General features: G+C 41.0%; 2 protein-coding genes across 4 annotated transcripts; one reads left to right on the top strand and one right to left on the bottom strand.

Moving 5' to 3' along the window:
- The first annotated feature begins 53,281 nt into the window (after positions 1-53,281).
- LOC102941068 (ADP ribosylation factor like GTPase 14 effector protein) lies at positions 53,282-66,997 on the top strand. 2 transcript variants are annotated; one of them, XM_037899924.2, is made up of 4 exons: positions 53,282-53,485; positions 58,360-58,868; positions 62,197-62,327; positions 63,381-66,997. In XM_037899924.2, exons 2-4 carry the CDS (start codon positions 58,446-58,448, stop codon positions 63,607-63,609), a joined length of 783 nt encoding a protein of 260 aa, XP_037755852.1. In that variant the 5' UTR covers positions 53,282-53,485; positions 58,360-58,445; the 3' UTR covers positions 63,610-66,997. The 2 variants fall into 2 exon arrangements, with proteins under 2 accessions (XP_037755852.1, XP_043403808.1); XM_043547873.1 differs by lacking the exon at positions 53,282-53,485 and adding an exon at positions 57,210-57,262.
- A 63,392-nt stretch (positions 66,998-130,389) lies between these two features.
- On the bottom strand, positions 130,390-256,584 carry MPPED2 (metallophosphoesterase domain containing 2). 2 transcript variants are annotated; one of them, XM_007067908.4, is made up of 7 exons: positions 256,156-256,584; positions 250,127-250,370; positions 211,629-211,810; positions 181,154-181,379; positions 138,434-138,549; positions 134,997-135,110; positions 130,390-130,642 (listed from the first exon to the last, which is right to left on the bottom strand). In XM_007067908.4, exons 2-7 carry the CDS (start codon positions 250,252-250,254, stop codon positions 130,524-130,526), a joined length of 885 nt encoding a protein of 294 aa, XP_007067970.1. In that variant the 5' UTR covers positions 250,255-250,370; positions 256,156-256,584; the 3' UTR covers positions 130,390-130,523. The 2 variants fall into 2 exon arrangements, with proteins under 2 accessions (XP_007067970.1, XP_037755851.1); XM_037899923.2 differs by lacking the exon at positions 256,156-256,584 and adding an exon at positions 254,735-254,904.
- Between the last annotated feature and the right edge of the window lie 31,774 nt (positions 256,585-288,358).

The raw sequence follows: 288,358 nt of genomic DNA, 5'->3' as shown, positions 1-288,358 counted from the left end.
TTCAATGAAAATGTAATGGACCCTGGGGTTTGGTTGGGAAGATGTTCTGCCTGTGGAATTCCTGTTGATACTAAGGGACGTTACCATTTGTGCAGATATTGGCTCCAGAATCAGGCCTAAATGATGAAAAAGCCTTGCTACATTTTTAAGATGATAACAGATGACTAGCTGATACAGTGCATAATGTAGTGCTTGCTACCTAATAGTGAATCATTTTTACTGTGAGGAAACATTTATATATTGCACTCTTAGTAATGGCCTAAATCCTGGGTCCTTATTCAGTTGTTAGTTTTTTCTCAAGCTAAACTTCCACTGACATCAATTAATGCTTTGCCTAAATAAAGAATAAGTAAATATCAAGGGCCAAGTTGTGCCTCCCAAGCCTGTTGGATTTGACCCAGTAATAGAAAGAGGGTTTGTTCCTGAGATGCTTGCTCAGTTTTTATTCAGTTCTTATTTGGAAAACTACACCTGAGTGCCCTTTTTCACTACAGCAGTTTAAAAAAAATCTTTGTGCTGTTACTAATTGTGTCCTTCAGATAGCCAGACATAGAGATAAACCACAAAGATTATCCATCTGTGAGTCTACGTATGTGGGTGAAATGTTTCCCTCTTCATTTATTGTTCAAGCAGTTTGACCTTGATCTTATGAGTATCTGTGCCAGTTATACTTGAAGGTCTCCAGACATCAGGATAAGAACATGAAGTGCACTGACAGTAGAGTAGCCATAACCTTAGGATTAAAAAATCATTTTAATAAGTAATTTCCTTTTAGGTAGAAAGCATACACTGAATTTCATACCTGGGTTTTACAGAGCAGCTGGGAAACCTTTGCATCTCACCTTGCAGCAAAGGACAAAACGCTAATATCAAAGTGACACCCAGTAACCCAACCACACTGTGGTTAAGAGTCACTTATCAGTCCCCATGATATTTTCATTTTAATTCAAGATAGACTGAGGGTAGGTCTACGCCACGTGGTTAAATTGACCTAATGAATAATGTAGCTGGAGTTGACGTATCTTAGGTCGACTTATTGCGGTGTCTACACCACGCTAGGCCAAGTGGAGAAACTCTCCTGTAGATCTACCTTATGCTTCTCATGCCGGTGGAGTACTGGAGTCGACAGGAGAGCAATCTGCAGTCGATTTAGCAGGTCTTCACTAGACCCGCTAAATTGACACACACACCCCGGTGGATCGATCGCTGCAGCGTTGATCCACGGTAAGTGTAGACATGCCCTGAGACTGGGCATTCTAGTTTTCAGCCTCATGGGAAATTTTCTTTCATAACTTGGTTTCCATTAGTTTAGCCAGTTTAGACAATACTGCCGTTCTGTTTTTGAATATTCATCCAACTACAGTATATCTGAGTATTCATCAATATAAAATATTAATTTGGCATGGGACTAATAGGGGTACTACCAGACTGGGCTGGGATAGAGACTTCAGACTCTGGCAGTGCAGCTGGGACTCCATTTGTCTCCGATCAGCAACTTGGCAGGCATGGACACAGAGAAAGGTGACTGGGCCCTGCTGCCTCCTTACCACAGCTTGCCACCTCTCAGTAAGAACACAGTAGCTTACCAGCTCAGTCCCACACGACCACAAGCAGGAAAAAAACATGAGTCCAATGACATTTCTAGTCAAGCTTAGCTGGCTACTGGAGACCTGCTACTTTGATAGTGAACACTTGAGCGCTTATCCAAATGGAACCTCTCAACCTGTGGGGGTCTTTCCATCACTAGTAACTACCTTTTATATACTTGTAACTGAGGTTCAAAACACCTTGGGAATGGAAGTTGTTCAGAACTCTGAACAAAACGTTGGGGTTGTTCAGTTGTAAACTTTTGAAAGAACATTGACGTAATACAGCTTTGAAACTTTATTATGCAGAAGAAAAATGCTGCTTTTAACTATCTTAATTTAAATGACACAAGCACAGAAAGTTTCCTTACCCTGTCAAATCTTTTTTAAACTTTCCCTTTATTTTTTAGTAGTTTACATTTAACACAGTACTGTGCTGCATTTGCTTTTGTTTTGCCTCTGCAAACAGAATACTCAACACAGCACCATCCCTTCTGGAAATACCACTTTTGGAGAGGGCATCAATGGGATTGTTAGAAAAAATGTATTGTGCTGCTAAAAAGGCAAGAGCCAATTGTCCACTGGTGGGTACATCACTGAGGTACCGAAAGATTTTTCCAAAACTTGTAAGCCCAGTACTAGTTCACAGATACAGGCCTTGATTCTGCAAGTCCTTGTGCAGTCCACAGCAGGGTGTGCAAACTTAAGTGGAGCCTCCCTACAGATGCATGCAAGTAAAACTCTATGCATAGACTATGAATAGTAAGTCTGAAGCCCCTGGGTGCCCGCTACCTTGCTCACAAGTATTCAGGCTAAAATGGGTGGGGTGAAGATTGGGAGTGTCAAGAGGGACGTGAGCTTTTGTGTAAACCTCATCATGAAAGTCAGGACTTGCGGGTATGTCTACACTGCAGTTAAAACCCTGTGGCTGGCCCATGCCAGTTGTCTCGGGTTAAGAGGCTGTTTAATTGTGGTGTAGATGTTCAGGCTTGGGCTGGAGCCTATGCTATAGGACCCTCCCATCTCATAGGGTCCTAGAACCTGGGCTCTAGCCCAAGCCCAAACGTCTGTACCACTATTAAATAGCCCCTTTGCCCAAGCCCTGCAAGCCTCAGTCAGCTGGCACAGGCCAGCCACGGGTTTTTAATTGCAGTCTAGACATACCTTTAATTACCTGTGTCCTTTTAAGGCCTCACTTGAGGCACAAGGGAAGAGTGACTTGCTGATCACACAGCTGTACTCTCAATACAGGATCAAGTTCCCTGCGTTCCCTGTCCTGCTCATCACCTTTTACCTTGTATTTATCCATAAACATTCTGCAGCATCCAATCCAACATAGCAAAGGTCCTTCTGATAGTGGACTTAGAGACAAACAGATGCCTTTATTTTTTTTTATTGGGTGGTAGGACATCTACATTTCTTTCCCCTTTATCCCAGCCCTCCCATAAAGACACTGCATGATGACAATCTTCCCTCTGGCTAGAGGAGATATATGCTGCAGTCCTCAGCTCCTGTGACCTTACTCAGAGAGGTGAGGGGAAGTAAGAGACTGAGTTTGGTACCTAAGCTGGGATTTGCAAAGGAGCGCAAGGGATGTAAGCACCTGACTGCCATTGGCCATGTAGCTCCTTTGGACTCCTTTGAAAATCCCATCCAGACATTATGCTGCCTCTAAACCATGAAGTCACTCCAGTGCTAACTATTGGAGATGATGTTGGTTTCAGTGCAGTCATTTTGTGTGTATTTAAGTGCAGTAAAAAGAGAAGAGATGTGACATGAACTGGTGCAGCTGATGTTACGGTCTTCAGCTATTGAATAACCTTCCATATTTATCTGGCCCTACTACATTAGTGGTATCACAGCACATGATCTTGGTTCACATCAGTACTTTGTATTGGGTCATCAGGAAATGTAGTTTCTCTTACACGAATGGTTATACATAGACCTCATACTACTTTCCCACCCATCGCTTGTGGTCCTTGCCATTTATCTATGACTGCACATTCTTTACCTTGAACAGCATGAGTGACTCTGAGTGCAGGGACCAGCCACAATGATCTCTCACAGGGACTAGCTGCTTGAATGGGGAAAGGTAGAGAGTTGAGGGCAAAGCCATTGTCCCGCACAGCTCTTTACCAGCCTATCTCAGCGAGCACAGCATACTGCCTTCCTGCCATGAAGTATGTGCTGCCTGGTCATATACTTGATTTTCATTTTAAAAATTGTAAATGGCTGTATCTGCAATATTAATTGGAGTGGTAAGAAAACAATGAAATAAGTCCTGAACAATTAATCTGAAATGTTAATTTAAATATGACAGCCTTTAAATCTGTCTCTACTTCATTCAGTAAATGGGAACTTTAATATTTCTGGGTATTTAATATTACTCTTCCATTTATTATATTAACATTCGCTATCAAAACACCAAAGCTGGTCTTACAGTGTTACTTATACTGATAGACATATTGGAGGCTCACAAGGTGGGAACCCTTGGGAAACTCTGCAAATAGGACAGCAGAAGGGGAAGGACATAATTTCAAGAAATCTACTGTCAGAGAGATTTTCAATACAAGTCCCCTGTGTCATTGTCTCAGTAGGTGAAGGCAGGAGAGAAAGTACTAATTAGCTATGCCATATAGTAGTTAATCACAGCATCTCTAACACAGCAATATTAGGGGCCAGATTCTGTACCTCTGAGTACCTTACTCCTGTTTTCTTCCTTCTTGCTTTATTCACTACTTGTGTAGTAAGACTTTACTCAATGTGAGTAAAGATGGCAGAATGTGGCCCTAAAACTTTCAGGCAACATTCTGCCATGCTTACTCATGCTGAGTACTGTCTTGCTTTTTGAGTAGTCCCATTTAAATGAATGTATCTCTTCCCATAATAAGACCTTACCCAGCAAGAATAAAGGTGGCAGAATCTGACTCTGGGTATATCTTCACTATAGCAAAAGACCCATGGCATGGCTGAAGCAGGTCAGCGACTCAGGCTTTGGGGCTATAAAATATCAGTGTAGATCTTCAGGCTTGGGCTGGAAGGCTCTGAAGCCCCATGAAGGAGGATGGTCTCAGAGCCTGAGTTCCAGCCCAAGCCCAAAGGTCTACACTGCTAGTTTTAGCCCTGAGAGACTGAGTGGGGAAGGGAGTATCGCAGTGTAGGCATACCATTAGAATAATACCTTCATGAAGTACTGAGATGCAAGACCAAAAGAAATCTGGTATTTGCCTATGGAGATTCTGTAACAAATTCTCTAGCAGTTCCAGCAGTACACTTCCCCTTCCTTTCTCAGGAGCTATCCATATTTACAGACATGTATCTACCAAATGTACTCATTTTTCAAAATCTTTTTTTCATTGACCTACATGATAAGTCCTGAAGATGTATGAAAGGCCATAGAGAAAGGGAGTAGTGCTTGATCCAATGACCTACGTATTTTTGTGAATGGCTTAGTGGAAACCTCGGATCAGTGTACAGTGATAGCCAAGGAAAGTGAACAAAATGTTTGTATATTAAAAAAGACAGATCTTAGGGTGCTATAGAGTATATGAGTGACCCTGGCCCCAGTAAGGGGAGGGTGTAAAGGACTAGGGCATCCCTATGCCTTGGTAATTCCTGATACTCACAATAGGCCTCTAAGGCCAAGGATAGCTGGCTGAGAATTAAAGCAGCCTCATTCTGCTCTAATACCAGGGACTAGTAAAGGGAGCAGAAAGGTGGCTTAAAGCTGCTTTTGTCCCTGGCCCCAGTCTTGTGCCAAGTATAGCTTGTCCTGGCTGGTGAATCTGGCCCTATAAGTATAACATTTCTTCTCACTTATTTTTCTTTATGTAAGGTATAGTCTAAATATATCTGGTAGCACTTAATGTTTCCAAGGGTAGAAAGGGAATCCCCAGGAGCATATTTAAAAAGTGTAATATCTGTGAGCCAGCTCTTCAGCAGGGAGACTTGCTTACATCATCCATGTGCCTGCACATCACTTTATCATATCTGACTTGTCCGTTCATATCAGACTACCTTATAACAAGGAGATCCTGATCCATAGTATCTAGGTTTGTTCATACACTTGGATTATGATGTCTGGAATTTGACACCACTTTGTACTATGATGTTTAGTTCAGGGTCAGTGCAAAACCTAATAAAAAGCAATTCCTGTTGAGCCTCACTTTAGCCTCCCTGAGGTATCTGTTCTCATTAAACAAACAAAATAGAACGTTGCCATCTTATGAAGGTAGATATTCAAATTGTTTCTAAGACTATTCTTGTTAGATTACATTAGTTGTGGGCCAGATCCTCAGCTTCTCTTCTGCCCATGGGGTAGATCGATGACCCGTGACAGCTCCATTTCAGCCCTACTAGTTCTATTAATAGGACCACAGAAAAGGCTTATGTGTGAAACACAACAGCTGAAAGAATTCTGTCAGATGTCTCCAATGAGACAAGAAATATGAATATATAAATATTGGGTCCAATATACCACTGGCTCCATAGATGTTTTACACTGGTAATGAATTTGGCTCCCCCAAGTTCACATGGTCAAACATACTGGCAGATTTCTGTATTGCTAATGTTTAATATAACATTTTTCGTACCATGTGAATATCACATTTCTTTATTCAATAATTCATACAGTATTTGCTTGAAGGAAAGAGCTTGGATGCATCTGTGTGCTGAGGAATCCATTTGGATGTCTGACATTATCTATAGTGCTTGAATTGATCATGAAAACCATTTCTAGGGGTTTAACAACATTTTATGGATCATCCAGGCTCTTTCTTTTGGCATCAACTCTTGTGCTGTTGGGGCTTGAATATATCTTACCATTTTAATTTCACAGTACTGTGAAAATCTATTGCTCCCTCCTTGGCCTCTGGACTCCTCCAGATCAAAACATTCTCTGGACTTTTAGCTGAATAAACAAATGTCCTTCCAATTTATTTTATACAAACCCAACACACAGTGTATGCTGATGTAACAATTCACTATTCAGGGAGTGTTTTCTACAAATAAAATAATTCCGGCTAAATTATAGCACGTAGCCACATCCATTGTAGGGATCAGTACAGGTATGTACCACCACAGAGGGAGCTTTGAGGGCATTGTGCCTCCCATAGCTCCCCAGTTACACTGGGTGGAAGGGAGTGTAATTTGCTATAACCCTTTAAAGGGAACACAATACTCCATCCAACAGAGCTGGCCAGCCGTGTTGGGGAATGTGTTATGATGGGAGAGCCATGGCTCTGCCTATTTTCCATCCTCTTTTCAGTCAGTTGCCTGCAAGTCTGTAACAGTCTCTGCATTCCCAGGGATTAGGATTAGGGCTCCGCGTCTGTCATGGGGGTCACGGAAGTCTTGGATTCTGTGACTTTCTGAGACCTCAGTGACTTCTGCGGGACCAGTGTGATTGACCCCAGGGCCGCCCAAGCAGCTGGCTCTGGGGCCAGTTTCTCAGGTGGCCCCAGGGACAGCCACACCAGCTACTGCTGGAGCAGCCCCAGGGACAGCCACAGCAGCCGCTGCTCCAGCCCCCAGGCAGGGGTCCCTGGCTGGCTGGCCAGAGCAGCCACAGTCCACAGCCCCCAGCAGCTGGAGCCGCTGGCCCCAGGTGCCCCCGCCCAACAGTGCCCCTTCCTGACCCCCCCCCCCCCCCCAACAGCAGCGCACACACACACACACACACGATTTAAACACAGGTATTTTTAGTAAAAGTCATGGACAGGTCACAAGCCGTGAATTTTTGTTTATTGCCCGTGACCTGTCCATGACTTTTACTAAAAATACCAGTGACTAAATCATAGCCCTTAATTATGATTTGGGCCATCCATTAAAAGGGGCTTGTGATGGGCTTTACAAACCCAGCACTAGGCAAGAAGGGGTTAAAAACCAACTGTGGGCTCAGGCACCGCAACCTGCCACACCCATGAAGCATGCCAGATTGGAGGAGGAGCTTTAAAAGGGAAAAGTCCAGCTCAGAGCATGTCAACCCTGGGGGTAGGTAGACATCGTCTCCTTTCTCAGAGAGGTGCAAAGCCCAGAGACAAGTTGCCTTAAGTCTCCTGTGAGCAGTAGTATGGATGGTTGGAGGCTGCCTTGCTGAACAGAAGGTCTGATGCTGCTCTTTGTTTTTGTTTGGTTTTCATTCCTTTGCCACATGGGGAACTGGGAGCAGGGGCCTGGGCTCAGGGCTGACCTCTGCTGACGATGTGAGCCCCCTAAGAAAAAGGCAGGCCAAAGATAGGAAGTAGTCCAGGAAGAAGCAAGAGATCTGATGAGATAGTGAGCCTCTAGAGAGAACCCAGTCCCTCCCTCTATCCTGGGTTCCACCCCAGGAATCCTGGAGCAAGTAGTTAAGGTCAGAGAAGGCCCCTGATACAAGGGCCAGAAGGACTACCAGGCCTGCATTCGGGCCAAAGACCTGCTCTGAGGTTGTGGGACTTCTTGTCAAGTTGGACTCTTGTTTACCTTAGAAGGGATGGGACTAAATGTGACCATGCTGGAGAGGCAAGTCACAAAAGAAAGTGGATTGCCAGCTGAATGGCCACGCAGGTTCGGGGGGTGTAACTGAGAGTATGACCCTGCTGCATCTTGCCCAGCCACAAGGGTGTGCATGGGCTGGTGTAGTCTCTGTCACAAGGCCATGCAAGAGAAGGAGAGGAAAAGGCTCCTTACTCTTTCCCACAAGTACATAACCAAATACCACAAACATGGTAGTTAATTATTTGTAATCATTAGAAGGCAGATCAATATTGAATGAAGTGGTCATTTATTATGTAGGGCTTGATTCTGCCACCCTTATGCATGTCGCCTACCCTAGCTAGCGAGTAGTTTCATTCACTTCAGTAAATCAGAGTTTGCTCCAGACACTAACAACCCTTCAGAGAGATCTTCACAATAAAATCTTTATATGGATGTGGAAGGCAGAATGCAAGTAACTTCATCATAGTATACAGAGATTCCAAAAACCCACACAGCATTTGAAAATAATCTCTCAGGGCTGGATCCAAAGTCGATTCAAGTTAATAGACTTCCATTGACTTCAGTAGGCCTTGAATCAGACCCATAATATGAGGAAAAACAAATGCATCTGATGAAGTGAGCTGTAGCTCACAAAAGCTTATGCTCAAATAAATTGGTTAGTCTCTAAGGTGCCACAAGTACTCCTTTTCTTTTTGCAGATACAGACTAACATGGCTGCTACTCTGAAAAATGTTTTTGACCCTTTAGTAAGAGTGACAGAATCAGTCCCTTATTCAGACAGAACTGGAATATTTCCTCAGACTTTCACAGTCATGATACATAGTACACATCAGCTTGATCCAGTGAAACTTATCAAACCATTAAAGTTAATTATCCAATCCATTAAGGAATTGAATGAATGAATAAACACCTGGTTTAACTCTTCCCAAAATTCTTTATCTACCCCTCAAGCCCCCATCTACATCTACCATCTAGTCAAGAAGAGTCTTCTGTTTGTGCGTTAAAACACACACACAAATCTTCATGTCAGGTACTTGATGATGATGAATTTGTCTTGCATAGTCCACTAATGTGGGTACAGAATTTCATCAAAATCACAGGACTCTATCCATCTTTCTTATCTCACTTTGGAAACACGAAAGCACAAGTATTATTGAAAATGTATTCTGCATCCATTATCAGCAGTCAGTTAAGTGAGCTGCAGTTTGAGCAGCCTTCAGTGCAAGACGTGTAGGCAGGGAAGCACTTATTTTTCTCTGTAATGTCTCCAACAGAGTGTAGAATCCATCCTATCATGTTCCAATCTGCAGCTCATAAACTGACTAGAGATAACGAAGATACAATATTTTGGCAAAGATTCAGTAAATCCAAACTTCGAGCAATGAGACCTACTACAGGCATCATTTCTGGGACAGATGTGGCAGCACTAGAAACCAGCATATTCAGGCCTGTATCAATTATTGTCAGAAGAATCTTTGTTTAAGTGATACAGAGAATATCAAGTAGGAATGCAGTAAGTGCACAAGTATTTTGGATGATCCATAGGTATCCCTTTGGTATCAGGGAATAAATATACCTGAACATCTCTAGCAAAAACTATAAAATAAACAACAGGTTGGCAGAAAAACAACTATCTCAGCTCTGGAGCAAGAGAGGGAAAAAAGGGGGTTAAATACTCAAGGGTTTGGGCTATCCTTAAATAATTCATTCTGTCCTTTCAGCAGATTTCTGATCCATTAAATATTCACTTATGCTTTGAAGGCTGGAACGGGTGTTAGATCTCAAATTAGAAAATTTCCTTTTAATGTCACCATTGCCTTAATTTCCGTCACATTGTTTCAGTTTATTTGCAGCATATCAAGCTGGAGGATATTAATAGCACAGAGAGGGTGTGCTGTTTGTTAGCATGTTAGCAATCCAACCTGAGTAAAATAAGTAATTCTTCTCTCTGCAATACCAATGATGCAGCCCTGTTGACCCCAAGATTGGGAAATAAGCACAGAGGTTAAATGACTTGTCCAAAGATACAGAATGGATTAGAGGCAGAACCAAGTTTAGAGGTCAGGAGTCTCTGACTCCTGACTTCAACAGAGTAGCTTAGGACCTCAATTTGGTCTGTTATTTAATTGGTGGTGATATAGCCCATTGGTCTATTTAAAATGCATCCTATTACCCTGGCTGAGGGCAAAAATGAACACAATTATCTTTGATAATATGAAGAGCAGATGAAAAGTGACAAGTCATAACTCTATATTGTTAGTGGTAAAAAGACCTGAATCCAGTGCTGCCAGCTTTCGAAATTGGATAATTGAACTGGGACTTTCCTTCCAGTTTTGGCATGTCATAATAAAAGATACTGCTGTGATATGGTCACCCAGAAGTGCTAAACTTAAATAAATGAAAATAGCTACATGCTCCCAACACAGAAACAAGTGCCTGTGCACAAGTTGGGGGATAGGGACTTCATGAGAAGAACAAAGATCTGCTTGAAGTATGTTACATTCTGCTTCCTCCACAATCCTAAAAGGAAATAAGCATTAGCATCAGACTGGTCACTTAAATCGCCTGGTGTTTCTACTGGAAGAACTAACATTTATAAACAGTAGTAATGTTTTAGTAACTTTGACTTTGGACACTGCATTCAAGATGTAACTGCAGCATATGTATATGTACCCAACGTGGCTCTGATCTAGCATTATCCATAGATCAGTGGGTACAGTACACCTTCCACACCCACGTTAAAAAGAGACCAAGAGTATAGTGGATTTTTTGTTCCGTTTGTGTGTTCAGTGCGGGGGAGGGTGAGAAGAGAAAAGACAAATTTAGGGAGAGGCGTATGCACACACTGGTCCCCTGTCAGGGATAATGCAGTCCAAGTAGACTGAGGCGAGATCCTGGGGGAATTAGTTACATTAGTTCATTGTACTAATGAGGAGAAATACAGTGAGAGGGTGAGAGTTTGGCTCTTTAATTCCCTAGCTAGCCACCAATATACCACATGTATTGTGAGTAATAATGACAGAAGGGGATACAGGGATAAATATTGAGTCTGTTGGTGAGGAAATTACCACTGTGTATCTGGGCATGCTCCTGAAGAAAACTTGAGAACTTAAATTTGTCAGTGAAGCTTTGGAAACAGTGAGTACTGGAGACCCCATTGGTAATACAGGAGTGCAATTATTAGGGCTCAGAAGAGAAGACCACAAAACATCAAGGAGCAATGTGACAAGAAAACAAACCCAAAATCATAAGCATTAGTAGAAGGAATAAACTGTTGTACAGAAGCAGGGGGAGATTTCAGCAAGCAGTAGGATGGTCAATAAGGTCTGGAATCCCCTAACCACATAAAACCATGTGGAGAAAAGGAACATGGTTCTCGAAAGTCACAGAGCTTGAGAAGAGACACAAATTTGTTGCATCATCCCCTAGGATCTGGAAGCTGTGTAGGGGAATAGGAGACATCTCCAGGCTATGAGCAAATGCCTGGCTCTGTGGGAATGTACAAGCAAGACCCCATAAGTCTCAGGCCATAGAGAGGTGCCCCTTTGCCTTCAGGCTTCTCACTGTGACCATCAATGGCAGCATATCTTGTGCAAGGGTCATATTGTCCCTGACTTAATCCCAAATCCCCTCCCTGGAAGTCATAGTGGCATGATTCCTCAGAACACCAGAAATCTGCAATGCATTTTGCAACCTAATTCATGCTGCCAAGAGAAGACTATGGTGCAAAAATCACATGTTCTCCAGACTTCTCCTACCACAAAGCCCTAATCCTTCATGCAGGACAGATCTCCCCTGTAGCAGTCGCATAGGGAAGAGAGATAACTAAACAATGGAGCTGAGGGAGGACACTTACTTTCCCCTCTTTGAGCTCTGCCCACCAGGCAATAGAACCCTTGTGCTCCCCTTTGTGCTGGGAGAGCCTAAAATGTCAAAGGGATCTTTGAGAATATTCCTCAGTTTAGTTCTGAGTTTCACATTACTTGAGTTGTACAGATGGAGGGCAATTTAAGCAGTAATGACCATACCACATATCTCCTGTGCCAGTTACTGGATTTCTGACCAAACAGGTAGGGAGATGAGTTAATAACACAATTCTATACTCCTGAAGTATCCATCTGCTGTTTCCTAATATTCAAAGGGAAAATAAATAATAGAGTCTAATCATTTGCCAAAATTCCAAGAGTGGAACACTCTTTCATGAAGTTGAACACTAATTCAGTTGGGTACCCAGATGCTTAAGCCCCACGCTGCTGCTGTGTTCTATACAGAATTACAATAAGGATTAACATTTTTCCCATTAACTCTACACAAAACAAAGCAAATAATTTAAATGCAAGGATTGAAGACACTCTATCCAGCACCCATTTAGGCTATCAAGCGTTTCCTACCAGTGAGATCTTCCTGCTCCATTATTGTTTTAATTGATGGTGTAAATTATATATACACACACAATCTCATCGGGGTGGGGGGGGAGAAGGCTTCTGTTTACAAGGCTTTTAAATCAAAAGGGTGTCTTAACTGTCATTCAGAAGCTTCACAAACAGCAGCCCCTCTCCTTCCTTCCCACCGGCATTGCATCTTGGCTGCTGCTACCTACAAAATGAGAGAGCTGTCTCTGGGGACTTTTAATCATGATGCTGTTAAAAATTCAGTTCTATGCCATGAAAGCCGCTTGAAGAGTAGCCCCAGTCACCTCCCTTTTCATTTCTGTATCTCAGCTTCTATTCTATCATCAGCACCCTAAACGGTGATAACCGAGTGTCTGATTTTTCAAATCGTGTGCACAACTGAATGCCCAACTTACTAAAAGCATTACTGTGCTTGGGCATTCTGATCAAGTGTCCGAACACACAGCCAGCTGAACATTTGTGTGTGCAAATGCCCAGTTTGCATACACACTGTAAACTGGGTGTGCAGTTGCATTCTCGGTTTTGTATACACAATGCCACAAACAATTCTGAAAGTTAGGTCTTCAATGATCCACTGGTCAGCAATCAGTTACTATCATTTACAATGCCAGTAGGAACTGGGAACCATTATAAAGCTCACCCCCTTCTGCTCCAAGTGGAAGATGCACTTCTTTGACCTTATCTTTTCTAACATAAACACTTAACAGTGTGGGGGGCGGGTTTAAATAAAACCTATCAAAATAAAATACTCCATTGCAAACACAGTTCTCACCAGGGAAGGAGGATGGGAGAGAACAAACTACACATGACATGTCACTTAAAGAACTACTGGAAGGTGCTCAGATACTATGGTGGTGAGGGTGACATACAAACCTAGAATACAATAATACCCACTAACCTCAACTTCCTTGCTTTGGGTTTTAAAACACTGGGTTGATTTTGGAGAAGCCAGCAGAAGACTTTTTTGATTAAGTTCTTTGGCCCCTCCAGGTTGGAAACAGATACAGTAAAGTCATGATATATTTCACAGTGGGTATTTTCAAATCTTTCCTTAAATCTCATTCCCTTTATTGGCTGGCTTTCAACCACTATTCCCTACTGAGTAAATTTTATTCCTGCTCGAGCACAGGAGCACAAAAAAAAGAAAACCAAATAACTACGCCATATTGTGACAAACAAGAAGTGTACATAGGAGTTGACAGTAACTGATACTTTCTGCATTCTGTGCGGAATAATCTTCTCTCTAGAGCCGATTCTTTGATTTCCCCCTTTCACGTGCACCTTACCTACAATGGCCTCTGTCATTTGTTGAGCATAATGCTTTTCTTTGCTTGAGTGGGTATGACCTTTAGGTGGCATCGACACTGAAGCAATGATTCAGAGAGAGAGAGAGACTAAGACTAAGTCATGACATATTTTTCTGGTGCATTGCTGAATGTCTAAAAAAAATAGCAGAGTAACTCACAATAAGCATTTCTTTCACTCCTACACAGATGTAGTTGGCTAATGTAGATTATAAAATCTTCAGGTCAGGTACCTTGAGTCTAATCATACTCAGGATCACTGGTGTAAATCTAGAGAATGTCAATGAATTTGGCGCTTGGGTAAAATTCTTAAAAGCATCTGTGACTATCTCCCATTTACAATAGGTGTCTAAATTCCATTGATTTTTTTTTCCAGTGGAAATTAGGATCTGGACCTTAGGACCCTGTAGCAGGGTGGTCACCCACTCCTGTCTGGAGGGGCTTAAAACAGCCCAGAAGAGGGTTGTGGCTGGGGGCAAGTACTTCCCAGGCTGATTGGGGAAGTAGGCACAGCTGGCCACGCTCCAAACAGACCACAGCTGGCCCTTATAAAACGGCTGTGAGCCAGACACTCAGATAGAGTCTCCTCTAGCTGTGGAAAGAGATGGGCCTGGTTGCTGGGGAACATACCAGGGTACCTGAAGTAAAGCAGGGCTGGGGAAGGCCAGAGGAGCTGGGAGGCTCTAGGCTGGAAAAGCCCCAGGCTGCAGGCCTGGCAGATAGCCTAAGACAGGGTATTGGGGTTGCAACAGGGTAGCTCAAGGGTAGGTGGAGGCAGCAGGTCCAAATCCCCCCTTGCCTGTGATGAGTGGCTTGTACAGTGAATGGGGGCTAGGTGGTGACTGGCAATAGCCATATATTGAGGCAGGGGTTGGGGATTCCCTGTGGAATGGAGACCCAGAGACTGTGGGGGTACTGCCAGGGGGCAGGACCCAAGGGAAAGGGGCACTGGGGTCCAAGAGGGACACGGGGGGGCCAGCAACAGGCGAGACACTGGCTGACAGAGGGCACTCTGGAGGCTGGCAAGCTAATTCCCTGAATGACTAGCAGGAGACCCTGCAGGGATGAGTCTTGTTTTGCTACTGACCTTCTAAGGTATTTAGACATAATTGATTTCAGTGAGAGTTGGGTACCTAAATATCTTTGAGGATCAGGATCCAAGCCCATTTTGAAAATGGGACTTAGGCTCCTAAATCACTTAAGTGCTCTTATCAGTTTAGGTATTTTTGTTATCTTATTTGTCTACATAGCACCAACCATGCTAGTGAATCCATACAGAGGGGCTTGATCCTTGGGTATTGCTAAACCCTGTTTGAATCAAGACCCATTGATAGAGGGCAAAAGTGTCTCTTCAGTAGCTTTATACCACAAAGATCCTGAGGCCTGTTTAGTCCCAGTGCAACTTCAGGGCTACGCCCCCTTGATATGCCCCCTATACTGGAGGATGAGAGATGGGTGTTGTAGATCCCCATCGCCGGGGGGATTCCTTCACACCAAGGAATCCTCAGCTGGCTGACAACACTGAATTGGTACAAAGGAGCAATAGTCAAAGCCAGGATATAAATAATAATAAATTGCTTGAAGCCCTCATTAAAGATAATGATCCATCAGCTACAGAGCTGATGTATAAGGCTTTCCAGATAATGTGGCTGCAGTTTAATTTTCAGTCAGAGGTTAAATGTCCAGTTATTCTACTGCCTGCCATTCTCATCTTTAAATAAGACTGTGCTAACACATTAAAACCCTGAGACTCAGCTTTTATTTCCTAAGGATGTTTTATCCTCCCAAATAGAGGTATTTCTAGATATTATATGTCCTTTAGTTTTCCAGAAATTACAAAGCATGCCATAGAGTTTGTGAGGGGAACAGTTACTGACATTCTCATACCAGGGTAAATATCAAACAATGAGCATAAACGTTCAGCTGTATTGATTTGAGGAGCAGCAGTGGTAATCTGTACAAGAGCAAAAATGGCTTGATAAGAGGGTTAGTGAGCTACTCAATATGCCGCACATGCTGCCTAAATTGCCATCATGACCTTTGTGCTCAATTGACAAGTCAAAAGAATTTTGCTCCTCTCATCCATGTAGGGTCAATTCCACTTATGAAAATCAAGTCCCTTATGTCCCCTCCTAGCCCAGTAGATAATGCTATAACAACTGTTTTTTCCACCTGTTAGCAACAATCTATGACTATTTTAAAAAAAATCCACATATATAATATGCAGACTGTGGGTGGGATTTTTCAAAAGCTCTCAACATCACCTATCTCTGCTTCCCCTGAAATCCTGGAGTTGGGCCAGCACCAAGTGTAGATGCCAGGGAAAATTCTTGGGAGATCAGACTAAATCCCTCTAGCCTTAAAACCTACGAAAAAAAATTTTAAAAAAAACTTTTATATTTTTTTAAACCATTTAGGGGATTTTGGAAGTAAACGTGTGCTGGGATATCCCATCAAAGTGATTGGGAAGAGCAAAAGCATTTATTTGTTTCCATGTTAAAGCTGGTCAAAAAAAACTTCCATTGTCTTTTCCAGTCTAAAAAATATTTTTTTGTGAACTCAAAACATTTCTAAGAAAAAATTCAACAAAACTGAAAAAATATTCATTTTCATCTGAATTGTTTTCTAACTTCCTGACAAACTCTAATATGTGTTTGATTAGAATGTTTGGCCAGATCCTCAGCTGGTACACACCTGTATCGCTGACTTGCACCAGCCGAGGATCTGGCTCTGTGTTTTCTATTCCCATAAATATGCAATGGAAGGAGATAATAGCTTGCTGACCAGACACCAAAGGGCAAGCAGCAGGAGGAAATGGTGGATTTCATTACCATCTGTTTCTTTTGAAGTAGTGTTCCTAGTTTCAGTGACAAAAGAAGTTGACCAAAGGGCAATATCTGTTTGCAACCACTGTAACTAGATTGGGCTGTACCATAATCTCATCAACCAGGGTGGATGAAGTGTTCTTATGGTGCCTAGATACTGCAGTGATGGACGCTTTATAAATATAATAGACGGATATTATTTTCTTTCTTAAGCGTCAATGCTCTATAAGATCTCAGCATGGTAAGAGACACACATGAAGATACTCTCTGTCCCCAAATAGATAAAATAGCTTCATCTGAATATCAAGAGGAATCATCATTCTGGATAAGCACCTATAAACACAGATGTGGTTCTTGCACAGAGCACACTATGGCCAGTGCTTAATTGGTAATGAAAAAGGTGCCAGGACTCAAGTAATTTATTTACATTCATAACTGATGCAACAAGCCCAGAGGTGCTGGGGCTCAACCCTGGCAAGCCCTGGCACAAATTAAGCACTGACTATGGCACACACAAACTTGAAAATATATTACATGCTCCTAAATTCTATTCCTGTATACAATTCACTGATGTGTATGTAGCCTTAGGTCCCTTCCAAAACACATTTTCCACTTTTTTACAAAATTAGAGTGGGGCACAAAAAAAATGAAGAAACTGTTTGTCTTTAGTGCAATTTCCAAGAAAGATCCAGAAAATAATAAACCCTTTTGTTGGAATTCCCTCCAAGACCTTTCCACTTAGCTTATCCAGAACACCTCAGTTCTGGAAGAACACTTTATCCAGTTCTCTGAGTGTGAAGAGGTATTCACTCCACACTGGCTGTGAAAGGGTTAATTAACCCAATATGCCACAGGTGAGAGGAATCAGGTGGCTGAGGAATCAGGTGGCTAAGCAATCTCCGACTCAGTGATTGAGCCCAGCTGGGGAGGAAGGAGCTGGGTTGGATGTATAAACGCAGGAAATTGGAAGTAGAGGGGGCTGCTGGGAAAGTCTGCAGTCACTCCTTGGGAAAAAGGATGAGTGTTTAGAGACTGCAGAGATGGGTAGCTAACAGTTATTCCCTGGGAGTTGGAATGCTGGCAAACCCAGAGAGGAGGAAGTGCCAGCTAGTAAGGAAAGGGCTCAGGGAAAGGCAGTAATGTCTAGACAGGAACAGACCTTGGCTACTGACTAGAGGGCCCCTGAGCCAGAACCTGGAGTAGAGGGTGAGCCCAGGTTCTGCTGCCAAACACTGAGGATGTGGCACCATGGGGCAGTGAGTGGGAAGAACAGCTTTGATACCCCAGAAGGGGGAAACATATATAGTGAACTGGCCAGAGGGCCGAGTCACAAAGACGTAATAGCAACTCCTAGAGCAAGAGAGGGGCTGCAGACTGAGAGAGAGGGATAGAGATGGCATGCAACTGTGGGAAGCTAATCCCTAGAATGGCTAGGAGGGGGCACCATCGTAGCGGTGAGTAGAACATTGGGATCCAAAAAATTCAGTTTGACTCAGCTCATCACTCAGGTTACTTTATTAGGCATGTAACAGCTCTATGCCCGTGCAAATTAGGCCCAGATGAAGAGGGTTTAAGTCCTGGGTGACATTTTTTTATTTTTTTATTTTTTGGGGGGGGGGGGGGGAGAGTCACTTCAGATTTCTGTCTCTGTTCCCCTCTCACCCTTTGTCTTTTTTGAGGGGGGGGGCTATTTACTCTGTAAACATTTGGGGGCAGGGACTGTCTCTCAGTATGTGTTTTGTACAGTATTTCTACAATTTCAGTTGGGGTTTCTAGGTGCTATTGTAATACAAATAATAAACACATGAGTGCTTTATTCTCTACATGATCTCCCACCACATACTGTTGTATTGTGTGGCATTTTTTAAATCTTTCAGGCAGCACAGAATCCAGCTGGGTAGGGACTGAGAGGAGCTAGCCCTACCAGCTAAATGGTTACATCTAATAAAACTCTATATTCTGCACTGTGACCAGCTGTTTCTGCAGGGCATTTGTTTATGAATAGGAGAGAACTTACATCAGAGCCAGTCACTAATGCTTTTAGCAATCAGTAGAAAAGAGCAGTTTCAATAGCCATGAAATTCTAAAATCTGCAGAGCCAGCTGCCCTCTCTTCTAAGCACCAAATCTTGCCTGCCTTACTCAAGCTGCATTCCCATTGATTTCAATGGGAGTTTTGCCTGAGTAGGGATGGCAGGATTTGATTTTAAAAGAATAAATAGGAAATCCCCAAGAGGTCAGACTAGACGATCATAATATTCCCCTGGCCATAAAATCTATGGGTGAAATCCTGGCTCCATTAAAGACCATAGGAATGTTGCCATTGACTTCAGTAGAGCCAAGATTTCATTCTGAGTCCTCCACTCACTTAAATCTTGGCAGCAGACGTGTGTGTGAATATGGCAGTTCATATGACTCCTGGGTGAAGCATACTTTTCTTTAGCTAACCATGGGTCTTCATCAATTACATCAGTGGGCTTTAGATCAAGCCCCAGGGTCTGTATTCAGAAAACAACCCTATAAAATCAACATATGGGGGAAGAATCTAGAGCTGAGATAATAAATTCCTTGTAAATTATTCAACTCATTTAGCTTTTCTCTGCCCACAGAATATTTGGAAGCAGATTGTGATTTCCAAGTAGTGGTTAGTTACTCACCCTACTTTGGCTTTTCCACCCCCTTTTTATACTCCATGGATTGATTGGGAATACTTTTGTGACCAATAATCCAGACACAGCATTTGAAATTCAAGCTGTATTGGTTAATGGTGGTTGGTCATATGAGTTATGTGGTATTGTTTCTTTGATTGGAGGATCTTAACTCTTGTAGGGAGCACTTTTAGCACTAAAAAACACATGTGACTGTAAATCTCACTGTGCATGAGCAGTCCCGTGTGAGTTGGAAACTCACTTTACGTGAACTCCCATAAGTAAAATCCAGTTACTCAAGTGGCCATGGGAAGAGAGGACAAAAGTGATGTCAGCACAGTCTAAACAAATGCACTGGGGGAAAAAAATACAACCTTTGCCCATAAAACTTGTTTCATGATATTTGCCCATCTTTAATAGTATCTGATCATAGCAGGTCAGCAGATACACTCTGCAGTACCTCAGAGCACTAGGATATCAGACAACACTATAACCGCCCTTGCCTATTTTACAGTGCATTTCATATACACATAGCAAATGGTTTCATATTTACCCACATTCACCTCTTACCATAGTGATACTAGTTACTGTGTGATTAAGTACACAATAAAAAGAACGAGGAGTACTTGTGGCACCTCAGAGACTAACAAATTTATTTGAGCATAAGCTTTCGTGGGCTAAAACCCACTTCATCGGATGCATGCAGTGGAAAATACAGTAGGAAGGTAGATACACACACACACAGAACATGAAAAAATGGGTGTTGCCATACACACTATATTGAGAGTGATCAATGTTCTCTATGTAGATAAATATCTTCCTACTGTATTTTCCACTTCATGCATCTGATGAAGTGGGTTTTAGCCCATGAAAGCTTATGCTCAAATAAATTTGTTAGTCTCCAAGGTGCCACGAGTACTCCTCATTCTTTTTGCTGATACAGACTAACACGGCTACCACTCTAAGTAAACAATGTAAATGCAGTTGGAAAGCTAGGCATTGCTGCTTGATCTGTGATACATGTACTTGCTTTCTGGCAGTAACTGTTGCCTAAGCGCTATTCTTATCTCAGGGCTCTGATTCATGAGGGTAACTTTATTCCCTGCAGCACACCACAATGACGATGCCCCTTCCCCAAGCCTTTGCTGCCACAATGGTACATTTGGTTAAGAATACAAGTGACAATATTGGGTGAACACTCTTCCATGATCAGTTTTAAATAAAAGCTGTAAAGTATATGGAAAACAGATAATCCTGCATGCTTAGCATTTTTGATGGCTATGTAATTAATCTGATCCTTATTCCCCAATGCTGTAGAGCACCTGATAGCCACTAGTGAAATTCTACATTCTTCCTGGGGACTCAACCTTAGTTTTCCTCAGCCCATCACCTAGAAAATGGTGGCAGCAGCAGCAAAAGCATCTCGTGGGATGTCAAGGTGCAACCAAGATTCTGAAAAAGTATTGCAACCAGTCCACACTAGCCCTTAAACCACTTTCAGAACCAGTTGGGGGGGGACGGGGGGGCGAACCACGGCTGAAAATGGATCTTGACAACTGCCCAGTTTCCCAGCATAGACCAGGCTTTAGAGCTTGGTGTTCTGTTCCAGCACTTAGAGGGAGACCTGTACATTTTTCTTCCTTTGAGGATAAAGGACAGTACTGATGCCTAATTGATAAGTCTTTGCTTCAGTAATATAGCAAGAATGCCACAAGATGGCACTACACCACTTCCAAAAGGAAATACAGTAAGGGTTAGACTATTCCTCGCTCCTACTGTTTTTATATTCAAAGGGTATTCGATATTCACGGCAAACCATTCAGAAATAACTGAGATTCAGAAATACTAATGCTAATCCTCACTAACATTTAACACCATCAAAAACCATGGTGGGAACAGGAAACACAATTACAATGAAAAGCTACGCTTCCTTCTCTTTTAAATCAATAAGGAAAATCTTCAGAGAAGGGGGAGTGAGGAAAAAGCAGTTCTGATAAACTCTTGTGTTCCCAATGAGTTGTGTATCAGCAGATTTAGGCTAGCTATGATTAAGGGTTTGTCTTTATTGTAGTGTTAATGTGAGAGAGAACTCGAGTTTGGCCCCTTCCACAACCTCCCTAGGCAATTTATTCCAGTGCTTAACCACCCTGACAGTTAGGAAGTTTTTCCTAATGTCCAACCTAAACCTCCCTTGCTGCAATTTAAGCCCATTGCTTCTTGTCTTATCCTCAGAGTTTAAGAAAAACAATTTTTCTTCCTCCTCCTTGTAACAACCTTTTACATACTTGAAGACTGTCCTCATGTCCTGTCTTCTCTTTTCCAGACTAAACCAACCCAATTTTTTCAATCTTCCCTCATAGGTCATGTTTTCTAGACCTTTAATCATTTTTGTTGCTCTTCTCTGGACTCTCTCCAATTTGTCCACATCCTTCCTGAAATATGGTGCCCAGAACTGGACACAATACTCCAGTTGAGGCCTAATCAGAGCAGAGTAGAGCAGAAGAATTACTTCTCATGTCAATGGGCTTTGGCCCCAAGCGAGCAAGACCTTTGTCCCCTTAAGGCTCTTAATGGATTAACATGCCCTCTGCTTACTCGTCCCTTGTGAATGTTTCAACTTTTACATTCCTCAAAGGAGAAAATATGCTTGTATGATCAGAAGCATGACCATTTTAAAGGGAAGCTATATAACTACAGAGCCATGCCCTTGGGTTAAATGCATTCACACAACCCAGCAGTCTTTAAGAATCCTAAAACATTTCCATGGTGTTTGGGCAGATCATAATTTCGTGGACTGGCACCACTATGTCACAGATTCCACTGCAGATCCTGGTGGAGGACTTAATCTGTTGGTGCTTGGCTGTGTGAGGCCACCACTGCGTCGAAGTGACAACGTTCCAAAAAAAGTACTTTGAGAATTCTGTGAAAATGCCAAGGCTCTGGGGACTCTTGGAGTTGGAGGGAATTGGAGAGGCAAGAGGGGGAGTCACTAGGTTGGCTGAACTAAGAAAGCAGGATGTTTGATGGGGACATGAGGGAGGGCTTTATCCATTAGAGAACATGGGGGAGGGAGGAGAGGAGCTTTTTGGCTGGGAGGCATAGGGGAATCAAGAGGGAACTTGCTAGCTTAGAAGTTTGGATTGGGTGGGTTGTGGGAAGGGAGTTGATGGGTTTGTAGGGAAGGCAGGACTCCCCATCTCTGTCAGGAAAATTACTAGTGGCTCAAGGAGGAATGGAAGGGAGGTTTTAAAAAAAAATCTGTATCCCAGTTTTACAGCTTGGGCACTGTGAGGGAGTTTACACACCCACACTGGCCAGGAGAGGGTTAACAAGCTGCTGTGGGCTCAATAAGCCCCACCTTGCCATAGCGGCAATAGATCTCAGGTGTAGGGGGAGGGTTAAGAGGGGAGAGACAGCTCAGCAGGGAGCCATCTGAGCAGGAGAGCAGACACTAGTTCTAAGGTGGGTCTGAGGCCTGGCTGGGTCAGAAAGAGACAGCTGCCCGTCTGAGCCTCCATGAGGGAATGTAGGCCTGTGTCAGAAAACAGTTTTTTGTTGTTTTACTACTGGTGCCTTGTCTGTGGTTGCAGAGGCAGGGGGTGCCCTGCCTAAAAGGGATGAAAACCCAATAAAAACCCTTTTGTTTCTTTACTCCTGACTGAGTACTTAGCAGTGGTTTGTCCTGAGCCCCGGGGTGAGCATAGTCACCGGTCTATTTATAACACACTAAGCAGTCTAAAGTTGCCCACTCCAGCTAAATTATTCTGCCATCTAATTCCAATTTGAATAGACCATCATCTTCTCTTCTAAGAGCATGGAAATACGATGAAATTAAAATGAATGCATAAGGCTGGGTTCATCTTGCAAGTGGTCTTGCCTTTTGTATGAAACACAAGACCCAAGATGAGAACTACACAGAATGATTGAGCCACACAGCTCCATGAAATACTTAGTGAAGTGTGCTATACATTTTGAAGATGTTTAGGATTTCTTAGAATTCTATATATTAAGGGCCAGACATGAAGACTCTCATTGGTTCAAAGGGCTTTGCATCAGGCCCAAATTCTTAAGGGCAGAGTCTCATCTTAATTACAGAGGTATGAAACTGGAGTAATTCCACTGTAGTCAGTGGAAGTTATTCTAAATTTACACCTGTGTAACTGGGATGAGAACTATAGTCCTTCGTGAACTATAAAGGCTGATAATGCCATGGAATAGAAAAGTCAAAATGTGGCAGGGTACATTAAATACTGAAGATATCCTATGTGTAGCATTTGTCTTTCTATTAAGCAGCACAAACAGCCATGAATAGTTACTGTGAATGATGATCATAAAGAACCAAATGAAAGTTTTAGACAGGTTTAGAGCAAAAAGCTGCCAAAATAAAATCATTAGCATCAAGATAACCTTTAAAGGTTAAAGGTGCAGTTACAATCAGAAAAGTGACTAGGTAAAATGGCATCTTCTCACTATATTTCCCTATCTGTGTGCCTGTGAACAAAATCTGCTTGTTCGACTGACAAAAAAACACCATTTCACTGCTTCAACAGTACAGAGCCAACAAAGCTATAGGAGGGTGAGCTAGAGTCTTCAACGCCTTACACATCATCAACAAAACTGATAGGTTTTTTTTCCTGATTGCACAATCATGATATGTGATGTCAGAGGTAAAGAACACAGTTGGATTCTCATCTCCTACGTTGAATTTCCAGATATGACAATTACAGAATTATCTTTTGACTTGTAAACAATAAATTCGTCTGGAATCACTAAGACAACATCATGAGTTTCTTCATTTATGTTGTTTTTACAAATGTACTTTTCAGAGTATAGTTGTGCTATCAAAAATTGAAAAGGAAATTTTCATACTGCAGCAATCTTGGAACAGCAAATCTCTATACAAAATGAAATGTATTGGGACAGTGTTGCCTGTTTCCTTTGAAATTACACATCTGTTTGCACAAGGAATTTTTCCCCCTGCTCCCAAGGGTGCTGGAACAATTTGTACAGTGGGGATGCTGAGAGCCATTGGACCAAACTGTAAACTCTGTATATGACAGAAACCACTTCAAGCGAGGGGGGGTGCGGTAGCACCCCCAATACCACTAGTTCCAGCACCTATGCTTGCTCCTATCCAACTAGGGTTTCCTGTATGATGAAGCAGAAGAGAACATCATTGACTGCAGTGGAAGCAGGACTAAGCCCGTAACCATGTGTTTAACAGTCAGTTGCTCTAGAAATGATGATTGATATATAAATCCCAGCCTTATAATTAACATACATGATTCCATAGGAGGAGAAACCCCCCTCCTTTAAAATAAAAATATTGTAAATCTGTGGCTATCTAAACCCTCATGGGTGTCATTACAATGCACGCTAGGGCCACTCAGAACTTCATAGTGGCAAACCTATTTGAGACACTATGAAAGCCACTTACCTTCTAGAGGCTTTAGAGCTTTTAGTCAAATCTGTTTGAAACTTTCTCTTGCTGTAAAGGTTTGTCTTGACTAACATGCAAGCTGAAGAGTCATGATATATTTATTGTAATTTTGAGCATGTGACATCTTTACTAGAAAAAGGGATATAAAAATGAAACCAATACATCACTTGGACTATGCAAGTGACCATATCTGATAGATCTACAGCCTGATCCTCCACTGCCTTACACCTCTGTAGAGAGACAAGTTGGGTGAGGTAATATCTTTTATTGGACCAACTTCTGTTGGTGAGAGAAACAAGCTTTTGACCTTACACAGAGCTCTTCAGATCTGAACAGAAGTTGCTGCAATAAAAGATATTACCTTACGCACCTTTTCTCTCTAGTATCCTGGGACCAACATATGACAGCAACACTGCTTACACCTGTGTAGTCATTTACAGTGAGATTGGATGTTAACTAAAAGAGTTAAGGACTTGGTGCAAGAATTACTAGGTGAAATTCTATGGCTTGTGTTATGTAGTAGGTCAGACTAGATGATAATGCCCCTTCTGACCTTACAATCTATGAACATATTTACACATGTGAAAAGAGGATGTAAAATATTCTAATACAACCAGTTTATTCACTAAGAACCTGCTGACCTCAGTGGCAATCTTTCCACTGGCTTCAACGGCCATTTGGATTGGGCTTTTATGAAACAGATAGTGTTTTACACCACTTTGCATTTATTTTCCACAGGTGTAAGTGACTATTCAAGGGGCAAGAGAGGGGAGAATCAGGCCCACATTATTATACTCTAGAATGGCTACACGATGTGCTGACATTTCTCTCCATTTAACAACATAAATGAGAGGATACTACTTCTCTCCTGTACTTGACATTAAAATGAGTGATTGGGAACATAATGGGAAAGGTAATTATAAAGGTACGACAACATATAATTAGCAGTGCAAGGCTGGTAAATTTTCCAAAGTATTTTAGCTCTAGCATTCAGGTTGAAAACCCAACCCGAGAAGCTTAGTAATTAGTGCTGAAACATTAGATTGCAGATTCAATCTATCTAATGTCCTGCTTTCAGTTTCTCTATTTCTCCTGCTTTCTAATTTACCTCAGATTTATCTGAACGAAACTAATTTGCCTATTGAATAAATATCCACCCTTGGCCTTGGCTGCCCTGAATGCAGCATATCTGCAATTGGCTTCTATATTACAGCATTAACTTGATTCTTTTTTAATCTACTATATCTATTTTGCCTTCTTGTTATGAAGACAATTGGAATGTTTTTGTTACATAAAGGCTGTAATAATCCCAATGATTTTAGCAATTGTTCATGCTGCAAAATCCAAACTCCTGTCAAAGATATTTAGTCAAAATTGATTAAAGTAAAACATAATAGGTTTATTCAACTTTAAAGTATTTGATTCTGAATTTAAATGAACATTCGGCTGACGTGCAGATTGGCTGCTTTTCACCCTAAAAACCAGAACTAGAGGTGGCAGTAAAGATCAAGAAATGTTTTGTCTCGAATATGCTCAGGATTAGCTAGAAACTAGTAAACAGATTTTTTTTTTCAATTGTAGGCTTAATATCTGCCTATAAACACACACAAATTTGCACAATTAAACCCTTACTCCTCACAACACCTATCTGAGCTACCGTGCGCTAGTAAGCGTCATCCACATTTTTATAAAGGGGGAAAACAAAGCAGAGAGGGTATAAGACTTGCACAAGACCATTCAGGAAGTAAGAATCAACATTAGTCAAGTTAAGGACTCAGGAATTCCTGACTCCATGTTCTAATAATATCAAAAAATAAACCCTGCTCACAGACCACCAGGGCCTATACCTCCCAGTGAATGTTTTAACGTGGGGAGAGAAGATCTGAGGCAGATGCCAAGGAGGCGAGAGCTCCACATTTGAGGCCTAAATATGACAAAGGCTTGGCAAAGTGGCGATGTAAAGATAGTGGTGAAGTGATTGTGGGAATTTTGGCTGGGGCCAGAGCGCACACATTTTTCATGTGTCAAGTGTGGTTGGGGAGATATTGAATTTATATGTACATTAGATCTCATTTTCAATCTCTTGACAATATATATTTCATCGTGTTATAACTCGTATCTAACAACTTCTGCGATTATTTTTAAATAGATACTACCAAGATTATTAGATCTAAAAACTGACTCATATGGCAGAAAATCAGACGGGCAAACTATACATAAAATACAGAGAAACCAACAGCTTAGGGATCCTAAACCTACTTATAAACCCCTAATGTCACATCAAAAACAACTCACAAGAACCTGACATACTGATCAAAGTGTTACAGTACAAACCAGCACTTGTGTGCAGCCACCTCCCATTGTAATATGGCTGCACTGGTTCGTTTTCTGTCAATCACACAGTAAATCTGAAATCTATCATGCAAATACACAGCTCATGCTTAGGTTTTTGAGATAGCACATCGAATTTTGGGATGTCACTGACAAGAACTGAGACAAAAGAAAAGAAGTGCCCACTTCTTAGGGCAGGGAAGGAAATTGCTTTAACTCCTCAATAGACAGCCAAGCCCAAGAGTGCTGTTCTGTTTGCTGTATTGTAAACAAAATGACAATTTACAATGGGAAAAGCTGCAATCACCAGGATTGTGGTTTACAAATCCAACTTGTACATATGCACATCACCAAGATTTGTTGCCCCACATTGTTCACGCAGAGGGCCAAGGCCGATGCACTGCCTAAATTTCTCTTTAAGCCCTTTGGTGAGTGATGCAGACCGCTTGTGCTAGTTCTCTGCACAGGGGTGAATTTTATGCTCCCTGCTCAGACATTTAATTTGCTGCTTCTCTTAAAGTTCTTGAAATCTTTTCAAATCTTGAAATCTGGTCATCCCTTGTACTAAAATTGCACTGAATTCTGCGGCTAAATATGTATGCTGAATAAGAGACCAATAAAACCAAGACTCTCGCTACATGTGATCAGTAGTGGACCCATGCATTTTCTATAAGGTTAGAGGGATTTTACCTTAGTGGATATCAAAAAAAATTATTATTCTCTTCCTGACCATTGCATAGGGTTGCTGTGAGCTGTTAAAGAGCTGTTCCATTCCACCCCAGAGGAGACATGTCATTGATGGGTGAAGTGTTATTGATAAGTATGGTTTGTAAAGCATTTTATAACCCTTCTATATGAAAGCTGCTATTACAACAGACAGTAATGGATATAATTACAGATGTATTTCAGTTTTCATTTGAACCCCCACCTCCACTTTTTCTTGAAAGTCAGTATTTTTCTTGATTAGTCTCAGGACTGAAAGGTTGTGAGAGTTTTGTTCTTGGTTTTGTCTTTGTTCTGTTCTTTGGGGGCAGGTTGGGGAAAATTTAGATGTATCTTAACTTTTAGAATTTCCTAGTTTTTGTGTGCTTGATATTTCAAAATTAACATGGCCTGGAATAGTTTATTTGCATTTATCATATAAGAAGTCTGTGGAAAGGCTTGAATAGAGTCCATGGACTCATCTCCAATCTTTAATCAGAGGGGTGGTTTTCTTATGCTCTTTTATTTGTGGTTATTTTAATGTATTATTTAAGCCCTCATGCTTCAGTGCATAAGCCAAACTGCAAATTATGGGGGTTAGGAAGAATCTTTCCCCATAGACAGGCTAGCCCAAAACTGCCTGCTACTCATTTTCTTGCTCCCTTTGAAGTAGCAGGTACTGTCCACTCTCCAAGAGAAGATACAGGATTCGATAGAATACTGGTCTACTATGGTACTGTAATTGCTAAGTTCCTAGATATTAGTGTGCACAGTGCTCTGCCAAACATAGAGGAAAGCATGGTTGCTGTCCCCAGTGTCAGTTGTGAAATGAATACCAACGAATGTGAAGTGGATGGGTGCAGATTAGACTTTGTGTGTCTGTCTGGCTTCTCAGAGCTCAAACACATAAGTTCCTTGTTACGTCTCAACTCCCTCCGTTTAAGAAGCCAGAGTCCATTGACTGCTTCTGAATCCATGTTTCCCATTTAGCTCCATATTGTGACAATACCAAGACAAAGGACTGGACCATGAATGATTTGCAGTACTTTACCTAGATTTTTTTTCCTTTCACTGCTTCTTTCTTTTCCCTTCTTGCCTTTCTCCCCTTCTGTCTCCTTTGCCCTTTACAGCCCTTCATTTTTCTTTCCCAGACTTTCCATTGCTTCTCTCAATGCACTCTCCACCCACCCTGACCTCTTAGTTCTCATTCTATCCCTTTAATGCTTCTTCCTCCACCCTAGCTTTCTGCTTCTTTTTCTCCCCACTCTCTTAACTTTTTCCCTTTCTCATCTATGCCTTTGACTTCCTTTTTGGCAAACATTTTTCCCTAACACTGCATCTGTTCTTGCTCCCCGGGGCTATGTAGGCTCTTTGCAGAGCTCAGAAAGATTTTCTGTAGGACTGATTTGTTTTAATATGTTTTGTTTTTTGTTTTATAGAGCATCAGCCTACTTGTGTGCTTCTTCCAAAAAAAAACTCCATTCAAAGGTTATTAGATACTGAAGCGATTTTTAGACAGGATGTAATCACTGAGTGATAAGTTCAATTCCATAATATACATGGAGTACATCGCATATACAACTGCACTTTTCTATGCCATTACTACTTATAAGATGCAGAGCTTGCCAGGCCAATCTGCAGCAGCCTCATCAGCGATGTGCAGAGCCCTCAGACCACCATCAAATCTGGTCAGAGGGCAGTTGGCAGTGATGTGCTCTATGCCACTGACTATAACATAGGATAGTCTCTCTTCACTGAGGCTGGGCATTACTTTAGGAGCAACGATAGATAGAAAGACAGACAAAAGCCTTAGCTCCTTAAAGGTGAAATCACCCCTCCTGCAACCTAATATAAAATCTGTTTCCCAGTCCTATTTTCCTTCCTGTCACCCTTTTGTGATGCTTTCTGTCATCACAAATTCAGTACTAAGATAGGAAACCAAGCCAAAGACAAATTGTTAAATATAATACTAACCGATCAAAATCTGATATCCCTACAAAACTAAGTATGTAGTATATCGCTCAATACTTATCCTATCCAAAATATATTGCATGGTGATCACATTTTGTTGCAGGTAAACTGCTGGATAAATCACACTGTCCTCTCTCCCCATGCTTCCAGCAAACATCCAACTGAAGGATGAAACACTGTTCCCATGAGTAACTTGCGTTTCACATGAACACTCAACAAAGCATACTTAGGTTTCTGTGTATTTCAGTGGCTTATGCTTCTGCACACAGAGCAAGGCTGCCAAATAAAAATACAGCTATTTCCAGGGATCTTTATCTATAAATTTCTGGAAATGTGTGTATCAGAAGATACCCTCCCAAGGGAGAGCAGCATGATGTCATTGCAAGCTCCCAAACTGAGAAACCAGTCGTTCAAGATGTATTTCAACCTCAACGCCAGATCCAGACTCCTTAAAACTTTGAGGAAATCCAGATTCAAACCCACATACAAAATGTGCGGCTTACAATTGTCTCTGATACCACTGACTATCATGCTGACCAATATTGTCTCATTGTTTCCTTATACTCCCCCATCTGTCTTCCTGTCTATCCACCTGTTGTCACTTGTTTTATGCTTAGATTGTAAACTCTTTGGGGCAAGGACTAACTTTTTGTTCCGTTTGTACAGTACCTAGCCCAATGAGGTCCTGGTACATGATGATGATGATAAATGTTAATAGATACAGGGGTTATTTACAGCAATCTACATTTGCAAAGTGCTACATAAATATTAGTAACGGGGCAGTCATTCAGGGAGAAATTCCTTCAACTGAAATATGCACTCCGATTTATTTATTGGATTATCATCAGGGCAGGTTATCTAAAACCTACTCACCTGCAAACATTGGGATAGTATGTATTTTCAGAAGCCCAAAGAAATTAGGTATATTTAATATCCAAACCCTATCTAAATGTTGGTATTACTGTAGCTTGTATTTATGTTGTGTTGCATTCCAGTTCTTCAAAAAGTTGAGCTATGATTTCATGTATTAAATTCTAAAGATGTAGGGTGAAATCCTGGCTCTGCTGAAGTCAAATGGTAAAATTCCCATTTCCTTCAATGGAACAAGGATTTCATCTGTAGCTCACTTTATCACAAAGTGAAAGTCTGTTTTTCCATACTATTCTAGGGAGCAGTAATCTAGTTCCACGGTGGACAAATCACAAGGCCAAAAGGAGAAAATGGACTCTGGCATGTTTGTTGTTGCTCTAGATAATTCTTCAAGGTGCTTGCTTTTAAAGAGATGGTTAAAAGATGAGTATCGGGGCAAAAATTGTCAAAGAAGATGGCAACATCAAAGACTGTTCCTCCTCACACATCCTGTGTGGCCACTAGAGAGGCCATTATAATCACCAGAAGGCTGTATAAAATCAATGGGACGTGAGTTGGTTTCAGTCCAGTTTCTAATGGGTAGGTGTCCACATTCCAAAAATCACTATCCCAGTCTGCACTAATTGGAACCCTTGTCGGTAGTCTGATCCTACAGGAGGCTTTACTATTAGATGTTATCCCTCCAGGATAGAGTTTGGGGTGAAACCCTGGCCCTCCATTGAAGTCAGTGGATCCAGGAATCCACCTATAGTAAGGTATATTGATGGAATGGGGATGTTTCAAATGCAGAGGCAGTCAGTGTGTGCTATGATTGTTTTAAGGCTAATTGCAGGACATAAGTCCCTAGAAATCATGTAAGCTGGCACTGTTAATCAAAACTAAACTTAATTTTAAAACAAAATGGTAAAATCTAGCTTAATTACCAGTTTCTGTTCGTGAGAGGCTTGCAACCAGAAGAGCAAGGTATGCTGCAAATACCTATTAAGTTATGTGGGGAAGAGTGTACACCATCTTGCCTGCATTATATCTTGGCTCAAGCCATTAGTATTAGTCTTTCATAGACGTGAACACTACATTCTGCACCTAAATTATAATCTAAAAGATCATTTAAAAATTAATATGAAGCTATTAAAAACTTGTAACTCACAGGTGTGAATTTCTAGCTCTGCTAATAATATACTATTGCAGCACAAAAGAATAGATTTTCTAGAGTATCCTGGAATTCAGTTGTTTTTGATCTTACAACTGTATTGAATATCTTTCAAAGAGGCAAGTTTCACCATCAGACCAGGGAATTGCTTCATTGTTAAGATGGATGTTTGAAGTTAAAGTTATTTATATTTACATATATATATATATATATATATATATATATACATATATATGAACTAAGTTCTGGGTTAAAAAGTTCCATTCATTTCAGTGAATAATGATCTCATAGGGAAGAAACCAAACTGCTCTGTCAAAGCTTTTTTTTTTTTTTTTTTTTTAAACTGCCACTCACTGGCACTGATGTTTATATTTATTACATAAACTATCAGGAGTCTATCAATCTAGGTCTTTATATGGCTACCACCACCTTAGTATATTATAGCAGACCTCCAGGTTAAACCAGTTTTCTGTTTGAAGCATGACTCTAAGTGCTCTGTCTTCAAGAAAGTGCACATAACAAGGCGCAATCTTTTGAAGGAGGCTACAGACCCAGCATAGCCTCTTCCCAATTTCCACCACAAAACAAGGAAATTCTGGGAGGAATCTTAGGAACTATGGTCTACAGCAAGGCATTCTGGGAATGAGTGCCAGGGAATATTAGGAGCAGGCTTCTCTCAGAATATTGTGAGATCTGGGAAGTGATTAGATCACATGTGGGTTGCTCCCCTAGTAAGAATGAAAAACTCACAGTAGGATCCACAGCAGAAAGAGCACCGGGGTAGGAGGCTGAGAGCTCCATGGAAAGAAGCCTGTTGGAAAGGTCCAGGGAGAAGACCTAGAGGCAGGAAAGGTGATAAAGAACACCCCAGGGAAAGATAAAAAGTGTTTGGCTAAAGATCCACATGGAATCAGTGTGGTGAGGCTGAACCCTGTTCTGAGGTATGAAAATTTTTGAACTAATTTGATTAATGCAGGTGAAGAAAAGGGCTTCAAGCAAATGAAGCAGTATGAGCTTGAGATGAGAGTAGGCCCTGGCTTATTGTAGGACGGGGGATTCCACAGAGGGTGGAAAGAAGCCACCACGGCTTTGCTTTGAATCTAGGTGGAAATGTTGTATGTGTGATGGTGGACCTCCAGAGCTGAAAGCTTGAGTCTTGCTACAGCTTGAGCTAAAGGGACTCTCCCACTGAGAGTTGTACCAGGCCCATATCTTCTGTGGACTGGGCAAAGATGGGGATGTGTAACATACACAGATCTACAGATTGCAGATGATGCCTCTGGCCTGGGGAGGGTGAATAATTTGTGTTTCTCATTTGAATTGTTGCTTGCCCTGGAAGAACTTTACAGCTTTGCTAGAGGGCTAAACAAATTAGCTTCCTATCTGCAATAGGGAAACTGAAGCATCGCTGGAGCAAGTAAAGCAGTCCGGCTATGGGGAGAAAGATTCATATCTCTGTAACAAATACTAACAGTTCTTTAAGAATTCTCCCTGGGATTTATTTGCTATAAAGAAATGAAAAGAACAAGTCACTACTGGAAATGAAGCATTGAGCATGATGCAAAGCAGAAACATCTTGTCCCATCCAAAACAGCTCTTCCATATGCGTTGTTGCAGCTCTTGTGATTTTTATCAAAAGTTTCACAATATTCAATGGTTTTTCTTATCATTTTAGCTACAGGAGTAAGATAATTACATGAGATCTCACCTTCATTTTTTTTAAGGTTTCTGTCCTTACGGTTGCAGAAAAAAACCCTGTGACTTAAGTTCACCCTAATGGCTCAAACCAAAAGGCAAATAAAGAACCCAACATTATTTTATCATTATTTTAAGCCAATTGCAGATGTTTTGAGGCCCGACTTTTGAAGACTTGGGGTTGATAAGAGTGTATGTGGTAGCATTTCTTTTCAGTGTAAACACAATGAGATGAGTCTATCCATAGTCAAAGGTGAACAGGATCCACAGGAAGTGCTTTCATGGCTTATCACTTACATTTTGTAACACTTTACTCCATATACTCATTTGGTACGTTTAGCATGATACATCAGCCATTGCCTGAGTTTCTCAGAACATGCCTGAAGCACTCCATAGTAAGTGCACAAACCACTTGTAAATGCCTCAGATGGATTCAGATGGTATAATGAAACAATTAATCTTATAGAATATGGTAATCTATAAGAATAGCTAAATTTCAAGTATAATTTTCTGATACAAACCACACGTTATAGATTTTCCCCCTTGTTACTATTTTTATGCTGATGGTCCAAGTAATGAAAAATAGGGTCTGTCTTAAAAAAAAAAATCAGTCAGTTATGGTAGCATGGGGGAAAGGAACCAGCTCACCAGTCCGGTGTCTATTAAAGGGACAGTGTCAAATTGTATTTAACCAAACTTTGATTTTTGTTAATTAGAGAATTACTTACAAAATGTGCAGTAACTTAAAACATTATTGTGTTTTTAAACCTTTAATGTCATGTTAACATCTGACCCAGACAATCTAAATCTGCTTTTACATGTTAAAGACTAATCACCAGTGGCTAGATCAATTGGCTTTATAACACTGCAGTGTACGGCAACTGTAATGTGGTGGATAATTTGGCCTTACTTCTTCATAAGGCTGAACTTTTTCTTTGCTTTTACGTCTGTTGCTTTATTTCCTGACTTCTGTGCGCTAATGCTTTCAAATACTAAATGTACAGATTATACCGTACTAAGTAAAAGAAGAAAAGCAGACTACCCAGCACAGGAACATAACACGTTGTTAATAGGCCAGCAAAACAAATAAAATGTTCCAGTGGAACATTGTTACACTTAAAATGACACACTAGTAAATATTCTGGTTAGAGACGTAAGGAAATTAATGACCTAGGTGGTAGCCTCCTATGGCTGGAGGAAGAATCAAGTGGGGAGGGGGGAAGGAACACGTGAAGAGAGGAGATAATTTAAATTGGAACTTATAGCATCTGCTCAGCACAATAGATCTTCCTCATTGTGGATCCAGATTTCATTCCCTAAAGTCACTCTGCCATTCATATTGAATGATCTTTATAACAAGATGTAACCAAATACTACCCCAGTTTGCTATGTCTTGCTTTTGTATGGGATAAGTTCAAAAGCCACCTTTCAGCCTTGCAGGTATCTCAATCTATGATGTATTTTTAAAAAGGCCTGAAAGGATTTTAGGGCTTTTCCCCCCAAAAGCATTTTTTCTGCTTGCTTTCTAGCCTTTTAAATATCAGGAATATCATATGTACAGCTGGGCAGAGTATTGTGTTTTTTTATTTTTTATTTTATTTTTCAGCCAGGAAGCCAAAATATCAGAAAAAATAGTTTGGTCGTTCAGAATTTCTCAGAAAAATCCGTTTTGGTTCATATGAAAGTGCAAGAGAAAGGGTATGTCCCTCATAACCCTGGAGCAGGAGACTTGCTTGGGGGGGTTGGAGACCAAAGATCTGAATCCCTACCCTGATTCAAGGACTTGAACTTAGATCTACCTCCTACCAGCTGAGTGCCCTAACCACTAGGCTATTCTGGGGTGAGTTGCTCTCCATCTCTCCTGGTGAAACTGAGCCATAGAGAGAGAGTGAGAATTACTCTGGGTACATCTGTCCTGCATTTAAAATCCTCAGCTAGCCTGAGCCAGCTGACTTGGGCTCACAGGGCATGGGCTAAGAGGCTGTTTAATTTCAGTGCACACATTTGGGCTCAGGTTCTATGACCCTGCAAGGTGGGAAGGTCCCAGAACTCAGGAGCCAGGCCACAATTAAGTAGTCCCTGAGCCTCAAGAGCCCAACTCATAAAGCCTCTCTTCCCCAGCACCTAGGCAGACAATAGGTCAACTGCACTCGGGGGGTAGGGGGTCCTCTTTTTCTCCCAGATGTGTTTGTAGGCATTCAAGTGAAACTGGGGCTAATGAGAACTTGAACAAAGAATCTGAATGATACTCACTCCCCCTCTCAATTAATCATACTTAATTGCCCGGTGTCTAGGATGTCATCATCTTTCTTGTTCTCAAGTCAGGAAATAAAGCAAAGACAAGGAAGGCAGAGAAAAGTCCAGCTTCATGAAGTTGTAGGCCCAAAATAGTGTAGGGAGATGTAGGGAAAAATAGCATAGATGAGATGTGAATTTGTAATATGAACAAAAGACCTTTCAGCACATGACATAACAAAGCATAAATGGGTGTGAGTCCAACATTTTTGATTGAAGGTCATCTTTAATGAAATTATTTATGAATGACCTTAGATGTTTGTGTGTTTGTCATAATGCTATTATTATTTATTTATATAGCACCCAAAATGTCCTTTTTTAAGCATATATATACTTGGATTAAGTTAAATCCATAATCAAAGCTGTTCCTGTCACTTATAAAGTACTGTATGACATTCCTGTGTTAGACTGATTTACTGTAAATTGGCTTGTGCCAGCATAGTAAGTAGTAGTTTGGCTTTGACACCCTAAAGTAAATCAATCAAGCAATCTCAGGCTGAAATTTCACACCACGCTTTTTAGGTCTTGTGCAGAACTTAAATTAACATTTACAAACATAATTTATCACAGGTATTGTTGTTTAGCTTTCAAAAGGACAAAGAAAGGCAGAGTATAAAAATTCAAGGAGAGATTTCTAGATTGAAGGGCTTTTAAATAATGTTACCTGGCATAATGTATAACAGTGTCGTATTAGCTTTCAAAAGTTAAAAACCACATAAATTTAAAATAAGACTATTCACACTAGTATCCACTAACATCACTATCATTTATAGACAAACAATTGTGCTATTCTCTCTCCAGATACATAATGATGCATGAAATCCAGGGGCAAATGGAGTGTGGTCAGGTCACTGTAAAACTGCTGGACAATGCAACTGTCTCCCACGTTTAAGACAAAGTCACTCTGTGTTGTGGAAGAGAAGGCCTATAAATAAAACCTGATATTAGTAAAGGTTTTGTGGAACAACTGCCTCATGTTTCTATAAGATTCAGAAGCTACCGTGGTGATTCTCACAACTGCAGGTTACTAGTAAGTTTGGTAGGACCATTATTCTATAGTTAATCATGGACTACAAGGGCAGAGCCCTGTGTACCCTGCAATAACACAGCTGTGGAATTTGGGATAGAACTGAATCCCTACTGCAGAACAGCATTGCAAAATCTAAGGTTTCAAATAATTTTTTAAGAAATAAGGGTCAAATTTTCTGATTTGTGTAACTTTGTACAGCTTCCTTGAGATTTGAGCTCTGTTATTTACTCCAGCAGAGAATGTGGATTTAAATTTCTAGCCTTTATGATTGCAAATAAAACCTAAATGTGAACCAAGTACAAACTAATTCAGCAAAAACTGTGTTAATATGCAGAGACTATGAAATTTAGCTCAGAGAGCTGTGAACTGTCTCATTCATACAAATGGGATTGTTAATTCTGAAATCTTGTGCTGGCAATTTCAATGTCAAGAAACATCCAGCTAATATGCTATTCTCAGACTACCTTCTGCATCTTTCCAGGTGCTAACAGCCCCAAATGTTTCCTTCCTGGCTGTCAAAATCTCCAGAACAGTTCTCTCAGCACATTGACAACCAAGGCCATGTCTATACGCAGCGCCTCTGGTGAAGATGCTCTGTGCTGATGAGAGAGCTCTCCTGTCAGCATAAAAAACACCTCCAGAAGTGGCATAAACTATGTCAGTGGGAGAAGCTCTCCCGCCAACAGCACTGTGCACACGAGCGCTTATGTCACTGTAACTTATGTCGCTTGGGTGGTAGAATATTCACACCTCTGAGCGACATAAGCTTTGCCAACTGTCATAAATATAAAAGGAAGGCTAACCACCTTTAAATCCCTCCTGGACAGAGAAAAAACCCTTTCACCTGTAAAGGATTAAGAAGCTAAAGATAACCTTGCTGGCACCTGACCAAAATGACCAATGAGGAGACAAGATACTTTCAAAGCTGGGGGGGGGAGAAGAACAAAGAGTTTGCTCTGTCTGTGTGTTGGCTTTTGCCGGGACCAGAGCAGGAATGCAGGTCCTGTAAAGGGTTAATAAGCAATCTAGTTAGATATGCGTTAGATTCTGTTTTGTTTAAATGGCTGATAAAATAAGTTGTGCTGAATGGAATGTATATTCCTGTTTTTGTGTCTTTTTGCAAGTTAAGGTTTAGCCTAGAGGGATTCTCTATGTTTTGAATCTGATTACCCTGTAAGGTATTTAGCATCCTGATTTTACAGAGGTGATTCTTTTATTTTTTCTTCAATTAAAATTTTTTTTTTAAGAGCCTGATTGCTTTTTCATTGTTCTTAAGATCCAAGGGTTTGGGTCTGTGTTCACCTATGCAAATTGGTGAGGATTTTTATCAAGCCTTCCCCAGGAAAGGGGGTGTAGGGCTTAGGGGAGATTTTTGGGGGAAAGACATTTCCAAGTGGGCTCTTTCCCGGTTATATTTGTTAGACGCTTGGTGGTGGCAGCAATAAAGTCCAGGGACAAAAGGAAAAATAGTTTGTGCCTTGGGGAAGTTTTAGCCAAAGCTGGTAAAAATAAGCTTAGGGGGTTTTTCATGCAGGTCCCCACATCTTCTACCCTAGAGTTCAGAGTGGGGAAGGAACCTCAACACCAACATAGGCTGTAGTGTAGACACAGATGTATAAGGCCAAATTCTTCCACCCTTATTCACAGAGTAGTACCTTATTCCATTAAAGTCCTTGAGTACAGGTGGCAGAATTGGGCTATTAGGAGCAGTGTAAAATTAATGAAATTGATATTAAATGAAGTAACCAAAACATTTGTGGCAAGCTGGTGTGTGAATCTACCCTACACTAGCCTGCAGTGGAGGATTTGTCCCTTTTCACATTATTGATGTACATTAACATTTTGTTAATGCACTTTGATCTACTCCTGTTTCAGAAGGCTAGTTCCAAATTCCTTAATGAAGTGTTGATTCTCGACAGCAGTATGCACACACAGTTGGTCTGCAGCAGGTTGGTGAAAGGTAGAGTAACACCCCAGCTTGCTGCAAACTCAGGGCTTGTCTTCATGGACAGTGGCACAGCTGCACTGCCATAGCACTTGCGTGAAAATGCTACTACACCAACAGGAGAGCTTCTCCCATTAGCGTAGTTAATCCACCTTCCCCAAGAGGCTTCTTCCATCAACATAGCACTGTCTACACAAGTATGGGGTAGGTCAATATAACTATGTTGCTTAGGGTGTGGATTTTTCACACCCCAGAGCTGCATAGTTATACTGACATAGGTCTGTAGCGTAGCCCTGGCCTAGCTATTTGCTAGACGAGCCCCAACGACCTATCAAAGTCAATACGGTTTGGATCAGCTGCAAAAAAAATGTTGTATCCACTGTATTACTCATTTTCATATTGTGACAGCATCGGGTCAGATGGCTACAGGAGAATGATAGAAGTCAGATATATTAGCCCCAGGTTAAGCAGTCCCTTTTCCCTGGGTAAGGTAACAGGGGTAGTTTCAGAAGAGTCAGGAACTTGCTGGAACCAATTAAGGCAGACAGGCTAATTAGGACACTGGGAGCCAATTAAGAAGCTGCTAGAATCAATTAAGACAAGCAGGCTAATCAGGGCACCTGGTTTAAAAAGGACCTCACTTCAGTCAGTGAGGGGCGTGCAAGGAGCAAGAGGGAGAGGGCGTTCTGCTGGAGGACTGGGGAGTACAAACGCTATCTGGCATCAGGAGGAAGGTCCTGTGGTGAGAATACAGAAGGTCCTGTGGGAGGAGGCCATGGGGAAGTAGCCCAGGGAGTTGTAGCTGTCACCCAGGTGTTACACAAAACACTGTAGACAGCTGTGATCCATAGGGCCCTGGGCTGGAACCCAGAGTAGAGGGCGGGCCCGGGTTCACCCTATCCCCCCAACTCCCTATTGGATACAGGAGGTGTTGACCTGGACTGTGGGTCCCACCAGAGGGGAAGATCCTTGGCCTGTCCCCCGACCCACTAGATGGACCAGCAGAGACTGTGGGGATTGTTCTCCTTCCTTTTCCCCATGCTGACCAGTGATGAGGTTAGCTGAGTGAACGACAGGTTTGAGCCACTAGCAAAAGTGGCCAAACTGAGGGCCACCGTGAATCTCTGAGGCGAGCAAATCCGCCAATAAGCGCAGGACCCACCAAGGCAAAGGCGGAACTTTGTCACAATATTTAATTCAATAAATCTTTAAAAAGTAGATTTTTATCTGAAGGAACCACAGAATTGTACTCTGTTGCACTGGGGTGCTACAGAAATTAGATCAAATTTGGCCCTGGAGTGCACAAGGCCCTGTGTAAGAGATAATTGTGTAAGCTGAATTAACATAATGTGAACAAATAATTCTTGTGCCCAACAGTAAAAATGAAAATGCGTGAAGGAAACAGATTATGTGGCACCTCTGATTTCTTGCAAATAAGGAAGTAAAATTCCAGTCATTTGTGTTTTGTTTTCAAAGGGATTTGCTTATATTATGAGTTTTATCAGGAGGCATGTTCCTCGAAGATTGAGCAACCTTCAAAGTACTGTCCTACAAACTGAGATACTCTAAAGGGAGAGAAGCCACCGTCAGGGAAGACCAGTATGGCCATTACTCTGGACCTTTGACTGAGTTCCCCACTTCTGCTGCTGCTGTTGCCTGATCTTTGGTGACTGGTTTAAATGGTCTGACATCATTCTTATGCTGGCAGACCTTGTGTAAAGGACCTATAGGGCAACCATGAATCAGCACCTGGACCAACAAGGTACATATCTCCACCTCCTATCTGCTAGAAGAACCCTTATCTCAGACCATCTAGAGCTACCCACCTAGCGTGATGCATTGAACAGGAAGCTGAGCTCCTTGCTTTAGATCTTCAGTCTATTTTTGATCATTTAAGGGCAGATATTCCCTTCCTCAGGTGGAAGACAGCATGAGAAGAGAAATGGGAGGGAAGGAACAGAAGGAAAATAGTCAGATCACTTGGATATAAATCAGAACAATATTTTTTTGTTTTCCTGGTTTTGTTTGGGGACAAAAAAAAATTTGCTGGTCTTTGCACCATCTAGCTTTCCTTGATCCAGATTTAGCTGAGATATTCTATGATTAAAGGCCCCATCCTGAATTCCTGGGATACCCCAATCTCATATTAAAGTAAATGGGCAATAAGCATTACTGGAACTATTGACTGTGCAAGAAATGCAGGATCAGAACCTAAATTATTTGATTCTACTCTAAAAAGACTACAGTCAAAACAGGATTATAAAAAGACAAAAATGAATTCTCATGGTTCCTGTGTCAGAAATATGCAAGATCACTTTACAGAAGAGAGAGCAGACTAAGACTGTGGAAAATTGGTGCAAGCTGAGGTGCAGTTGTCAAAGCAAAATGCTATTAGCATTTTATGCTAGAATGAGAAACAGAGCAGGCAGGAAGATGCTGCACAGATTCTACACATTGATGTTTCAAAGCATGTTCTCTTCAGCCCTGAAGCCAAGAACACAGTATAGCACGAGCACGACGTGCCTGTTCCCACATCATCTCTGAAGCTTCTCAAACAAGACGTGCAAATTTGAAGCAGCAGCCAAATCCTGCTCAGTGCAGAAAGAAGAAAGACATCAGTGAGTAGACAGCATGTTCCAGGCAATAAATTTGTAAAGGATATTAAGAAATCAGACCAGAAAGGGCAGACAATTCCCATAGCGACTTCTCAAAGTTAGATGCCAGCAAGGCAGATGATTGCCACTGAAACTGTTGAAATAGCAACAGAGAGAATCAGTTTAAAAAAGACAGTTACTGTACATTTGACCAACTAGATATTTATGTATTTATCCGAGAAATGGGTCTGAGTCAAAACTCAGATCTAAACACTCGCAGAGTTTGTGGCCCAAAATCTGAATCCATTTTGAAAATATTCCCCTAACCCCACACATGTGCTTTGGGGTGTTAAAAATGCAGGTCTGGAATTGGTGGTTTGAGACCATATCCATGCCCAATTGTGGAATATGGATTTAAAATAAAAATAAGCATGAAAAGGTCCCCAGGTATCTTTAGTTAAGGGTGATTTTTGTTTTTAACTCATTTAGTGCTACAGCAATCTCCAAACTTTTGGCAACTTTAAGATCCAATGTGAAATAAACAGCTCCACTGGTGACAAGTATCAAAGGTGAAATTCAGTTCATGGCTCAGAGTTAAAAGAAAGTTCTTGGCATCATATTTTTCACAGGACAATTGGGATCAACTAACTATGTGAGTTTGGTATTTGTACTTGGGTTTGAGGTTTAATGTTTGTGTTTGAGTTTATGGGAGGGGAGGGCAAAATAAACATTTGCTCTTATCTGTGATAAGGTATGTTTATTTAAGACTTGTTCAAATGCAACCATTCGTAGCTCTATACAAATGATAAAAACACATAGGGCAACTGAGCAAATAGCAACAGATTTAGAAAAGCTGCATAAACAAATCAGATCAAAGTAACAATCAAATAAGTGCTTTAGGACCCAATTCTGCACCTTTCCTCACATTGGGTAGTACTGTAGAGCCCACCTGTGCACCCTTCACTTATCTTGATGAGTACTTACTGTGGGTAGTTCCATCAAAATCAATATGGCCCTGACTCCGTATACCCCACTGATGTGAGATTACCTGCAGAGTAAGGTACTACTTATTGTGAAGAAGGGTGACAGGATTACTCTGTGTCCTGATTCAGTACAGCTCTTCATCATGTGCTGCAGTGCTTTGATGAATAGGGATGAAATTACTCCTACACTTAAAGTTAAGTGCTTTGCTGAATCAGGGCCTCTTGAAACTCCATTCGCTAGGAAAATCCAGTCACTAGAAGCTAGAAAAAGGGTGTGCTAGGCAGGTGGAGCTGCATAGCCATCCCCCTCAACTCTTACTCCTCAGGAGAGACATTCTTCAGTATTCACTTGTATCCTAAATCTTTTTCCATCCACTCAGATCTGGTGGCATCTTTTGTCTTCTGCCATAAATGATTTGTTATTGCCAACAATGGTTGAGCCAGATTTTGCAACTGGGAGGGAGCAAATGGCCGAGGGAGCACCGACCACCTGCAGCAACATCTGCTGCCATTGCAACCCTAATCCTAGAGCAGTGCAAACAGAAGGCACCAGGGGAAAGCAAAGCCCTGCCCTGCACTCACCCAGGAGCAGTGGGATCCTGTCCCATGGGGCTGGGCCAAGTTCTCCACTCCAGCCATTGCAACCTGGTGCTCGGAAATGCGGTGCCATGCAGGTTTGGCCTGCTGGAGAGGCGGCCAGCCCAAATTTCAGTGAATGATGTTATGACCCAGCACCTGGGCTCGGAGCACCATGCAAACCTGTGAGCCACGTCAAAAGATCAAGAGCAGAGAATCTGGTCCAGCCCTGCAGCACAGGAGCCACTGCTGCCAGGTGAAGGTGGGGCACTCCCACTCTCCAGACCCATGTGAAAAGGCACCATGCACACACCTAAAGCACCTGGGCATGGGGCTGTCACCCTTCCCCTGAGCCTCCTGTTAGCTCTGACACTGATCACAAATGCAGGGCGCTGAAAATGGAGTGGCAGATTATGCTAAAGAAACTAAGCACATCATGTTGAGGCTTCCTTCATCATTCTTTTTCTTCATCATCCTTAAAGATAAATATCCCCCGATGCACCTCAGGATCCCTCCCTGGAAGCCTTTGATCCTAAGTCTAATTAATGTTCAAGTACAGTAGGTGAATACTTGTCAATAAGTATTTACTCAAAGTGGAACACTTTAATTTCCTTATAGATCACAATACCTTGCTCTGGGCCAATCTGAGGTTATTACATTAATCCAGAGTATATAGAATAAGGTATTGTATAAATCCATACTACAGGGCTCTTGACGTGTTTATGAGAAGTTTCAGAACACACAATAGGAAACAAACTTTAAAATGTTCTATCTCAGCTGTTTTACCCTTTTTCAGAAACAAAGTGGGTTATTCCACATTTTGGGATAATAGCCTAAAAACTTTAACTTCCAAAAGGAGAATGAGCTATGGAAGTACCAAAACAAAAACTGGTAAATAAACTGGTAACTCTCTTATTATGGGGTCAGGAAAACTTCTAATTTATCAGGAACCACACAGATTGCATTAAAGGGATACTATCAACTTGAAAAATATTTCTTTCTGAAAATGTGCACCTAGGATTAGAAAACTGAAAGAAGTTGGTGGATACTTCCTTATTTTTTCAGTTAATTTACTTTGTGCATTTGACAGTAGCTTATGTATAGTCAGTTTCACTGCTCCTCTGCATTGACACAGGAGGACAGCTCAAAAGCCCATTGAAATCAATGAGAGTTCTTCCACTGAGTTCAAGGATCATGAGATCAGGCCTTTAGTACCCAAATCTGCATCAGGATCTGCTAGTGCTGACTACTGTGCATGTGTAGGGTACAAAATTGATGGACCTTAGTGCAGGAGTTTGGGGCCTTAGACAAGTTCAACCTCGTTGTAAAGACCTTTGTGTATATCAACAGGGAACCAAAAAACCCTCAAAATAACACTTATTTAAAGGAATTTTTAAAATAATCTGAAACATACATGCTTGATGATGACTTCCCATTTACATTTTGAAACCATTCATTTATCCAGTTTTTAATTTATTTAATGCTAATTTTCTGTTCTAGTTTTTTAATCCAAATGTCATCCAGTACTAAGTCAAATGCCATACAGAAGTCTACATATATTACATCAGTGCTATTGCCTTATCAACAAAACCTGTAATCTCACCAAAATAGGCATTAATTATATAACTAATTGCTCTAATTGTTTATTTCTTGAGTCCTGTATCAACTGTTCCATTATTTTGCCTGGGATGAATGCCAGGCTTACAGCCTGGTGGTCCAGTTAGCTTTTTCCCAGTCTTCTGGAGTATCCCCAGTGTTCCAAGGGTTACTGAAAATCAACGTTAACAAGCTCCTCAGCCAGATATTTTCAAACTCTTGGATAAAAGTGACTTGGACCCACTAATTTAAAAATGTCTAAATCTAGTAGCTATTGTTTAACATACTCTTGAGTTATAGTTGTAATGGAAGTGTTTCGTCATACCATATGATTACATCAGCCATTTTTTTCCAAATACAGAACAGAAATATTTATTGAAAACTTCTGCCTTTCTTCCTTTATTATTTTTAGTTCTACCTTTCCATCTAGTAATGGATCAATGCCATTATTAAGATCATTGTTTGTTCTTAATATACTTTTTAAAAACCTCCTTATTGCCCAAAACACTGCTGGCCATAGAGTTCTCTTTATGTCCTTTTGCTTCTTTTATAAATTTTCTACAATTCCTAATGATTTATAATCATTACTATCAATTTCCCCTCTTTTTTTCAATTTGGTATATATTGTTTTATTTTTTAAAGCTGCCTTCACTTCCCCTGTAAGCCAGGCTGTAGTTGTTTTTTTTAAAATTTGCTATTAATAGCAACTTGAGGCTCTCACAGTATTATCTCACAGTGCTTTGCAAGCATTCCTTAAGGGCAAATCTGTCATTGTCTTTTATACTGCATGATCAGGGCCACAGAAAGCTGAAAAAAGGCAATGAAGGTGATAAGCCTTTCTCTACTGAGTGATGTGACCTGTGATGAAATGTGTGAAATTAATGAAGGAGAATAATTCATGAGGTAAAAAAGTCAGTAGAACAAATGCTTTATTTATTATACCCAATCTTAAAGATGCGGGAAACTGAAGTACAGACTGGTTAAATGATTTGCTCAATGCCACCAGAAACTAATCAGAACTGAACTCATGTAATCTGACTATCCCATGTTCCCATCACAAGACTAATTTGAAAATACTTTAGGAGCCCACTCGTTGCTTTGTAGCACCTGCTTTAATACAACAGTTTTAAAGCTTGGACATATAGGAAATATGGCTGTGACTAAACCTGCATTGTGAGAGAAACAGATTGGATGACGTAAGTCGCCATCCTGTACTACTGACAACAGGAATGGGACCTTACGCATCATTCATCTTTAATCTTGATAATCCTTTTACTCTAGAACTGAAGGGTCTTCCTCGCTATGGACCAGATTCTGATTTCATTTACACAGGTGTAAAGCTAGTGTGATCAGCTAAAGCCAATATAGATTCACTGAATATGGATTTACTCTGGATTGACAGTGTGAATGAAATCAGGATCTTGCCTGATAGTATCAGCCTTACTGACAGACACTAGCTTTAAAAAAAGTGAATATCCAGACTTGAGTGCTCTCCCCTGATATTTAATATACACTGATGTCACAACCTGTATCAGGAAAATTTCACCTCATGAATTATTCTCCTTCATTTATTTCACACATTTCATCCCAAGCCTTCCTCCACTGAGTGGTATTGCCTATCACCTTTCTTGACTGATAGCACTTTACAGTTTCTCTGTCAGTCTTGGGAAATGTATGACTTAAGCAATATAAATTGACTTTAGAATGGTTTTCTATTAATAGTTAGATGGGGAAATGGCAAATGTAGTAGTCTAAGTCCAGTATCTGACACATTAAGAGCTATGCAATTTATTTTGGTGCTTTAGAATCCTGTCTGAATATCTTCTGCCATAAGTGTAAATTTCCTTTCTCACCTTTTTTAAAATATTTTATATATATTTTTATGTAGACCCATTTAACCCCTTCTACAACACTCTGACAAAGAGTTCAAAGAAAGGGCATCATGACTAAATCCTTACATATTAAAGGGATACACTCAATGTAAAAATCACATTTGTATGAATTTTTTTAGCTATTACTATAAGTTATACCAAAGGTTACTGGAAATTACAGATTAGCTGGAAAAGATCTTCTATTTTTTCAGTTTGTTTACTTTGTGCATTTGACAGCACTTGTGTATAGTCAGCTTTAGTTTTTCCTTTTATTTGTGTGGAGAGAAAAATATAAAAAAATAGGAAAACATGAATATAAAGACACAAATTTGCTGGAGTGCTCAATTGTAACACCTGAAACTAACTTTTAATTCTGTTTTTAAACTGGCTATATATATAAACTGTATGGTGTCCTTTAAAGCCAAAATACTCCATTCAGACTTGTAAAGGGACTCTCTGCTCCAGTAATCTGCTCCAGCTACAGGCTGTCAGGTATGCTTCTGCCAGAACCATGCATGAAAGCTGTTTATAGCACTGTTTTATCTAGCTGGTTCTGCTCCCATTGTTGGCTTGTCCCTAATGATACAAGGAACCAAGACAGGCTTCCATCACAATCTCTTTCATACTCTTCTAACTCATGTCCACATTGAGTCCTCATACCATGATTGCTGATGAAAGTGATGGCATTGTTAATATATGTAGAATGTGAATGAGGTGTCATCTGTTACCATATTGTCCACCAGCTGTGTTTTGCCTGAGGTCATAGGCATGATGTTATTCACTACCCTGTTACCAAAATTAGTTTGATTGGGTCACTAAAATGACTTTTTAGGTTCACACTATGGCTTGCTGTATTTGCTCTGACTAAAATTTACCTTTTTATTGTCATCAGCTTAGAATCTGCTGAAAATAGCAGATATTCAGCTACTAAATGCTGGGGAAAATGGGACTGGGAGGCTCTGCAATCACATAGATGTCTTACTTTGTTCATGCTGTTATTGGCTTCTTGTGTACTGTGGGGAACAATTCTGAATTGTCAGGGAAATAAAGGGAAATAATCGTATAAGTCTCTTCCATTTCTTAGGTCTATGATTTTATAAAATGCATAGTGCTGTGCAACATGATAGCAAAGCAGATTAAGGGGAATAGGTCATTACAGAACAAGGGCACATGCCACATATAATTATAATCAGTGCTGTGTTGATAAGGCCTCAGCTGGAGTATTGTGTCCAGTTCTGGGCACCACATTTCAGGAAAGATATGAACAAATTGGAGAAAGTCCCAAGGAGAGCAACAAGAATGATTAAACGTCTAGAAAACATGACCTATGAGAGAAGATTGAAAAACTGGATTTGTTTAGTCTGGGGAAGAGAAGACTGAAGGGGGACATAACAGTTTTCAGGTACATAAAAGGTTATTACAAGGAAGAGGGCAAAAAATTGTTCTTGTTCTTCTCTGAGAATAGGACAAGAAGCAATGGGCAAGATAGGTTTAGGTTGGACATTAAGAGAAACTTCCTACCTGTCAGAGAAATTAAGAACTGGAACAAATTGACTAGACAGTTCGTGGAATCTCCATCATTGGAAGTTTTTAAGAACAGGTTAGACAAACACCTGTCAGGGATGGTCTAGTTCAGTGGTTCCCAAACTTGTTCCGCCGCTTGTGCAGGGAAAGCCACTGCCGCGTCCGCAGATTCGGCCGATCGCGGCTCCCAGTGGCCGTAGTTCGCTGCTCCAGGCCAATAGGAGCTGCTGGAAGTGGCGCGAGTCAAGGGACATACTGGCCGCCGCTTCCAGCAGCCCCCATTGGACTGGAGCAGCGAACCGCGGCCACTGGGAGTCGCAATCGGCCGAATCTGCGGACACGGCAGGTAAACAAACTGCCCCAGCCCGACAGGGGCTTTCCCTGCACAAGTGGCAGAACAAGTTTGGGAACCACTAGTCTAGTTATTACATAGTCCTGCTTTGAGTGCAGGGAACCGGACTAGATGACCTTTCAAGATCCCTTCCAGTCCAATTCTTCTTTAATTAGAAAGCTAGAAGTGCATTGCCTCTGACTGGACAGAAATGTCACCAATGGAAAACTATCCATTTCTGCTTAAATATATGGCACTACTATCAAAGGCATCTATTAAAACATGTATGCTCTACTTACTTATTAATTATTATTATTATTTATTGCACCATTGATGTGCATGATGCTTTGCAGACATGCAGGAATACACCATCTGCATAAACATAGCTGGAATTGCATAGCATCTCTCAGGATCAGACCAATAGTCTCTGCCCCAAAGATATTACAATTTTAAGAGACAAACAACAGGCAACAATTAAGACTCACAAAACGTTAGGTGACCTGGAGGTGGTTTCATCACAAATAGTGATGCATGCGGCAGATTTTCTGGAGTTTTTTAGAATAAATAATACTTCAATACGTGGTGGATTACTGCTAGCCTTCAGAGAAGAAATGTGCTTTGAGGAGGTATTTGAAAGAGAACAAATTTAGGCTGCTTGCCTAAAATTGTCCTAGTCTAATAACAGTGGAAGTCTTCATAATTTGAATTATATGGTCTCTACAATTCCATTGTTAATTTTTTTTAAACAGCAACCCGAATTTCTGAAAAACCTACAAAAAAAAGTTTAGCATGCCCTCTTCTGGCTCTATTGCATCGCTGCGCCCACAGTTGGTAGCTATAACTGACCGTGCTGACACACACAGCTGTGAGAAACTCCGCAGTTTCAGTTCACCGAGGTTCACCTGCACATGAACTTTATTTTTCAGTTATGGTTACTGTGGGTTTGCACAGCCTGAGGGTATGTCTACACTTAAACTACAGGAGCACAGCTGCAACACTGCAGCTGTGCCACTACAGTGCTTCAGTATAGACACTCACTAGTGATGAGTTCTCCCTTTGCTGTAGTTAATCCACATCCCTGAGTGGCAGTAACTAGGTTGACCTAACGCTGCCTACACCGGGGGTTAGATTGGCATAGCGACATCTCTCAGGGGTGTGGATTTTTCATACTTTTGAGAGACGTAGCTACACTGCTATATGTTCCAAGTGTAGACAGTCCTGAGTTTCACTTTGGGATTTGGTTTCATTTTAAAATGTTAGCCAATTTTTATGCACTATGAGCCAAATAGACACATGGGGCTTCCAGGGCCCTCAGTGCAGTACAGCATGTGTAACTGAGAGTATGTCTACACTACAGTGACACAGCAGCAGCTCTGCTGCTGTAGTGTAGACACTACAGAGATGGAAGAGGTTTTCCGTAGCTGTAGTAAATCCATTCCCTCGAGATGCAGTAGCTAGGTCCAGTGATCCAGCAATTTCTACACCCAGTGCTTAGGTCATCTTAACTACATTTTTTTTTTTTTTTTAACATGTAGACCAGGCCTGAAAGTGGAATTCATATCACATTTGACCATTTAGCTTTCACAAAAAATCTGTGTATGGCTTTGGTTGCAGAAAGGACTAGAAGATCCAATGAGAAAGACAAGCTTTCAAGCCACACACAGCTCTTCTTCAGGTCTGTGTGGCTTGAAAGCCTATCTCCCTCACCAACAGAAGTTAGTCCAATAAAAGATATTACCTCACCCACCTTGTCTCTCTAGTATCCTGAGACCGACACGACTACTACACCATACATAAAAGATCCAACGTCTGTCAAACCTGTCGTTTTTAATGCATACTGATTGTGATGCTGGCAGACGAGGTGTTAGCTCATGCCAGAGACCTAGGCCAATTCACTTGTGTATTAGGAAAGATCAAAGTGATTGTTAAATATATGAGAGTGTATTTGGTGTTTAAACTTCATGAAAACTAGTGGGATGTCACTTGCATTGATTTCACTTATCTGTATCCCGTTATAATGTTGTAGCAAACATTTATATTGTGCATACCCCTGTAACTAAATAACTCATCAAACAAGAAAGAAGCCTTGTGGAATGCAAATGAAGAACTTTAAGAAAAAAGAGCTAATTTCAAAGCAAGTGGTCATTGTGTGTGATGATCAGAGGTCAAAGACTCAACGTGCATTCGTTACTTTCCATCATCAAAGGAAAAGCCTACCTGGGTAGTGACACTGTCATCTTATTTTCTGTAAGAAGCTCCAAATATGGATTCAAGGAAAGATCCTGCATCTCTGGACTGTTTGGACACTTACAGGGAAGCATAGCAGACACAAAGCAGAAATCCCCAGAGACAATCTGAGTACCCTGAAAAGACATTTGGGAACTGGTAGTTTATTATATCACTGCCACCATTTGGAATTACAAACTGTGACCTACCTGTGCATATATTTTACCTGCTTTAACCTCTCAAAAACTGTCATTTCCCTTTCTTAGCTAACAGAACTCTTAGTTAGTTTACTATAGACTTGGCTACCAGCATTGTCTTTGGTGTAAGATCTAGAGTACCAATTGATCTGGGGTAAATGACTGGTCTCTTGGAACTGGGGGGAACCTGATGTGATGTTATTTTTGGTGTAAATGACCATTTTATCACAAAGTCCAGTTTGGCAAGATAGACTGGAGAGTCTAAAGGGGATTGTCTATGACTCCATGGTAAGACTGGTATAATGATCCAGGAGTTCACATTTGTCACTGGCTTAGTGCAATCTAATTATAGAACACACCCCCAGTTTGCAGTGTCTGCCCTGTTTTCTTACAGTCTGCCCTGAGGTTGGCACTCCAGACAGCATGACACCTATGTACTTAACTGGGTCTCTGCTCTGTTTTGGGGCCAGATACTTTACTTAAGATTTACATGTGCAAAACTCCCATAGAAGGCAACGGGACAAATCCTGAAGTCTTTTTATAATTTGTATTTGGTAATTATTCAGGCAAAACTTCCACTGAAATGAATGGGAGTAAAATGCAGTATAAACCTGCCTAAAGAATTAACGATTGGCCAGGTTATTTTACGTCTTGTATTATAGAGTTAATCATTTTGCCTGAGCTAGTCACAAGTAAGGATGGCAGTATTTTGCTTTTTGTGTCTCCCATGTGGTTTGTTCCCACTGATTGGCCAGTATGGGATACCTAATCCTATCTTTATTTGACATGGCATAGATAGGCATACAGTTTTAACCATAATAGGAATAAACCCTCTTCAAATTAGCCTCATTTGTTGATGCAAGAGCTTAACTGGCTTAAACTGGAGAGCAATTACTATAAGCTTCCTGAATAAAAATGCACGTTTAATCCTTTTTTAAAATTTCTTTTGGATACAATCTACCACTACAAACCTGAAGGTGGAGTTTAAAATTTCACAGGAAGACCCATACTTTGACCAATCCCAGTACTGCCATCTGATTATAATTTAAACAAACAGGCTGGTGTCAGCTCCTTAGCTGTTTAACTTGTCACATCATTCAGGACTTAACCATGCAGAAATAAAAGCTGAGTTTGACTCTAAATCCATCTTGAAAGATTTTCGGACCTTGCCAAATGAAATCAACAGCCACCAACAAAAGAGCAACAACTACTTAAAAGATTCTAATGGTCTCTACTGCAACTTCCTATTCCCATAGGACAAAGTAATGGCATTCCAATGTTGTAATGTTTATTTCATGACAGCGTATGAACATATTGCATTGATTCCCCAAAATGTTTCATGGCTGTAATTGTGCCCATGAGCCAACCACCCTACATTCAAAATGACTGAAGGGGAAAAAGGAAAAGCTGACAACTAGAACTGTGCAAAATGGTAAATATGTAACAAGCGAAACTTGCATGGCTTCGTTATAGAGTGGGTCAAAAACTTTCCAATAGAGCATTTTTCCACTGAAAAAAATCTGTGGGAACTGGGAATGTGACTCAGTGTTGCCACTGGAGGAGAGGGGGAATCTGAATGAAGCCTTTTGATAAGGCTAAAACAGTCTGGGAAACAGACAATGTACTTACACCTTGTTGTGGAAACAAACAGAGAGACAAGGTGGGTAAGGTAACAACAAAACATCACAGTGTCATAAGGTCATGATTTTGTCCTAGGGGATTGCTCCATTTTGAAACACTGTGGAGTGACCTTACTGGAATGGAATGTTTTGTTTCATTTCCAAATGACTCTCCACAAGTTTATTTTTTATATTTTATTCATTTTTATATGCAGCCTGGGGAAAATTTTATATAAATTTTGGACTCTTCAGATTTGGAATCAAAAATTTTTCAGAAGGATGGATTTCCTGTAAAACAGAAATATCAACTTTCAACCAGCTCTTTCAACAGAGTATTGGTCAGTGGGGTGGATGCTGCCCTGGGGTTTCTGAGCCTCACCCTTATCATCCGATGAAGTGAGCTGTAGCTCAGGAAAGCTTATGCTCAAATAAATTTGTTAGTCTCTAAGGTGCCGCAAGTCCTCCTTTTCTTTTTCCTTATCATTTGCTTCCTCTACATCTATTGTTCTCACGTCACACTGCTGGAGAAGTAAGAAGAGGGGCTCAGTTCACAGCTCTGGGCTGGGCACTAGTGTTCCAGGCGGGCTGTAGGTCCACGCTGCTGCACGGGATGCCCAGGGAAAGCTTCGGGATGCCCGCCAGGCTTGAACGCCCTGGTCTGCCACACGCTTCCTGCACCACCCTAGGCAAGTCCCGACGCCCTCAGGGCAGGCCTGGCACAGCTCTGGGGCAGGGCCGGGTGTGGGTCGCGGGCCGCGCCGGCACAAGACCGAGGGAGGGCAGACGAGCGCCGCAGCTGTTCGCCGAACTTCTCCAAGCCGCCGGTTCTGCTCTGCTGCGGAATCGCCAATGCAGCCCCGGCCTCCGCCTGGGCCAGCAACAGCCGCGCAGCCACGAGCCCCTGAACGGTCCCTCCAGCCCGACCCCTCGCGCTGGGTTGGGCGGACAGGGCGGGACTTGCCTCCGCCTCCCCGGCGGAGAGCCCCAGGCCGCAGCCCGAGCCCCGCCCCCTGCGTGCCCGTGCGCCCGACCCGCACGCAATGCGCATGCGCAGCCTCGCTCGCGCGGCAGCTTGGTCACGAGGGCGTCGCCCCCCCCGCCTCTCTCTGGTCGCTGTGTGTGTCGCGGACTGAAAGGCAGCGACTCTCTAGCCTTCCCGGCGGCCTCGGTGCTCTGTGGTGCGCGGCGAGGTTTAATGGCGGCCACGAGTACCGCGGCGCTGGTGGGGGGCACTCGGGAGTCGGGTTCTGGGGTGGCGGCACAAGGGCGGAAGAAAACCTACGGCAAGGTACGGGGCGGTGGGGGAGGCTGGGTTTGGTGGAGGGAGGCTCTGAAGCGGGAGGCCTGGCGGCGGGCTCGCGGGAGCGGGGAGTCGGAGGCGAGGGAGGGCCCAGTGCGGCTGCCTCGAGCTGTGTCTACACCCGGGCTAGGCCGGCGTGGCTGCGCTCGGGGAGGGGGAAGATTTCTTCATTGCCCTGAGCTCCTCCGTAGCTGGGGCGATGTGAGTTTTCAGGGTAGACCAGGCCTCGGTGTCTGCCCCGCTCCGTTCTGCAGCAGGCTGCGCGCAGGGGCATTTCCCCTTCTTTTGAATGAACTTGCTATTAACTTTGGTCTCTTGGTCTTGTATTATGGAATTGCCTACAATGTACCTCTTTGTCATCAGCAGTGCTTCTGTGAGTTTGTCTCTAATAAACCTTGCTTTGCTCCACGTTTTGTCTCTGTATACAATTTACTCTAAAAACACTGATTTTTCCCCAACCCTGCACCCAAGTGATTAAATAAGGGTCAAAAGCAATATAAAGCCTACTTAGAATATCAGGGTTGGAAGGGACCTCAGGAGGTCGTCTAGTCCAACCCCCTGCTCAAAGCAGAACCAGTCCCCAATTTGTGCCCAGATCCCTAAAGGGCCCCCACAAGGATTGAACTCACAATCCTGGGTTTAGCAGGGCAGTGTTCAAACTGCTGAGCTATCCCTCCCCCCAGTAGTACAATACTGTGATAGTTTAGGTAGATAGGCTGGAGCTTTCATTTAAGTAGCATTTGCCAAAAGTAGTGGCTGATGCTGTCTCAGCAATAAAGCACATAAAACTTCAGACATCCAAAAAAGCTGGCTCTAACCAGTACCACTGTTTGGATATATAGGAGCAGCATGCTTTTCTACTATAAATAAAAAGCTGCAATTTGATATGCCTGGTTTCTGTCTATTTGGGAATGGAGAGACCTGAAGTTACAGCTTCTGGCTGTTCTCCCATTTTCTCCTCATAACACACTGCTATCAGTCTAGTTTTATTTCATTTCTTGCCACCTTTACTTCAGTTTTCAGCACTTGTTCCCTGCTTTCCCACTGCACTACTCCTTCAAGTGTTCTTGGCTTAGCTTACACAAGTGCTTCATTGTGCCTTGAGCATCTGCGTCACACATCACTTTGAGCTGTTTCAGTTTGCACTGTTCAAGCAGTAAGTGCCAATTAGGAAATCCTGGTGAATACAAGCTTTACTAAAAAATAAAATAAAAAAATCTCTTCTATTATTGTGTGAAATTTTGTTCTGTTCCATTTTGCACTGAGAGCTATTCTAAATTAAAAAGAACTGTATATACTTCTTCCTTTTTCCAGTTTGGAAATCCATCGGTTTCTATGTGTGTGCCAGCGATTCACATATAAATCAAAGGAACGAGAACTAAACTTATTGTCCTATAAACTTTGTATTATTGTTGAATGCACAGTTGTGTCCCATTTAAAAGGTGCTTTCTCAAAGCAGAGTACAGTTGGAGCTTCAGGTAGTGCAATCCTCCATTATTGTGGGTGCCTGCCAAGAATAGCAATCAGAAAACTGGATGGAAGTTTCATTTTAAGGAAAATAGATGCAGGTGAATAGAAAATACTTTTAGTAATCTACTTTATTATTTCAAATTCACCTTCCAAGTATTCAACTTTTGAATGCATCTGCAAAATTGGGAACCTTTTAAATTATATATTGGCTATGTAATATGTGCTATTTTTAATGTAGCAGGGGCCGGAATCATTCAGAAACACACACATAGTGAAGGATCAAACAAACAAAAGCTTTTTTTTTCTCCAGCATATAGTGAAACCTAGACTACCAGTATGCAACTTACACCACTGCCAGAATTATTCATTGTCTATTACATTTAACCCAAAACACATTTTTGGTAAAGGCCACAGAAGTAAATGTTTTATATTTTATATAAATATTTGATTTTATGGTTGTCTGTTCTGATTCACTCTAAAATGTAATCCGTAAAGTGTAAGATAAAAATATCCAAAAGAACTGCTAGACAAGTATCCTTAAAAGTGATAAGCTTAAAGCTCAAAAAAGATTGGAAATCTTAACATAAGAAAATGACCAGTGCAGCATGTACCAAAGTAAACCCTGACAAGTATCTGAGTTGTTATATTCTCAGCTGATGAGTTCTGAAAACAAAGTCAACAGTTTATATGCCAGCCATAAGACTTACAGCTTTAAAGGCACACTGTCAAAGATCAGTTCTGTCTGGGGAAGAAATCACTTTCTATTGCTCAAAGTAAACGCTAAAATTCTTATAATTCAAAAAAATTGGAGGGGGAAGTATTGTGTAGTTTGTGTACTTTGTTCACTTGATAGTTCTTCGTTTATAGCCAGTTTTGTTCTTTTGCCTAATGTAGTCAGTCATTTTGGCTGGTTTCTGTGGCTCTCCTAAAAAGCAAGGGAGGGGAGAAAAAATGTTAAATAAAAATAATTAGGAAGTTGTTGCGGTAAAGCCACAAAAATTGACGGGGTCCTGGATCTAATTTTAATTGGCTGGATTTTGGTTTGACAATGAATGAAGCAATAATGAAAAAATACAGATAAACTTCCTATGCCACTAATGCTGAAGACAAGTGTAAGCTAATATGTAGAGCAGCGTTTTCCAAACATTTTTGGCCATGGAACACTTTTTAGCCTATTACGGAACACTTATAATATTATTTTGTAGTCGTTTGGTTTTCAAATAAAAAGTTGCGTTATTTATGCTCAAATATATTTTATAAAACAAAGCAAAAATACAAATTTATAATAACTTGAACTAACAATTTCTAACTGGATAGCGCGTACAAAGTGGTACAAAAATCAAGTGCAAGAGTCAAAATTAAATGTTAGATTCTTTCACGGAACACCTATTCACATCGTGTGGAACACCCGTGTTCCGTGGAACACAGTTTGGGAAACGCTGATGTAGAGAAATGGGAGTCTCTGGTGTCATGCCTCTACTCCAGCTATATGAACGTTTTCAAATGAACATACAGGTTATACTATAAGAGCTTATAAATTCTATGAAAGTGACCTGCATAAGAATTTGGAATAAATTTTTTCAAAGCTCACAAGTCCCCATTGGTTTCCAAATGTTAGGTAATTGTAGAAACCCAGGGTAATTGCATGCATTTCAGTCATGCAGACCTTAGGAGCTCTTCAGGGCCAGAATGTCAATCCGTTCTCACAGAGTTAACTTGACTTTTGAGATAACCAAGAATTTTGGTTAAGTAGAGTTTAGATAATCTATGTTTGACTGTAAATACATTCCTTAAAATACAGGATTGAGGGCTGCAGCCTGAAATCAGTTAGGCAAATAGCCAATGCATTTCAAATATAGCCAACAAAAACAAACTTGCTGCTCTTAAAATGAAAACTGCATATATTTCTCAACCACTTGAGTAGTGTCAAGTTTTTTTGTTTGTTTTTTTTACTGTTGCCATAGCATCGAATGCTGTTGCTGAGGGTCCTGGTATGTCTCATGAATTTTTTTTAAAAACTCAGAAAATTAACAGAGCACTGCTTAATTGCAAAGCCTGTGATAATACACAAACCAAGGCACAAAAATGTTCAGGAAAAATGAATATAGTAAAAACTGTTATTCTGTAGTATGTTATTACTTCTGTCTTCAAACTACTATAGAATTGTGCACTGGAAACTGGTTCGATGCTCACTGAAAATAGTGCCCTAGAAAATCATTTGGTTTTGGATTTTTACTTTTAGAAACAACTATCTCATACAAGACACCTGTGAACTGTGTCTGCAGTGAATAAATGGTAACATTCTGATGTGTTCCTCATTTATTCATATTTATATTTTAACTGTAATTAAATTTTTAATATACATTTTGAACATATAGGTAACATTGATGTTAGGTTTAGGAAAACTCTGAAGCATTACAATCAAGGGGATTTCTGCTGCAAAAATGCTGCATGCAATTGATTTTCATGGTCTCTGTTTTTAAAAGATATATTATCTAGTCATTGTCCTGTGTCAAGAAACCTTTCTAAGCTTTAGACACTTAAAAATGACGCTAGCAGCTTCTGTATATTGGTTAGGTCTGGAACACTTCTTCATTAAATATTAGTTTTTATTGTTGCTAGAATATTACATTTTGTGTGCTGAGTATCTTGCTTTTATTTTGTTGGAAGCGATAACTCAAGTAGTTCTAAAATACCTTTTTCCAGTGTACAGCTGGCTTTTGATATATATCTATAAATAAAAGATGGATAGTACTGTCTCCATATTTAGCAAAATGTGTACACTTTATTCTTGTTAATGTTTCCCAATTTATATACAAAAAAATCATGTGGTTGAATTTATAACTCCAAGTTAAGTTTATGTTCTTAGTTCAAGATTACTTGTGGGTGGGCTTGGCATTTTGAAAAGCAAATTAACTCAATATGAATGCTTCTTAACCTTTTGGCTTCAAGCACATGCAACTTTCACCATTGTGTTGCAGTAGAAGATCTCACAAAGCTTTTGTCAGACTCTTCTACACTTTTAAGGGCTAATGTTGGGCTTGCAACTAGCTTCGATGTGTGTATCATACCAAACGACAGTGTATCTAAGATAGTACACTTGGAATTTGTACTTTTCCGTAGATGAGTTTAGATATTTAAAGTAGGTCAACATTTACCATAGATTTGAATACAAGCCTCCCCCCCCCCAAAGAAATATAAATATATACTATAGCTTAATTCCTGAATAAAATCCAACATATCTGAGCCTTATCAACTATAATAAAAGGAAATAGTACACTAATATTTCTTAAAACTTAATTTTAGGGTTTTTTAACACTTGAACCTAATCTCTCAAGCTCACAGATAAAGGTTTGCAGCACAAATCTGATTGATTTTAATGCTTTCTCCAGGGTGATCCTCATAGAAACTACTAAAGACTGCAAAGAATTGATTCTAGGCAAAGTAACAGTGAAATAGATTATACTGATCAAGTAAGATGGATCCATGTTCAGTTGGAATTCAGCTCCAAACTGCTAATGAATGTCATAAGATATACTATACCCGTCATGCTGGCTTCAAGACTAAGCAAGATCTATCTTCATCCGATCTGCTACTACTTCAGCTTAGGACTGGAGTGACTCTTTCTGAGACCAATACAATCTGCTTCCATCATGCAAAAATTTACATTGACAGATTTGAAGATCTGCAAAAATCATGTTGTGACCCATTTAACATACACAGGAAAGTATCAAAGAAAAACTTACGCGCAATCGACTTAGATGATGCAGCTTTTCTAAGTGCCAAGTTTGGAAGACAGTTTGTACCTGGTTGGAAGCTTTGTCCAAAGTGTACACAGATAATCAATGGAAGTGTGGATGTTGACCCTGAAGATCGCCAAAGAAGGAAACTTGATTCAGACGTATGTATATGGGTCGATTTTTCACCCCTCTAAACTCTACAAGTTAATGGGGTGGGGCTTGATTTGAGTCCTACATAAAGAAAGCTCATAACTTGTTTCCTTAAAATGTGAAAGTGTTAATTTTTTTAATGTACGAGAGATAATATTTATAAACCTTCTTTTGAAAAATTCACCAGTTTAATGGGTATGTGCTTTAAAGGGAGACCATCAATCTCTTTTGTTTTTATACTAACTTTTTTAAAAAAATCTACTTTCTTATAGGACAGTCATTAAATAGTATGTGTCTTGACATTTTAGAAAAAAGAGGGTTTTCTGCTCCCCTGTAGATGTGCGTAAAGGTCTTTTCTTGGGCTATTAGCTAACACATTCTAATACGTTACTAAAATCTAATGTAGACAAGGCTGGATGTACTTTTGATGTACTAACTGATCCTGTTTAAGACCACACTTTTCCCTGGGTTTTAACGCAGCTAGCTTAGCATGTGTTAAAATGTACACTGCCTGTCTACAGTAGATATTTAGAACATGTGTAAGTCCTAGACTAAGGCTATGTGTACACCAGCAAGTGAAAGACAAAGCTTTTGTCATTCAGAGATGTTAAAAAAACACCCTCCCGCAAGAAAAAAGTTTTGTCAACGACAAGTGCCAGTGTGAACAGCACTTTGTTGGGAGGAGAGCCGAAAGACAGCGGCTACACTGCGTGCCCTTTAGCAGCCCGGCTGTAGCAGCCCAGCCATGTCACTTAGAGCTCCGTAATGTAGACATAGCCCAAGTCTTAGTGCTGCTAAATTACAAAGAAAATTTACAAACTGAAAAATGCTGGCTTTTTTGTCATAATAAAGTATTGTCTAATCCAGCAGTTCTCAAAATTCATTGCACCGTGACCCCCCTTCTGACAACAAAAATTACTACACAAGCCCAGGATGGGGGACCGAAGACCGAGCTCTGCCACCGCGGGCAGGGACAGGGGCAGGGCCAGGGCCAAAGCTGAAGCCCAAGAGCTTCTGCTCTGGGCAGGGGGCGTGTAACCGTAACCCTGGGTAGTGGGGCTTGGGCTTTAGACTTCCTGGGGCCCAGGGCCAACACCAGCCTTGGCAACCCCATTCAAATGGGGGTGTGGCTACTTTGGGGTCTCGACCCACAGTTTGAGAACCCATGACTAATCAAACAAAATCTGAATGACATATTAATTGCAGACTTTTTCTGAAGTATTGCATACTGCACAGAAATAATTCTTACCACAAAAAATTTACTGGAATTGTTTATGGTGGACTGAGTCCATGATGTTGTGGTCTCAGTCCTACAAGGTTACTGTACTAAATTTGGCATATTTGTACAGCCAAACTTGACAAAATGACTTATTGTGTTACTTATCTAGAAGGTAAACAAGACAAACTCATTTTTAGAAGGGATGAATCCTCCCTTTGTGTACATATGTTATTTCAGAAATATGGCACGAAGTTTATTTTTATTAGTTTTACTGTATATCCTCAAATGTCCAATATAATTGGTTTAGGAATCTCTGCATTTTGATTTGTCAATATCTGAGGCACTATCCAGAACACGTCCAATCTCTTTTCATTATAAAAATTCTCATCAGAAGTTTAGTGTCATCATGGGAAAGTTTTTTAAATTCTGTTAATCATCTGATGTAAATATTTAACACATTTAAAATTACAAGCCATTTTCCTGTACATATTAACTCTTTTGGAGAGAATTGCTTCTTGATCCAGTGAAGTGAGGAAATGGAGTTGGAAATTTTTTTTCTCTTATGTATTCAGAGGTTATAAGAGAAGAAATAGAAAACAAAGGACTTAATGGGAATAAAACCAATATATTAATTTACCATTTTCATCATGTTAAATGTTAGCTCGATTTAAAAGAAACTAAGTTTGGTGCTATGGGAGAGAAGATTGACCGCTTTAGAAGGATTGTAGGTTATGCTTCTAAGAGAAGATAGCCTTTGAAATTTAGAAGCAGCTGCCCATGTAGCTATAGAGCATAGGTGGGCAAACTATGGCCCACGGGTCACATCCGGCCCGCACGACCCGCCTGCTTGGTCCCTGAGCCCCTGGCCCCTCCCCTGCTGTTCCTCCTCCCCCGCAGCCATTCCGCCAGCGCAATGCTCTGGGTGACTGGGCAGCACAGCTGCAGAGCCGTGGCCTGACCCGGTGCTCTGGGCAGCGCGGCTGTAGCGCCATCAGCCACTGGTGCTGCAGGCAACGTGGTAAGGGGGCAGGGAGCTGGGGGGTTTGTTAGTGGGGCAGGGGAGTTCAGGGTGGTGGTCAGGGGGCAGGGGTGTGGATGGGGGCGGAGCAGTCAGAGGGCAGGAAACAGGGTGATGAATGGGGGCAGGGGTCCCAGGGGAGGTCATGGGACAGGGAGAAGGGGTGTTTGGATGGGGCAGGGGTCCTGGGGGGGAGGCAGTCAGGAAGGAGGGGGGGCAGTCAGGAAGGAGAGGGGGGGTTGGATGGGGCAGGGGTCCTGGGGGCAGTCAGGAAGGAGGGGGGGCAGTCAGGAAGGAGAGGGGGGGTTGGATGGGGCAGGGGTCCCGGGGGGGGCAGTCAGGAAGGAGAGGGGGGGTTAGATGGGGCAGGGTCCCGGGGGGGGGCAGTCAGGAAGGAGAGGGGGGGTTGGATGGGGCAGGGGTCCCGGGGGGGGGGGGGGGGGGGGGGGGAGGCTGTCAGGAATGAGAGGAGGGGTTAGATGGGGGGCCGGGGGGCGGTCAGGGGACAGGGAGCAGGGGGTGGTGGTTGGGGCAGGAGTCCCGGGGACAGGAACTGTCAAGGAACAAGGGGGGATGGGTTGGATGGGGTAGGAGTCCGGGGGGGCCATTGGGGGGCAAGAAGCAGAGGGGGTACGGGTCAGGGTCCAGGCCATGTCTGGCTGTTTGGGGAGGCACAGCCTCCCCTAACTGGCCCTTCATACAATTTTGGAAACCCGATGTGGCCCTCAGGCCAAAAAGTTTGCCCACTCCTGCTATAGAGCATTCCCCAAAACTATATTTTAACAACACATCAGAGCCTTATTAGGAAAGGGTTAGAGGTCAGAGTGAGAACCAGAAAATAAGAACCCTTACAATTATTAAAGTAAGGCTTATATTACTATTTATTCATATAACTTGCATCACTAAGGGTGGGACAGTTACTTTGTGTAATTGTTTTCTTTTAAGATTCAGATTGTCCTCTGCTGATAGATGCAGCACTTGGCCTCAGCTTTGGGCTTAACAATTTACTTGAGGCTTCACAAAATCCCAGCTTGATTGTCAACTCTCCTATGGATTTGGTTTGGTATTAATATTTAAAATGAAAATTTCTATCTTTGTTCAGGGGCGAACAGCTAAAGCTTTGAAGTCCTTGCAGTTTGCTAATCCAGGACGACAGACTGAATTTGCTCCAGAAAGCAGTAAAAGGGAAAAGAGAAGGCTACAAACAAAAAGCACATCGGTTAATTCTGACAGGTGGGCTGTTTACTATGTTAATTCATATTTAAAATTTGGGATGTTTGGATTGTCTCTCTTTTTTTTTCTTTTTTAAAGCTTGGAGGAGTGATGACAAAACTAAGCCTTTATTATGTAGCCCAATCTCATTTTTGAGATAGCCTATTAATTTTGTTTCAGTGTATAGAATATTACAATAAAATATTTTTGTCAAACCATGCTTTGAGATTATAATAGAATAAAATATTAGTTAAAACATGGCAATTGACTGAATTTAGACATAGCAACTAATTCCATGTATTATTATGCAAAGTAAAAGTCTGACAGTAGGCAAGACAAACTAAGCCAAATAATGCGGGCCTTATGAGAGGGAAATATTCATGCAATTGATCGCCTTTCATTGTACTAAATTCAATATAATTCTTGTCACACTGCTAAAGCATAAAAAAATGGATATATAAAAATAAAAAAAAATCTGCCAAGTTAGAAAAGGGTCATCTATCAACTTGGGCAAGACCCCACAACTTCAACTTTTTTGAATGTGATTTTCCCACAGGCACACTTGGCTTTTTTTCTTTTCTTTTTTTTAAAACCACACTTTTTGGATTGACTAGAATTAACTAGGACATAAGCTCTGAGTAAAGTGTAAAAGGAATATTTCCTCAGCTGTCAAAAGTACTTCATGTATTGTTGTGTACAGTCTCTTGAAATGCAGCTATACCTGTTGCAAAAGATTATTTTACTGTGTATTCGTAAAGTGAATTGCAAGTGGCTTAATATGGAATGATGGTAAGGAAGAGATTGAGAACCTTCTTGTTGAGAACCTCTGTTCAAAAGAGCTACAAAAAATATGGCTCCAGTTTTCAGAGGTCAAATTTTAATGTACGTGCTTGACAATAAGCAGTGGAGTATGTGTAACTTTTAGAATGGTTTAGTGTTAAACCTTTCAGCGCAAGAAAATTGCTGACATAGTTTAATTTCTCTCTTCATCCATTGCTAACTATTTGTAATCAAGTAAACTGGAAGGTCTTCTGTTATGAATGCTGGAAGTAACACCTGTTTTTCATTATACAGGCAAGTAATCCCAGCAAAGAGTAAAGTCTATGATAGCCAGGGACTTCTGCTTTATAGTGGGATGGACCTCTGTGACTGTCTTGATGAAGATTGCTTGGGATGCTTCTATGCTTGTCCCAAGTGTGGTTCCAACAAATGTGGAGCTGAATGCCGCTGTGATCGCAAGTGGTTATATGAACAAATTGAGATAGAAGGAGGAGAAATTATTCGCAATAAGCATGTGGGTTAATTTATAAGTATTTGTGTTGCATTCCAATACAGAATTTGATGGTCTAATGAAAATCAGTGGAACCTGTCATAACACACATGAACAGTCTGTTCAGACTTACAAATTCATTGTTTGATATGGTTTAGAAAGGCTGTTACTCATACTAATTGTGTATTGTCACACTTCATTCCACCTTGTACTCATCCATACAAACCAGCAAAAAGGCTGGAACAATGCAGTGCTTGACTGTTCAGTAAGAGTTTGAAACTGAGTGGCTGGTTAAGTGTTAAAAGAAATTTGGGATTAGCTGCTGCAGATGCCCTGCTCTGTAGAGAAGGCTCTTTCTCCATGCATCTCTTCTTTCTCACCTCTCCCCTTAAAGACTTGGTGTTCATGTTTGTTTTTACTATCTTTTAAAAATAAATGTAGTCTCTTTAAGTTTAAAATGTAAGCAATGGCAATCGTGACCAGTATTAGCAGGTGTATAACAAATAGTAAATGCTGTATTTTTTAAAATGAGTTTTGGGACTGTTATAGCACAGTTAAACATCTAACAATATAGGGGCTAAATCAACATGTTCATTGCACTGGTTTGCTATAAATATACTTTTAAAAATATAAATAAGCTCTGTCCTAATTATTTAAACAGTATTTACCACTTAGGGGGTGCTCTCTCACAGATGGCAGTTGATAGTTTCTGCTTGTTGCACCATTGGAAACGAACTAATAGTTCAGGATGGGGAAAATCCTGACTTTAACACCAAAGGTATAAAGACTGTCAGCGCTGCTTTTACAAACCCATTGCTTTGGAGCTTGATAACTGGGATGTTTGTTTAAAACAAAAAACCCTTTCCTGAATGAAACTTGGCATATACTGTGTCTATTCGGTTTTGAAATAAAACTCAGTAACTATCTGATTCCTAATGACAGGAGCAAAGTTATGGAGGCAGGACTCTGCAACACGTTGTTTAAACAAATCTTTCCCAGGTAACCTAGATGTGGTTTGTCTTCTGTTTGCTTTGTTTTGTTCATTGGGGTGGGCAAAGGATGCCTTTCTTTTGAAGATACCTTAGTATTACAGCACATTTGCTGAGAATATTTTTGATAGCAGTTGAGAAGGCTAGCTCATCTTCCCTGCTATAGCTACTCTGTGCATCCAGCTTAAACAGTCACTTGCAGATTCTCCCTAGATAGATGAATCAGAGCAGCTTAGAATCATATAGTGCTCTTACAGCCCCTAACTCCCTCTCCCCAGCCAGGTTACTAGGTATGGCCAGTTGCTGATGCTGCCCCTTGAAACTATGGATAGCTGACAAAATGTAGAACAACCTGAAGGCTGCTCACTTACACTGGGGAACTGGATCAGCAGTGGGCAAGAGCAAAGCCATCTTTGCAACCTACTTCCTAAAGTGAACTGGGTGAGCAAAAGCTGAATCTGGCATACAGTTTACGTTTGTGGTCATATGCATGTGTGGCATCTGGATTGTAGTGGCTTCCATAACATTTGTTATCACAAGCCTATGATAGAATTGCTTCTTACTGTTCTGCTTCGCTCTTCAGCTACTATAGGGGATCATAGCATAAAGAAACTACTTCATGATATATTTCTGTAACCATCTGCCAGATTTAATATCTAGTTTTACACACAAACATTTTTTTCATGTTCTTTGGAATTTTCACTGCATTGACATAATTTGATGTACTGCTTTACTATAAAGTCCTACTTGGGTTCTAAATAGCATTATTTAAATCATTTAGACTTACAGTTAATTCTGTAGTAAACAAAAATTCAACATGGCTAATCCACAGTAGACTGAACTGCATACTTCTATGGCTTTTTTTGGTAAAGGTTTACAGATGCAGCTGAAAATAGTCCAGATGTCTTTCCTCTGTTGTTTAGACTAAAAATAGCCAAACTGCTGTGCAAACCAATTGAGTTTAAATAATTTCAACCAAAGAGTAAATTTAGTATACCTAGTTTCAGACAGAATTAACATTTCACATCTGAGTTTTACAAAACTCCTGTAAATTGAAATTTTATAGTAGAAATGCTAATAAATTCTTAACAAGTTAGACCTAACAGCTATACAGTTGAACATAGCATTGTTTTTGAATAAGAGAAACGTAGGAAAATCTTGTACAGTCTTACTGTAGCTTCAGACTATTTTGTCAAACTTACATATTTTTGGACTGATTTGCATCAATTTTGCTCAAGGATGCCATGTAACTATTGCCTTTTGAAGGATTTTCTTGGTAAAATTTGTGATAGTGTAATTTTGCTGTTTAGTACAGGGTTCTCGGGACAAATTTTTTGGTGGCCTCAGAGTGTGGCCACTACTCTTCCTGGTGGCCGCTGTCACACTTTTCCTAAAATACTTAATTACTGTTAGAAAAAATAAAATATACACATATACATGTCCAAATCATTGTAATTTATTTATTACTAGCTAATAAGCATGTTGTGAAAAGTGATCTTAACAAACATACAAGTATCACTTTTCACAGCAGACATACTCAGCCCTGGCAAGCCTGGGGACAAATTAAACCCTTGATGTGGGAGAGGAGGGCCAAGGGAGGCAGCAGGGGGCTGCAGCCTGAAGCTCCGTGGCTGGAGGATGTAGCCCAAAGCTGCGCAGCTGGGAGCCCAGGGCTGGAATCTGAATCCCCGTGGCAGGAGCTCCCCCCCCCCCCCCCCCCCCCCGCAACCTCAGGGCTGAAGTCCAAAGCCTAAGCCCCACTTCTCTTGGGAAGGTGAGGAACTCATTGGCTGCCTGCTTCTCCAGCGTTGTGTTCCAGGTGTCTCCGGGGGGAGGGGAGAGGGCAACCCTGCTGGTGGCCCCAGTAACCAACCACCAAGGTGGTGCATCCAGGAACACCAGGGAGGGGCTGCTGCTTTGCTCTTCCCTCCTTCCCCCTCCCCCCCCCCCCCCCCAAACAATCCAGGAGGCTGTGGCCGCATTTGAGAAACGCTGGTTTAGTATAGGTATTTTCAATTTCCAGTAATGATGTGAAAACTCAGGAGGTTTGCAGCTGTAGAACTAAGATTCAGATTTCTGGTTGGTTGGATGTAAAATTACTGTTGCTAACTTCATGGGGTTATGCTGACATCTGCTGGTACTCATGAAATATTAAACTCCAAATCAGACTCATGCTGCATTTTAATCTGCTTGCTTTTAAGATAATGTTGGACGTTCTTTTCTTTTATCATTGGATTTTTGATTCATGCAATACTAACTATGAAATAATTCACTGAAATGTAATGTAAAAAAATCTCTTGGCCTTTCAAGTTCTGGTAAACTTTCTGGAGCATTACAACATTAAAGCACAATCTTACTCCTTACACTCTCAACTTTATAAGAAGTCTTGTAATTTTTGTTAATCAAATGCAAATAAATATAAATGACAGTAACTTTTAACTTGTCAAATGTACTTAGTCTTTCCACTTACTGCTTCAATAGTAATGTTATATAAATTTTTAACGTTAAATGAAGGGTTAAAAATTGTCTTCAATTACCATGCAACTAAAAATAATATGGCTAGTGTTAGAACAATTCACTAGAAACACTGGGTACTTTGAGTGGTCGCTTTAGACAGGAGTGCCTAACTGAAGGCTGTCCTTAGTGCAGGTTTCACTGTAACCTTCTAGGAGGTAGCCTCATGGGATTTTGTTTCTCTACTCAGTTTCATTCCTATCCTTATTGAAGTCTAAAGATTATATACTGTCTGATCATGAAGGGGCATTCTTGAATTTCTCCAGCTTCAGAAATCAGAAAATATTTGTGTGGTTACAGCACTGTTTATGGGATAAAGATTAAATTAAATGCTCAAAGTATAATCATAATTTAAAATGCAAGCCTTAATCATTGATTTGCTGGTCTCAAAAGATTCACAGTGAGTAGTGAGTCTAATTTCTGAAAACCTGCCATTTTGCCACAACATGAAGAGGTGCAGACCAGTTGGAAGAGAAGTGAGGACCCTGTGATCCCCAATGTATGCTGTTCTCTTGGGACTGGGGATTCCATGAGATGTGCTTAAGTTCACTTTTAATTCTTCTATCGGGACTAGGGTTTGTCTTCCTTTCCTTTTTTTCTTTTCTTTTCTTTCCTTCCCTTGGACGTTTGGGGGATCTGCTGGAACTGAAGGGTAAACCTATTTGGATTGGAGATGAGGCGCACATTCATACAGAAGAAATGCTGTCAGGGACTTCCTATTGTGATGTTACAAAGTGCAGAGTGAGAAGGCAGGTAAGCAAATGCTGAAAGGGCCAGCCTTGCTCTTTGGTCTGCCCTACTCCACGGTTGTGGAGTCCAAATGAATGGTGTCTGCTGTTAGTTGAATAATGCTGCTGAGATGACAATTTACATTCCTTCTTCCTGAGAGGAAGAAACCATCCTTCCCCGGTTTTTGCCTATCAGTCATAACCTTCCAATCAGACATTTAATAAGTAATTTCATCTCTAATTCTGTACTAACCTCCTCTCCTCATAGTGCATTATAAAAATGAGAATCCTTGCTTGTTCCTTTAGTCTTTCATGCTTGTAGTGGGAAGAGCGAAGACCAGTGAGAGTGTAAATAAGGTGGCATGCAACATGAGTCTCCTATCTCTGCAAAGACAAATGGAAAAACTTAGTCTGATTGTGTTATGTCAGAAGCACTTAGCAATAGTTAATTGTGGGGAAAAAATTTCAGGCGGGCTCAGTTGTATGAATCTTATCTTTTACCTTTATCAGTGATCATTTAAAAATTTTCAGTCTGCTCCTCTTCTAGTTTATGCAGCAGGGTCACAAGCCGTGCATATTTCTTTAATGAAACTCTATATGATACCCAGGCTCTGTAAGCTTGTTTTGTAACTACACTTATTATTCTATATCCTTGAATGCACAGTGGTCCAGTATCCTGGAAGTAGATGAGCTCTATAACATGAGGTAACAGTTGCCTGCTTGCTTGAGCAGCCTGTAAAATAAGCTCTTCCCTGCTGCCTATACTGTGTTAGTAGAGCTGAAATCAGATACCTCAGTCAATTGTGAATCTTAAAAGATCATTTACCATTGTCCTGAGGCCTTCAGTATCTGCTATGAGAAGTACCAGGCCTGACACTGGTGTCATGTAGTGGAATGAACAGCATGCTAAAGAGAAGTGTCTGAAAGTGTGTACATATAAAAAGAGAAGCTATGGTCATGGTACAAGGTAGGAAAGCAATGGCTCTCACATCACCTATAGAAAGTAGCCTGCTGTCTCTAGATTGTGGTAACATTCATGCAGGCCATAGTGGAAAGGTGCAGGAAGAGGTTAAGAAAAAGACAACAGGCTAGAGTGAAGCAGTGTTGGCAATAGAAGAAATGGACACAACAGTTTGAAACATGCCCATATGATGAGCGGGAAGATGTTGGCATAGGAGACAATTGTTGCATTCAAGCCCCATCTCCTCCACAATATGCCGTGCTAATGGGAATGGTTTCTTAATACCTGTCTTTCCAAACTGATACCTTTCATGGGGAAGACTACAATGCAAAACGTTTTCCATTGTGGACTTCCCTGTGTTAAAGAGCTTTGTCAAACTATATTGAGGGAGGGCAAACTACAGCCCGTGGGCCAGATAGGGCTTTCAATCCAGCCTGCAAGATTGCAGGCCTGTGGCGCAGTGGGGCTAAGGCAGGGTCTCTGCCTACCCTGGCTCTGTGTCGCTCCCAGAAGCGGACAGCACCACATCCCTGTGGCCCCTGGGAGAAGCGGGGGCAGAGGGCTCTGCGCTGCCCTCACCTGCAGGTACCACCCCACACAACTCCCATTGGCTGGGAATGGAACCATGGCCAATGGGAGCTTCAGGGGTGATACCCACAGGCAAGGGCAGCATGCGGTGGAGCCGCCTGCCCCGCCCCACCCCCAGCAGCCACTGCCGGACATGCTGGCCACTTCTGGGAGCAGCACAGGGCCAGGGAAGGCAGGGAGTCTGCCTTAGCACCAGCGCGTGCCACTGCAACCCTGGAGCCACTTGAGGTAAGCGGCGCTGGGCCAGAGCCCACACCCCAAACCTGTCCTGAACCCTGCCCCAAGCCCCCTAACCCCCTGCCTTGAGCTCCCTGCTGCACTCCATGCCCCCTCCTACACCCCAACCCCTTATCCTGAGCCCCTTCCTGCACACTGCACTCCCTCCCACACCCCAACCCCCTACCCCAGCCCTACATTCATGGCCCTGCATACAATTTCCCCACCCAGATGTGGCCCTCAGGCCAAAAAGTTTGCCCACACCTGCTATAATCTGCTTGCACTCCACTGTGCAATGGCATCTACAGAGACAGATATGGAGGATTTAGCTCCACCCATTGAAAGTCAAAGATGGGCTTGGTTTTCTGTGGATATCTCGAACACTGAATCTGTCCAGACAATCGTAATGTTGTCCCATCAGTGGATGTACCAGCCCCAGCTCTAATCTGCCCTTCTTGCAGTTCACTTGTTGGTGTTGCTAGACACGAACCTCTTCATTACCTCTATCTTGTAGTCATTTTACCATCTCAGAAGGCTCTGAATGATGTTTTAATTTCTCCCCTCATATGCATCCAGGTTGTCAAACAGCAAACTCCAGAAGCTTTAGGGTACAACAGTCTAAACGGATGGCAGGTGCACGTGCTGGGAAATGGTCAGTATGAACACTGAGGCAGTGGATTCTGGGATTTACATAAGAAATCCCATAATCCTATGGAGAAAGGTGAGAAGCCCTTACAAAAAGAACCCCTATTTTAGGTGGTGGCAGCTATGAGGCACTATGCAATAGCTGCCAGGAATGCACTGAGACAAGCAAAAGAAAAAGTGGTTGATGCAAAACACCATTATGATGGCATATCTAGCTGTTGTGTGGATATAAACCAAACTGTGTACTTGTAAACGGTTAATTTGATGATGCCGCTAAGGAATATCACAGCTGGGTTTGCTGCCACGGCTATATTGCAATGTGGATGAACCTTTTACCTGCATTTCACTGGAAGTCTTGATAGAGCAAGCACTTAGAAAAGACTCCTACGCATTTTTTCCGCTGCCAACATCATACAGTAACTACAGCCTAATACCATTTAAAAAGCAGCATTGGCAAATTACCACAGTCTGGTGTCTGAGATATCAGTCTTTCCATATGCTTAAAGTACTGGTGAGATACATGGACATTTTTAGTGCAATTTTGGTTCCCTGTGCTTTTTTCAAAAAATCTGACAACATTGGTCAAACAAATGGTGATTGGGAAGATTATTTAAAGAGATCTCTAGATTCAAACAGGAACCTATCCTTGCAACAAAGCCCATTGACAACTCTGTCCACATATCTATTCAAGGGACACCATCACAGGGCCTAATAACATCAGCCACACTATCAGAGGCTCGTTCACCTGCACATCCACCAATGTGATATATGCCATCATGTGCCAGCAATGCCCCTCTGCCATGTACATTGGCCAAACCGGACAGTCTCTATGTGAAAGAATAAATGTACACAAAAATCATTCGTCAAGAATTATAACATTCAAAAACCAGTCTGAGAACACTTCAGTCTCCCTGGTCACTCACAGACCTAAAAGTCGCAATATTACAACAAAAAAAACTTCAAAAACAGACTCCAATGAGAGACTGCTGAATTGGAATTAATTTGCAATCTGGACACCATTAAATTAGGCTTGAATAAAGACTGGGAGTGGATGGGTCATTACACAAAGTAAAACTATTTCCCCATGCTTATTCCCCCACTCCCCTCCCGCCACCCCGTTACTTTCACCTTCTTGTCAACTGTTGGAAATGGGCCATCCTGATTATCACTACAAAAGGTATTTTTCCCCATGCTGATAATAGCTCACCTTAATTGATCATTCTCATTATAGTGAGTATGGCAACACCCATTTTTTCATGTTCTCGTTGTGTGTGTGTGTGTGTGTGTGTGTGTGTGTGTGTCTATAAAATCTTCCTACTGTATTTTCCACTGCATGCGACCAATGAAGTGGGTTTTAGCCCACGAAAGCTTATGCTCAAATAAATGTTAGTCTCTAAGGTGCCACAAGTACTCCTGTTCTTTTTACTGATACAGACTAACACGGCTACCATTCTGAAATCTATGCCTTGTGATTCTGTAAATGAATCAATTTAATAAATTGATGAAGTTTAACAATATAGAACAGACTTCCTTAGCTTGGCTAAGTTATACTGCATTATTAAACTGAGTAATATGAGCGTATAAACTTCCAAATCATCAGCTTTATCTCCTCATTTCAAAAATTCTTCATTTTGTTCCAAGTCAGACTTTATTACTAATCCTGCTAGATTAAAACATGGTTATATCTTGGAATTTCTCAGTCTTGCTTCATCTATAAATCTCTCAAACAACTAACAGCATGCATAAGCTTTTTTCCCCCCCATCATACATTTACAGTATTGAAAGATTATTTCTTCCCATCCTCACTTGAAACTAATTGTATGTTGTTAAGGTGCAATCCCCAATTTTTCTGATCTACTATATGGCTATGACTTAAAATTATGTCCTTTATAGCATAGTCCAAAAAACCTACTTTTGTTACTCTTATAAAGAACAGAAAAGCAAAACCTTTTATAAATCAAGTATTACAACCTTGAATTCCACATGCATTAAAAATATAAGGCATAATGACAAATACATGTAAGTTATTGTGTTTAAAATTTGTCATTAGAAAAAGTTTGCAAAACCAAAATTAGTATAACATTTACACAGGTGCCATCTAGACAGAGTTGATGTACTCAAGGAATTAATTACAATGAAAGAGCAAACCATTTCATGTATGAATAACACATGCAATACACATCAATTGAGCTATGCAATGGTTAGATGGTCCTGATTCATGATACTTTCTCTGAATACAATAAGTTGCATACTTTTTTTTATCTCTCACCTGTACAATATTCTGAGTTTGTTGACATGAATACTTCTTTAGGACTGATCTAACTTCTGAAATCAATGAGTGTCGTCGATTTAAGTAAGTTAGATCAGGCCCTGATAGCTGAGATGTGATGTGCCCTATTTTTCCTGGTGGAGTTGATGTTTTTACCCAGTGATAAAACATTTCCTGGAATGCTGTCTGTTTAATTGATTCAGCAGCTAATGCCTCTACCATGGGTATAGCAGATTCAGGTAATTAATTATTGAGAGAAGGGATTCTGTCAATGTCTGCCAACACCTATGATACTGAAAGGCATAACATAAATAGTGCATGAATATATCTCAGGGAAATGAGTTAGGGGTGAAAGTGAATGATACCTCCAGCAACTAAAGAAAAACAAGATCCTCTTCATAAATGGTCTTTTTTTCCATGAAGGGATTGTATAAACTCCTTTTACAAATAACCAGTATTAGCTGCCACCTGTCAGCTTTTTATAATGTTGCTCCCCTTTACTTCATAAGATGGTCTTGGTCAAATTTTAAAACATTATGGATGCTTTTTTCATTAATTGACTTTTCAGGCTCATGAAATAAGACTGCATAACACTGTCTGGAGCTGGGCATTTGAGCTGGGCAAGCTGAACAGGCTTCTTCTACCTGTAATGATCTACAAATACGTCTCAAGCCTAACCTTGAGCCTCTTTTTTGGCAGGAGAATCCTGAGACTGGAAAAACATAGACTTAGCGTTGAGCTGAAGTTTGGGCATTTAATAATGTGGATAAATACCCCGGTGCAGATTGAAGCTATCAGAATTATTTCACTTATGCCCTGAGCACACTTTGAATCCAAGTTTCCTTATGTGAAAGGTCCTCTGATGCCTTCCCTCATGGAATAAATTGAGAGATACTTTCTTCAGCAAAAACTGACTCCAGCACGGCCACTGAGTAAGGAAAAATCTTTGAGGAAAATAATTAGGGGAAGACTTAAGGTTGTGCAGGAAACCTTAACTTCAGTATTTCAAACTGAAGTTTGAAACCTGAATTTTTTTTAACTTTTTTTTTTGCTTGGTGGTTTTGGATTTTGTTTATAGACTCCTGTAAATATTTTACAGTACAGAACTGAAGCACAGAGATTAAGGGCCAGGTTCCAAAAGAACAGAAGAGTTGGGGCACTTAAAGCAGCCACAACGGTATGCCTGGACTGGGTACACAGTTATAGTTACACAGATTATGTGGGCAATTGTACATTTTGATTTTGTTTGTGTATGCCCTTTTGAAAATCTGTCTGTAAGGGACATGAACACCTTCACATACGGATGAAACCAGAATGCGAAAGCATGAATTCTACTCTTAATCCTGTGCTCAAAGCAAAGAGAGAGAGATGTGCATGCACACACACAATCATTTCATTCCTCTCACCTGATTTTGGAGGGTTTTTTTTTTTTAAAGGAAGATGTCATTCCAGGTTCTGGGTTATTTTTCATGTTTGTATAATTGCCAGGTGTAAGATATTTTCCAGTTGCTTTCTCAGTTGCATTTATTAAAGTATAGACATCAGAAATCTCACTCAGGCAAATTTTCTATTGCATTCAGAGGGGACTTAATCCAAGGTTTGCCATAATCTAAGTAACTTTCCCCAATAATTCTTCTTTATGAGATGCTCTAAAAGTTTTGACTCGCCTTCCAAACTGACTGATCATGTTGGGAAATGAAATTGATTAGGATAACATGAATAACTTTATTTTAACACAAGCCTACAATTGGATCAAGGGTTAAAAGCATCTATAATTTTTAAGTATTAACATTAATGGGATAGTCAATTTAAAAGTCACAATTTGTTGGAGTGTGTTTTTTTGCCTTCTATAGTTACAAGTGACACCTAAAATTACTGTAATAGAAAAAGAAACGAGTAACAAATGTTTACCTTATTTAGGTTTATTTACTTCTTGTATTTGATGGCAATTTGTTCCTAGTCAACAACATTGATTCCCAATAGAGAGCTATTCAGCCAGTCAGTTTAAATGGTTACTGATGTAGTTGTTTCACACACAGCAACAGGGAAGAGAGAAACCATTTTAAAACCAAAAAATATAATAGTAACACCACAAAACTTTGTTGGGAAACTGACACCAAGGGCACTTGAAACCACTTTTACTCATTTCATAAACTGGCTAGATTTCAAGTTGCAGTGTCCTTTCATGCGCAAACTATAGTAGGAATGCTATAGAAATAAGTACCCACTATAATAATAATGAAGCTTCATGTCACTGATTATTTTTAGTTGTTTTTAACCTCACTAATATCCTTTTTAAATGGACTAGTTCTTATGTTTTACTATAGTGTGGCAGGGCTTCTCTTAAATCCAGCAGAGGGCATTGTTTTACTACAAACATGAATAGTTACATTCCTAGGGTTAGCATAACACTACATGCTTGCAAGCACAGTGTACAGTGAGACTCCACATGGGTTCAGGGGTCAACAATAGTGGAGCAATTCAGGATTGAAACCAAAGGCAGGAAATGGCTTGTCATGTGAGTACGGTTGCAGGATCAGGCCCTGTAGATTGGTGCAGTTTTAAGTATGAGGTTAATGTTAAAATCACAGAGAAGTCAAAATGTTTTATGCTTGCTTTGTGTACTTTGATTTATTGTCTCTGTTTTTCAAACTTGCTGATGGACCTTTAGCCTTTCAAGACAACATCGATGTAGGTCTCCTTTTAAATGCAATAGATTTGCAGTGTCTCTTAACTTCACTGTGAAATAATGGTCATAAACCTTTAATTTAGTCATGCTTCTTCCCATCCCCCCCCCCCCCCCCCCCACCCAAGTCACCAGCTTACCTTATATTTCTTCTAGATTGCCTGATGTTCCCTGGCGCAGTCCTGCAGACCTTGCTGCAGCAAAACACTTGTCCATGTCCACACTATTGTAGTGGTGCCATGCATGCTTTTACAGTTAAGAATGTTAGTTTTTCCAAGTGCCTCTCTTGTGAGATGTTTAACTCAGCCATAATATTTGACTGGCAAGCTGAAGGGGCCTTTAAAAAACAAAAACAACTTGCAGAGCCACTTGCTATAGACTCTCTGCAGACTGCAAGGTGAACGTTCTGCAGCAACCTCTCAGGGCTGCCTCAGAGACAACCCCTTTCGGACCCCACAGAAAGACCCAAATACAGTCCATTGTTTGTACTGTACATTGATGTCACTGGTTTCTAAATATGCTCTGTATGTCTGCTTCTCTTTCTGTCTTACGGTTTTTTATAGTGCCCCTCATTATACATTGTAAGTGCTGGATAGGCACGAGAGCTACATAGTGAGGACTCCACGGAGTATTCTGCTGTTTGCTCTTACAAGGTTCAAGGGAGCTCTGTTTGACATAGCACTTTTCTAACTGATGGATGGACTGTAATGAACTCACATCTTTCCTTTACAGGTGATGGTACTGTCTGCCCATTCTTATGGAAAAATAGAAAAAGGATCACATTGTGACATTTTTCAGAGTGGTATCCGTGTAGTCTGTATCAGCAAGAAGAATGATGAGTACTTGTGGCACCTTAGAGACTAAACACATTTATTTGTGCATATGCTTTTGTGAGCTAAAGCCCACTTCATCAAATGCATGCAGTAGCAAATACAGTAGGAAGATTTTATAGATATATATAGAGATATACACACACACAATGAGAACATGAAAAAAATGGGTGTTGCCATACCAACTCTAACGAGACTAATCAATTAAGGTGGGCTATCATCAGCAGGAGAAAAAAAACTTTTGTAGTGATAATCAGGATGGCCCATTTCAAACAGTTGACAAGAAGGTGTGAGTAACAGAGTAAAAGTAGGGGAAAAATTAGCATGGGGAAATAGTTTTTACTTTGTGTAATGACCCATCCACTCCCAGTCTTTATTCAAGCCTAATTTAATGGTGTCCAGTTTGCAAATTAATTCCTGTTCTGCTGTTAGTTTTTTTCTCCTGCTGATAATAGCCCACCGTAATTGATTAGTCTCATTAGAGTATAGCAACCCCATTGTTCATGTTCTCTCTATATATATCTTCCTATTGTGACATTGCTGCATGTTAAACTGGGAGAGAGGGGAAAAAACTCTTCAATCTTGTCTTCTGGTTTTGAATATGTATTTGTTTTCTTGGGGATTTTGGTTGGTATCTTGAAACCCTTCATTTTTGTCACTGAAGAAGTGAGAGCTGAGAATATGCCATTGTCACCTTATCCCATTTGTTCACCTGCTGAAAAAGAAAACCCCTCGCCAAAAGAGGAAACCAAAGTCTCAGGCTGTTCAATCAAAATCCCTGTTTTATCCAGTTTTTTCCCTGGCAAAACCATGGGCTCTTTTCATGCTGCTGAGTTCTTATCCCTGTAGTCCCACTGACTTCAGTGGAAGTACTCATGTGAATATTGGCCAGTGTTTACTGTAACAAAGCTCTGTTCTTGTCTCAGTGGGTCCCGCGTTTCCTGGTGGATTTCGCTCACTTCAGAAGCTCACTGTGACCCTCCATGTAACCCTTCTCTCTCTAGAGATAAGAGTCACAGTCTACTGAGCCATTTTCATCATAAGCCAGCGAGGGCAGTGAGGAGAAGCTATCGTCCCTTGCACAGTCTCTGTTGCCTCCCAGTCTCAGTGATTAATCGGGCGGTGTGAGTGGGGGAGGCAAAGGAGAGAGCCCAGGCCCACCCTCTACTCTGGGCTCCAGCCCAGGGACCCTAATAGTAACAGCTATGGTAGCTGACCTTTTAGAAACATGACGTACAATTCCCTGGGCTACTTCCCACAGCAGCCCCCACTTCCTCAGGCTCCACTTCACCCTTACCTCAGGGCCACCTTCCTTGTGCCTGATATGGTGTGTACTGCTCAGTCTCTCCAACAGCTCCTGACTAACTGGGAGGCTTTTAACTAGTTTCAGCCCGTCCCTGATTGGCTTCAGGTGTCCCAATCAACCTAGCCTTCTCCCTGCCTTCTGGAAAGTTCTTAATTGGCCCCAGGTGTCTTAATTGACCTGGAGCAGCTGCCATTTAACTTATCCTGGTACCAGGGATTTGTTTAGCCTGGAGCTAACATATCTATCTCTCACTACTTTTCTATAGCCATCTGGCTTGCCCCGTCACATTACATACCGTGGAGTAGACAGTTCGAACCTGATAGTTCAGACCCACAAAAGGACAATAGGCAAGTTTAAAGTGTCAGCTAATGATGACAATGGACCAGAAGTCTTTCTCTTGCTATCTCCACGTTACAGCCAGCACAGACACAGCTCACCTTCAACTGCCATATATGTTTTAGATCAGCAGAGATTGTGCCTGCAGGTAACAGTGATTCTGAGGCCAATAAGCCACTTAGTTACCCCCCCATCCCCTAGGTTCAGCTGTAACATTTTATTGTAAGGCTCAGGGAGCAGCCCATGCCCTAGGGAGTGAGCGGGGGCAGGGCCAGGAATGTCTTCGTTTCAAACCTCCTTCATCAGGACATGTATGAGAACTTTCCCAGGGCAGACCTGAGACACAGCACAGGTGGCTGCTGGCTACAGCAAGGCCGTCTGCAGGTACAGGGTGACGGGGTGTGATGCCTAAGCCAGCCCCATGGGACATGTGCAGGGGTTCTGGGAGCAGAACAAGGTCCTGGGGTGGGTGCTATTCCACCCCCAAGGTGAGATGGCAGCTCCAGGACAGGAGCCAAAGGCCACAGCAGGAGCTCGGGAGGAGTGAGACCAGCCATGCTAGAACAGACAGCAGCCTCCATGGTGGGCAGCTACTCAGACATGAGCATAGTTCTGGCATGCTGAGAAAAGTAAAACTTTTGGCCAACCTTTGCAGTGATGGTCACTAGCTATCTTGGCTGCTCCTTTCACTAGCTGTTCTAAAAGATTTTTTTAGTTGTGCAGGGGATATGGGCAGGGATAAAACAAACAAAAAAGCCTTTGGAAATATGGAAACTTAAGAATTTATTTTTAATTTCCTTGGTGTTGGATAGAGCCATACTAATACTAACTGGGCAGAAACCCACTGGTAATGCATTGACAGCAACGAAAGCTGGTGGGTAACATCTGAAAGCAGGTAGGCAAACCCATTCATATGATTTTTCTGGTGCAGGCGTTCTTTTTTTCTTTCTTTCTGTTTTCTACTGTTTTCTTTTTTGCCTCCACTTATTAAAAAAAATGAGAAAAAGACAGCTCATCCTGCCTGCTCTGTGCTAGATACCTCTGGTTTATAGTCCCCACTTTCTGAGTGCTGCTGATTCTTTAAGGTACAGCACTGAGCCAGATCCACTCTGGATTATACCTGCTTCAGCTGGAGTAAAGCAGAGTCCCTGACCATGGAAAATTCAGGAAGTGCAATAGTGTGGTAGTGGGAGATGGTTGCTATTTCTTCTCCTTGGGGGGAAGGCTTGCAACTCTGTTCTCCGCCCAAATTGGGTGATTCTGTCCAAGGACTGTGGAATACATTTATTCAGCAAGTTCCTCATGCACCACTAAGAGGTGGGGCTCCTGTCTCGTCCCCAGAAGAAACTTGCCTGTTGTGGGATTATTCAACATCAGTGAGGTTGAATGCAGCCCACTAACTTTGTATTTTTCCTAGGTTAAATTAAAAATCCCCAACTTTAAGAGAAGGATTCAGATGTTGGCCCCAATCCTGTAACTTATGCTGCTTTTGAATCTTAATAAAGTTACTGATGTGTAAGTGTTTACATGGCTGGGACCCATGAGGCTTGTCTGACCCTGCTTTCTGAGGATCACCCAAATACAAGACTCCAGTTAGATGGTACAAACTGGCAATAATTAGAGTAGGTTTGTTTGAATACTCCTAAGAGGCAGGCTCCCTGGATGCCTGGAATTGATAGGGAAGATGCACAGACATTTTTTTACATATGTACGTGTTCTATAAGGTAGGGTATGACAAAAGGGAATCACATGTTTAGTTGGCTTTTACTGACCCTAACAATTATTCAAGAGCTAACTATTAAGTCAAGATATTTTGCTGTTGGAAAATTATCCTTCTGTGTTTTTCCCCCCTTCAATGTAATCTGAAAGGCTCATTCATCACACAATTACAGCTGGTAGCTTGTTTGATATTTTGATACCACAGTGTGAAATGGACATTTATCCCTAAGGAATGGAGCTGCAATTCTTTTCTACCTTGCATCTCTCCCTTTCGTCTGACTATGCTAATTTCACAGTTTGATTTTTTTTTTAACTGAACTGAAAGCCTTGCCTACCATCCAGCACCAGTTGGTTATGCTCCCTATGTGTCAGAAATTGCTACTGACATTTCAATTTTGCTTTATTTTTTCCCTTTCTTTGATAGTATTATAGAGAAAATTTACATTTGAATAAAAAGCAAATAGTGCATGTCAGAATAAGCATGGGGGGATGTCAAATTGTTTTTTTCCAATTACAACTCTATTTCAAATAGGGTAATGCAATTAAAGGATAATTACTAGAAGTGTAAAGCCAAGGTTATGATCAGAAATGGTTACCCTTTCACTTAAGTCCTGTCTTGCTAAATAAAATATTCCTATGGGGCAAGTTACTGTGCTAGCAAATACAAGACATATATGCAGAAGCAACCAAATGTTTGGCACGGCCAGAAGAAGTGCAGATTTGTGTATAAATGACCATATTTAGAGAAGGTGAAAGACTGTAGGTGAGCTTAGTTTTCCTCAGATTTATTGCTCTGATTAATAATGTGATAAATTAGCTTTAGGCCATAATATTAATTAACTGTATATTAGTTACATTTATTGCCAGTAACATAACAAGCTTTGAAATAGTAGTCCGTCTAAGGTGCTCACATGTTTTTCTATATTCTGAGCTTTAGTTTAGTTTTTCTTGTGTCCAATTAAGGCATGAGCAACAAAATACTGAGGAAAAACCAATTATTATAGACTCCACAAAGCTACCTACAACAGTTTATTGTGTATGCTTAGCCAAATGCTATTATTAAACTAGGGTCTAGTCAAAAGTAGTACTAAAAGGAGGTTGTGTCACCAGTGAAAGTGAATTAACATAGCAGCCTGGCTGAAAAACACTTGTCACTACTGGCAGGGCATAGGTGGTCCAGAGGGGCCTTTGGCAGTGGGAGTTGGAAATGGTTTTGCTTTTTAGGAGGAGTTGGGGGGAGGGGATGAATATACATCATTAAGTGGGTTAAGCAGGGTTTGGATGCTGTGGAGGCAGAGTTATGAGTACTGTCATTAAAGAAATACTACTATAATCCATGTTAGCATTGTTTTGTTGCCTAGCCCTACTTCGCTCACTGTCTGGCTTTCCCAGCTGCTTCTCCTATCTGCAGATATACCTGTGGCCAGGCTGCTTGTCTGATAGGCCTTAGTCCACCCCATGAAGCTGGTGGTCTTCAGGGATGGACTCTCTAGAGTGCTTTTTCTTGTGACCAGTTGGCCCTCTGCAACAACTGCATCTTCTGAGGGATAGAGATCCTCAGGGCAGAGTCCTAAACACCATGGGTGCCTGCATATGCATACGGGGTGTAGAACTGTGTTTTTTTCCTAATGAAAGATTCTTCAGAAACCATGGCTCCCATAATCCTCCACAAGTATTCACCGATTGAGTGTTAAAAAAATGAGTCATAATAGTGTGGTTCTTAAAATTCCTCCATCAAAGTGTATTAAGCAAATATCACTAGAATTAGGGGTGAGCCCAAGCTGATAGGTACAGATGCGGAGCTGGATCTGAACTTAACCGGAGTGTGGGGTTATTGAAATTCTGCTTTTTGGTTTGGGTTCATAAAGAAGACTGTAACAGTGCTTGAATGGAGCAAGACTCAAATTCAGAGCTCCCTTTTCTAATCAGTTTTATTGATGTTCATAAAATAAAACAACAGTCCTTACAGTTATTATTATTTATTTATTTTTATTGTGATAGCACCTAGAAACCACACTCAGGGATCAGGACCTTACTGTGCTAGGTGCTGTACAAATATACAGTAAAAAGACAGTCCCTGCCCCAATGAGTTTACAGTCTAATTCATGATTCAGTTTTCTCCTGCCTCTTCATCTACAGTGGGCTAATGAGAGGCTGTCAGGAAGTGTGGACCAAATATTAAAAAAGGGGAGCAGGATGCATTATAAAATGTAAATCAGATTTTTTTAGTAAACTGAGTAAAATGGGTAGAGATTTTTTTATATATATATATTTTAACCTGCCTCTGCCACTTTAAATTAGCATGTAAAACAGTTATATGAGGACACAAATATTAATCACACACACAGACAACATGTATAATAGGATAATGACTAATGTTGGCATCACCCAAAGGCAGCCCCCACTACTTTAAAATAATATCTCACTGCAACTGATAGTAGTATATGGGTCCTACCATCAATCAATCATAGACCCCACACCCTACCCACCTGTCACCTTAAGACCCGCCTTCTGGGGGTATTACTTCCAGGGTCAAGATGGACACGTGACTGGAAGCAAAGAGTGTCATGTGACCCCTCTAACAACTCCTCCTGCAGCCCTCTACCAATCAGGATGAGGTTTACCCCCCATAGACCTTCCCCGAGTGGAGATTTGACCAATCACAGGGTGTTCCAGGGTGGGCTGACCCACCCAGAAGAGGTGTTTAGCACCTCTGTGTTTAGCACCTCTGCGAGCAGCAGCATCAGTAACCAGGAGAACCTGTTCTTGAGACAGTTATCAAAATGCTTGTCCTAGGGTTTGTGGATAATGATGCCTTTAGCAGAAGTTACACTAAAAACCCTTTTCATTTTAAACATTACAATATTAGTTTTGAAGCCTTGTATGTGGATGGTGAACAGATACCAACCAAGCCTCTGCAACCAGACTTCAAGGTCGGACGCTGCGTGAGAGAGTACATGAGTCTGGTACAGACAGCTGGTAAACACATGAAAGATTGTTCTCTGTTAAGCGACTGTGAGGAGTTTGCACAAGGTTACACCTTGTTTGCCCTTGACCTGTCTCCCAACCAGGAATGCACTGATCACTATTCCCTGATTAAAACTGGGAAACTGAGAGCAGAAATATGTTTTGGGAAGGCTTTGACGGTCACCATCAATATGATTGTGTATGGGTTTTTTACAATGTCATAGAGATAAATCAGAGGAGAAACGTTCTGTTTGACTACGTGTGAATATGGACACCATGCAGCTCCCACGTGACTTATCAGTGGACCCTTACAGAAAAAATAATTTCTTAGATGTGTTCCCTAGCGATTGGCTCCCTGGTGGAAAGCTGTCACAGAGATCCCTAGGTTTGGTGGTCAACACGCATCTGGACAACCGACCAGGTGAACACTGGCTTGCCTTGTGTCTGGCGGAACGTAACCATGGAGAGTTTTTTTGACTCATACAGGCACCCCCGAACAGTGTGTTGTTTCCTAGAAGCATTATGAAATTTTTAAACAAAAATGCCCCCGACGTGTTTCACACCAGACAATTACAAGACCCCTGCTCCGTTGCCTGCGGCTCTCGCTGAGTGTTTTTGTTACATCACCATAGCAAGGGTTTATCTTTTGACCAGATTTTAAAATTGTATTCTAATGACTTAGTGCAAAATGACTGGATGGTGATGAATTTTGTAAAAAATATAAAATGTAAATTCTCACGGATGCCTAGCGTCGCTCAAAACATGTTTCCACAAACCCAGACAATTTTCATAGCCATGTTACCCAATAAGGCACCCCAGGTGAGGGGTTTAAAGACAATTGATGTTTGGTGGGTTTTTGTTTTGTTTTTTTAAACAATGACCAATTCAGAAAAAGTACACATGGATATTAATTTTTTTTTAAAGTATAGAAATGTTTTATTTAAAGCAAAACATTACCAGTTTTAAATTTTTATTTTTTTATTTTAGAATCTTGATCAACCCTGGTGTAGGCGGTTGAGGCCTTCAGGCATTCCAAAAGATCTCTGTTGGCTGCGTTGCCAATGATGGAAGATGGTCCGTTCAGTTCCGCCATGGCATTCATAAACACATCCCATCCTTTAGGTATGTGTCTGCTAGGAACAGAGCACGTCTGAGTGACGGCCCGGACTAAGTCGAGCATGTTAGAACCATTAACCACTGAGCCTTTGTACACAAAAGCCCCTTTATCATTCCACAAAGAGATATTTTTATCCTGGCCCAGCTTATTTAGCAAAACTAATGCATTTTTCTTATAACGCTTATTCACGTTATCCAACGCCTTCTGTGCAACAGAGTCTGAGGTCTTTGGTGTTTCTGGGGGTTTGGCAGTCACGCTCTGTTCCTATTCCGGTAGAAAAAGACTTATTTTCCCTTTATCCACATCACTCGCTTCACGTATGTTAGGTACCTTTGAAGCATGGTGCTGTAAACTTTAGCCTTTTCGTATTCGGCTAAGTCAGTCCTTTGAAGAACCGACTTCATTTCAGCATCCAGTAAGCAAGTTGCAGTCGTTCTGGTACATTTTTTCTGCATTATTAATTAGTCAAAAGCTCCGTTATAAGAGGGATAGCAAAACTTAGCAGAGATCTGATAAACCCCCCAGACTGCTTCACCAGATGCTTCTTTCTTTTAAGTGAAACCCTTTTGTTACACAAAGTTTTTATAAGCGTGCATCTCTTTTTCAGCACGCGCACTTGATTTTGTGTCAAAGGTACATTTCCTTTTAAGGTATTGAGTGCTATTTCTGAGATGGCTACTAAATTGTCAGAGGCCGAACCCAGCATAGCCTTCCTTTGCTGTGGGGACAATTTGCTGAATAATTTTAAAAGGACCAGGTTTTTCTCCATGCAGCTAGACATGTTTTTGGTCTGCAACCCTGGCTATTAAAAAGGGCCTGCCGATAATTCATTTCTTTTTATACGTCTCCTGTGTGCATTGAAAATAGTACAAAATATACTTTTCCGATGATTCAGGCTTTCTAATGGTATCCATAAAGCACAGGTGGCTGCCTACATTACTGGTGATCAAAACCTAACACTGCTTACAACACCTCCCTTTACACCTGTGCCCCTTGTCCACATAAGACTGACACCGATCACAAAGTTTTAGACAGGCATTTGACTTGTTTTTTTGATGCACAGTCGATGTTTCTATCTAAACACTCTTTGGAGCGATAATACAGTCTACAGCTAGGACACCTCAGCTGCATAGCCACACTGTCTGAGCACGTCACACTCAAGCAGAGGCAGCAACAATACCTGCAAGAGTCATCATGACTGTACACCATGTGGCAAAACTCACAATAATTTTTCGCACTGAACTTTTTCACATCCAGAACCCCATAATAATGCTCATCATGCAACAGGAGGAAAAAAAGTCTTAGGGTACACAGGGCCTCCTGTTTTAAAAAAAACCCACCCGCCTTTTGCCACATAAAGTACCACCTGTATGTTGACTCCTAAATGCTGGTCAAATGCTCCTACATTGCTGAGCGTAATCTTTTTTTGATCTGACCACCCCAGTTTCTCAGGCAACTTTCTCACCCTGTCTAACAATTCCGCGTTTGTGGGTTTACAGTCGGACATCATGGCCAAGGGCCCACTCGCAAAACACAGATTGGTACCGATGTCAGTCAGGTCTACTAAACTGTCTCTTTTTATGGATGATTTGACTACTGAGGATAGAATTTAAAACTCTACGGCCACCCCCGCCCATGTTTTTACAACTGTCACAATGAGGTGCAATGTCCCATCGACACGCATCTCTCTATTACTCTGCAACCGCTTTGAGGTCTGATTTAAGAAGTCTTCAGCAGATAGCCCATCCCTAGTTCTTCTTACCAAAAACAAAGGGTTCGTTAAATTAAGACTCTCCAAACGTAACTGATCATAATCGTCAGGGGCTTACCCTACTGTTAACGTCATCGAGAACTAACTGTATCCCCCCTATGTATGGCTTCAACGACCTGCTGAGCTGAATTTATTCACTCAAGATTGACCAAACAAAATTCCTCACAATACACCAACCCCCCTCCCCCAATCTAGGTAATTCCCGTTGCCAGCTTCTAATTCGCTCCATATACACATCTGTTTGAGGGTCCACATCTGCATTTTCAGGGTTACTTGGGGGTTCCTCTATGGGACCATCATCTGCGTCTTCTATGTCAGATGCTATCTGAGAGTCAGACGCAGAGGGACCACCACGAGGATCACCAGGAGTAGATCGGGACCAGCCTAGAGAACCTTCTGTGGATTTTCTAAATCAGACTGTGTGTGGAGGTGTCCCTGTAGCTCTGACTACAGCATTGTCAGGAGAGCTGCCCATGCCTGATTAAGAAAAACAGAGATGTTCCAATTTAGCATCAAATAAACATTTACAAAACTTAACTTTACCACCTTTCTCAGCCACACCTATGTATTTGCATAAAATACAAAACCTCATAAAATAACCAAACCAATAAGCAAAATATATTTACTGGGCTTCATCCATCCATCAGCCGTTGTTGCTGGTGAATTTTCCTTTTCAGCTGTCTCTTTCCTTTTTCTTTTGAGCTTGTTTACCCTCTGGTCTAAGGATCTCTCATGTTTTGACCATACTGCGGAGCAGACAACATTTTTATTATAAAACACTTGAAACTGTCTTGTAAATTTAAAAAATAAAATACTCATTAGGGTGTTTTTCTATTTAAAAAGTCATAGCTGTAAAACAAATAATCCATTTTAGGCTGTACAACAAACACAGGTTTTGGTTTATTTCTACCACTAGTGTTTCTCTAAAACCTAGACATTTTTTTTGACAAGCACATGTTTCCACCACGCACCAAAAACAAAGTGTGCAATAAAATAATTTTTAAATCCCCCACTATCACTATGTCTTGCTTAGGCCCCCTAAACCACCACCAACAATTTAACCATTAAAACAACCCATTTTAAAAAACACATCACATTTTGAAGATTAAAATAACCCCATTTGAAACACACCAAACCAACAGTTTGTAACCATATACTTTAAAAAAAAACACACCTATGTCTTGCACAAACCCCCAATTCACAATTTAAACATTAAAACTAATTTAAAAACATTTTAAAACACATACACACTTTTAAAAGCCAATTGCAGAAAGTTACCTTCCACCACAGAGTAAAGGGATGCTGGCACATGGTTATTCTCTTCCCTCCACGTGTATTTGAGCCTTTGGATTAAAGAACAAGCAAAAATTTTAGTTAGTATTATTCCCCAACTGGATTAAAGTCCCTATGCAATCTGTAAAAAGAAAAGGAGTACTTGTGGCACCTTAGAGACTAACAAATTTATTTGAGCATAAGCTTTCGTGAGCTACAGCATCCGATGAAGTGAGCTGTAGCTCACGAAAGCTTATGCTCAAATAAATGTGTTAGTCTCTAAGGTGCCACAAGTACTCCTTTTCTTTTTGTGGATACAGATTAACACGGCTGCTACTCTGAAACCTATGCAATCCGTGTTATACCTGGTGTTTTTTAATTTAACAGTATTAACCACAACTATAGTTAAAAATGGGGTTTTACCTGGCCCTGGGGAAAAGCAGCTTGAAGTTGCTATTTCCATGCTAAAAGATCACACTGCAATAAAGATAGGTACTGTTATTTAGTAAGGACAGCATGGACAAAGAGTGACATTATAGAATATATATTTTCAGAGTTAAAAACAAGCAGCATACCTACCCTTGCAGTCCAACAGCTATTCTGTTCAAGATAGTTTCTGTTGAAAGAGGACAATCTCAAAAAAACTGAGGTTTTTATACCATCCTAACTCTTTGTTTCAGAGTCTGTAGTTAGCAGGTTGACTCGATCACTTACAACTCTGAGTTAATAGATACTTAAGGAAATTAGGCACCCCTCCCCAAAGTTCCCTTTTGTGATCTGAGGGGTGGTGGAATTAAGTTGTCTGCACAACTAGGCTGCTTTTTGGCTTTTTTTTTTCTTTTTTTTTTTTTTAGTTAAAATACATTTTTTCTGTTTCAGTGAAAAAACAGAGTACTGTAGGGCCTTCTTACAGTATTAAACAGTAAATCACCGTACACAACAATCCTTAATGTTACTGATATCAATGAATGTCTTGGTTTTGTTTTGTTTTTAAACATGTTTCTTTCATGCTTAAAGTTTTGGGTCGTTTTGAAATAAAATGGATGTATCACAACCATAGTAAACACCCTACAAATACCCATAGCTTTTAAATGTTTTTACAGCATATGCTTGTTTTGTAAAAATATGGTGGAGGTTTATGAACCCTTGAAACATTTCAGTTTTGGTTTAGACCCTTGTTTAATTTTGTAAATATATTATTTTAATGACTTTTAGTTGCTAGAAAGAGTGGCCAGAAAGAGTTGTACCAACTCCTGAGGTTTTATTTAAACTGTCCAACAGAGTTCTACCAACTCCTGGGGTTATATTTCAGTTAATATTAATCTAAACTCACCATCCCCACCCACCCACCTCTCTTACTGTGGGTGTACGCCCATCAAACTTAATTACTGATCACTAATACGTTTAACCCTGATGGCAACAGAAGGTGGGTAATCACATCTAGACCTACAGACTCAATAGAGTCACCCTTGCTATTCAGTGGGGGTGTAGTTAGACCATCAGCTCAACAGGATGAGTGAGCGCTATTGTATTCAAACATGTGTCCCTGTTTTATATCGAAGCTTTTTTTTTTTTTTTTTGCTTTTATTTTAAACATATTTTGGGGAGGGGGGTTTCTCCTCAAGATTCTACTACACACATTTCAGCTTTTTGCTGTAAATGGGTCTCTTTTACCCAAAGACACGAGCTAGTTTCTCACAAACTTTTTTTTTATTTAAAAGACATACAACCCCTTGAAAACAAACCAAGATGTTCCATCAAAACTTTTATCTGACTTAAGGGCCACACAGACCTTCTAACAGAAACACAGATAGTCACAAAGCCCTTTTCAATAGATATTTTTATTTACAGCTACCAAGTTTTATATCGCATGTTTGTCCCCTCTCCATTCTCTAACTTAATCCTTTTAGATTTCTTACAAATAGTCTTTTTCTTAAGCAGGGTTCTGTAACTTTTTGTGCGGACCAGACGGTCAATATAACGTTGTAAGCAGGCATCTTACGGTTTGGTCATTTTCTTTAAAACACTGTCAGGGTCTCGACCGAATTGCATAGCATTTACCAAGGTCACCACTTGTGCTAAATTTTCTTGGGTTAGGCACAGACATTGCAAAGCATAACCAATGGCAATAACAGTGTTTAATAAGCTTTCCAAACACAGGTCAGTGCAGAGGTCCTGCAGCCTGCAGTTTATATCTTCTGAAGTCCAACTCACACAGTCATGGTGCCATTGGCTGGCACGCCGATGACAAGGCCCTCACAGCTTTTCCCTAAGGCAGTGATTAAGGACAGCATAACCAGCAACATGTACAATAGAACACATGACTTTTTTACGCTCACAACGGGGCACTGGCTCAGTTAATTCCATGCCAAGCCTCCTCCTTAAATCCATATAGCCATCATCCTCAGCATCCTCGTCAATGATTTGTACTAGCATTGAACAAAAACAAGATGGGCCCGGTTCATCTTCATTGTCTGATGCAACTCTGTCCAGGGCCTCCAGGTCCTCTAGAAAGGCGTTGTTGAGCTGTCGAGAGATTTTCAGAAAACAACTGTAAGCCCCCACTGCTTATTTTTAAATGTATGCAACCCTGGGTCAGTTCCTAACCCCATTACACCCCATCCTCAACCGTCACTTCTTAATCGTTCATTTACCTGAGTGATGTCTTTTCTGTTTACCTTGTCCACCGGTGACTCCCATGAGCCACAGTCGCCTTCCTCCTCTAGGGGGGTGGACAACGAGAGGCTGTGATGCTCATTGGTCTTCCTCACAAGCGGCTGGGTTTCAGGGTCGGGTTCCGGCGTATCCATCAACAGCTGGACCAAAGGGCTCCCCTTGGCCACTCCCTTTTCCTTCTCTGAACTGTTGCTGATGTAGCGCTTTCTCCACGGGCGGTCGAAGGCCCTCGGAGCTAAAACAAAGTCTGAAGTTCTCATGGGGGTGGTGAAGGAGTCCATGTTTCCTCTCAGCATTTCAACAATTTCTAAAATATGCGTTCTTGGAATGAAATGGCCTCTTCTACACAGCGCTGGGACTTCCAAGGGCAGTGCTACACTCTGATTGGTAGGGGGAGCTCTTAGGGTGGTCACATGATCCTGTTCTGGGAGGGTCACCCCGCCCTGAAACTCCCTCTGATTGGTCAGATCTGCTCTTGGGGCAGTCCTCTGTGGCTGAAACCTATCCTGATTGGTAGAGGGTGGTGGGAGGAATTCTTAGAGGGGTCACATGTCACCCTTTGCTTTCAGTCATGTGCCTGTCTTGACCCCAGAAGTAATACTCTGGGGGCAGATCTTAGGGTGACAAATGTTTAAAATGGAAGGACAAGACTCTCCATTTGGGAATAATGATCCCCAAGGAACCAAGACATGGAAGGAGAGCTACTGTGTTGGAGAACTTCCCTCCTCTTTCTTTTGGAAAAAGTCTTTATCCTTCTAATTGGATGAATTACATTTAAAACAAGAAAGTTAAAATGTCTCGTTGTTAGACTCCTTTGACCATAATGAGTTACAGAAAAACTTCAGGATCTGGAGTACACAGGACCCATTTTCTATTAAAGTGTATTAATGCCAGGGTCTGTGCAATTAGTGAAAAGTCAATTCCCATTACTAGTTAACACTATTGAATATCTGCTTTCTTTAATAAAAAGCCATGTCCAGTGTAAAGAGTGTAAATCAATAAGCAGCTACATTTAAATCTATTCTGCCTTCTCGTAAAATACACAGAGACACACTACACTCTTAAAGCCTAAATGTCTGCCAAAAATGCTGTGTTCTCATGTGCTTCTGAATAATGCTCTGGTTGCTTCTGTGTTTCAGTTTTTCATCAGAAAATAGTTTACTCATTTCTGAAAGCTTTTTGGTAAAGCTGCCAATTTTTGGTAGAATGTTTTGTTAATTTAGTACACATCAAAAGTGCTTGAATGGCTGAACTCTTGTATAGAGCTGAATCCTCTACTTATTTAGAAATGGGTACAAACCCAGGCACTGGAAATACAGGCTTGCCTGCATTGTACCACCAATTTGCCTCCACCCTGACCTGAATTGTCCATACCAGTTCAGTCCTTGGTGCCTCTGATTCGACTGCTTACATATTTGTTAATTAGTGCTAATTGCAGTTTTTATGATGGGGACAATTGTCTAGGAACAGGATTAAGGGCCTCATGCAAAACCATTAAAATCAAGGGGAGTCTTTCCCTTGGGTCTGTCTTTTGGATCAGAGTCTCATGCCACCAATCGTTTTGGACAGGCTACCTTAAACATTGGTGTGTGTATGGTATCACATGAGGGTTAGAGTTGAACTAGCTGATCTAGTGGTGACCTTTGTGTTTTATTTTGATAGATATTCCCCCACCCCATGACTGAACTGGAAAGCTACGATGTATTATATTGGAGCTGTAGTATAAACTGAATGCAAACCATTATCTTTTGTCATCATGTTCTCAGATTTTCCTGAGATGAATTCCAACGATGAGAGAAAAATGTATTTGATTTTACAAGTATTCGCTCTTTAGTATTAAACAGTAGCGTGCAGATCTCGGTAACTATTCAGCTGGAACCATATGTCAATATCCATTTAACAGAAGTTGATGCCCAATTGAAAACACACACTCTGTGTCAGTAACTTCCCCATATGAGGCACTGCTCTGGAGATTTATGCAAGCATTTCAAATTAGGATTATGTCATCTGATCCCCCCAACTACATGGGCTGGAAAGGAAGAACCATGCTCCTGGGAGTTGTAGTTAGTTCCCAGGAGCAAAGTCCCATCCCAACCTGTGCTGCAGCATGGGGTACAAGGGAATGAGGCCCACCTGAGACTTCCTCTGGACTGAGACCCAGTAGAGGACCTCTGACCTTTGGGGGTCCAGGGCAGCTACCCATTCCCCAGACACATCTGTTGGAGAAGAAATGCAGGGGGGCATTTCCCAGGAGTAGAGGCCACACCTGTTTTTGTTTTCACTGAAATGTTTTCTTTGACAGTTTTATTCCAATAAAAACTGAAAAATACCCAGGAAATGAAAAATAAGCTTTTTTTGGGAGGGGGACTTATTTGATGAAAACCAAAACATTTAAGCAAAAACAGACTTTTTTTCCCTATGAAAATCTCCATTACACCAAAAAAGCATTTTTAAAAAAATTAAACTGATGAAAAATGTTCAGCCAGGTCTAGTCCCATCCCTCCCTCTGGTCGCAAGCTCTCCTGTGCTCCCCTTTTCTCATCCTCCCCACTCTTCCCCAAACTTTCTTTCCTTTACTACTCCCTTGCTCACTCTTACCCACCCTCTCCTGCTATTTCCCCTTACCTCACCTCATCTATATTAAAGACAATGAGGTGGAACTGACATTTGCCAACCACTGTTGATCACTCTGCATATCGGATGCATCTTCCCCGCTCCATTTATCATAGGCTTGTCTATTCAGACAGTAAGCATATGTACTCCACAAGCCTGCATTGCAGCACTTAGCAGCGTAGATAAGTGAAGGAATAGTGGGGTGCATACAAAGATTTTTGTTTTGGGGGCTCTGTGCCCCTGCAGTCTTTACTCTTACCATAGCTCGGTGTGGTAACTCCAGGTTGGGTTGGGCTGGGCTGGGCTAGAGGTACCCAGTAATAGTGTGTGTTCTGTACCAAGCATGCTCATTAGCTGTTTGAAGCTACTTAAATGACTTCCATTATGGGCAAGCAGCCTGCTAGGACACACCCAGAATCACTCTCTGTGAGTGGAACTAAGGGGTGCTCAACAGGAGGGGGAGGAGTTTATAAATAGGAGAAGTGGGAGCTAGCTCCAAGGACTCCATGGTGGAGCAGTGTAAGGTCCTGAAGGGTCAACTGTGAGGATTGTGTTCAGGGGTTATGCCTGTTTTTTGTTGGATTAGACTACAGGCACCCTCACCCCACGGAAGAAGAAGAAACTAGAATTTGCTGTGGCCTGTGCAAATTTCAGATTGTTGTTGCAGAAACTTGAGGGAGACTTTGAAACTATAATTAGTTTTCCAGCTTTTAGAACCAGGCATGTGCCCTACAGGGAGTTTAGACACCATTCCACAGAGACTGAGAAGGGTAAGTCCAGAGAGGAATGCTAGGGGAGTGTATGTTTGTTTGTGCATGTGCCCATAATGATATTTTTGCATTTGAACTTGTGATAATAAGTGCTAAAACTTTGGGGACCTCCCACTCCTCAAGTGTTATCTATAAATGATTTGTCATTGACAATATTCACAATTGTTTCAAGAATTAAGTAAATTGCGGGTGGGCGTACTAGGTGAATTATTTTCCTGTAGAAATTGTGTTATTCTCCTTCTATCAGAGATTTAACTCTGTATAATAGCTGTCAAAGTCCTGAAAAGGCTAAACTCTCTCTATGGCACAGCTGAGAAGTAAGATGAGATTCAGGAAAGGGGAGGAAACATTACACCTAATATTAGCACAGTGCTTTCCCCAAGTCTGTTAAGCAAGGATTATCTTTTGTAAATCAGCTAGCAGGGTAGCAACCTGATCCTAATTGGGGCCTCTGGGTGCTTCTGTAACACAAATAATTAAAATGAATTAAAAGCAAAGTGAAGAGTAATGACAGTTTGTATTCATGTTGCCAGAGTCTTTTAATTTCCAATGATTTTATTGTTTGAATAAATACAGTAAGTCGGCGTGAATTGTATTATTTATGGTAACCACACCAGAGTTTTGTGGGACTTTTTCCTAATCTATTGGCTGGACTAGATGTTTAATCAGTCTGCTGTAGTTTGCAATCTGGAGGGCTAGTCCTTAGCTCACCTGACTAAGCCTTTGCTTTAGGCAGTGGAGGTCTCTAGCTCAAGGCTCTCTTTCTGGCTTGTCCCAACTGATACTGTATATTTGGTATAGTAACTCCACAAGTGATAAAATTTACTATTCAATTAAACTGTATTTCCTGTTGCTGCTCTCACAGTGCCATCTACTGGATTGACAGCTGCCAGTGTGATGTGCATGTATAATTCCTATATTTAAGAGAATAGTTTGCAAATTTTCTGCACAGTTTGATCATGTTAAGTGATGACTGCTGTACTAGACAGCTGAAATTCCTACTATCAGAATGTAGGAATGGAAAACAGAGCGCGCTCTCATTTTAAGTAGCCACTTGTAATGCTGTATCCTGCTGAAGCTTTTATCCCTGCACATACCTTTTCTTAACTGATGGTATAGATTTTCAGCTAGAATGTCCAGTGGATAGCTATGAAATTCCTAAATATACTGTGGAGCACTAGCACTATAAGATTTATTCCAATAATTCCGATGTCCCTGTCTTGGAGCAGCAGTAGATTTAGCTGGGGCAGCAGTACGTTTAGCTCTCTGAGGAAAAGCTTGTCTAGGATCCCAGACAAATAAAGGTTGCTAAGTACATTGCTCCAGCCAGGGGTTTTGACTGATTTTATTTTTTGAAGGAATGGACAATGCCATTCTGGGATTCACCAGATTATTCACAGTGAGAAAGTTTAATTATTTTTTGCAGCTGTATTAAGAGAATGGCTAAGTGTTCTACGCATTTAACATTTGTCAAGTCTGTGGCCCTGATTCTCAGGTCCAGCTGAGCTCTGCTCAGTGCAGGCCTGAGGGGAGGGGTAAAGGTGGCTTTTCACCACTTGTGCATTCTCTGAGCCTGGGGCGGATCAGAGGCTGGTTTAGTCCACTGCACAATTAGAACAGGATCAGGACTGCTCTAAATTGCACTCACCTGCCAAGAGGTTGTTCCAGCTGCTGGCCATAGCTGGAGCTCCCTTTTGTTTGACTCCACTCTTACACAACCCCTGTCCTGGTGGCTGTGAAAGGTGAATGGTACAAAGGTGGTGAAAGAGATTGTAGCAGGGCCAGGAGTTTAGTATTGTATCCTGAGACAGCAGTAGGGTAAGTGAATTTTTTCCCTTTTGTTACAAATGGATTCTAATTAAACTGTTGGAATGAGGAGGGAAAACAAACTCAACATTTGAGGGGGAAAATTCTGACTGACATTTTATTCTGCTCAGTTAAAGGGCCACTGTCTGATCAAATTTGGCTCACCATTTATGTTGAGAAGCAATGAGCTTCTACTAACCCTGTGACCAACAGAAATATTTCCATGGTATGTCTTTTCCAATTACAGTGGAAACAGAATTTGCAACCTGAACATTATGGTGGAGGTTTTTGGAAGTGCAAAGGACAGCTAAGCACTCAACACCCATTGAAAATCAATGGAAACTGGGGAACCTAACTCCTATTTGTGCCTTTAAAAATTGCCACCTACAGTGTTATGTCAATATACAAGAACCCGAAGGTGAAATTAGTTACTAATCAATGGTGTAAAAATGAGAGAGAAAAAGAAAAGTAGATCTTAAATATTTTTACAATTTTAATCTAAATTGTTTCTTTCTAGATGATGACAATGCCACTATTATTTCTGCAAATAATTGTTCTACATTTGAAAGCAATTTGCTTTGGCTGTGCTTACACTCTGTGCAATTTTTTGAGCCAACTGAGTTTTATTAGCATGAATGTTCCTAGACACAAAGTTCAAAGTCATGTACATCAGTATTTGTGGAAACTAGATCTTAAATTCACATGGGCAAGTATTTCCCCTGGACCTGTTTGCATGTTGATCCAGCCATGGGACAGAAACATAATTTGATTTAATTAGTCAATTACAATTAACTAGCACAGTTTAAATTTCAAATACTGAGCACTGAATACTTGAAGCAAAGTGCAAACCATACATTAGCCAAACTTTAAAAAATTTAATTGATTTCAAATAATGAAGAAATCTGAGGAAATTCCAGTGTGTTTGTGGGTATCCCATAAGCAGAAAAAGAGAACTAAGCTCAGCAGCTAATGATGATGATTAATTGGCTCAGTGCTAGTAACTTATAAGAAATGTTTTTTTCGTAAGTGTAATATTTTAAATAATAAATCTGTAGCCAGCTCAGATCTAAAACAATATGAGAGACTGAAGTGTAGATCTCATTTTCACAGAAGCATTTTTAACATAACAGTTAAAGCCATATGGCAAAATATTTTGTCTCAGAAGAAAAGGCCTAAACAGTTCCAGAGACACCAAGGACAGTAGATTTTAGACCCTCAGTTTTCTTACTCTGTGATATGTGAGAGAGACTGGGAAGTTCCTCAGTAAGAGGATAAAGAAATGTGCTTTCACCTTTGAGTTCAAGTGCATGGCTGTGATCTTATCTGAAATTAGTTTGATTAGTATCAGCTTGAACTGCATAAACAAAAATAAAAATACATCATGAGCCTTGACACAGCTGGGTACAGCTGACAGTATCTGAGCCTGAAAGAAGAGTTACTGACTGAGAGTTAATATCATTGGTGAGGCACTGTAGGGAAGTCTGTGGTTCAGCATGTATATTACACAAGCTGTTTTCCATTTCCAGCATTTGCTTTTTGTTCACAAGCACAAATCTATAAATATCCATTTTTATACTATAAATATGTTCATGGACAGCTAATTTGGGGAACAAACTTATATTAGAAAGGCAATTGAAATTACATCTATATTTTAGAGGGGAGTTTTTGTTAAATTTGCCTCATCTTTCCCTTAAATCCATGTGCATTTAGTGCTCTCAAATGGCACCAGATTGATAGCCCTGGGTTCTGAAGCCTTGTATTTATCCACAGAACCGATGCAGAACCAGCAGTAATAGTTCAGGCTTCTCTTCTCTGCCCTACCAATATGCTGCTGCCCAGACCTAGAAGGACAATCTCTGGGAGTGAAAAGATTGTTCAGAGTTTCATGCTTTTATAAGGATTGATCCAAAGCCAGTTGAAGTCAAAGGGAATCTGTCCATTGAGTTTGAGCTTTGAATGAGGCCCTCCTTCCCAGGGGCCACTGCTGAGATTGTAACGAGTATGCCAGTACCGGTACTGGTGGAGTGGATGTCTGCCCAATAGCTTAGTTTGCACAGGCTGCTGAAGAGATATTAGAATATTATGTATTTATAATTTGTATTGTGGCAGCATCCAAAGGCCTCAATCAAGATGTACTCGCTGCTGTACTAACATAAAAAAACCACAGTCCCAGCTCCAAGGGTCTTGGTATTAACTTTCCAAACTGAGTTGGTTAAAAATTTCCAAACTGTGGTGTATGTATGGGACACCAGAGCTCTGAGAAGAGTGAGCAGATCTCGTGATTCTGGCTCTGCGGCCTGCCTCCTTTTCTCTACGTGCTAACTTGCTTCCCGTTCTTTCCTAATAGTAATTTTCTACATAAACAATTGACTGAAGTTGTCACAGGGATAGGAGGGGAGGAGGAAGCAGAGTCTTGGCCTGGCAGAGCTGGCCAGATACAGAGAGGAGCACAAGATGCACATTTTGAAAGGGTAGCAGAGCTGCTACTGCAGGTTTATTCCTTGGTAGCATCAGGAACAATTCTGAATGGCTCAGAATTCCTACTGGGTCTATCCCTGCTATATGGTCCCAGGTACACCCCACCACAGAGCTTGTCCCTCTAAGGCTTTGACATCATGGCTTTCTATGTACTTGGAGAGTGTAGCATAAGTGTGCTCGTTGTCTTGTGTTAGTTCCTTTGTAATTACTTCCTCTCCACCTCTTGAACTAGTGGTTTTTAGCTTTTTTTTTTTTTTTTTTTTTTTTTTGTACAACAGCTAGCATGTTGTAAGAACTACAGACAAGTAAGAATTAATACTACAAAATGCTTCTATTTTAAATAAATGTGCATACCCACATTTTGAAAATAAGAAGATTGGGTAAACTACAGTGTGCTGTATATAAACACAACAAAGGCCTAGTCCTGCAAACACTTCCTACCTAGCATAGAGCTTGCTACTATAAGTAGTGCCATCAGATGCAATGCTGTTACTCCTGGTATTAAGCCTTATTAATGGTTGGTAGTAAATGTTTGCAGGTTCGGATCCTACAAGGTTTAACACCACAGACCTGCACGTTCTGTTAACCACTTACAGTGGTATTATGTTGGGAATGAAATGTAAAGAATCTGCTTTAAAAATCTGCTCTCGCTCAGTCAGACACATGCAACAGCCATGAGAGTAGAGTTTAATCCTTTTGTCTGTGACTTACTAAGGGCCTGATCCAAGACCCAGTTAAGTCAATAAAAAGACTCAGGTCGACTTAGTTCAGTGGGAATGGTACAGGACCGTAAGGCAAAAGTCTGCTCTGACTAACACTCCATGAAATGCCATTGACTTTAGTGGGGTTATACCTAGGTGTAACAACCTCTGGATCAGGTTCTAACTCACTGCATTATTTGGTTTGGTGTCTTTCCCATATACAACTCTGACTTTGTTGTGGATCTCTATTCTCTCACTGTCTCACTAAGATCTTGATCTGGGTTTCTGTTGTTGGCTGGCTTTTTTGCACAGAGAGCAGGATTATTCCAGTTTCTTCAAGGATTAGAAAATTTCCCTTCTACCTATCTTCCACTGACTGACTCTGTATTCCCAAGTGGCTCTTTGTGCCCACAGACCATAGCCAAAAATGTTTTAAAACAAAAATAAAATAACATCAAGAAGATAGAGATACCTATGTAGTTCTCACTGTATATTCTTAGTGTCCCCTACTGACAGTGTCATGTGGAAGGGAAATTGTTCTATCAGTGACTGTTAGATTCATGACCCCACCACAACCTTGAATTGGCCTTTAGTTGTCGCTGATGGGAACTGAAGAACAGTTCCTGTCGACATGATTGCTGCTCTCCAATGAATCAGAACACGCAGGGCACAGAGCAGCACATTAAACTAGCAACAGAAATATATCACTGTACTTTTATATAGATGTATTGCTTTTGCCCAGCATATAAATGATTGGGCTATCCACTTATTTTTTTTTTCAAGGATTATAAATTAAAAATAAGCTGAGGGTTTTGAAATTATGGTCCTTTTTAAAAAACTGGGTAGCTATTTTAAGTCTACAGTAAAATATTTAAAGGTAATCTGAAAGTATGTCGTTTACACCATCCTCTGTAAAGAAATCTATTTCTGCGGTTCTGACTCGGCTAATTAACGTAACATATGCTTTAAGTATTAAATTTGATTATATTGTGTTAATTTTATGCTAACCAACAGCTACTAGTTTTCTTTAATAAAAAAAAAAAAAAAAAAAAAAAGCTATTTAATTATAAGTAATTTGGCATTTTCTCTCTCTGTATGTGTGGGGGTAGGTAGTTCTTCTGAGAATCATGCTATATCCCAATGGGGGACTAAAGTTAAGACTCTTTTTTTTTTTTAGTTTGGCACTTTTTTAAAAATTGCAGAATCTGTGCTTTACATATGTAATTTTCTTTTATGGTGTAACAGTATTTCATAAAATCAGACTGTGTAGTTCCAGTTTACCTTAACCAAAGGTCACTTTGACATAAAAGTTAGTTTGATATACAGCTACATAATTTAACACGGTGCCTCAGAATTGAAATGTTCCAACATTAAATTGTATTCAGGTTTTGCAGCCTTCTCTGATTAAATCATCTGTTTAATTCTGTGATTATTTCATTCAGTTTAAATGTCTGGAATGAACTACACTATGTGTTGTCAGTTTCATACCCCTGGTATCTTTAAAACAATGTTTAGTGCACATAGTGTGGTATTAGTGTGGTCTGTTGTGGTGTGTGTGTGTGTGTACTGAGCCAAGTGGCCTGCTAAGCTAGGCTGAAAGCCTACTGTCCATTGATCTCTAACCCCTTGACCTGATGATCTTTGATCCCTAGCCTGATTGCTTGACAAGGGGGTGGGACTAACTCAGGGAGAAAAGAGGTTAAAAAACGGACTCCCAAGCGACCAGAGGAGCTAGCCAACAGAGAGGGAGTTTAGAGAGGGAGTGTGAGGAAACAGATGCACCTAGCAAGCATATGCTAAACTTAAGCCAATAACTCCTCCCCTCCCCCAAAACAAACAAACAATCAAGAGTAAAAATGGTGCAGGCAGAAGTCCAGTTGGAGAGTGGGAGCTATCCAGTTTATTGCACTGAATGCAGCATGTATGATTATCCGCCTTGTGGACAGGGGACATCTCTTACGGTGCAAACAGCCCATGGCCCTCGGAGAGACAGTATGGGTCCTTGAGGTCAGAGTGGCTGAACTGGAGGAGCTAAGGGAGACAGAGGTAAATAGGGGAGACTTTCAGGGACACAATAAAGCAGTCCCTCCCCCAGTCTGAGAACACCCGGGCTGCTAAGAGGGATGTAAGTCTTCAACAAGGAGAGCATCAAACTGGGTAGGAGGGAAACAATCCCATAGCTGGGACCTTCTTTCCAGATGCTGTCATGGTATCCTCTCAGGATTTGTGATGACTGGGAGAACCACGTGGTAAATTGCCTGCTGTGAGCGAAGGTTGCGGATCTCACAAGACATCTAGACAGACTTATGTGCAGTGCTGGTGTGGAGCTGTGGTCATGTACCATGTAGGTACCAGTGACATAGGGAAAAGTAGGATAGAGGTCCTCAAGGCCAGATTTAGGCTAATAGGTAAGAGATTAAAGCCCAGGACCTCCAAGGTAGCATTCTCTAAAAGCCTTCCAGTTCCATGTGCAGAGGCAGTTAGATAGGCAGAACTACAGGGTCTCAATGGGTGGATGAAACGATGGTGATGGGAGGAAGGTTTTAGGTTTATTAGGAACTGAGGAACTTTTTGGGAGAGGAGGAGGCTATAGAGGAAGGATGGGCTCCACCTAAACCGAAGCAGAACCAGATTGCTGACATGTAAAATTAAAAAGCATAGAGGATTTTTTTTAAACTAAGGACTGGGGTAAAGCCAACAGGAGCAGAGGAACACACAGTTGGGGTGGATGCATCCCTTAGGGATGAATTTATTAAAGGGGGAACTCTATATCCTGCTATAGAGTACAGGAAAGAAGTTGGTAAAGTACAGGTAGGAGCTTTTCCAGAACAGTCAAATGTAACAGTCCCATTTTAAATACAACACATAAAGACCACCAACTGAATACTGACAAAATGTACACGTGCTTATATACAAATGCTTGAACTAAAGTGCCATGGACTTAAATCAGGATATTGATATGATAGGCGTTGTAGAAACTTGGTGGAATGAGTATAATCAATGGGACATTGTATTACCTGGGTACAAAATATATAGGAATGACACAGTTCATGTGAGAGGGAGAGTGGCACTATGTGTGAAAGAAAGCATAGGATCAAATAAAGTAAAAATCTTAAATGAATCTAACTACCAAAGAATCTCTATGAATAGAAATTCTGTCCTTCACCAATAAGATTAAGCAGTAGGAATACACTCCTAACCACCTGACCAGGATGATGACAGTGAGTGATGGTGAAATGCTCAGGGAGATTAGAGAAGCTACAAAGGCAGAAAATGCAGTAATAATGGGTGATTTCAGCTATCTCCATGTTGACTGGGTATTTGTCACCTCAGGAAGGGATGCAGAGATAAAATTTCTAGATATCCTAAATGATGGTTTCTTGGAGCAGTTTGTGCTGAAACCCCTAAGGGGGGGTGGGGCGCATTTCTTGATTTAGTTCTCAGTGGAGCACAAGATTTGGTCCAAGAGGTGAACATAGCTGACTAGCGAGCATAAGGTAACTAAATTTAACATCCTTGTAGGGGGAAAACGCCAAAGAAATCCACCACTGTAGCATTTAACTTTAATAATAAATAAAAAAAAAGGAAACCATACAAAAATGAGGAAGCTAGTTAATCAGAAATTAAAAGGAACAGTACGAATAGTGAAATACCAGCTAACTGCTGGGAGACTATTTAAAAACACCATAATAAAGGCTCAAAGTAAATGTACAAGCCAGCACTGTAGCTTGGTGCTCAGGGCACTCACACTGGAGATCCAGGTTCCAGTCCCCACTCTAATGAGTGCAGGATTTCATACAAAGAGAAACAACTTCAACAAGAAAAAGTGAGACCCACCCTAGAATACCACATAACCCAGTGATGAGGGCACTTATTTAGGATGTGGGAGACCTGGGTTCAAGTCCATGCTCCGAATTAGGCACAGAATGGGGTTTTCAACATGGGTCCCATACATCCTGGGTGAGTGCCCTAGCTTCTCCTTCTGACCTGCTGTAGGCCTAACTCCAGAAGAGGGTTTATGACTGTGAATCCAAAGCAGAGAGAGGAACCTAACTCCCTTTGAAGGGTGGGACTTAAAACCCAGTCCTCTCCTCAGCACTTCCTACTGGCTAGTTTAGGTGGCTCCCTGCTCAGTGTGCTGGCTTTTGTGAATCCCATTCTTAGGCACCTAACTCTCCCCATGCATTGTACAAGGAGCCTGGGTGCCTAACTCAGGATTGTAGATCCACTGGGCAGCAGGGTGCGTAAAGAGTTAGGTGTTGCAATACTGAGTCTAGTGCCCTCTTTTTGGATCAAGTCCTAAGGGCTCAATCATGAGCTGCCTTATGCAACCACATGGGGGACACAAGTCTGCATTCTACAGAGTGACTGTATGGGTAGAGAGCGCACTTCTCTTCCCATACAGATAGGCAGGTAGGGATGGGGATTGGGTAGAGCTAAGGATCCATCCCCACAATGCACTAGCTAGCACAGACAGGAAATACTCTGCACCAGGTATAGGGCTGGCATTGGTTCCTTTCCCCTGGAGCAAGAGGGAAGTCGGGACCGAATTGTCACTTTGAGTCAGTTCAATCTCTGGTCTGTTCCTGGGAAAGCGCTGCTATATGCTGCCCATTAGTCAGTGCTCATAGTAACTGCATGATCTCGATCTAAGAGATGAAGGAAAGCTCCTGGGAGCATCCACAGAACTGAAATGAAGTTAGTATCCTGGTTCTTCGTGTAATACTTTCATAGAAAAAATGTCAACAATTTAGGCTCTTGAGATGGGGCAAGCACAGATATTCAAAAGGTCATTGTTACTAGTTATTCTGCATTGTGCCTAGAACTATTTATATTGAATCACAACCCAAATAAATCGTACTATTGATCTTAGCATGATCAAATTTATGTGCATCTTGTAACCACATATACTGATTTTTGTTGAAGTTTAGTGAATTTGTCTATCTGAAGTATATTAAGTTTAACTGGTAGTTGAAGGACACGTGGAAAGTCATTATGGAAAGGTACTAACTTTTCTGATGATAAATTAGTTTCCTCAAACACTGTCAGCCCAGACAGTAGATTGTTTTATAGTGCAAGTCTGGCATGCTGTTGGCTTACTGATATGAATGTCTATGATTTTATTTAGGGTTTAGGTTATCATAAGATGTTGAGATTTTGGGGGGGAGGAAATCTTGAAATGTCCTAGCTTGATCCACTCAACCATTCATTCAGCAGCTCACATGAAGGGGAAGGTTGACAAATTTTTGATATCAAACCCAGCTGTCAGAACAACACAGGATAATAGCTGTCCTTGTCAAATGTACCAATTAATTCACCGGACTGTCAATGTTGGTATAATTGATAGACTCCACAATCTGGCTGAGTAATGAAAGTCAAAAGTATTACTAAGACCATTTCATCTCCTAACGGATTTCCTAATATAACCTGAGCTGTCAGCGCATCAGAAAAAAAAACTAAAAATTTCCACAAAGTTAAATAAAGGTTTTAGGTTGGTATCTTTTTGGGGTGGAGTGGATGTGAGGGAAAATAACACAGAAACTGAAGAATCCTCTAGAGCAGCATTTCCTCAAATGCAGACACAGCCTACTGGACTGTTGGGGGTGGGGGTGGGGGAGAGAGCAAAGCAGCAGCCCCTCCCTGGTGATCCTGGATGCATCACCTTAGTGTTGGTTACTGGGGCCACCAGCAGGATTGCCCTCCTCCCCTTCCCCCAGAGACACCTGGGACACAACTCTGGAAAAGCAGGCAGCCAGTGAGGTCCTCACCTTCCCAGGAGAAGTGGGGCTCAGGCTTTGAACTTCAGCCCTGAGGTTGGGGGGGCAGGCTCTGGCTGCAGGGTTTTGGGTTCCAGCCCTGGGCTCCCGCCTGCACAGCTTTGGCCTACATCCTCTGGCCATGGGGCTTTAGGCTGCAGCCCCCTGCTACCTCCCTCCGCCCTTCTCTTCCGCGTTCCCCCCCCCCCACCCCAAATCAGGGGCTTAATTTGTCCCCAGGCTCGCTGGGGCTGAGTAAGTCTGCTGTGAAAAGTGATACTTGTATGTTTGTTAATATCACTTTCACAGCTAGTAATAAATAAATTATAATGATTTGGATGTGTATATTTATTTTTTCCTAAAGGTAATTAAGTATTTTAGGGAAACGTGTGAGAGCGGCCACCAGCAAGGGTTGGTGGCCGTACTCTGAGGCCACCAAAAAAATTGTCCTGAGAACCCCTGCTCTAGAGAGAGAACTTTACACAAATGTTTATTAAAGTGGAATAGAAAATATAAAAGAAGAATTTAACAAACATATCTTTTGCAGTGAAATGTTTAAGGTCCTCATTTTAATGAGGCGAGACATTATTAGAGGGAAGCATGGCTATAGACCCTTGAGCTATAGCTTGTGGATGCCAGTCTCAATTAAACACCCCTATTAGCATTATCCTTGATCTGATTCGGAAATATATTTGATTGGAACTTGTCTGTTTTTTAACATAAGTGCAAAAATTTCTTGCAGCATAGTTTTATTTTGCTACATTTGCCTTGATTGCTGTACCATCCAATCCGTTCTCAACACAGCCCTATTTATGAACAAATATAGTAATCTTTCAGGATTCAGAGTTTTGGTTTGTCCTGTTCCTAGGAGGTGACTTAATAAAGGCCCATATAAATGGGAAACCGAGTTGTCTTCTCTGTTTCTGTAAAGTGTGGAGCATCTTCTGTGGTTGCAAAGGGGCATGGTCAAGATTGTTAGACATAAAATTAGACCTATATTTGTTTTGGTTCACAGCCAAATTACATGGGTGGCTCAGAGTTAAGCCTCCATGTTTGTCACGGATTCCATGACCTCTGTGACTCCTGCAGCGGCCGGTGCACCTAACCTGGGGGCCACCTCAGCAGCTCAGGCAGCCCCTGGGCCAGGCACACTGGCCACTGCTTCCATTCCATCTGCCCTGCCTTTTGGAAAGGCAGTGTTGGCTTGATTTCAGGGTTCTTGTAAATTTCAATAGGCACATTCTTAGCAAATCCACTTCCCAGGTAGTTGTAGAAAAAATGAGGTGTAGAAATCCTTCTCCCAAGCTCATGGGGCAGATCTAATGCTTCTCCATGGAAGCTACTTCTGCACCACACCTGAAATAGCCCTGTGCATTCCCAGTGTGGCCCTGCTGGGTGAGGTGGAGGAGGCAATGGGAAGATCTGACCCTATACTCTCCCCCACTATGTAACGAAATGGCACCACTTGGAGTTGCTGTGAATCTAAGCTCTGTGGCATGCAGAGGGTTTGCATGCCTGCCTGACTGCCTGGAATTCAGGTCCCTTCATTCCTCAGCAAACTGCTGCTTCTGCAGGACTCTCAGAGCTGGGGGATGCAGATGAACTTGCCTCTCAATGTATCTTGAATCATCTGTGGCATTTAAACAAATGGACTCAAGAGATACCTGTTCATTATAAAGACCAGCAGGTAAAATTCAACCCTGGTGTAGTTCCTTTCACCTGAGTAGCGTTTGAGCAAGGCTGCGTATGGCCCAGATGATCTAATTCTAAGCCAGACAGTGTCCCAGCAAGGAATTCTACACATGCTCTATGAAAGGTTCCAAAACAGGAAAACTGAACTTAAAAAAAGATTTAAGCCAGTATTTCACAGAGAGGAGCAATAATAATATTGGTGCCTCACTAAGTTCAAGAGAGAATTGGAGGACACTACAACCACTGGCAGTGCTGAGCGAGGCGAGTAAAAAGGGCTCTCTGTGTGATGCGTAGCTCTGCTTTCCCACTTCCTAGGATTTATGTACTTATGGGTGTATTTAATACTTGGTGATCAAAAGGGTACAAATAGTGGTTGTATTAATGATTTCAGCATAACCTCTCAATCCCAGGAGAGCACTAGAAATTTTCAACTTGGTCTTAATCTTCTGACACTTTTTATTACGAGCTAAATTAAGTTCTGTTGCTTTATGATAAAGAAGTCGACAGCAGCGTGAATTGTAACTCTGATATAAATTTCTGCCAGTAATTGTTAGATCCTCCCGTGGTGGTTCTCGGGGTGCGCAAGACTGAGAGTCACCTTCTTACCCCCTGCCTGTGGCAAGAGGGAGAATTGCTTGTGCTTAATTGGGTGCCAGCTCCCTGATACCTACAGCCTGTTAGCTACCCAAGTACTCTCTTCTGGGATATGCCAGCCTTGCCTTTGCTTTGCCCCTTTGAAGTGTTATCCACTGAACATACACAGAAATACCAGGCTTGCTATCCCCAGGGGGACTGTATACACCCCAGTTTTGATTCAACTGGGGATCAGCTCCTTGTATAATACCACACCACTGAGATATGTTTATAGTGAAAACAATCATGTTTATTATCAAAGATAGCAAGTAAGGATAATGGGAACATAAGGATTAAATACAAAACAAAATCAGTACACACTTTCTTGAGAGTAAACTTAACTTGACAGGCTAACCTCTGGTCTAGAGCAGTCTTATCTCACCCAAAGCCTTTTGCAGCATTTCCCGCCAAGGCTGGTTGGGATCCCTTTTTCATTAATGTAAATGTGCTGTCCATTTACTTGCTAAGTGCAGGATAACAGGGTGCTTTCCTCGTTCCCTATTAAAACTTTGAAGTGAAACTGGGAAAGATCCTTTCCCCCTTGCTGTTGTATTCTTCCTGTTAAATCTCTCGAGCCTTCATCTGCATCTAGCTCAGATTAATGGCTATGAACAAAACAGTACTCATGTTACCTTACAACAGGAAGATGGATAAATATCTCTGGTCTGGCAGGAAACCAGTTTTTAACCTCTGCTGGCAATTAACACCTTCATATAAATTATAAGAACATATTTCCAGTATATATGCATAATTCACATAATAGCAGTACATTTTTACGACAATATTCATAACCAGTTACATTGGCTTTCCTTTGATACCTTGCATGACATTCTTTGGTGAACCAGGATGTACATGCCAGAATCAGACGATACCTGTATCTTCTATGCACCCCCTTTGTGCCCTTTGGCTAGCTGGCATTAAGAGGTTCTTGGTGCTCCTGATGCTGAATTTCTAAAGAACTAGTCTCATTTTGACATTCTTGCCTTTTTTAGTTATCCAAGTCTTAATACTATAATACCTATTACTTTACATGATGCTTTTCACCTGTAGATTAAAGAGTTTTCCGGGGGGGAGGGGTGTTTGTTATAGGTGAGGAAACTGAGGCAGAGAGAGGGTCAGTGATAATTGCCTTATATTACACAAGAAGTACACAATGAGTACTCCTTCGTTGTTGTTGGTTTTTTGGGGGGGGAGGCGCGTTTTGCTGGTACAGACGAACACGGCTACCACTCTGAAACTTATATTACACAGCAAATCAATGCCAGAGCTGGGGATTGAACTCTGTTCTCCTAATCTGGTTCACAGGATGCTGGGTCACACTGCGTTTCTCAAGGAGCACTATTATCTATCCTCATGCAGTGGTCTGCTACTGGACAATAGATGTTCTGTGTCTGCTAAAGATGTTTTTGAGATTCCAGAGTGAAAAGGGTATTGTGAATTTTGCCAGCTTGAAGCTGTCATCTTCTGGATCTCAGCTGTTTGTCTTGCATGGACATCCATCAACTGACATTTCTCTCTTCTGAGCAAAAGGAAATACCATGTCCAAGTTCATCTTGATGAATTTCTGCTTAGGTTACCCATGCTGGATCAAAAAGAGCCTTTTCATGTTAAGTGGCCAGGCAAAATAAAATAGTTGTACACATCTTAGTTTTCTGAATGCTCTCATAAATCAGCCATCATGAGGGCTGGCAATTAGAAAAAATAACTAATAATTTTTCTTGTAAATTAAGTGGATTTGATCTGGGGTCATAGAGAGGCCATAAATATGGGTCCTCACAATGTCATTGTTGTATAGTCACTTTTCAAGGTGTAACATGACTTGAAGACTTAGAACTGGAACTCATAAAATTTGGGTCCCATTCCTAGCTCTGCCGTAGTTGATTTTTGAGATAAGGGAAGTGCAGTAGATCTAACATGCTTGGACTTGGATAAAGCATTTGACATGGTACCTCTTGGGAAATTAGTAGTTAAATTAGGGATCAGCATAAGAACTGTAAGGTGGAGAAGGCAACAGGTTGTGCAGAAAGTTGAATTGAGACTTGAGGGAGATTGATCCTGGAGAAACTCCACTAGTAATCTTACTTAATATTTTTATTAATAGTCTGGGCACAAAAAGTAAGAGTGTGCTAATGTAATTTGCTGATGATACAGAGTTGGGAGTCATCATCAATACATAGAAGGATCTGAATATTACGCAGGAAGATCTTGGTAACCTTGAAGATTGTAGAGACAGAAATAGGATGAAATTCAATAGTACAAACTACAAGTTCATGCACCTAGGGTCTAATAATAATTTCTACTCAAGATGGGGGGTCATGAGTTGGAAAGAACAGAAAAGGAGAGAGACTTGCATATGTGGGTAGATCACAGGATGACTATGAGTAAGGCTACATTTTAGTCATGGATATTTTTAGTAAAAGATATTTTAGTCATGGACAGATCACAGGCAGTAAACAAAAATTTACAGCCCATGACCTGTCCATGACTTTTACTTATACCCCTGACTAAAACTTGGGGGGGGAGGGGTGGCTTGCGAGGGTGGCCCTGGGAGTTCTGGGGAGGGCGTCGCGGATGCTGCGGGGGACGGGAGTTGGTGGAGCTGGGACAGCCTCCCTACCAAGCTCCTGAGAAGTGGCGATTCCAGCTCCTAGCTCCATGTGCTGCCTCCGCTCCACCCCAAGCCCTAGTTCTGCAGCTCCCATTGGCTGGGAATCGCAGCCAATGGGAGCTGCGGGGGCGGGGCCTGCGGGCAGAGGCAGCATGTGGAGCTAGGAGCTGAGGGAGAGGAGTTCCTGTCGCCCTTCCGGGGAGCCCCCCAGGTAAGCACTGCCCGCACCCCAGCCCTGAGCGGCCCCCCCCCCCGACACACACCCAAACTCCTACTGCTGGGGAACGTGCCGGGAGGGGGTGAGACTGCCCCAGCAGTGGCCAGTGTGCCTGGCCCGGGGCTGCCTGAGCTGCTGAGGTGGCCCCCGGGTTAGGCGCACCGGCCGCTGCAGGAGTCACAGGGGTCATGGAATCCGTGACAAACATGGAGGCTTAACTATGAGCCACCCATGTAATTTGGCTGTGAAAAAGGCAAATGTGATCCTAGGATGTATCAAGCAAAGCTTTTCCAGTAGAGAGAGAGAAAAAAGTATTAACGCCATTGTACAAGGCACTTACAAGACCTCGTCTGGAAGACTGAGTACAATTCTGGTCACCCATATTCAAGAAAGATAAATTTAAAGTGTAACAGGTGCAGAGAAAAGATACTAGGATGATCAAGGGAATGGAGGGCCTATCTTATGAGAGAAGACTGGAAGATCTTGGCTTGTTTAGTCTAGCAAAGAGAACGCTGGAAGGGGATATGATAAGGGTAAATACAAGGAAGGGTGAAGAACTAGTTAAGCTAATGAACAGTGTTGGCACAAGAACAAATGGATATAGACTGGCCATGAACAAATTCAGCCTGCAACCAGAAGAAGGTTTCTAACCATCAGAGAGGTGAGGTTCTGGGACAGCCTCCCAATAGGAGTTGTGGGGGGAAATAATTTAGTTTTAAGGGAGCTGGACAAATCTGAATTCAACTGTAAGATGGAGTTGCTTGTGATCATAGGGGAAAGGACTCAGGGCTCATTTCAGTTTGCCTTATGTTCCTAAAAATTCATGTGTCAAGGCTTCACCTGGTCATCTGCAGGGGCCAGGAAGGGAACTTCCCCAAATGTACTCCAGGAGTTTTTTTTCTCGTTCTTCTGAAGTATTAGGGATGGCCATGGCTGGAGATGGGACGCTGGATGGAGAGGGTCATGGCTCTGAGATGGCACCAAGCATTCTCCCTCTCTCAAACACAGATGCAGAGTTCCCGGGAGGGTGCTCAACCGCCGCTCTGCCCCCACTCCATACCATCCCCAAGCCTTCCCGCCCCCTGCTGCTTCTGGTCCCCGCTCCGCCTCACCTCTTCCTGCCCCCACCTGACCCCATTCTGCCTCCAACCCTGCCTCTCCTATCCCCCCCAGCGCCTGCTGTATGTTCCTGAACATCGCGGCAGGCGAGAGGTGGTGCGAGGGAAGGGGAGGCGCTGATCAGCGGGGCCCACCAGCGGGTGGGAGGGCTGGGGGGAAGGAGATAATCTGGGGGACTGCCAGTGGGTGCTGAGCACCCACTATTTTTTTTTCCATGGGCGCTCCATGCCCGGAGCACCCATGGAGTCAGCACCTATGTTCTCAAGTACTTGGTTGGCTGGTTCCTGTTCACATGCTCAGGGTCTAATTGAACACCATATATTGGATCAGGAAGCCATTTCCCCCAAAATTAGGATTGGCAGTGACCTTGCGGGGTGGGGGTTGCCTTTCTCTGCAGCGTGAGTGCAGGTCAGTTGTCAGATAATGTAGGTATACATCACTCAATCATTTCATTGCAGGGGTCTTGAGCATTGGTGTACTTCAGTCCTTCCTGTTCTCCATCATTGGCACATAATAATGTAGTTTCCTGGGGGCTGTATGGTGTATGGTCTAATTTCAGTTGTTGGGTTCACTGTGCAGGTGCTGAGTTTTGTTGGTGGCCGGTGGTATACAGGAGGTGAGACTAGAAGATGATCTCATGGTCCTTTCGGGCCTAGAACTCTGACTCAATTGGTTTTCTATGTGACCTTGAGCAAGCCACTCGGGCTTAAGCTATGAAAAGTGTCCATTCAAATCCCACACAGAAGGGGAATCCTGTTTCCTTCTTTTTTTTTTTTTCCCCAGTAGGGTGCACAGTGTTATGTATGGTTAGAAAAGGATGTGGGCAAGGTTGTCAGGCCTAAAATTAGACCTACCTTTGTTTTGGTTCATGCACGCAAGGGCACATTGCTATACCTCTGCTCTGCCTTGTGAATAGGCACAGTGCTGGATTCCAGGATTCCTGTAAATGTCTATAGGTAACAGATGCAGCACACGTTTTTTAAAGGGCAAATTCTTAAATTCAGTATGGGAGGCAATGCAAGGATCCTCTAGTCCACCCAACTCTTGCATTCCCAACCCTCTCTGAGTCTTGCATGTGGAGGCTCTGAGCTTTCTCCCTGTGCAAAGGCACTAGAATTCAGTTGCCTCCCTTTCTCAGCAAAGTGAACTGGTTCATATGCTTGGGGAATCTTCAAGTGGTGAGGATGGAGGTTGATTTTTCCCTTAAGTGCACATGGGATCTGACTTCGAGTTGTTGAACACCATCTTAAATGGGAGTTGAATGCTCCGCACCTCTGGAAAACAGGTCTAAGTGTCTGAACTATGCCAACCCACCCCCCCACCCTCAAATTTGAGACCCCTTTAGGAAAATTTGGGCCTTAATTCTGTGCTTCAGTTTTCTTTTCTGTAAAATGGTGGGGCTATGAGGCCACATTAATCTATATTTCTTGAGCTCTTTCAGACCCTTGGATTGACGATGCTATGGAAATTCAAAGTATTATTATATGCCCAAAGTACTCTTACATTGCTACCTGGAATGCAGAATGTAAACTGATCTTATTTCTTACAACAAATCTAGGGTATTTCATAGATAGAAACATAGATGGGAAATAGATGACATCCTTACACTTCACTGGGGTTAGCCAGTTCCCTGTTTATGCTAAGATATGTGGCAATAATATCTTAATGTGGTGGCCATCAGAGAATACAAGGTTTAAGAGCATCCTGAGAACAGATCCATAAATTCTCATGGTGATGAATCGTAGGCAGTTTCATTTGAGTATTTCCTGCTTAAGAAATTAAATACCTTTTCAAGGACGTACGTCAGAGAAGAGACTGTGAAAGGACTTTATCACATTAGCAGTCACATCTCTAATATTAAACAGACATTCATTGTGGGCAGTTGCAATCAAAGCATTAATGATGCTCCCAGGTCACAGAAAGGAGGCGTGGAGGGAGACTGGGCTATGTTTTTGGCAGAAGCCTGAGAATAATGTGATGTGCTTTGTTGAGCAAGGGGGAAGAGGTGATGTTCCCTGCTGGAGACTGCCTGTAAGGATGATATGACACCCCCGGCTGGCAGCCAAGGTCTGCCACTTCTACATGTGGCTCCTTTATACAAAGGGAAGGAGCAGGAATAAAGCAGCTGGTCTATTAGAAGATGAGCTTTGTGGCAAATAACACAAGCACCCAGAATCCCCTTAATCTTAAACTTTATTGCTTTAGATAACAGGTCTTGGTAGCATCAACAGTCAGTTGAAGTACAGAATTGTTTCCACTCAAGTGGCAACTGCCATGTCAGTCACTCAAAGCCATGTCTTCTACCACATAAAATAGTGGCTAATTTAAACATTTACACTAACACTGGTATTAAGGCAAAAGCAAGTCAGGGTGTCCCCTCTGCGGATTTGAGAGTGCTCTCTGAGCTTACTTTTGGAAAGAGGCTGAAATGGCATAAAAATTCTGTAGCTCATAAAATAAGGATTCTGTAGTGTGACACCAGCTTGAAAGAGTTGAGGCCTGTTACTCCAGTTCTGAAACCATGCTCTTGATCTCCTAATATTAACGCAGTGAGGGGAAAGGGAAATAATTGGTGGTTCTTTTAATATATCCTCCATCTACATGACTTACTGCTTCTCCACCTTAAAATTAGCTTGTGGTTATCTCAGGCACAGTTCAGCTAAAGGTGGCCATTAACATCTGATGCATCTGCTACGGGGAAATATTGGCCTGATGTAGCAAGTCCTGCTTGTGTGAGTGATCCTAACACTTGTGAGTATTTAGAGCTGGTGGAGATTTTTCCAAACAAAAAGGAGTTTAGCTGAAAAATGGCCTTTTTTACAAAAGGAACTTTTTGGTGTGAAAAATTATCAATATTTTTTTTAAAAAGTGAAATTTTTCACTATGTTTATATCACAAATGTTATCAAAATGATTATCAACAATTTATTTACTTGGTTTTGGGGTAAATATTTCAATAACCCAGTCGGTAAAAATATTATAATAAACAAAGGGTGCATTTTGAACAGAGTAAAACAAAAACATCAACATTTTTAATTTTGGGCTGAATTTTTTCATTTTTTTGACCAACTCCACTGGTATTCTCAATGCCCACAATAGTGTAGGTTTATCGAGAAAGCTCCACCAGGCAGTCAATGGGACTGTTTGTGTGAATAAGGATTACTCATGCAGGACCAGGGTCTGTGTCAATGATCAAATAGGGCATTTCCATCTTGAACTGTTATGATCCTAAAGTTAAACACATGCACCCACTAAGTGAAATCCTGGCCCCATTGAAATCAATGGGAGTTTGCCATTGACTTCATAAAGGACAGGATTTCACCCTTTGAAATTAGATCTTCAGTAGTATTGGAGTTTCTCCTTAAAAGAAAAAGCATATTTTGACTTGCAAAGTTATAAGAGTTTTGCTGAGGAAAAAAAAGCAGAAGGTGTCGTTAAGCTTCCTTTGTTGTATCTCACGCTAATGATGGAAGAAGTTCAACCTGAAGCTGGAAAGTAGCACTGGTCAAGCTTTTTATGCAGCTGCATAGCTGCTGCACACAGCGAGAAGTGAAAAAGTATCAGGATGGCAGACTAGAGGATGACATGCAAAACTAGCCAGATAAGAACAATTAAGAAACAGGAGGAAACCTAAAACAGGAGCTTAATGCAATCACAATAGGACTTATCCTTGAAACAGAGTTTCTTCATGATTTAATCTTGTCTGACTTGCCTCTAGAAATTTATCTGTTCCTAGTAGTTCCAGAGCTTTTGATTAGAAGGTTTTGTTTTTAACTAGCTTTATCAGCATTTTGTTTCACTGGGACTGATAGCTCCCTTCTCGAGACAGTTCCACTTCCCTTGGTAGACATGACCAAAATACCTCAGCTTCCTTTGCTATGGCATATTGATTTTTTTTTTTTTTTAGTGTCTGTTTCCCTAAGGAATCGATTGCACTGGAAATTAAGAACAATCCAAGCTTTTAATAGAGCTTCTCCAATACAATGAAGTTTGGTTGTTTTATGTTGAAGTTCATGATCATTATTTACTCTGACAGCACCCTTGCAGGCAATAAAGATTGACCCTTTTCTGAAAGCACCAATCACCATTACAGAACAGATTTGATTCTGATGCCCTTATATCATGGTATATATTTCTTATAATGTGCAGATTTGTGTGATCGTGTGACCAAATACATTTTTCTGCTGTTTTCCAAAATTTGATTTCAAAGCTTTTTGAGAGTTTAACATTCTATTCCTCAGCAAATAAAACAATGCTGTCTGAATAAGATTGGTAGTATGCAGTGGTGGTGGAGCCATGTTGGTTCCAGGGATATTAAAGAGAAAAGGTGTGTGACGTAATATCTTTTATTGGACCAACTTCTGTTTGGTGAGAGAAACCTCAGAGCTCTGTGTAAACTCAAAACCTCGTGTCTTGCCAAACAGAAGTTGGTCCAATAAAAAGATATTACCCACTCACCGTGTCTCTCTAGAATTGATAATATTTCTTTCTCCGTTAAAAATCTGCTTCTGCTCCTTCAGAAATGAATGGCAAAACTCCCATTGACTTAGATGGATGCAGGGTCATGACCGAAATTGTTATATTCTAGGTCCAAGAGTACTCAAACATCTGTAATCTACTCCATGTCCTTTCAGTGTGTTCTAAGACCGTGCATGGAGAATTACATATTAATTTAATTTCCTTATCACAACATCTTAGTTATGTTGTTTTATAATTAAGCACTATCCAGCTATTAGAAGACATGTAAATATAGATAAAACTTTGTACCTTCAGGTTTGGTGTGGAACATCCTCCTTTGTAGTATATCATGAAACGAGGCTTCACTTTTGGCTGAAAAGTCTTCCTTAACCATGGGGGATTTACATTCTGTGGGTGCCATTGTGTCAATGAGAAAAATATTAGTTTTTTCCAATTTTCTAAAATTTGTGGACCCAGATCCTCAGCTGGTGTAAATCAATGTAGCTCCTTTGACTTAAATGTTTTGAGATTCTTGGATGAAAGGTGCTTATGGAAATGCAAAGTATAAGTGCAAATACAAAGAAAATAGGTATGAATAGACACAGTGACCTCTATTAAATGAACCCACTATTTGCCAACAGTTACTACACAGCAGTAAGGAAGTTTTTTCCTATACTAAGAATAGGAAATTACTGAGGTAACCATGTGCTAGCATATCTGCTGAAAAACGTTGAGGTTGGACTGTTATATTGTATGATGCATTTTCAAGACAACTTAATTTCTCCCCCAGAGGAGCAACCCAATCAGTCTTGTTTCTCTGAAATGCGGTTGTGAGAGGAAAAATATATTCTGGAAAAGATGTAGCCTAGAATGCTCTTAACTCTGGGTGTGGCTTTGAGAGAGAGTCTTTTGGAATGGAAAAGTTGGGGGCATGTACTGCTTACACATCACAGCTGTTTTCCTTAAGAAGAATGTAAGGCTATATTGCTGCCCCCCACACACAATAATTTAATTCTCAGTCCTTCCTTCATATAAAGTGCCCAGTGAGAAATTCTGCCAGGGCTGACAGGCTTTCTGTTGCCTGCTGCAGGCTACTCTCTATGTAGTTTTCAGACTTTGTGTATTATTGCCTTAACATGTAGGAACAGCTGCCTTGCATTACCCTCTCTCGGTAAACCTCAATCAGAGGTCTGGGAAGAGAAACTAGTTTCCTCACTTGCCTAGAAGAAAAAATGAAAATGAAGTTTCTTAAAATTAAGACTTTGTAAATCCAGTTGGGGAAAATCTGATATTAAAAATAAAACTGTACGCAAACAGTAAAAACTTTCATAATGATGCAACTGCACTTCACAGAGGAGTGACGTGCAATAAAGTAATCTAATTTCATACCTTGATTTGCTAATTTGGTCAGAGAGGAATGGAATTCTTTGACATTGGCAGCTGGTCAAGTGGTGGAAGAGGTTTCTAATGGTTTCAGCGTGAGATTGCGGCTCAGTTATTTCTAGGTTTTGCCCAGGCTTGCTATGACTTTGGATGAGCCGTTTAACTTTTCCCTGCCTCAGTTTACCCATCTTTAGGCTTGATATAATAAAACTTACCTGCCTCAGAGGGGTTCTGTGAGGCTTATAATTTGTTTATAAATACCTCTGAGATCCATAGGGTGGGGATAGAAGCAGGAGAAATGCCAATTAGTGCTATTAGCTTAGTAATATTTCCTTGCAGTGTGACTTGGCATAATTAACAACAATGAATTAAACCTACTTAAAAAAAAATAGAAATGATAATATTTGCATATGAAATGCTGTTCTGTCTCTTTAAAACTCTGTCCAGGCTGCAAAGCAGTTCATGCCATTAATACCAAATGCTGTATGTTTCTCAGTAATACTGAACTCTTGGTGACCCTCGCAGACAATAATTGCTTTAGCATAGGTTTGACAATAACAGCAAAAAACCCTCTAAAAATAAGCACAAGCTTTAAATACATTTTAACGTTGGAGACCTACATTATATTCTTTATATGTGTATCTCCAGTGGTGTTCCTTGATTATTAACACAGTCCTGGGCAGTTGGAAAAATGAGTTTTCAAAAATTTTTTAAATGTCTCGTGCTCCAGTTTCTAAACTGGCAGGGAGACAGACGGCCACCAACAGTGGGTTGCCCTAAAAGGGACCTAACTTGAAAATGTCTTGGCCAGAACCCACTCTCATTTACACCAATGTAAATCAAAAATATCTCCATTCAAGTCAGTGGAATAAATCCAGTTTTTGTCTAGTGAGAGGACCAAATTCAACCTACTTTATGGGTTGAGAGCAATTAATTTAATATGCATGAATAGTACAGTAATTCACATTTACAGAGCACAAAAGGATAACAGTGTTTCAAAAAGTATATTCACATATGCTACAAAAGACAGTCACATCTGGGTTGGAAGAATGAACCACTCATTGCACAGCAATTGGAGTGGGAAACTTTGGCCAAGGGTATTGGGGAAATCTCTGCCATTACAAAAAGTGGTATAGGTAGGGCCCTACCAAATTCAGGGTACATTTTGGTCAGTTTCACGATTTCAGATGTTTAAATCTGAAATTTCAGTGTTGTAGCTGTGGGGGTCCCAACCCAAAAGGGGATTGTGGAGAGATCGCAAAGCTGTTGTAGGGGGCTCACTGGATTGCCACCTTCACTTCTGGGCTGCAGAGCGTCCTGCAGCTGGAGCACCCCCCCCCCCCCCGAGGTGCTGCTGGGAGCACCCCCCCCCCCGAGGTGCTGCTGGGAGCACCCCAGCCAGGGGCTCCTAGCTGCTAGTCCCGGCTGCGTGGGGAGGTACAGGACTTGTTCTTCCCCTGCATGGCCCCTCCAGTGGGGAGATCGGACCCAACTCTGGGTACCTCCCCCAGCTGCAGGAAGCTCCAGAGTCATGGAGCTTCCTGCAGCTGGAGGAGGTTCCTGGAGGTGGGTCTGATCTCCTCCGTGCTGCTGGGAGCGCTCCTGGAAAAATGGGCATCCCTAGCCCCAGCAGAAGCTGCGGGGGCAGAAGCTCTGGCAGGAGCCATTGGGTGGAAACCTCAAGCCCCGGCAGGAGCCCTTGGGGCAGAAGCCCTGAGCCCAGGCACTCTGAGCCCCAGCAGGAGCACACCCTCACTTATGTACTGCCTCTGGAGGTGGGTCTGATTTCCCCACTGAGAGTTGCTGTGCAGGGGAAGGGAAGGACAAGTCCTGTCCCTCCCCAGCCTGGCCCGGATTAGCAGCTAGGAGATTGGATTTCACGGGGAACGGCTTATTTCAGTCCGTGACACGTTTTTCATGGCTGTGAAAATTGGTAGGGCCCTAGCTATAGGATATGTGCAGAGCAGCAGGACCTCAATTTTTCAAGATCTCATCTGGAAGATTCCCGTATATAGTGAATGGTATGGAATGGATGAGGGCTGTTAGGGTTTGAACCTATGGTGCCAAGGCTTCCAGATCTTCACTAATCTTGGTTAAAAGAAACCTCACTATTAATAGAGCAGGGTTAAGTGTTTTACTTTACTCACAGAAGACAGAGCTCAGTTATAGGTTTTCCCACCTCATTCAATGCTGGCATACGAGGCAGTCCTTTACAAATTCCATGTAATCTAATCCTTCAAGCCAAAACCTGTCATTATACAGTTATACTGTCACTGTACATTAAATGGCGCATAGGATGAATTTTGGGACGCTGAATAATAGCAATATAGAGAAACCCAAATAATTTTATTTTGCCTATATTCTGATCACTATATATGGGTGGTTGTCAGTGCCCTACTTGGACACCATTCATCATCAAAGCCTGCAAGGAAACTACCTCAGTGTATGAAGTGTATGATCTAAAATTTACTTGGGTCTATTGCCTACTCTCCTCTTGTCAATGCGCTAACTCCATTTTAGAGAATCTGATGCTTCCATCACCATAAATCAAGGGAGACCAAGATATTGACTTGCTATTTGAAGGATTTTACCTAGGTTTCTGCAATCAGTGAGCAGTCCAGGTCCCAAGTTAACCAACCTGGCATATTTTATTTTAGCAGGGCCATTTGTACAGGTCTTTTGAAGTATTACTTTGGTGCCAAAGCATTTGCATTTAAATTCACTTTGCGTTTAAATTTCTGAAATTTAGAAAATAAAAATTCTTCTAGTTTTAAACCTTGGCTTCCATAATGTAGTAGTGTGGAACTAGTTTTCCAGAGAGGAGGGGTCACCCCTTACATTCTGTAAACGAAACTCTTTTCCTATTAGTTAAAAACTATTTTGCAAACTGGGGGCCAGTGCTGTAGTATTCACTTGGCAGCTTATTTTAGATGTTATATGAAACTATAATACAGCACTTCCTCTGGCTCCAGATCAGAGATAGCTAAGGGCCAAGAAATGTAAATACACTGAAGTTTACGCTCTCCTATTACTTTTTAATTAAAAAAATCTCTGTTCTATCATCCCTGGAGAATTCATCCTTGTCCATTGACCATCTAATGAGTTGGACCCATTTAAAAAAAAAAAAAAAAGCACACAAACTGTCCAGGCCAGGTTTCTAAATATTGAAGACAGTGTGATTGTCCCTTGTAGCCACATTTACTAGGAATGCCTAGTAGTAAAATGGGGTTTTAATGGTGATTAATGAAATTACTAACCTATCAGCACTGCTAGACCTACTTATGGTGCTCTTGAGAATTTGTCCTAAAAATAGTTGTCTTCATATGAAGAGGAGCTAGTTAAATACAGCTTTTCTGTAGGACCAGATGTGAGGCATAGGGTGACCTATTATTGCAAATATGAGCCATACGTCTTGGCTGAATTATGTTGCACAAACTGCCCAAATAGAAGGGATAATATCTAGTGATTATTATAAGATTGAAGAAACTTTCTAGATTTTTAAGGGACAAAGGTGAGCTTGGGAAGCTGCCTAGATCCATTAATCACTCCAGCTTGACTGAGTAATGTGAGCAGTATTCCACTGCTTTTATTTTAGACATGCCTTTTGGGGAATACACTTCTGCAATGCCCCTGCAGACCACTGGCCCACACCATCTCTTCTGCAGGGGAAAATCTACTCAGAGGACAGGAAAATCTGCAAGAAGGCTCATTTCATCTGAAGTTATACCCATGATGCAGCTGGTGAGATTTTCTGTCATGTGTTAGGTAGGGGGTCAGCCTAGTTTGTCGTAATGGTTCATTCTGAACGTTAAAAGGTTTGATTCTATGAATATTCTGTCTGTGGGAGACCGGACCCTGTAGAGATGACTTGAGTTTCTGCCCACAAAACCTACAGATCCCCTTGGTGAGATCTATGAAGAGCCCAGTATGTGTCTGGGGTTGGGGTTGTCCATAGAAAGGCTCTATGCCTCAAAACTGTGTCTGTGGCTTTGGGTCCAGGGCAGTGCTGCTTGAAGGAAGTCATATTGCCACGCATTCTTCTGCTGGCTCCTTCACTCAGAACCCTCCCTTAGGGGCTGGAGAGTCGTCCCTCCCCACATCGGTACTAACACTGACGGAGAATCACTGTTGTGCAGAGAGCACTTGTTCCTCAGCCTCCATGCATGGATTCCCATTCCCCTCCGAGCATCTTTAGGTGAGAGTAGAACAAGGCTGCAGAAATGCTGTTCCTCAATTCACTGACGCATGATAGGCATCCATACGTTTTCCAGCCACTCCATCAGAGGATGGAACCGTCTGGGGCGTTATTTTGCTAAAGACCATACACTAAAGGCTGATTTTAACGAAACGGACATCCAATTATCTGGACCTTGACTTTGCAATAGATCTGTACATATTAAAAGCTAATACAAGTAAACTCATTGTTCTCACGTGTAAATGAGAAGACCTGATTTCAAAGCACACTGAGTTAAAGAGCAATGGTCATGAGCAATCAGTTTTGTTTAGTTCTTCATGGTGCATCCGTTTTCCTGGTCTTGGACTAACCATTTCTTGTATCAGCATCGGGACTTCTGAATGAACAAGGTCAGAGCTGTGGAACATCTTCACCAGAGAATTCCTGTTCCCTCACTGGGGGCTGGGACTCTGCTGAAATCCTGTTGTTTTTTTGATATCCTTAAATGTGTTCCTTTATCAAATACAGTAGTTGGTCTTTGCTACACTGGCAGATATTATCCAGAGCAGAATAAAATGTAGTGGTCTCAGTGTTACGAAAGTCACTTTGTATTAGTCTTCAGTATTCTCATGTGTAAATGGACAATGGTTGAAGATTAGAGAGGCTTCATTTGCTATGAAGAACTACTATTCTGTCTCAGGAAAAAAGAACCAGTTGACCTAGATGAAGGATTATATACTTACTGTGGATGTACCAAATTATCACCACAGTGTCAGCGTACAGATATTATATCTAGTAAAAGTAATGCAACCACTGACTGATTTCTTGGGGTCAGAAAATGCTAGAGGCTGTTTAAATGATCTGGTCTGCAGACTTGGCTCATGTAATGTTTCATAGTCTTGCATATAATGTTTTACTGCCATTTCTAAATCATACTGGTGCTCTACCTGCATCTGGCCAATTTCCTCCTCTACATGAGACATTCAACCAAATTGTCATTTACTTGTTGTGTAGTGTTGGAGGAGAATGTACGTTTTTCAAAATATTTTTCAGCAACATTCAGGTCACTTTGGACACTTTCAGTATTTCTGGTCTCAGAGTAGCTGCTGGATGTCAAGACAGAAAAGCCTCCTTTTTATAATCCATCAGGCTTTGTGATTTATTCACCAATGCCACATTTCATTGGTGCTTGCATCACAGGGACCTGTCCTACAACCCTAACTCACATGAGCAGTCTGCTTGACTTCTTAATTCGCTAGTTTGTCTGAAATCCCTAGTTTATGCAATCCTAGAAGCCCAGTGGATGGGATTTTCAGTAAATATTACTTTAAAAATGAAGTTTGCCTTAGTATTATGAAAGCATGACAAACAGCCATTCAGAAACAGAGATTCTAATATAACCAAGCTCTCAATTGCAAATAACACTGCCACTGTTATAAATGTTGATATTTGTAAACACAGTATCGCTGAATCAACACCTACAGCTGCAGTTGCCTGCATATTGCTACTACGCATTAGATACATAATTCATTCCTCTGGAAAAGTCTGCTTTGTAACTGTTACTATTAAAACCGTCTGTCAAGTGCCACTGTGTTGGGAAAGCACATCACAGACAGATTGTAATGACTGCTTACACCAGTCCAGCTTTCCCCTTGTTCCATATAAAAGCCAGCAAATCCTAAATCATCAGTGCAACCCTACTGCTTTCCTATCCTTTTCATTCGAGCATGTCTTTGTTAGGGAACTAAATCCATCAAAATATAGTTTGAGAGAAATTTATTACACTGTGTGTCAAAGCCCTATTCACTGATTGAAAAATTAAAAGTTAGGATTGGGCTTTCAACACAAAAGCATTTCCATCCCAAAGAAATATGACTATGAATACTCAGCAAAAATGTTTAGAGATGTGAATGCCCTTTCGAATATCTACATAACAGATTTTAAGATTTTTTGTGTGTATGAGAGTGAGCGAGAAACAATTTAAAAATGTGCAAGTCTGAGACAAGTATTCGAAAGACAGCTAATAGAGTTTCAGATTCTTAGAAATGAAGAGTTGGGGGAGTTCAAGACAATACTAATAATCAGGAACTATAGTATTTTGAGAGGAAGAACGGTCTTATGGTTACAGCAGAGATTGGGAGGAGGGTTCAGGTCCTGGGTGTGCCACAGACTTCTTCTGTGACCATGGGCATGTTGCTTAATTTCTCTGTGCCTCAGTTCCTTCATGCATAAAATTGGGAGCTCTAGTTTTCTTGGGACAGAATACTTGTATAACACATATACAAATAATCATTTGGGATATCCTAATGTTACACTAGGAAAGTTAGAGGTAAATTTTAATGTGCAAGTATCCCCAGTATTTTGTAAGTACAACCAGGAATCCCCAAACAGGAGCTCCAAAAAGAAGTTAAGTGCAGCAGAGAGTGCTAGATGACTTTCTACATCGGACAAATCCACGAAAGACCAAGGACTCGGGGACAGATTTTTAAAGTATTTAAGTGCCTAAAGATGCAGACAGAAGTCTGGTGGGATTTTCAGAAGTGCCTAGATGCCTAGCCCATGGGAGTTAGGAGTCTAGGCACTTTTGAAAATCCTCTTAGGTGCCTATCTGCATCTTTAGGCACCAGAGTACCTTTAAAAATCTGTCCCTAGCTAGAAACCTGCCAATGACAAAATGGTAGAAGTTCTTACTACGTGAGAGATGCAATGGTTAAACCAGACTCTCCTTGGGCCCTCTCTAAGGCTCTTTCTATGCTGGTGAAAGTTACATCAAGCATTCCCCTTCAGTTGACCGAACAGCACTTTACCTTCACACTCAAAAGTCTATTGATTGTTTGAGGTATCAATCAGTGCAACTTACCTGGGAATTTGTCTGGGTAAACCCTAAGTCCGATGTGCTGACTGGTAGAGTGGAACTCACTGAAGCAAGCCCCAGAGGAGGTATCGACCAGGAGGAGCTCTACTGTCTACATACATGATGTGTTCTGAGTAATGTGAAGCCAGTAGTGACACTGCATTGCTGCAAAAGGGTGATGAAGCTACTACTCTCTCTCTGGCTCCTAGTCAGTAATCTTATGAAAATGCTTGGTACCCACTTCTGAGCTTTTAAAGAATCCACCCAAGTGAGTGTCTGCAATGAAGCTGAAGTTAAATCATCTCACGTTTGCCTGCTGGAGAAAAATGTGTGGCACATTTGAACACTGAGGTGACTAGTGACGATCCTGTGCATTTACTAGGCAACATGTCCTGATAAATAAAAGATCCCTGAGTCCTTATTCAAGCAACACTCCCAATGGCTTTATTGTAGCGGGAGTAAGAACTGCAGGATTTGTCAATCCTAGTGCTCAAAATGTGGCCTTCTAGTTAAGGCACTGGACTGGGGCTCGGGAGCTGTGGGTTCAATTCCTAGCTCTGTCACAGGCTTCCTAGGTGATCTTGGGCAAATCACTTAACCTCTCTGTGCCTCACTTTCCATCTGTGAAATGGGGAGAACAATATTTTCTTTCTCCCTTTCCTCTTCTGTCCTGTGTATTTAGATTGTCAGCTCTACAGCGTATGGACTCCCTCTTACTATGTGCATATACAGCTCCCAAAATAACTTTAGGCACAACTGTAATACAAATAGTGAACTAAAAAGGGGGTAAAGAAAGGTCTCTTCACCAGAACTGCAGAGCAGTTGGCTGCATTGGGGGTATCAGGCATGTTACTAATTATGAGATTTACCTGTACAAGGCATAATGATAAATCTCTGGAGTATTTTTTAAATTGAACCTCTTTTTCTAATGGGAAAGAATGATACAAAATTGAAGACTCATTTTTACAGTCCGTCATTGTAAACATCCATATTTCATCAATGGGAGCTCTTGTCTACTGACTGACATAAGTTTGACACTGAATTAGTAGCACTTTCTGTTGGCACTAGCTCTATGAGAACTTTGAAATGATGTATATCAGAAGTGCTTGTAAAGAACACCACAATTTTTGTAGTTTACGGAAGGATCTCCCCTGAGATCCTTCCATACCCCTTGGAGTTCCCTGCCCACAACTGTGCTAGTTAGCTAATGGAATTGATTAGTACCACTGTGCCACTTACCTAGGTGATACTCACAAGGTCTGAGAAGGGAGAGACACATACAGAACACGCGCAGTGACACTTGTCTTCATTGCAACCGGTAGCTTGAATCAGAGCCACACTTCAAAACAGTGCTGGAGTGAGACAGTGACTTGATTAGCAGCACAGTGATTGGATTAGCTCATAATGAGTTGGCAGCATACTTCAGAGGTGCATTGGGACAAAACTGGTTGGCTGACTAGAGCAATGCAAGCTCAAAGTGAGACCTAGCTTGGGGGGGAAAAAACCAAAACAAGCCTCGGATTCAGTGCAATGGAATGCTTTCTGACTTCTCCTGCAGAGAAAACAGCCACCAAAAGGACTAATATGATCTACAGAAACACAATTAAAAGGACTCTGCAGGAATGTGCAAGAAAGCAACTAGACAATGTGCATCGAGGACTCCAAGTGTGCGCTAACATTTTCAGCTGTTGTCTCATCAACCTAAGCAAAAAACTAAACCTACACATACAGGATGTAAGATAGGGGCTAATGGCTGCAGCGGTTGTCTGAGATTGAATCATAATGGGATGCTTAATAGGATTTTAATTGAGCAGCAGGTGAACGTAAATAAGCAGCAGAGATTGTGCACAAAAGAGGGGTTTACTGAAGATGAAGGAGCTGTGTGAATGCTGAGATCTGTACCTCCAAGTAAAAAGACAATCAAATTTCTGCACTCTTTGTTACACAGAGAATTGGGAATGCATGCCTCTTTTCAGTGCAAAAAGCCAGTAATGCCCAGCAGAGGAGAGAGTGGGCCCTAGCATATTGGGATGGGGAGGGAGAGACCATTCATAAAATGGTACAAACCTTGGTAAAAAGTAAGCCAGACCTCCTAGGTAGCAGGCTGTGCCATTGGTGGAAGATGCACAGTTGTTCAACTAGAATGACAGAATCATGAAGAGAAGGCAGAAATGTTAAAACCCTAATCAGCCAAGTATGGTCAGAAGCTGGTCCCAGGAAAAGTTCTCAGGTCTATTTACTATCAATCTGGAAGGGCTGCAAGGCTTGGTGGCGGTCTCCCTGTGACATTAAGTTACATTCTTTTTGAATACTGGCGCTCTGCTTATTAAAACTCCTGCTATGGGGAAAATATCTATGTCAATAGGGCTAAAAAAGTCTGAGTCACAGAAAATGAAAAACAAGCAGCTAGAACAGGAGTTAGTCCATCAATCTCCTTCTTAGACACAGTCTTGGCAAAATCCATTCTCTTAGTAGAATTTGCCTGGAGTAGACCAGATTGATTTGACAATCTCTTAACCTAATAAATGCTTGACCTCAAGGTCTGCTGAATTCACTATTCATGGAGAATTGGGAACCAGTCACCTCTGGGGAACATCCTGTTCTGCAGCCCTTCCTTGATAAAGGCCTGACTGCTTTCAGCCTTATCAAGATGCCTAGATGAAAGCTGCTCTCAAAAGAGGAAAGGTTAATCGACTTCAGTGCTGTTAATCAATCACTTGGAAAGATTCAGCACTTACAATAGGTAGGTCCCTCTTCCTGCCAAAAGGTTCTTGCATGTTAACCAGGGACTTCTCTTCCAACTTGAAAGGTGAGTAATAGACAGAAACTTGTTCCAGTTAGATGCCTGGTACCTGATCCGGAGCCCTTTGAAGTCAATGGAAAGACTCCAGCTGAGGTCAGTGGACTTTGGAGCAGGATCCAGAGGAAGAATTTTTACCAGAGGCTTATTCTATATGTTAATATGGAACCCTGTAAGAGTGAGGCACTCTTGAAAAGGAGCACACTTATCACAGATGTGTACCCCCATGAAAGCATAGTTCTTCAACAGAGATGTTATCCCAGATATACACTGCTTGTCAAATATGCCTAACATCTAGCAAAGGAAAATTCCCTGCCTGTGACAGAAAACAGTCTCTGCAAAGCACAGAAATAAAAGGTGCTAAACTCTGTATCTGCTAATGCTCCTTGTCCTCATGCAGTTTCCATTAGCCAGGTGGTTGGCTTTCACAGGGAAGAGAAAAAAACTAGACTGACTTCTGGAATCTCCTGGAAAAGGAGGAAAAGAACTAGGGAAGTTTCTAGAGGAGAGGAGACAAGCTCAATAAAGCAGATGATTGCTGAAACTGAAGGTGGTGCCTGGCAAGGAAAGAGAACCATACAAACTACCTGATCGTTTTGGGGAAAATAAAATTCACTAGGGTAATATACAGCCAGTTTACATCAATAGGTGGTGAAGGGTCCCAAAGACCCATTAGCTTACATAGGAGTTGAGAGAATCCTCAGTGCCCTACACGATCAAGCCCTCATGCATTTCAGTGTAGAAAGAATGGTATGCTTGTAGGAACTGTACTAGTCTTCTGACCAGTTATGACGTGCCTTAATCTCCTGGTGCTGGTTCTAGTACTTTGAGGTTTTGACACTGGTACTTGGTCTCACCTACCCTAGTCAAGGCTCAGCTTTGTGCTTTGTCTTGGAGCATCAGTAAAGGCTCCTAATCGGCTGGATCTGTGCTTTAACCCACTGTAGGCTCAAGCTTCCCTAAACCTCAACCTGGTCTGCTCTGGGATTTGGAGCAGTGAACTCTTTACCGGAGGGACACAACTGAATTGGAGCTGCAGACTGTGCCCAAGCCTTAGGCAATGGGCGAGAGGGCACAAGGAAACGTCTCCATTTTGCAGAGCTCACTTAAGGTCCAGCCACTATTGCAGTCCCTCTTCTTTGCCTGCTCCCTTAAAGGCACAGCACCCCAAAGGATTCAAGGCAGTGGACCCATGCACAAATTAGCAACAGACAGACCCATGAAGGGGTGTAGCTGGAGGTGCACTGCCTGTTTGTGCCTGGGAGTGCTAAGAAAGATTCTGCTTATGCAAGGAAGAGTGCTTCCAGGTGCTTCCCCTGGGGAGGTGGTGTTCAGCACTATCTCCAATGCGCAGCTGTCTTACAAACATGCTTGAACTCTTGGGGCCCATTTCTGCCACTTGTTGAATACCACCTTACTCTTTGGTTTCATTGGAGAATTGGATCCTAAAGTATGAAAGGTGGGAGGGGCTGGCTGCAGAAGGAGGAGAGGGACAAGGGTCACTGACTGGTCCAGCTGAGCTGCTGTTGGTCTAATAAACGGGTGCCGTTGCCTAAAACGATTCTGAATCTCTGCACTAGACTTTCCTAAAAGGAAAACCCCTATAGGAAGGATTATGAATATAAGACGGTGTTGGATCATATTAAATAAGTTCTGTATTAAAATCACAAATGAGTTTGATTCCCCATAGTTTAAATTCCAGGGTATTACTAATTAAGAGGTCTCTTGGTTTTTGGTACTGTTTCTCTCCCTCTATGTGTGAAACTTGCAAGCTGCTAATTGTGTTAGTACATTCTAAGACAGAGTCTGTTCTCAAAGCAATTCACAGAGAGAGAGACTCAAAGCAATACTCTAACAACAGAAACAGCACCCAGAGACTCCCCGCCCTTTTATTGTATTAACAGTTGTGATTAAAATAGAGATAGAGGATGTATGTGGATGGATGCTTGGTGTGGATAATAACTGAATGATCAGGGAGGTGCCAGCCTAAGAATCCAGTGTCCATTGGCTGAAGAAGGCGTCAAGTGGAAATAACCAGAGGACCCCCGGAGGCAGACTGGAATCCACCCAACAGCCTCAAGAATGGGAGAACCAAAGAACAAGAGAACATCTAGCAGCACGGAGCCGTCAGGAATGTGCCATCTGCTGATTGATTCAGCAACAGCATGATGAAGCAATTCCCATAGACTGGCATAGGAAGAAATTCCTATAAAAATAGACTCTAAAAAGTGAGAACTTTGGGGTCTGATTCTGCAAACCAACTTCCAGGAGCATCAAATGAGTATCTGACAAGGCCCTGCTCCCTCCTCATGTCCAGGCCACCTGGCCAGTGGCTTGGCATGAGCAACTCTAAGGCTGGTAACTATGATAACAACCTTGCAGAACCTGTGTGTGTGTGTGTTTGTATGAATGAATGTGTGAATAAATATGAGATTGAATGGAATGTTATAGCTATAACTAACTGCTTACTATGATTCTTTCTGTATTCACAATAAATGTGGTATTTTGCCTTTTTCCCTTTAATAAGATCCTGCTGGTTTTTATTTTATTGGTATAACAACAGAATAGAGGGTTTGATATGAGTGGATACATGTCGATTTAAGGGACCAAACTCAGCCCTGGTGTAAGCAAAGCTGGCAGGCAGCCTTTTCTCTAAAGGCAATCAAACTGTGCTCACTTTGTTGAATGTCTCTGCCATAAAGAAAACAAATAAACCATCAGATACAAAACAAGAGACGGGCTTAATCTGTGGGAGTCTGAAGTAGGAACTTCCTATCAAAGCCACATAAGCCTATGGCTGCAAAAATATTGAGGCTGAGATTTTCAAATCTGTCTAAGGGGTTTGGATGCCTCATTCCCCTTAACATACAGTATACACCTATGTAAAGTCAAGGCCTCTTAGTTTCTGTAACACTCTGCTGTAGCAGACTGGAGACCTGATGTCCGCTTTAGCTAACTTCAGAAATGGACAGAATTAACTCTGCAAGCAGAATACTATCACCACAGCATCCCACTTTATATTGAAATAAATCATTTTAAAGACACCTCCTGCTTTTTTCAGCATTAGGCATGTCAGATTTATACAAGGGAAAGGAAAAGTCGGGAGGCAGAGGTTGGAAGCTGCGTATGGGACGATTTGGGCTCAGGGAAGTTCTGTGGTACTGTTTGAGGCTTGAATAAGCACACTGAAAATCAGTGGGACTTGGGGGAGATTTTTAAAAAGGAACAAAAGCCATTTGGCACCGGTTATCTCAATATTTCTACTAAAAATGCTCAGTAGTGAAACAGCTGATGATGTTTCCAGAATCATCGGGAGGTTTAAAGGTTAATCTGCTGAGGTGACCGGGTGCAGTTCATGGCTCTTTTGAGCTATTGTTTTAGGTTGTAGCAGGTTCATGAAGACAGTTCTATACCCATTGCCATTTGGACATTTATCTTCATAAGAGCTAAAAGTAATTTACAAAATACTTTTGTTTTACATTTACATTGTGGTAGCTCTAGAGACCAAGCAGGATTGGGCCCCATGGTGCTAGGGCCTTGTACAGACATACAGTAAATTACAGTCACTGCCTTAAAACGCTCACACTGTTGTACAGTTCTCCTGAAAGGGGTGCGTTCTGCTGAAAATTCTGTGACCCTAGACTTGCAGAATAGGTCAAAACAAAATAAATATGCACTATATTTCATCTAGGACTATTAATTTTTTAACTTATGGTGGATGAACAACATAAAACACCCAGAGCAGTTAAAGTACTTATGAATAACTGAGGAGGTACAAAGGTTATTACATAATCAATTTTTCCATATACTCTCTGAAATACTGTCCTATGAGCCTTAAACTGCACATAAACTCAGTTCACACTGAATTACACCTGAATACAAAATCTCCATGTAAAAGCTGTGGAAAGATGGATGGCAGAGGAATGGAAGGAAAAGTCCACTGAGTGCTTTATCGACCCAATTGCCATCCCATGAACGGTGAGCAATAAAAATTTATGGAAAATGAGAATTTTTTACTTCTTCTAATCAAGGCCCATGGAACTATTAATTCAAAGACTCTTTAACACCAAGTATTTAAAAATCTTGCAATTTTATTTGCATATAAAGGCCGCTAGATATATAATATCACAATAAATTTAAAGAAACAACTGCTTTTCTAAATTCCATTAACAAGGTAACATAAAACAGAACAAAGCTCAATAGCATTTACAGTGGTAGAACAGAAATAACTATCTGCAACAATAGTTTGTGCTAGCAAGATTGCATTTACACACAGTGCAAAATAAGGAAAAAAAGAAATAAAAAGACAATTCAAGAATATTTAAATATAAAGGACAACTAAGCCTTATTTTAGTTAGGCTTGATTGTATCCATTTGATTCTATACATGCCTGAAACTGCACAAAGATTTAACTCAAGCTCTTGAAGGCCTTGAGCACTTGGAAAATGTCACATCCTTCATAATTTAGATGTGCTGTACAGCATAATTTTTCAGATGCTATACTTGCAATATTAAATTCCTAGTTATAATGCACAAAAAATACATATATATATAAATTCATATTTAAAAGGAGTCCGCATTTACATGTTTTTACTGCATGAAACACCTGCTCTTTGCAGCTTTCATCCCCATATTTTTAAAGCTAAAATAATTTAAAAAAAAAAACCCCCAAATAATAAAAAGGTAGATAATCACATATAGGATGCAGCTATCTATATTTAAAGTAGGCAGAGACAAACAACTGTGAAGTCTGTTCTCCCCTTGCTGCACATTACTGGTAATAGGAGGGAACTACAGTACATGCACACTCATCAAGGGGCAAACAGACCCCTAAATCATGTTTACGTTACTAAAAAAAAGTTTACTATAACTGCAGGGGGAGATGGGAAAGGTGACATCTTAACTAGGAAAAAATTATATTTAAAAACTTTCAAACAATAACAGTTGTGCAAATTTGGTGTTTTTTAAATGCTGCCTTTTTAGCTTATAATATAATATTAAAATAAGGTCTCTCACTTGTTAAAAGAAAGCTTGGCTGTCCTTTTGAGAACACTATAACAATTTTACAATGGCAAGTTTGAGAAAACAAAAAAAGGTCATTTTACAAATTCACAATGCTGTATCAATTTAAAATGGACGCTCCATTTCCAAAAAGCACAACCTCTTTTTCTTTTTGTACCAGCAATTTACAAAAAACCCCACATAATTTTGGAGATAAACATGTAAGAGAATGTAAGTTTCGTAATTAGAAAATGGCAGTTTATAGACCTTCCCCATTTAACTGTGCAGTAGTGCTTCATGATCCTTGAGGGGTTGGAAGGTCAAATATAATTGGAGGATTGGTTGGTTGAAAGCTGACTGTACATGTTGAGGCGTTGATGTACGTTGTGTAACCGTCTGTCATAATGCCATAACCTGTAGGGAGAATGTGTCACACACAGTATAATATAAACAAACAAACGATGTTGACCTTATGCAGTGCCTATAGGCAGACACATAAAAACCTGTTATGAAAGCAGGGCTTTGGAATGAAAGTCAATGAATCCTGTCAAAATGTTATGAGCTTTTGAAAGCTACCACAAAGCTACAATTAAAAAAATAAATAAATGCAATGCACTGTATCTGGAACAAGAACAGGGTGTTTTTAAATTGCAGTTTTCTGACCAGAAAGGCCTTTTATTGTACTGCAACTGAAAAAGGCAAAAACCCCTCCTTTTCTTTGAGCTAATTGGTTTTCTGTGGTTTGGCATGCTTCTAGTGTCAGGTTGTGAAGGACCGATCAGGAGCAAGAGCTGAAAACTCCTCTCCTTTTAGGCACTTGGTCTGCAGACATCCTCTCAATGAGTTCAAACAAACTTGGTTGGCCTATCCTGCATTGACCATATTGTCCAGTTTGTCAGCTCAAGGGTTGTGGGGGCAGGTGTTCACACTGGCTTGCTAAACCCTCAGAAATCAATTAGCAGGAAAGAATAGGCGTTTTCTGTAGCTTGGCTTCCCAGCCTGCGCAATGGATCTGACCAGCAATTCCAGCCCAAGGCACAGAAAATGAAGGGCTAGCTAGATGAGCTGAAGTGGCTTGAGGACTGGACAAAGAGGGAGGGGAAGAATGCAACACTAGCTCCCACAAACCTTAAGGCTGTGGCTGAACAATTGTTTGGAGAATTCTACTGTCTGACCATCACAACTGCTGACAGAGAGAGATTGAATGGTAGTACGAAGTGTAAGTGTGGGTGTAGCTCCAGTGGCTGCTATGCAGTGTCTCCACAGAGGCTGGCCTCTTCCCTCTCTTGACCCAAGAGGGGCTTATCGTAATGAAAGAATGGGCTTTGAGCTAGTTCAAGCAGGGGAGGCTCACTGAGTTATAGGTGAGCCAGATGTAGGAATGCATATAAGGGGGGGAGGGTAGTCCAAGAGCCTTTGAGCTCCTTGCAGGGGATCCTCAATGAAGAGAGAAAGGGGCTTTCTGATCTCCTACATATAGAACCAATAAGACATCACAGGCTTATGGATGTCCAAGGAAAGCTCACAGAATTCCCCACCATCCTTAAGGTTAAGGCAGAAGTGGGATAAAAAGGTGAAGAGAGAAGACGGGTAAGGGATCTGGAACAAATGTGAAGCATGCTGTTTTCTTAATGAAAAATAAAGAAGGGATGATCACCTGGCCTGGACACCACAAGCTCTCCCAACCTGTCCAGGAGTGATCATGGACTTCTACCTTACTTCTTTAGTGGACACAGCCTTTAGGAATGTAAGGCTAGATTCTTGGCCTTGCTCCATCCTCAACTCCATTCAAAGGATCTGGACACCTTGCTTGCGGTTCTCCTTGCACAGGAGGCGAGGTAAAGCCTATGTAGCTAGCTCTATGCTACTTGTTCCTGGCCCTCCTGTAGGGGCATGAGGGGAAGTGGCGAGAGTGCCTTGCACTCCTGTAATGGTGGGCAGGCAGGCTCTGAGTCACATTCCTCCTTCTCTCTCAAAGGTGTTTATAGGGTGCTGGGGAGGGGGAATGAAAACTAGTAACAGTCTCTGGAGATTACTGAGGGTAGAGCAGGAATGGGGGAACCTTTGAGGAACAGCCTGCTCAGGGAGCTTTTTTTGGGGAGAGCAGAGAGTTATGATAAGTTCTGTTGGAATAGATGTTGGCCCCCCAAAGAGTCTCTGCTTCTCCCTCAAAAAAAGTGGGGGGGGGGGAGAGGAGTCTGAATGGACTCCTTTGCTTTAACCTCTTCCTGTCTGCTCTCCTCGGATACCTATTCAGATCTGACTCCCACTGGCAGGCCTGGGGGGGCAGCTGACTTTTCAGGCACACTGGCCCGTTGAAGGACTGGATGGGATGGACAGATGGCACTGTCATCGCTTTTTCTGTGCCGAGGGCAAAAGCAAGCTTCACCTTTTCTGTCTGCCACGATACTGTGTCTGGCCCTGAAAGATGGTGCCCCAGGATGACACTTCCTGCTTTCCTCATGGAGAGGCAGGAAAAGACACAGGAGACAAGACAGAATAGGAAGGGCTTGGCACCAAATTTCTTGCTTGTGACTGGTCCTTCAGAGGAGAGGAACTTCCCACTGTTAGTACTAGCAGGCCAAACCTCAGGGAAAATATTTTTCCTTTTGCAATGTGATATAGTACACATCACTGCTGCATGAAAGTTAACACAAAGTGTGTGCTACCAAAATGTCCATCAGAGACTAATCATTTTACAATTGCTGTGTGGTCTGCCTGTATTGTTTTGTTTATTTAAGCTGGCAATTCTGAGTTTGGTCACTTTGCACTGGAAAAATACTGGTTTAAAAAAAATTAATTGACTCACTGCAAAATTCTGCCCCAAATACTTGTCTGCAACTCCTACGGACTTCAATAAAATATGGGTGCATGTGGTCTGAGAGCAGAATTTGGTCCTGAATTAATTGTGCCTTAATTCTTAAACTCTCAGAAAAATTCAGGCAAAATTTTACTCACTTTACTGTAGTAGGCAGTTCCTTTACCTTCAGCCTTAGTCAACGGAGCACGATTTGGATCTTTGTTTAGTGCCCTTGAATGCTCAAATAAGACTCCTTTTATGCTTGTAGAGTGTGCCATCTTACTTACAAGGTTTAAATGTAAGGTGCACATGACTCCACAGTGTGTTTTCATGATGATCTTGCACGCTAAGAGGCCTTTGCTTTCCCTCAGCTTAACATTATTACTGCAGGAAGTTTGATTACTTTCAGCTTACCATGCACCTACAAAAGGCTATAGGCAATTTGCATGTGCTAGTTGGAAGTCTTCTTGTATTCACTTATCATTAATATCTGAGCATTAATATTTATAGAAAACGTCCAATCCTTTCCTGGTTTGCATTAGAGTACTGCTATTCATACCACTATAGTTAAGGTCACGTCAACGTTTCTGTTATAAACTCCTTATTTACAGGACTTTATAACCCAAGCATAAAAATTCGTTGTGTAAAGTCATGAGGGCTTCGGAAAATCAACAACAGCAGGCGAGTAAGCTGTCTGTTCTTTTTATAAAGTTCTCCAACTCTCTGAGCCTACGGAGAGCTTAATTAGAGTCAATGGCGAAATCTCCGGGCGGGGACGGGAGAAATATAAAGCACTTAGTGTGTAATTTTTTAGTCCTAGGGTCACAAAGTCTCACTATCTTTCCCAGGCTGGACTCCTAGTATTTGTCTCATTGGAACATGAAAGCCACAAAGTGTATTAAATATTTAAAAACCTCCAAATGTATTTATTTAATCTCTCATTCCCTCCCATCCCCAGAACAATAAGCTCATTTTGTGAAGCTTCACACTCCGCCTGCCTGGTGTGAGATTAAAAATGGGGCAATGTATCTTCTGAAAAAGCTTTTCTGAGGTTCACATACCTTGAAAGATTACACCTCATGAAATGTATTGCAGAATGACTTCAGAAGTAGATTTCAAAGGAATTGTGGTGATTACCCTCTCTCCCCTCCTGACAAGCTGCCCTCCCTTCTACTGCACTCTCCCCCATATACTGAGTGAGGTAACTTGATGGAGCAAGCTTTCTCCAAATACCACCCTGTCTTTTCTACCTCCTTTGCTGGCTCCTGTACTTGGAGTAACTGGGACTTTCTGGTGGTTTGGTAAGACAAATTTCAATTTGCTTTTATTCTTCTGCATATGAGAGAACTCTTTTCCTCCCCTCCCCCCCCCCCAAGCTTTGAAAGCAAATAAACTGGCACAGCACAATTATTATAAGTTGCAGGTATGAAGATCATGTATGTGGTCAATATTTTAAAATATGAGTTCCTCAAGTTGGACTACTAAGTCTTTTTTTGGACACTAAGAAGTAAGTTTCCAAAGTGCTGAGCACCCAGCAGATCTGACTGTTTTCCCATTTTATTCTACTGTGCGCTTGTCTACAGTACCACGCGGGGTTGATCTAAGATATGCAACTTCAGCTATGTGAATAGTGTAGCTGAAGTCGACACACTTAGATCTACTTACCCTCGTGTGTTCGCTGCGGTCGTCGACAGCAGACACTCTCCCGTTGACTCTGCTTGCGCTTCTTGTTCTGGTGGAGTACTGGAGTCGACGGGAGAGCGCTCAGCGGTCGATTTATCGTGGCTATACTAGACGCGATAAATCTACCCCTCCTGGATCGATTGCTGCCTGCTGATCCGGCGAGTAGACAAGCCCTTAGTCATAATAAATGGAAAGCCCCACATCTGGTATAAAGTACCACAGAGATCTATTTGTTTCCCCCACAAGGATTCTCATACAGACCTAGGGAGCCCTACTATTTCTTACCTTCATGAATTCCACCAAAGACATGGAGTTTGGGCCTTACTCGCCTTTGCACAGTGTTCAACAGTTCCACACAGCCAACTCTCTGCAGCTCCTTTGGAACCCAGTCTCGAAAACCTGAGGGCAAAATGCAATCAATACTCTTAATTTTCTCTATTCAGGTAAGGTTTCGTTTAGACTTTCAGGAAGCCATAATTCACTAAAGGTTTATTACATTATCTGTAATCCTAGCCTCTCCATTAAAGCATACAATGGCTTTTAAGAAACTTCTCACTCTGTCCTCCTTAGGTTCCTGAGGTTTTTTCCTTTTTCCTTCCCCCCACTCCTGCCTAATTAACATTTTCTGTATGTGATTTGATTTATTAAACTAGAGTTTTAGACTCTTCTTCATGAGTGGAAGCTTTGTGACTCTTATTCCTGGCAGTGCTGCAATTTTTTCCCCTTCTTGATCCCCTCCCTCCCCCACTGTACACCCCTGTCTTATTTCCTCCTTTCTGCTGCTGTTGTAGCAGTCTACTTCCCAAGCTAGTCAGGTAAAACGTGCTGGTCACAGTTATTCCAGAGTCAGGCACGGGAAGGATCAGTTCTCACACCTGGCACCTCTGCCACCCCAGAAATTTAAAATATATCATCTTCAGCAACTTCCAGAGGCCCAGGGTCTGAGAGTGCTGGGTTACTATGGAGCCCTAGGTCACTGAAAATAGGCAGCACAGAGCGACAGGGAAACAGCTACAAGCAACCTAGTGCTAATTGACTACTTTTAAAGTGAAAACCACTTAGTTCTATAACTAATATGGAAAATCCATAAAATTTGACATCCATTAGTATAAATGTGGGCTGTCTGGACTATTACAGCCTAGACTAACATTCAAAAGGGTGTGAAGGATCGTGAGAGGCAAAAGATAAACCATAGCTGAAAGAAGGAGCAAACTCACTCTTGGTGTTACTCTATTGACTTCAAAGTAGTTATACCAGAGATAAATTTGGCCCAAGCTGATTAAAAATGGTGGGACATAAACTGGACTATATGTACTCTTCAAAACCAGTCCAACAGCTAAGGTCGGTAATGACATAATTCTACCTAAATTAATATGTAGCCACTGTAAAAGGCAATATTTGGGGTGTATTTTCAGGCATGTTGAGGCCCAATATCACTATTTGCACTTCTAATGCCCTGATCTATGCTCACAATTAAAATTGGTGTAAACTGTATCTACAAAATGGAGGCTATACTTTTGCTTTGATTTTTTTTTTTTTAAAGGAGTGGAGTAAAATTTTAGAAGGGATGTTTCAAAAAATTCAGCTAAGAAATATCGTGATGCTGCTGAGACTAAAGTACACTATGGGAAACCAATTTACAATATGCAGATTGGCAGCCCATTGAAATCTAGCAACCAGGAAAAATTATAAACATGCTTGTGCTATTTTTTGTTTCTTGGGAAGAAGTAAATAGATAAAATATAAGAAATTAATCACTACAACAGAAGGGTGGCTTTCAAAGTACAGGGCATTACACTGAGAAGGAGCGCTAGATCACAGCTCTGTTGAAGACACACATTGGCTCTGGAGGATTTAAAGGTGACCTGCACATTTTTACAATATTCCCTTGGTAGCATTATATGCTGAATGCCCCTAATAACCAGGCTAAAGATAAGCACTGAGTATATTATTAGTGTAAAATTTTCTTCTGTTCTTCTTAAGTCTCACTACGTCCACCTCTGCTAGGATTGCTGACTCCTAACTCAGGCTTGGTCTAAATCTAAGACTTAGGTCAGCCTACCTGTGTCATTCACAGGTGTAAAAAATTCATCCCCTGAGAAATGTAGTTAAGACACCCAAGTCCCACTCTAGATGGAAGAATTCTTCGGGTGGGGGGGAGGGGAAAGGGAGGCGTGGATTGACTACAGTGTTGGAAAACCTCCTTACATCACTGTAGCAAGCAAGGGGTTATACGCAACTGCTACAGCTGTGCTGCTATAGTGTGGACAAGCCCTTAGCTGTGATGCCCTACCAGGCATTAAGTTCCTCACACGCCATCCACCAAGAAACCCTGCTGGACCATTCAGCTGGTCCCTGGCATTTAAATGCCATTTTCAAAGCATATCATACACACAGTTTAAAATAGCATTTTGTAATGGCTGGCTCAGATGCTGAGCTGGTGCAAACTTGCATAGCTCTGCTGAAGTCAGTGGAAGTTCTTTATTTACAAAAGCTGAGGATCTGGGTAAAACTTAGCAAAACCACACAATCTACTAATTAATGCGTGCATGCACCTGATCTTCCTCACCCTGACAGAACATTTTTATACAGGTAGATCCTCAGCTGGTGTAAGTTATCACAGCTCTGCTGACTTAAACGGAGCTGTGACAATTGACACTAGCTAAGGATGTGACCCTAGATTTATATCTATGTCTTACAGAGCAGGAACCAGAAATGTGTGACTTGGTGGAACACAGCATGAAGAAGGGTTATGGTAGCATTTTCCGAAAGGCTCAGTGTTGGCCTAACTCTTCTCCCGCTGAAATCAATGGGAATTTTGCCCTTCAATGGAATCAGACTTAGGCCAAAACCGAGTACTTTAGAAAATCCCACCCTCTATTTAAAATCACGTGTGCTGAATACTCTTTTTACCTGCTTTCTGAGGCAATCAGGGGACAACCCTATAGATGCCTCTTATCACAGCATAACTCTGTGGATCAACGGGGTACTCATGTGAGTAAAGGAAAAGGGATTTGGCTCAAGACGCCACTCATGAAAACTCAGATTTTGCACTCAGATATGTGTACTCATCTCTCACTGAAATAAATGGATGTAGTTTGAATGAATAGGTGGCGACAGAATTTTGGTCCTTCATCAATGTAATCAAATTTTTAACATTTAACCGTAATTGTGAACTTTTGGTAAATTGGTTTAACAAAGCAAATACTTTTTTAAGAGTAAAGAAGAGTAGACAGATAACCACTATATAAGTATAGTGTATAGATAACCACTATATATAATCTTGACCCAATAAAAAGCTTAAATAAACATTATGTTCCAGTGCTGGTGGTGGTAGTTGTGAGGGAGGACCAATCTTTCAAAATGTTTTTAGTCAGTCCCGGAGAATCCTAGGCCCTTGTGATTGGAAGCTTTGTTTGTCAGACAAATAGAATACTATCCTTAAAATAAAGGATCCAACTCAAATGGTTGTGCAGCTAGATACGCCTTTGATTTTCCTTGGCTTCATTAAATCAAAAAATTTAATTTAAAAAATACCTAGAAGCCCAGCATAATTGCTAAGTTTAACAATCGTACTAGGCTTCATTTTAATTTTTTTTTTAAATTCATAGTTTTGTGTTAGGGTAAAATTATGTTCTATGTCACTTAAAGCATTAATAGTTTTGCTTGCACTAAAAGTGCATTCTATATACAAAACCACACACAGTTTTTCCTTCACTTACCAAGAGGAGGTCCATGTGTCATTAGTATATCAATGCCCTCAGGGATAAGGTTCCACTTGTCCAGCAAAGACTGACCTCTGGGTAGGTTAAAGCCCCATCCATTAAACCATGGTGTCCTTTGGGGGAAAATAAGACAAACTGTCTCAGTCTGATACAGCAATCTTTTTCTTCCTTTGGAATTTCTAAATTGAAAATTTTTCTGTACTGTTTTGACCATCTCTCCTGTCTTTTTAAGATCACTCATGAACAAAGCGCATTCGTCTTTGGAAGGGACTGTTCCCAAAACAAAGGGCTTTAATTTAAAAAAAAAAAAAAAAAAAAAAAGTGCCCTAGCTGTAAATTTGGATCTAGATCAGGATCCCATCTTTCCTACAGTTTCAAGGGTATTCGACTCTGGGGCTTGGGTTTACCCATCATAAAGAAAGGACACAGTCAATGTGTTCAGATCTAGATCTTTGGGGGATGTCAGTTCCAGGATTTGGGCTTGGGCTCTTCTCTTACTTTAAGGTAAGCACCTAGACCAGGGTGGGCAAACTACGGTCCAGGGGCCGTATCTGGCCCTCCAGATGTTTTAATCTGGCCCTTGAGCTCCAGCCGGGGAGTGGGGTCCGGGGCTTGTCCCGCTCTGCGTGGCTCCCGGAAGCAGCAGCATATCCCCTCTCCGGCTCCTACATGTAGGGGCAGCCAGGGGCTTCCACACGCTGCCCCCTCAGCTTCCACTGGCCGGGAACCGTGGCCAACGGGAGTTGCAGGGGCGACGCCTGTGGACAGGGCAGCGCGCAGAACTGCCTGGCCGCATCTTCGCTGCTTGAGATAAGTGCCGCCCAGAGCCTGCACCCCAGACCCCCTCCTGCACTCCAACCCTGATCTCCCTCCTGCCCTCCGAACCCCTCAATCCCAGCCCAGAGCACCCTGAACTCCTCATTTCTGGCCCCACCCCAGAGCCCGCACCCCCAGCTGGAGCCCTCGCCCCCTCCCGCAGGGAGTAGGGAAAAGAGAACCACCTACAGTGCAGGGTATCCTAACAGAAGATGGGAACACAGAAAAGTTGTACCTTCTTTGTGGCAACAGTCACAGGCCCTGTATAATCTATCATGGCTGTATCATGGTAAATTTCTCATAGACTAATCACATCTTAACACCACTGTATCTTACTCGTCATGTTTATTATCTCTAACATTAGAGCACTGTGAAATGATACAACATAACTATAAGTGATAACCTTAAAAAGATATTACACTCTTTAAAATACCTTAATACATATTTAATTCTGGGGGCAAATGGGCCCTTGAGTTTTCTCCACCATAACAGTTATGAGGGTCTATTATAGAAGCCATCTGATTGAGAGAGACCGTCTTTTTATGGGGATGAAAGGAACTATAATATTTGACACAAATGTTTTTTCCTGGAAAGTTTTGCTATAAAATGTGAAAGCAAAATTGAGTAGTTCTGATGTTGAAATATAAAAGCTGTTATCAGATGTGAAATGCATGTCGTCAAGATAAAAATTATATCCTTACCTCTATTACCAACAACTTTTTAGGTTATTACAAGCAAAGGAATTTCAAATCCTCACTTTTCACCGTTTGTGCAGTTTTGCATTTCATGTGGCTTGGGCACTTAAATTAGTCAGTTTTACATTCTATTAGAGATGCTCTCAGACTAAAATCTGGGATCCAAGCAGGAAGCAAAGCAGGTCTAGATAATGGGCCTTCTCTAGATTTTTAGCTTCTCTTCTCTCAAGTTATGTACTACCACAGAGGTGGTGTCTTTCTCAATCACTACTCTGGAAAGGAACATTTAAATAGATGAAATCTGTTCTCATTAAAAAATGTAAAAAACCCTCAAGGAAATATTTATTTAAATGTTCAGTTTACAGTGAATTCAGCAAGACTTACATATCTCCACTGTGTAAATCATATCCTCACCCATCCCCCCCGGCATTTCATATCATACACACACCTATATTTGGGACTACATTAAACTGGCAATTTCCCTTTGAGATTATAAATCTACTTTTCATTTTCATAATTCAAATGTTTTGTTTTTATCAGAAGTTGATCTGAGGAGGATCAGTATTTACCCAGGGATTGGTATTCTGAACACCTGTTCAATCTACTCTATGTGAAATGGAAGGTTCTTTTGTCCTATAAAGATGACTCTGGTATAAGAGTTATGGGAACCTTTGCAGATACCAGATTCATTGAAAGGAACAATTTATAGTGTACAATAGACAGACCATCCTTCAAGTAGTCCCATACATAATAATGCATGTACATCAGGATTACTGGCCTTAGTAAAAGTTTGCAAGATTGCAGCCTCTGAGTTTACATATGGAAAGAAAACTAGTTCCATTTAGGACTTAATCCTGTACTCGTTGAGGTCAATGACAAAACTCCCATTAATTTCAGCAGGGTTCAGAAAGTGAAGGCTGAATTTGGACTGGAATTTGTGTCCCTGAACTCTGCTGTGTCTGAACTTTTGTTTTTGCTATTCTTTTCCACTGCAATTAAGTTCAGTTTCTTGCTCACAGGTGTCTGAAACAAACAGCTAAATTAGCTAACAATCTTTCCTTTATTGTAATACTCTAGTTTCTAACATATGCAGATGATTACATTTCTCAGAGTTCCATTTTAAAATTAAAACATAATTTGGCTAATTTTTCAACTATTTAACAAACCATAGTCAAACTCTACTCTGACAAAACACACACACAGTGGAGGGGGTTGAATTTGTCACTATCAATTAATGATTCTTTACCCATTTCTCATGTTTCTCACGCAAAGAGTACTGTAGTAATGCCACAGTTAAACCGGAAATGTAAAACCATAGCTGTTATCTTACTGGAGCTCTTTGGAGAATTATACATGCAATAAACCTAGATTGTGTGCAGTATTTTTTGTTCTTTAGCAGTGGGGGGAGAGGAGAAAGGGAATCAGAGTTCCAATGTAGTCTGCATTCACCAAAGACTTAATAATTAGCTGTGACTAACAGACACCACATGGGAACTAACTTGTAAGACAACTTCTCGCAAACCTCCCGAGTAGTGCCATGTGTGCATAGTATAAAGTGTAAAACATTCTCTTGAACACACTAAACATTTTCATAAGCAATTAATAAATATTGTATATGGGGGTGACAGAAAGAACCCCTGGGATGACAGAGATTTAAACTGCAATTCCTGGTGGAGCTATTTCAGCTTGAGTTTACTAATGCTTGTGCATATTCAATGAGAATATTGTGCCCTCACTCAGCAGAGTTATTCACTTGCCCTTTAGGCTGCCTCAAGTTTCTAGAGAGGACGAAGCTTGTTAGAAGCACACACAGGAGAACTTGTTCAGAACAATGTTAGTAAAAATGGGTTTCTGACACAGATTCAGGTTTAGCTGAGATCACAAGAAAGGTCATCCCGTTTTTGTACTATGCTGTGTTGTAGTGCAGCCAAAACAAAGTTGATGTACTGTGAATCCCTTGAGTGGACCAATGAATAGCTGTTTACCCCCAACAATCTTGAAACATGTATAGTGAGTAAGAGGCAAAGACTGGACTAGGGGTAATATAACATTAAGTGCCTCTATTAGATTCCCTATTGCAAATACTTACAGTTTATTGCATGATTTATCTATTGCATGATATATTTTTTGCATGCCGAAACAGCAAGATCTAGTCATAACTGTTATACTTTTAAATTATTTCACAAAGAAGAAAATTAACTTGTACCGGTAGTTACCAACATTCCGCACAATTTTCCTGGGCTGATTACTTGTTAAAAGAAGTTTCCATGGCTGGGGGTGGAAGATACTTTTTTGGGGTTTGTTTTTTAAAGATTTCAATCAGTTTTCCTTACACAAGCCTTTGGTATGCTGAAGCACAGGACAAAATTGATTCTCAAGGTTGCTTAGTCAGTAGAACACATGATTAGACTCTTGACAAATTTGCAAGATTGGGGACCAAGTGAAAGTGACTAGTGGGCTCCTGGAAATAATAATGGTATACTTGATTTTTACGACATTTTCAAGAAAAGAAAGTAATTAGACTGCTGAGTAATACCATCCCTGGAGCCCAGAGCCAGAGTAAAACATGGGATTGGTAATCAGACATTACAAGTGATTTTGTCTGTGCATTTGGTGGGCCTGAACAAACCCTAACTTCCTCCTACACAATGCATGGAATGATATTGTCCTGCACATCAGACTAAGTCCAAGAGAACCTAATTTAACCACCGCTGGCTAGAATCATACTGCACTTCACAGCATCTTTCACATGCCATGAAACTGTCATAATTCCTGATCTCTGGCTCACCTGACAGCTCAACCCTCCCATGACTGCAAAACGTCCTTATCATTTAGAAATAGCAGTTATACTAGCACCAGATGTGTCACATTGAATATCCAGATGAAAGGCAGACACCTGGCCAATTTTTCTCTCCTCAGCTCTTGACTTCTTTGCAGAAGGCCAGCACTCTCCCCACAGATTCCTCTCCACTTGGCAATTTGGAAGCTACTTTTTCTGCAATTAAAAAGATGCTTTGCACTAGGCCACAAAACTTCTTCACACCCTGTACTGCAAGAGACACACACATAACTTGACATAAAAGCAAGAGGGAGAGGAATTTTAATGACGAGACTTACATCCCCTTGCGGGTGTATGTGAAATCTGCCTAACAAGGAAAACAATTCCTTCTGCTGCCAAAAGGCAGTGCAGGATTTGTTTCTCATCAGATTTCCTTTTCCCAAAATGATTCCACTGGGGGTCTATGGGGCAGGAAGTCGGGAGCCTCTGGGCTGTACCAGCACTCCCCAGAGGGAGCCTCCAGGCAGCGGCGCGACTGGAAGCCTCTGGGCAACAGGTGGGTGAGAAGCCAGCGGACAGCCGGGCTGTGGCTGAGCAGGCAGCCCAGGGGGCAGCTGGACTGTTGCTGGAGCCCCCTACCTACCCTGGTGACAGCCTGGCTTTCTTGCATGCTGGAGCCGTAAAATTGACAAGAGTGAGAGCCAACAACCAATGTAAGTGACACTGCATCACCCTGACTACACTGCCATAAGCCCTCTCGTGGTGGTGGAGTTATTATATCGGTGTAGTAAGGCGCTTACGTTGGCGGAAGCAAGGCTGTTGATGTAAGCAGCCTGACATCGACTTAACTGTGTAGTGTAGGCCAAGCCTATGTCTGTTTTCTTTCCACAGGCCAATAGTGGGGGAAATGCCTAAAATCCATCTCCAAAGGAAACAGTTACACACAAGTAATGATGATGATGCTGGGCTCTTTATTTTGGTCAGCACTTAGAGCAAACACACAAATGTGTGAGATTGCTAGGGAAGAAGATAGTAGTTCCATTTGTAGAACAAAAATGACAGAACAGAGCAGTAATAGGCATTCCCAGAATTGTTCAATTACAGAACTGCCCTATAAACACATCCTGAAAGTACCTATTTCAGTTTTACATTTAGGGTCTAATAGCGGAGAGTGTCCTGAACTGAACAAACTGTAAAGGGAAGATATGACCTTTATGCACAATAAAGAAGAACCTTTCAATAAAAAACATACAGCTCATAAATGTTCGCTAAGGAGGAAAAGCACATGCGACTTTCTCCATTTAATGAAACAACAGAGAGTGCCTCGTGGGAAGACAGAAAATTGTTGTAGAGGGGTGTGTATGTAGTGTAAGTAAAAACAAAATAAGTGGAAAAAAATAGTGTAAAATGGATTAAGTAAGTGCATTTTTAAAAGCCATCTATGAATTACAAGATAAGAGCTGTATAACTTAAAGACTTTTAACCCTGGAACTCAGCTCCATGGAACCTAATTTTGATTAAGCCCTTTTTTATAGCAAACATTGGGATATTATTTCGTGATAGATACTGAAGCAGGCAATAAATAAGTGTGAAAATTTATTTAAAGAATAAATATAGTGTATTTCTCGCAGCTGTTTGTCATAAGGATAGTCGTGTGACATAAACACAAGTCTGAGAGTCAGGTGACTGGTTCTAGTCCCAGATCTGCTACAGACCTCCAGTGTGATCCTGGAGAGTCGCTTAACCCCTCAGTGCCTCATGTCCCTAAAATGAGGAATTACGTACAATGAGGCTAATACTGTCTAACCCAACAAAGATTGTGAGGTTTAATTCTTTAGGACTGCAATATTCTTTGTTTGTAAAGCACCTAGAGTACTTCATGTGGACACCGCTATGCTGGTGCACAATATTAGGATTATTTTAGTCATGTTGCTTTTGTAGACCTCTGGAATGAGCAGATGCATGAAAATCTCTAATGCAGTCTACGGCAAAGAGTGATGGCATGTAAAATACAGAGGTACTCTGGCAGTCCTATTCAGTCAGTGCAATACTGCCTTTCAATCAGTTGGCCCAAATTTTCTCCTCCCTGGCTCTCTCACCCTATGGGACAGAGTGAAAATGCCCTGGGATCTACACAAGCTACCAGCCTCTAGTTGAACTGTTCTTATTGAAGTAATATCAGAAAGCAGTCTCTAAGGTGCCACAAGGACTCCTCGTTGTTTTTGCTGATACAGGCTAACACGGCTACCACTCTGCAACCAGTTCAGCCGAGTTACTTTAGTTTTGTTTTTGTGGGAGACAAGGTGAAATGGGGATGGGGTCGACCATCTTTTTTTGAAGCGATGCTGATAACTCCAGAAAAGCTTTGGCCCACATCCTCTGGCCCAGCTGAGCTGTGCAATTCTAGACAAGGGATGGGAAGCAAAGATGTCAGTAAGTCCCTTTGCAGTTCCTGATCCTGTGGCAGACAGGCACTGGTCCTAGTTCCCAGAGACAGATAATGCAGCCTATTTTGAGCCATGCCCCTTCATCGGGGACAGGAAGGGGAGATTTGTGTAGGAGTCACTATACTGGCCCTATACCACCTGCGGATTCCCTTCTGACAGGAAATCCTCAACTGGCAAACTAAACCAGATTTAACTCTGCTTTGCACTGCCAGAGGGAGACATGGCAGACTTAATGGGGCTGAGTATCTGGGCCAAGATTTGGCAGTGGCTTCTCACAGTTTTTCAATTTTTAAAGTGCCATAACGAGACATGGCTTATTTAATTTTGAAAGCATATAGTGTGCATGTGGTAGCTATTTTCTGCAGTGCCTGACATCAGTATTGTACACTTTGCTTTATGCTCCATTTTTCAAAACTGGATGCATGCAACTGCACACACAAAAATGTGTGTACATAATTTGTGTGTATTTACATGTGGAATCACAATGAGTTAGATGACCTCACAATGGAGTGATTTGCTGCACATCAGTGGTTCTCAGACTGTGTATGGTCAGTGGAGTCCTTGGTTGTGATCCTAAGAATGAAACATTTAGAGATGCAATCAGTGAGTTACTCTGGTGTCTGAAAGGGAAATGGCCCACAACAGCATTTTTCTCTTACAAAGGAGCTTGCGTTTAAAAAAAAAAAAAGCTAGCAAATGAGTGCACTACACAATTATATTTGCCACCATTAATCCAAGTATGAACTATGCTTCTTGCTTCAAATTGTTCTTGCTTCCATCCTCAGAACTGTATGAATTATTAAATGGATGTTTCAGGTTAGGTTCATTTCAGGTGGAGCTCTATACTTGAATTTGCAGCCCCACAGTCGAAAAAGAGAGGGCCAGATCCTCGTCTGCTGTAAATTGGCATAGTTCCATTGAAGCCATTTGCTGATTTACAGCAGCTGAGCATCTGGGCTAGACTGTCTGTGGGGACAGAGCTTGGATTTAAGGATAGACATAGAAATGGATACACCTTTCAGTCCTTCATATGAAAGGAAAAAGGTTTATTTCATGGGGAACTTCTCACACATCCTCAAACAGGTTCCTTCTCCCTATCTCCCAACAGACTTCTGACTTGCTCCCTTCTTGGAGTCCCATCTTTCACTAACATGCTTCAAAGGGCATTTGCTTCCAGTTCTGAAGATCTGTTTAAGGGCCATGTTTCCTCTGTGATGGGGCCCCAAACTATTTGCTCTACCATTCTCAGTCCTACTATACCATATATCAGGGGTGGGCAATCTGGCCCTTTAGACATTTTAATCAGGCCCTTGAGCTCCTGCCAGGGAGAGGGGTCAGGGGCTTGCCCCACTCCATGCATGCCATGGCTCCGCATGGCTCCCGTAGCTCCCAAATGCAGCGCTACCTGGCCGCACCTCCGCATAGGAGCTGGAGAGGGGACATGCCACTGCTTCCGGGAGCTGCTTGAGGTAAGCGCCGCCTAGAGCCTGCACACTGACCCCTTCCTGTGCCCCAGCCCTGATCCCCATCTGTCCCTTTGAAACCCTCAGTCCCACCCCAGAGCCTCCTCCTGCACCCCCAGCTGGAGCCCTCACCCCCCCACCCCCCACCTCAACCCTCTGCCCCAGCCCGGAGCCCCCTCCCGCACCCTGAACTTCAAATTTCTGGCCCCACCCCAGTGCCCACACTCCCAGCCAGAGCCCTCACCCCTTCCCACACCCCAACCCCCAATTTTGTGAGCATTCATGGCCCACCATAATATTTCCATACCCAGATGTGGCCCTCGGGCCATAAAGTTTGCCCACCCCTGCTATATATGGTATGCATCTCACTGGAGAACCACCACAGGGTAACAGAACTTGCATTTTTTTCACATTATCAGTGCCAGAGGCCAGCAGACAAGCATCTAGACACCACAACTGGTCTTCAGTGATATGGAATAAAAGTGTGCAAGAAGAGAATGGAAGGAGGTTGTGTGGAGGAACATATAGTGGACTATCTGTGTTAGGGAGACTTTGAGGAACAGGGCCAGAAAGGCAGGAGACCAAGATGCTAACAATATCCTGGGGGATTACAGGGGGGAAAGAAAAGTGTAAAGTGGGAAGTAAAGAACATAGGGCCTGTTGAGGGCAGGAATTATGTAGGAGGGGAATACTGAACGAGATGGGGATATAAGGGGCATCACTGAGAAGCAGATGGGGGAGGAGAGAGGAGTAGCTTTAATAAGCATCTGAACACTTCATTGCTCATTTGAAAAGAAAATACTCTTTAAACCTTTTGAGGTTCCCTAAACTCTAATTATATTGCAATTTTATTTAGGGCTTTAGATAATGAGCTCTGGGAAGTATTTTAATATCCCAAAATTATGAACATAATTTCAAATTTGACTCTAGGGCTAATTTTACTCTACTTTAAAAAAGACTGTAGACTTAGTAAGAGTAAGAATGTCCAAATTTTGAATTCTATAACTCTGCATTTTCTATGTTGAATACAATTGCAATGCTCAGCAGTGCTACAAATATTTGAGGGCCTAAGTGTTACCATTTTAAATACAGATCTTTTCGTGGCCCTTTCTAAAAGATTGGGGCTGGAACCCTACCCCAGAGGTTGAATGCAAAATAAAATGAACATCCATGTTAGGAAGACACATCTGCCCAAACGTACAAGTATGCACAAGAATGATCTAGCATCCATGCAAGACCAAACATTTTGTGTGTGACTTATAAAAAGGGTCTGAGCTCCCCCAGCTGGATCTGAAGAAGTAGTTTCACCTCGGTAACCTTTTCCTAGCTCTGTAATAACATCACTGAAGTAAAAAAAAACAAACAAACTTCATGTTTGTTTTGGCTCTGCTGAAAATACAATGGTTTGCACGGATAACATCGTGAGAAGTGCAGTATAAAAATCTAGATTAAATTAAGACAGAGCTCATTATGTAGATAGAAAGACTCTAGGAAAAGGGGTGGAGAAAGAGAAGAATCAATCTTTGACATCTGAAAAGGTCAAAATCTGCAAGGAGAAATATCTAATAGTTTCTAAAAGCATAGTACAAACAGAAAACAATAACGTTTATAAAATACGTTTAAAAGGCAGCTAACCTTTTAACTTTATTTCAATTTGTTACAAAACAAATTTGGCCAAAATCTGAAGTGGTGTAACAGATACAACTCACTGAAAGTAAAGGAGTTGTGCCTGTTTGCACCAGTAGTGAATCTGAACCAGTGTTTCCAAGGAGCAGTCCCTGGAAACTTGTGCTTTTCAATGCTGTTTAAAACGTTTCTTTAGCAACGTAGAGTGTCTAATATCCCTGCATTACTGAGAGCCTGAACTGGCCAGAAAACAATGGGATTGTTTATTCAATATTAAATGCTGAAGGTCACAAACAAGATGAATGCCAGGTGCATATTTTTTATACACTGCTCCAGTTCCTTCACACATAACTGTACACATATGCATGCACATTCCTACTAACCTATGTAACTTAATATATCAACGTGATGGATTAACATTTTCCCAAAGGAGTAATTTAGGGCCTGATCCCTCAGCCCCTCCATACATGTAACACCAGCTGACTTTAATGGAAGTGCTGAATGAGGGCAGGCTTTCATGATCCAGCCAGACCTTATTTACTCTTTATGAGTGAAATTCACTCCTCTGCCTAGGGATGAATTTCACCCTCTTGGTGTGGCCCAGTGGAAGACGAGACATTGGAGGGAAGTGGGAGGTCCTGGAGGCACTGCATAATTGTGTGAGAAAGGAGGAGAGAACTGGGGGGATATTAGGAAGGTATGCTGGTTTCTTCACTCTGAGGATCACTGATGTTCCTTTTATTATATGTAATGGTGCCTAGCTAAATTGGTCATTGTGCCTTACATGCAAATACTGAAAAAAAGAAAAGAAAAAAATTATAAGATGTTCATGGTGAAGAAATGGGAATATTGATGGCCCAAAGGCAACGGAGAGAGGGAACTGGGGGCGCACTGAAGATATGGAAGGACTACGGAGGGAGCCTCAGATAGCTCTGATAGTTCATAAGAATTAGAAATTGCTATACTGGCTCAGCTCAACGGTCCATGTAGTCCAGTATCCTGTCTCTGATTGAAGCAGCTGGTACAACCTACTAAGAAAGATATAAGAAACTCTGCATGAGGTAGGTGAAGTTTCCGAAAGCTGGAGGTTAGTTTATGCCCTGAAGCATGCATCCAAAGCCCTTGTTCATGTTTTAATATGTATTACAACAACTCTGAAGATTCTTATCATATATACATTCAGTCTTTCTGTGAATCCTTTTATGCTCTTGACTTTAATCACATCTTGTGGCAATGAGTTCCACGGGCTAGAAACAGTGTTCCTTTCATCCATTTTGAATCTGCCACCTTTTGGTTTCATTGAATGTTTCAGTATTATGAGATGGAATGAACAGAGATCACCAACCAGATCAGCATCAGAGCCCTGACCATGGGAGGTGTTTTGAAACCGGAGTTGAGTGCACTGTGCACCACACAGGATTTCTGGATTCTTCACCTCTCTCTCAACCTTTTGAGGCAATGCCCAACCCTGTTGCAGAGCTGTTTAGGGTCAAGAGTCTCAAAATCTTTTTCCTATAAGTGACTGCAATGTCAGCAGTATCTCTGCAGATGCAAAAGATAATACACTGCTCGCTCTCTCTCTCTCACACACACGTGCGTGCATACATCCTCCTGAGCACAGTCAGCTCTACAAAGGCAGTCATAAATCTGTTTATATCCTCACTAACAAATAAGGAATAGCATTGCTGACAGGAAATTCAGTGACATCACAATATAAGCCAGGGTGCAAAGTCAAGTCCAGCATGCTGGCCAGGGAAGAGAGACAATAGCTGGGTTATGAAGAGGGAATAGCACTTTTTTTAATTTGCTGTTACTCTAAAGAAAACCTTCTGAAAAGGGAATGGACTTTCCACTTAGTGTACTTACAGTCACGACTATTATCTGCCTCACATGCAACACGACTTAAGGCACAATGGCAATAAAACTCAACAGGAATTTTAGTCTCCTAGAGCAGTTTCTCAAATGTTCTGTGCTGGCGACCCCATTTGGACTTAAAAAAAAAAAAAATAGAAAAAATTGCGACCTCCTACCTTCAGCCCCTTAGGGCTCAGGGCAGGGGCTCCAGCACCCTTTGGGGCACACATCTCCAGCTCTGCTGACCCCATCGAAATGGAGTCACAACCCACAGTTTGAGAACTGCTATCCTAGAGTAAAACTGGGGTGAGTGGAGAGAGCAGAAAGTTAAAGTGAAATAACAAAGCTTCTACAATGTAACTTCAGAGCAGGGTTAAAACTTAGTGCTGGGGAAAATCTTTTAATATTTAAAATAAATTGACAATTAATTAAAATATTTGTGTTTTGTTTTAATGATGACTGTTAGTAACACTCCTCCTTCTCAACTGCTAGCTCTAAATCTAACAACTTTCAAGACTGAGCCCCAATTTTTCCTATCATGGTACTGATCCTACGCCCACTGACTTCGGTGGAGGACGATGAAGCTCTGTAGCAGTGCAAAATGCAGATGAAATGAAAATATCTATCCTTCTGCATTTTGTATTTCTGTATTTTAACAAAGTTATATTTAGTAAGAGAGAAAGTTTGTGACCTCCCATGCCAAGTTTCAGCTTAGAGTAAGTTTTTACAGACAAGCTATAAACTAGAGCCCTGCATGGGACTTTTAAAATCCTGCTCCCACTATTATGGCAGAGGGTTCTGTGGGATCCCAGGCCTGCTGCAGGGCTCTACTTTAAGTCCCCGAATTAGGAGTTCATAATGGAAAGGCAGACTGACATTTAACTAGAGTGGTGCTTATAACAACAGCTTTTACATTCGTGTTTTCTGGGAGGCTGAATGACCATAAAGTTAACATGCTGTATTTTCTGGTAATAAAAATCTGTTGAAAACAAAAGGTCATTTTATTTTATAACGTAAAAAGGAATTAGATTTGTATTGTATGGCCATGATAGTATAGGGACAGGAAAATTCTTAGAGGAGAAGTTGATATGTCAGGTGGCTGGGATTTTTTGTTTTCAACTCTTTAACCATGTTTGCAGGTCATAACCTGTAGTCACCTATTGCTATACACTATAGATTTTAATACAGGTTCCCAACTTCAGACAATCTGATGTGATAAAAATCTGAAACTTACAGTAGCCCATTATATGGGCAAACTATTCATTTTATATTCACCTCCTTGTTGTGTCAGTGCAGAGGTCATCTAAAGAGGGGGGTCTAATTAATCAAGCTGTCAGAGCCAATGAGGAGGAGCATGCTAATAGGACTTTTATTTCACCCAGGAAAGCAGCAGTCTGACAGGAACTAGAAAATATGGCCTTGGTGTTGCTGTTTATTAGCAATGCTGAGATCAGTGGTAATGGGAGCCAAGCATCTTATGTTTGATAAAGCGCTGGACGTCAAGAACCAGCAGCAATCAGAAATTAGACTGACAAGGGCAAGACTCGCACAATATTAGTAGTTGATAAATACAAAACGAGGTTTGGCGAGGGACACAAATGAAAACATATTGTGAACTATCCTGGGCACATGCATGTTCAGATAGAAGGAAAGTGAGTCAAAAAACTGCCCAAGACCGGTCTCCCCCCACCCCATCAATTGCTTATAAAACTGGATTTCTTCCATATGCTTCAGTGCAGAGGGCTGGACAAGGTGACCTCTTGAGGTCCCTTCCAGCCTGACATTTCTATGATTTTTACACACACACACCTGCACCCACCACAGTAAGGGGCCTGACCCAGGGAAAAGTAGTGTAGGCAGAGCTCTACTGCAATCAATGGTACGAGTCTCATTGACTTCAGGAAAGGGGCGGGGGCAGGATTTCACCCCTTCTCTACTGCCCTCATGTAAAAAAGCTGTTTTTAAAAAAAAACTAAATCATATGCCCACATCAAAAAGGAATACTAGCATATCTAAAAGTGCCTGGATGTGAGGCACAAGAGATGTTCACAGATATTAGGCGAGCACTGGACTCATGTCAGCAGCAGCAGCATTTGCTGTATGTGTGATATGTAAAGTTTGACATTAATTATTTTAGTAATGCACCCCTATGTGAGTCCTCAATCTGCAGTGTATTTTATACTTCAGGCCAGGGTAGTTTTTTTTTATAATTAACTACTTTCTCAAGACTTTTTAATTAATTTTTTTTTACAAGACCATTATTTCCAAATGGAGAGAAAGAGAGCGCATTAAATAGCCTTCTCAACAGAGAGGCACATGGATTCACAATTGCGTTGGATAATATAATCAAAATCCTGCCCATAGTAACATCCTTTGGCAAGGTTTAAGCCAAATGCCTAGCACCAGAAAAAAGATATATGCTGCAGAGGACAAACATGAGACATTGTTGGGATATAAAACTTGATTGAGAAAGGGAGGTAGACTGAAACTTCTGTGTTGAGGGAGGAAGGCTCTAATGTTTATGGCCGCTAGTGTGGATCCAATTATCTTCATCCTGAATTGTCTCCCCCCCCCCCCCCCCCGAGAATACTCTATTGTCTGGATCTTCCTTTTGGAGCCAGCCATAAACATTTGTCATCCGAGGTTGCAGAATCAAGTTCTGTAGCCTCTAACTGATGTGACCCAGCTGAAGGCAGCTGAGCACAACCTCTGTTGTAACAATGAACAAGGGTACAAGTTAGTTCCCACTCTAATAGCGGCTGCTGTGATGTGGACACCTGTCCAGTATTAAGTGGATTAAAACAATAAAACTTCTACATAAGCCAAAGCCGTCATCAGATGGTAACAGCTTTTGTGCAGGGCTCATCTGGGCTAGATTTGAACTGGTGACCTAGAAATAAAGTATTAAGCCATGCTTAAATGAAGCATTTTTTGTAATAAACAAATCTGAAGGATCTTCCACTGTTCATGATGTCCTTTTGGAAATATTAAAATAAAATTTACCTCTTATACCCTTACCAGTTTTATACTACTTATTTTAACATACATTACACTCATCGCCTTTATCTTATGGCACACTAGCCAATTTGGCTTTCCTGTTTTTACTCTCTGATTTTCTTGAATACCACAACTGACGCCAGAGCAATTCTGGGAATGGGTTTTGAAAATTACCACATGCATCTTTTGCAAGCAACCTCTGCAGTGGTTTAAAAAAACCAAAAAACAAACGAACAAAAAAACACAACCTAAATATTGCTGGGTCAGACATTAAGAGTAGCTGTGGGGTTCATTTTTACATTGCTCAGTGGCAGAAATGTGGTAAAAAATATGTATTTTAACTCCAAACAGTGTTCTTCACCAGATTATTACAACTGTAAAGTAGGTCAAAAATTTGAAACTATTTTAACCAACAGTGTCCTTTTAGAGTGCACTTAAGAGTTTTTTCCCCCGTTCTTGAAAGCTTAGTGATCTTATCACTCTGCTGCGTCACTCAATTAATATGAACTAACCGGTCTATTATTAAATTATAACTCTAGTGGGCCAAATTTTGCCCTTACAAAATCCCTAGGAATATACTGAGGCAGAGCTTCAACTGGTGTAAATTGGCGTAGTGCCGTATAGACTTCACGTATATAGCCTACACTTTGTGACTGGCTAATCAAAACTAAGGGCATAATTTAACTCTACAAAGTAAAGAACCCATGGCAGTATATGAAAAGAACAGAGGATGTCTTTGCCAACATCCCTACCCCCGAACGATAGGCTCTGGTGTCCAAGACTATATGTAAATTATTGTGGAGTACATAATGGCTGCCCATTTTGCTGCCCGCTTGCCTGACTAAAGATGCCATGAACCAAAGTAACCGAGAATTCCATCCCTTGAAAAATATTCATTTCCTGCCTGGGTTTTTTATAATGCCACACTTTGTTTACTATATTTGTTTAGCCTGAGTGTGACCAAACCAATCGTTTCTTCAAAGGCTTCATAAAAATGCCTTCTTCAGATTGCCTGCTTACCTTTCCAGGGCTATTGTGGTTTTAAAAGGAAAAAGGAATCTTCACCTTAATCCCAATGACATTGCTATAGGAACCTTATTTACAGTATGAGAAAAAAATTCCTTTCTTACAGCCTCATTAAATCTAAGCCTCATTTAACTAGTGGGACATTTTTACAATGGGCTTACTGACATACTGTGATAAATGGGTGTATAACATCCTTCAACAATAGCCATGGCCTTAGCCATAACCACAATGTGTATAAACACTGCTTCGGGTTTAACAATGCACAGTCCTGAATAGTAGGAAGTAAAGTAAAACAGAACACAAACATTTTTACTAATCCTCCCTCCCCCTCTTTTTGGTGGGAAAAGGAACATCCACCAAAAAATTATGAGAATTAAAAAGTTGAAGTTTCTAAAAAGTACAGGAGGCCTTTGAAATCCTGAACCAGGCAGGAAGCTTTCCTGAAATTTGATTCTTTTAAGATAAGAGTTGGCAGCAAGATGAAAGCAGCCCTACCCTTCTTCTCCTCCTCCTCCTCCCCTTCCCCCCTCCCCCCCCCCCATGTCATAGAAATTAATGGAACTGGCTTATGAATACATGCAACTCACCCACCATTCACGAGCCACACAGGTGCCTATTTGTCCTGAAATATCAGTATTAGGTTACTGTGCAAATCAAAATAACTGTTAGCCAGCATGAACTTGATCCAAGAAAACAATGAGGGCCAGAGTAAGGTTTTTAGAGAGTTTTAACAAACTTTACAAACTTCAGTGTAATGCATGGAATTAGAGGACTTCTCTGTGGGGACTGCGCTTTCAAAACACTGGGCACCTTTGCAATGCATTTATCACTTGCTGTGGAAAGGGAAGGTGGCCAGGGGTGCCATAATTATACTATGAAGTAAAGTTTATTTATCCATCTCAATTGCTTTCCTGCTCATAGCTGGCCTCTTATTTAATTTAATATAAAATATCACAATGCTGGACATGGTGAAGCTACAGTGTTTACACGGGAGACTACACTCTGACATTCTGTCTAAATGAAATTTCCCAGTTGTCCCAAACACTTTTTATCTTGCTTCCATGCTAGCAGTTTGAAATGTCACTACATACTGTCACAATGACAAATGAGCAAAGGACTAGAAAACCATCTTGCTGGTTCCCCCAGTGAAGCAAGCCTGGGAAATGTGAAAACATATTTTGCATGCTGGCTTTTGGTCCACCCCCAAATCTTAAAATGTAACTGAGACAAGTATTAGGACTTGGCTTCATTCAAAAATGTGGTTAGGAAAACACCAGAAAATATGAATACGCTAAGGGCTCAATCCTGTAAATTACTTCTACCTTACTGCCGTGAGTAGTCTCATTATTGCAGTAAAAACAATGCATCAGTACTAAGAGTTCAAATGATTGATCCATAAGTGACCTTATTAGGTACTGTACCTTACTTAGACTGAGTCTTGGGTAATCAGATATGAATGAAAAATTGCAGAAAGCCCCTTCTACGAAACTTATGTTTCATAAACAAATGCACTGTGGCTAGATTCTGCTTCCACTGAAGTCCATGGGAGATATGCTGGCAGGGAGGAAGGCTGGGGATCTCATGTGACCCATACACAACCTTTATGTTACCCTGGCTATAGCATGGGCTATACTGATTGTGGACTTGAAAGCAACAATATTGAATATTTTATGAGAAGTTTGTCAAGAGCCCTAACAGCAATATAATGGCTGCTTTCTTATAAGCACTGCACAAGTTCAGTAGAAAATAATCTGAAAGGTCTGCAGAATTTCCAGGTATTGATACATAATTTTGTTTTAGGTGTCAGATTTTATATATATCTACCATATTAGTTACCATTCTGAACTGGGATGAGGTCAGACTGTACCATGAATATCTGGATCCAAGTTTTCTGACATTTTGAACTAGAATTCTTCAGTAGAAGTTGTGCTACCTTTTAAGAAAACTGTTTCAGAAGGGTTTCTCATGGACTTAACTATTTCAAGCAGCTGTCTCTATTGCTCTTACATTGACAGCATACAAGTGAAAAAGGTAAATAACTGATTTAGTTTGTCTTTTTGAGATCAAACTGTGTTGGTCTTCATTCCTATTTGGAAGGATTTAATCTTTAGGGGGAAAGAAAAAAACAAAAAGACTTTTAAGGTGAAATCCTGGCCCCACACAGTTAAGGAGAGCTCTGTCATTGACTTCAGTGGGGTCTGGATTTCACCTCTGGAATGTTTTCCACAATCAGCGTATGATGTTGAACTCCTATTTTCCCCATGCAAAGGCAACCAGCATTTTAAAAAACAAATCACTGATCCACTGTCACTGGCTTCAGTCCTGCAAACACTTAAGCTGATGCATAACTTTACTCACATGTGCAGTTGCTTTGAAACCAATGGGACTATCTGCACATGTAAAGTTAATCATGGGTGTAAGTACTAGCAGGACTGGGGCCTTAAATAGCGAAACTCGTCTAAACCTTTTATGTATCACATTCCAGCTGTAGTCAAGAAAATAAATGGCTGAACTTGACTGAAATATCTCAGTCCTTAATCAGGGCAGAGCTCCAGCTAACTTAATAAACTAGTCCTGTTTTCTTTGAGTTCCGCCTGACTAAGGGTTTTAGGTGAGGGACTAATTCTAAAGCCCACTGACATCAATGGGCTTTGGATCAGGCTCTGGGTGGCCAGATATACAAAAGTACTTAGGCAGCTAGCTGCCAAATGGGATTTTCAGGGGTTCTCAAACTTCATTGCACAGCAGCCCCCTTCTGACAGCAAAAATTACTACATGACCCCAGGAGGGGGGACCGAAACCTGAGCCCTGGGTGGGGGGCCAAAGCCGAAGCCCAAGGGCTTCAGCCATGGGCGGGGAGTCTGTAACCTGAGGGCTTCAGCCCTGGGGCCCCAGCAAGTCTAACGCTGCCCTGCTGACCCCATTAAAACGACCCACTTTGGGATCCTGACCCACAGCTTGAGAACTGCATTCTAACCTGCTTAGGCACTTTTGAAAATCCCAGGAGGCACCTGTCTGCACCTTTAGGTGCCTGTACACCTTAGTAAATCTGGCCCTGGGTCATCAACAAAGACTGTGGACCAGATTCCCAGCTGAGTTATGCCAATTTACGCAAGCTGAGAATCACAACCATCTTGGTTATTTTTCAATCAGCTTAGTTTCCCCCTTTCCTTGACCCAATTTCTGACCCCAAAGCATACCGGCCTGACATTTTGTTAGACACCCTTCATTTTGTCAGGCTTTGTCCCTTTCTTCCCCTCTCTCTCTCAAACATTTGGGAGTTCTCTACTTATTAGCAGTAGACATCCATGATAAAACACAGAACACCCCCCCCCCCACCTCTACTGATGTTACATGGATGTTTTAATGAAACTGAGCTCAAGCTGTAGGAAATGGTGATTCCAAACCGGAGTTGCTACATAATATGACCACAGTAGCATTTCTTTTAAAAACTATAGACAGAAATACTGTTCTTCCTAAAGGGGAATGGAGCAAATTATCAGAGGCTTTCACTTACCTCGCTCACCCAATGATACTCTTCTATTGCAAATGATACTCTCAGTGGAATTCATTTAAGAAGGAATTGTTGCTATAGGGTAACTATAACAGATAATATGGGTATTATGCTAGCACAATATCTTTATAGCAGACTGATGACAGAATTCTTTTTTAAAAAGTAGAGTGTTTTTAAGATCTGGTAAAAAGAAAATGTGCACAGATTCTTCTTGACTGACGGAACATAAGAATGGCTATACTGCGTCAGGACAGTGGTCCATCTACTTCAGTATCCTGTCTTACAACAGTGGCCAGTGCCAGATGCTTCAGAGGAAACAAACAGAACATGGCAATTTATTGAGTGATCCATCCCCTGTCATCCAGGAAGATCTCCGTTGATGCTGGCAGGTTAAATATCATTCTCAGCTTCTGGAAGTTTGGTCCTAGAGATGTGTCGTCTTTCATAAAACAATACATCACTATTACTACACTTACTGAACCTCATCTGAAGCCGATGGGAATCTCTCCACTGACTTCAGTGGGTTTTGGATTAGACCCATCATGTATATTTGTATATAATGTAAATGTAATCTGCTTTTTGTATTCTTTATGGCCTAGCTTTCATTTATTCTTCAAAAACTAAAAATCTTAAATAATATTCATTCCAGTTCAATATCCTATGTTAATTGGGAACTGTTAAGCATATAGTTTAAAAGTGGGTATCTGTAATAACTCTTACTGGGCCACCATATCAGAATAGTGGGGAGTGATGTCATATGTTGGGCACAAAGCACCGAGAGTCAAGACTTCCAGGTTCTGGTCCCAGTTCTGACTAATTACTGGGATGAAACCTTGGCCCCACTGAGGTGAATAGGAGTTTTGCTGTTGATTTCAATGGGATTGGATTTCACCCTAGCTGACTACTGGCAAGGCACTTCACATTTTTGTGCTTTTGTTTATACATCTGTAAACTAGGCATAACAACACCTACCTGAGTTGTTGTGAGGTTTAATTCATTAACCTTGGTAAAATGCTTTGAGTTCCTAAAAGAGGCAGTACAAGGGCCACATTCAATGCCCATTGAAATCAATTAAAAGATTCCCAAGAACTTCAGTGAACTCTGTACCAGATCTTGAGTGTAAAGCAGCAGCTTCTATAAACCAGCAAAATTTTACATGAACCCCCCCATAATTATGTTAACTGATTATCACTGTAGAACATAATAAAATGAGAAATGAAAAGAGATCCATACAGAATGCATAACAGAGAAGCAGAAACAGAAAGAAGGGCTGAATCCTGCAAACACTTTGTTCATATGAGTAATTCCACTCAGTTCATGTTATGAACACAGTTACGTACACACACAAGGATTTGTAGGATTGGATCTTACACACACACACACACACTTTTTTTTCCCTCTTACCAGACATAAATGTCTTGATATCACTTTCGAACATAATTTCTATCTCATCTATTCAAGTCTTGTCGGAACACCACCTGCATTACAGGAACATGTTGTGAAAGGGGCAGGGACTGGTATATAGCAGCAAATCCTTCTCTGCTGTTTTAGCAATAAAGTGAACACAACTGGAAAGCACAAAATAACTGAGTCCTGGTATTTTGATGTCCTCCCCTGGAGAGTCTTGACTCCAATACCACAGGAAACGGGGACACCACCTCCTATACAGCTGGGCTCTGCAAACTCACTGCATGTTGGGATCCCAAACTGGGAAGTCATGGTCCTTGAAATACCAAGTATGTGAACTTGTGCAAGTTTAAACAGCAACTCTTCATTCTGAACAGTGAAGAGCTGAGTGTATCCAGCGGGAGCCGTGGAATAATTAGATTTACTGCTCACATCTGAAGGACAATTCTAAGGTTCTCAGGTTTCAGAGTAACAGCCGTGTTAGTCTGTATTCGCAAAAAGAAAAGGAGTACTTGTGGCACCTTAGAGACTAACCAATTTATTTGAGCATAAGCTTTCGTGAGCTACAGCTCACTTCATCGGATGAAGCTCACGAAAGCTTATGCTCAAATAAATTGGTTAGTCTCTACGGTGACACAAGTACTCCTTTTCTTTCTAAGGTTCTCAGAAATCCTAAGGGCTGGTGTTTTGAAGACGCATCATGTTAACTCTAAAACTCAGCACCTAGAATGCAACATCAAGAATCAACAGTCTCTATAAACTGGAGATTACCCTTTCTAGCCAGTATTTGCAGTTATGTATTAAAATCTAATCACCTAAAATGTTACCATCTGGAAAAGGACACCCTCAATATATTTACATACAAAAGCTATGTTGTATTACCTGAAAGCTATGATGTTAAACTGACAAAAGCAAAGAACAATTAAACTTCATCACAACCAGAATAATGTTAACTGTCCAGAGTTTTATTTACCAGTTGCCACTTAGAGACATAGGCTTTGCCAACAAGGATCAGACCGACGGTCTATGAGTTGGGTATAGTCTCCAGTGGTGATCAATCCATCAGCACATCAAAAGATGGTGCGGGGGAAAAAAAACAGCATTCATTGCAATTGAATTTATTGCCCCTGGCCAATGGGGCAATCCAAGTGGCCCCTGAAGCATGATATTTGGTTACTCTTAATATGAATGATTGAAAGTATTACCAGTCATAAAATCGTCCAGCCATTTTTTAAAAATCAGCATAATGTCCGTGGGTGAAATCCCACCCTGTTTTGTGACGGTGCATTGAAGGAGAATGTAAAGCCCCTTCCAGAGAGTACCAAGGTAAAACAGCTATGAAGACGTAGCTACTGTGCTTGCCAGCATTCCACATCCATATAGCATTGTGGTCTGCCAGCTGAGTGCATGACCACCCTCCCGACTCCAGAGCTACTATTCAGTAAATGGCATGAGCTTATTAAAGTGTATGCCCTCCAAGCCTCAACCCTTCTTGTGCTAAGGTTGGTTTGAAAAGCATCATACCAGCCAGCACTTCTCTTGCCACACCATCAGCAACTTAATTCCAGCAAGGAAAAGCAGGGTGTAGCTTGCTATGGAATTATCCTTTTTAATCTGTCGTGTTTTCTGTATATTCCTATCATTTCATGATTCATGACTGAAGAATGCTGATGCTTTCACGGCTTTATCAGCCTCAGAAGAATTCCTGGCTTTACCAGCTGGTCATGTGTGTGTGTGTGTGTGTGATTCCATTTATTTTTAAATATTTTTTAATGTGGTAGAATGTTTTTTAATGTGTAGCTTTAAATAATTAAGAACTAAAATTAAAAAGAAACATAGTGCAATATGGGCCATATGATCTGCAGGCAACCATTAGCATAACAGAGCTTTTTTGTGTTTCTCTGATGTAACTAAACTGAACTCTATATACTCTCTAAGCAGCTCAGAGCACAGGTTCAGAGAAAGGAGCAGATAGAAGAGAGACAGATCAGGGGTTCGCAGACTTTTTTACTGGTGACCCCTTTCACACAGCAAGCTTCTGAGTGCGACCCCCCCCCCATACATTAAAAACACATTTTTAAATAGTTAACACCTTTATAAATGCTGGAGGCAAAGTGGGGTTTCGGGTGGAGGGTGATAGCTCGCAACCCTACATGTAATAACCTTTTACCCCAAGGGATGCCGATCCCCCCAGTTTGAGAACCCCTGACACAGATGGACAGGCGGGTTGTGTGCATGTGTATTTGTTAGTTGTCCAAACTCATCAGTAAGTTTACCACAAACAGGGCTTCACCAGAAAGTGCTAGCGTTACCGTAATCAAACAATTTTACTGTCAGTGTGTTAATTTGCAAATATTAGTGTATTTCCCCTCCGCTCTCAGTGCTTTTCCATACCAGATACAGTCCACTTAAATCTCTGGTTTCTCTAATGCATTTATAGTACCACTCAGTGCTCCGAACTGTACTGCATGCTCTCTTTCTACACCTTGCTGCTGCTTATCTACTTTATCCGCTCAGGAAGAAATTTCAGCAAAACTCTTCCTCTGGTCACTGATATCTCTGGGAACCAAATCCATTAAGATATTTCTGACCCCCTACTCGTGCTATTTTAACTGTCTGCTGTACAGGAAGCAACTGATAAAAATAGGATTACAATGCCCTTACAGATGAACTAGCAAGAGGCTTGATTGTGATTGATGCCTGAATAAATATACACTAGCAGACCCTACATTTCAACACAGCTTTTGATAGAAGGTGGAAAGGAGTATAAGGTTTTCACTGCCTAGACGGCAGTATTCTTTTCTCAAAGAAACCTTTGGAAAGAACCTAACCACTATGGAAGCTCCTGGGGTATTTCGTTTGTTTTAACCTCTTGTTCTTTCATTTTAAAGTACCAGGTTGTTCGTTTTTTTAATTATAAATTATTTTGTAGTGGGTCCGGGTGTGTTTGTGTCTTCTCTAGATTCACCCGAGCATTTGAATGCAGCTCTAAATTCTGTCAACATTTTGAAATTGTTCAGTTCTGAGGTTTATCAGAGAGAGAAGGAACAGCCAAAGAGTTCAGAACTGGATCCAAACTTTCATGGAGTTTGCGATCTGTAGTTATGGTTCAGGATTTTTGTTTTTTGGCCAGGGTGTGTGTGGTTCGTAACTAAATTGCATTGATGAACTCAGTGGGAATGATGGAAGTCACTGAGAGACAATGTATAGACTTCTTTCTGGGCAACCATTTTAAAATAATGTAACTTTTCCCTTTTTTCAGTAGCCAGCAACTTTGTACCTTACTATCAGTGGGAATGTAATCTGTCCTTCCTCCTTCCTCCCAGGACAGAGAATCAGTGAGTGGGTGCTGTTTTAAGTTCTGCTCTTTTTTTAAAGCAAATATTCTAGAAGTATTTAAGGTGCAGTAGAAATAAAATACATCAAGTTTGCTGCTTCCTTTTGATAGCAGCAAGAGGGCACAATGTTTCCATCAAAATATTTGGGATGTTTTTCCTAGCAATGCTCCCTTAATATTTCAATATAGATTCAAGTTGACCTGCAAGCATTGTTTTAATGAACTAATTATCAAGTACTGTGCTTATTGCCTCAAACAGCAATTGCAAGAGGTCAACTCAACACAGGGCTCATATTTATATTTCAGTTTTGGAGAGGATTGTGTGATTTCAGGACACGTTCATTATCAATTCCAAATAGCACAAGCACTCCAACAGTCCCTATAAAATGCCATTTTTTTCATTCTGTAAAAATAGACACCTGTTTAGCTCGCCAGTGCCAGGATGGAGGCAAAGCACTTCAGCAGGTATGTAACTTCAATAGCATGAAGTGTCCCATTAACTTCAACGGAACCATTCACTTGTTCAGAGTTAAGCACACATTAAATCAGGAGTTCTCAAACTGGGGATTGGGACCCCTCAGGGATTCATGAGGTTATTACATCGGTGGTTGTGAGCTGTCAACCTCCACCCCAAACCCCACTTGCCTCCAGTATTTATAATGGTGTTAAATATATTAAAAAGTGTGTTTAATTTATTTGGGGGGTCGCACTCAGAGTCTTGCTGTGTGAAAGGGGTCACCAGTAAAAAATGTTTGAGACCCACTGCATTAAATGCTTTGTTGAAATGAGATCCAAATCACCCTACTGAAAATAAAGTAATAGTAATTCTTAGCACTTTACCTGTCTTAAGCACTCCACAAGCATTGACTCGTTAATCCATCCCTCACAATACCCCTGTGAAGCAAGCATGTAAGTATTGTTAGCCTGTTTTGCAGACACGGAAACTGAGGCAAAGTTTTTCCCCAAGGCCTGCAAGCCAGTATCAAAACCAAGGATTTGAACTCGTGACTTCCTAACCTCTTAACCATGTACTGAGTCCTCCAGACAACCAAACAGCATTAGACTGGAGCACAGGCGACATATGGCAGATGACTAGGAAGTAGGATTTTTTTTTTTTTTTTTTTTACTATTTGCAGCAGTTTTGCAAACAGCAGCAAAAAAAATTACCATTTCACTGACTACTGCCATCTGGTACTGTTAATTTAGGCCCAATCAAAATAGACAGGCAGATAGATAGGCTACTTCAGTTTTATCTCACTGTAAAGTCTAGATTATAGTAGGCCCACAAGCAGTATGTCCATACACCTTCTTTTAATGACTCAGCTGTGGACTGCACTGTACTGCTTTCCAACCTACCTCTTCCAAATAAACGCTCCAATTTTATAATATAAAATAAAATTTTGCATTGTGCATGTAAAAATCAAACTGCAAATATATAAAATTTCCCAGGACATCTTTTATCCATCTGCTGACAATATAGATGGTTATCCAAGTCTGTCCTCTATGCAGATGTTTGCCATATAATGAAGGAAGCAAAAGATTTGTGTTGTTGCAATTTAAAATCTGTGATCTGAATGAAATATAAACTCAAAGCACTAATGGTCAAATTATTTCCTGAGGCCCCAGTTTAGAAAAGCACTTAAGCCATGCTAATGTTAAGCATGTGCTTAAATCCTGGAGATTTCAATGAGACTTAAAGGTATGCTTAAAATTAAGGCATGTGCTTAAGTGTTTTGCTAATAAGAATGGATTTAAGCAGATGGTTAAGTGCTTTGCTTAATCGGGGACTCACAATTGCATGCAGTGCTCAGTGACTTCAATGGGAGCTGTGTGCAAATGTCTGAGAACACAATTTGGCTTTTAATCACCTAATTACTACAAGAATTTTAGCCAGGAACTGGTTCATATAGATTGCTTGATGAGTTATGCAGTAAAGGTGAGACTGTCAGAAGTGCCTTTCGCATTTGCCTAACTCTACTCACAATCCACAGAAAACTTTGCATTGACTTCAATGGGAGCAGGAAGAATATTTTTGAAAATCCCACCCTATCAGGACCTGCACTGAAGTAAAATACAAAACTCTCACTGGCCCAGTGCTGCTGGCTCAGTCTAAATGAGAAATAAAAGATCAACATAGATGGCTGAATTATGGAGCTGCTTCTCCAAATCGGTGAACAAAAAATAAAGACAGTGGATATGTACAATTAGTAACAAAGCTTGCCATGTTAACAAACAGCTGTGGGAATGCTTGGGGAGAGTGAATATCTCTGGCTTGGATGATATACATCTCAAAATTCTATAAATTTGTTATAAATACACTGTATCAATCAGAGCAGTTATTCTGAAGTTACAGAGAAATGGAGAACCAGAGGACTGAAAAAACAAAAACAAAAACAAATGCAGTACTGATCGCCAAATCGAAATTAAGGAATGAATCTGAAAATTACCAACTAGTTGGTCTAAATTCAGTGCTGAAAAAAAGGTGCAATCATATTCTAAAAGATAACAGGACCAAGTGCGTTACACAGCTTAGGTTTACAAAGGACACATGGATCACAGCTAAACTTATTTTTTAAATAAATAATGCAAGTGGGTGAAGACGGGACTTTAGTGAAACATCGGATACAGTACTCTCAAAAAATGAACTCAAACTGGTTTAGATATGAGGACTGTCACATGGATTGAACTGTGGCTTTAGGGCCATAAAAAAGGGATTGAAGTGATGTGGGGGAGGTGCTCAGTGATTGCTGTGGGGACTGGTATTAGGATCAGTTTTACTTAACATCTTTATTAATGATCTGGAAGAAGGGATAAACAGCACATTAATTAAATTCACAGATTGTAATACATTAGGAGGTGTTACAAGCACAACAAAGCAGAGAGAAATCATGCAAAAGGACCTAGGGGTTAAAAATATGGGGAGGAAACAACAAAATGGGGAGAAAGACAACCTGATACATCTGAGGAAAAACAATCCAAAATATCGATATTTGGTGGGAGAAACCTCAAAGCAGTTAAGCCAAAAAAGACTGAGGTGAAATAGATTTCAGAGTAGCAGCCATGTTAATCTGTATCCGCAAAAAGAAAAGGAGTACTTGTGGCACCTTAGAGACTAACCAATTTATTGGAGCATAAGCTTTCGTGAGCTACAGCTCACTTCATTGGATGCATGCAGTGGAAAATACAGTGGGGAGATTTTAGATACACAGAGAACATGAAACAATGGGTGTTACCATACACACTGTAATGAGCGTGATCAGGTAAGGTGAGCTATTACCAGCAGGAGAGAAAAAAACCTTTTGTAGTGATAATCAAGGCAGGCCATTTCCAGCAGTTGACAAGAACGTGTGAGGAATGGGGAGGGGGGAAATAAACATGGGGAAATAGTTTTACTTTGTGTAATGACCCATCCACTCCCAGGCTCTATTCAAGCCTAAGTTAATTGTATCCAGTTTGCAAATTAATTCCAATTCAGCAGTCTCTCGTTGGAGTCTGTTTTTGAAGTTTCGTTGTTGAAGAATTGCCACTTTTAGGTCTGTAATAGAGTGACCAAAGAGACTGAAGTGTTCTCCGACTGGTTTTTGAATGTTATAATTTTTGACGTCTGATTTGTATCCATTTATTCTTTTACATAGAGACTGTCCAGTCTGGCCAATGTACATGGTAGAGGGACATTGCTGGCACATGATGGCATATATCACATTCGTAGATGTGCAGGTGAACGAGCCTCTGATAGTGTGGCTGATGTGATTAGGCCCTACGATGGTGTCCCCTGAACAGAAATGTGGACAGGTTTTAGTTGGGGGCTAAATGAAATGAATGAATGAAATGAAATGTCTGAATGAAAGCTGGAGGCATGTAGGTAAGCATAGCGGTCAGTAGGTTTCCGGTATCGGATGGTATTTATGTGACCATCACTTATTAGCACCGCAGTGTCTGGGAAGTGGGTCTCTTGTGTGGACTGGTCCAGGCTGAGGTTGATGGTGGGATGGAAATTGTTGAAATCATGGTGGAATTCCTCAAGGGCTTCTTTTCCATGGGTCCAGATGATGAAGATGTCATCAATGTAGCGCAAGTAGAGTAGGGGCATTAGGGGACGAGAGCTGAGGAAGCGTTGTTCTAAGTCAGCCATAAAAATGTTGGCATACTGTGGGGCCATGCGGGTACCCATAGCATTTTCTCCATGTTTATTTTCCCCCCTCACTGTTCCTCACATGTTCTTGTCAACTGCTGGAAATGGCCCACCTTGATTATCACTACAAAAGGTTTTTTTCTCTCCTGCTGGTAATAGCTCACCTTACCTGATCACTCTCATTACAGTGTGTATGGTAACACCCATTGTTTCATGCTCTCTGTGTATCTAAAATCTCCCCACTGTATTTTCCACTGCATGCATCCAATGAAGTGAGCTGTAGCTCACAAAAGCTAAAATAAATTTGTTAGTCTCTAAGGTGCCACAAGTACTCCTTTTCTTTTTGAGGTGAAATAGTTGTAGCAAAATATGTATGAGCTTGCACTATAACAAGCTAAAGTGATTTGGAGCTGCAGAGGCATCACAGCAGAGAGTAGGGAGATCCTAGGTTGCTCCTCTCTATTGGAGTACTGAAACATACGCATTGCTACACCAGATCAAACCAGCAGTCCATCTAGCTACATATCTCTCTCAACATACTGTATATTACACTGGCAAAACTGCACCTGGAATACTGTGTTTTGGTTCTGAGCCTCTCAATAAAAGATTATTAAAAATGAGGGAATATACAGAAGAGCAACAGAAACAAAGGGAGGAGCAGTTACCCTCTTCAAGTACTTATATATAACCTGTCTATACATATTTAATTCTTGAAAATAACACATGTATAAACGAGGTCTGATAAGTACTTGAAGAGTAAACACACCGCAAGGCAAAGGAATTGTTTAGGGAGACCAATGTGGGTATAAAACTTGGAGTAAAAGAATGAAAAGTATAGGTTGAATATCAAATTCAATTTCCAATCAGTAACATCTAATAAACTGAGGAACAGTCTCCACGAGGAAATGGTTAAAGATCCAGTGCTTGAGTTATTTAAAATGGACACAGCACTCAAGAATAGTCCAGGGAACAATCCTGCACTAGCAGGATGACTTAATAGGGCTCTTCCAGCTATAATTTCTATGATTCCACGATATGAGCTCCAAAGACAATAAGCAGAGAGACAAACCTCTGCAAAATTAAATCACTGAGAATCAACTAGAGAATGGAAATTAAATCACGGGAAAGTATTTTCTTCTTTGTAAGCATTAGCATTAATCACATGCAAAAGTAAAATATTAGTTAATTTGATTCTCTCTGCCTTCCAGACATGGGTCGAAATGAATCAATGCAGGAAGAGCGATTTCTCTGATAGCTGGGGAAATGATCCAATAAAATCTGTAGATAAAGCTAGTGAAAATGAAATGACCAAAAAGAAAGATACAAAACCATGTTTTGGGGTTTGTTTCTTCTGAATTCCTAATAAGTACAATAAATGAAAACCTGCACACCAGCAGCTTCCTAACAGTTTGATTGGAAGGTAGTATTTAATGGTTTGGGTATTTTTCTATTAATAATTATTTTTCTTTTTGTTGTTGTTAAATTATTATTATTGTTTTGCAAGCCCATAACATGTTACCCAGGCTTCCAGATTTTAAGTACTGCTAATATACTTCTAATTCACACCAGGAAAAAACAACAACAATGTAACTAGTGGAGAAACCCACTAACTGCTCCTTAATCAACAAGACCAAAATAAATAATGTGAAAGATGTGTTTAAAGAACAATACACTTTGGAACCCATTCCCCTTAATTGCTATGAAGCAGGCTACTTGGTGCACATAGGCCGCTCAACTATTCATCTCAGCAGCAGATCCTGATGAGATATGCACGGAAGGAATTATGTCTGGACTGCGTCAAATAGGGGTGTTGGTATTTAACTGTGTTCTGTAGGCCACGAAAGGTCAAACCGGACAAAGCAGAGCCTACTGAAGCAGCTAGTATCTGGGGGTGAGGAGACACAAAGCCTTTCAAATTAGCAGTTGAGTCATGATGCAAAGTGATGATTGGCCCAATCATGCCCCCTGTTACAGCCAATGGGAGTTCAGCCACTGACTTGAATGGGAGCAGGATCGGGTCCATTTTGTGAGGAGTGAAAAATTCAAGCTTGTGTACAATGAAAATGGATCAAGAGTTCTGCCTGCAGTCCATGAAAATTAAGGAAAAACTAGCTATATACATAGCAAGAGATCAGCAACTCAGCTGATGCAAACCCTGTTGTATCACTTTACAGACAGCAATCCAGCCATATCAGCCTCATAATTTTGTTCAATGACAGAATTTAAATTAAACAAACAAATACATCATAAAACCAGAAAGGTAAAACTTTAAAAATCAACAACAAATGGCTGATTAACGGGAGTTCCGGCATGCTCTTTCTGATATGTGTTTTAAAACATATTTTCATTTTGCATGGATTAAATCCTGTATTGAATTGGACAGATAATTCCTTAGTTTAAATTGAGAAAGACCTTTCCTGAAATAAAAATTGTTCTTTTAAAAATATCCTTAAATGACATTGTCATGATAAATATCAGATCATACTTATTACATTTTTCTGTATAGTTAGTTATACTTTAGAAACTGAAATTAATTTAAATAGCTAATTTATTTTTCACCATTTATGTTGCTGGTTTATTACTTATACCCCTTAGGGTTGAACTTACTAAAGGGGAAACTCTATATCCTAATGAAGAGGATAGGGAAGAAGTTGGTCAAGTACAGGTAAGAGCTAATGAGGCACAGTCAATTGTGAACGAGTCCCATTTAAATATAACACATGAAGGCAAACAACTGAATACTGACAAAATATACAATTCTCATAAATACATGGTAGAAGTCTAAATACTAAGATGGGTGAACTAGAGTGGCTTGGCATTAAATGAGGATATTGATGTAACAGGCATTGTCGGAAGTTGGTGGTACAATGATAATAAATAGGACACAGTAATACCAAGGGTATAAAATATATAGGAATGACAGAGTAGGTCATGCTGGTGAGGGAGTGGCACTGTATGTGAAAGAAAGCAGAGTCAAATATAGTAAAAAAATCTTAAATGAATCAAACTATAATAAAGAATCTCTACTGAAAGAAATTCCATGCTTGAATAATAATAATAATATAGCAGTAGGAATATACTACCAATCACCTCACCAGGATGGTGTCGGTGACTGTGAAATTCTCAAGGAGATTAGAGCAACTACAAAGACACAAAATGCAATAATGGGGGATTTCAACTATCCTCATATTGACTGGGTATTTGTCACCTCAGGTAGGGATGCAGAGATAAAATTTCTAGACACTATAAATGGCTGCTTCTGAGAGCAGTTACTTCTGGAACCCTTTAGGGGAGAGATAATTCTTGATTTAGTCCTCAGTAGGACCCAGGATCTAGTCCCAGAGATGCCTATAGCTGAACTGCTTGGTAATAGTGACCATAATGTAATTAAGTTCAAACATCCTTTTAGGGGAAAAAATGCCAAAGAAACCCATCACAACCTCTACAAAAAATGAGGAAGCTAGTTGAATGGACATGAAAAGGAACAGTTACAAGGGCAAAATGGCTGCAAACTGTATGAAGACTATTTAAAAACACCATAATGAGACTAAAATGAAATATATACCCCAAATCAAAAGAAACAGTAACAGGACCAAAACAATGCCACCACAGCTAAACAGCAGAGTAAAAGAGGCAGTTAAAAATGCATTTTTGCCTCTTAGAAATTGGCAGTCAAACCCTGATGAGGAAAAGAGAAAGGGGCATAAACTCTGGCAAGTTAAATGTAAAAGTGTAGTAAGGTAAGCCAAGAAAGAATTCGAAGAGCAACTAGCTAAGGACATGCACACACATGAAATTGTTGCTGTTAGTTTTTTAAGTACATCAGAAGCAGGAAGCCAAACAGTCAATGGGGCAACTGGATGACTGAGGGGGGCTAAAGGAGCACTCAAGGAAGACAAGGCTGTTGTTTAGAAGCTAAATGAATTCTTCCCTGCAGAGGATGCTGGGGAGATTCCCACACCGGAACCATTCTTTTTAGGTTACAAAGCTGAGGAGCTGCTCCAGATTGAGGAGTTAATAGAGGTGCCTTTGGAATAAAACTGATAAATTAAACAGTAATAAGTCACCAGGACCAGATGGTATTCATCCAAGGGTTCTGAAGGAATTCAAATATGAAATTGCAGAACTACTAACTGTGATATGTAATGTCACTTAAATCAGTTTCTGTACCAGGTGACTGGAGATAGGTAATGAAATGCCAATTTTAAAAACAGGCTTCAGAAGTGATCTGGGCAATTTCAGGTCGGTAAGCCTAACTTCAGTACCAGGCATATTGGCTGAAACTATAGTAAAGAACAGAATTATCAGGTGTATAGATACACACAATACATTGGGGAAGAAATCATGTGAAGGGAAATCATACCTCACCAATCTATTAGAATTCTTTGAGAATGTCAACACGCATGTGGACAAGGGTGACATAGTCAATAGAGCATAATTGGACTTTAAGAAAGCCTTTGATAAGGTCCCTCACCAAAGGCTGTTAAGCAAAGTAAGAAGTCATGGAATAAGAGGAAAGGTCCTCTCATGGATCTGTAGCTGGTTACAAAATAGGAAACAAAGGGTAGAAATAAATAGTTTTCACAATGGAGAGAGGTGAACAGTGGTGCCCCCCCCCAAGGATCTGTACTGGGACCTGTACTATTCAACATATTCATGAATGATTGGGAAAAGGGGTTAACAATGAGGTGACAGGTGAAATTCAATGTTGATAAGTGCAAAGTAACGCACCTTGGAAAAAATAATCTCAACTACACTTACAAAATGAGGGAGTTTCCATTAGCTGTTACCACTCAAGAAACAGCTCTTATAATCATTGTGGATAGTTCTCTGAAAACATTTGCTGAATATGCAGTGGCAGTCCAGAAAAGCTAACAATGTTAAGAACCATTAGGAAAGGGATAGATAATCAAACAGAAAATATCATAATGCTACTTACCATATAAGTCCACAGTACACCCAGACCTTGAATACTGCATGCAGTTCTAGTGGCCCCATCTCAAAAAAGCTATATTAGAATTGGAAAAGGTGCAGAGAAGGGCAACAAAAATGATAAGGAGTATGGAAGTTTCCCTATGAGGAGAGATTAAAAAGACTGGGACTGTTCTGCTTAGAAAAGAGACACCTAAGGAAGAACATGATAGAGGTCTATAAGATCGTGAATGGTGTGGAGAGTGAATTGGGAAGTATTACTTGCCCTTCACATAACACAAGAACTAAGGGTCACCAATGAAATTAATAGGCAGCACGTTTAAAACAAACAAAAGGAAGAACTTCTCCACAAAACACACAATCAACCTGAGGAATTCATTGTCAGGGGATACCGTGAAGGCCAAAAGTATAACAGCTATTAGCCAAGATGGTCAGGGATGCAACCCTATTTTCTGGGTGTCCCTAAACCTCCAATTGTCAGAAGCTGGGAATGGATGACAGAGGACAATGGATCACTTGAAATTGCCCTGTTCTGTTCATTCCCTCTGAAGCATCTTGCACTGGCCACTATCAGACACAGGATAGTAGGTTAGATGGACAATTGGTCTGAAGCAGTATGACCGTTCTTATGTTTGCATTTCACTCACCTTTAACAGTGAAATTACTACTGGTCAGTTTTGGTTTTTGTTTATAATCCATTTGACTTCCTCGTTTTTAGATAATAGCAGGAACCTGTTGTTTGGCTTTCCACCAATGCAGGAGAATGTCTGCATTTTTAAACAACCACTAGCCTTTTTTGAAAACAACAAAAAAAAAAATTTAGGTTTTAAAATCTACCTGTTGTATTTTATAAAAACCTGAATTCTGATCCTTGCATTCTGGAATATGAGCGCGTCCTTTTTACTCAAGATAGACTAACAAATCAATTTGTGGTGACAGGACACTGTTCCAGTCGTTGATAATCTTCCACAAGTTTTCTACTAGCATGTAGTCACTTAAACATTCCTTAAGCAACATGAAATTCAGCTGATTTTTCAAATGATTTTTTCCCTGCTAGTATCCCACAGCAATAAAAATCAAAACGTAAAACAAAGAAATTGCAACAGATATCACAGATTTTAGTCCCATTTAACACAACCCATCCCTAGCAGCTCTGTGTACAGACTGATGAAGAGAGCATGTTAAGCACTTACACCAAATCATTCAAGTAGACTTGTTTTGCAGACTGATTAATAGAAACAAGCTCTAAGGACTAATCACAAGTCGAGCCCTGTTTGGTAGATTAATAGAACAAAGGCACAGGAGAATAAGGAAGGTTACAGTACTGGAATATGAATAAGGAAAGGTGAACACTGTGTAGTTTGACTGTTAGTACTTATCAACCAAAGACAAATCTTCAAGGCCAAGTCTCAGTATTTCACTTGTATACATGAATCACTATTCTGTGCTGAAGAGGCTCAGTTCTAATAGGCTGATCAGTCTACATATCTCAGGATGATCAATCTATGCTTTAACTCCAAGATTAAAAACACAGAAACAAAATCTTTCAAGGGAATGATGCATTACTCTAGTTTTACTGTAGGAATATCTCAATTTCATTTGGCATTTGCTGATTTCAACAGAAATTTCCAAACTCCAAACTTTTTTTCAGTTACAACCATAGACAGAAGAGCATATGTGACAGGTCAGACAGTGCATGTGTGTTTGCAGGATGTGTGTGTGTTTGTGTGTGTGTCTCACTGAGCTGTGGTTTGGAATGAATGAATATTACTCAAAATGTTACTGTACTATGGTGACACATGCTAAGATCCTCTGCCAAGTCATTTTGATGACAGGTTTGTGAACCCTGCATAAAGATGTAAGATATTTACCACCGTGTCATTTTGGTAGGTTAATTTTCCTGACTCCAGTCAGGATACAAGAGGAGCTAAGACAGGGAGGGAAGGAACTAGCAGCTGGGACAGATAAAGTTCTAAAGATAAAACCTTACAATACAGCTGAGCATGGGGAGAAAGCTTAGGCATCCGATGAAGTGAGCTGTAGCTCACGAAAGCTTATGCTCAAATAAATTGGTTAGTCTCTAAGGTGCCACAAGTACTCCTTTTCTTTTTGCGAATGCAGACTAACATGGCTGTTACTCTGAAACCTGTCCTTAGGCTTTCAGTGTCGGTTTTTTTGTTATATTATTTACAGATCAAACCAAACTTCAGTTAGGAGGTAAATTTGGCCTATGTACAATGTGTCTACAAATGTAATGGCTATATAACAAATGTATCTCTCTGTTCTATTTCAATTCGTTTGTTGTGTTTTTGTTTGTTTTAACATGAAATTTAGTGGTCCAGGTTAATAAGGAAAATGAAAGTTTGTGGCTGGTTTAGGCTGTTGGGGAGTGGGAGCACACTGGAAAATGTTACATTGCACACATCATTAGAGGTGTACAATCTGTGTGTGAAAACCTCATTTCACTGAAGTCAATGGCAAAACTCCTTTTGACTTGAACAGGGCCAGGACTTCACCCTTTCTCTTTTATTCATTTAATCACAGAAAGATTAAACAGTTTGTGGTGAATTATATTGTGGGGGTTTATATATATGGGTTTTACATTATTTCTACATTTTCCAACTCTTTCCACAAGCTCGTACCTTTTCAAAGTTAGGCATATGAAAGGACCAGAAAATGTCTTTCATAAACATGACATAGCTAGCTGAAAACTGTATTGAACAAGGTGTTCAGCTTGGGAAAAGGGAAAATTTGTTCTCCAGAGTAAATTGCATTAAAATGAATTATAGGGTTATATCAGCAACCAGCAGAGGGAGACAAAAACTGCTACAAAACTAAAATAAAACTGCAGGCGCACATAATTCTGGTTTACCATATAGTGGGGCAAACCACAGAACTAGAGTTTTCAGGTTAACGTGCATTTTGCCTATCTACTGCATTCTTCCACGGTTCAGAATATTGGCTCCATCCCAAGCAGCCCCAGATGGAATACCGAGAAAAAAGGAAAAGACGAATGCTTTCTTGTGACTTTTTTCCTTATGTGCCCAATTGTCTTTTGTTGGGTATGGAAACAAGATGTATTAAAAACTGTGCCAGGAAAAAGAGAATGAAAGGCTCACACCGCCTCCTCCTCCCCATATAAATCCTGCATTTGATGAGGTGCACAGCCCAGTGCCATAAACACTTGCCTCAAAATGGTAGCAAGGATAAACATCTGCTTAAGTGTGTTGCTGGATTGGGGCTTTTGCTTGCAAGTTTTTCTTCTCTGACATTCCTATTATGCAGGCTCTGGCCACCTCCTGATTAGGTATCGAATGAATACTTTCTCCAGATGGTTTCCAGCTAGAGCTGATTTTTTTAAAAAACTAAATGGAATTTTTTTTTTTAAACAGAAAATGCCTTTTTGATTAAATAGAAATTTTCATGAAAGATTCTGTTTTGGTCAAAAAAATTCAGGTCTTAACCAAAGAAGTTCTGTTTGCGAGTTTTGGATTTAAATCCAAAAGCTTCCAGAGAAAAATTCAACAAAAATGAATATGTTTTCATTGTGATTGAGATTTTTTGTGGGAGGGGAAAAACTTCATTGACCAGTTCTATTTCTAGCTACCTAAGAGGCTTGGCAAACTACTTGCATATCAGTTTCCTCCACTAAATCTGTCTGAAGAACCGCAATTGAAAAAACTCCTTTAATGGCCATCTTTTCATTGAAAGTAGATCTGAAGCAGGTAATTCCACCTCAGAGTAGACTCCTGAAGGGGTCCATCTACAGAGATTCAACTTAGGACCTCTGGATCTAAAAGCATGAGCCTTTACTACCCATAAACCTTTGTAAGTAGTCTATCAGCCACCCTTTGTTATCATGGATACAACAACTGGCTTCATTTTGAGAGACTCTCACAAATTCCCAGAAACAATCCCAAGCATCACTTTAATTTCAGATCACACTTTTAAAATCATTTCCTGTTCTACAGGGTCTGAAATTATTGGTAGCCTAACTCCTATTCTGTAACTAAAAGAGCATTTTTTTTTAATGACCAATTTGTGACCTAACTGGCTTGTAGGATCTTTCTCTTCTCGTGGCTGAGCTGAAGCACAACAGAAGATTAATTGAAACTTTTGCCTCCATTCGCACTGTACCACACTTTGTCAGCTTCTGCAAGCAGCCATAGTTCTGACAGAGCTTTCATGCTTGTCTGGTTCTCCTCCCTTTCAATGGTCAGGGCCTGTTGCTCTTCACACTGACTGTGACCCCAAGCACTCAGCTGCTCCCTAGCTCTCTCATGGTACGTCTACACTGTGATCAAGAACCTGCGGCACCAAGTTTCAGAGCCTGGGTCAGCTGGGTCTTTTAACCACAGGCTGTAGGGTTAAAAATGGCAGTGTAGACGTTCGGGCTCGGGCTGGAGCCTGGGCTCTATGCTGCTATTTTTAACCCCACAGCCGGACCCCTCTGAGCCCAAGTCAGCTGACCTGGCTTACTGCAGTGTAAATATACCCTTAGTAACCTCTTCCCTGGGACTTGAAGAGCACCACCTAATGTGGCAACTCCTGCACTCCTCAAGTAAGCCACTCAGACCCACATGCCCCACCTAATTTCCCCTTTCCCTAGATGAGCTGGTGACTGGATTTTTAGGGCTCCTGCCCTAGGTATTATGATTTCTCAATACATCACCAGCACAATCTCTTTTTCCCCCTCTACTCCAGACCACTATGAATGAATGGGTTAATCAACAGGAACTGCCCTGGTAGTGACAGAAGCTAGGAAAGGAGAAAAATAAGGCTCATGAGTGCTGAAGCTATATGGAAAGAATTATTAAACCAAGCGCTGCCCTCCATCAGAGAGTTTAATCCTATGAGGAACTGAGCTCCTCTGGATAGGTGCTAAGGGCCCTCAGCTCCCATTGAAGTTTACATTCTCCAGAGGTGCTCAGCTCCTCTCAGGATCAGATCCTCATAGAGGTGGTGTGGAAATATCAGAATCTGTAGTAATCTAAGCAGTGCTTGCTCCTCTTGAACGTCTTGCTGGGTGCAAATGCTCTGAGCTGCTCCATGAGATACCGCTTTGTACCACCGCATACAAAAGCCACGCGGACCCATGTGCTGCTGCAGCACTCGGCAAGAGGAAAAGGAACTTTTCTGGACAGCTGCCAAGTGGAAGAAAAGCATCTACACGCACACACACACGCACAGCTTGTGGTTTTTGTAAGTGCAACTTTCATTTTATAATGACTTTGTTCTTGATCAGATCATACACACACTTACGAACAGCAGTCTCCCTTAATCTATTAACCCCTGGAGCACCACAGCTGATGCACATTCTGTCTCCACTAATTGTTGTGGAATACCTACTGTGCTTCATGAAAATGTTTAAGGAATCTGAGATGTATGGCATGTTGCCTTTGTTGTTTGGTTGACCACTCACTGACACTCCTGGAGCAGTGAAGAGATTAATAATGAGTCCAAATCCTGTCCACACACCAACACAAACAGAGGTGTAATGAATGTTGTTAATGGTTTTTCATTTCAGCAACATGTCATCTGCAAGCAGACATGGTTTGTAAATTACACTAGTACTGAATTCTCTGCAAGTACTTACTCACTCCTTAGTCTGGCAACATTCCCACTGAAGTGAAGCCCTAGTGTAAACAGAATAAGCACTCCATTATTTGGCCAAATGTTTAGAGGTAGAGCTTTTTGAAAATGGTTAGTTTGCCGCTGGCTGGAGTCTTAGTAAAAGCGGTTAGGACACAATGCATTTTAAAATGATCTGCATTACAGTCTTTTTTAATTTGTTGTTGTTAAAAATAAAAATGGAGGCTAAGTTAGAAGTGAATCTGATCTCAGGGAGACTGAACAGAAATCTGTGACATTCCCAAAGAGGCAAAAATATAAACAACCCCCCCCTGTAATTCTAGACCTGGGGGAATACATTTCTTCGATCTTATAATGAGAGAGCTGAAGGACAAATGCCAAGAAAAATGAAATAGGAGCCTGTACCTTTAAACACAACCACGTTACAGCATTGTGTCTATTTGTTTAACACACACACAGAAGACCTTATGCTTTGCCAATACTATTCTCAACTGCTGACTTCTACTGAATGGACGCTGGAATTCCTGAAAGACTACAGCACCAACATAATGTTCCAATCTCCCTTTCTATACCCCAGTGCTAATAGCAAGGAGGAACTTTATTGCTGAGCAGGGCAATTTCTGTTCCTTTTTCACTTTTTTTTTAGGCCCAAGTTAATTACCAAGACTATGAAAATAAAAAAATGAGACCCATTCTCCCCATCAGTATATCTGAATCCTATCATGTGAGTTGCCAATTGGTTTTCTAATCCTCACACTCAATATCTGCTGTTAATTTGCTCGCTATTTCAAGAACTTGAAGACTGTCAGCAAAATCCACGATGCATTACAAAACTTATAATTGGAAAAAAATCTGATGCTTTTTTGACAGGGTAAACACAAAGTATTAAAGCACTGATCAGAACAAGGAAGCTGTAACAACCCAATAGCCATTTATACTAAAATATAATTGTAAATGCAGTGGATAAATAAACATGCTCCGTTTCAACTCGTTACTGAAATATGTGCAAAATTAGGCCAAATGATGGTGTGAATCCAGCAATTTTACACCAGATTGAAACACACACGCACGAAAAATACTGTATTTTAAAGGAGATGACTGAACTGTGTGGTGTTGTTTTTCAACCTCCCTTGGCCTTTTCAAGGTCACATTATCTATGCCAATTAAAATTTTGCTTCTGAAAAAAAAAAAAATTAAGGCACTTCCTCCAGAGTTACTAAAAAAAGCAAATGAAAGCCTTTGCGTCTCAGAGGTGAGCTATAGTGAGCTGTTTGTTCCTGACCTCTGGATCACCCTATAGATCAAATTCCTGGACATAGGAAAAACCCACTAACATTCATTAAAAGCAACTGGGAGGCCAGCTTTGTGTTTCTGTTCTTGAGACCTGACCAAGCTACAACTTGACAAAGGTGCAGGATATTGCTGAACAATGCAGCTGTTCCTGTTGGGAGGGGAAAGGATTTTCCCAGCTCAGATGCTGGAGATCCACAAAAAAACAGATTTACACGCTGCACTCTTTACTGGACACCTCAGTGTCTGAGGCCTATGACTGTGAAATTAAAGAGTTTTAAGAGTGAAATCATTAAATATCAATTATAAAGTTCAAAGAGATTTATTTATTTATTTTGTACTGGCTAGCTCAGGGGTTCTCAAACTGGGGGTCGGGACCCTTCAGGGCATCACAAGGTTATTATATTGGGGGGGGGGGGGGGGGGGTCACGAGCTGTCAGCCTCCACACCCCATGGCTAGCTATTAAGACTAACTCATACTCCTGAAACAGGTAATATTCCTGTTGAAATTGTTAGGAGTTTTGCCTGCATAAGGAGCTATACAATCAGATATTTCTCCACTAACTAAACAGGGTCCAGAGGGCAAAGACAGTAAGAAGTGAAAGGAGACAGATTGTAGAAGTAGATTGTTATCTACAAACTAAATGGAAAATCTTCACCCATGTTATTTCTTCCAGGTGCGTCAACCAGCCTCCTAGTTAGGGTGTGAAAACGGCAGTTACATCCCCAGCCTCTGAAAGTAGGAGTTCAGCGAGCAACTTTAGCATGTCTCACCCTTACTCAGGAGGAGTCTTTCACTTTTCAGGGGCTGGTGCTCCACTTTCAACATCTCTGCAGCTAATGCCATTTAATATTTCCAGACCCATCAGGCTACATTCAAATTTTCTGCACCTCAAAGACTGTTGATATGCTCCACTGCACTCTCCAATTGCAAATACACATGAATGCTCCTGTGTGTTGTAAGTTATTTTCTACATACAATTTCTACTAAATTGTAAGGTAGGAGGCACTACTTGAATTCTCTTAGGTCTTTAGAAAGCTTTCAGATGTACCAGGAGTAATAACATGTAATGAATATGGACTGATATTCCTTTCCCATAGCTACACTGAGTTGGCAATTTACATTTTCTAAATAGATAGATGAGTTATAGCCAGTTTTCCCAGTCTGATGGCAATTACTTCTTAGAAACCCCTGACGGGCTGAAACCCTCAGAATTGCAGATGTTTTTCTTAGTTTGATTCCTCTTCTTAAATTAAAACCACTAGCTGTATCAGCAAACATGGATTTTTCCCTCTGGAAATATCATCTAAAATGCATATAAATTGAACTTGCCAATTTAGCTCAATTTAGGGTTGGAGTGTCTTTTGGTTTAATGCACTTGTGTTCCACCTCTGAGACAGAATTGTGTATGTGTGTGTATTTTTATATATGTAGATAAAAACCCTAACTGAGGTAAGCAGACATGTAAAGAACCCCAGCGGTTTCCTCCTTTTGGGGTAATCTGTATTTGAAGATTTATGATAGTAGCTCATGGTAAGTATGGAGGGTGGGGGGAATGCGGTATACCAGAAGAGCACAAAAGCTAAAAAAAAGCCTTTTCCCCTTGTTATGGAGCAGCCTCCTCTCTGTAAAATTTTGAACAACAGACTTCGTGCATCCGATGCACCTTTTCCCTCCTCTGAAGGAGCCACGCAAAATGCAGACATCTAATTGGATTTCATGCTTTCCCAGTAGCTCACACAAGAGAAGGGATGAAAGCTGCCATTTCAGCATCAGCAGTCAGCATCCTCCAAACCCAGATAAGTAGACTCCCTAACCTAAAGAGCTACATGAATTTAAAATAGTTGTCTCATCTCAATTTCCCCATTCCCACTTGCCCTACACACATATTTACCACAATTCATCACAGTTTGACACAAATTACAGACTTTGTTGGAGAGAGATTAGAGAAGTGTCCTAGGATGGATGGAGCTCAGCTTTCCTTTCTGGCAATGTATCCATTGCCATCCATGCACAAAGAAATCCCAGGATCAATGGGCTAAGGAGTCAGGTCATTATGAAATAAAATTAAGTGTTCAATGGCTTGTGCTGCATGCAGAATGTCATCCATACCACTCAGAGCCTCTTGTTAGAAGAACCTTTGTTCCTTGATCAGTTGTCCCTTAATATTTCATAATAAACTTTCTATCTTCACACGTACAATATGCAAAATTTAAAGACTTAAAAGTAGGCCATGGGTCACCATTATGAGTTCAGGAAACAAAGGCACAAATCAGTACATCTATTCACATGTGCTGGAAGTGTATCATAGCGTCCTCTATTGTAAAACAGCAAGTCACATACTGACCTAAGTTTTTACAAGTGTAAATGACTACACAACACACAAGGCAGTGGAGACTCAGGTTGTAGGGGCTGAATTCTGCCCTCGCTGGCACCTATGCTAACTCACTGAATTAATGGGAACTACATGGATACAGAGAAGGGCAGAATTTGTCCACAAGTTTCCACTAATCAAACAACAGGCAGAATAGATATAGATCACAGCTCTTCTTTTCTTGCTCTACTCACTCACTCACTCACACAAACAAATAATTACGTTTATCTTGATGCATAAAATCTTTACCACTACAATTAAAACAACACTGTCTGTGTTTTCATAGCTGTTCACAATGCAAGGTTTACTTAAAGATACAGTACGGTTCTGCACAGCAGCACAACAAAACAGGACTCATTGCATTTTCAGTGGCAGGAACTCTTACTGTGGTTGAAAAAACAAATATAAACACAGAAAGTTTAAATGGAGACTTACCATGGGGCACCGTATATTCTGAATCCTTTAACTGTTACCTCTGAATCTTGCAAGTAAATACTGTTTGTCAGGAGTGACTGAACATTGTCAAAGTCCTCTGGTTTCAATTTGGACACAGAGGGAAAGCGGTAGTAATCCTGTTTAACAAGGTCTGCCATGAATTCCTTATCAAATGTCAGTTCATGATTCCCAGCAATCACTATTTTATATTCATATGGCAGGCTTCCTGAAATAACAAAAAGAGCACTTAATTAGCACATTTGCTTCCCACACCAGCAGAGCCAGCAAAATAAGTAGACAGCTAACACTGACAGAATGAAATACACAGGATCTGTGTGTATCTCCATGGGCAGCGAACATTATTAATGCTGTTGCTTTTTCTTTGAATGAAATTTTGTTAAAATGTAAAAGTAATATCACACAAAGAAATGTCATAACCAAAGGCATGTTCTGCACAATGAAACAAAACAAGCTGGCAGGCATGCAGACAGATCCTCAGCTGGTGTAAATCAGCTCAGCTCCACAAGCTTGAATGGAGATACAACAGCTCTGAAGATCTGGCATACTGTCTGTTAGTACATGGGATGCGCTGGAAGTCAGCAGTCCTGGGTTCCAGTCTAGTATGCAGTGAGCATAATGAATGAATGTTTGTAAAGTGCTCAAAGGAAAGGCTCTATACTGTGTATATATTAGGTATGATTACTTATCAAAGGTATATTTTACAAGAGTTTAAGGATGCCGAAATACCCACTGAGCAATTTTATTCCCACACTCTACCCTGTTCTACACAGGACCAGTCCACTTATGATGGGCTCTCATTTTATTCTTATTATTTGTGTTATGGTAGCACCTAATTGAGATCAGGACTCCACCCTGAGATAGATGCTGTATAAGCATATGGTAAGAGACAGTCATTACCCAGAAGGGCTTACAAGCTAAATGGACAAGACAAATAAGGAAAAAGGAACTGAGGCACAGAGAGCCTATCTGTAAAATGGGGATAATAGTATTTCCTAAGGGCCTAATCCAAAACTCACTGAAGTCAATGGGACTGGCCTATAGGGACAGATTTTCAAGGGCTCAGTACCCCCAGTTGGTGCCAGATTTTAAACAAACAAACGCAAAAAAATGTTGAAAATAGTCATTTATTTCAGTGCCTTAACAAAAGCTGAGTTCTTTTTAAAAAATCTGAACCAAAGTGGCTTGCCAAAAATCACACAGAAAACTGTCAGAGCTTCGAATAGGCCTTTGATCTCCTCAGTCCAAATGCAGTGCCTTAACCACAAGCCATCTTTCTTCTCTTATAGAAACTCATTTAGTTTAGTGCATGTTCCTAATGATCACTAAGTAAGGGAATGATTTCACAAAGGTGATCGGTTCCTTTACAAATACCATGGATTAGATAGACCAATAGATAACCACCTCTTCTTTCTGTTCTTGGCCCTACTTGGTTGTACAAACTGTGAAGGAAAGACTAATATTCTATACTTATGAATACTATTCTAATAAGGACATTACAGCCCCAATTCTTTAGTCTTTGCACTCCTGAAACTCGCCCTGAAGGAATACGGGATTGGGCTCTATGTTTTCTTGCCAGCACTATCCCCCATAAACACACACAACTTTCCTATTTCAAAATTTGATTTGCAAATAAAATCAAAAAGCTTACTTGAAAAAATAATTAGAGAAATGTTTGTGATAGTCAGACTAACTACCCCACTGGGGCTTATGGGGAAAGAGTGAGAATTCTCTCCCTTTCAATATTTATGGCAAGGAAATGGGAGTTCAGCAGGATTTTTATGCGAACATTTCCTGATCAAAATTCATTAACTCTGGGTAGAAAAATAAAAAGCCATAAACCCCCCCAGAAACACTAGACATCTTCATAGATTGCTAATGTCTGAACAAAATGCAGATCATACATATTAATAACTCTCTGTGGTGCTGCATTAGACTAAAAGCTGGAGGAAATGCTACTGGGTATTTGTCACTCCTCTGCAGTTTATGCCCCATTCCCTCCTCCCTCTTTCCCATCTCTGTCACATGCTGCTCTGCAATTCATTTTATTTAAAAACTAGGACTGATAGGTACCTGCTCTCTGTGACTCCTGGCCACAAGACAAAATTGCTATTTTCTTCTCTCTCAGGAAACAGAAACAATACCACTGGCATGAAATTTGATAAACTTGTCATAACTATCAATCCCCACAAACAAAGGTAGCTTTGGTGAAATTCTTAAGAGAAGCTGGATGGCGCCGTTAAAACCAGGTTTCTGCCAAGTATCAACATTTGCCAACTTCAGTGGAGAAAACTTCCAGCCACATTCTGGATAAATGACCAGGTTTTACGTTTTCCCATTTAGTTTAATAAGATACTTCAAAATTAGCATAGCACTGAGCTCATGCCCAATGAAAAGCTGTATATTTTACCTCCAGACAATTTTTTCTTGAGCCAAACATCCCAAGCTGAAGAGTTCACTTTGGAGTCATGCCGAACACAGCAGACAAACTGCAACTGAGTCACTGTTATTTGAGTTTACAAATGGAATGACATACATGTGCATGAGGCCAAAAGAATGAGCAGAAACTAACAAGGGGCTTGATCCTGTAGTTAATGGCAAAGTCACAAACTAATGACTGGAAGGGACATGTTCGATCATGGAGTCCTGTCCCCTGCTGTCACAAGTAACCCCGTCATATAATCCCTTTCTTAAATGTATCAAGCTCCAACTTTAATCTAGTTAGGTTGTTTGCCCCTGCTATTACTGGGAGATTGTTCCAGAACCTTGCTCCTGTGATGGTTAGAACCTTCTTCTAATTTCCAGCATGAATTTGTTCATGCCCATTGTGCCAACACTGTCCTTTAAAAAGCACTTCTCGCTCCCTGGTGTTTACCACTTCCCATCCCCAATGTAGATATAGATAGCAATCATAGCCCTGCTCAGTCTTCATTTTGCATACCTATTTTTTATGTAGTGCTTTTCATCAGTAGATCACAAAGTGCTTCACAATCTTTAATGTATTTATCCTCATAACACACCTTTGAGGGAGAGAAGTAGTATTATCCCCACTTTACAGATGGGGAACTGAACCACAGAGAGGCTAAGGTTTGAATCTACAAAGGTATGTAGGTGCCTAGCCCCCCCAGATTCAGGTGCCTAAGTCCCATTTTTAGGCTCCACCGCGATCCACAAAACTCCTGCTCGGGTGCCATCTAACTTGGCACCTAAACTCCTTCAGCGCCTACATTTTTGCAGTAGAAGTTCCCTAGGCACCTATGTTTCTGCCTCTGGGCATTTGTGATACATGCACCTCTTGATCCAACTGGCAGAGGGCACAGGTGTGCACAGAGTTTTACAGGGATCCCCTGGGTCAGTTATATGCAAAATAATTCAACAAAGGCATATGAGGTCTCTACTGAGACCCAGTAACACACTGGTTGGCATAACCACTGCAACATGAATATAAGGATAATTTTAAAGGAGGTACTTGCCTACACTGGAAAATAAGTTCTAAAGGTATGAAACTTAAAGCAGGTCACCAGAAGGTGAAAAACAAAACATGTTCCTTTCCAATAAGAGGTTTATCTGTCTGGTTATATGCAAACTGAGTGTCGTATACCTCACAATAGATACCTATTTACATACTAAGCCCCCCAACTAATCACCATTGAGAAACTGACAAGAGATTGCTAAAGTTATAGGAAGGAACACACAGCAGGACAATGTCTGGTTTATGAAAAAAGATCAAAGGATCATTCTTCTATATCTAGGGTTGCAAAGAGACACCCTGATATCTTTCACTTAGGAAGTAGGCTGACAGTGGGCTTCCTTTGCGAGTGGAAGATCACAGCCAACCCTGGCTGTAATAGGCTGGAAGGATTTTGGGTAAGCTTTTGCTCTTATGACGGAATAGTGTCCTATTAGTTAAGTTTAGGCTCTAGAACACTTTATGATTTCATTTCATATGTAACCCTTTGTTGCCAGTATTTCTGCTTGCTATCAATTGAATCCTCGTTCTTTGTTAAATAAACTTCTACTTTCTTTCTCTAAAAACAAATCTTGGTGCTTTGTGTTAAGCAGAACTGTGTTCTGTACTGTAACTGGTAAGCTGTGGTGTACTGTTCCTTTGTGAACAGAGGACCTAGGAATTTTGTGACCATCCAGTGGATCAGGAACTGGGAGACACTTGGAGCACTTGGGGATTGAAGTGTGCCTACAGCTAACCTGTAAAGAGAGAATGGGGCCTGTGGTGGCCTAGAGGGAAGTGCTTGTGTTGCCAGAGGCTGGTGGAGTTGGGGAGCTTACCCACAGTAAGCACAGAAAGGCTTCCTCACACTAAGAGCAAGTACAAGTGGGGTGCGTCACAACTCTGAGTATCCCCAGAAAGCATCACAGCATGCACACTGTTACTTCACTCTAGGTGTCTGGACACCTATCTCCTGCCTCAACCCCAGTGCAATCCATGAACTGAGGGAAGGTAGGCGTTCCTCTTCTTAACTTGCCTGTGAAGCCTGATCCAGGAGGCACTTTCAGAGGTTGCCTAACTCCATGCAAAATAGGATGAGGAGAAGCTCCCTTTAGCCCAGTTGTTAGGATACTCAACCAGGATGTAGGAGACTAGTAGTTCAAGTACCCGCTCTCCCTGATGAGAAGGGATTTGAACAGGGATCTGTCAGGTCAGTGCCCTAAGCCCTTGGCTACAGTCTCATTCTCCGTAGCCCAATTATTTAATTAAAGAGGAACAACTTCAAGAGGAGAGATTGAGGGGACTGACCTCAGTATACTCCTTATGCCCAGTCTGTTTTGTGTGAAGGTAAGCTGCCTCTGAGAAAGCCTTAAACCGCAGAGTGCCTGTCTTCTCCTGGGTTTATGGATTTCTAGCAGAGACAGGCACCTATCTCCATGAGAGGGGCAGGGCTTAGCACACATCCTTCTCATCGGCATCTCCATTGGCTGGTTTAGGTGGCTCCTCCCCTCACTGTGCTGGCTTTGTGGATTACATTCTAAGGCGCCTATTTCTCCCCAGGCATTGTGTAGGGTGCTTAGGCACCTAACTTAGGCATCGTGTATTGCAGTGTTGTTCCTGTGATTTTCTAGTGCTTCAAAGTCAGGGATTGTGACACTGAACATCCCAATGCCTAAGTGCAGTATACTAAGACAGTACTGTGATAGCATGGACACTGAAATGTACATCCACATCTGCCAGTGAAGCAAGCATGCCATGATAGATTGTATAGCATACCCTCAAGATGTTAGCTTGATTAGTAATCAGTTATGGGCCCGGCTGTATTTGCTTGCAGTCTTTAAATAGCATACACTTCTTTTTTCTTAATGCATCAAAATGAATGTGCTTCATTCTATCTTTAATCATTCATGGGACAGTACTTGTGTTAAGTATGTATAAATGCTTAAATACTTTCATTAGGTACCACAGACCTGACTTTGCTCCACAGTTTCTTGACTTTAGATTCTGCCAGATTTCTTTTTCCTTTTCTGGGTGGTAGGGGCATAGAAGGAGGCGCAGGAGATGGGGGGGAATTTTGCTCTGAAAAAACAAAAAACTCCTGCCCCCAACATATATATAACTAAATCTGTCAAAAGCCAGCACAGGCCCATGAAAAGCAGAGGAGGTCCATGTATTGCTTTCCCCTTCCCCTAGGAAAGTGTATATAGTACTAATCAGAGTAATAAATTACCTCCAATCAGATTATGTATTTGTACATCTCATTCAGGTTATCTCTTCCTGAAAGGGCCCCGATAATGCAAAACATTCATTCCTTCTCTGTGATACAACTTATGAAATATTCTGGCATGTTTTCTTTTGGCAACAGTGCCCTTCTTCTATAATCTGCTGACCTTTTATGTTTTATATGGAAGCATAAGCACAGTCACACACAAATCTCCTACTCAATGGTATCTCTTGCCTAGATTAATCTATATGTATCCACATTCAGGTTGTTTGGTAGCTCACTGCAGAGAGGTGCAGGGTAGCACAGTGCAGGCTTTGATTGGCATTTCCCCATTTTTTCTTCATATCACACATACTAACTTAATAGAGTAGTTCAGGAAAACAGTAATACTACTTATTCTCAATTATTCCATGAGATTGCTGGGTAGGGAGGGATCCAGTCCCAAGCTGGTGAAGATGCCCGATGCGTTTGTTGGAGTGAGCACTCCAAAAACCACACTCGCAGACTCACAAAGTGACATCTGGGGTAGTGGCACACTTTGCTGTTTGTTGTTATTACTTTTGATTGATTATATGGAAATGGGGCTTTACTGCTGTCTATAGCTGTAGTATATAACATTGTAAATGTATCTCAGTCACAGATATTTGACTGCTGTCTTCTCATTTTTACAACTCCTTCGGTGCTTTTCATCTAAGGATCTCAACATGTATTACAAGCATTAATTAACTAAGCCACCAACACCTCCAAGAGGTAGATAAGTATTATCATGCCCTCTTTACAGGTGGGCAAACAGCAGCACAGACTGGCTAAGGGAGTTGCCTGTGGTCATATAGCGAGTCAGAGTCTGAGACTCTCAATTCCCTGTTCTAACTACTACCAAATGTACAGGGCTTGAAAATATGTAGAAGCAGCACGGAACATTCTCCTGTAACTACAAAGAAGCTCAGAGATCAGCAGGGAAATCAGCAGACCACAGACAACCTTACAGACAGCCAGTTGTTTCTCCGTGCCATTCCTTGCTATCGGCGGCAGAGCTCACACAGCAGAAGGGCTGCCACTGGTGGCCTGGCTGTGGCTGTACACAATCCCCCTCAACATGGTGAGGGCATCAAACGCTGTAAAGTGGAAATGTTGTTCTGAGCAGCCGTAATGCCTGGTAGATTGTCGGGTGGAAACTCTACTGGATTTGGAGGTCAGTGTGAACAGCAGCTTCACCTCTAGCTCTTCCCTGCATGTGGCCATCCCTACCTCCCAAACTCAAGATGCCCCAGCTACACAGTGGGGCCTTCTCTATTTTGAGAGAAGGCGGGACAATGCCTCAAGAGCTCTGCTCACTCCTTCCACATGAAATGGATGGATCGAACTTGTATCTGTGCCAGGTTTTATAATACATGCTAGATTCCCCACACTGCAGGGAACAACAGTCCTCTGTAAAAATTAGAATCCAAAGCAGGATAGAAGGAGCGAACATCTTTCCTTGGATTATACCAGCAATGAAAAAGCTCTGGCTGCTCTCAGAATAAATATCCCTCCCACTATCCCCTGCCCTGCAAAATAAAAAATCCTTTAATCAAATAATTAAAAAAAGAAAATGACAACTATATTGGCCAAACAAGCTAACAGCTTAATACACATTTCCAACCATTCACACACACATCTTGACGACATAAAAAGAATGAAACAACTCACAACAATAAAATAGTTCAAACAAAACACATATGAAAAACAGAAACACAAGATCCAGGCATAGTTCCAGGCCACTGAAGACAGCCCAAGTCGCAGAACTCTGCAAATCTTCCAGCTGCAAAATATTCCACCAGGTTTTTTTAACCATCAGTTCACAAATGCCTTTTTAAAGCAACACTTGGTTTTGGAAGTGGGTGAAGGGAAAGATAAAAAACACATGGAAAATATATCAAGGTGGGCAAAAGAGTAAAAGTTTAACTGTTTTGCTTTATGCAAAGAAAACATCGGACCACAGTACAGAGGAAAGTGAAGGCGGAGATCCTTGGATCCCTGTGATAAATCTAAAGCTTGTACATAAAAGCTCCCCTTTGTTGAAAAGGTTGTTAGACACCACAGAAAAGAAATGTTATGTAAGTGCAAGCTCTGCCTCTGACCTTTCACTCTGTAACCGTCAGGCTTCATTCACTTTCACAAGGCCTGACAGCTCTAGCGTTAATACTCACACTTGCTGATCGAGCCACACAGCAGGTTCAGACTGCTACCTTCTCCTCTGAAACTCATGCATTAGGGTTTCTTCCATGCTGGTAATGGAAAACCAAGTCTAAGAAACATTAAACACAAAAAACTACGTTACAATAATGCCAAGGTTGAGCCATAAACCCACAAAAGCAAGGAAATGTGGAGTGAATCTTTGTCTCATCACCCGTAACTCAGTCCTCGACAGCTGAAGCACTGTAGCACATAAGGCCTTCCACTGGAGTCCACAGCACTAGGAGATGTTACTTGACCTGTGTGGTCCCTGCCCAGCAGTCTTATGCTGCAGAACCAGTGTTGCTCAACAGCAAATATTTCTATCCACAGATCTGGCCCATACAGAAGTAAAATATATTGTATGACAGTGACATGTAACATCACCAAGTGGAGTAGGACCCCTGAAACAGGGCCACATACACTGCGGTATCTACTTACAAAGGGGCTGATTTAAGGATGCAGTGACAACAGTAACTTGGAAATTCCTTGCTTTTATGCGTTTATGTCTCAACCGCAACATTATTCTAATGTAACTGTTTGTGATTTATATCTGGGGTTATTTTTGTTCAAAGAAAAAAAATGTTAGTATGACAGTAAGATACAATCTTTTGTTTCACCATTGATGCCACAGCCTATTTACAGCTGCACTGACATCAGTTATTTTTTAACTCTCAAGTTAGTTTGGAAGTTTGTTGGGATAATGTTACTGAAACCGTCTCTCTAGCGGAGTCCAGTACGAGAAGGTTTTCACTAGATCTTATCGACTGGTCCACAATATTTGTTTGTCCTGAAGTTGGAATAGAAATTAGGCATTCTTTGAAAGCCGCAGCATAATTTTGTAGCTCAAAGTATTGCCAATCTGAGTGTTCAAAAACCATGAGCCAGCCCTCCAAAATCATGAGACTGGCTTAAAAATTATGGGATTTAGAAAATACATTTGGAACTCTTTTTATTGGCCTGTTGGTGAGTGAGCCTTTACGGTTAATGTTTTCAAGCTTTCGTCCAAAATGAGGAGAGCTAGAAAATTACTTTAAAAAAGGTGAGAGTCTCATATAACACCACCAGGAGATGGGGCTTTAAGGAAAATAACAAATATCATAAAAGTCAAATGAAGTGTCAAGAGTTAGCAACACTGTCCTTAAAGTCTACCTTTAAATTTAACAATGTCTGAAGGGCAATATGGTCATTGCATCATGCAATGGCTTTTTTTTGGGGGGGGGGGTGGGGGGGGAGGTTCATTCATTCTTAAAATCAATCCTTGTAAAAAAAAAAATGTAAATTTGCCAATCACTCTAGGACGTCATTATAAACAATAGAGGGCACAAAGAGCAGGCCTCACATGATTGCTGAGTGCAGTATGTTTGCTTTTAAAAGGATCCATTGAAATGAAATAGCACTAACTTGGGATAATAAAGGGTTATAGGCCAGATTTAGCCTTCATTTCATCTGGTGAATTGAAGTGGCGCTCCACTGAATTAGGCCGAATCATTCCAGATTTACACCAGCGTAAATAAGATCAGTCTAGTCCCATATAGTTTAAATGGAGGAGGGGGGAGTTCCTAAAGAACTTAACATTATCCCTTTGAACCATGGACATAAAGTACTAAATATATAAGGATATAACACATTAGAGCTGACAAATTCCAGACACATTTTGGCTCAATGTTGTTTCAAATGGCTGAGATATTGAACTTTGGATACAGAACAGACAGTGGAAACAAAAGATCAGCCTTCATTGTACCAGTGAAGTGAAATGGAAATACTCTTCTAGAACTTGATTAAAACTAAATTGAAAAAGAACATTTTTGGTTAATATTACATTAGGCTAAAATACAGAAATGAATTATAATACTATCTAAATCTAATAAGAAAAAGCCATCTCAATTTCAAAACTTTCAAAGCATTCTCTATAAATGCATCACAGATCAATTTACATGGTACTTTTGCCAATAAGCAAAACCAAATCACAGGTTCCAATTGGCTTAACTCATATTGGAAAGTGCAAAAGCAAATGCTAGAAAATGCAATTACTGCAAACAAACTCCATTTTCTCCACTCGGGAGGGAATTTCAGGGAACATTTTATTGCCATCAAATAATATTTCGAAAGGCATAAATACACAGTTCTATTTTCTTTTCGGAGTCTCCATTCACTATATAACCTAATCCTCTATAAAGAAAACCTCCAGATTTTGAACTAATTCATCAGAAGTGGATATTACCTTGTGCACATCGACAGGGTGTCAATTTTAATAATATGCTCTTTGCATCTTAAGAACACCAAAACCAATCATCGGTGCCTGATACAAATAGCTAATACTTCTAATAACATCCTCTTTCATTTCTGTAATTTACAATTCCAATTAAGATTTTTTTTTTAATGAAAAAAAAAAGCGATCAGAAAAGGAGGTCATCTTCAGAAACAATTATACTGAATGTAATTAAACTAATCATCATTATCATGGAGGAAAGCCTTGGTATTTGCCTGTATATATATTTCCACACTTCAAAAGGCCAACAAATGCTACTACTTAGAATTTCACATTAAAAGACAATCTTTGTTTTAAAGAAAGACCTAAGACGACTGGAACCTGATACTTCACTGCTTACTCAGGCTAAAAAAATGCCCTGAAATCAATGGAAGATTTTTTTTGAATAAAGACTGCAGTACCCACATCCAGATGTGGGCCAAAAATCTTTACTGGTTTTGTATGATAATTGGATCCAATTCCCACTGATATCAATGGAGAGACTCTCACTGCTGTCAATGGAGGTGAGATCTGGATCTATACCTGAACACCTCTTATTGAGAGTCGCATCCAAATACCAAAACTCTCCCTTTTGTCTTTTTTTCCAGCTCATGAATTTATTCTATTTATTTTATTGCTAAGTTCTAAAACCAGAGACCCACATTCTTAGAGGTCTACAATTCATATGCAACAGTGTTCACACACATTTATATGTATCACACCTTATTATTATATCCATTTAGTATTTTTTGAAAAACAAAATCCCACGATACAAATCCAAAAAATTGCCTTGATTGTTCTGTATCCTACAAAGACAGTTACAATCACCTATATAGAGAAGCCTTGTAATGAATTTTTATTATTAAGAATAGTTGCTAACCATCATTTTTGCAAATTTTCAGATTTATATTTAGAAATAATAAATTTTGTTTTTCAAGAAATAATAAGTTATTTGGAGCAGCAACTGTCATTGTTTATGTACTGCCTGGAATAATGGGGCCTGGACCTGTCTGGCTACTAGGCAGTGTCGCAATACAAATGTTAAACATAATTGAATAAAGTACTAATGAGAATCATTAATAAGTCATAACAATACTAAGGAACAATAAATACAAGTAAAAACACAAACATAAGAAGAAAAAGATACAGGGTAAAATTTGTGAAAGCATCTAAGTGACTTAAGTGCATACGTCTCCAACTTTCACTGGAACTTTGGCTCCTAAATCACTTCTGAAAATGGGACTTTGGGCTTGTCTACACAGAAACAGTTAGGAAAGTTCATCCAAATTAATAAAAAGTGTGAATTTAAAGTGGCTTAATTGTACAGCACTAAACTCCTGTGTGAACACTCTTAAGTTATGTCTACACTAGTACTTTTGTCAGTAAACTTTTGTCGATCAAGCGTGTGAAAAAATACACCCCTTACTGACATAAGTTTCACCAACAAAAGGGCTGGTGGGGATAGTGCTACGTTGGCGGGAGACACTCTCTCACTGAGATAGCGACTGCCGCTTGGTGGGGTGGTTCAATTATGCTGATGGGAGAGCTCTCTCCAATCGGCATAGAGCAGCTACATAGGAGACCTTACAGCGGCGCAGCTGCAACTGTACAGCTGTGCCATTGTAAGATCTGTAGTGTAGATGTAGCCTTATTGAGAATTAAAGTGGATTTAATTCAGTTTAATTTACTTCCAAAGTGAATTATGATAAACTAAACTGAATTAAGGCCACTTTAATTCTGAGTATGAGCATCCACATAGGAGTTTAATGCAGTTTAACTAATCCACTTTAAAAGTTAATTCAGATGAACTCCCTTAAACTATGTCTATACTGCGCTGCAGTGTGGGCTACAAGGGTGTGACCTGCAGAGCACAGCGAAGTGTTGTGCGCTAACTGCTCTGTGTGGACTAAAAGGTAACCAGTGCACACAGTCCTCTTTCAAACACAACTAATATTAACATGAAGTAGGTAGGTATCTTTTAGTTTGTGTCAGCAGCATCCACAGAGAGCAGTTAGCATTCAACACTTTGCTGTGCTCTGCAATTCACAACCCCACAACCCACATTGCAGAACAGCGCAGATAAGCCCTCAATGTCCCCATGTAGACAAGCCCTTAGGCTCCTCAGCCATTTAGGTGCTTTACAAATTTTTACCCCAATATCTTGCGTGTGCGTGTGTTACTTGTTAACATTTGTGTAATAAGAACATTTGTAAAAGAAAATAATATATATTTTTTTAAATCTTCCTTGAATTTAGTTTGGTTTGTTGGTTTTTGTTTCTTTGTTCTCCTAAAAGGAGAAAACAAAACGCTGAACTAACCCCACTTCCAGCAGCTGATCAATACCAACCTGACGGCATTCCCTGATAACCCTTCTTAATGTATCTGATCTCACAATAAACCTGATGGTTCTTTTCCTGATTTTTCTACAGGGGATGAAAACAAATGACTAGTTGCAGGAAAGATGCTATCAGCAGCTACAGTCAATGTAAAAAATATATTCAGGTGCCAGGTGCCTGTGAGCTACTGTTATCCATCATTTATTGCCTCTTTCTATTGCCCAGGTTCAAATTTATTATTTTAAATAAATCTAAACATTCCAGTACAGTCTCTCGAGATGAACCTGGATACCATGAGTCTCCTGAGCCTTGTACGGAAATTCCTTGTAATAATCCAACCTACCGAGAGGTTTTTTAGCTACTAACATGAGACAACCAAATCATTCCAGCTGCTCCTTATTATTTCAGGCAATCAACTTTGTTTGTTTTTTTAATCCTTATTTTTATTTATTTTTCTAGCCACCTACAGATGCCTGTGGAGAGTAACACCTCCCCACAGACATTTTCCATGAAAATGTAGGGTTGCACAGTAACCGTAACCCTCTACAAAACTCCCCACTTGACATCCACAAGGAGATCTGTACAAAGAGAGGACTGTAGCAGGATGGTCTAAAAAGGAATAACCATGGTACTGTGGGCCAGGGACTCCTGAGCTCCAATCTTAGCACTGTCACTTCGTTCTTGTTGCTGCCTCTCTGTGTATGGCCTTGAGCAAGCCATTGCACTTATTTATTTAATGGCAGTTCCTAGAGGCACCAACTGAGCTCAGGGCTCCACTGTGCTCGACACTATACATACATATGATTATAGACTGCCCCTGTCTTGAAGAACTTAAAACCTAAGGCCTTGATCCTGCTGCAAATGACTCTCTCAGGGCAAGGTCCTACACCTGCATGGCACCTCAATAAAGTCACTTCCCATACAGAGTCAACCGCAGGATAGTGACATAGACAGACAAAGGGTGGGGAATAGTAAGTACTATAATCTCCATTTTACGATGGTTAACCAAGGCACAGCGAGATTAAGAGATTTGCCCAAGACCTAGAATTACCCAGGAAATCTTTGCAGAGTCAAGATAAAACCTAGATCTCTTCTGTTACAGTCAACTACAAGACCATCTTACCCATCCATTTCTCTCACCTTCCTCATTATTAAAATGGGGATAATATTAGTTACCCCACTCACAGGGCTGTTGTGTTAATTAATGTTCACACAGAACACTGAAGTGGTAAAATGCTAAGTACTGTGACTATTTCTGTGCATCTGAATTCACCGTTTATTTTAATGAGGTTCTGAAGTAGTTGAGTTCTGCTGCAAATGCCATTTTCCGTCCTGTATGAAGATTTCTTACACATTCAAAGCCTTGCTGGAAAAATATACTCCTGCACCTAAATGCCATTTGTAATAGCGTGTTGGGCAGGCAGCATTTTGAATTTCTAACCTACTGTGTCTTCTTCAATTACTCTTAACTGACCCTATTCACTTATCCTTTTCAATTCTAGTGTTTTGTTAAATAAAAAATCAACCTCCTATTGAAAGGAGTGATTTGCACACCTTTAAACACTACAGAATAGACTAGTACACTTAATCAGAACTAGCAATTAATAATACAAGCTAATATAGTCACTATTCCACCCACTTAAGAAATGGTAACAATTTATTTCTTATTTATATTCCTTTACGCCAAGGTTTTCGCCCCTTCACCTAAAAAGTAGCCATCACTGTTTTTACAGCTGGCCTCACGGAAACACTTGTTTATGAATGACTCTATTGCTTCCATTATAACTTTATGCATGTCCTCCGAAGTCATTTGGTCAAATGCCAGACTCATTTTAACATCCATAGGCAGAGTCAGCCAGTCATGAAAGCAAGGTCTCTTCCTTCCACTCAGCCCCAGTGCTACCCAAGTGGAGCAGTCCTGGTGACTAGACAGTATTATATCTCCCACACCATCACTGTTCACTGCCTTTTCCTTCTCTTCAGACTCTGGCTATCAGCATGGTACTGTAATATACTTCCAGGTGAACAACCTTCTCTATAGCAGACAGCACTGAGATTTGAGGAGTTACAGAGTTGTGGTTATTAAGGGTTTTGAGGCTGGTAAAAATCCTTTAGTTTTAGGGCTAAGAGCATCACCAAAGCAAATATACTTTATTCCCAGCAGCACCAAAAGCTTCACAGGGGAGAGGAGGAAGAAGAATGAATCTCCTTCACTACAATTCCAAGAGAAAACTCAATGGAACTTTCATGTACAGAACTTCATCATTTCCCTGTAGCTATTCTGCTGTCCCTCAGCTGTAAGCCTTTGAGCTCCAATACCATGTGGTCTTCAAGGATAGTGAGGTTTATTAAGAGGCAGCAAACTCCAGGAACATGATGTAATACATAGGGAGGGAGTAGACAGCTCAGATAAATAACCAAGCTGACCCTGTATAGAGGTCTGACAAAATGTGGACAACTTTTGTGGCTATTTTTTCTATTAGAATTTCCATTTTTGCATGCCTGGTTATGAACAGCACCGTAAGAGAAAATGCCCAGATGCCAGGAGAAAGGCTGCTTTAGTCCTATTTCCATCCCAATTTGGAAAATTCAAGAAACTCAGCTATGTTAGAAAGATGTAAGTAAACATTTCTGGAAGCTTATCCAAAACAAGTGAGGGTTCACTTGTCACTAGTAATATGCAATTCACAGGGAACAGAGAGTTTCCAGCTCCAAATGAATTTATCAAGATGGATCCAAGTGAGCCCTGGGAAAAGTAGGAACATCTCCCATTTGACTGTTTTTGAGTCCCCCTGTTGTCTTGTGTGTCTCTCTGTTCTTTGTAGTCTCTCTTCATGCCCTTTCCCAGTCTGATGTTCTCTTGTCATCATTTTGTGTTGACTTTGCATTACCTCACCTCTCTCCTTACATTACTATCTCCTGCTGTGCGGCTTTGTTCCTGCTTTACTTCATGTGCCATCAGTAGTGAGGTTTTAATAACCTTTGCCTCACAGCTAGCATTCAGAGTGGGAACAGAAAGCCCAGCACAGCTGAGGACAGCACGATAAGAAGGTTGAGTAAAGCATTTGAGTGAACTGAGCTTCTAAAAATGGAGCATCCTGACTGAGCAACATGAGAAACTTCAAGTTCTTAATTGTTTTGGACATGGGGAACATGAGTCCCAAGGTCCCTCACAAACCTAAGAAGCCCACAGGACAGTACAGTAGTCACTGTGAATCAAATTCTGCTCAAACATGCTAATTTAATTTCTTCACCTTCAATAGCATTATTTCAGATTTATACAACTGAGAGTAGAAGTTGTCTGTGGGCCTCCAGCCCAGCCCATCTAGAAGTCTTTCAGAACAGCTATCATTATTTACACCATCATTCTCAGAGGGACACTGCAGGATATTAAAAAGCAAATTTCTTCTTTCAAAAAAGTAAACTGTGGCATCTTCTTTCTCACTACAACGAGCACCATGGATAAATGACCAAACTGGTATTACTATACCTTCCCTAGAAACACTGCTGGAAATCAGGCTTTACTTTTCTAGATCTCCCAGTAAAGAATTTCAAATAAATATTCTACATCAATCTTCTATACACTCTCAGCACAACCCCAGAATTAATTACATGGGTTTTCTTTTCTGATCCTTTATTCCTGATATAAAAACGCAACACAAAATTTGTCAGGGCTCAGATCCTGGCCTCTGGCCCACTGCAACAAGAGGGTTAATTAACAAGTCACATAGGCTGGTAATATCCAGTAGGAAGCATGGCTCAGAAAGCTGCCCATTTTTCTTGCAATAAAGAAAATAAAGACAGTAATTCTTGGAACATTAATTAAACCCCCAGTATTGGTAATTACCATAAGATGAGAGTCTGCCAGCCTTGCATTAACATAAGTTGCTGCAAGTTGCTTTTGAATGGTACAGTAATGCCCATGATACTGTGAATAAATGACAGCATTAGAGTTTTAGGACTCAAGCACTATATCCAACAAATGCTTCTAACAGACCCTCACTCTCACTGGTTGCTTGACTGGAAGAAATTCATTTCATACAAACAAAAAAGCCAAGGAAGCACTCCATTGAGCAAGCACTTTCTTTACTCATCTTACAAATAATCTCCTGTATTCACCAACAATTTCCTAAATGAGTAGAACTGAGAGGAGAATTAAAAAACCCGAAGAATTAAAAAACGCTAAGAGCCCTTGTACTCTTTGCTACCTAAGCTGGAAATAACAGAGTGGTGATAAAAAAAAAAACAAAAAAAACCCCCAACTCTGTAATAGATAGGACACTGACGACCAATTTTAAATTGCATTACACAGACTGCTAATTTTTATGATGAGATAAAATTTCTTTGGACAGTACACATACTAAAATCTACATGGTGCTTTCTCCCCCACAGCCCCAACCCCTCCCTCTGTTCCAAGCAACTCCTCGTCCCCTGAAACCACGGTTTTTACGAAGCAGGAATGTAATGCTCTACTAACTGAAGGACGTTTTTTAAAAATTAGGTACTGTTAATATGGTGCAGTGAAAGATTCAGTAGAGAGGTATACGTATATGTAGTTTGTTTATTTTTGAGGCAATGCTTAATTTGGAAGCTAGATATAAATCAGTGGTATAGAAAGAGTATATGCTCTAGGACGGCTTTTCAGTGAAATCGTTCCCAGACTGAGTTTTGTAGCAGTAGCAGCAACGCTTGAAAAACCTGACAGCAGTGTTTGTGGAACTCATCTTTCTGTCTGAGTGGCTTGGGTTTTTCTCATGGCTGTTTGCTGCAATGCTCTTACTTTGTTATATATTAAAAGGAGTTTTGGGGGAGGGGGGAGTGACTTGTGATTATTTAGTGTATTTGTTTTGGTTGTAGTTTGATTAACTATCCCCGCTTTAAGTAAGGGCAGCCCTAGCAAACAGATCCAAGAAATGACAGAGCAATTACTGAGATGAAAAGTCACAACCACAAATTGTGGAATATTTTCTAGTGCTCCCCTGTTCCTTTCTTTCAATGAAAATTACCAATTTAACTTATTGAAGTGGTTTCTTTATATTAAGTCTCTCTGGAGATTTTGTCCTCTTTGAAAATAAGATTAACCTCAGCCAAGTATTCTAGTGTCTTCAGATGTCATCCTAAAATTTACATTGATTTGTTTTAAGATGAATTTCCACACTAATGCTTGGTAGTATATGAGTTGTACAGGTGGCATTACAGTATATTTCCAATAAGTTACTCCGATTGCAGAGGTGACAGACAAAAAAGACCAAGGTTCCTTCAACAGACAATAAAAAAATACATGCAGTTCATTGAGACTTTTTTTTTTAAGTAGCCAAGGGAAATAAAAAGATCAGATACATATAAAAGTTTAACACACTTACATTTATCCACATGGAGAATTTCCACTGAAGTCAATGGAATTTTTGCATACAAATCAATGGCAGGAAAATGGTCCCTTCTATTGTATCTACAAAGTTATACTTTCAGGGTACTGTTTTCTACATAGCATATAGCAAGAATTTCAGCTCACACACAAAGTAGTAAAATAAAATATCAGGAAAAAACTAGAATGAATATAGCATGGAGAAAGAGTTCTACGTTTGTTCTTTGAATTTCTTTATAAATTGCTAGGTGAGGGGGAAAATATAGTTCCTTATTTTATGATGCCAGGTGTTTACAGTTATATTTACCCATATTTTATAAACATTAAGATGCAACATTCACACTTGTTTTGTATTCTCCTGAGAAAGAAAGACTTTTATTCCAGAGAAGTTGTGTAAATAAAAACTGAACATAGATTAATTTGGGGATTTAAAAAAATTAATGCCACAGTTTAAAAGTGATGTTAAACACATTACAAGTTAGGACACAATTAAAGATGAGATTGGACTCTCCTACAAAGTTACAAATATTTTTAGAAGAAGCAAAACAGGATAATTCTTTTAAAAGATGTTTAATAAATACTCAAGAGAATTTTAAAAAGAATGAATTTAGATTACATTTTGTTAATTGCACAAATGAATTTCACGCTTCTGAAACTGAGCAACTAACAGCATGTGCTGGTGGACATGCAGGCAGACACTGTGCAGATTTGCCTATACAGCTCTGTCAATGCATCTCAAGACCCCTACTTACCATCTCACTTCTGAACTATGCTGCAGCAATCTGCTAATTTGGCCAGATCCTGAAATCCTCGCTTAAGCAAAGGGATCACAGAAAGCCTTCTCTGGCTCCCACTGAGCCCAAGAGAGCAGACCTTGTCCCAATGCGTAAAGGAAGAGTCCTACAGTATTAGAAGTCAGTCACTGAAGACATAGCTTTTTCTAAAATGAGACTAACAAACTTTTCTGGAGCTTTCTTCCCTCCTCCCAGAGCAGCAGTGCAGAACTCAAACACCCTTCGGAGGATTTAAAACAGAACAACATTTTCTTTCAATTGCAACTATGGAATGCATTCAAAATTTGTTACAAGAGCTAAGCGCAGCAATATGGTATTTTATAGTTAGTCACTTAATTATTCATTCTGGATGTAATGAATGGAGCAGGTTTAAAACAAGTTCCAGATGGTAAGAGCAGAAAGTAGAAATAAATCAAAATTTATAAAAATAAAAAAGATTTGTTTTCTGTTGCCATAATTTTACTCTATAAAAATTTGAAACTGCCTTTAGATTTTAAATTAACTCAGAGCATTTTGCATTAATATCCTTCTGAGTTTTTGGCAATTTGGAGTTTATTGGGTTGTTTTTTGATAACTATTCAAACATGTTTATATTAGTTATATACCAAACACTGACAGAATTCTTATTACAAAAGATAATATTTAAAAAGGAATATAATGAAATTAAGTCCTGAAAGGTCAAATATTTGATCAGAGTGAATTTATTATCTTAAATGTACCTAAATATGTGAGATTAATGCTCAGCGCTGCACGCCCTTCTCAGAAAAAATTCCCATTTACTATTCCTAAGTAGGTAGAGGATTGGGTTCAGAGAAGAGCCAAGCGTGCAACTATAATGAGAAAAGAATGAAGGAGGAACCTAACCAAAAAAGAATAAAGAGATGGTTGGGAAGAAGAGAAAAAGTCCCAAATCTCATTATATTGTTTTGTTCCATTTGTCTGCTTCAGAATAAGTTTGGTTTTTAAGAAGCAAACCCTATAATGGCAGACATCTAACCTACAACCATAGGATACACTTTTAGATAGCGACAAGGGCTCATGTGGACAAGCTAAGGGTGGATTAGAACAGGTCATCTGTTCATACTTCCTACAGCAACACCACATTATCATAGCTCTTCCAGCTTTATCATCTATTCTACATTACAGTCAACAGTTTCAATTTGAAGCTGCTACTTTCATTAACTTAATCAAATGTCACATACCAACATGACCCACAGTAACTTTTCTGCTTAGCATAAAACAAGCCTTAACAGAACTACCACCAATACACAAATAAGCACAGGGTAACCAGCCAACCACCAAATTTAAATATATACGTACTCTGCTTTTATTTCTTTCACTAACACATTGGACAAACTAAATATACTGCATATAAAGGCAAAATTCTTCTTTCATTTACACCAGTGCGTTTCTACTGAAGTCAACAAAGATCACACTGGTGTAACTAGAAGCATTTGACACTAATCCAAAAATCAGACTTGCCTCACTATGTCACATTATTCACGTTTTCTCAGTTTACCGATCACATGCAGCAGCAATAAAGAGAAAACACTAAGGGTAAGTCTACACCGCACAGCCCTTACATCAACGTGTAGAGTACCCTCACCGCATGCCCCCAAGCATGGGTATAAACAGAAGCATAGATGGTGAGGCTCTTCTTAGGTGAGTAAAGACACACCTGATCTCTGTGCGTATGTACCCTACGCTGCCCTCTACACACCCAAGCAGTGCCTCCCCCCATCTACACAGCTCAAAACAACTATGTACGGTCCTACTGTGTCCCCGCTGCCAGAGCCTTTCCCTGAGGCCTCTCTCCTGCCAAATCCTTTCACTGATGCATGTAGCTACATGCCTGAGGGTATGTCTACACTACGAAATTAGGTCGAATTTATAGAAGTCGGTTTTTTAGAAATCAGTTTTATATATTCGAGTGTGTGTGTCCCCACAGAAAATGCTCCAAGTGCATTAAGTGCATTAACTCAGTGGAGTGCCTCCACAGTACCGAGGCTAGAGTCGACTTCCGGAGCGTTGCACTGTGGGTAGCTATCCCACAGTTCCCGCAGTCTCCGCTGCCCATTGGAATTCTGGGTTGAGATCCCAATGCCTGATGGGGCTAAAACATTGTCGCGGGTGGTTCTGGGTACATATCGTCAGGCCCCCGTTCCCTCCCTCCCTCCTTGAAAGCAAGGGCAGACAATCGTTTCGCGCCTTTTTTCCTGAGTTACCTGTGCAGACGCCATACCACGGCAAGCATGGAGCCTGCTCAGCTCACTGTCACCGTACGTCTCCTGAGTGCTGGCAAACACAGTACTGAATTGCTACACAGTAGCAGCAACCCATGGCCTTGTGGCAGCAGACGGTGCAATAGGACTGGTAGCCGTCATCGTCATGTCCGAGGTGCTCCTGGTCGCCTGTGTGAGGTCGATCAGGAGCGCCTGGGCAGACATGGGCGCAGGGACTAAATTTGGAGTGACTTGATCAAGTCATTCTCTTTAGTCCTGCAGTCAGTCCTATTGAACCATCTTATGGTGAGCAGGCAGGCGATATGGATTGCTAGCAGTCCTATTGCATCATCTTCTGCCGGGCAGGCAAGAGATGAGGATGGCTAGCAGTCGTATTGTACCATCTTCTCCCGAGCAGCCCTGAGATGTGGATGGCATGCAGTCCTTCTGCACCATCTGCTGCCAGCCAAAGATGTAAAAGATAGATGGAGTGGATCAAAACAAGAAATAGACCAGATTTGTTTTGTACTCATTTGCTTTCCCCACCTCCCCCATCTAGGGGACTCATTCCTCTAGGTCACACTGCAGTCACTCACAGAGAAGGTGCAGCGAGGTAAATCTAGCCATGTATCAATCAGAGGCCAGACTAACCTCCTTGTTCCAATAAGAACAATAACTTAGGTGCACCATTTCTTATTGGAACCCTCCGTGAAGTCCTGCCTGAAATACTCCTTGATGTAAAGCCACCCCCTTTGTTGATTTTAGCTCCCTGAAGCCAACCCTGTAAGCCGTGTCGTCAGTCGCCCCTCCCTCCGTCAGAGCAACAGCAGACATCATTCCGCGCCTTTTTTCTGTGCAGACGCCATACCAAGGCAAGCATGGAGGCCGCTCAGCTCACTTTGGCAATTAGGAGCACATTAAACACCACACGCATTATCCAGCAGTATATGCAGCACCAGAACCTGGCAGAGCGATACCGGGCGAGGAGTCGACGTCAGTGCGGTCACATGAGTGATCAGGACATGGACACAGATTTCTCTGAAAGCATGGGCCCTGCCAATGCATGCATCATGGTGCTAATGGGGAATGCCGGGGAATGCCGATTCTGGGCTTGGGAAACAAGCACAGACTGGTGGGACCACATAGTATTGCAGGTCTGGGACGATTCCCAGTGGCTGCGAAACTTTCGCATGCGTAAGTGCACTTTCATGGAACTGTGTGACTTGCTTTCTCCTGCCCTGAAGCGCATAAATACCAAGATGAGAGCAGCCCTCACAGTTGAGAAGCGAGTGGCGATAGCCCTGTGGAAGCTTGCAACGCCAGACAGCTACCGGTCAGTCGGGAATCAATTTGGAGTGGGCAAATCTACTGTGGGGGCTGCTGTGATGCAAGTAGCCCACGCAATCAAAGATCTGCTGATATCAAGGGTAGTGACCCTGGGAAATGTGCAGATCATAGTGGATGGCTTTGCTGCAATGGGATTCCCTAACTGTGGTGGGGCTATAGGCGGAACCCATATCCCTATCTTGGCACCGGAGCACCAAGCCGGCGAGTACGTAAACCGCAAGGGGTACTTTTCAATAGTGCTGCAAGCTCTGGTGGATCACAAGGGACATTTCACCAACATCAACGTGGGATGGCCGGGAAAGCTACATGACGCTCGCATCTTCAGGAACTCTGGTCTGTTTCAAAAGCTGCAAAAAGGGACTTTATTCCCAGACCAGAAAATAACCATTGGGGATGTTGAAATGCCTATAGTTATCCTTGGGGACCCAGCCTACCCCTTAATGCCATGGCTCATGAAGCTGTACACAGGCAGCCTGGACAGTAGTCAGGAGCTGTTCAACTACAGGCTGAGCAAGTGCAGAATGGTGGTAGAATGTGCATTTCGATGTTTAAAGGCGCGCTGGCGCAGTTTACTGACTCGCTTAGACCTCAGCGAAACCAATATTCCCACTGTTATTACTGCTTGCTATGTGCTCCACAATATCTGTGAGAGTAAGGGGGAGACATTTATGGCGGGGCGGGAGGTTGAGGCAAATCGCCTGGCTGCTGGTTACGCGCAGCCAGACACCAGGGCGGTTAGAAGAGCACAGGAGGGCATGGTACGCATCAGAGAAGCTTTGAAAACCAGTTTCATGACTGGCCAGGCTACGGTGTGAAAGTTCTGTTTGTTTCTCCTTGATGAAACCCCCCGCCCCTTGGTTCACTCTACTTCCCTGTAAGCTAACCACCCTCCCCTCCTCCCTTCGATCACCGCTTGCAGAGGCAATAAAGTCATTGTTGCTTCACATTCATGCATTCTTTATTCATTCATCACACAAATAGGGGGATGACTACAAAGGTAGCCCAGGAGGGGTGATGGAGGAGGGAAGGAAAATGCCACACAGCACTTTAAAAGTTTACAACTTTAAAATTTATTGAATGCCAGCCTTCTGTTTTTTGGGCAATCCTCTGTGGTGGAGTGGCTGGTTGGCCGGAGGCCCCCCCACCGCGTTCTTGGGCGTCTGGGTGTGGAGGCTATGGAACTTGGGGAGGAGGGCGGTTGGTTACACAGGGGATGTAGTGGCAGTCTGTGCTCCAGCTGCCTTTGCTGCAGCTCAACCATACACTGGAGCATACTGGTTTGATCCTCCAGCAGCCTCAGCATTGAATCCTGCCTCCTCTCATCATGCTGCCGCCACATTTGAGCTTCAGCCCTGTCTTCAGCCCGCCACTTACTCTCTTCAGCCCGCCACTTACTCTCTTCAGCCCGCCACCTCTCCTCCCGGTCATTTTGTGCTTTCCTGCACTCTGACATTTGCCTCCACGCATTTGTCTGTGCTCTGTCAGTGTGGGAGGACAGCATGAGCTCAGAGAACATTTCATCACGAGTGCGTTTTTTTTTCTTTCTAGTCTTCACTAGCCTCTGGGAAGGAGAAGATCCTGTGATCATTGAAACACATGCAGCTGGTGGAGAAAAAAAAAAGAGACAGCGGTATTTAAAAAGACACATTTTATAAAACAGTGGCTACACTCTTTCAGGGTAAACCTTGCTGTTAACATTACATACATAGCACACGTGCTTTCGTTACAAGGTCGCATTTTGCCTCCCCCCACCACGTGGCTACCCCCTCAACCTTCTCCCCTCCCCGTGGCTAACAGCGGGGAACATTTCTGTTCCGCCATAGGCAAACAGCCCAGCAGGAACGGGCTCCTCTGAGTGTCCCCTGAAGAAAAGCACCCTATTTCAACCAGATGACCATAAATGATATTTCACTCTCCTGAGGATAACACAGAGAGATAAAGAATGGATGTTGTTTGAACGCCAGCAAACATACACTGCAATGCTTTGTTGTACAATGATTCCCGAGTACGTGTTACTGGCCTGGAGTGGTAAAGTGTCCTACCATGGAGGACGCAATAAGGCTGCCCTCCCCAGAAACCTTTTGCAAAAGCTTTGGGAATACATCCAGGAGAGCCGCGAATGCCAGGGCAAATTAATCCTTTCACATGCTTGCTTTTAAACCATGTATAGTATTTTAAAAGGTACACTCACCGGAGGTCCCTTCTCCGCCTGCGGGGTCCAGGAGGCAGCCTTGGGTGGGTTCGGGGGGTACTGGCTCCAGGTCCAGGGTGAGAAACAGTTCCTGGCTGGCGGGAAAACCGGTTTCTCCGCTTGCTTGCTGTGAGCTATCTACAACCTCATCATCATCATCATCTTCTTTGTCCCCAAAACCTGCTTCCGTGTTGCCTCCATCTCCATTGAAGGAGTCAAGCAACACGGCTGGGGTAGTGGTGGCTGAACCCCCTAAAATGGCATGCAGCTCATCATAGAAGCGGCATGTTTGGGGCTCTGACCCGGAGCGGCCGTTCGCCTCTCTGGTTTTCTGGTAGGCTTGCCTCAGCTCCTTAAGTTTCACGCGGCACTGCTTCGGGTCCCTGTTATGGCCTCTGTCCTTCATGCCCTGGGAGATTTTGACAAAGGTTTTGGCATTTCGAAAACTGGAACGGAGTTCTGATAGCACGGATTCCTCTCCCCATACAGCGATCAGATCCCGTACCTCCCGTTCGGTCCATGCTGGAGCTCTTTTGCGATTCTGGGACTCCATCATGGTCACCTCTGCTGATGAGCTCTGCATGGTCACCTGCAGCTTGCCACGCTGGCCAAACAGGAAAGGAGATTCAAAAGTTCGCGGGTTCTTTTCCTGTCTACCTGGCCAGTGCATCTGAGTTGAGAGTGCTGTCCAGAGCGGTCACAATGGAGCACTCTGGGATAGCTCCCGGAGGCCAATACCGTCGAATTGTGTCCACAGTACCCCAAATTCGACCCGGCAAGGCCGATTTAAGCACTAATCCACTTGTCAGGGGTGGAGTAAGGAAATCGATTTTAAGAGCCCTTTAAGTCAAAATAAAGGGCTTCATCGTGTGGACGGGTGCAGGTTTACATCGATTTAACGCTGCTAAATTCGACCTAAAGTCCTAGTGTAGACCAGGGCTCAGTGTTGAGGCAGTTGCTTTCCATTGCAGCATGTAGCTACACATACCCTACACACTGCCACCAGCAGCGTGCAGTGTAGATGTACCCTAAGAGGAACATTATTGGCAATGTACATAAAAGATGAAAGGAGAGCATGAAAGAATCACTTTGCCCCTCCCAAACATTTCAGAAACAATGAGTCAAATTTTTTATTTTCAGTTATGGTGATGTATTTTTGTGGTAACTCCATCAACTTCACAGGGGCTATTCCAGACTGAAATCACTATTGCCACAGAGCATAAAACAGCCCAACTCATCAAATCCTGCACTTCCCATGGGGGAGTTTTGCCTAAGTAAGAACAGAACAAGCATTTCAGGCAATAAATAGTGGTAGCAATTTAAAAAAAAAAAGTGGTTGAAGAACTTCAGCTGGTGTAGAAACAGATCCTGTAAACAGTACCTCAGTCATGAAAAGTACTATTGAAATTGATGCAGACTACTCATGTGAGCAAGGGTTTGCAAGATCAGGCCCTATCTGACACTATAAATATACCTTCAAGTCATTACAGATATATATTATGTAAATTCAGCTTTGCTTTCCCTTTACTTTTGCATTTGTGACTTATTCAGTCACTTCCCAGTACATGGGAAAGGACATACTGTATATCGCCAACTATGCTATAATTACATATTCTTCTTTTTAATTTTCCATATATGATTCAATGTGAAGGGAAGGGGAAAATGTGCACTGTGATATAGTAATATACTAAGTATATTTGGAAAGAAGTATATTAGCCATAGCATAATATCTTAATTCTTCCCCAGCATATAATGCTGTTTACTGCAAGGTCAGTTAAGTTACTATAAGGGATTTTTAATGAAAACAATTATAAATTTAAAATAACTGTGTTTAAAGCATTTAACAGCCACTAAGGTCAAGTGATTACAGCAGTTACAAGACCCCTGGGACATGTTCACACCAAAACAAAGTGAATAAATTACCTCAGCTGGCATGTGTAATCACTAAGTGACCACAGAGGCTATTCAGTGCACAAGCCCAGAAGAGTTTCATGCAAAACCAATAATGAAAATTTATCAGTCAAGGGAAAAAAGCATAAGAATTAGCAAAAGTTATGCTATAAGACTACCTAACTATAGGGAGGAGAAGACATGATGTGGAAGACAGGGTTTGATGAATGGTGTACCAACGCTGAAAAACACAACAGGCATAGGAAGAAGAGCTGACATTAATGAAACAAGGTGGAAGAGATAATATCTTCTATTGCAGTGTTTCTCAACCTTTTTGACACCAGGGACTAGCCTGCTTCCTTCCTAAACTGTGTCAGGGAGATCTCAGGGACCAGCACTGATCCATGGACCAGTCGTTGAGAAACACTGTTATATTGGCCCAATTTCGGTTGGTGAGAGAACCCGAGGAAGAGCTCTGTGTAGACTTGAAAGCTTCTCTCACCAACAGAAACTGGTCAAATAAAAGATACTACCTCACCCAACTTGTCTCTCTAATATCCTGGGACCAACACAGCTACAACAACACTGCATATATGAATGATGCAGATAGACAGGACCCAAACCTAAATACTTTATGCAGCCAAAACCCCCACTAAGTTCAGCACACATTTCAGGTGTACAAAGAATTAAGAGTCATAAGGCAAAACGAAGGACTCAGTCCTGCATACCAAACTCTTAATCAAGAAAAAGTGGGGTAGGATATTAATTTCTTGACTTTGGCTTTGTCTTTTCTGCCAAAAGGGTGTGTTTTTACAATGGGATAACCAATGTACATTAGCAATCCCTCTAAAATCTTAGTGGAGCAAGGCCCTGTAGTTTTACTGCAAGGTAAATTAGACCAGGTCATCCACAGGTGGGAGTACAGTATTGACCTGACCTAGCTACCTTGCATTGAAAACTACAGGTGGCTGGTTTCACACCAGGATTTTACAGCAGAATCACTAACCAGCGTTAGCTATCCTGCTGTACAAAACCCCACCTTTTCTGCGATACACTCATAGCCTTTGTTGGGAATTCTGTGTGCAGAAAGGTTTTGGGAACAGGCCCTAACCAACAGGATGGGATGAACAGCTAAGACAGAATGAGAGACAAAAGGAATACCAGTGAGCAGAAGTGAGAACAAATCTTAAGAATAGGATACAGAAGATGATTTGCTCATCTCTAACATATGTTGATATTTCTATGCCCCCATTACTACACTATCTGAGCATCTCACTATTTTAAATATATTTCTCCTTACAACACTCTTATGAGATAGGGCAGTGTTATTATCCCCATTTTACAGCTAGCAAACTGAGGCTCAGATCAACTAAAGAAGTTAGATGCCTAACTCCCACTAAAGCCATTCATAGTTAAGTGCTTAAATGCCTTTAAAGTTCTGGCCCCAAGTGACTTGCCTAAAGTCACAATGCTCTAATTTCAGGAGAGGAGAAGAGCAAATAGCAACAGATCCACACAGGCAGGGCATGTAATGGAGGAGTGCCACCTATATGGTATGCGCACCCGCCCCCCATCACCATCTCATGCTATACAAGCACCTTCGTGGATGCTCTCTATAGAGATGGAGAGGGGCAGGCTGGGCAGTGCTCAGGGCATGGCCTTTCTCCATGGTTTCATGGTGATGACATTTTTCACAGTAGCCACAGAGGGGAGAGATGGCTACACACTAGGCAGGAGAGATGTGTTGCCCAGTCACTCTTCCCCCACCTTCTTCCACAGGGCCATTCAGTTCCTTTATGCGTTGTGTAAATAAAGGGGAGTGTACAGGCACGTCCCAAGGAGAGTAGGGGAATTTCATCACTGTGAGGTATGAACAGAACTCAAGACAACAGATCACCTAAAAGAAAGCTAAGAATAACTGCAACCATTATATGGTGGGGAAAAAATCATTTGCAGCCTCATTCTAATATGCAAACAGAATGGCAGGTATTGTTTTGTGTATGAAGTTACAGGTGGACTCTGTGGACAACCAAAACCAGAATGAAATACAATAGAGATCTCCTTAAGACATGCGAGAGAAATATAGAAGTGCAAGGGCAAATCATATGGTGCTCTCACTGCCTAAGACTACAGAATCTGGCCTATTAGACATACATGCCACACCAACCTCTGCCAGCCCTGTGTGTGTGTGGTATACACACACAAAGAAATCCCTTAAATAAATATTGGAGTATCTATTCATGTAATTAATATTAACCACAGAGCAATATGAATAAAGGTACTATTCATGTAACTCCTGCACGCATATAGTAAGCACAGACACCAGAGGCTTATGTGATGAAATCAAATCATAATAATTGGTTGTTAAATAAAGGGGTATCTCTGATATATAAAATTCAATATGGAACAATGAAAATATTTACTTGTGCTGGCTTCCTGCAGCGCAGATTGGCATCTTCAAATAAAGTGCTGTATCTCAGCACTTCCCTTATCAAGATACTACTATAGTATTTTGGAGTAATGACCCAATATTTAGACGCTGCACTGAGCTCCATCCATAGTGGGTACTCGGGTCTGTGGGCTCAGGACAGCAAATCCTTCCAGGAGCAGCCTGCCACAGAAGGAGTCTGAAGACTGAACCATCTTAAACAATAGTGCTGCCTACTTCCCTAGTCGGACTGGCTCATTCTGGGGGGGAGCATATTCAATCTCTTTTGAAACCATGTATCCCCAGGAGTCTCTGCACACGTCTGTGCATATGGACTCCAGTTTTGACAGGCCTGTGCGGAGGCTGCACAAAAGGTGTGAAAGACGGCTCTTTGTATGCTTCTCCTCCTATACACCACAAGCTCCTGTCACATTCTGACCCTGTACTAACACTGTTGCAGAAAGGGATGTGTTTTGAACCATTTGAATACACTAGGACTTTCTAATCATAAAGCTGGTGAGGCATAATTGCAGCATGATGGCGGTGAGGGATACTAGGAGCCATTGTATCCAGTATACAACAGCCAGAGGAGGGGCAAGTATTCTTAAAATAAGACAAGGGACTATGAGACATTGAAAGCAAGTGGGGGGAAAGAGAGTAAGAATATATATAAATGCACAAGTCACGGAGAGGAAACGCAAGGAGGAGGGTGAGAAAGGCAAAGGATGTGGAAGGGAAGCGCTTTTGTTTTTTTTTATGAACCAAAAAAAAAAGTCCTCTCATCTTCCTAAGGGCCAGCCAAGAGAATCCAATGGGATTTAATGATGTTATTAAAGGCCTTTAGCGACATGGTCATCATACAGCAGCAGCTGAGAGAGAGTGCAATGATTGGGGCACAATGCAATGACTCAGCCACGCTTTTAAAAGCTTTTATATACTGCTGCAGATTTATTTTGAGACGGAAGAGATTTTGGAAGACCTGCTTGCTCTGTTAGGCCATCCTAGCGTCTTTAATATCCCTAGTGCAAACAGTGACATGGCAATACATAACTTGCCTCATGATATCATGTGTAACAATGATGCCTGGCACATGGAAAAATCCATTCTCCTGAGCATAACCTACTTGCTGCAACCTGCGCAATTCTTGCAGAGCTGCTGTCATCCTCTTAATGACCCACCAGTATCAACTGACCACTAGGACACACTTGGCAAATTCACCAGTGCAATAGGTGCTTCCATCTGGGAGATTCCAGAGCATAGCAGAAGTCAGCAGTCAAAGGGTTAAAATGCCAGCCCACCTTTATCTAAAAGGTGCACTCAATTCAGTAACCACAACCACATACTGCCTAGTACAATCCCTTTGAAGCTGCCCCTCCCAATGGTGGGAAAAGGGGTTTTTTGGTTGCAGACCCAGAGCTACAGAAATGCCAGCTGCCAGTGGGACATACTGTGTGCACACATCTGGTCTCACCATAACAATGTACACCCAGAGCTGCCGCATAGCTCCTGTACCCTTGCCTTGGAATGACAGAGGTCCCTACCCCAAGATAATGCAGTGATAAAGCAAAATATCTCAATTCATCTTTAATTAACACAATCATATTACACAGAGCACAGCACACAAGAACAACTGAAGCAGGGGTTGTGGAGGTGGGGTCTCCAAGTGCTTTAATTCAATTAGAAAGCAGTGAGTGACACTTGGACAGAAAAGGTTAATTGGGGTCACCAAAATGCAATAATTCCTTACCTAACCAGTCATTAAACTTCTTAACCTCGGAGGGCAGTCCCAGCTCGGTGAAATCGCCTGTGTGGAGAAGGATGTCCCCATAAGGCATCTGGATGCCATCTGTTCTGGAGTGTGTGTCTGAGACGCAGACAAATCGCGTGTGGCCCGTTGGTTTTGGAGTGTCATATGGGATAGGGTCGACCCTAAAGCAGATACATAACAGAGCCCATAACAGTTACATGGGTTAAAACCCTCACATGCATTACTTTAAATATGAACATAAATCTATATACACAAAGCGCTTAGGGAGAAAACTGTGGAAGATCAGAAATGTCCTGTTGTTTAAGAATCCATAATGCAGCAGCATGAACAATCCAAAAGGTAAACACTTTCCTGACAGGAAAACAAGACGGTCAAAAATTATACATGATATGGCAGGCCCAGCACCAAGTCCTGATATTAACATCAATAAAGAAATCAGAGAACATGAATTCTAGAGATGTATAATCCAGTCAGACCTTTTCCACCCAACCAATAGCTACTACCACATATCTTATTAAATGACCAAGTGCATGGGCCATTAAATAACATCACTGTCAGCTGGGCCAGAATAGTCTCCTACTAGGCTCGATCCTGCAAGAGACTGAGCAACAGGATTTCAGTCAAGCTAAGCACTAAGCTACATGCTTAATGTTAAACACATGAATAGCTCCATTGACCTCAGTAGGACCAGCCACCTGCATACAGATAAACACACGCTTAAGTGCTTTGCTGGTGCTCAGCACCTTGAAGGATGCAACTGAATGAAAGGGAAAAAAATGAAAAGCCAGCATAAGAATAAAATTGATTTGATTTTAAAAAATGCCTTCAGTTTTAGTAATGTGATGTGTTATCTGTAAGAGAAATAAGACAATTCATAAGAAAACATAAAGCCTAGCAGTGTTCCTCTATTTTTTTTTTTAAATAGGCATATATTCCTATTTATGGCCTCCACACATAAGTCCAGATTCTTTGCTGGTGTAAACTGGCACAGCCTCGTTGAAGTCTATGGGGTGCTGCCAGTTTATGCAGGCTGAGAATTTGGACCACACAATGAAAGTGTCACAAGAAGAGCCGACAAATAACAGAACTGTGTAATATAAAACAAGATACATGGAGCAATATCCCAGAAGATCATATCCAGAAATTGTGTAACGGAACATTCTACTGAGTCCCATACTATATGGAGCCAAAGGATCTTGTACAAAACTCTGAAGCTTTTTAGATCTTTATTCTCACTACTGCTTCCTAATCCAGACTCAGGTGCCGTGTGTGTGTGAAGTGTGGGTTTATGTGTTCATTAGCTGTCCCTCCCCATCCTCAGTGAAATCTAAGATCAGTGTAAACTAGGGAAAGTTGCAGCAGTGTAACTGTGCTGATATAAACCCCTATCTTTGATACTTAAATAGTCCCCATCACTGAGTGTACTTAGCCTCACAACAACCCTGTGAGTTAGGGAAGTGCTATTACCCTTCTTTACAGGTAGGGAACTGATTCACAGTGATTAAGTGACTTTCCCATGGTCACACAGGAAGTCTGTTACAGATTAAGGTTTTGAACGTGTGTCTTTCAAGTCCTGGAGTATTACCCCAACCACTGGACAGACCATATCCTTCCTTTCCTAAGGGTGACAAACCATCCCAGTACAAAACGGGGCACTTACTAGTGTAACTTACCCTGATAACCTATCGGGGTAAACTTCAGTATTGCAAACCTGGTGCAGCCATCTACACTTGGGGTTTGCACTGGCATAAATACATTAGTTCAAACGACGAACTGCTTGTATAAACAGGGCCTTAATGGAAGAATACTCTAGCTGATATTTTTTTTACTACCAAGAATCTATTTACTTTATCACATATACTACAAAACATTTCCTGAATAGTGCCCAACTGCAACAAGGGTGGGTGCGCTAGGAATGGATAGATCACATTGCTACATACTAGTATCCTATGAAGCACAATCATAAATAACTAGGCCTAAACCACAGTTCACTTGTCAAAGAAATGAAACGAGTTTTCGTTGCATTTGTTCACTGACTTGTTAATTTGTAAAGTTCAGTCATTCATAAAGTACCTCCTAGGTACTGGTGCAAATCAGTGAGGTTCAATTGTATTTAGTTGAGTTTATTTGCCTGGCCTTTATTTTGCAAGTTGGGTGAGGTGGGAAGGAACTGTTTGGTATGTAACTTGCACATGTTCCTGTATTTTTTTTTAGTACTTGAAAGATTCCCCCCCCCCCCCCCAAAAATAAAATAATGAGCAGATTGTATGATTATATGGCCCATATAACTGGTTATCACTGTGGGTTTAATTGGAAACCCAAAAAGAAATCCTAACTCCAACACACAATTAATGGGTTTTTCGCCACAAGGGTTAGAAATTAATAAGGCTGTTACCACAGAGAAAATTCACTAATTCACTGAGATCACACTGACAACGTGGGCAGAACTGTGATTATAAGCAATAGTGCTTTCTTATTTGGCATCTTCCTTCCCATTACTGAGGCTAAATTGAAAACTTTGAGATATATATTACCAAGTAAATACATGGGTCTCTGCAGCTACGGTCTTACCAACATCTCTTCTTCTAGGAATGTTTCCCCCAGACAATACATGAAAATGAACGTCTGCTTTCATTGCTGCAGCATACTTTGTTCGGGTATATCTGCATTAGGGATGAATATCATCATCGGATCTTGTGGCACCCACTTTTGCTTGTAAACATTTTTCCCTGATCCCTCCAGCTCATTCCCAAACACGCTGGTTGTTTCAAGATCTGCTCTATCGGTAATCCCATCAAAGTATATATGATTGGAGACTGGTTTAGGATTATTTTCTATGCATGCAATAACTAACCTAAAGAATATAACAAAATCCAAATTCATTAAGAGCTTTTCTTCTCTTTGTCAGTGCTATGATGTTGCTGCATAGCTTTTCCTCTGGATTCGAGCTTAATTTCCTCTGTCATTAAGCAATGCTAGTTTACTGAATATCTGAAACTAAACCATTGCAGGTTCTTATACCCAGCCCATCAGATCACCTGACAAGCTGAATATTTCAACTTTTCCTCCAACAGAGGCCTAGGAAAGACAGCGTATTGCTAGCCCTGGCAATTTAATGTGTTACTGAAAATGAAAATAAATACTGCAATCATTGCAACATCCCCTGTATAATGATTTTTATATCAAATTTCATTTATTTTGCATTGTTTCCACATTTTCGGTTTGGGATATGCCACAAATATTTTAGTGACAATGCACAACTGCGCTGCAGAAATTATCAAGGGGGAAAGCTAGAGGTTTTGGCAGCTAGGTGAGAGACGACTGGAGCCTTGGGGACACGGGAAGGCATGAGACATTGAACAGTGGGATAAGTACATTAGCTGGATATTTCTACTCAGTAGTGAAATAGTTAATGTTGACATGTAATCATCTCTCGATTTCAGACTAACATCTCACTGAAATGAATGGGACAGTACAGATTTCTCAGAGCTACTGTTTCAGGCTCTCTGCAGAATGAGGCAGATAGCACTGCATCACTTAACTTTGAAAACAGAACCAAATGTATCTTCACAACCAGGAAGGCTGCCTTTGCTCCCCCTCCCTCCTCTTCTGGTGTGTGGAAAAGCCAATCCCCAAATCCCCTCCCCACCAATTACGTAAGATTTCCAGGGATATTGAAACTTCTGCCTGGCAGAACTTCCAGTTCCTCACTGGGAATATCCTGCATAGGGAATCATGCAGGAAGGTCAAACATTACACATATTACATGACACACACACACAAATTTTATTTGTCCTCAGACATTTTTTAACACAAATTTTAGCAGCAATATTATTGTGTACAGTCAACTGTTCTTAAACCGCCTTTGTTGATTTTGCTACAGGGGATCAACGTTGGGGCCACCATAAAGGATCTTGAAATTTTACTCTTTTCCAGATCTGCTAGCTGTGGGAATGGATATTGGCCAGGCCTTTATTATATGTTCTTTGTCACCTAACAATTTTTTTTTCTAGATGAGTTTCTCCAATGGAGTATGTTTACATCTGAATTTTTAGTTGTGCTTTAATCACGTTAATTAATGTATGTTAACTAATGCAATTATAAATTCTGGTGTAGACAGTACAAAACCATTTGTTACTAGTCAATCTTAACTGTAGGCTACAGCAACAAAAATTTGTGCCCAGCAATCAGCAACGCACATTTGTCTCCTGGTACAAACATCTGTGTAGTAGCTATACTAGAATTTACAACGGTGTTAGTTAATATGTGCTAATCATTTGTTAAAAGACAACTAAAAAATTCAAGTGTCCCCTTTGTTTGCAAAAGTAACGTCCACCCATGTTGTTTCTGTGGGTCATTTAGGGGGGCAATAAGTTAAATATCATATATTAAAACACAGCTGTGTTATTAATATTAACTAAAAGTTTTAATCATTTACTTTTCACCTTTTCATACTTTTCACCACCAGTGGTGATGAATTGGGTTTGGTTTCATACTTTACCGCCCTCTTACAGAGCCCCTGTTACCCCTATTTCAAATTTTGTAAATTAAACACTCTGCAGTAAAATGAGTATGCTCAGAATCCGCCCCCCGCCACCCGGGAGCAAAGTACAAATATTTCCAGCAAATGCACTTAAAAGAAGTTTGGTTCTAAGTGCTGATACCTCTCCTCCTCGGCTGTGGTTTTAAGAAAACATATTTGTACTTTAAATGGATATACAAAAAGAACAGATTTCCCAGAACATCACCCCTTTCTCTCTGTGGGCGTGAGACTGCACACACGTGCACATATACGGGTTTTATGGAAAATTAAGGGAGGACATTTCTGTGAAAGCGCCTTCTTAAAATATTGACTACACATCATCAGGGTTTCCAACTCTTGTGATTTTATCATGAGTCTCGTGATATTTGTTAATTTTCTTAAAGCCCCAGTGCTGGAGTCACATAATTATTGCAGCTTTCATGTAAAAAAAGAGTATGTTTCTAGCTCTCCTGGTGCAGAGAAATGCATGAGAATATGACTTGAGTGCACCCTAAAGGCTCAGAAATCAAAAAGCAAATAAAAAATACCAACATTTTTAATATATTTTAAATCTCATAATTAAGCCAATTTTGCGATATGGGGAGGCCTGATTCTGGAATGCTTTGGGTTGGCAATACTGCATTATGGTCAAATGCTGAGTAAATACCTCCTATGGGTGCACATGCACCTTATTTTGGAACCAACACTTCAGCTTCTGCCTTTAAAAACTGGATCCAAAATATTACAGCCATTTTTCAAATGAGTGTAATTGTAAATTGACGTGTTACTAAGAACTGTATCACAGGGGTGTACTGGAGGAAACACATCAGTAAATGGCACATACCCAATTTTTAGTTTTGGAGGGAAGGGTATGAACATTTTTTGGCGGTTGTGAATACTGAGGGAAAAACAGCTTAAATGACATAGATTCCAATCCCCCAGTTACCAGATCTGTGGACAGGTAGAAAAGGTTAGCAACATGTACAGCTAGTTCTTATTAAAAAGGAGTTTGATCCACTGGTATGCTCCAGAAACCTTACTTTATCATACAGGACACCTACTTCCAAAATTATCTGAATAATACTGCTGAGTAAGACTTTGGGGTCCAGAATTCATTCTGCTGACCTCAGTGATTATGTCATTTCACCAAGTTAAATAAGAATTTCCTCAGAAACCTTCTGCAGAGATTTTTTTTTTAAATTATCTTAATATAATAAAAAAATTGGACAATGGATTAACTTTTCAATATTTATAATTGTTGCTCCCAACCTTGAAATGGGAACTACAAGCACTTTGGTAAATGGACAGGCAAGTTGTCTGGTAACTTTGCTAAACGTATCCATTACTGAAAGGAAGACTAGTTAGTAAGCAACTTCTTACAGCATTAACTCTCAATGTATCACAACCTATAGATATCCTGACATCTCCAGCAAGAGAATATACTAAGGGCGGACAGTGAGAATATACATATACTATTTTTCTCACCCCATATAAATAGTAATTTATATCACCTGACGTCTTCATCCCACAACACCCCTGTCAAGGTTCCTTCCCCACTCTGAACTCTAGGGTACAGATGTGGAGACCTGCATGAAAACCCCCCTAAGCTTATTTTTACCAGCTTAGGTTAAAACTTCCCCAAGGCACAAACTATTTTTCCTTTTGTCCCTGGACTTTATTGCTGCCACCACCAAGCGTCTAACAAATATAACCGGGAAAGAGTCCACTTGGAAACGTCTTTCCCCCCAAAATCCCCCCAAGTCCTACACCCCCTTTCCTGTGGAAGGCTTGATAAAAATCCTCACCAATTTGCATAGGTGAACACAGACCCAAACCCTTGGATCCTAAGAACAAATGAAAAAGCAATCAGGTTCTTAACAGAAGAATTTTAATTAAAGAAAAGTAAAAGAATCACCTCTGTAAAATCAGGATGGTAAATACCTTACAGGGTAATCAGATTCAAAACATAGAGAATCCCTCTAGGCTAAACCTTAAGTTACAAAAAGATACAAAAACAGGAATATACATTCCATTCAGTACAGCTTATTTCATCAGCCATTTAAACAAAACAGAATCTAACGCATATCTAACTAGATCGCTTATTAGCCCTTTACAGGAGTTCTGACCTGCATTCCTGCTCTGGTCCCAGCAAAAGCAACAACACAGACAGAGAGAACCCTTTGTTTCCCCCCCTCTCCAGCTTTGAAAGTATCTTGTCTCCTCATTGGTCATTTTGGTTAGGTGCCAACGAGGTTATCTTTAGCTTCTTAACCCTTTACAGGTGAAAGGGTTTTTTCTCTGTCCAGGAGGGATTTAAAGGTGGTTAGCTTTCCCTTTATATTTATGACAACCCCAAATATCACACACTGGCACCTCTGACCATGACCAGACTCTCCGGCAGTCCTCCTCTTGTACCCGGACAGCCACACCAGCCCTTCTTACTGTAACCCTGCTCTTCCCAGCAACTACCCCCACGGCCTGTCTGCTGGGAGATAATCTTTTCCAGGGGAGTATCCCTTACTCTTCCTGGCCCTCTCATGATTCTTTTGGGTCCAGCTCTCTGGTCCTGGAGATCTTTGCAGGTAAGCTCCTCTGCTGCTCCCCTACCTTCAGCCCTCTCTGGGCCTCGGCTCTCCCTCTGCCGCATCTGACTTCCGCTCTCTCCAGCCCTGCCTCGCTGGTTTGGGGACGCCAGTTGGCAAACCCCTCTTGCTGCCTTCAGCTTTCTCCCAGGTACCAAATATACAGTCTTTGGTAGCTCTCACCTGCCCCTAACTCCCACTCAGGCAGCTCTGATTCATGAGGTCTCTCCAACTGACTGGATCCTCTCCCTGTCTCTGATTCTTCCTGGTCCCTTATAGACCTCAGGTGCTTCCACACCCTCTTAACTGGCCAAACAGGAATACCTGTTCTGGCACAGGACCTACTTCCTTCACAAGGGCCAACCCGCGCTGTGACATAGCAAAAGCACATTTGCTGGTATAAACGGTGTCTCCACTAGGAGGGTTTGTCAGTATAGCTATACCAGAAAGCCCTTTCTAGGGCAGACACGTCCTTTGTCCCCTGCTATAGCCAGTAGGAACACTGCCTCCCTAAATCTATTTTGGTCATATGTCCTGGAATCCTAAATTCACATCTTTGCAGATCATTCAGATGCCCATTTAAGGGCACTGAAAGTTGAGACAGCCATGTTTTTAACCCTTTAGAAGGAGGATGCCAAATTCATCCCTGGTGTAGCTCCAATTATTTCAGCTGAATGCCTGAGAGTTATACAAGGTATGAATGTACTCCCAGAGTAGTTAATACTCCAGCCCAAGCAGAAATGTCTACCCGGCTATTTTTAGACCTGTGGTGAGAGCCCAGGTCTGTTGTTCTGGGCTCTGAGACTCACTGACATGGGTTTGTTTGTTTGTTTTTGCAGTGTAGACATACCCAGTGACTGCTAATTATGTGAATGCGTGCTGCTATACTTTATGGCTGAGACTATTTTCATGGGAGACTGAGCTGGAGCCACAAAACCTGTTCAACGAAAGGATGACTTCTCCTGGGCAAACCCAGTGATTTCCATTTGTATTAAGGGACATATATTCCCATCAACATGCATGCAGAATTCCCACTGATGCTAGCAGAAGGATCCATGAGCAGACAGAGCAGAGGAGAGTAAACAAAATTTCCTAGTACTGTACTCATACAGCATGTGATATTACTTTAAGGAATTAAATGGGCTTAAACTGTCCATTATCAACAGATTCAATCTGTCTGACTCGGAACCAGAAACACAACGCATTAGGAAGCTACGTGTTCAAAACACAACTTATCTTCTTGGTCAGATTTGGTGGTGTAGGATGTGGCATCTAGTGGAAACCTATCTTGACTGGGATACAAGGTTTCTCCTAACCCTACATTCTGATCTGGGATTTTCAAGTAAAAAAAGTGTTTCAGATCCGACCCTGGGCACCAGAAATCTCACTATGCTTCTGACAAACAAAATATGTTTAAAGTAATGAAGCACTTTTAAAAAACTTGCATCTTCTAAAATTTTGCCACTCTGTTTCATATTTCACATATACTTCAGTCACAGTCATATGGTTTCTGACCCACTCTTCTGAGTAAACAAGAAGTTTTCTGCAGAGAGAGAGATGTTTAATATACCATTCTATATAGAGCAACCCAGCTCCTTTTTCACAGATGTGTCCTCTTCTCTTAATATCACCTCTGTTCACCCACACAGACTGATTTCTACTAATTTCCATGCTACACTAAAATAAAGCTTTCTATTCAGTGTCCTGATCACCAAACAAGCTGAAATCACTAAAGTTGTTGGCTGACACCATAAAAACTTTTACATGCTGTACAGTAACACAACTGGCCTAACCTTACATACACTAATTCTACACTACTACTAATTCTATTGGGTCTGTTTCTAATGCCATTTACACCAGCATAACCTTAGAATAACTTCACTATAGCCAATGCAGTTATTCTAGATTTAGACAGGTGTGAGATCAGAATCGGACGCATAATTTCAGTAAAAATATGTATATTGTTCCATATAATGTATTTTAAAGTAGGAAGAAAAGGTTAGAGCCAAATTCTGCTTGTTTGTGCCACCCCACAATGACCTCAATAGGGCCACATAAATGCAGTTGTAGAATTTGGCTTTTAAGTTTTAACAGGCCTAATTTCGATGCTGCCCTTACTCTTTTAGAGGTCTATTGTAGTGGCCCTCTTAGGGCTCATACCTGGTCTTAGATGTACATGATTACCACTGAAGCAAATCCTAGGACAGAATTAGATCCCAAGTACAATAAAATACAATGGCTCGATGACTGGATTTGAGGGGTATTCTAATGTCCTCTGGATATGCAGAGCAGAATCCTAAAACTAGATTTCCTCACATTTTACAAAACATCTCCGTATTTCTAAAAGATCATATCAAAAACAGGGAAAGCTATCAATTAAAAAGTGGTTAGCAGATACGATCAGATGCATCTCTCTTTCTATGGAACTTAAATAGATTATGGCAAAAAAAACTACAAGACAATTGCTGTGCAACCTACACACTCCTCAAGAAGAGGAAGTTACTCATCTTGTGCAGAAGAACGATGATTCTTCAAGAGCTATGGATACTCCACTGTTGGTATATGTGCATCCCTGTGCTTCTCATCTGAGATCTTTGGTAGCAGTGTCTCTTCAGCCTGCACATGCACTCTCCTGTCCTAGTGCTCCGCCTTGAGGCTAATTATTGCTGCGTGGGCAAACCATCCTGAGTTTCTTCTCTACTGCAGAATCCATATCAAGAACTCAGAAGTAGAAGGGAGGAGGGCAGGTTGTGGAGCACCCATAGAGAAACACTTCTTGAAGAACCATCATTACTGGACAAGGTGAGTAACTTCCTCTTCTTCCTCAAGTAGTATCCCTATTGGTGTTGCACTGTAGGTGACTGCCAAGCAGTATCCCTAATGGGAGGTTGGGGCTTCAGAGTCAAGTCTGTTATGGATGGTAATACTGTGGAGCTGAAGATAGCGTCGGAAGCAGAGTCCCAGTAATTGCATAGTTTTCTGCAAAGGTATATATAGACGCCCAGGTGGCTGTTCTGCAGATTTGCGAGATAGGAACACTCTTGAAGAAGGTGATAGAGGAGGAAACCACCCACACGGAGCGTGTGAGAATTCCAGATGGAGGTACTATATTGTGACCATTTTCCCTGAGTCGTGAGATTGTTGAGCTGTGTACCTCAATCCATGAGGAATGCATCCCTAGTGAGAAGCAAAGTCGGGGGGGAGGGGGAGAGGAAAGAGGCTGAGCGAATGGGACCCCCGTACACACATTTACAGGGTCTTTCCACCAATTCAGGGAGTGTTTGATCCTGGAAGGCATCAAGAGAGGTTTGTCTAGCCTGTCTTTCTTTAGCCTGTAAACCAAGTTGAACCACATCTGCAAACACCTCACGTGTGGCCTGGCATGAGATATGACGAACATACCGGCCACTATGTGCCCCAGAAGCTGATGGCAATGTCTGGCTGAAGTTTGAGGGCTGGTCTGAACTGTCTCTAGGCGTGGATAGGCTGTGAAATCTTTGTTGTGGAAGGAGCACCCTCGCTTGCAGTGAGTCAAGGTTGGCTCCTATAAACTCCAAACGTGGTACTGGACTTAAGCTCAATTTTGACGTTGAGTTGCAGGTCGAGGTTCATGAATACATGCATAGTTCTGTGGGTGAATCATAGGGCTTCTTCAAAGGAGCAGGCTCTCAGGAGACAGTTGTCTAAGTATGGGCAGATCATGATCCCCCGGGTACATAGGTGAGCCACTACTATGGAAAGGACCTTGGAGAATACTCTGGGAGTCGACAAGAGGCCAAAGGGGAATACTCTGTACTTATAATGTCCTGATCCAGACTAAATATGGGAACTTGTCTGTGGGACGGTAGGATCAATGTGTGGAAATACACATCTTGGAGGTTGAGGGCTGAGAACCAATCTCCCTGTTCCAGAGATGGAATAATTGCTGCTAGTGTGATCATCATGAATTTCTGGGCCTTGACGTATTTGTTTAGTGCCCTGAGGTCCAGGATGGGTCTCATACCTCCCTTGTTCTTGGGGATCAGGAAATATTGAGTGTAAAAATCTTTGCCGTGGAGATGCAGAGGGATGGAGGAGGTGATCTATCTCTTGTCGCAACTACCTCTTGTGACAAGGGTCCCTGAACAGTGATGGAGAAGGGGGGTGGGGAGGAAGGGAAGTGAAATGGATAAAATACCCATTGGCGATAACCTCCAAAGCCCATCTGTCAAATGTTACGTGTTCCCAATTGTGGCAGAATGGAGAAAGTCAGCATCCAAAGGAATGCAATAGGTTGGGAAGTTGCAGCTAATGTCTGAGGGAGTGGTCCCTCAGGACCTTGATCTTTCAGATTGCAATGTTAAAGATTATGGGCCTGATGGTTTGAACCTCTGGAAGTTGAATTTCTCTCCCTGTGGCTCATAGTAGCATTGTGGTGGAAACTGCGGTGTATGCGGTCTGTGAGAAGACTGAGAACTGAATTTTCTCTCTTGTCTGGGCATACAGATCCCCAGTGACTGAAGTGTGGCTCTGGGGGTCCTTGAGTGTGTGGAGTGATGCATCTGTCTTCTCAGCAAACAACTTAAGAGCCTTTGAAGGAGCGCTCATAGACAGTTGTTTGCACCTCCTTTGAGAAGCCTGAAAGATACAACCACAACTCTTGCTGCATTACGACTCCTGTTAAGATGGACCAGGCCACTCTTTCAGCTGCATCACGTGCCTTCTGGAGTGCTATTTTGGCCACTAACTACCCTTTGTTGATAACGGCGCAAAATTGTTCCTGTTGTGATTCCAGAAGATGGTCAATAAAGATGTTAAATTTGGTACAGTTAATATAATCACGTTTTGCAATTGTAAACTGCAGAGTAGCAGACGCACAGGCCTTTCATCCAATTAGGTCAAGGAGCTTCCAGCCCCTATCGTAAGAGGTGGGCTTGGAATGATGTTGCTGGCCACCAGAGTTCACTGTACTTATCATGATGGAAACAGGCGGACGGTGGAGAAAAAAGAAATTCAGTATCCCTGGAAGGTACGTAATATTTTTTTTATCTGCCCATTTGCATGTCAGTATGGCCAATGCTGGCATTTGCCATATAAGCTTAGCTGGATCCAAAAGCACCGCTTTGATGGGGAGTGCTATCCTGGAGGAGGACAAGGATGTATGCAGAATATCCAGCAGCTTATGGTGAGTGTCTTTTACCTCCTCAAGAAGTACCTTTAATGTGTCCGCCACACTCTTAGTCAGGTCTTGGAAGAGTTTAAAATAATGTGCCATAGATGGTGAAGGAGGCATTATTGCCTCATCTGGAGAGGAAGAGATGTTAGTATGTGGTGTAACCTCCTCCTCTAGTCCAACTTCCTGCTCCTCTAGGATCTCCTCAGGAGGTTCTGAGGCTCTAGACAAAGACAGTGGCTGAGAGTGAATGCCTCAAAGTCTCTCTGTGTATAACACTAGATGCCCAGGAGGCATGGTGCCTATAGGCTGCCCAGGGATCCCAACAGGGCCACTGGGGCAGTGAAAAGGCATGGGTTGCCGAGTCCATGGTTGGTCAGATCACGGGGGTTGAGGTCCAGACCTAGGGCATGACTGGGAAGGTCCGGGTTGGTAGCAGGAGGAAGTATACTGAGAGTGACAAGAGAGGACCTCTTCCTGGTCACTATCTGATTCTCCACTGGAAAACGGTGGAGCCAATGCAGAGATGGGAGGTGCATGGCTCAATGCTGGTAGTGACTCTTGGGCTTGAGATGTGCCCGGTACTGGGACCCCGGTACCGAATAGAGGAGGTTCTGGTACCTCAGATATCCTAAAGTCTTTAGAGAATCTAAATTCCTGCGGGGCCGCAGTAACAGGTTCCGTCAGTGGTTGCTGGTACTGAGTTGGCAGTACCGAGGGAACCGGTGAGCTTGGCTGCACCGAATGGTCCAATGAGGGTTGCCTCTCAGTTGTCAGTACCGAGGGTGTCTGTCTTCTTGGAGGCGATATGGTCTCCACTCCTGTCCTGACCAGTGGTACCGCTGCTTCGGTGCCTGTGCCTATGGGGTCCTTAAGCGAGCCAACTGTATCTGTCATTCCGGATCCTCGCGATCTATGGTACTGTGCTTAGACACTGTTGGTACCAAGAAGACCAGACATGCCGGGGATCTCCTCTGGCTGGTCTGGGCTCACTATGAGGGCTCAAAGCTTTCTTTTTGGAGGTCTTACATGGGGAGTCCGAGGATTTCTTCCTCAATTCACTGGCCTTGGAGGCAGAAGGCTGCTGAGAAGACTCATGTCGCCTGGGAAACCTCTGGGTGCAGGTCAGATGCAAGCTGAAGTGCTCCCTATCTGAGGAGCTTTTTTGTGCAGGGGTGGGGGAAGGGGTTGGGTCTGGTCTTTAACTTCTGGCAGAAAGTACACTTCTGTGGAACGCAGCCCTCCCCGAGGCAATGGATACAGTGGGAACATCCATCTGTTACGGGAATGGACTCCTTGCAAGAGAGGCATCTCTTAAAACCAGGTGAATCGGGCATACCCTTTACTGGGGTCAATCCCCAGTGTGGGCGGGTTGGGGGGGTGTAAAGCAAAAAAAAAATTTTTTTAAATAGGAAGAGAAAAAAACTAAAGGAAATTCTATGAGACTAAGGAAAAAAACTCAAACTAGCTAAGAATGAATTTCTAAAGAGTAAAAAGAAAAGGAGTACTTGTGGCACCTTAGAGACTAACCAATTTATTTGAGCATAAGCTTTCGTGAGCTACAGCGATGAAGTGAGCTGTAGCTCACGAAAGCTTATGCTCAAATAAATTGGTTAGTCTCTAAGGTGCCACAAGTCCTCCTTTTCTTTTTGCGAATACAGACTAACAGGGCTGCTACTCTGAAACCTTTCTAAAGAGTAAAAATATCCGAGAATGGACAGCTAATTGCTGCTCCATCTCTAGCCCGGGTGAGCAGAGGCGGCTAAGAAGGATCTGAGGGTGGTTTGTCCGTGCAGTGCAGCACTAATTAGCCTGGAGGCAGAGCACAAGGAGAGGAGAGAGCACATGTGGGCCAAACGGACACATCTACCAAAGATCCCCTGATCAGAAGCACAGGGACACACATACACTTACAGTGGAGCACCCATAAGGGGGGCCCTACTCGAACTAGAAACAAACACTATTTCAGTTTAACAAGTAGACAAAGCTACCTAAGGAAACAAAATTTTGACATCCTCTTTAATAAAGCATGGCATAGTGCAATTCCAGAAAGAGTAACAGGACCTCCCCACTTTGAAACTGCACACCCCAGACATTTTAACCTTTGTTGCTGTTATTTAAACTTTCCTTCGTCCTTTGATGCAGTCATGCATTTTCTCCAATGACTATTTTTTATGCCATAGGTCACTGAACCCCTTTCATGCCAATAGCACCATAAAAACTATTTTCTGTATTAATTTAAAACAGACACCAATTAATGTTTTTGTTTCATCACTATCATAACTTGTCTATAGAGTTTATTTGAAACACACATTGCATTTAGGCAAACCGCACTATGAGAAGCACTGCTGTATGCAGCATTATGAGGTTTTATCAATAATGTAGTTAATAAGCAGAGGTTTTGTGGGCAACCCCACTATGTTATAGGTTATCTGAGAACATTTACTTTTGCTTATCTTATTTTCCATCTTAAAAATTAATGAATTAAGAAATCCCCAGAGGGACTATTTGGGACATTCGCATTTATCACAAATGTTTCTGACTTCTGTTGTCAACAATTATTCTTACTGTGCTAAATAATTTATTTTCAAAAGAGGTACCAAAAAAAAATCAAATAAATTCTAAAATGAATTATGGTCCAGATAAAGATCTGCCTTATGAACACGTCTAGAAAACTCAATATGAAAATACATTTACATTCACTTTTATGCCTGTAACAAAAATTAGAAAAACCACAGACTGGATGATAACGTTTGCAGTTCTATTACACAAGTTAATTCTGCAGTCAAACATGCTGAAAAACCACAATATGTTACGTTTATATGCCCATGAATGTGAATAGTTTTAGGCATTACTACTGTAGTAAGCAGAAGTCATCACTAATGATGCAAACCTGATTAGCAATCACTTGTTATGCGGCAGAACATGAGACCTCGAAAACTTGGAAATCCAAATGTTCTCCAAATCAACACTTTTTGCAGAATTGAAATCTTGGTTTGCATAGCAGATGTTGCCACACATTGGAGAACAGCTATTTCCATGCTTAACAAAGAAAGCGGATGCATTCTAGCTTTGAAATGCGGAAAAAGAATGCCACCATAAGAAGCTCTAGGGGGGTAGGGAAACAAGCTGCATCCCATAACATTTTATGATACAAAATGAGATGCAGGCAATGTAATTTCGCTTATGTGATTCAGTTACAAGCAGTGCAAACGTTATCTCGCTGGTTATGCTTTAAAACAAAAGACTGAAATCTGCTTGTTTAGCAACCAGTGCAACAGACATGTAAAAATCATGACACAACCTACCTGAAGTAGAACAAATAGGCACCACTGGTCTGACCTTTTAGATACATTTTGTAATAATCTCAATGGGTGAAATTCACCCCATTACAGTGGATGCAGGCAAGGACCAGATTAAATCCTACTTAAACCTTTAACCCAGGTTGTAAATGGAGCATTGGAGTGAATTTTACCCAACATAAATATTACCAACCCCAAGTGTTTAAAACTCATGTGTCAGGTCCCCAAAATCACAAGATTAGCTTAAAAACATGAGATCTTTAAGAAGAAGAATGTTTTGGTTCTTTTTATTTGCTTTCTAGTTTTCTACAGTTGTCAACACAGGGAAGTTATTCTGGAATAAATGGGAGCGTGAATTTAAAGCACGATAGGTATTCCAGAATAGTTTATTCCACAATAGTCATTCCAGTCCATTTCCCCAGGCAGATAAGCCTGGACACTTGGGTCACATTTTCAAGCTTTTCTTTGCAACCAAGAAGGTTAGAAACTTATTTTTTTTCCTTTTTTCCCCTCAAATGAAAGCTGAAATTCTCATGCAACCAGTTACCTTTCGTAGCTGGGGCTTTAAGGACAACACCAGTTATTGTGAGACACTTAATAAAATCACAAGAGTTGGCAACACTGACATGCAAACATATGTTAGTGATATTTGGATTCAACCCTATTGGATTGTATCAACACAAGCAAATTTTTGCGGGGGAGGGGAGTTGCTTTTAATAATAAAATTTGCAAAATTCTATCTACTCAGTCATACAGGGTAATTAGGCTTTTTTGACGTGGAAATAAGGTATCAGTTTTTTTCATTATCATCATTATCATCGTGGCAAGAGCAGTAAAGCATTTTGTGCATGTGCTGGTAAAGTTTCATAACACCTTTGCAAGGCTGTGGTATCTTTTTTTTAAATTCTCTATGACCTTCCAGCAAAATGATCATAAAGCATTTTGAAAACACTGAATAACTGAGCTTCCTAATGCCCCTGAGAGACAGGCAGTATTATTTTGCAGATGAGGAGACACAAATTAAGTGACCTGCCCGAGGAGACACAAAGTCCAGTCTGTTAAAGAGCTGGGAACAGCTGTCCTTTAACCACTCTTTCCTTTAAACAGGGAACCATTTCTCTCAGGAATTCTATTCTTTTGTAGTGTTCTTTACATTTCTGCAAGCAATTGTAATCTGGCAATGTTGCTGCTAGCACATCATTAAGGCCAGGATCCTATGCTAATTGAAGTCAATGGCAACAATCCCACGGACTTTAATGGTGCAGGATCAGGGCCTAAGTGACAACATTTTGTTCACCTCAATGCACCAGCAGTTGTTTAGCTGAAACTGTTGTAACCTCTGTGAGGTAGGGACAATTTATTTTGTTCTGTGTTTCTATAGTTTGGTCCTGGTCCTTGATTAGAATAATACAAATAATAAATAGAATAAGAATAACTGCAAAATGAGTTGAAGTTGAATTTTCAGTTCTGTTCATTATCATTAAAATTGACCAGTTTGTTTCACAAATTTTCACTTTCCACACATCTTCAGCACCAAAAGCAATACACCTAAACAAAAGCTAGGTGAAGTCTCTAGACCTGGTCAAAAAAACACATGCAGTGATTCACAAATATTTTCATGTCTAGAAAAAGCAAAGCTGGCTTGCTGTTATTGGTGGTGTTATATTAGCCATTATCCATGAGAACATACAGTACGTACCAGCAGAGATGTTCAACTATTTTAGGTCAAATGATTAGTACTGGAAGTTATTTGTTATTCATTATTCTCCTCTTTGAAAAATTTCAGTCATCTAATCATGGAACAAAACCAGTACCATGTGACTGAAGTGACCAACCACACACCTTGACAAACAAGCTCACAAAACAACCAACAGGCTAACATTTTTCACACAAACTATTAAGCAAATACGAACAACAGAGAGACCCAAAATGATAGGATGTTTCTGAGCCAACCTTCAGAAGAAAGGGCTAAATTGGCAAGAAATGTTATTTGCAAAGACAGGTTTCAGAGTAACAGCCGTGTTAGTCTGTATTCGCAAAAAGAAAAGGAGTACTTGTGGCACCTTAGAGACTAACCAATTTATTTGAGCATAAGCTTTCGTGAGCTACAGCTCACTTCATCGGATGCCACAGTATGCATCCGATGAAGTGAGCTGTAGCTCACGAAAGCTTATGCTCAAATGAATTGGTTAGTCTCTAAGGTGCCACAAGTACTCCTTTTCTATTTGCAAAGAATAATTCACCCAGCTCTAGAAATTGATTCAGAACTTGTTCATTCATTAATTTAAACTAAGGTTCTACTGTCACTGTTTGCAGCAGACCCTGGGAAGTACTCTCAACATCTGCTGACTTCCCAGCATGTTTAAGGGGCCTACCTCCTCAAAGGACCTGTTGAGCAACTTGCAGGATTGGGCCCATTCTCCTTAAACTTCCAGGAACAGTTAGAAGGCTCAAGCAAATCTGCCTCATAATATTGCTACTGTACTAAATTTCTGGTCAAAAATGGAATTTGTCTAAAGGTGCCCATTGCAAGGGGAGGGGACATTGCAATTGTCTCTCTAGCAGCTGCTGCAATCACATAAGGACGTGAATCTAATGCCTTACACTTTTCAGATGCATTCTACACAAAGGGGGGGGAAGGGTATTACAAATTCTCCTGGATCATGAAACCCTTTTTCCATTGTGACAAAGTTTCTCAGATCTCATGCATTCAACAGTCTTTCCTGGTGAAGTGATTAACATGCAGTTCCTAGTTCTGAGGAACTGCTCCGATTTTCTCTGCAATGTGAGAGCCTCTTTGTACTAATCATCACCAATCAATGACCACAGTGAATTTCTCAGAGGTACCTGTGTCATTGCTGTAATGATTCCATGGCTGTACACCCTTCACGGTCGTCATCAAGGATAGCTCCAAACACAAATTAGCTAAATAAGCATCTGTGTACCCAGTTTGTACACCAACTAACTAAAGTGTGATATAATAGTCACAAGTAGGTCCAATAATCTCTCCTGTAGAGGGCAGTGCTATATAAACAAATCTATATAAAACCATATGAGCCAGTACATTGCTTTGCTCTTGACCTTTGATAAATAACCGTGACCATAGCATAGCACGCATGACTCACAGACTTGACATCTAGTTATTCCTCAGTCTGAGGAGACCTGCCATTTGTATCATCAGACTTTAGTGAATCTAGGTTTGTGTAGCCACACTCAGCTTATTCAAGCCAACCGTTTACATGGCATGTAACCTCACTGGAATTTAACATGTCATCCTACTTGGGGCATGTGCCACTCAATTTTCAGCTCCCAACCTGATGGTAAAAATGCAATTCAATCCAAGCGTGATGGGTACATGCACAATCTTTGGGAGGTCAACTGTAGTATGATACAAACAAAATTCTGCCTTAGCACGATCTCCCACCTGCTAACCAAATGTCAGAGTTATGCAGTAAGGTGAGTAAGTAAGTGAGTAAGGTGCAGTAAGTTGTACCATTTTTGCATTTGAAATTAACCATGGTAAACCACTATTCACTGCACAAACAGTCCAAACGGGCAGGGCAAAGGGAAGACTCTTATGATGGCCTGATTGCTACTTCCTGGATTTACCCCAGTGGTTCCCAAATTGTGATTCCATGTACCAACAATGGTTTACAGAGTGCTTGCTGATGATCCATGTAGAGTCAGCTGGTCACATGATCCTGGCTCCTCCTTGTTTCCAGCTGCTAAATCACATTAAGGGAAGCTAAATATACAATAAATAGTACCCTTAATATTACTCTTCCACGTGAGCAATTGGTCCATTTTTGCCACACAGATGCTACACAGCCACCAATGGTAGGTGAAGTAGTCAGTGTAATCAAGAATGGGAGTGGAGGTACTTACAAGATCAACTCTCTATTAAGATGTGGTCCACCCCATGAAAAAGTTGAAGACACTCCCTGCTCCCCACTGCAACCTCAGTATTTTTATTTTGCTATTATGTACAAGGACAAAGCACAAAGTTTACATTGGTTTGTCCAGCTCATTAGGCTAAATTCTCTTTTAATTCCAAAGGTAGTTTGAACTTGCATCACAGCTTTTTACCCTTCAAAGATCCATTTTGTTAGGGATGGAGTTAAGATTTGGGTCTCATAGACTTCCCAAACAAACAGACTCAAAAATATTTTTCCCATAATTTACTTTCATTCTTCCCCTCCCCAGGCTGCTGCCCAACCCCACAAAAAGGAGAAAATTTAGCGCTTGTGAGATTGAGGTAAATATGTAAATTGATTTGTGCCAGCATTATTTATTGTTCTTGGGCACCAGGTTTTGCAACTTTCCTCACCATCTCTCCCAATGCCTCTCAGTCCTTACCTACTCTGCTTTTCCAATCCTGTGCCTTTTTTGAGAACAGACCGTGACTACTACACCACTCAACTCCCCCCACACACACACACTTTTTCTGTTTTACTTTAAAATAACTATACAACTATATTGTAAATGAAAACTGAAGTTCGTTTTGCAGCCTTCGTTCACAGGATTTTTCTCACAATCCCTTGATTTTTCCCCCAAGGGACACAGTGATATGAATGCCACTTGAACTGCCAAACCTGGGAAAGGAACATTTCAATTAACGTCTACAACTAAGGCCTTGTCTACACTGCCACTTTAGAGCGCTGCAAATTTCGCACTCAGGGGTGTGAAAAAAATGCTGTAAAGTGCCAGTGTAGACAGCGCACGAGCGCTGGGAGCTGTGCTCCCAGCACTGGGAGCTACTCCCCTCGTGGAGGTGGTTTTATTGCTCTCCCAGCACTGGTGCCCCGACTCCACAGCCAAGTGTGGACATCCCCTACGAATCAGATCTCCAATGTCCAAATGTTACTTCATGCCTTGCTAGTAATCCTATAGCATGATCATCACTGTTGCTTGTTATCTTATGGCCAGTTCAAAGGTCATCTGCCATGGTCAGATCAAACTCAGGCTTGAACTATTATGTTAAGTGAACACTTCTTCCCATCTCGTTCTCACTAAACTCCAAATGAAACTGATCACTCTAGGTTCAGATAATGCAGAGATTGTTGGGATTCTGTTGAACTAAAAAGGAAGTTACAGCTTAAAAAATGTCATAAAGATGCAGGTTTTCAACAATCACAAAGGCATTTCTGGGTGTAACCATCTTCCCCAGGCAACAGGTAAGTATTACCTATAACACACCCACTAACCTTTTGAAACCTTCTTTTTAGTCACAGAAATAAAGACAACAGACCAAACTATGTGCTCAGTTATGCCTAGATAAGTAGGAGGGAGCGATCAGGCTAATTGTATTTTAACACCATTGAAGTCATTGGGAGTTTGTCTGAATAAAGAACTCTGGATTTATCTGTTAGGGAGGTAATTTTGAGACTTCAGACAGCATAGCAGTGTTGTCTTTTTTTTTTGGCCACATTTTTATACCGCAAAGGCTCTAGCATAGATGCAGTGATACAGGCATAAAAGCACTTTGTTGGTATCGTTTATTTCACTCACCAAACCAGTATAAACAATTTTTGGTATCAACTACGTCTATCCTAGGAAGGTTTCCTGCTATGGTTACATCAGTATAGCTATACCAGCCAACCTTTTCTCGTGTAAACTAGATCTATTTCAGTCTGATCAACCCATCCCACAGGAAAATTGGAGGACACAGCTCAACAGCAGGATATCACCGTATGATTCTCAAGGGAAACAGAGAGGGAGGTCAGGACGTGTGTTTCAAGGCTCCCTTCCCCCACCATGTTCTGCCAGCACAGCTCCAATGGAACCATGTTGACAGGCATCTGGCAGCTTGCAGCTCAGCTCTGCCATGGACCCTGTGGATCCCCACCTCAGAGGAAGCCCAGTGGAAAGGTATTATAGTCTGAGGCTGCCTTATCTCTCCATCCTGATCTCTGCAGAGTGCTTAATGTTTGAAACCTGACATGTATCCTTTCTCCATGGCCAGTCCACTGTAATCAATGGGAGTTTGCTTGAGCAGAGGCAGATGATTTGGCCTCATGGTTCTGAAAAATGCGTAGGTGTCCTGGTTTCTCTGACAGTGAGTGACACCACAACTGCCACATGTAAAATGAATGAGAACAGACATTTAGAATGGGATGTTTCTTTTTAACATTTGTCTCGGATGCTTGTGATTTCACTGACTCTGGCAGAGAAACCAGAGGGTATGAAGCTCAGATCTCTCTCTGCCTTAGGGGCCTGTCCTGTTCCCATGGAAGTCAGTGTTAAAATGCCCACTCTGATCTCAACAGGTGTAGAATCAGGCCTTCAGGGATGTGGTAATTGTCTTGCATGACAGAGTCCTGATTCCTGCAGCTTTGGACAATGGTGGGAAATCGTTTCCCCTTGTTCTGTAATTTTACGAGCACACTGAATGTTGACCCCTTTGAGCCACCCATCACCATCGCAAACCACATAAACCCATAACCTAGACATAATTTGCAAGAGCATCTTGTTTGATACTTGTAAAGCTAGCTGTAAACTATACACTACTGAACAGCTGACAGTTGGGCCCTTAACTGGTAATTTCATAACTGACAGTTATGAAATTACCAGTTAAGGGCCCAAAACAACTCTCAAAGGAAGTGAATGGAAAGGATCCCTCTGACTTTATTGGGAGTTGGATCGGGCCCCAAGTGACCAAACAGTATAAAAAAATTACGACACAACATCACAAAATGCACTTCATTCTTTTTAGAAATGTAGTACAATATTCCATGGTGTATTAGTAACTATTATGCAGTGTATCTGAAAGGATAGTGAAGTCTTGGGGCCAAACCCTGGCCCACCAAAGCGAATAGCAAAACTCCATACTATACAGATTTCCGTGTTAGTCTGTATTCGCAAAAAGAAAAGGAGGACTTGTGGCACCTTCGAGACTAACCAATTTATCTGAGCATAAGCTTTCGTGAGCTACACCTCATTTCATCGGATGCATTCAGTGGAACATGCATCCGATGAAGTGAGCTGTAGTTCACGAAAGCTTATGCTCAAATAAATTGGTTAGTCTCTAAGGTGCCACAAGTACTCCTTTTCTTTTTATAGTATACAGAGGCTGTTTTACATTTAAATCTCTCCTGATTAGTGGTAAGAGACTGCCCTTTTGGTATTATGTGTATTATGGGGTGTGTGGGTTAGCTACAGTACAAGTTAATGAGGGTCGAATGTATTTTTTATTTTCACAAATATTTAGGTCAGGTGCCTCAGTGCAGTATCCCAAGAAGCATTTCTAGATTCACTTGAAACACACGGTCACTTAAGTGCAGTTGCTACCTTCAAAATCTGTACCCATGACTGGGGAAGCAGTGGAATGAGAAAGCAGGTAAAGCTGTCAACAAAACAGGGTGAACTGTATGACTTATTCCTTTTAACCTCTGTAGAATCTTATTAGTCCTTTCTAGACATTGTGTCACTATTAACATCAAATGTATTGGAAATTATGAGTCAAATAATATATTAGCCAAAATAACACCAATAAATTGCTAAGCTGAAAGGCTAAGCATAAAAATGAAAAACACTAACGGAACATAGTGCAGTTTGTACAAACCATGTGCAGTCTAGAATCATGCATAATGTAACAGTGCAACTGCCAACAGCAGGCTCACACAAGATAATTTACACTTGTTTTTATGGACATGAGGAACTGATCTTTGAAGTTGTCCCTAATGAGATTCTGCGTGGCCCTAACAGCATCCTGAGAGAGTGTGCCGGTTTTCTCCGCTGCATCCGGTGTATTTATAATGTAGACTACAGACTCATTTAAATTATTTGCAGAATTGTTGTAGCTGTGTTGGTCCCAGGATATTACAGAGACAAGCTGGGTGAGGTAATATCTTTTATTGGATCAACCTCTGTGTAAACTTGAAAGCTTGTCTCTTTCATCAACATAAGGTCTTCTTCACCAACAGGAGTTGGACCAATCAAAGCTACTACCTCCCCGACCTTGTCTCTCATTTAAATGGGACCTGGATATTGGTGTCTCTCTCTTCACCCCATTTTAAAAAGGGATTCTCACACTAGGGGAATCCTCACTAATATATCAAACTTTCCACCTTTCAAGTGCTTTTTAATATTGCCTCTGCCTCTTTTTCTTATCATCACAAGATATGTTGGGGTGGTTAATAAAGTTTCTCTCTCTTACAGCCCATATGAACTTTCAACTTGATTCTGCTGTGATGTCTAAATACTGACTCTGTGACATCCCAGTTATATCTTTAACAAGTGATTCATCTCTAAAACACAGCCTTGTTTTGTAACTCACAGGATCCAGGAGAGGTGAAGCTGGATAATGAAGCAGAAAACTTTCATTCAAACACAAATAATACCAGAAGGAACACAAAACTAGTGGAAAAGTCATTTTTTGTAAACTGTAAATAATCTTTTTAAAAATTTTCCACCATTTTGATGGTTCTTAAAATTATGACCTTGCCTGGAGGACCATTTAGTGAATGCTATTTACAAAATATCACCTTTGACAACCCCTGAAGTAACTACACCACCTTTCACTTCTTAGGGGATACTGTGGTTGGTACCCACAACCACTACAGAGTGGCAAATGTTGAGTTTTTAATGGCACTTGTAAGCTTTCAAATGTGCAAAGAGCTAAGCTCCTTGTACGTGTCTTGGACTCTGAACTACACTAGCTCAACTCTAAAGATACTAAAGTGTCCTGTGGTATCTGATGATAAATATAACTTTCATATGAGAAAGTGGTCACCCATAAACACCTGCTTCAGTTAACTAAGTAATATTAGCACTGTATTCGCTTTATTTTATGTATTCTCTTAGTAGATTAGGGAACAGTACATATACTATTTATCCATCAATCTAAGGCAAAACTAGTAAACTTTTAAAGGTGACCACTTTATGTGACAAGTGCCACAAGAAGATCCTGTTTGTTTTGGGGGAAAGGGGAAATTAATCACCATACGAGTCATAGTAACTCTTAAACAGGCTCTGTTTCATGCTGGAAAATAAAAAAATGAAATCCATAAATTAATTGGAAACATCCTGTTGGTCCAGTTGAGACATTCTTATGTCCTAGAGATACACAGTATGTTGCACAGAAGCAGATGGCTTGGGGAATCGGTAATTGGTTATGTGGTTGTCCACTTAGATCTCCGTTCCTAATCTGACTTTAAACAAACAGAAACACGTAACTGCCTTTAAAAAGAAACGAGGAAGACTTGTGGCATCTTGGAGACTAACAAATTTATTGGGGCATAAGCTTTCGTGGGCTAAAACCCACTTCATCGGATGCATGCAGAGGAAAATACAGTAGGAAGACATATATCCACAGAGAACATGTCAGTCTGCTTCCTCATGGACCAATGTCTGCGTTGCAAATGCAACCACTACATTAATAAATTAATTAACAAATAAATGTTAGTCTCTACGGTGCCACAAGTACTCCTCGTTTTTTCACTACATTTAGCTTTCTTGAAGAAATGCCTAGGGCTCAGTGGGCTTGAGGACGAATCTACCCTTTCAATCCTGAAAGAAGTAAGAGATGAGGGTCATTTGTGGGACACTATGAAGGAAGCTTTAATGGCAACTACAATAGCTCTGTAAAGAGTGGGTTTTTCTCCCAGTGCAGTCAGCCTGGCACCTTTCACAAGCACACTAAGCTTAACAGAAGAAAAATTGTAAAGAATAAAATAATAATAATAATAATGTGTGTCTTTAAAGTGGTTAGGCTCTGGGCACAGCACTGAAAGGTTAAAATGACCTTGCATGAGTATGTAAACATACAAGCCCTTGTTCAGCACTGAGAAATTCCCTTGTGAGCAACTACAAAACACAAGACTAGAGGCTTAAGAGCTGAAAAAAGCTTTTGTTAAGGAAATAATAAAACACAAACAACTTCAGATTGACTCTGGTATTAAAGCTTCAGTAGTAATGTGTGCCATATGCAATCACTATATTTCATGCTAGAGCAGGAATGCCTTCAAACTCGTATGCAGACAGTAAAATCCTAACACACAAAGCACAGCTGCAGGACATGGAAAAAGAGCTATACTTAATTCCAATATTTTTTCCTCTAGTTGCTTGCTGGTTATTTCAAATCATTTGCTCATCTTTCATTTTCCATTTATTCTGTTCCCTGCCTAACATCATTGTGTTTTTCACTTGCTATTTTCCTGCATTCCTTCTGTATTTTATTACACAGGAGGCGTAGTGGCCCTTCAGACTGTGCCTAACAAAACTGCATTATTTCTTTATAGTGTGACTCAAGGTAAAATCTTCCCTGCAAATTGTTATTTCTTGCATGGAATCTGCTAATGGCTCCTAGTTCATTTAGGACCTGACCACAAGCTCATTTATGTCACTTGAAAAACTTCCACTGACTTTCATTGGATCAAACCCTTTAATTCTATATTGGACAAAATAAACACATCATAAAAGATGGGCAGCTAAAGCCTCTTGCCATTCTATACATGTTGTCTTAAGCTTCTAAAGAAAGAGGTGGCTGGAAACAATGTTTCTTGCATGTACAATTCATAATTACAGCATGAACAGACCATCAGGAAAACAACATAATACAAAGTTCATTTTTCACTTAAATTGGGATTTCTCTTTAATCTAGACCATAGCTGAATTGCAAAGGTTCTTTACAGTAAAATCCTCTCAGTATTAATGGGATCTAGCTGAATCAGTCTGAAAAAAACCCAGAGCATTTAATTTACTTGAGAGCAATACCATTAGGACTCCCTTTTCCTTTTTGCCCCAAGAAACTGAATGGTCGACTTACATACACATTTCAAAACACACCCTTTTCTCCAAGGCGTTGAATTTACGATACCAGATAATTAACAACAAATGGTGAAAACTCCAAGAGTTAAAGGTCTTAGTTTCGTTGCCAAAATGGTGTCTCAGATTCCGAAATAAACAAAGCTTGTGCCTCCTTCCATTAATAGTGTGGCACTGTCAAGATGTGGCAACACAAACTAGTCTGGCAAAAATACCATCAAAGGTCACAGTAGAAAAAAAGAAAAGAAAAAGCCTTATAAACAATACCCTTAGTGGATTATTATTTTCTCTCCCTTTTTTTTTTTTTTTTTTTAATTCTCACAGGGTATCTAAAAACTTGTATTGCTGTATTTGATCTGTACTGCCTCATTATAATGATAACATTCCTAGTAGACAAAATAGTCTAGAAACTTAGCACAAGCAAGTAAAACAATCTTCAAAGGATCCAAAAGGTTGCAATATGGATCAGACCTCAACATGTCAAAATGTTCTTCTTCTCAAGCTATATATAGAGATCCTATCACTATATAGGTTCTGCATATAAAATGCCATCCTCTTCAAAACTACAAACAGCTCTTCTTCATATGCAAAGAGGAAGGAAAATCAAGGTAGTATCTAAGGGGACACCATTTATTTGAAATCTAGTCTTTTTTTAAAATGAGTTTAAAAGTAGTTTACACATATCTGTGGGTTTCCCACCCAATTTTTGTGGTTTTACAGTCACATTAATTTTTTAAAATGTATTCTCTCTCCTCTTTGTGCAAGTTTGTCACACAGCAACAGAGGAAACCAAAAACTGGCTGACTACATTGGGCAAAAAACATGGCCAAAAAACATGGCCTTGTTTACACCCAAAGTTGTACAACTTCAATTATATATATATGTTAAAGCAGTACACCCCCCTTGTGTGGATGCAGTTATATTAGTATAAAGATGCTTATACTAGTATAGTTTAATCCCCCGTGGGAAAGGGAATAAACTATACTAGTATATAACATCTTTATGTTCTTTTAGTTTACTCCATACTAGGTAGGTGTTGTTCAGTAAGAAAAACCACACCCTAAACCAACATAGTTATACTGATAAAAAACTGTGTGTAGTCCAGGTTTGAAACTTGCCATACATTAAAACAGATCAAAAAAATCCCAAAATATTGATGTTATCTGCAAAAATTTGAACTCAAAACAAATTGCAAAAATAGTTTCATTTTTTGACCAGCTGTGCTATACAATTGCCATCAAATGCACAATGAAAACAAACTCAAAACACCATTGCCTCCCTGCAAACTGATACATTAGCTAAACATTTAGGAATAATGTACTGACCCTTCTGCTCTCAGGCACTGCACTCAATTCCTTATGCCACAGAAACTGTAAATGTGGTAACTAACAAGTTCCTGGCTTATAAATGCATCAGATAAGGTCCCTCTCTCAAACACATTCTCTCCAACACCTCCCCAGCAGCTATCCTCCTAGGAAGGGACAGAACTAGTCTACTAAGCTGAGTGGCTGTGTGCTTTTAAATCCAATGTACTGGACATAAGGTAATGCCCAGTACAATAAGTCAGGGCTCTGCTGTGAAGGAGCCTCCAGTACCATCTCTTCTTCTCAACATCTATTTGGGTCTTTGTAGCCCTAATGTCAAGCAGCATACAGAGAAGAAAGGGCTTGGAATAATGACAGGTTTCAGAGTAGCAGCTGTGTTAGTCTGTATCCACAAAAAGAAAAGGAGTACTTGTGGCACCTTAGAGACTAACAAATTTATTTGAGCATAAGCTTTCGTGAGCTACAGCTCATTTCATCCACGGCTTGGAATAAGAAATCCAAAAATTGAGATAAATAAATCTTACTAGATACCATGGTATAATAGTTCAAAAGGGAAGAATAATCTCTTGGTAAAAACAGGGTAGGGTTTTGGTTTTCTTGTTGTTACTTATTTTGTCTGTATATATAATGAAACATAATGAGATAGGATGGTATCATCCTAACTTTAGACATGGGAATAGGAAGAACAGACAAGATGTTTGACAGAAGACTATCTATATGTTAACAGATAAATGGAAGAACCAGGAAAAGATGGTACGATCCTGATTCTCAGGTCCAGCTGAGCTTCACAAAGCATAAGGAGGGCTACCTATATTTTGAGGCAGGCGAAAGGCTGGTTAGGTCCCCAAGTGACTCAACATTCCAGCGACCAAGAATAGTCAGAACACATCCACATGCATCTTGCTCAACCCATGCTCCCCTGCCCTAGCAGCTACAAGAGAGATAGATCTACTATGCAAGGATAGTCCCCATTGGATGGATCTGTTGGTTTATGGCCCCTCCTCTGCTGGACTGCATAAAGGGACTCTTAACACAATGAAAACTCAGGTCCCCAGGACTTTCAGTGTCCTGCTTTAAACATTGGGGAAGTACATCTCTGCATGCTGGACCTCTACTGTATTAGATTCTATAATCTTGTTTTGCAATGTCCATTGAAATAAAACCCTAAAAGGTCTAGTTGTGTTTATTACACAGCACTTCCTGTTACAATGTTTTTAACTTATATGTATTTTCCCTTTTGGTCACTACCTCTCCTGAGGATTAGTACAAAATTCCAAAATGCTACACAGTAAATAAGGTCATTGTATTGGGTATGTCTTTGCCTTATAAATAGAAGCAACAAAAACACAGCAGACTATCTTTATACTGTTTATTTGAATCAGACAAACCTTAAGAACTCAGGCCTTGTCTGCTCTGCATCAAAATTTAAAAAATTATGACACGAATAGGGTACCCAGTGTCCTTAGCCAAAATGTCCTCTCTTTATCTGTTGAGCAGTGAGCTATGTTCAAGTTGGTTGCCGCACTCCACCTCACAGGTGGCTGCATTTCAATGGGGTAATATGTATATAGTTAGTGAAGCATTTTTAGGATATTTTGGAATGAATGCTGCTAAGTACATTTAAAATATCCTTAGTCTATGCATTTTGTACAGCTCTGCACATAACAAATGAGAAACAAAAGAAAATCAAAATCAGGCATGGTAAAGCAGGAACAACATCTCTGATATAAATGGGATTGCCCCTTCTTATATCTCATTTGAATTTGCCCCACAGATTATATATGCCAATATTTCAAGGATTAGTACATACTGGAATCCTTTCTAGGGACTCGGAAAAAATTGGTCTGAGAATTACCTTATGTAATGAGTATGAATACCTTATGAATTCACCTTATGACACTCAGGGGATTCTCTGCCTGACTCTGGTGCTGACTTTTTCAGCTAGCACTTGTCATTTGTGACAACACAGGTAGCCCCTAGGCCAAATTTTATGATGTCTCAGAATAGATAACTTTGCAGCATTCTGAAAAGGTACATGCTTTCAAGAAATTCCACTTCCCTATGATTTTTCTATCATATCTGAGAAGCTCTATTACCTAGGGTCAACGTATGCTGAGAAAGACATTTTACAGAATTCAGAAATAAGCAAAACCATGCAGGCACCATTTGAGGAGGGGGAAGATCTGCTGCCCTGAATTTCGAGGACCCTACAACAGAGTTCCTGCTCCACAGCTGGCTCAGCAGTGAGTTGTTTGTTTTAACCTCGGTAAATGTTGGTAGCTCAAGATTTGAAATCTAAACTTGAGGGTCATTGTGTAAAATAGTATTTGAAACTGACGTTTGCACAATGTTTTTGTATTTCTGAAACAGTCAGATAGGAAACAAGCATGAAGGCTATGCGCGGTTACATTACAAATACACACTCATTTGCAGGGCTTTCCTTTAGTCTCTCATTTTAGTTTGCTTTTCTAATGGAGAAATTCAAACAAGGACACACAAAATAAGAGGCCAGGAATCACTGCTGAAGTACAGAGCCTCTGCCAAACTTGGACAATTCAAAGGGTGCAGGAGTCAAACTCCCTTGTCAGTTCCACAAGGAGTGCCATCTCCTCCTTACCCCTCTCAGGAAACAATCAGGCAGTAGCTCTAAACATCCAGATAACAAAAGGTCAGATTGTACCTGCCTGATCCCACTCTTCATGCATGAATGGAGGGGAGGGTCTGCTGCCTCCACAGCAACATCGCTGCCTTCCTGGTATTTCTGGGTTCTATGCTGGGGAGGGGCTTGGAAATGCCACATTCAGTGGGGATGAGAACACACATCATTCCCCGACTAGTCCCATGAGGCAGTCAACTTTTCTGTTGAACCCCTTCACAATGACAAACCCCTTTTAATGAGCTGTTCCTAGGCCCTTACTATGTTGGGACTACCAACAATCTGGATGGTGACACCAGCTGGTCCACAGCACATATCTGGCTAGCTCTTGTCTCTTAGAGATCTTAATGGATCAGCAAAATCTGTGGGTCAGACTAATGGTTCCTTTCACTGGAGTCAAACCAGATGATACAATACACAGGGAATTCCATAATGATTCCTAGGGTCTGATTCTCATTTGCAGTAAGGCCCTTTTACACAGCTATGACGGTCCACAGAGGCCTGAAAGTGGTGTAAAACTGTAACTTACCCCCTACCATAAGGCCTCTTTCTGCTGCTAGAGCATTGTCAAAGGGCCTTAATGTAAATGAGAATTAAACCCACAGAATTTTCTTCCATCCAATGCCCACTGAAGTGAGTGGAAGTTTTAGCACGGATATCAGTGGGTACTGGATGAGGCTCTGACAGCTGCTAAAGCTGAAGTTAAAGGGAGTTTTGTCATTGGAGTCAATGAGAACACATTCAGACCCTTTAAATTAGAATGTCTTTGGAGATAACACTGGGAAAACATTATTTGTATAAATATGTCCTATATTTATAACAATAATACATTGGACTTTTACAGCACTTTTCGTTCAAGGACCTCAAAGCACTTCTGAAAAGGTGAGTCAACATCATTCTCACTATTTTACAGATGACAATACAGAAGTATAGAGAGGTAAGTGATGTGTAGAAGGTCAACTAACTGCACTAACTTTTCCAAATGAATGAGAAACTGGATAGCATTTAAAAATTAAATAAAGGAATGTTTATATTAATGTAGAGTTTGTTAGACTCACAGACTTTAAGGTCAGAAGAGACCATTGTGATCATCTAGTCTGACTTCCTGCACATCGCAGGCCAGAGAATCTCACCCACCCGCTCCTGAAATAGACCCCTAACCTCTGGCTGAGTTACTGAAGTCCTCAAATCATGGTTTAAAGACTTCAATTTAAAGAGAATCCACCATTTACACTAGTTTAAACCATTTACACTAGTTTAAACCAGGCCCCATGCTGCACAGAAAGGCAAAACCCCAGCAGGGTCTCTGCCAATCTGACCTGGGGGAAAATTCCTTTCTGATTCCAAATATGGTGAACAGTTAGACGTTGAGCAGGTGGGCAAAACCCATTAGGCAGATACCTGGGAAAGAATTCTCTGAAGAAACTCAGAGCCCTCCCCCATCTAGTGTCCCCTCTCCAGCCGTTGGGGATTTTTGCTACTGACAGTCCCTGATGCACCACATGCCATCGCAGATAGTCTCTTTATAAAGCTGTAATGTTAGAATTGATGTGAAGTGCCTTACAAACAGAAAGCAGAGGGAATACTTTTTAAAATAGAGTTTCACGCAATATACTAAATGTAACAAAGGTTCAATCCTGGCCCCACTGAAGTCAATGGCAAAATTCCCACTGATTTCAATGGTGCCAGGATTTCATCCTTAGGCGCCAGTCCTGCAAACACTTATCTCCATGCTTAACTTGAAGCATCTGAATAGTGTGAATGACTACATATGTTTTTAAACTTCTCCACATGTATAAGTGTTTACAGGACTGGGACCCTAATTTGAACTTTAATAATGAAATTCAAATCTCTGAGTTATAAATAATAATAATATGAATACTTTTCACTTCTATGGCACATCCCATTTAAGGATCTTGAAGTGCTTTACATACAATGAATTAAACTTAACAATGTCCTTTTGAGGCAGATAAGCACTGTTATTCTCACTTTACAGAGGAAGAATTTTAGGCACAATGAAATTAAAGGAATACTGGCAGGTCTCAAACTTTGATTTTAAAATAAGCAGTAGCAATGCTTCCATGACTTTTTAAAAAAAACCCCAGTGGAACAGATCTTTTACAAACAAGTAAAAATTACCATATTTGCAGTTCAAATCCCATTGTTCTACTATATGAGCACCAGAAAATGAAACTGACACTGACTAAATAAAACTGACTAGCCTGTTTTCACTGCCCTGATTTTGCAAACACGTTCAGGTGTGCAAGCCCTGGTCTACACTACAAATTTATGTCGGTATATCTATGTTGCTCAGGGGTGTGGAAAATCTGAACTGTAGCAAACTAACTCCCGGTGTAGACAGCATTATGTCTACTGCCTCTCAGGGAGGTGGAGTACCTATGCTAATTGAAGCCGCAAATCTGTAAGTGTAGACAAGCCCTAAGTTTTTGCAGGATTGGGCCCTAAGTGTAGTGTGTTCGCTTTTTTATTATTTTGTATTGTTTTTAAAAACAGCATAAATTGTTTGTATTGTTTTTAAAAACAGCATAAATACTGAAAAGTAAATACTAAAAGGTAAATCCAAGCAACATACAGGTTGACTTCAATAGGAGCTCCAAGCACAAGTGATTGTTGGATCAACTCCCTTTAAGAAGAAAAATGTAAAGGATCCTACTTTCCAAGGTTAACGCTCTCAAAATGACTGTGGGTTTAACAATGTAGCATCCCTGTGTAAATAAAAATTTTCCACCATAATTACATTGCCACTGTTATACTGGTATAACTTTCCATGTGGACACCCTTATTCCAGAATAAAAGTGCTTTTTTTCAGTTTACCTTGTGTTGCTTTGGTAGGACTATATGCTGAACTGGAAAAAGGAACTCTTATTCCGGAATAAGAGTGTTCACAAGGGGTGTTATACCAGTATAATGATAGCAATATAATTATACTAGTAAATTTTCCCATGTAGACAAGCAAGTTTCCATCGATTGCTGTGTACTGAGATTGCCACCTTCCTTAATCCCAAGTGGTGAATTGTCCTTAAACCATACCATACATTTAACATGATAATCCTTAATGCTTATATAGCACTAATCATCTTCAAAGCACCTTAAAAACAATGACCCCATTCCTGCAAGCTATTTTGCATTGGTGGACCTTTATATCTGGGTAGATCCACAAAAAAGTAAATGAGCATCGGTCTACATGGACTAGTTTCCAGTAGCAGGACCTTCAATTAACAAATCCTCTCAACACTACCGTGGAGTAAATAATGTTCAAAAAATGGTATTTTCCATTAAAAAAAAATAAAATAAAAGAATAAATTGACTTTTTCCCCAAAAAAACATTTTTCCTGGAAATTTGTGATCTTTTTGTCAAAACTAAACAAAAAATGTATTTTTATCAGGCACTAATAGAACACTTTTTAGTTTTGGGTTTTTTTTCCCCCTTCCCATTTTCACATTCATTTAGTCTCTTTTCAAGATGAAAATAAAGGAGGAGTGGAGTGGGAGGTCTGAACTCAGAAAATTGAAAAATTTTCAGTTTACTTAAAATAAAAACAATTTTTTTTGTTTCAAACCAAAACATTTTTGATTCATCTCAATGAAAAATTTAAAAAATGAACATTTCTGTGAAAGTTTTCGTATAGTTGGACAATTATTATTTGTTAATCAAAAAGACCAACCCTAGTGAATAAAACAGAGGAAAGGAGATTAAAGGTGGCCTAGAAAAGGTGGGGTGGAGGTGTGGGAGAGGAGGCCTTTTTTGTTTTGGAGTTATTATTATTGCTTGCGTTACAACAACACACAGAGGCCAAAAGCCACAACCAGAGCCCAGGAGTGCTGGGTGTTGTATAATCCTTCAGTTAAAAAAAAGTTCTGCCCCAAAGAGTTTACAGTCTACATAAATGATGCATGTATTTGATGCATTTAAAAGTCTTGAAGGTCATTTTATTTTTAAAGATCTTTTTCTTCCCATGTTTCTTTATTATATTAGAAACATTCCGTACCTTGTTTTTCCTAAATTACTCTATGGATGACTGGAGAACTGGTAATGAAATCACAATTATCGCAGAAGTGAAACTTGTTTGAGAAGGAAAGAGATTTTTATCCAATCTGATTACAACTATCTGTGTTGAATTTGTTTTTTGGTTGGTGTTCTGTTTTGTTTTCTTGGTTGGCCAGCTGGGTTTTTGATACCTATTTAATTCAAATGCCTAGTAAACAAATGAAAGGAAAGTTATCTTTGTCAAAGGTTCAATTAAGAACTATGAAAGATCCCAACCTATTTCTTGGAGTCCACCAATGAGACGTCCAGCAGAATCAGGAGGGGAAAAAATATATTCTTAATACTTTTAACATAAAATGAGGAAACAGAAAAATCTGGGAGGAAAAGCGACCTTTCACAGCTTCTTTATACATTCTTAAGCAGCAAAAAGGGACACAAGTGCCATTTGTGGTGTTTTTTTCCTTGGAAGTTTCCCTTTAAGCATGGTACAATCAGGTAGTTCCAAAAATTTAGAACGAATGGATTTTACAAAATGCAATAGAAATATTTTAATAAATTCTTTAAAATGTTAATGAAAAGAAGGATTTTTGGTCTTATGGTGTCTGCAAACCAATCACTGCATCACTGTGCACATACAGAAGAATCAGATAGTGAAAAAGTGAAACTGGCCTTGTGTCACCTGCTCAAAGTGAAGGCAGTGCAAAAATTAAAAAAGCATAAATGGGGAAAATTATATTAAAGTTGTACAATTCTTACAGTTTAGTAATTAAAGCTGCTATGAGTAGACAAGAGTAGACAAATGTGGGTTTTGGTTGGCTGGGGTATTTAATAAATGACTTTTCACCTGACAATACCCCTTTAGAGCGCTGCATCCACAGCCACAGGAAGTGTCAGAACCAGGATTAGAACACAAGAGAAACTGGCTCTCTGTTTTGTGCTGATTATACCATGTGTCTCTGTCCCAACACATCAAATGGAGGGGGAGGAAGAAGAGGCGGACAAAGTCTAAGGAAACAGTAAACATGTTTCTGATCGAATGCTGCTGTTTTACACTGATACGTTTCCACTGATTTTTAATTTACACCAATGTGAGATCAGAATCAAGCCCTGTGAATGCAAGAGACATGTACGCAGCTCAGTCAATCCAGAATTAATTGTATTAAATAGTCCTTTAAGTCTTATCCCCAACCCTTGCCTTCACACACAGAGGAACACACACACAAAGGAGAAACTGAGATGTGTCGCACACATATCATTTTGAAAATTCCTTGAGAAGAAAGCCTGGGAGCTAGCATAACAGCTTGGCCTTCAAACTCAGTTCTACCTTAGACTATGGATTATGGTGTTTAGAATAAGCAACGCAATATAGCGGTCCCTTGGCATGGGCTTGTATACTCTAGTATGCTCAGTGCTTGTATACCCTTTTGTTCCTTTATCAACTTCCCAACACTCTTTTATCAGGCTGCATTGTAACTTTCCAATAACAGGAAGAAAAAAGTTCTTCGAATTCTTTATAGAGAGGCATTAACAAGGTAGTCCAATAAGAAAAACAAAGCTGCATAAAAGATTGGCAGCTGCAGCAGTGTGGCATTAATACAGAGACTGACTGGTAAAAAGAGCAGGTGTGCTTTTGAAGAAAGGTTTCTTGGTTATTTTTGTCTTTTCCAATTTTCTCACCCAGATTTTTGCCTGCTGATCCCCCAACTCGTGTGTATGCACACAGCTTCCATTATAACACCCTGGAAAGGCAAATGAGCATCCTTTTCTGAAGCTCTCACTTCTCCATGACCAGAGACAACTCCATCATCCTGATTACTCACACTCACAACTCTGGTGACATATTCACCTCATCTCTCGCCTCTGCACCCACATCCTGTCATTTCTTCCTCTATAGCTTCTCTAAAATCCAGCATTTGCTCTCCATTCCTAATGCCAAAATTTGCCTCAACTTCTGCAATCTTTGGCTTTCTGCACTTCGTAACTCACCTCACTCATTCTCTTCCAGTTTAGTCAAGATTTTGGTGCAAAAATCATTTCCTTCTCCCATCACTCCATCTCTTTATCATGTCAGACCTTTTTTTTATTCTTAAGTTTTGAAATCAAAGCAGCAACATTGTAGTTAAGAGTCTGTTTTCATTTTCATTATGTTGTAAATCATAACCTCAGATTTTTAATTCAGACTAGGGAGTTTTTCAAATCCAATGAAACTATCTGCCAAACTACTTCTGGTTTAGAGATGCACAAAAATATTGAAATTAGAGATTATCATTATTATTATTGCCTATTTCTAGAACAAATCAGAGATGCATTTTGAAAAGTAAAATTTTTTTTAGTCTTTCAGCCATTTTCAGGACCTTCTGAAATCCACGGTAATTTCCCATTGCATTCAATAGGAATTAGAAGGGGCCCTTCAAGAACAAAAATTCTCTCCAATCTACAGTCTGGATCTTAGGGGTTATTCTGAACTCATTCTGTACACAGAAATTCTATTGATATTGATGGGAGTCAGCAGGGCAGCCTGGAGTGCAGAATGTGCAATGGAGATCTGCACTGCTGATAAGAGATCCACACTGGGGAGCAGAGGGGAGAGTTTTGCCCTAAAAGCAGAGTAATCTGATCTTTTCAGCTACAACAAAATGTAATTAACGTAAACACTTCCAAGTTTGGGAAGTGACTACTATTCTGAACTTATCCTTTCAGAAGCTCCACTGATGGTTTATGATTTTATGAATATTGTTACTACAGGAGAAGTCCCAGGAGAAGGTACTCAACTGTTGGACTGTCAGCCTCTTGACAGGATTCTGCATAGCAAAAATGCTATGAAGTGGCATGCTACTTTAGCACTTTGACTATGCAAAGGCCCTATCAAATGCAAGAGCGTGACAATGTGCAAAATCCTGGTTAACACAGGGGGCCCCTCTGAGGTCCAAAGCCATCCCTTTTGTTTTATAGTTTAACATACATTTGAGACTATTAAGAAAAAAAGAACTTAAATAGAAATAGTTGATAAGGATCTGACTTAGCCAAACAATGGGAAGGAAATTCAAAGTTAAAGCTAGCACTTAGTTCTTAGCACTCCCCATTGTGCCTAGAATCTATATTGTAGAATGATTTTACAAGTCATACAATACTAAGGCATAACACCGTGAGGTAAGGAGCCTTAGATCTGAATTTCCCATGCTTTTCTTGGTTTAAGTTCAGGCCATGAACATTATTTTAACTCGGTATTTGTATTTCTTGGGACTAATTGTTCCACAATCTCTGAATCCTTGTTGTGAGTGGAATACAGCATGCGGCACAGGTTCCATTCACAACAAGGAGGACAAAGGATTCAGTGATCAGAGGACAATTAGTCCCAATTAGGCCTATTTCGCAGCTCAGTGTAAAGGGTGGGGGAAGGGTGCTAAAATTTTTAAAAAGAAAAGGAGTACTTGTGGCACCTAGAGACTAACAAATTTATTAATAAATTAAATTTATTAACTAATAAATTTGTTAGTCTCTAAGGTGCCACAAGTACTCCTTTTCTTTTTACGGATACAGACTAACACGGCTGCTCCTCTGAAACCTAAATTTTTTAAGAAATAGGTCCCTCCGGCAAGTTACAGTGAGATCACTAAAGTTACAAGCGAACTTCAGAACCTGGCACCTCATACACAATACTATATTCTGATGCATTTCACCAAGCATATGTCTACAGTAAAAATGCTACAGTGACACAGCTTCGCTGCTGCAGTGCTTCAGTGTAGATGCTACCTACCCCGACAGCAGGGATTCTCTTGTTGGTGTAGGTAATTCACCTCCCCAGGAGGCAGTAGCTAAATTGATGGAAGAATTATTCTGTTGACCTAGCACTGTCTATACTGGGAGTTAAGTCACCTTAACTATGCCACTCAGGGGTGCAGACTATTCACACCCCTGAGCAAGATTGTTAACCCAACTTAATTTTCTAGTGTAGACCACGCCTAAGTCTGTGCCATTGGAGGGCAAAGTCATTAGCATCTAGAGGTGATGGAACACTATTTGTAAACTATGTTATGTAACAAATGTTGGCAGTTTTCGTCAAGTAGTTTATTCGTCAAATCACTTGTTCTAGCTTTCAACCAACTGTCCTATTGACACACCTCATTTTAAATTAGCTTAAAAAATCAAGGTTAAAAATACTTACATATGTACATGTGGAGGCTGGAACCTGCTCTGGTTGATGTTGTAGTGTGTAAATGCCTGGGTTGGATTTGAACTGTATTCATCCACTGTTATGGTAACTTTGCCTTGTGAAGGAATTCCATGAGCCATCCTTCCTCCTTATAGACATGAGCAATTTACAACTTTCCAGAGCCAAGAATGGCGGTGGGCATTGTGTTCCAGCCAAGTTCTGAACCCAAGGATCTCCTCATCAACACAACAGAGTTCTACAAAAGGAAGAAGAATAACACAGACACAGTGTTTAAAGTCCTGAGATTCCAAAAAGATCAAATTATGGCTGAATTTCAATCTAGTCCTATGCTGATATTCTTTGGAAATTTCTATCTACATATTTCTAATGTACCCATTTATTTTAGTATCTGGCCACTAAATGTTAATTATACCTTCATCTTTTTTTTAAAGCTTCTTCACTTTGCACTGTTTTAAGTACCTTTGTAGTATGGATGGTTTAAAATAAGACTTTGTTTACACTACAAAATAATCTGTGTGGAAAGCCCCAGCTAAGTGCCCCATATTTACTATTCCTCTTAATTTTAAATAAACATCTAGTGCTAATTACAGCTGTGAAAGTGAATAACTGGGCCTAAATTCATGAAGGTCAAATGGCTCTTGTCAAATGCCTGCACCCTCTTCGAAGCACAGTTCGCTTTACAAAGTTGGTTACATTTCGTCAGATCTTTTTCCAGATGAATATAAGACAGCCCATCTTACAAAGCTATAACAAAAGTTAAACTCAAACCAGTTTGGTTCAAAGTATTTATATCTGTCAAAAGGAAAACTGGTATTTGAGCAGCATTACCGATATACTCATTCTACCTGCAACAAAACTAAGCTTTCTACACACTTTACGTAATCAAATAGTTGTGATTTATTTGCTACTATTACCAGCCTTCTCTTAGTGCACATATAAAATTCTATTAATGAGAATTCTACATATATATACACAAGATAAAAGTAAAACATGCTCCTCTGCCTATACACACACGCCTAAGTTACTCACAATGGGCCAGTCACTAAAGGACCAACACCTTTTCTAGTGCACCAGACATCATTAAATTCTGGTACACGTACACACACACTAAGAGCCATCATAAAGAACATTAGCATTCAGAGTGGAGAAGCCCGGTGATCTAGCAGTGTGAGCACAGGCCTAAGAGCCAGGAACGCCCAACTTCTAATCTCAGTTCTGACTCCTTCATAAACTCATTCCGCCCCCTCTCATCTGTAAAATGAGGACACCAAGATGACTCTACTTTACAAGGGTATTGTGAAAATTGATCAGTTAATGTCCGTAAAACGCTTTCAAGCTCTGTATAAGTACTATTTATGGGCCAGATCCTCAGCTGGAGGATCTGGCCTTAAATTACTAGATGCAAGGAGCATGTATTTATGTAAAAAGAAAAGGAGTACTTGTGGCACCTTAGAGACTAACCAATTTATTTGAGCATAAGCTTTCGTGAGCTACAGCTCACTTCATCGGATGCGTACTGTGGCATCCGATGAAGTGAGCTGTAGCTCAAGAAAGCTTATGCTCAAATAAATTGGTTAGTCTCTAAGGTGCCACAAGTACTCCTTTTCTTTTTGCAAATACAGACTAACACAGCTGTTACTCTGAAACCTGTCATGTATTTATGTGTAAATTACAAGAGTAAATCTCCATTTGCTGAAATGAGAACATACAAAATAGGAGGGAGGAGACTGATCTGAAACTCAGGCATCAAACTATGCAATATTTTTCCTACAGTGATGCTCTTGGACTACTCTTAGCTCCCAAACAGAAGTATGTTTACTACATGCAACATTAAAATTTTGAAATCTTTGCTTTGTAATAAAAATATATTTAGATTACAAGACTAGTTTCCAGTTTGGCATAAAAATATTGCAAAAACGCCAGACAAATGGCATATGGCCTGCCATAGGCCATTTATTTTATTATTTTACAACCTCAGGCCTACCTCCGCTTCCATATGTTAGTTGGGCAAAGAAATTTCACAATCTTCATTCCAGGAATAGGATTCTCTCATCCATTTCCAATATCAGTAAAAAGCAGAGAAAATTAAACTAAACCTTAAAATTCTTACCAAGGGGGAGAGAGCTACTTGTGATTTTGTATGTTTCAGTGAAATCACTGTTTGGTCTTTATACTAATTTGCCTTCACAAGAACAGTACTAAGGGTCTGAGGGATAAAATCAACAAGGCAAGATTTACTAAATCAAATCTTTGCCCTGTTAATTGTGATGTAAGATACATGTAATAACTGCTCACGAATCATAATGTGGTGGTTTTCATACCAAGTTTGCAGCTGTTTCCTTAATTTCCCTCACAATTATATTTTACTGTTATTTTGCATAACAGTAAAACACAACACCTGCTTCAAATTGCAGTCCTGTTCTAAGTACTGTAATTCTTTTGAGATACAAACTATTAAGAGTATGCAGCGTAAAAACTGCATAATTGCACTGCACTCAAAAGTAAATACAAATGAAAACATCTTCCCGTTGGAGAAATGACTGTCATTAAAAAGAATGTTAGCCATCAAGGCTTGAAGGGGAAAAAATACACATTTTTACACAAGAACTTTAGGGTTTACATAAATTAGGGAGTAGTGTGGAAATTACATGCCCAATCTTACTTTTTTGCAATCAAAATCTACTGTGTAAAACAGAGAAAATTAGAAGCAACCACAACCAAATTTTTGCCCAGACTTTTAGAAAGGCTATGTACTTCCACTAACAGTATAAGCAGAAGTCAGAACATTACATTTCCCATTACGAGTAACTCAGAAGAAAATTTAATTTGCTCATTAGAGTGAATTATACACAAAGATAATATTAAATATCATTTTACAGTGTTCATAAACCTATTACAAAAATATAAATTTCAGCTAACTAGCATACAAGGGAAGTACTAAGAGGATATTGGACAGTCATATATAAAATACTTTTAAGTTGTTTCATTGTAATATTTAAAGTAAAAACTTCCCATAGTATTTAATTCTAAATATATACCTTTATGCTTAAATAAGACTAAGTTAAACAAAGTATCGAATTAAACTGAAAGGTAACAACGAAAATCCAAAGTGGAAAAAAGTCAAATATATGACTGGGAGGCTGATTTTAATTTCATTTTCCTAATTTCCCTTGAATGTTTTATATACCAATACAGCTCACCTATCAGAGGTGTCAGATTATTATCTTTTTTAATGTGGAGTTCTTTGAAGAGAATGTCAAACAGAAGCAGAGTATTTCAGAACTTTCATAAACAAAAAGGAAAAAAAGGCTTATTTTTCAGCACTATTGTTCTTCTCACCCCCCGACAGTAAGCACTCACTGAGATGATGAGCACAAAAGAATAGCTGCCTGTTTTTTTCATAGCTGTCAAGTGCAACCTAGTATGCAATATTTGCCACTTCTTACCTGATAGATTTCTTGCTTAAAAATTAACTACAAAAAGGATATGCAATCCACTTTATTATATCATGTTTTACTAATGATATGCCAGAGGTTATTCTGGGAATGCCAATAGCTATCTTTCAGCCTGTATTTATGATTTAAAATGTTATAAAGAGACACCTTAGTGCATGGGTCTGTTTGTTCAGTTTTAAATCTATAAAATGTACAAGGCTGGCACTTTTTAAAACAAAAGGCAGACATTAATTCTATACTACAGCCTACTTTTCTAAGGACTATTCATACTGAGCAGCTTTTACAATTTTATTTTAATTCTACCTGTAATTAAAACATTATACATAATAGCTCTTTGGACTTATTAAAAAAAATCCCCCTCAAATTTAAGCACTTGTGTGTTCTCAATTTGATCAATCAATGCTTTTGCTCTTCTGACTGGTATTAGTTGGAGAAAATTTCAGTCTGTCAAGACTGAAGAGGGGGAAAGGGGGTTAAATTAGATGTTAACGTTTTCTTTTCAAGTAGGCTTCCAATATCTGTTATATCAACGTTGATAGAGCAACAACATATTTAAAAAATACTAACACAAGCCCACCACCATAAATAAGATAGTTATTTGGTCTCTCATAGGTTATTGCAGGATGTGCTTGTGATTATTTAACAATTTGCCCGAAATCGCTGCAATGTTGTACAGTACTATACTTTTCATGCAACTCCAACTTCATTCTATCCATCAAGAGTGATGCATATATCAGAGTGACACCGCATATACTAAGTGTAGACGTGTGTTTTAAAATTTCATTCTGGACAACACATCACCCACTCTGCACACACTTCTAGATAAGCGCTCGCAGACTTCAAGAGAGAGCGGGAGGCATGAAAAGTTAAATCAAACTAGTGATGCCCACAGAAAGCTTATCCAAAAACTATTCACACACACCTTGAGTCGCACAGAGAAACAAACGCAGCGCTGTACATTCATAAATACCACCACCCTCCCACCTCCACACACACACACCGACTTCCTCTCCCTTCATGTGGAATAAAACCTCATGGCAAGCCGATCCCTCGGTATAAATGATCCAGATGCCAAAATGGTTCTCTCTGTAGCACTCAGTGCTAGGCGGAAAAGGCAGAAGTGGTACCAGTCTCCACACGCTACCTCCTCTAGCAGTCAGTCCATGCCCGGCTGCCGCCTCGTACTCTCTGGGCACCCTCCGTGCTGCTGCTGTGAGTACGCTGGGTGCTTGGCTCGCTCCCTCTCACCCTCTTTTTCCCCAGGCTCGGATCGACTGATCACAATCAGTGGCCAATAGCTCTGACACCGCACCATCCTGCCTTTTGTACAACATCCCCCTTTTCCCAACGTCATTCATCCCATCCGATCTTCCCCTTCCACTAGACGAGCTGGCATTATAGCCCAGATCAAACACACACACACACCACACAGCCAGAGCCCCCAGGAAGCACAAACCCGCCCTGCGAGCTCCTGCATTTGCAATTGCTCTTGTGTTTATTATTTCCTCGGAGAAGGGGGGCATTTCTGCTTTTTTTTTAAATATATAAAGTTTCCATCCTCCTTTTTCCTCCCCGCTCTCTGAAATTAATGCACGTTATTTTTCCACGCCCACATTTGCACTAAAACTGATTTTTTTTTTGGGGGGGGGGAAGAGCGACATATTCAACCAACAAGAGAATAAATGCTTTTTATTGCAGCTGTGTCATTTCCACAATCCCCCCCCCCAAATATCCTTCCTCTCTAAAGGTTTCCAAGTGCCCTAGGCCTCTGGGATCAGGATTTCAAAGCATGTTTTAAAATGTAGTTCTCTCGCATATAAAATAGACACAGAAACTCCAGCTCTGAATATAAAAGAAACAGGTTTGCAATCGGTACTTTTCTTGGAGTCTCGCTTCCCCCCGCCCCTCCGGTTGCCTGCTTTGGTGGGGGGGGGGGAGGAGGAGGAGGAGAAAAAGCCCCCTTCAAATGCACAAAAAAATCGGAGCAAACGCTACATTTCAGTTTGAATGTAACTGTACTTTGCATTTCGCCCGCTTGATCTGCGTTTCCTTGGTCTCTCCAGCAAGCAAAATGCTCCCTGGCCTACCCTCCCCCGGTCGTGCTCTAACATTATAACCCCGATCACCCGAGACTTTCTAGTAAACAGCCAGGAAAATTCATCCCATTTCTCTCTCTCTGCTGCCAAATCACTTCCACCACTACCTCCCCCCCAGACAAGAAATAACGCAGTGGGGGAAGGAGGGGGGGGGAGCTTGCATGGGGTGGAGGGAGGGAGACAAGACACTCAGCTCAACAAAATAATTAGCTTTTCACTCTGCAAAAAATAAGCCCCAAACAAATGAAAACCAACCCATCCAGCTAAATGACCATTCTGGTGAACGGAAATAAGCAGCCAGTTTTATTCTTATTATTGTTTAAAGCAGCCTGGCTCAGGCGCTGCTGCGCTAGACCCTGTCTGATCCCCTTCTACTTGTACATGACAAGGCACCTCTAACCCGAGGCTTTGTGTTTTGTTATTTTTCCATTTGATTTCTCTCCCCTTCTCTCTAATCGGGGTTGATTACCTTTCTTTTTCTGGCTGCTGCTGTGTGTCCTAGGGATGCCTTCAGTGCTGGGAGAGGAACCGATCCATGGGGGATTTGAGAGAGCTGGTTAAGAGAAAGGCTGGAAGGTGGAGATTGGTGTAGGCAGGGCAAAACCTTCGACCCTGAGGGTCCCCCGGCTGGCTGGAGAGTGGAAACGAGAGACACAGAGAGAAAGAATGAGAGCAGAGCCTCGATCTGGGAGAGCGAGCGAGAGAGACAGAGGGGAGAGAGAGCGAGAGCAAAGAAGGGAGAGAGCAGAGCCGTGCAGTGCGAAGGGACTGCCACTGGGGTCAGGGAGCAGAGCACCAGGAAACAGGGCGGCCAAGGAGCTCTGCACACACACACACATACAGCCAGCCAGCTCCTCCTGCTGCTGCCTCTGACTTCACTGCCCAAGCAGGGGGGGCACAGCTCTTCTGCCAAACTGCTGCAATTCCCCCTCCCATGGAGCCTGGAAGAGAAAGAAAGGAGAAGCGCTGTGTTAGTTGGGTCAAAGGAGGAAGACAGACTGAGCATCGCCTTTGAAATAAATAATAATAAAAGGCAGGAGATTCAGGAGACTTTTCTGATAAGGGAGCACACAAACCAACCTGCTTTGTAAGACCTGCCCAGTCCTGAAGGGGGGAAAGCCCTCAGCTGGGGCTAGGTGAGAACAAAGTAGGCATACTTTAGGACCAAAAAACCCCAAAACTCTGTCTCCCCCAGATTTCTGCACTTCTGCTTTCCCTTGTGAAAAGCACATTTTCTGTAATGCAGGAGGTACAATGGCTGGTTGAAATGTGTTAATTGTTCTATAGCAAGAATTAACCTCAGTGCCCAGGAGAAAGCGTAATAAACATGTTTTTTTTAAAAGAAAAGGAGTACTTGTGGCACCTTAGAGGGTGCCACAAGTACTCCTTTTCTTTTTTGCGGATACAGACTAACACAGCTGCTACTCTGAAACCCATGGTTTTTTTAGTAGAGTTTGTTGGGATTTTTCTTTCCTCCCCCGCTTTCCTCCTAAGAAGCCTATAGTAATTGTGTCAACGGTCACATCAGAAGCAAAGTAAACACTGGAACTGTTTGTTCTTTTTCTCTGAAGACAACAAATGGAAGAAAAGACTTCTAAAACCATATAAGTATGGGCAAAAAGGGGAGAGAAATGTCAAAGAAAACCCAGAAAATCATGTTGATAAAACTATTTCTATCTGACCTTGAAGAATGATGCCCAGTAGGGTCCTATGCATTTAAAAGTACTGCTGGCTTTGGCCAGCCTTAGGATATGCATGGCAACTAGACCTAAATTTCTTGCTGAAGACAGCCTCACAGATCTAGACTATCGTCAGATAGAAATCCAGTGTGAGAGCAGAGACGGCAGCGGACATATGAAACAAATTAACCGTTATCCAACTAAGCAGCCTAATATATATTAAGTCACAGGAGTTTTTTCAAGGCTGGTCAGAAGGCTCTTCTGGGCTTATTTTAGGGTGATCATTTTAAGGCCCCAAAGAGATTTCATTTGTTTCGACTAAAATGGTCCTCAAACAAGTGAGTCTTCCTTCTCACCAAATAAAGGCAACATTTAAAGTACTGAACTGGAATCTGAACTTCAGAGAAACACATTCCACCACTGGAAAAAATACTGGCCTGAGATACTTGGATAGGGCACAGGACTGAGAATCAGAAGAGACAGGTGCCGTCTACTCCTGGCTCTCTCACTGATTTCCCTTACCTTGGGCACTTCTTTGTTCCTCAGTTTCCTCATCTGTAAATTGGGGCATATATTTACTCCAACTTGCAGATCACTTTGCCCACTCCACCCACGCATTTCAGCCTATAAGTGCTAAGTCATTACACAGGCAATGTGTCTGAGAAATGCAACATTTCCAGTGAAATAGACCCATGGGACCCCAAATTCTTTTAATAAACTAACTAAGTTCTGACAATTCTGGGCCTCCTAGGCAATTCTCTTATATGCACAGATGAGTGGCAAGAATTTTTGAGTAATCATTAGTCAAGTTGACAGTGCAAGGAAGGAAGAAGGAATTTGGGCCAAAATGTTCTTAAGTGATCACTGGTTAAAAATGAGGGCACCAGAGACCAGTGGCTACTCTGGAAGGATGTGAAACAGGAATAGATGTGGTCCTGAGGTTGTCCCAGCAGAGCAAATCTTCTTAGATTGATTAAAGTGGTTTTTGGAATACAACTTCCCATTTTGTTTTCCCACCTTTCTTCCTTAATTGATAAATAAGTCTTAGTTCCTGAAAACATTAAACACAAGAATGCAAGATAAGCAAGAACAGAAAAATTGTGGTAAGTCTGTCTTTATTTCGACTGGGGATTTTGATTTATTAATACAAATTTTGATGAGATTATCTAAGGGTATACATTTGGGAATAGAAAAAGTAAACAAGTGGTTTGGTATGAATGCCACAGGTTTGATTTTCAGGTTCGATGAAATTAAAAATGTTCTTCAGGTTCCAACAAACAGCTTTTTTTTTTTTTTTTTTTTACATAAATGCTTCCTAGTTCTAATGGGAAAAAAGATCTATGTAAACATGTTTTTAGAGCCTAGACAATTTTTTTACACTTATATTAATTCAAAATGAACTACAAGAAATACACGGACTAGGCTGATGCCTATTAAAAGTTTCATTACAGATTTCATTATTTTGTAAAATAAATAGGTGCTATAGAAGTTCCCCTTGTCATCCCATCGCAGTCCCACTGCCTAATACCATTGTATTTTATCTCTGACAAACAGAAGAAAGGAGGGTAGGATTTTCAGAAGTGCACAAGGAAGTTAGGGATACAACCCCCAATGAAAGTCAACGGACTTGTGCACCTAACTCCATCAGCCACTTTGGAAAGTTTCTCCAAATCATCTGTGAAACTGTACAAGAAAAGCATTTTTAAAGTCTTTCTTTAAGGATGGGCTCTCTAAACAAAGAAAAGTTTTGCACATCTTCCAAAGGGAAAGAAAGAAATGAGCTCTCAGACTCTGACTTAAATCATAGTACTGGTATGTGTTTGCAGTACTGGATAGACATACAAGACTACACAATTCCTGCCCCAAAGAGCATATAATCTAAGGGTCAGATTATGCCATCCTTACTCATGTTGAGTAGTGCCTTACTCCATGAATAGCACCATTTACTTCAATGGGACTACTTCTGCAGTAAAGTGCTACCCAGTGTGTCTGAAAGTTTCTTCTGGTTTGAATACAACACTAAAGAGATACTCTGTACAGACTGTATTGCTTTAGTGTTTACAACGTTCTGACATCTTAACGTTAGAGAGTTAAGGATTCTTGTTTGAAGAAAAGTATGAACTGGGAATCTGGTTGTCCCCAAGTGATCATTAATTAGTAGCAACATATTCAAGTAAGAACTCTACAAGTAGAACTCTACAACAAAGGCCAATGGTCTGATCACATTCACACAGTGGGATTTTGCGATGGATTACAGTGGATGCAGGCCCACACCTCCAGTAAAAAGGATATATTTTTAAGTAACTGGAGAAGAGAAGACAATTAAAGCAAACACTAACACATTGGATCAGTCATCAAACCCGAGAGAGAAGATCTAATGTTAGATCTATGAAGATCTCTACTCGGTTTTGTTTTTTCCGCATTTTATAGCCTGAAAATGTGCATATTTGATAGGCAGTTTGGTTGACTAGATTAATACAATTAGTACACACAGAATAAGGTCAGAAAGTCAGAGAGGTCAGACTACCAGCTATCCAGACTAGCTAGAGCAGGGGTGGGCAAACTTTTTGGCCCGAGGGTCACATCGGGTTTCCGAAATTGTATGGAGGGCCGGTTAGGGGAGGCTGTGCCCCCCCAAACAGCCAGGCGTGGCCCAGCCCCCTATCTAACCCCCCCTGCTTCTCACCCCCTGACGCCCCCCTCAGACTCCTGCCCCATCCACCACCACCCCCACTCCCTGTCCCCTGACCGCCCCCGGACCACCCTCTGGCTGCCCCCCGCCACTCCATCCAACCCCTCCTCTCATTCCTGACTGCCCCCCCCAGAACCCCTGCCCCATCCAACCACCACATCTCCCTGTCCCCTGACTGCCCCCAGAAACCTTGCCCCTGATTGCCCCCTGCCACCCCATCCAAGCCCTCCTCTCCTTCCTGACTGCCCCCCTCCGGGACCCTGCCCCCATTCAACCCCCCTGTTCTCCGCCACTAACTGCCCTGCCCCCATCCACACCCGTGCCCCCTGACCATCACCCCGAACTCCCCTGCCCTCTATCCAACGCCCCCTGCTCCCTGCCCCCTTACCGCACTGCCTGGAGCACCGGTTGCTGGCAGTGCTACAGCCACGCCGCCCAGAGCAGCAGGATAGGCAGCCATGCCACCCAGCTGGAGCCAGCCACGTCACCGCACAGCCAGAGCACCAGGTCAGGCCATGGCTCTGCATCTGCGCTGCCTGGCAGGAGCTCGCAGCCCCTCCACCCAGAGCATTGCGCCGGCAGCACAGTGAGCTGAGGCTGCGGGAGAGGGGGAACAGCAGGGAAGGGGCCAGGGGCTAGCCTCCTGGGCCAGGAGCTCAGGGGCCAGGCAGGAGGGTCCCGCAGGCTGGATGTGGCCCGCGGGCTGTAGTTTGCCCATCTCTGAACTAGAGAGTTCTTCTTATAGCTCTTAAAAGTGCTTTCAACTAAGAAAATAAATAGAACAAGAAGACACAGCAGCTAACTGAACCCTGAAAAAATGAATGCTACCTTGTGTCCAAGGTTTAGGGTTTTGAAATCTCAACCGCTATCGTTTCTTCTGGTTTGTAGTTTTATTTGATTTTTCCCCCCCTCACAAAAACAAGGTCCAGAAACTAAGCTGTTGAACATTCCAGCAAACACTGCATCTTAGGAAAGGACCGAAGGTCCATCTTCCTCCCTGCCCATTTAAGCAGTCCAGGACTCTGAGAAGGAGACAATTCTCATAGGGATGTCACTCTCATATGTGCTGTCAGCATCCTCAGTCAGGGAGGGATACATCATTGTAATGCTGATAGAGCATCGAGTAAGGCTACTGAAGGAAATATCACCAGTTTCCTCTGGGCATTCTTTTTACATTCAGTGGACCAGAACTTTGTCACAGGATAGCGGTTACCTGCTGCCTTGCTCCTATTAAATTAAATTAGTTGATTGGAATATTTCCACTTCTTCTCTGTAAAAATAATAAAGCAGTGTAAAAATCTGTGGATTAATCACTTACATTTGGAATTTTCAGAAGTGTATCTACCCGTAAATGCACCCAGATAAGAAACTATTGCAGCTAATGTTTGTTCTTCTGAACATTCTGCTGAGTACTATTTTTAAAAATACAAAGGAAATCAGAGTGATTTATAACTCCTTGGTAAACTGGGTATATAGTTACTTCAGTTTTATATATACATGTACTATAAAAATGTTAACATTGATTCACACATGGTAGTTATGGCACAGACATTACATCAGGAGCACTTAGGTTCCACAGACAGTGAAACCTAGTGAAATGTGGGAAAGCCGGACATGACTGGAGGAAAGATGTTTGGAGATTGCCTTCTGGTTAACAATCTGTGGCAGTTCACTTTCAGGTCTTGAACACAAAAGGCAAAAGAATCCTGCTTAAAAGTAACGTTGGGTGTCCAAACTTCCTGCTTGTTCTGTATCAATCTGTTAAGTAGATGACAGGCGCATACACTGTTCACTAAATCAGTTCTTTCAAATGACCACTTATAAAGTGGGAGGATTAAGGTTGCTCAAAAGGGTTGACTTTGCTGCAATATAGACAACAGAGCCAATATATCATAATGGTGATTTCAGCCCAGCCACTCACACAGCTAACGTACATACCTACTGTAGGGAAAAGTTCCAGCACTCTATGTTCTGACAGAAATCAAGTACACACTCATACAACAAAGATCATTTTCATGAACATCAATGCTGTTTGACCTTTGACCTATGCAACAGTCCCCTCCCTCTTCATCATGTAGATTATTCAACCCAGAAGCAGCATTGAACAGGGGTTCTGAGCCAGTGCGGAGAGGCACACTGACTAAACCCCTCTAATCACATTACATTTCCACTCAAAAACTATCCAAGTCTTGGGCAGCCACAACCAACTCAGAGAGCTTCTGTCTCATGCTCCTTGTCTGGCTAAGTCTTTCTGATTTTAGTAAGGGAAGTCAAGCATAGATGAAGACAGTTCATATTACGCTATGTGCACTAAGTAAAAGAAAGACTTACTGAACCAGCATTCCTATGGTTAGAGTAAAAATCTCCTCTCGCTGTGGCTCTCCATTGCACATATTGCACTCATTTCATATGTGAAACTTCCCTTGACATCAGTGGGAGTTCCACATATGGAACAACTGCAAAATCTGCCACAGAGATTCACTCACAGTAACAGTCCTGAAGGTTATTTTAAGGGATATTCCCTTTCAGATTTAAGTCCAGTCTACACTAGAAAAACAACCTATTGATGACAATCATTGTCAAGAGACAATCAGGATTAACCACTGTTACATTCAGATATGTGGGCATCATTGCTTCATTTTATGCTTTGCATAATTAACTTTATGTTTTTGATGGATGCATGACTGACAGTCTCCACCATTTTTACATTCAGTTCTAGTTTATGGGACAAATTCTCCTCATGTGCAGGGCTCCCTTTATAGAAAATGAAATTGCAGAGTGAATAGCATGAAAAGTTTTCTAATGGAGTAAGTATCAGAATGTGGAAATATCTCCCAATTGATCTCCATATAGTTATTGGTCTTAATTTTAGCCATGAACAAAATGAACAAGCTCTAATGAAGAGAAAAAGGAAGAGAAGTTTTTCCATGGTCATTTTCTACAGTTCCACAATTCTTGGCTCTTGGAGTTCCTGAATTTTGCCTGTAGCACCAATGATCTGAAGCTTCAAATAGCTTAGATCCTGAAGGCAGAAATCATAATCATTATAAATATGAGATATCATACTTACTATAATAATACATGCAATAAACATTTCAATTGTTATATAGAAAATATATATAATGATGCTCATGATGCTTCTATCCTGTGGAGAGAGAACTAAGGTTTAAGTCACATGAAGTGAACCTTCATGGAAGATAGGTTCCTGTGAAGAATTGGGAAAGGTTCCTACATCACAGGAAGATTAATCTCTGCCTAGTGTTCATTTTTACACTTTGATTTGACACTAAAATTAATATTCTCTAGCAGTTATCTGTGTCTCGATTTTGGGCACATAGAAGCAGAAACCGCCTGCTAAAAGGAAGAATTGTGGAGTTCTAAGCTCTTTGTTTTACAAAAAGAAGAGGAGTACTTGTGGCACCTTAGAGACTAACCAATTTATTTGAGCATAAGCTTTCATGAGCTACAGCTCACTTCATCAGATGCATACTGTGGAAAGTATAGAAGATCTTTTTATACACACAAAGCATGAAAAAATGGGTGTTTACCACTACAAAAGGTTTTCTCTCCCCCCACTCCACTCTCCTGCTGGTAATAGCTTATCTAAAGTGATCACTCTCCTTACAATGTGTACGATAATCAAGGTGGGCCATTTCCAGCACAAATCCAGGGTTTAACAAGAACGTCTGAAGAGCGGGGAAGGGGGTAGGAAAAAACAAGGGGAAATGGGTTACCCTGCATAATGACTTAGCCACTCCCAGTCTCTATTCAAGCCTAAGTTAATTGTATCCAATTTGCAAATGAATTCCAATTCAACAGTCTCTCACTGGAGTCTGGTTTTGAAGTTTTTTTGTTGTAATATCGCAACTTTCATGTCTGTAATCGCGTGACCAGAGAGATTGAAGTGTTCTCCAACTGATTTATGAATGTTACAATTCTTGACATCTGATTTGTGTCCATTTATTCTTTTACGTAGAGACTGTCCAGTTTGACCAATGTACATGACAGAGGGGCATTGCTGGCACATGATGGCATATATCACATTGGTGGATGTGCAGGTGAACGAGCCTCTGATAGTGTGGCTGATGTTATTAGGCCCTGTGATGGTGCCCCTGAATAGATATGTGGGCACAGTTGGCAACGGGCTTTGTTGCAAGGATAGGGTCCTGGGTTAGTGGTTCTGTTGTGTGGTAATGTGGTTGCTGGTGAGTATTTGCTTCAGGTTGGGGGGCTGTCTGTAGGCAAGGACTGGCCTGTCTCCCAAGATTTGTGAGAGTGTTGGGTCATCCTTCAGGATAGGTTGTAGATCCTTAATAATGCATTGGAGGGGTTTTAGTTGGGGGTGAAGGTGACGGCTAGTGGCGTTCTGTTATTTTCTTTGTTAGGCCTGTCCTGTAGTAGGTGACTTCTGGGAACTCTTCTGGCTCTATCAATCTGTTTCTTCACTTCCGCAGGTAGGTATTGTAGTTGTAAGAATGCTTGATAGAGACCTTGTAGGTGTTTGTCTCTGTCTGAGGGGTTGGAGCAAATGCGGTTGTATCGCAGAGCTTGGCTGTAGACAATGGATCGTGTGGTGTGGTCAGGGTGAAAGCTGGAGGCATGTAGGTACGAATAGCGGTCAGTAGGTTTCCGGTATAGGGTGGTGTTTATGTGACCATCATTTATTAGCACTGTAGTGTCCAGGAAGTGGATCTCTTGTGTGGACTGGACCAGGCTGAAGTTGATGGTGGGATGGAAATTGTTGAAATCATGGTGGAATTCCTCAAGGGCTTCTTTTCCATGGGTCCAGATGATGAAGATGTCATCAATATAGCGCAAGTAGAGTAGGGGCGTTAGGGGACGAGAGCTGAGGAAGCGTTGTTCTAAGTCAGCCATAAAAATGTTGGCATACTGTGGGGCTATGCGGGTACTCATAGCAGTGCTGCTGATTTGAAGGTATACATTGTCCCCAAATGTAAAATAGTTATGGGTAAGGACAAAGTCACAAAGTTCAGCCACCAGGTTAGCTGTGACATTATCGGGGATAGTGTTCTTGACGGCTTGTAGTCCATCTTTGTGTGGAATGTTGGTGTAGAGGGCTTCTACATCCATAGTGGCCAGGATGGTGTTATCAGGAAGATCACCGATGGATTGTAGTTTCCTCAGGAAGTCAGTGGTGTCTCGAAGGTAGCTGGGAGTGCTGGTAGCGTAGGGCCTGAGGACGGAGTCTACATAGCCAGACAATCCTGCTGTCAGGGTGCCAATGCCTGAGATGATGGGGCGCCCAGGATTTCCAGGTTTATGGATCTTGGGTAGTAGATAGAATATCCCAGGTCGGGGTTCCAGGGGTGTGTCTGTGCGGATTTGATCTTGTGCAATCTTGATCTTGATCATTTGCAAATTGGATACAATTAACTTAGGCTTGAATAGAGACTGGGAGTGGCTAAGTCATTATGCAAGGTAACCTATTTCCCCTGGTTTTTTCCTACCCCCACCCCCTTCCTCAGACGTTCTTGTTAAACCCTGGATTTGTGCTGGAAATGGCCCACCTTGATTATCATACACATTGTAAGGAGAGTGATCACTTTAGATAAGGTATTACCAGCAGGAGAGTGGGGTGGGGGGAGAGAAAACCTTTTGTAGTGGTAAACACCCATTTTTTCATGCTTTGTGAAAAAGATCTTCTATACTTTCCACAGTATGCATCCGATGAAGTGAGCTGTAGCTCACGAAAGCTTATGCTCAAATAAATTGGTTAGTCTCTAAGGTGCCACAAGTACTCCTTTTCTTTTTGCGAATACAGACTAACACGGCTGTTACTCTGAAACCTCTCTTTGTTTTAGGCATTCTATGAGGAAACAATTCTACTCTAGTTATTGTCTAGCATTTGAGTTCAGTGTTGGCAAACTGGTCCCTACATGTCTTTGAGGCATATGGAAATTGATGATGAAAGTGTCTAGTGTAACTAGAAGTATAATTTGATGAAAACTGAAGCAGTGAACTGTGAGAAACTGCTAAATCAGTGTCATCAAACAGTGCTTGAAAAATAATGAAACAGAAATACTACCAGTACATGAGAAACGCAGGGCAAGAGCTGTGCAACCACATAGTAAACTAAAAAATTAAGGGAATGTAGCTGATCATTTTTTTATTGTTATTTTTGAAACCAACACCTAAAAATACAACAAAAATACTGTCCACATTCACATTAGGTAGACAGTGACATCATGTCTCCTCTAAACTGTTGAGACCTACAGCTTGGCACAGGCTTTTCACAAGGAATGTCACGTTTGGTCCTGGCGCTGTAGCCTGTCTATGCTAGCCATGTGCCTACTCAGAACACTTTGCAGTGGCCAATGTAAATCCTGGCTATAGCTCAAGCCCTCTCGGGAACAGAAAGACCAAAATAGAACATATATTACATGATTTAAAGTAATAATTTACTAAGAGAGAAAGAATGTAACCTCAGAAGTAAGATGGCACAAATTGCCTAAAAGTTAGCAATTCATGAAGAAGTTAAGGGACTTCATAAGGATAACTTGAAGACTACGCTGAGGAGATCCTGATATTCCTACATCTGAATGAAATCAAAACAGACCTAAACTATATATAAAATTGAAAAAAAAAGACATTCTGATTTTTTTGTTTGTATTTCTGTTTTTTGTTTTGTTTTTTTAGTGCTCAACAATGTCACTAAGCTCACTACAATTACTGATGTTCAAAATAGCCAATGATTCTGTTCAGATTTATCCATGTTTTGAGCTGGCAACATGCCTACGTACAATCCAGGGGTGTAAGCCTGTATTTTCAAAGATATGCCAGAAAATTTATACCAAAAGATCACAGGGAGACAGAGACAGCTGGAAAAATTGGAGCTGGGGCTCCGATTTTCATGCCAGCGTTACACCTAATGCAAAGGGAATGCAGATGATATACTGCGAGCTATGTATGTTATTCCTGCTGCCATTTAGCAGCATACTCTCAGAGCTGAACAATAGTCAGGAAGTAATGGGGTGGGGGGAGAAAACGCTAGAGTAGGTTAAAAATTAATATCCAGAGTTTGATTAAAACTGCACCAAGATTTTATTCATGTACGAAAGAAAAATACTAATATCGAAGTAATCATTTACAATACTTAGCACTCTTTTCTTTTCATTACCATTTCAAAGCACTGTATAAACATTAATTACTCCCCGCAATACCAATGTGAGGTGTAGATAGACAGTATGAATTAAAGAAGATTTGTAAGTGGTTAAACAACAAATGCCACAAGCAAGTTTTGTACTGTGTTTTAAAGTTCCATTTGAGAAATTTCACCACACAGTTTTATATAAAATAATTGTCAATGGGCCCAAGTACAATTTGTGTTAATAAACAGCTTGAAGATTTCTTCCTACAAAAGCTTGGAAAGATAGGAGGCTTATTAGAAAAAAGAATGAGTGGAATCTTGAGAGGATTTCCAGGCAATACATACAGGCTTCTAAAAGCAATCCAGGCATGAGTTCCTGGGCTTTTGATGTCATCTTTACAAGAGAGGAAATCTCAAAACCAAGGTGTTAAAAGTCATTTTTTCTCTGCCAATTCACTGTTCAGACCGAACTCTGAATTTCAGGAACCTTTCTGTATAATTTTGTTTTTCAGGCATATTGACCCCATAGGTCATATTTAATAGTATTATTACTGAGAATTCAAAACAATGCTCTCATTGTAAAATCTGCCATCCAAAGCAGAAGCAGTCTATAAAAATCAAGATCATTTAGAATTTTACCGAGGTATCTTGGAGTTTGTCTAGCATTCATGTTGATTCCAGTTTCGCACATGCCATAGTCTTAAGACAGTGGCTGAGAGAAGCAGAACCACACTGTCTCTTTGTAACACCCCAGTAGTCACAAGGAACTGTCCATTGAGATGTCTGTCACTGAACACAGTGGTCTGGAAATCCTCTCACCTATGGAAAAAAGAGAAGAGAGTGAGAATAAAATAAAGAGAGTAGGCAAAAATGAGAGTGAAAACGGTAAGGAAGGAGGCAAAGAAAAAAAATTAGAGCTGGGCTGGAGAGCAATGATAGGATCCAGATTCAGATCACAACTCATGTAGAGGTGTTTGCATTTTGGATTTTAGTTTGGGCCCATTTTACACACAGGCCAAAACTGTAGTGTTTGGAGCCAAATCCAGATCCAAATTGTCCCAGAGTTTGAGGTGGAGACTGGTATCCAGGCTCCAACTGGAGCCTATCTTTAGAGGTAAGAGTGGAAAATAGATGCTGGATATATCTGTGGCTTGAAGATCATTTTCTTCACCACTATGAACTAACTGCTGGCCTTCAAAAGCTTGTCTCTCTCACCGACAGAAGTTGGCCCAATAAAAGATATTACCTCACCCACCTGGTCTCTTTAGAAAAAAGTAACAATGTCAAATTAGGAAAAATCTTTGAGTGTATGTGTACCTTTGTCTCTTTGACCAGGGCCATATTTTACATTGTAGGGAGAGACGAGTCCCCTTCATCCCTCTTAACTCTGCAAGCAATATCTGTGCATTCCTCATGGCATTTCTAAGGACCTAAGATCCAGTTGTCACTGCTATCACTGGAACTTGCAGATGCTGTTTTGCGTCTTCTCATCAGATGTAGAAATGTCTGTTCTGCACTGTATATTGGGAACTTCTTCTTAAGCACACATTATTCTTAGCCAGGTGCTGTATAAGCAACAAATACATTTAAACCTACTATTCTATTTTTCATCCTGTTTGAATTAAATAATTTTTTTTATTCCCAGTTTATTAACATACAAAGTAAATTGTAAGCTGAAACTTGTCAGTACGATCAGAAAATGCAGCATTTGGTATGGCGGGGCAGGTTATCTGTTCATACTTGGGGTTTCTCTATCCCAAGTCAACAATCAGAACAAAAGAGAAATGAAGGACAAGATCACCACTATCAATCTAATATACTCTTTGCTAATTTTGATTCAGAATTTGGGAAGCTCCCTAGTAGGCCAAATACATGTTAGACATACTGTAAGACGTTCTAAAACATGCATCTATCCTCTGCACTTTTGTGTCACTTTCTTTTGCACTAGGCTTGACAGTTCATAACACTAATGTTGGATCAGCTCAATATTGCCAAGCCCAAGAATTAAAAAATCATGAGACAGGCCCCCCAGAATCATGAGCTTGGCTTAAAAATCATGACATTTTAAAAATAAAAATAAAAATATTTTTATTTGCCTTCTGGTCTCAGAGCCAAGGACTTAACACAGTAGGCCCCAGCCCATCAATCAGATCTACACAGAAGGACCTCTGCACCTATGTTCCACTGACTTAGATTCAACTGCAGCATTAGAACTATTGATAGAGAAGAACCCCTCCAGTTTTGGACTGTAATTCTTCTACACTTGTTAGTAATTTGAGTTCACAACTTTACTTTTGCATGTGGCTCACAGAAAAAAATGTCACACATGAGTGCATAAGTACAATCTGGATTCAAACACAGAACTCATGGGAAAATATACTCCTGTCCTGTACAAGGAATGATCACATAGTCAACATCTGGAATTACACCCACCCTTATTTATATCAACATTACACCCCATCATTTTTTTTTAAAAATTGTTTATTCATTTATTGTTGGCAGTCTCTGAGAGCAACCAAATGGCAGTATGGCAAGGGTTTGCCAGATGTGGTATTCTATCTGGTTTGTCAGAACTGTCATGTTTTTTTAAAGGAAAAACCTTTTAAATACAGAAACGAGAAAAGGAGACAGTGTAATCCAAAAAGGTATAGTATACCTGGTGAAGAGTATAAGAAGCTAAACATAATGCTGTTTAGATTAATAGGTCTTTTGCTTTAAGCTTTCGCTGTTCACATGGTGTTGATATCTCGCGTTCTCTACGCACACAGGGCTCTACTCAGCCCTGGCAGAAGTGTCACTTCTTCCAGTTGACTTCAATAGGACTGAAACCCTGTTATGCCAAGGATGAATTTGCTCTATGCTTTGTACTTTAGGAGCATCCTTTGTATTAAGTGATGCTGGTTTTGCCAAGATAAGCAGTTAGAGATCAATCCTAGATTTTTTTTCTCATTCCAAACTCCACTGACTTCAGATGCAATTTGGAGTGTGCAAGGAATGCAGGATCTGCTTCCCATATTTCAATGAATAAGATAGTAATCCAGGGCCAGACCCTGCTCCCAGCAGGAATTTTAACATAGAGTTAAATGGATGTAGGATTGAGCCTTAGGTTTACAAACCCACACGTATTATATTCTTTGGGCTGGACCTGAATGGATTTTCATTTACACTACAGTCCCTTTCCACTGACTTAAAGGGGGCATAAATGTAATTTGCTCCCAGTTTAGGGCTCCTTTACACTGCCAAATTGTTGTACAAAGGCAATCAGTCCCTTTCTGGGTTAATTATTGTTTAACCTGGGCTGCAATATTCTGTACAAATTCTCTTTTTACACATTTGTTGATGCTAAATTAAATGTTCACATCTGTGTGTTGAGGACACATTGCACAAGCCTCCTCGTGACTTATCCTGCCACTTTTGGAAGTAGTGCTGCTCTAGGTATTTTTGAAAGTCACTTTCACTTACCAATTTGGATGCCCAATCCTGTTTCACTTGATATCAAGGGAACCAGGACTGGATTCTCAGGAGAGGGCCTCCTTTACTAAGAATAGCTCATTGTTTTCTGTCTGAAGAAAAAGACAACAACATAGAAATAGTCCCAAATATGTTACATTAATAAGGCTTTCATTTTCAATACCATTTCTCAGTGTTCTTAATATTGTCTCTCATAGTATTTATTTGGCAGACATGTGTGACACATGCTACATTTTAAATATCCCTGCTAAAAATGAATATTAGAACATTCTATATTGCATTTTGCCTGTCAGAGGTCATCAGAAACTATATTTCAAGAAAACTGAAAGCAATAGATGTAGTTTGCCCAGTAGATTAATACTGAGCCATGAACTTTCATCCTCTGCAGCAAGATTTCCATCCAACTGACATAGAACTGACAGGCAGTAACACTCACAACCAGGGGAATCCAATTTAGAGGGAGTTCAAATGGTTTCAAGCTACTCATAGGTCACAGAGGTAAAGTATGCATAAGAGAGCTGGCTTTAATCAGAAGGTTTTCAGTAATGTCATACTAGAATGATGGACCACATTGAAAATGAGCTGGGTGTTAGACTTGAGAATTAAACCAAATATATTTAAATGTTCTCTGAATATACTCTAAGCATTTGCAGAGATTTCCACCGGATCATAGATTGCACTTTTCAGGACAATGGAGCAAGATACAGAACTCAGCCCTGAAATAAGTGAGTGCACTTCCCACTGAAATCAGTGCGGATTGTCACTGTTTATGCCAGTTTGGCCCCATATCTGTAAATGCATGGAAGCTGTTTTAGCAGATGGAAACAAAACAAAAACCAAGCACACACAACAAAGCTCCACCTCTATCGTGGCAGACAGTTTAAAAACAAAACAAAACAGAGGACACTCAAAATTCTTCTCCGAAATGGAATGTGCATGCTTAGGAAAATTGGGAGGGATGGTAAGCACATTCGTAAAGGAGAGCAAGAGAGGATTCTAGCAAAAACTAATTCTAATACATACAGTTATCAAATACTGACCTACTTCTGAAACTGGCAGATGGAATCTCAGTTTAACATTTTAAACTAAAGAATAACACGTCCTACGGTAAAAATGAGAGGACCCAGTTCTATGAAAGACAAAGTGTTAGTCTCTAGAGAGTCTTTTAAAGGTTAGATTCCAACAGGAAACCTCCAAATCTGTCAACTCCTTTTCTTTCAAACCTCTCAGATCACTGTGGTTCCATCCAAATCAGGCACGTGCCCTCATTTTCATTTGGATGGTCTAAGAGCTCTCTGAGCAAAGTTAAGGGAGGCAGTCCAGACAAAGGAGTGCTTTAGATCTGAAACTCAAGCACCACTAGTGTTAGTCTGAGTTTTCCTAAAGCACAGCCTCATCTTTGTGCTACCAGCAGCACCAAAAAGGAAACTGAAAAACAGTTCAATAATATGTTAGATGCCATTATAGACTTTGTATTAAAGTACAGTCCTTCCACTTGTAAGTTTCAAGATTTGCATTGTGCTCAAGGGGATGTGCCTCTTAAAATGCTCAGTAAGACAGTCATTTTTTGTGCCTTTATTCAGATCCTTGTCTGCTGTGTAAGTAGGGCTTCTCAGTAGAAGCAAAACAACAAATACTGAATAAAGCCCAGTATATTAGGTATGTTGAGTTTTTCCAGGATTTCAGTGAGTTTGGTTTTGTAGAAGACATGAATTAAACTAAAGAACTAGTTTTCTGCAAAACTACACCATCTTCTCCACAAAAAAGAGAATTAAATTCCCCATCCTTGAGAGACAGTAGAAACATTGATAGAACTCTAATTGCTTTGGGAGTCCTCTATGCAGGCAAGGGAGAGACCTGGGGTTAGAAGTAGGTTGCTGGACTTCATGCCACATCCATGGCAAGCTTCTCTCCAGTAGGCTTAGACGAAGAGAAACAAGAAATGGGATAGGGATGGACCCAGTATTTGGTTATAAGTAGGGCTGTCAATTAATCACAGTTAACTCACACAATTAACTAAAAAAATGAATCGTGATTTTTAAAAATTAATCACGATTAATCGTAGTTGTAATCGCACTGTTAAACAATAGAATACCAATACCAAGAGAATACCAATTGAAATGTATTAAATATTTTGGATGTTTTTCTACATTTTCATATATACTGTGTTCTGTGCTGTAATTGAAATTGAAGTGTATATTATTTTATTACAAATATTTGCACTATAAAAATGATAAAAGAAATAGTATTTTTAAATTCACCTCATACAAGTACTGTAGTGCAATCTCTTTGTTGCGAAAGTGAAACTTACAAATGTAGACTTTTTTGTTACATAACTGCACTCAAAAACAAAACAATGTAAAATTTCAGAGCCTACAAATCCACTCAGTCCTACTTCTTGTTCAGCCAATTGCTAAGACAAACAAGTTTGCTTACATTTACAGGAGATAATGCTGCCTGCATCCTATTTACATTACCAGAAAGTGAAAACAGGCATTTGCTTGGCACTGTTGTAGGTATTTAGGTATTTACATGCCAGATATGCTAAACATTCATATGCCCCTTCATGCTTTGGCCACCATTCCAGAGGACATGCTTCCATACTGATGATTCTCGTTAAAAAAAATGCATTAATTACATTTGTGACTGAACTCCTTGGGGGACAATTGTATGTCCCCTGCTCTATTTTACCTGCATTCTGCCATATATTTCATGTTATAGCAGTCTCAGATGATGACCCAGCACATGTTCATTTTAAGAACACTTTCACTGCAGATTTGACAAAACGCAAAGAAGGTACCAATGCGAGAATTCTAAATATTGCTATCGCACTCGACCCAAGGTTTAAGAATCTGAAAGTGCCTTCCCAAAATCTGGGAGGGATGAGGTGTGGAGCATGCTTTCAGAAGTCTTAAAAGAGTAACACTCTGATGCGGAAACTACAGAACCCGAACCATCAAAAAAGAAAATCAACCTTCTGCTGGTGGCATCTGACTCAGATAATGAAAATGAACATGCATCGGTCCGCTCTGCTTTGGATTGTTATCGAGCAGAACCCGTCATCAGCATGGACACGTGGAATGGTGGTTGAAGCATGAAGGGACATGTGAATCTTTAGAGCATCTGGCAAGTAAACATCTTGCAATGCTGGCTACAACAGTGCCATGAGAACGCCTGTTCTCACTTTCAGGTGACACTGTAAACAATAAGGCAGCATTATCTCCTGCAAATGTAAACAAACTTGTTTGGCTGAACAAGAAGTAGAACTGAGTGGACTTGCAGGCTCCTAAATTTTACATTGTTTTATTTCTGAATGCAGTTTTTTTTGTACATAAGTCTACATTTGTAAGTTCAACTTTCATGATAAAGAGATTGCACTACAGTAGTTGTATTAGATTAACTGAAAAATACTGTGCCTTGCATAATGACAGGTTTCAGAGTAGCAGCCGAGTTAGTCTGTATTCGCAAAAATTTGTCAGTCTCTAAGGTGCCACAAGTCCTCCTTTTCTTTTTTTGAAAAATACTATTTCTTTTGTTTTTTACAGTGCAAGTGTCTAAAATAAAAATAATAATATAAAGTGAGCACTGTACACTTTGTATTCTGTGTTGTAAGTGAAATCAATATATTTGAAAATGTAGAAAACACCCAAAAATATTTAAATAAATGGTAATCTATTACTGTTTAAAAGTGCAATTAACTAGTTATAAGACATTCATATATAAGCAGTAACACAGCACTGTAACCATACTATTCTAAATTCCATTACTTCAATCAGCATCGTGTATTATTACTATGGATATCACTGAGGGAAAAATCTCCGGCAACTGTACACATAGCGCATACATAGCTAGCATGGAATGGACATGAGCAAGCACTTTAAGAAGAATGAATGCTGCTGACAAGAAGAAAACTGAAGCCTTTGAGATGTGGTGCTAAGGAAGATTCTTGTGTACCTCCTAGATAGAAAACAAGACAAATACTTACGTTAGAAATATCACTGGAGAGAAGCAGACCCTGCTGTCAGAAATCAAGAAGCATAAACTTATGTGCTTTGGTCACATCAGGTGTAGAGATGGAAATAACCTTGAGAAGGTTATCATGGCAGGAATGGTGGCAGGTCGGCCAGTGAGGAGATGGATATATGATGTGTGGCTGAGCACTGCGAGGTCTGCTGCTGAGTACTCAAAGCTAGCGATGGATCAAGAAGTCTTCTGGAAATTCTGGTATATTACCAATATTCATGTATGAATAAATAGATTTTACTTAGCAGAAATGGAACACTTTAAAAACAGGAGGCATTCTAGTGCTACATGCAAGTTCATAGCTTGTAAGTTGCTCTTAGTTTCTTTCACAGCCAGAGAGAGATCACAGAATTTATAGCAAAACATCCTAGTTAAACATTGGACTAGCCAAGATGCCCATACTAGGGACAGTAAAATAAATATTTCTATGCTTGAAAATCCTGAGAACATTGAGGCTTTTAGTGTCCTATGAAGCATCATTTTATTGCTTTGCATAAATGTTTTCTTCTCGTGTTGGACCTATATTCAAGAATTGCATTGTCTCATTCAATAATTTTTTCAGTTTTTAAAGAGTTCTCTTCCAATTCTTGCTCTAACTCACTATCCAGGTAAAATAGTTAAATTGCTAAAGAGCTAAATCATAGTTTACTCATAATTAGTTTGCATAGCTTTCCTCCCCCTCCCCCCCTTACACAGGGCTCTCAGCTTTGCAGGATAAATAATCAAGTTAATCTTGTACTACTACCTACTCCTAGAAAGTCAGATTTAAAGAATTTTTTTCTTTCATCCCATTTACTAGGTCAGCAAAGTGTATATTCTTATGTTCTGAGGAAACAAAAAATCCTTTTTATGGTTCACAGGCTTCAAAGCCAATTTTTAATAAAATAAGTCTATAAAGAGTAATGATAGTGGGCACATTTCCCAGTTGTTCCAAATCTTTCATATCATCCTATCAACTCCTGATTATTATTATTTTTTATCATAATGTAATTCTGAAGACTTTTTCAGTCTGTGTTTCCATTTCTATAAGTATGTTCAGGGCTTCAAGCCAAAAGGATGAACCTGTGAATAAGGCACAGGGACTGTGTGAGGCTCCATAGGGCTACAATATGGGGCTGCAGGACCCTGAAAGACTGCCACATCCACATCACTACCTGACAACTCTGGCAAAGTAGCAATCTGTGTGGTCATCCACCGAGGGCCTGATTGGCAGTGCTCCTGGGATCCCTGATTAGTCCAGGTGCATTCCTTAAGACAGGAGGGGCATCAGGAAGTTGTCTGCGTAACTACGTGGATCCCTGCCAGCTACTGTGACAGACCCTGTTCCTTTGCCTTATTTGGGTTTCTGGCTCTGACCCTTGGCTCTGGTTCCTGGCTTCCAACCCCGGCTCGGTCCTGGTTCCTGGCTCTGACCCTTTGCTCTGGCCTTACCAAGGAGGCCTGACTCCGGCTACACCCACTAGGCCTGACTGCCCATGCCCTGGTTGTGGTACTATACATTAGTTGATCAGGAGTCTGTTCCTAACCTAAAATAATTTAAGCAAATTTACAATTAATTGCTTTGTGGCCTTCCTCCTCCTCCATGCCTGCTGGACACTCCAAATAATGCAGCTTGTTGCTTTTTAACACATTCTAATGGCATATGATATTTAAAGTGGAGTATTCCATTAATTACAGCTGCTATATACTTTCCTTCATGTCCTAGCTAATCTTCCTCATAAGCTTCCAACAATTGCAGCCTTTCTTCCATGACTTTTCATTTTATTTTCCAGAGCTCCATGAAATGTAGGTTGACAGAATCAATCTTTAAGCTCATTACTGGAAGTTTACCTCTACCCCACCCAATATCATCTTCTGAGATTTTGAAAGCCCTCAGTATCCATCCATTGGATCCCTATTGAAAAGCTGGCCATGGACCAACATCAAATTCTAGCCTCTTGCGTGACTGAATAACCCCTAAAGCAACTCCGTTATTAAAGTACTGTCCAAAGTTCTATCCTCTTGCTGTGGTGGTGAGTTTTATCAGTTCTCTTTTTGGGGAGATGCCATCATAATACAAAAATGTAAAGACAAAAATCTCAGAAAACACCAAAGCAGGAGATCAGTCTTAGGGAATGTCTACATTGCAATTACGGAGAATGACTGCAGCTCGCACAGACACACCTGTGCTAGCTTTAATCTAGCTAGTTCAGCTACTGGAGCAATGAAACCAAGGCAGCATGGGCTTCCACACAGCCTAGCCGCAGGAGTAATTACCCACGATTCTGGACACGGTTGTACAGCTTGCACTGAAGTGTGCTGCTGCTCAGGTACCTGAGCTAGCTATATTAAAGCTCACTCAGGTATTTATACAAGGACTGGAATCACACTCTGTGACTGCAGCGTAGACAAACCCTTACTGTCAGACTAGAAGTGATACCTCTGCTCTGCCCACTCCCACTCACAGCACTACACTGATTTTAAAAAAGGCAATGCTGGAAAAAGATTAACATATAGGTTATGATACATGACAGGTCAGTTTAAGGACAAAAAGGGAAGGAGGCCAGTGAAAGATGGCTGGGGTAAATACTTAACAGAAAAAGATATTACTAGAGAGAGAGAAAAATATCAATTCCACTAAGAGTGAGGGATAAATGTACAAAGTGTTTCCACTCCCCAGGGGAGTGAGTAAAATACTAAAGAAAAGTATATCAGAACAGGCAATCAGGGGATTAAAATCTGAGACTCCTACGATCCCTCCCAGAATACTGACGACAGTGGCAACAAACAGATGTGGCCACCCTGGAAATAAAGGTTGCAAAATTCACTGTGTTAAGTAGGTATTCTTTATTATCCTCATTTTACAGATTGGAAAACTGACAGAAACTTGGTTTGATTTGCCCAGTTACACAGTGAATCAGTGACAGATCTGGAACTAGAATTGAGGCGTTCCAGACTCCCAGCCTTCAGTTTAACCCTTAGATAACTTTTCATGTCTCTAAGGGAGGAGCATAATGAGGAAGCCCCATGACATACATGATGTAAATTGGTCATTTGATGTGCTGCTCAGCAGAGGGACTAGAAACTTGCTGGGCCCTGCCTGCAGTGAAGTTTGCAACATGGTATGTCATGCATGTGTGCATTTAAGATGACAAAAACCAGTGTGTGTTGCACAGAGGTTGCAGTGGTGGTGATGACTGTGAGGATACAGAGAAGGAACAGGCTTGAGGTAAGAATAGTGGGCCTGTTGGAGGTTATGAAACAAGAAAGGATCTTGCTGAAGATTACGGAAGGAGAGAAGAAAGAAAGGCTTACAGTCTGGCTGGTGCTACATGGGAGTTTCATCAGTGATCATCAGAGATGAACTAATCCAGCGTATTTCCTGGCTGGCTTGAGCTGGGACCACCCATCAGAGGAAGTACAGCAGCTATAACAACATTAGGTGATCACAGCCTAGGCATAAGATCAAATATAGTCTGATAAATAAAACTCTAAAAACTACACCACAAATTGTAACTGCGGCTTTAAAAAATACTCTAAATGTTGTGATGTAGAAATCTGGATATAAAATATATTGGGAATCAAAAGAAGTGTTTTTAGCCCTTTTGAAGGTCTGGTTTGCAAATATTGTGAGGTGTGTAACTGTATGGTGCAGCACAGGGCAGTAATATTATTGCAGAAAAAAAGATGACAGAAAGGGAGCAGCTTTGCTGTAACATCAACGGTTCTATCCTCGCTGGGGACACTGATCTCTCTTTACACTCATTCCCTGCCCATGCTGATCGGAGCCGCACTTCCTCAAGTGAACTGTTCAAGTTTCCTGTTGTGAGCTGAGTAACCCACGTGTTGATGGAGAATGATGTTTTTGTCAGTTACATAGGAACGGAATACTGTGCAATTTTTCTATGTTACTAACACTGAATATCAGTCTTATGTGGAGCTCAAGATATCTAATTATATTCAAAACCCCAAATTTTCCAAACTTTTAGACATCAAAATCCATATTGAGTCATCCATATAAAGGTGGCTCGGTTTTCAGAAGTATTGGGCACCCACACATCCAATTGTCTTTCTGGGGGGCTCAGCACCTTTGAAAATCAGGCCATTTTTGGGGGGGTGCCTAAAAATGGATTTGGGTATTTAATCTTAGGAATGCACGTTTCAACCTGCCCAACACATCGTAAGCACTGGACCATCTCATAACATGTATGTCCAGTAGCAGCATGCACTATCCCCTTTACTACAGCAACACTGTTTGTAGATTTCCATGCTCTGGCCAGCTGACTCACAAGGATCAAAGCTCTTTGTCAGCTTAGGAAATAATGGGAACCAAAGGGGTTAACTCCTGCACTATCTCAAACCACATTTGTGTTCTTTTGTGATGACACACAGAACTTAGTAGGCGTCATACAATGGCTGCATGATCTGAAGTTTGGAAAAATCTAGACGCATCCAATTTTTTTTTTTGCTGATGAGATTGGCACTTATTTGGCATGACCACAGATATCTCAATCTCCAAATAATTAACCTGCAACCAATGTATATGACATTGCCGCAATAAGCTCATGGTCCATGACTGTTTGCAGTTAAATTAGTAGAATAAATAATTTACACCAAAAAAGTGTGCACAAAGATCGTGCCAATAAACCTGATAGAACCTGTTCATTATTTGCAAGAAAACTGGATGAAACACAATTCCCTGAGTGCAAGCCACCCTGTGGAGTAAAAGGGGTGTTAGTGCTATTGTACCATATAAGGAATAGATGAGAATCTCAGGATTCTTGGTTTAGAGCACTCTCTCTCCATTAGTCCATTCTCTAGAGATAAGGTATGTGGAGTGAATTGTACATGATCTATACATTAAAATTTAAAAGGGGGGGGATTTGTGTGTATGCAATATATAATACACAAATATTTCTTAAAAACAAAAAACTTACAAGAATAATGTGGATTTTTCCCTTCAAATTACTCTAGCTTTCAGTACTCAGTCCTGGCTGAGTGTGGAGTTTAAGGTATAAAATCTCACATTGAAATGGCAGCTGGGTATCATTTTCAAAAGCCAGGAATCCTCCTTTCCTGAAGTATAAGGCTATTGTTTCTAGCACAGTTTAGAAGGTACCGGAGCTTAAATCTGCCACTTTATTTTGTACAGAAAATCCATTTTAGGTCATTTTTAGATATTTCTAAAATATATTATTGATAGTTTTTCTCTGTCTGCATTCGGTTGGGCTTATACAGCCTGACCCATTGATTCTGTGGGTGTTGGATCAGGCCTACAGTGAGTAAGGCGGCCTTGGAGTTACAGGCAGAGAGATAGAAACATGGTATTAGTATCTTGCTAAAAGTCCCTAAAATATTTCTAAAATAGTTTTCCTGTTGAATGGGTTGTACAGAATTTTCAAATCAAACCTCAGTTAAAGTAACTGAGTTACGCCTAGTTATTTACTGAAACTAGAGTTAGGCTTGAGACAAAACCTTTGGAGCCAGAACAGAACTTCCCCACAGTTCAGGATTTTGGCTTGGACCCATCCCTATTTGGGATCTTACAGTTCGCACATCTCTGCACCAGCAAGGCTTGCCATGCTTCAGCATGTATTCCTCAGGAGAGGGCAAGAAGAATTTCCAACCTGACTAGGGAACAACAGCTTCACTTTCCTACAGCATTCAAAAAGTGGCATTGCTAGGGGGATGGGCTATACCAGAGAATCCCAAAGCCAAAATGGCAACACCCCTCACTAGCACGCACCACCCACTTTTCAGTCTGTGCCTGTCCTCTAAAAATAGTGGATTTCAACCTTTTTTCACGTGTGGACCCCTAAACATTTTCAAATGGAGGCGCAGACCCCTTTGGACATAGTCCACGGACCACAGGTTGAAAACCGCTGCTCTATAGCACTGGGGAGATTGCAGCCATCTTGTTCTGTTACCACATGCCACTGGCAGACTTACCAGGCACTGCACTCTTGTGTGTGCAGCAGAAACTGACATAAACCCAAGCTGAATCTGGCACTCTGTTTGTTTAAGTTTGAGTTAAATGCCGGGTCCTGACCTGGTTTGTTGTTGATTTGTCCTGCTTTGTTGATTTTTATTGTCTAATAATGTATCTCCTGGGACACTTTTCATGACCTTGTTCTCTATTCACACAAAACACACAATAAAATTGTTTTTAAAAAAAGGAAAAAAAAGAAAAGAAAACATTTGTCATCAGGTTGTGAATCATTTAGTTCCATGAACTGGAACCCAGAGCTTCCCTCAATCTGTCATGTGTGAATATGCTCAATACTGAAAGAATCCAGAGAAGCGAATCACAAGTGACCTGTCTGTTTAGAAAGCAATGCGGAGGATGCCAATTTCACTCATCTTTTCCCAGAAGAACAAAAGAAAATCTTAACCCTGTGTAGTAGAAGGTACCCCAGAGTCACTCTCAGATATAGGGATCAGATAAGCACCTGGTTTGTTCTGTCTGTGAAGACAGCTTTATCCAAATAAAGCATGGCACATTTTATCATTCTATAATGGAAGAGACCTGTCACTCTTTGAATATCATCATATGGTTGGTGGCCAGCAGATAATGGACTGCTAAGTGTCAAGGTGACTGGCTTTGAATGTGCACAAAACTAAAAATTATAGACCTGTCATTCCATAGGCAGGCCACAATTAGCAGTCTATGCAACTTGAAATTTCCATTTTGCCAGCTGAATAATCAATTGGCTGCAGTTTCTCAATTTAGATGCATTTTTAGGCCTTTTTGCATTCAGGATTTTATCTTTTTATGAGGGTTTTAAAATAAATATGCACTTAAGCAGATGGGGTCACCTTAAAAAACAACCCTCTCTCCCCAGACACATACACAAACAAAGACATCCACTGGTATTTTATAAGCAATTCCTTTTACATTAATTTCCCCTGGTCCCGCTCTCACTTACAATGTTTCTGACAGGAGTTTTGTGCTGAGGATCACAAGCAGCACCAGATTAATAGTCTCAAAGACAGTTTGCCTCGATTAACTATTTAATCTCAAATATACGTTTGTGAATTTTGATCCCAGTCCATGTGGCTTATAGCATAGTGTAACTAAGAATTAGTCATTTCCTTATACGGGAAATGTATCTTCACTTTGGAAGATCAGCGCAAATCTCAAACTCTGTGGACACTACACAGATTGTAAATTGCCTGAGGTGGATACCTTAGTTTATTTTATGCCAGTAAAACACCATATAGAAATATAGTGATTTATGAATAATACAACTACACAACACAGCCCTATGTTGTCTTGGTTGGTTGATATCAGCACAAGTGGTAAAAATAGTTGTAGTACATATTGTAAGAATATAAAAATATGTTGTAGTACATATTGTTACCCCTTTTTATCCCATTGGTCCACCAATATTTGGGGCAAAATGGGTTGTTTCTATTGGGGTGGGGGGAATTGATGCTGGGGTCAGGTATTTCTTTGATGCAATCTTATTTACAAAGAACGTACACAAAGTCACGTTTTGCTGGACACCGTAGGAATCAAACAACAGGAGACAGGTTGCTTGCTCAATATTCCAAGCCTCGTTTTCCAACCAGGACTTTGCCCCAAAAGCCCTCTTTCTTAGCTTTCTTTCAGGGCCATGCTAGAAGTACTAGTTTTGGGTTTCCATAGCTATGTTACTGCTGCTCAGCACTTATGCTTTATAGGCCTGATCCTGCAGCTATTTAATGAGAAAAATTCAGTGGAGCCTGATCCAAAGTCTATTAGAGTCAATGGAAGATACCTATGGACTTCACTGGGCTTTGGATCAGGCCTCTGTAGCTGTTTCAGGATCAGGATCTATGTTTTTGTAGCACTTTTCAAATATTAAACAATAAATTCTTACAACTGCCTTGTGAATTAGATAAGTAACTACTCAAAGTGAGCTGAAGATCAGGAAAATGGGGTGAGGAAGGTAGTAAAATCAAGAATTATCTTAGCAAGTTGTAATACTCTGAGTCTCTGAATTTCTCCTGTTTCTTTACTCCTCTCAATAATCACTATAGAGATATCAAGACAGATCTAGCCATTGAAGGACTTGGTGCCAGATGGGATCCTAACTTGCTCTGCTAGTAAAAGCATTTTCCTGTTAAACAGCCTGTGCTAGACAGATTGGTCTACATTCATCCTGGGTATAACTCCACTGAAGCCCATGAAGATACCCCAGAGATGGAGTTGACCCTATACAGAATCACAGAAATGTAGGGCTGGAAGGAAACTTGAGAGGTCATCTAGTCCAGTCCTCTGCACTGAGGCAGGACCAACTATACCTAAACCATCCATGACAGATGTTTGTCTAATCTGTTCTGGAAAACCTACAGTGATGGGGATTCCACAGCCTCCTTTGGAACCATATTCTAGAGTTTAACTATCCTTATAGTTACAAAGTTTCTTCTAACATCTAACCTAAATCTCCCTTGCTGCAGATTAAGCCAAGTATTTCTTGTCCTACCTTCAGTGAACATGGAGAACAACTGATCACCATCCTCTTTATAACAGCTATTAACATATTTGAAGATTATTATCATCAAATGTAAATTGGTGATCTGCACTGTGGCTAACAGTGTAACTTGAAAACTGAAGTGGACATCACAAGCTGGGAGGAGCAAGCCACCAACCGATGGAATGGAGCCACATCCTCTATCAGGCAGTGGCCTGCTTCGAGAAGCACCTTGCCCTTGAAGCTGAAAAGAGAGAGAGAAGGAAGGAAAAAGAAATAACTTTTTCTCAGCAGGCAGCTGGCCCGCAGGAAATGTCTGTACCTGCTGCAGGTGGATCTGTGGTTCCAGGACTGGACTCTTGAGTCATCTCAGGACCCATATGTAAATCTGTGGTAGAGATCATCCTCGAATTGAGGGATCGCCAATGATGAACATGCTGTTTCACATGACTCTTACATAAGATAGTGTCTATGTATTTAGCATGTTCTGGCAAAGCAAAAAATGAAATATACAAAAATTATTGGCCCTAATCTTGCTCCCATTGAAATCAATGGCAAAACTCTTCCAGTTTTCTATAGGAGCAGGATCTATCCTTCTGACATGTTACAACAGAACATTTACAATTCTGGAAAACCCATTTCTTTTCTAAGCACAGATTATGAAAACAATCACAGCCCAACTGTTCATTCAAAAGCGAATAATTTTTTTAGAGTGAGTGTGTTTGTTTAATTTTGTAGACATTTGCAGATTTAGTTGGGGATTGGTCCTGCTTTGAGCAGGGGGTTGGACTAGATGACCTCCTGAGGTCCCTTCCAACCCTGATATTCTATGATTCTATGATCTCATGGTCGCTGTAGGGACCATATGGGTGCCAAAAAATGAGAAAATGAAAAAATGCACTATTTTAGATACTACTGTAACTGGGGTCATATAATTATCTGATAACTTAACATTCTTGAATGTACTTATCCTCACACCATGCCCATGATTATTATTATTTACTATTTGTATTTCTTTAGCATCTAGGACTCCTAGTCATGGACCAGGACCCCACAGTGCTAGCTGCTGTACAAAACACAAAACAAAATGACAGTCTTTGCCCCAAGTATCTTACAATCTAAGTACAAGACAAAAGAAAAGATGGATGCAGACAGACTGGGGAATACAAGGAAACTTTAGACAGTTTTGGTCAGCATAATAGCCAGTGATTTCTGCACACCAGCAGACTAACCATGATCAAGTGTTTTGTAGGCTTTATGACAAAGCAGAATATTGAGGAGAGATTTGAAGAAGTTAATGAGATAGCTTTATGGATGTTTATGGAGAGCTCCTCCCTAGCATGTCAGACAGCATGGGAGAAAGCACAAAGGTGCTTGTTTGAAAATTTAAAAAGTGGGCAATGGAGGCTGGCATCATGGACCAATAAGAGGCGAGTAATGACAGTTTGATAGTGAATGAAAGATGATAGATTGGGTGGGGATTGGCCACGAAGGGCCTTGAAAGTGAAGACAAGCAGCTTATGTTTGATGTGATAGACCAGGGGGAGCCAGGCTACATTTTGTGGCCAGGAATGTGCAGTAGGTCAGACTAGATGATCATGATGGTCCTTTGGTCCTTTCTGACCTTAGAGTCTATGATACAATGAAGGGGTGCAAAGACAGAGATGACATGGTCAAAGTGATGGGCTAGTAAAATTATCTTTACAGCTACATTCTGAATGGATATGAGTGGGGCAAGATTGCACTTCTCAAGGCCAGAGAGAAGGATGTTGCAGTAACCAAGATGGGAGACGAAGAGAATCTGGCCAAGAATTTTAGCTGCATGGATGGACTTGAAAGGCCATATCTTAGAGAGGTTATTCAAAAAGAATCAGCAAGTTTTAGATATAGCCTGACAAGCAGATCTAGAGAGAGGTCCGAGTTGAAGATGATGCCTAGGTTATGGACCTGAGTGACAGGCAGGAGATGATGTTGTCCACAGTGATCAAGAAAGGAATTAAGGATATGCTATTATCCCCATTTTACAGATGGGAAACGGAGGCATAGAGAGACTGGGATAAAATTTTCAAAAGTGAATTAGACTCTTTGTAGTCTAAGTTCCAGTAATTTTCACATTTACTGGGACACAGTCTCCCAAGTCACTTAAGTGTTTTTGATAATTTTATCTTAAGTGATTTTGCCAAAGTAACACAGGAAGTCTGTGGCACCAGGGAATTGAGCCTGGGTTTCCAAAATAGCAGCCTAATCACTGGACAATCCTTCATCCCTCTTTCACTTGTGTGTTTACTGCTGTTTTGCCATTATGGTTGCAGCTGATGTAATCTGCCCTGACTACCGTATAGCCATCTAAAGAAGAAAGAAATCAGATTCATTTTTCCTATTCCTTCCAAGTGTGAAACATGAAACTGATTCTCCATTCTAAAGTCAGTGGAGTTACTTCAGCATAAAACCGGTGCATCAGGCCCTATGCATTTGCTATGAAATTTGTGGCTATACAGTTTGTATAGGTTGTAAGATTGTGGCAGATGGCTGGCAAGTGGCAAAAGAAAAATGATGCAAATCTCCTTCCACATTCAGGGTAAGCAATTTCCATTCTGTTCTGCTCTCTCACTGCTGGAAGTTCACAAAACAGTGTAAAGAAAATTTTTACTTGTTCTGTAAGCACTAGAAATTTGCATTTTCACACAATGATGCAGTCCTTTTTTCGATATTTTGAAATGGATTTATATTGAGAGGGAGGTGCTTATTTTAATATATTTATTTGACAGTTTGCCCTGAGAAAAATAAGAAGCAGGATTGTATGTAACAGGCTGCCAAAGAATTTGCAATGGAGTTAGGATCATTCATTGGATGCCCCAAATCCACAGACATGTTCTTGATTCTTAGCTTTATACTAGCAATAGAGTGAAAAATACATACATACAACCCTCCTCTCTCTCTAGATGCTCTATAACCCAGGAAACTGCTGTGTGCTAGAGTCCACCTAACAGGTAAAATAATTATAATCTGAACTGAGACAAGGTGGGTGAGATAATATCTCCTATTGGGCCAACTTCTGATGGTGAAAGACACAAACTTTTGTACACCACAGAGCTTTTCTTCAGGTCTGTAGACCTAAAAAGCTATTTTCTTTCACTTATAGAAGTCCAGTAGAAGATATTCCTGCACGATCTTGTCGCACTCATATCCTGGGACCAAAATGGCTACAAAGTACACTGCAACTTATAATCAGAATGGTCCTTCAGTCAAACCAGCATAAGGACAGAAAAATCTGATTCACTGGTTCATGGTAATGAAACCACTTATTTTCACCCAAGCCGTGCTCCATGTAGTGGGATTCTTTGGCTCTAATGTGGAAGTTTCAGCTCCTGTGTAAATTGTTGTTCAGAGAGTAGGAAAATAACCTTTGTTATATTTTTCGAGCACAATATAAGCCGCTTACCTAATCTCTCTGGCCTCAGTGTGATTATGAGGCATGGTGCTAAGGGTGCAGCTACATTAGCAAAATTCATATGCGGAATTCATGCACAGATCTTGATTAGCTAATACAGGAGCCCTTTCTACACTACAGCTTCAACCATTACTGACACTGCCAGAGCAACACGGGTGCTCAATTATGACTTCATTTTTGTAAACACACCCTGAGAGTGGGACCTATGGATATCGGGACAGAAGGGGAAATGCCCCAGTTTAGCACATTCATTAGCACAGTAGGTCTTCCCATTGGTGGAGATATAGGAAATACAGCAACAGAACACTAGGAGATGCTACAGTTCACTAAGAAGCATTGCTGTAAGTCAAAGGATAGCATTTCACCTAAGGATGTCAGGGCGCTTGGAGAAGCCACCATGAAACTATACCACCTTTCTGTTCATTTACCAGAATGTTTTCACATCTCATTTTGAGGTGGAACAGATAAAGTAACCAATACAGAGCAAAGAGAGCAACTCCTACTTTACCTGGAGTTTTGCCATTGACAAACAGAAATAGGACCTTTACCTGTCCAAGAGCAATATAAACTTAAGCAAAAATGACAAGACCCCAGTTGGTTCGCCTTGCCTGTTGTCAACATATTAAGACTCTAATTTCCCTCTAAGCCCAGCCAGTTCAATTCTCAAGATTTTGGTACTCATCGCCAATAGCATAAGCATATTTGGTTTATAAATAGGGAGCACGTGGAAGAAGGGTGAAGAGGAAAGTTTGTCAAGTTTTCCATGCCATCCTGAGAAAATGTTTGGCAAAAAATACCATACTCTAACTTCTGCAGCTGCTTCTCTTTAAAAGAAATAAGAATTTAAAAGCTGGCTGCTAAAAGAATACCATAGTCTTAAAACCACAGGTACACTTAGATTCCACATTAAAATGAGCATAAATAATATAGTGACTGCATATGTCAGGTTAATATTAAAAACACAGGCTCCCTGGCGCATACCAACTACTAATATTCCACTACAATCTGATATAACAGTGGCGGGTTTAAAATTGAGAAATTTCAGGGATGGGGTGCAGGGAGAATCTTTCCTGAAAGTGATTCTGTCACATCATTTGCCTATATCTTTCACTGTGTCTGAGCTGCCAGTGAATTATAGCTCTGATGTGTTCCCATAACAGGCCTCCTGAAAAAGGTACAATTCTGAATATTTCAGACTTGCATTGGCTTTATAATATTTCTGTTGTTGTGCATTGCCATCCTTGAAATGCAACCTCAAGCTCTGCATGCTGACAGACTCCATTAGCATTAATGCTGTTCTCTTATCTTCCACTCTCTCTCTCTCTCTCTCTCTCTCTCGTCTGATGGTTCACTGACACAGTTGACAAGGCTGACACCACCAATCAGCTTCTACTCAGCAAGGTCACTGTTCAGACTTGACTCGTGATTGGCTGCTGTGCTTCAGTGTGTTATTACTGTCTGATTTGATCGGAGGCAGGGGGTGGTCTCCAATCAAACAGAGAAAAGGTCCTGGAGAAGGTAATTAAATCCTGTCAGAGGCAATTATCGGTTCCAGGGCCATGACTCTGGCACTGAATGCAGATGATCTGAAGCTCTATTCTTGTAGAAATTCAAGAGGGCTTCTGGCACGGATCAGTTAGACATAAAGGAAACAGCAGGCTTTTTGCAAACAATGCAGTTCTGTATTTTGAATCTTTCTGCACATCCCCCCTTCTTATTCTTAGAGTTTGGTTACTACTGATCAAAGAAATATTTCTTTCTCCTCACATTCTAATTAAATGAATAGATAAGATTTTCTTATACATTATACATA

This window comes from Chelonia mydas, chromosome 6 (assembly GCF_015237465.2).
Source record: "Chelonia mydas isolate rCheMyd1 chromosome 6, rCheMyd1.pri.v2, whole genome shotgun sequence".
NCBI classification, from domain to species: Eukaryota; Metazoa; Chordata; order Testudines; family Cheloniidae; genus Chelonia; species Chelonia mydas.
This window is presented reverse-complemented; position numbering and strand designations above follow the sequence as displayed.

Excerpts from the sequence above, each read along its gene's own strand:
- LOC102941068 (XM_037899924.2), top strand. The coding sequence starts at position 58,446 with ATGGATCCATGTTCAGTTGGAATTCAGCTCCAAACTGCTAATGAATGT. Across the intron at positions 58,869-62,196 it reads GAAGGAAACTTGATTCAGAC|GGGCGAACAGCTAAAGCTTT; the intron begins GTATGTATATGG and ends ATCTTTGTTCAG. Across the intron at positions 62,328-63,380 it reads ACATCGGTTAATTCTGACAG|GCAAGTAATCCCAGCAAAGA; the intron begins GTGGGCTGTTTA and ends TTCATTATACAG.
- MPPED2 (XM_007067908.4), bottom strand. The coding sequence starts at position 250,254 with ATGGCTCATGGAATTCCTTCACAAGGCAAAGTTACCATAACAGTGGAT. Across the intron at positions 138,550-181,153 it reads AGAATATACGGTGCCCCATG|GACACCATGGTTTAATGGAT; the intron begins GTAAGTCTCCAT and ends TTTCCCCCAAAG. Across the intron at positions 135,111-138,433 it reads GACACATGGACCTCCTCTTG|GTTTTCGAGACTGGGTTCCA; the intron begins GTAAGTGAAGGA and ends TTTTGCCCTCAG.